General features: G+C 41.1%; 4 protein-coding genes across 6 annotated transcripts; all 4 read right to left on the bottom strand.

Annotated features, from left to right (window-relative positions):
- Positions 1–13252: 13252 nt before the first annotated feature.
- On the bottom strand, positions 13253–81547 carry LOC122564024 (uncharacterized). The gene is made up of 44 exons (XM_087992941.1): positions 81496–81547; positions 79251–79376; positions 78170–78292; positions 76101–76472; positions 74749–74868; positions 74549–74665; positions 71193–71309; positions 70987–71112; positions 69812–69983; positions 69314–69538; positions 67746–67864; positions 67527–67666; positions 65483–65624; positions 64294–64440; positions 63698–63820; positions 62672–62794; positions 60681–61049; positions 59351–59473; positions 59155–59271; positions 56133–56138; positions 55057–55173; positions 54846–54971; positions 49634–49805; positions 48801–49025; positions 44844–44962; positions 44522–44661; positions 43296–43437; positions 39234–39377; positions 38477–38599; positions 37281–37403; positions 34696–35076; positions 31503–31625; positions 31295–31417; positions 23007–23123; positions 22796–22921; positions 21188–21359; positions 19628–19849; positions 18744–18862; positions 18525–18664; positions 17928–18069; positions 16667–16816; positions 15089–15181; positions 14820–14900; positions 13253–13387 (listed from the first exon to the last, which is right to left on the bottom strand). The coding sequence occupies exons 1-44, from the start codon at positions 81545–81547 to the stop codon at positions 13281–13283; spliced, it is 6486 nt and encodes a 2161-aa protein (XP_087849067.1). The 3' UTR covers positions 13253–13280.
- Positions 81548–82333: 786 nt separating this feature from the next.
- On the bottom strand, positions 82334–104687 carry LOC148151815 (very low-density lipoprotein receptor-like). Its single transcript, XM_087992931.1, has 14 exons — positions 104633–104687; positions 103423–103545; positions 98144–98266; positions 97367–97735; positions 94933–95055; positions 94744–94875; positions 92223–92342; positions 90931–91059; positions 87980–88151; positions 87334–87558; positions 84690–84808; positions 84474–84613; positions 83078–83219; positions 82334–82485 (listed from the first exon to the last, which is right to left on the bottom strand). The coding sequence occupies exons 1-14, from the start codon at positions 104685–104687 to the stop codon at positions 82334–82336; spliced, it is 2124 nt and encodes a 707-aa protein (XP_087849057.1).
- A 99-nt stretch (positions 104688–104786) lies between these two features.
- Positions 104787–129237, bottom strand: LOC148151814 (very low-density lipoprotein receptor-like). The gene is made up of 14 exons (XM_087992922.1): positions 129159–129237; positions 118770–118883; positions 117476–117844; positions 115970–116086; positions 115768–115881; positions 114911–115030; positions 114704–114829; positions 113924–114095; positions 108985–109209; positions 108471–108589; positions 108253–108392; positions 107099–107240; positions 105709–105852; positions 104787–104809 (listed from the first exon to the last, which is right to left on the bottom strand). The coding sequence occupies exons 1-14, from the start codon at positions 129235–129237 to the stop codon at positions 104787–104789; spliced, it is 2004 nt and encodes a 667-aa protein (XP_087849048.1).
- Positions 129238–139249: 10012 nt separating this feature from the next.
- On the bottom strand, positions 139250–270555 carry LOC122564005 (SWI/SNF related BAF chromatin remodeling complex subunit ATPase 2). 3 transcript variants are annotated; one of them, XM_043718430.2, is made up of 35 exons: positions 270377–270555; positions 252711–252972; positions 242810–242939; positions 238547–238876; positions 230298–230390; positions 229091–229337; positions 226646–226772; positions 225604–225777; positions 223488–223661; positions 221604–221774; positions 220423–220476; positions 215559–215689; positions 212585–212642; positions 207999–208102; positions 205403–205550; positions 202269–202432; positions 199324–199390; positions 198594–198704; positions 197724–197966; positions 196178–196291; positions 195462–195569; positions 189755–189841; positions 188272–188318; positions 187257–187423; positions 186085–186248; positions 183927–184154; positions 181141–181179; positions 177224–177301; positions 173773–173991; positions 170989–171206; positions 169222–169327; positions 159688–159789; positions 152982–153108; positions 147470–147615; positions 139250–140608 (listed from the first exon to the last, which is right to left on the bottom strand). In XM_043718430.2, exons 2-35 carry the CDS (start codon positions 252936–252938, stop codon positions 140573–140575), a joined length of 4740 nt encoding a protein of 1579 aa, XP_043574365.1. In that variant the 5' UTR covers positions 252939–252972; positions 270377–270555; the 3' UTR covers positions 139250–140572. The 3 variants fall into 3 exon arrangements, with proteins under 3 accessions (XP_043574365.1, XP_043574375.1, XP_043574393.1); XM_043718440.2 differs by lacking the exon at positions 270377–270555 and adding an exon at positions 269756–269910; XM_043718458.2 differs by lacking the exon at positions 181141–181179.
- Between the last annotated feature and the right edge of the window lie 14531 nt (positions 270556–285086).

Raw genomic sequence — 285086 nt, 5'->3', positions numbered from 1 at the left:
TAAAAAAGGCATATAGGACATTTCCCTTTATCAATCGATGCATAGATTACACAAGTGTTTGTTGCAAACGTTTCGTCCCCTGGCTAGGCGACATCATCAGTGCTTGGGAGCCTCCTGCGAAGCGCTTCTTTGATGTTTCCTCCGGTGTTTATAGTGGTCTGTCCCTGCCGCTTCCGGTTGTCAGTTTCAGCTGTCCGCTGTAGTGGTTGGTATATTGGGTCCAGGTCGATGTGTTTGTTGATGGAGTTTGTGGATGAATGCCATGCCTCTAGGAATTCCCTGGCTGTTCTCTGTCTGGCTTGCCCTATGATAGTAGTGTTGTCCCAGTCGAATTCATGTTGCTTGTTGTCTGCGTGTGTGGCGACTAACGATTGCTGGTCGTGTCGTTTCGTGGCTAGTTGATGTTCATGTATGCGGATTGTTAGCTGTCTTCCTGTTTGTCCTATATAGTGTTTAGTGCAGTCCTTGCATGGTATTTTGTACACTACATTCGTCTTGCTCATGTTGGGTATCGGGTCCTTCGTTCTGGTGAGTTGTTGTCTGAGCGTGGCTGTTGGTTTGTGTGCCGTTATGAGTCCTAGGGGTCGCAGTAGTCTGGCAGTCAGTTCCGAGATGCTCCTGATGTATGGTAGTGTGGCTAGTCCTTTTGGTTGTGGTATGTCCTCGTTCCGTGGTCTTTCTCTTAGGCATCTGTTGATGAAGTTGCGCGGGTATCCGTTTTTGGCGAATACCTTGTATAGGTGTTCCTCTTCTTCTTTTTGCAGTCCTGGTGTACTGCAGTGTGTTGTGGCCCTTTTGAATAGTGTCCTGATGCAGCTTCGTTTGTGTGTGTTGGGGTGGTTACTTTCATAGTTTAGGACTTGGTCTGTGTGTGTGGCTTTCCTGTGTACCTTTGTGGTGAATTCTCCGTTCGGTGTTCTCTATACCATCACGTCTAGGAATGGGAGTTGGTTATCCTTTTCTTCTTGTCTCGTGAATCGGATTCCTGTGAGTGTGGCGTTGATGATCCGGTGTGTTTTTTCTATTTCCGTGTTTTTAATGATTACAAACGTGTCATTGACATATCTGACCCAGAGTTTGGGTTGAATTTGTGGTAGGACTGTTTGTTCTAGCCTTTGCATAACTGCCTCTGCTATGAGTCCCGAGATCGGTGATCCCATGAGTGTTCCGTTGATTTGTTCGTATATCTGGTTGTTGAATGTGAAGTGTGTTGTGAGGCACAGGTCCAGTAGTTTGAGTATGCCGTCTTTGTTGATAGGTTCAGCGTCCTGTTTTCTGTTCTGTATGTCCAGTAGGTTGGCTATTGTTTCTCTGGCTAGGGTTTTGTCAATCAAGTGAACAGTGCCGTCACGTCGAATGATATCATGGTTTCTTCTTTGTCTATGTGTATATTTCTGATGATGTCCAAGAATTCCTGTGTTGATTGTATAGAGTGTTTGGATCCGCTGACCAGGTGTTTCAGTTTCTGTTGTAGTTCTTTGGCCAGTTAATATGATGGTGTCCCTGGCAGTGATACTATGGGTCTGAGTGGGATGTCTGGTTTGTGTACTTTAGGTCATCCATAGAATCTGGGGGTGTTGTTGCTTTCCGGTTTCATTCTTTGTAAGTCAGCTCTGGTTATCTGTCCGTTTATCTATCAGTTGTTATCTATCAGACAACCGGAAGCGGCAGGGACAGACCACTATAAACACCGGAGGAAACATCAAAGAAGCGCTTCGCAGGAGGCTCCCAAGCACTGATGATGTCGCCTAGCCAGGGGATGAAATGTTTGCAACAAAAACTTCCAGCTCGGCGAACAGAACCACAACAACGAGCACCCGAGCTACAAATCTTCGCACAAACTTTAAATAGATTACACAAGCTCCATACATATGATGGAGTTGTATAGACCTTTGGTGAGGCCACAGCTGGAGTACTGTGTATAGTTCTGGTCACCTCATTACAGGAAGGATGTGATTGCACTGGAGAAGAGATTTACCAGGATGCTGCCTTTTTATGATAAAAGGTTGGATCAGCTTTGGCTGTTTTCATTGGAGCAGAGAAGACTGACGGATGATCTGATTGAGATGAACAAGATTAAGGGAGCGTGGACAGAAGGGATAAGGGGCAACAGTTCCCCTTAGTTGAAAGGTCAATAACGAGGGGAAATGGTTTCAAGGTGAGGGGCAGGAGATTTGGGGGTAATGTGACGAGAAACATTTTTACCCAGAGGGTGGCGATGTTCTGAAATGCACAGTCTGGGTGGTATGGGGTGGGTTGCCTCACATCCTTTAATAGGTATGTGGATGTGCACTTGGTAACATCATCCTGAAGAAGGGCTCATGCCCGAAACGTTGATTCTCCTGCTCCTTGGATGTTGCCTGACCTGCTGCGCTTTTCCAGCAACACATTTTCAACATCATAATATTCAAGACCATGGGCCAAAAGATGGTCACTGGGTTTAGGTTGAAGGTCAGCTGTTCCTCACATGTCAGTGCAGGCTCAGTGGACGTCTTCTGCATTGTATGATTCTGTGATTCTGTGAGAGCAGCAAAAGGCCCAGGCATGCTACCTGCTCCAGACCATGAGCTGGGAATGTGTCCCTGAGTGCAAAATATCCTTGCAACAACATTACTGTGAAAGTATCTGGTACAACCCAGGGTGCAGCATTGAAGTGCAGAGGCGACGTTTAGATGGATTCAAAATTGTGTTCTGAGGGTTCATAGAGGTTGGCACATGGTTGTGGGGTGCCCATGTGGTCAGTGCCCATGAAGTGTGCCATGAGATGATGGTGCGTTGTGGGGACTTTTCAATTACACTCCTGTCTTGTGCCTTGTAGGTGGTAAACAGGCTCTGGTGAGTCAGGAAGTGAATCGCTCGTTTCAGGTTAGATTCCTAGCTTCGAATCTGCCCTTTTAGTTACTGTACTGATATAGCAAGTCTAATACAATTTCTGGTCAATGGTGACTCCCCAGGATGGTGATTTTGAGGGGTTCAGTGATGGTAAAGCCATTGAAGGTCAAGGGCTGCTGGTTAGATCTCCAACAACAACAACCATCTTTCTCTGTATCAGGAATGACTCTAACAGTGGAGATTTTACCTCTGATACCCACTGATTCCAGTTTATCTCAGGCTCCTTGACAACACACTCAGTCAAATGCTGCCTTGATATTGTGTGCAATTTGAACCAAGGCTGTAATGAGTGGCCCTGGTGGAGTGTCACTGAGGGGCAGAATGGAGGGGAGACAGTTGTTGGACTGAGATCTGATGCAGACAATCAGCGGCTTGCGAGGCTGTTCAGACCATGTGTGGAAGTCTTCTGTGCTGACCTACTGCAATGTAATGCTTATCTGTAATCTGTTTCTCTGACTGTAATGTTTATCATTTTAATTCCTACTTTCTAACTTCTAAGGTAATGTAACTTTCTTTCTTTATTTCTCTATTTTGTATCAAAGGTTTGTACCTCGGTACTTTGCACCTAAGATGGAGTGTGAGGGGTAACATTATAAACTTTTCATTGTACTCCTGTACTTCTGTACTCGACTACATGTGGCAATAAATCTAATTCTAATTCTAATTCTGAACAGGTTATTACTGATCGGGTTTGATTGTACAGTTGGTGATACCTTACACTACTTTACTGATGATCAGGAGTAGACTAATGGACGGTAATTAGCTGAGTTGGATTTCTCCTGGTTTTTGTGTACCAGATATAGCGAGGCGATTTTCCACATTGTTGCGTAAACACCAGTGTTGAAACTGCACTGGAACAGCTTGGCTAGGGGAGTGGCAAGTCTATTATCCAGTTCGCATTATCCAGTGCCTCCAATGGTTTCTTGCTATCATATGGAGTGAATTGAATGGAATACTAGTAATTGAATTAATGCTGGGGACCACTGGAGGATGTCATGATGGATCAAACACTTGGCACTTCTGCCTGAAGGTTGCTGCAAATACTTTCTACACTGAGCAAAAATAAAATCACAGAGGGTTTAGGAAGATTAGAACGAGACAGCTGGGACAAGAAGAGTTGGTGATGGGACCACTGATCACTAGAGGCTGTCACCATTGGAATTGCTGGGAGATGTCATGGGATTTATGGATGTGTGGAGGATTGGTACTCAGGTTTGAAGGTCTGTCCTCAAGACAAGCCAGGGAACAGAACAGGAGGGAGGAAGGGAGAGATTGGAGGGCTTTGCAATGTGCGACCAGGTATACTCTCTCATCACATCTTATCAAAACTTGCTTATTCATTACTAAGCCTGTCCCTAAGGCATCTCTCATATCTTACTATGTGTCAATCCCAAAACAATTCACCACTCAGCAGATATCCCTGACTCCACTGGCATGCCTTATGCCTATTCCATCTCTAAAAACCTGAAGTGTCCCTGACAAACACTGGCAGACTGAGCTGGCCCGCACTGTAGTGTCCCTGACAAACACTGGCAGTCTGGAGCTGGCCCGCACTGTAGTGTCGCTGACAAACACTGGCAGACTGGAGCTGGCCCGCACTGTAGTGTCCCTGACAAACACTGGCAGTCTGGAGCTGGCCCGCACTGTAGTATCCCTGACAAACACTGGCAGACTGGAGCTGGCCCGCACTGTAGTGTCCCTGACAAACACTGGCAGTCTGGAGCTGGCCCGCACTGTAGTGTCCCTGACAAACACTGGCAGTCTGGAGCTGGCCCGCACTGTAGTGTCCCTGACAAACACTGGCAGTCTGGAGCTGGCCCGCACTGTAGTGTCCCTGACAAACACTGGCAGTCTGGAGCTGGCCCGCACTGTAGTGTCGCTGACTAACACTGGCAGTCTGGAGCTGGCCCGCACTGTAGTGTCCCTGACAAACACTGGCAGTCTGGAGCTGGCCCGCACTGTAGTGTCGCTGACTAACACTGGCAGTCTGGAGCTGGCCCGCACTGTAGTGTCGCTGACAAACACTGGCAGTCTGGAGCTGGCCCGCACTGTAGTGTCGCTGACAAACACTGGCAGTCTGGAGCTGGCCCGCACTGTAGTGTCGCTGACAAACACTGGCAGTCTGGAGCTGGCCCGCACTGTAGTGTCGCTGACAAACACTGGCAGTCTGGAGCTGGCCCGCACTGTAGTGTCGCTGACAAACACTGGCAGTCTGGAGCTGGCCCGCACTGTAGTGTCCCTGACAAACACTGGCAGACTGGAGCTGGCCCGCACTGTAGTGTCCCTGACAAACACTGGCAGACTGGAGCTGGCCCGCACTGTAGTATCCCTGACAAACACTGGCAGACTGGAGCTGGCCCGCACTGTAGTGTCCCTGACAAACACTGGCAGTCTGGAGCTGGCCCGCACTGTAGTGTCGCTGACAAACACTGGCAGTCTGGAGCTGGCCCGCACTGTAGTGTCCCTGACAAACACTGGCAGTCTGGAGCTGGCCCGCACTGTAGTGTCCCTGACAAACACTGGCAGTCTGGAGCTGGCCCGCACTGTAGTGTCCCTGACAAACACTGGCAGACTGGAGCTGGCCCGCACTGTAGTGTCCCTGACAAACACTGGCAGTCTGGAGCTGGCCCGCACTGTAGTGTCCCTGACAAACACTGGCAGTCTGGAGCTGGCCTGCACTGCGAGGAATTGGTGCCCCGCTTTGTGGGCAGGAACATGAATCTCCTGATAGACAAAGGGTGCACTATCTCTGCTGTCTCTGGCACCCACACTATCTCTGCACATGTACCTATCTGTCACCAAAGCTCATGCTCTGCCACTCTCGGTATTGCCTGCAGTATGTTCCCTTTCGCTGTCACCCACCCCAACCCTCAACAACACTCACCCTCCATGCCCTCTGTGCTGCATATTCACTAACTCGGGAACACCTCCCCACCTGCAGCACAGTAACACGTGCATCTCTCTTCATACGCCCTTCTTTTCATCTCAGGAGGAAAGCAGCACACAATAGGGCAGAAAGAGTCAAGACTTGTGATGTGCTGCCCAGCATCCTTTATGTGGAGACCATCCTGACTCTGCCCCACGTGACTGACGATCCATGTCCCAGCCTTTGGTCTTGTTTCTGGTGAAACAAGGTGCCTGTTGGAGGCAGATGGAGTTCCAGTTGCAGATGTTTGAGATTTTATCCTATCCCAAGCCTCTCACCTATCTTTTATGGGATGTCTCTTGGTTTTTGCATCAAATATGTTCACCAACACAAGCTCCAATAACTTTTGTGTACTATTGCCTCTCTGGATTCTTCTTTTCCTTCTTGTTCCTCTGACTCCTTTCCTTCCCCTAATTCACAACCTGTTGCATATTCCCAATACCCTCTGACTATTCCCTCTCTAACACACAACAATCTATGCTGGGAAAGTGACTCAAAGTTTTATCCCTTTCACTCTTACAATGAATTTCATGTTCAACACAGCATTGAGATTTTATCCAGTCACCTTTGCCTTCTTTGGATGGAATCCCCTCCTTGATCAATGGACCCTGTCACACATCTCTAGTGTTCTCCATTTCACTATGACTACTCTGCCCAATTACCCATTCTTGATCTTGAGAGAGTGAGTTAACACTTTATTTCCTCTTAGACCAGATGAGATTCAGATGTCTTTGTTTAAACCTTCATTCACATATGCATGGGAACTGCCAATAAAATGGGGAGCTGGAGACAGCACTGATGAAGGATCCTGCCAAAAACATTGACTCTCCTGCTCCTCTGATGCTGTTTGACCTGCTGTGTTTTTCCCAGCTCCATATTTTATCGACTCTGACTTTCCAGCATCTGCAGCCCTCACTATCTCCAAGTTGTATGGGAAATATACGAATCCAAAAATGGTGTACAGCTGATTGCAAACATAAAGTTTTCTTTTACAGGTTTTTACAGATATCAATCTTCCAATCAAAAGGTTATACATTTATACACACATCTCACCATATTTTCATATGTACAAGTGACAATAAATTGTTACTCTATTCATGAAACATCCGAGCGCCTACCCAGTTGACAGCTCTATGTGATCTCTTGCGATTGCGCTATGTTTGGTTTGCCAAATTTGAGGTTTCAAATGCCTGCAGATTCAGCTTTTTCTCATTCAATCATGGGACTGGACATCACTGGCTCTGCCAGAATGTGTTACCTATCTGTGATTGTCCCCGGAGGTGGTGTTGAGCTGAAGTCCATTGAACTGCTAGCATTGGGAGAAGGTGTTCCATGATTTTCATCCATTGTCACATAAAGAATGGTGATGTTTGGGGAAATGTTATCATGAGTGACTGGTTAGCAAGGTTAGATCTCATGGAATACAGGGAGAAATAGCCTGGGGTGGCATGGTGGCTCAGTGGTTAGCACTGCTGCCTCACAGTACCAGAGACCTGGGTTCAATTCCCACATTGGGTGACTGTCAGTGTGGAGTTTGCATATTCTCCCTGTGTCTGCGTGGGTTTCCTCCCACAGTCCAAAGATGTGCTGGCCAGGTGAATTGGCCATGCTAATTTGCCCATAGGGTTAGGTGCGTTTTTCAGGGTTAAATATAGGGTAAGGGGATGGATTACTCTTCGGATGGTAGGTGTGGTCTTGTTGGGCTGAAGGGCCTGTTTCCATACTGTAGGGAATTTAATCTAGCCACTTGGATGCAGAAATGGCTCAAAGGTGGAAGATGGAGGGTTATTTTCAGACCGGAGGGCTGTGACCAGTGGAGTGTCACAAGGATCGGTGCTGGATGTGAGCATAAGGGGCATAGTTAGTAAGTTTGCAGATGATAGCAAAATTGACGTGCAGTGGTCAGTGAAGAAGGTTACTTCCGATTACAATAGGATTTTGATCAGATGGGCCAATGGGCTGAGAAGTGGCAGATGAAGTTAATTTAGATAAATGTGAGGTGCTGCATTTTGGAAAAGCAAATCTTAACAGGACTTATACACTTAATGATAAGGTCCTAGGGAGTGTTGCTGAACAAAGAGACCATGGACTGCAGGTTCATAGCTCCTTGAAAGTAGAGTCACAGGTGGATAGGATGGTGAAGAAGGCGTTTGGTATGCTTTCCTTTATTGGTCAGAGTATTGAGTACAGGAGTTGGGAGGTCATGTTGTGGCTGTACAGGACATTGGTTAGGCCATTGTTGGAATATTGTGTGCAATTCTGGTCTCCATCCTATCAGAAGGATGTTGTGAAACTTGAAAGGGTTCAGAAAAGATTTATAAGGATGTTGCCAGGGTTGGAGGATTTGAGCTTTAGGGAGAGGTTGAATAGGCTGGGGCTGTTTTTCCTGGAGCGTCAGAGGCTGAGGGGTGACCTTATAGAGGTTTATAAAATCATGAGGGGCATGGGTAGGATAGGAAAGACAAAGTCTCTTCCCTGGTGTGGGAGAGTCCAGAACTAGAGGGCATAGGTTTAGGGTGAGAGGGGAAAGATATAAAAACCTAAGGGGTGACTTTTTTATGCAGAGGGTGATACGTGTATGGAATGAGCTGCCAGAGGAAGTGGTGGAATAGGGTACAATTACACTATTTAAAAGTCATTTGGATGGGTATATGAATAGGAAGGATTTGGAGGGATATGGGCCAGGTGCTGGCAGGTGGGACTAGATTGGGTTAGGATATCTGGTCAGCAATGGATGAGTTGGACTGTAGGATCTGTTTCCGTGCTGTACGTCTCTATGACTCTATCACTAGACTATTTATCTGGAGTGCCAGGTAATGTTCTGGGAACTCTGGTTTGGATCCCACCATGACAGATGGTGGAATTTGAATTTAAAAAAATAATCTGGAATTAGGAGTCTAATGTTGCCCATGAAACCATTGTCGATTGTCATGAAAATCCCATCTGGTTATCAATGCTTTTTAAGGAAGGAAATTTTCTGCCATCTTTACCTAGTCTGGCCTACATATGTCCTGTCCCACATCAATGAATTGCCAGAGGGAGGGGTGGAGGCTGGTACAATTACAATGTTGAAAATAGATCGTGGAAGGGTTTAGAGGGATATGGGCCAAATGCTGGCATATGGGTCTAGATTAATTTAGAATATCTGAATAGCATGGACGAGTTGGACTGAAGGGTCTCCTTCTGTTCCGTGCTTCTCTAAGTCGCTGTGATAGTTGTTTGTGGCTTTGGATGATATTATCCAAGCAATTTAGGTGAATGTCTGTAGTGTATCTTGTGGATGGTATTTATTGCTGCTAGTATGTTGGTAGTGGAGAGAGTGAATGTTTGTGGACATTCCAAAATTTATTACAGATCCTGATAGGATGCCCCAAACTGTTAAGCTCCTGGGTGATTAAGGAGTGAACTGTTTTTTTTAATCCACTCCTTCCATTACATTGTTTGCAAAAGGTTATTCTAAAACAAATCCCTTCCCCTTTTAGATACTTTTTGCTCAGAGCCAAAGGAAATGGCTTTAAATTAGCCAAATTTTAACATGGCTTTCTTAAAATTAACGAGACTTATTAACTACTACACGTGACAAAAAATACAAATAAAACACACACACGGATTAGAAATAAAAACAAAATTCCAAACTGATAAATGTTAACAAAAAAGGGTGGGTCAGTCTTTGAGTTGTTCAGGAAGAGTGTTCGTTAAACAAGGTTACTCACTGGGACAAAAACAGAAATTGCTGGAGAAAGTCAGCAAGTATCTGTGGAGAGAAAGCAGGGTTAATATTTTGTATCCAGAACTGTTCTGCACAAGAGTCATTGGACTCAAAACATTAACTCTGCTTTCTCCCCAGGTGCAGATCTACTGAGCTTCTCCAAAAATTGTGCTTTTATATCAGATCACCTCCATCCACAGTTTTAGTTTTGATCCATTTTGTGGTTACTGGTTGTCGATGGTTGAACAGTGACTTCTTCCAATAATTGTTTTGTAGACTGATTGAAGCCCTGTTGGTGTTTAATTCCTTTGTTAACTCCTTTATAGAACTCGGTGCGAGGGTCTCCCTCCCATAGTCCCACTGTACAGAGTGACTAGAGGATAGTTCTTCCAATTCATGCTTAAATTCAGGATGATACACAAAGAGCATTCATTCCTTGAAGTCTACTTCAGCAGAGAGGAAACTGGCTTTTTAACCTCAGTCTTGGTGCATATCTGGAATGTAAAATGAACATGTCTACAAGAGGTGGCTCTCTGCTGAAAGGAGGGAGATAAGCAGCACCCCCTTATTATCCCTTCTGGTTTGGTCTCTCTTTTTTGAAATTTCCCTGACAATTTGTTTTTGGAACTTTCTATTGGGTTCACATTGGATCTAACCTCAATGACTGACTGTTTTTCTGTAACAGTCATCCTTACCAGAACATTATCAAATTAATAAACAAGTCTTACTGATCCATCATAATAGATTCCCAATGAAAGAATCTCATTTCATTTTCTCTTTCAGTACAAAAGGTAAAATGGAACAAATAAAACAAAACAAATACATATTTATATCCTCATTGAATACATCCTCTACCCTCTGCTCATTAGTTTTTTGCTTTTAACCAGGTCTCTAAGTTCAGGATTTGCGAGCAGTGTTAGGTGATTTTTAAGTTTAAAGTTGAAGGAATAAACTCCAATGGAATAACCAGTTGAGACTTAAACATTTTCACCGAGTGTTGTAGTCTCTTGGTGGAACCCATTGCAGATAAACAGCTCAAAGTGTTCGACAGCCAGAAGCTTAGCTACTCGACTGTGGAGCAGTGTTTCTGATGTTTGTTCAATTTATTGGAAAAAGTACTCAATTGGTCTCTCTAATCAGGACCATCCTGCCCGAACAACCACCCTTATCCCAGTTTCTCTTGCTCTGATGGTTACTTATTTAAATGTTTGGAGCTGTGAGCATAGCCTCCGTTGTTAACATTGCCTTCTACTTTTCAAAAGCAGTTTGATATTGCCTAGCACCACATTCTCAAGAACCTCCTTATTTCCCATTTTGGCGTCGGAATAGGGACCTGTGCTGTTGATTCTCCCTTCAAAACTCTGGGCAGTATGTATCCTTGACCCACTGTGTCTGAAAGAGGCCACATGGACACAAGTGAACATGGTTTCAAAGTGTATTTGGCATGTGTTGCTATGTACAAGATGGTCATCTAGGTACTCAGTGCAATTAGATAAATTGTACAGATTGGACATTTCAGAGTTGAACTGGCATGAATCAATGCTGGCAGATCCTGCCCAGATCATCAAGGTGGGACATTTTCCCTTCTCAGGAAAAGCTGCTGCCTAAGAATGTTACTGTCGTGAGGAGTCTCATTTTTAAAAGCCTTAGCTATGCTCAAAGTGTCCCAGATATTGGCACAGTCTGGGATTTCCTCTTCAAAGTGTTCCCACAAAGTATAAATTGAATCAAACTTTGTTAGAACTAAAATCAGACAATTGACTAATTTTATAATCTTAAAGTCTATCTTGTTAAATGGTATATAGCTCCACTATAAAGTAAAATACACAATACCAAATTTAATCTAGTACAGCACACATAGCTATCAAAAAATCCTGGAATATCAAGAATAGAATATCCAACATTTAAAGTCTAACTTAATCTTAAAACTCCAGGTTAGCAAGTTACCTTCAGTGAGGGATGTAATGCATGAGAGTTGGGAAGGATCTTTGATATTTTGCAAAGCAGTTGTCAAAATAACATTTAGTGTCAATCCTCTGATTAGAACCCCTCGCTTTCAGATCATAACTATTACACATTAATTATTTGAAGATCCTTTATTAAAGGAGCTTTCACTTGGTCATTGAAGGATTTATGAAATACCACAACCTTAGAAATATTTAAATATTTCTAAGTTTCAATTTTTGTCTTTATCAGTGCTGCCTTACTCTGGTTTCTAATATTAGTTAGGAATCCTGGCTATGATCAGATGGTTCTAATATTACTTGAATTAGAATTTTACCTTCACATCCATCAAGATGAGTCTTTCCAGCTGTTTTAATATTTCAAACTTTAGTTTCAACTGAGCATTAATTTAATAGCATGAGTCTCCATATCCCCCAACTATAATCTTTTTCATCTGAGCTGCAATCAAGCTTTTCATAGTCAAAACCTTGAGGGTTTTGTATTTATATTTTTGTGCATTTATGTATTCTAATTAGTTACCCATTTCAATCAAGCCAGTTATTCTCTGAAATCATTAAATATATCCTGTAAATCTCCAGGGCCAGAATTTTCAGGCCTAGCTGATAAACAGACATGGGAAAAGCCTCTCCAAGAGAGCATACTGAACTAGGACAGTGAATTCTGGCTTCTCTCCATCAGCCTGTAAATATGGTAGGCAGCCCTGCACTGGGTGGGTACATGAGGAATCTAAGTTTTCTAGTACTGCTGCATTGGTTAATAGGTGCCAAATGTGGACTTCTCACATCTACCTCCAATTCTAAGTCACAACCCTTGTCCTCCAAATTGGAGGAGTGACAGCCAGTTACCCATTTGTCCATTCAGTGGCATTAGTCCTTTATCACTAACTCTAGAACCTTTGCTTTTCTCCCTAATCTGGAGTCAGTCAGTTAATTCAGTTGCAGCTTCTTGGCTACTCTATACAGGCCTTTAAAAGGTGACCTGGTGTTACCAGGAACACTCAACATTCTTCTGGCTGAAAGGTTCAGGCACTCATGTTGACTGCTTGTGTTCATATTTGGGACACGTCCTTGGCTACTTTGAGGCTGAAAAATTACTCAACTCTGGTATCTTCTGCTTTAACTACTGGAGGTTTGGTTCAAAGCCCTCTCAGATGGTACTTTAAAAACCTAACTCCAACGGGATTTACTCAACAGGCTCAGTTCAGGATTGTAACAAGGCCTAAAGTGTTACAACCAGGCCCCAGCTGCAAGTTTCAAATTTATATCTAGATAAAATGAATATTTTAGGACATCTTATTTGAGAGGAGAAAAACTGAGCAGAGATGACCCAGCTCCCTTTTATTCTCACCACTTTGTCACTTACAAGGTCAAACTTAAAAAGATACTCCCTTGTTTGACTTACTAGCTGTTACTGTGCCTAACATTTTCATTAGGGCCAGAGATGGCTAATGGACAGCCTTTGAAGAGTCAGGGGATGTTACTGGCCTTAGAACTCGGTCTCTGCTTTTGGAACATTGATATAGTATTGGTGTTCTGGGTAGTGGCAACTTCCAGGATATTAATGGTGGGGATTCAGTAACTGATACCACTGAATGAAGCAGTAGCTGGTTCTGTTCGCGACATTTATCTTAGTTGTGGCTTTGGTTGAAACTAAAGCATACTGACTGCATGAAACTCAAGACTAAAGACAGTCACCCTTTCATTGGAATGGGAAAGCTAGAAGTGACATTTGCAACTAACAGTTGAGACAAGTTTGTAAAATTGCATTTATTTGCCTTTTGGAAAAAAGTTAATCACACTCAAAGGCTGGGTTCTCAAAATACATGCTCTGCTGAGTCTTCCTCTTCAGGTCTTGCCACTTCAGGTAGCCAGCAACAAAAGCCATGGTGAAGAGTACTGAAATACAGAAGTGATAAATTAGGCTCCAGTTCAAAAGGAACAGAATAGATTCTCCATCATACAGCATGGAAACAGACCCTTCAATTCAACTCATCCATGTTAAGCAGATATCCTAAATTAATCCAGTCCCACCTCTAACCTTTCCTATTCATTTACCCATCCAGATGCCTTTTAAATCTTGAAGTTACAGTCTGTACCACTTTCTCTGGCCACTCATTCCATACACACCCCCACCCTGGGAAAAAAGCTACCCCTCAGGACTCAAATCTTTCCTCTCTCACATTAACCTATGCCCTCTAGTTTTGAACTCCCTTACACTGGGGAAGAGATATTTACCCTATGTCTCATGATTTTATAAACCTCAAGGTCACCCTTTGGCCTGATGCTCCAGGGAAACAGCCCCAACCTATTCAACCTCTCCCTATAGCTCAAATCCTCTACCCTGGCAACATGCTTGGAAATCTTTTCTAAACCCTTTCAAGTTTCACAACATCCTTCTGATAGAGGGAGACCAGAATTTCATACAGTATTCAAATAGTGGCCAAACCAATGTCCTCTAGAGCCACAATATAACTTCCCAACATCTCTACTTAATGCTGACCAATAAAGGAAAGCATACCAAAATGCCTTTACTATCAATCTACCTGCAACTCTACTTCCAAGCAATTATGAATCTTCACTCAAGGTCTCTCTTCAGCAAAACTCTCCAGGACCATACCATTAAGTCCTGCTCTGATTAGCCTTTCTAAAGTGCAGCACCTTGCATTTATCCAAATTAAACTCCATCTGCCACTTCTCTGCCCATTGGATCGAGATTCCATTGTACTGAGGTAACCTTCACTGTCTACTACTCCTTCAACTTTAGTGTCATCTGCAAACTTATAAACATACCTTGTTCACATCAAAATCATTGAATGACAAAAGCAGTGATCCTTGTGGCACATCATTGGTCACAACCCTCCAGCACCACCCTGTCTACCTTTGAGCCAATTGCATATCCAAATATGATGCAGAGATGCTGGTGTTGGACTGGGGTGGATAAAGTTAAAAATCACAACACTGGGCTATAGTCCAAGAGGTTTATTCAAGAGTATAGCTTTTGAGAGCTAGTACTTCCAAATATATCTGTTGGACTGTAGCTTTGATTTTTAGCTATCTGAATAGCTAGTTCTCCCTGTATTCCATAAGATCCAAATCTTGTTAACTAGACCAGCATGAGGAATCTTGAAGACCTTACTGAAGTCCATAAAAGATCACATCCACTGCTCTGTCCTCAATCCTGTGTTACTCCAAAAAAACCCATCTCTGGTTTGAGGGACAATTTCCCACAAAGCCATGTGGGACTATCCTTAAATCAGTCCTTGCCTCTCCAACTATATGACATTAAGATGAGAGGAGGCTTGTGTGTTTTCCATTTAGAAATACTTACAAATGGCAAGTGCAATCCAACCAGCCACAGAGCCACTCTCTGATTTGTTGACTTTATCAAGTGTAACGCTTGAATCTCTCCCTACAGAAACAGAAGTAGTGACAGCTAAATTCCAATTCTTAAATCTAGTCCCATTGGGGAAGAAAACAGCACAAGATATTGCTTACATAATGCTAATTGTGGAGTGAGCCAATTACACTAATTTAGTTACCAACTATTTGGCTTGATAATACAGGTTGCTTTTTTGCATCAGGAGTTAATCACATTACCTCTAGCAGTCACAGTATGCTGTTCAGTTGATGGGTATTTAATGGTACTGGAGGATAAAGTAGACAGTGTTGCTGTAGATGGATGTACATTTGCTGAGAAAAGAAAGAAAAATATTACCTATTGCATCTTAAAACATGGGATTCTAACTTTTTCAAATCCCTACAGTGCAAAGAGGGGGACATTTGACCCATTGAGTCTGCACCAACCCTCTAAAGATCATCCCACAGTCCTGAGAAAGTTACTCATGGAGCACATAGCACAAAGGCACTCGTTTGTCCAAATTAAACCACTCCATGGAATCACATGTAAAGACTCAGCTGAACAGTCTAATATTGCAGGGTAAAGCAAGCCAACGGGAGTAGAGAGTGGAGTGATCAGATCAGGATACTACACCCTACTTGACTCAATTGAAGCCAGAGCCAGGCCTGAAATTTGTTCGAAGCTAGATGTCACCACCCAAATGTAGACCAGATTTGTCCTCCAGGTGATTTGACTTCTATTCTTAAAGGCAATCAAAATGGTCATCTTACACATTTGATTTCAATATAATGCTGATATTTCATGTTAAGTGCTTTAGTTTGCCATAAATTGAAATAAAGCAAGAATCAAGTAGATCGGAGCTCAGAATGATTGTGGAAACAGCAAGCTTCTGTACTATTGATAATTATACTACACATACATTTGAAGACTCAGTTTCCAGATTTAAAGTTTAAATGGTTGAGGTTCAAAAAAGGACATCTTACTGAGGAGATTTAAAGGGTGATAGAATTGAGAATTAAAATAAGCCAGAATTCACCTTCAAAAATGGAGACTAAACAGCACAAACTTTATGTAAATTGCACAACTTCAGGAGGAATACAAAAAAGTGCAGCAAATTGTACCAATATTTGAATATAGCTGTCCAAGATATGCTGCTCTATTTACAAAACAGTTATCGGCCTCACCATTTCAATTCAGTGAACTAAAAGTTAGTTTGTATGGTAGATGGCACTGGCTTGGCATCTCACCCTTGTCATGTAGTTTGGGTTCAAGACCAACTGCTCACAAAGGCAAGGTTGAAGAACTGGTTTCAGGCACTTCTGTAGAGCTGTTTTCATATTATATACACAAAACCAGATATAACTAGTCACAACTCCATTAATGTTTAACTGTCTCTGCCCAGTGATATTTATGCCTTGTAGAGTGTCACTCCATGACACTAAGTGTTACCCAAGGATACTACCACCACTTTAGACTTTTAATTGTTGTATTGAATTCACTATCCCAATTTCCTGGTTTAGCCTTTAAACCATAGTCAGTCACTATTGCACCAACCATTTGAAGTGTTTGAGAACAAAGTTGATGATTTCAGATCCTAATTCCTCCACAACTTTAAATTGCCCAATGAAAGTTGTTACAAGGTAAAATTTAATAGTAGGTGCCACATCTCACTGGATGAAGCCTTTCCAGTCTGTTTAACCCAGTTATGAAAAATTCAAATACTTGATCCACTTTATTTTCAGTGATTCCATGTATATTCTAAAGGAGGAGGAATACAAAAAAGTTGGTGCTAGCTATTATAGATTGATTGAGTTTACCTATTCTACAGTGTTTTCCATTCAGCTCCAGTTCCTTTCCAGATGGACACACACAGGTATATTTTGGTGACTGACTGTTGAACCAAGGTGCAGGGAGACACATGAAGTCACAGCCGCCATTCTTTAAGCTTTTATTACACCAATTTTTACCTACGAAAAAAGTATAGATCAATTCATGAATGCAGAAATGGAGCCATATTATTTGGGTAAAGTGGTGTGAAACCAATGGAGATCAAAAATGAAAGTCTATTAATAAAATGTATGCTGCCCAGAACAATTCAAGTTGGGAAGGCAAGCTATTGCATGAAAGTCTAAAGTACAAACTGTCCACTAAGTGAGGAGATAAGTTTAAAACCACTTCCACTGCCCAGCAAGGTGAGTTCTAGGAAGAGAAAAAAATGATGAAAGGGGCAGAAACTGAAGTATTTCCCCTAAAGGAGCAATTTTGTCAATGCCCCAAATCTTTTTTCAACACTAGAGGTGGTGAGAATGAAGTACTCCTGAAATTCCTGGATTCCAAAAGTATGTATGTTAATAGAGTAATTGAACCAAACAAGTGGCTGGACGATAAAAAGAATTTGCAAAGACCAGAAACAAGGAGCTGATATAAGTGTGGGGCTAGGATTTCACTGCAGCATTAGAAATAGGGGGTGGTGTAGGCTGTTCAGCCCCTTCCCCACTAAAGAGCATGGCTGATCCAATATTACTCATCCACTTTCCCAAATCAGCCCATAGCCATCAATTCCATTACTAAAGAACTTACATCGTGAAATACACTAGTTCCCCATTGCTGTGACCAGGACTGTAAACACAACCTTCAAATTCCTGCATCTTAAATTGGCATTCCTTTATTCAGTGACTATGCCCTCTGGTCCCAGACTGTCCCATGCAGGGGGGGGACAAACACCTCTGCCTTCACCAAGAATGCAAAAACAGCTTGACTGTTTCAATGAGAAACTCTAATTCTAAATTCCAGCGCAGAGTCCCATGTTGTTTAGCCTTTGCTCATAAGACATTTCTTGTATACCAGGGTTCATCCTAAGTAAACCTTCTCTGAACTGCCTCCAATGAAATGCTAATTTTAAAAAAAGGGCACCAAACATGCTCAGTACTCCAGATGACAAAGCAGGATCAAGAGGCTGCAATGCCCAACTCTCCACCCTCCCCCTCCACAGAGAATTGATTAGATCCATTAAGAGTGAAAGAGGAGTGCAGATAATAATTTCCTTTTGTGGGTTGAAATCTTAAAAAAAAAACTTACCAGATGGCTGCAACAGTTCATTATAAACAGTGAGGTCACGTGGCTTTTGAAGGTTGGAAGCCAACACCTTCACATCATCTCCTGTGAACTTATTGGCTCCATAAATGGTTTTGCTTGCTGCATCAGTCCAGAAGACATTGTCCTGGAACAAGATCATTTTCAGCATGGAGACATAATCTAGACCTTTCCCGAGTGCATTTCATTTATTTTAATCCAGATCTGTTCTAAATGGTTTTCCAATTTTTTCCACAGAAGGAATAAAGGTGGTAGCCACAAGGGGCCAGTGTTGGACTGGGCTGGACAGAAAGTCAAAAGTCACTACACCAGATTTAGTCCAATGGTTTATTTGAAAGAAAAATCAAACTTGGAGCACTGCTCCTTTACCTGAAGCAACAGCACTGAAAGCTTGCAATTTCAAATAAACCTGTTTTACTACAACCTGGTGTTGTGACACTTTGGGTAAAAAGTCAATGAATTTATAGTATGTTGCTTAATCCCACAAGGATCATTCAGCAAGCCTCCATTTCACTAATTTGAAATGCCTTTATCAAATAATATTGTAAAATGTTAATAAAATGGATGGAAATAAAGCATTACCTCAAATACAGAGACAGCAAAAGGATGAATGAGGAATTCCAATGACCACAACACCGTTCTTCTATCCTGGCCACTTAGACCTACACTTGATATTGTGTGCAGCTTTGAGTCAATCCAATACAAGCAGCTTTTCACAAGATCTATGGACAAAGTTCAGGTTAAGCTAGTTGTCAATAAAAGCATGCATGCGCTTTTAATCCCCTGTAGAAATATCCTTACCAAGTGCAATGCCATTTGGCCACTGAATCTCTTTGGTCACAAGATGCTGCCGGTCAGCACCATTCATTCCTGCTTTTTCAATCACTGCTGGGTCACCACAGTCTGACCAGTACATAAACCTTCAAAACAAAAATCAGTCAATAGAAACAATTTGAGGAACTCAAACTTGGACTATTAAATGAAGTTCAAGCAATCGACAATTCTGCAAAGCAGTTGGAAAACTTCTTGCCATACAATTTACACAGTAAAGACAAAACAGGTTTAGCCAGTTTCCAGCAAGAACAGATTTTGGCTGAGAACTAGTAAGTAATTACTAAACTCAAATTTGGGTGATATTCCAACCAGGCCTTGATTTTTTTTCCCCCCACCATATATCTTAATCTGGCTTCTTTATAATCAGTCCTTCAGTTAGGACAAAAGATACAACATTTTCCAAAATTTCTTGTCCCTCACAGCTACAGGTTCAAAGTCATTCTTGGGTGACTGAAGTTTGCACAATGTCTGTGTGGGTTTCCTCACAGATATGCTGGCTGGTTGGATTTGCCATGCTAAAATACCCTTATTGCCCAGGGATCATAGACTAGGTGTATCAACCATGGGGAATGCAGGATTACAAAGATAGGGGTGAAGGGGTGGGTTTGGGTAGAATGCTGTTCAGATTAACTGAACTCAATGGGCCAAAGTGGCCTGTTCCCACATTATAAAGATTGTAGGATTTAAAATTTGGGATATGTTTGATGTAATTTTTCTTCCCACTCCATTGATTACAGTAGTCAAAAGGGCAAAAGACTGAATAAGCAGCTTTAGAATTTACAAGTCCACATGATTCAGGAGACACATGCACAAGCTACACATTTAAAAAAAAAGAGTGCAAAGACCAATACCCAGTAATTGGATCAACGGCAACAGAAGTTGGTTCCCTTAATTCAGTGTCAAAGAGTGTCTTCCTTTTAGTTCCATCAAATGTGGCCACAGATATGGTCTTCGAACCCGAATCAGTCCAATAGATATGCTTGTAGATCCAATCCACTGCAATTCCTGCTGGAACATCCACATCTTCAATTTTGGTGATCACAGACGATTGTTCCCCTTCACTCATGGACATACTGGAAGAGAGTTACTGGTTTAGACTCCAATTGTATTCGAGGGGAAAAGCAACTTTGAATTGTCTCATTAAACTCAAGGCATGGCACACTTTTGCTGGAGTGCATGGTGTCCTAAACACAATGACTAACTGACCTACTTTGGTGGCCTCTGAAAGCAAAGTTATTCAGGGCAGTGGATAAGCTCCTGCTCCTTCAATGCCACAATGTTGGTACCCAAACAGAAAAAGGCACTGTTTTAACTGATTCTGAACAGCAGCCCAGCGCAGCACTCCAGTAACAGCTAAGATGTATTCAAGTCCTGACAGTGGGATTTGATGTTTATTAGTGGAGTCAGGCTGGTAACTATATCAATGTCCCCAATTTGTACAAAATCAGTACATTAAGTTATTTGCAGTCATGTAAGAGTCACAGGGTGAAGGCAGCATTTTGTATACTGACATTCATGGGTCAAAACAGGTTTGAGTTAGGAGGTTATGTGGCTGTATTGTGTGCTGGTGAAGCAACTTTTAGAATATCAAATACAATTCTGGTATCCTTCTATAGGAAGGTTGTTAAACCGCAGGATGCACTCAAGACCCAAGGATGTTCCTGGGACGGATGCACGCACACAGTGGAGTGGTGGGTACAATTGCAAAATTTAAAAGACATCTGGAGGACTATATAAATAGGAAGAGTTGAGGGATGTGCCAAAACTTGACCCATGGGACTAAGTCAGATTTGGATGTTTGGTCAGCCAGCATCCAGCTCCTCAGATGCTGCCTGACCTGCTGTGCTTTTCTAATACCACACCTGATCAACATCTGCAGTCCTCACTTTCTCCTGTGATGTTTGGATGAGTTTGACAAAAGACAGAGTATGACTGAAACACCAGGCTATTTAATAAAGTAAGATATGCTGGTGTTACATTCCATGTCTAGTTTTGTTTCTGCAGATCTGAGAGAGTAATAAGTGGTTAAAAAAGCTTGCTAGACAAACTCTGCAAGTCTGGAAACATCTATGTAGAGAAAGCAGAGTCAATAGAGACTGCCCTGAAGGGTCACTGGACTCTTGTTTCTGTCCAGACCTGCTGAGATTCTCCAACTGTTTTCAGATTTCCAGCATCTACAGTTTAGTTTTTAACTAGCTTGTCATAGGAGAATGTATTATTTGAACTGCTGTTTGGCATACTGTATCTCAAACAAGTTTATTGACTAGTGCCGGAAGACAACCATGTGGGATTCAAATAAGTAAAAAATAAAAGCACACTTGCAACAAGCAACCAGTCTTTTACATATAGTTGCCCAAAAGTAACAGTAAAAATGTTTGCAATGCAGAATAAAGTTAAAGGTGGCAAGTTACCTAAGAATTGCGTGCTGGCTTGATTCAGTCCAGAAAATTCTGTCTTCAGCAATATCAACATCCAGTGCTACAGCATTTCTCAACTGCACAGCAACCTGGGTGTACTCATAACGATGTAGGCCTAGTTTCCGGATGTCATGCTGATTTGTGAAGATCAAATAAGGTTCCTCTCCTGTGCCAGGTTTGCAATAGCAAAAAGTGAATAATCCACAATTTTAAACACAAATCACAACAGGCCTTTTTTTTTTATTTACTGCCAGGGAATCTAGTTTTTTTTTCTTAAAAATCAGTAAATCTTAAAACGGTCTCTAAGCCTAAATTAGAGTGATGTTGAATATTACAGATCCTATGAAACCATATCCTTTACTCCATCACATCGAACAAATTTATAGCTAATAGGTTGTCCCCATCTGGCCTGCAGCAACTTAGCCATTTGGAGGGTTTCATTTTATTGCCAATGAATGTTCCCAACTTATTTATTCTTGCTGTTCAGAAGTAAAGCACATGATTTATGCAGCTCATGTTTTAAACATTCTACTGCAAGGATGATTATCTGTTGCATATTTGATTCTTAAACACCCTGTAGAGTAATGATTTAGTTTCATTGTCTCCAGTAAAACATTCATCTGCAAATAGCAAAACAGGACTGATCAAAATGGATACACCCCTGCTACCATTAAACTGTAGCATGAAATATTTGGGATTTTTCCCCCCTAAAGGATGTATTGATTTTTGTTGTAAGTATCCTGATTACAAGGCTTACTTGGTGTTAAACATGAACAGTGAGTGGAAGTCATCCAAAAAAAAAGTGGTGGTGGGAGAAACAACTTTTACAGTTGAGCAGGAGACAGTGAAGATATGGAAATCACTGCAGTGCATTGGTGTTCTGTAGACACTTAAATTTATATTTAGATTCTTTAAGGGCCGTGGGTATTAACTGCAAGGTCAGCATTTGTCGTCTAACTCCTTGAGTTGAGTGGCCATTTCAGAAAGTAATTAACAATCCATTTGTTGTGGGTCAGTAGACAAGACATAGCAAGGATGTAGATTTCCTTGTTATTTTGGTCTGCATATCAATTACCCTTTTCCACCTGATTTGGATAATGAAACAAATTGATTACATCTTAGAAGCTACAGTAGCAAGTTAGCTGGGAGTGGGATTAGTAAGTCTCAGTTAAGGATCAGAGGGATTATAGTCATGTTCATCTAAAATTCAGAGAACACTTGTCTCAAAAATCAGTACCTTCAACTGAAGACTAATTACAACTGAAGAGTGATCCAGAGCAGGCCAAGAAACAAGGGAAAGTCAGTGGATGATCAGAGACCGGCATTTTAAAACATTTCAGTGTCCAAAGATGGCTGGGGCAGGTGGGGGGTAGCAGTGAAATGCATCCAAAATTTAATCAAAAAGGCAGACTTAACTGGAGAGGGGGTTGTGAGATCTTGTGCATGAGACAGCATGAAGATACAGGGGGTAATTAGAGGTGGCAAACAGAACAGGGATCTTTTTACTAGTGAATAGAGTTTAAAATAGTTGTAACTGTTAAAGAAAATTTGCACAGTCTGAGACCAACAATTCTTTTAAGAGCAAATCATACCGAGTCTTACCTATTGCCTTGCAAATAGAATTAGTCAGGTCCATGTGATATCCAGGATAACATTCACACTTGTAACTTCCTTCCAAGTTCACACAAATCTGGCTGCACGTTCCAGAATTTTGACATTCATCAATGTCTAAAGTAAACCAACACATTTAAATTCATGAAGCTTTCATTCAAAGCAGTTGACAAAAACCACAAACACAAACAGTTCAACTTGCCTTCACAGGTTCGATCAACCAATCGAAAGCCAACAGGACAGTCACATTCATATCCAATGACAAGATCATGACAGAGATGAGAACAACCTCCATTGTTGAGCATGCATTCATTCACATCTAAAACAAAAACAAAGATTTAGTACTCCACTCCTCAGGATCACTCAGTCCAAAGCTGCTATCAACACAATTGGCTAATCATTCTTTCTCCTGCTAAAGTTAAAAAAAGGATACCTTTTTGTTGAGGACTGTGGCAGTGTTGTAACTGACTGTATTGGATTCTTTTGGTTCATGCATCCAATATGGACATTTAAACATTGAGAATTGTACATTTACAAAAAAACTGAGTATGGAAGATACTAGACATCTGCAATATCAGGGAATGCTTGAAACAGTTCAGCATCTGGAGATTAATTCTTAGATTTTTCTGGAATGAGACTTTCGTTAACAGACCATAGCGATGAATTGTGGACCCTTTGATTAACAAAAAAATTCTCTACTGAACTGTTATAGCATTTTTTTTTTTAAAAATGGTGATCTTATACAGAACAACTTTCTATAGCACAGGGCTGCAGAGGAATGCAATGTTACATTACAGCAGACCAACCTGCAGATGCTGCGTATTGTCACCATATTAAAAAATGTATACAATACAAATGCAAAGTGGATTCCCAGGTCAAAGTAACCAGAATAAAATGTTCATTTGATAGATGCTCAATTCAATTAAAAATCATTGAAGAGCATGTAGTGATTGAGAAGTGTCATATTATAACTTCATATCAATTTCAGGGCATAATAGGAACAGAGTATCTAATATCCTTTGAACATCTTTATTTCCTCTTATGGTCCATCACCTAGCCAAATATTAGTTCACGTCAGCTACTGCAACTTTCATGTCCATATAGTTGTTCCAAATAGAAGAATTTGACCTTTCAAACTGGATGTAATATTTTGGATACGCCATTTAGCTTGAAAGAGAAATTAATTCAATTACATTCCATAATATAGGTCTTATACAATCTGCTTTCTGGTCAGATGCAGAATAGGCTGCTCTAAAAAGAAATTCAAACATTCTTTCAATGAAAGGCCATCACCAATCTGATTGCCATTCCTTTAATCAAATTGTGAATACTTCAAAAGGACCTCATGTATTCTTCATCCAGGATTACGGTTTGGGGAGTTGCAAATTCCTGGTCAGTGAGATCTTTCCCAATCATCCCTCATCTCCACCAACAAATTCTACATCCTGATCTCTTGAACGAGAAAGTACCCAGACTGTTGCAATAATTATACTTACATCCTTCTACTTTAGTTTGGAAGGTAGAGTGCAGTTTTGGACCCTGTATCCAAGGAAGGCAAATGTTGGTGTTGAGGGGGGTCCAGGGATGATTCACAAGAATAATCCAGAGAATGGAGGGCTAGTCATACAAGGGGCAGCTGAGGACTCTGGATCTCCACTCCATCAGATTGAAAAACGTGGAATTATGGAGAGGCCCCTGGATCAAGTAGATGCGACAATGCTTCCATTAAGAGGGAATAGGATCCAAGGGTATAGCCTCTGAATGGACCCTTTTGAACCAAGAGGAATTTGTTCAGCCAGATGGTGATAAATTTGTAAAACTAATTGCAATTAAGGGCTGTGGAGGCCAAGTCCATGAGTTTCTCTCAGAGATAGGTTCTTGATAATTAAGGGGATTAAGGGTTACAGAGCAGGCAGGTGAAATGGGAGCTGAGAAACAATAGGAGGTAGAACCCAGAGCCAAACGGCCCAATTATGTTCCTCTTATGGTCTTACTATTCTCAGATGTCATACACCTATATTCAAAACACAATCCTCGTCAGAAAGAGAAATCTGCAGGATCAGTGTTTATTCACATGACCACAGCTCATTTACATTAGTGCCATTTGCATTTAGATGGAGACCTTACAAATATAGGGTTAGGCCATTCAATAATTGATCTGTGGCCTAACTCCATATGCTTACCTTTTAAGTTTCAGGGATGTGGACCAAAGGCATTTTATTTCAGATTTTAAACATTAAAACTGATTTAACATCCATTGTTTTGTGGGAGGGTGTTCCAAACCTCTTCCATTGAGAAAGCGTTTCCCAACATCTCCCCTGCATGGTCTGGCCCTCATTCTCCCTAGTTCTAGGATCCCAATGGAAATAGTATATCTACCCCATCTTTTCCTGTTAATATCTTATAGGCACTAACCCAATCATCCTGTAAGCTAAACAGAGAAAACAAGCCTAATCAATAGTCATTCCTCAATTTAAACCTTCAAATCCAGGTATACTACAATGACGACAAATATATCTTGACTGATATATTCAATTGTTCCCTTCTTACCATTCTCACCTTTGTTTTCCATACTAATGTCTTACTAAACGCCTTAATCCATTTCTTTAGCAATCCCTTACCCCTCCTGTAAGGAGCTGTACTTCCCTAGGTGTTTCAAAACACAAGTCCTAGCACAATGCAAGCTGTTGACCACCCCAATGTTACAGATCCCACTTTCCCCAGTCCTGAAGAGTCACGAGACTAAGTACTCTCCAGATTTTGCTAGACCTGTGGAAGTATTTCTGCAAAGTGTGTTCATATTCCCCAGTAAGAGTACCAATGCCTCAAATAACAGATCCAAACTTCTCCCAAACCAATCTTTGAACCACATTCATTATATTCACCCTTTACCAATTTGCACAAGATTTAGGTAGCAGCCCAGAGACTGCCACTTTTAAAAACTGCTTTAAATTTAGCATTTTGCTTCTCACAGAACTCACTCCTGTTTGAGGCCACAGACCCCTCCCTTGCCACTGCAAATTTTTCAACTAAAAAAACACCCCAAGGGGTCTGTAGGGACTCTGCTGCAGAGAATCAGCCACTTTTTCCCCACTACCCTCACTCCACTATTTCGTATTGCCCAATCTACTGGCACTCTCATTCATGGGATAAGCATTACTGGTTGGACCAGCATTTATTTCCCATCCCTCGTTACCCTCAAGTGATAGCAAGCTGCCTTCTTGAACTGTTGCAGTCCATTCAGTATAGGCCCATCTACTATGCCATTAGTGAGGGAGGGGGATGGTGTTAGGTTTGGAGGGCAATTTGCAAGTGTTGTTTTCAGTATTTGATACCTTTCCCCTTCTAGATGGTAGCAGTCATTTACCAAAACTCAAATTTATACAGCAGTTTCATGATACACAATCTATGGAGGAACCGAAAGCTTATGGATATGGGCAGGTTGCTTTGTGCTGAACGGTAAGGCTTTAAGTGTTATTGGAGCTGTGCTCAGACAAATGGGAAATATTCCCACTTCTGCCCTAAGCCTTGTGACATGATTTTGAAAAAGGATATGAGGGGCAACTTTTGGAAATGGAACTGGTCTGACTAAAGATTGGAATACAGACAGACACCAACGTCACATCTTCAAATGCATCTGAGCAGAGATGTCACTCTTTAAAATCAAACCTCAAGTTACCTTGGGAATGTGACTTGGTAGTTCTGGATTTACATCAAAAGCTGCAACGCCATTCTAAGAGATGAATGGCTTAACTGCAATCTAGGTTTGTTCAATATATCACAATTGTATGGCATGATAGAATTTAAAGCAAAAAAATTGTGTCCTATGATCCTACCCTATCTACCTGAAGCAGTGCTCTGAAAGCTTGTACTTAGATAGACCTGTTGGACTCTAACCTGGTGTCATGTGATTTATAATCAAGCATTGTAGATTGTATATATTTTGGGAGCCAGGAAGTGAGCTTCCTTCGGCCAGCATTTATATGGCTACACCAGTTCAGTCAACAGCAACTCCCTGGAATGGCAGCCAATTAAAATCAATGCTCCTCACTTCATCCAGACAAGAAAATCAGCTCTTTAAAATTGCACAATTGTTCAACTGCCAAATACATTGCTTAAACTAGTACCATGCAGCATTAAGGCAGACTTGTAAAGTTAGCCTAGTCTTACCAGACCATAGGGCTGCTCGGAGATGACTAGGGGTGGTTTAACCAGAGGGTCACCACACCTCAGATGAGGGGAGGAGTTAAGATCCTTCATAGTAACCTCAGCCAGTGCTGGAATTGAACCCATGCTGTTGGCATCATTTAGCACAGCAAACATGATCCAGCAAATGGAGCCAAGTATCTCTGTCCTTGGTGAACATGGAATTCATTGGTGCATTCCTTCAGTAATTGGGGATCATTTCTCCTATAGTACCTTTTATCTACTTGGCTCAGTCATTTTAAGATTAGAATGTTACTAATTGGAAATCAACCCCATTGCATATGGGACAGCAGTGGCAAATACCTTGATGTGAAAACTTGATTTTTGCAACAAGTATCTATTGAAACAATGTTTTTAAGAGTTAGAGCACAAACAGAGCCTTGGGTCTGACCAGTCCATACTGAAATGTGTGCAAACTAGGCTAGTCCCACCTGCCCTGCACTTGTGACACAAAGTTAGTCCCTTTTCCCCCCCCCCCCTTAAAAAGCTGTTGCTTGGCTAAGGAGACTGTCCGTGATTTTTTCCAAAAAGGGATAATAAACCAGGGCTGGGCTCCAATCAATCTAGTTTGGTACAGAGATGAAAGGGATATGGAGAAGCCTTTTGTTTATATGTAAAAGATGAGACTTCAGGCCAAAGTGGTCATGTTTTCAAAGTGACCTGTATAATGAAAAAGGGAAGTGGTCAGCTCTCTAGCTAGTGAGCAGTTTTAGTCCAGTCTTGAACTGGTTGAGTGTTCAACAGAGAGCTGTATGAAAACACTTTCTGCCCTTCAACCTCAACCTATAAGCGTGTTCTATTTATACTGGGACTGTGGAGTCTAATCAGAACAGCATAATTAAATCTGGCTGGATAGGTGGCGTTCGGTGTTCTGTTCTTTGTTTTGTGTAGTTTTGTGAACTAGCTGGTTTTAAAATCAAGTAGACAACCTAGCTAACTCAATCTGGGTAATTTTCACTGTACACTTACCAAAACAAATTGCAAAGTTGTGTTTGGAGCTGCCTGCTTAAGAATGTTTTGAGTGGTCTGGCCTAGTCTATAACACTTGGCCCATATCCCTCCAAACCTTTCATATTCACGGACTAATCCAACTAGCTTTTCAACATTGTAAATGCATCCACTACTTCCTCAGACAGTTTATTCCACGGGTCAACCACGAAGAGTTGTCTGTGTCCTTTTTAAAAATCTCAAATATATGTCCTAATTTTGCACTTCCATACCTTAAGACCGGACCTTGGTCATTCACCTTAGCTATGCCTCACACTATTTTATGTAAAAAAAGGTCACCCCCTCAACCTCCTATGCTCCAGAGAGAAAAGGTTCCAGCCTATTTTTATTGTTGAAACCATCAGTTCCTGACAACATCCTGGTAAAACCTTTTCCAAACCCTCACTAGTTAATATCCTCCCTATAAACAGGGTAACCAGAACTGCACAGTATTCCAGAAGAGGCCTCCTCAATCTCCTGAGGAATTGAGTGATTACTCAGACTGAAATTTTCATGTTAGTGCTACACAGTTCTACCTTTGTGGATTGCCCAATTGCTCTAGCTCAATTATAGGCAACTAATTTCAGATAAAGGTCAACAGCATATTTATTGTTCTTTTGCCTTAATAGATTACAACTCAAGAAGTTAATTGCTCTTGTGTACATCTTAAATCTATTGTTTATTCCATAATTGACAGCACAATTCTCCTGGATTATATATTAAAAATTTTATATTACAGGATGTTTGTAAACAAAAAAGGAGAAGAGGGCTGCAGATGCTGGAGATCAGAGCTTAAAAATGCATTGCTGGAAAAGCACAGGTCAGGCAGCACCAAAGGAACAAGAGAATCGAGGTTTCGGGCAGAAGCCCTTCTTCAGGAGTGAGGAGGGTGTGCTAAGCAGGCCAAGATAAAAGGTAGGAGGAGGGACATTGGGAATATGATAAGTGGAATTTTTGAAAAGGAGTAGCTGTGAAAACCCAATTAGGAAGCAAATTTAATTAAAATGAAAATTTCAAAAATGAGAACATTGCTTAAATAAACATGGGGACTTTTTTTAAAAAAGAAAAAAAACCTTAGTGTGCTGGCTACCCCCAAATGATTAAACGGAGTTAGACCACACCATTCAGCCCTTCAAGCCTGCTCCACCATTCAGTGGATCCACGGATACATTCGAGTTTTAGTATTACACCGATGCAACTATCCCCAATAAAACAGCCCGAAATCTCTCCATTTCCATTGAAAACGCACAACCATCCCAAACAAATCCTGAGGCAAAGTCCACCACTTGCCATTGTGAGATTTGAACATTATGGATCAGCAGATTACCAGTCTGTCAGCTTTGGTATGGTCAGCTAGCCCACTTGAAGGCACAAAAAAAATTTTGTAAGCAGAAATAAAACCAGAATTTGCCAGGAAAGCTCAGGTCTGGCAGCATGTGAAGAGAAACCAACATTAATGTTGAGTGTCAGTTTGGAGGAAAGATCACTAAACTCAAAACATTAAATGATTTCTCTCCACAGATGCTGCCAGACCTGCTGTGCTTTTCTGGCAAATTGTGGTTTTATTTCCAAGGGCAGTTAAGAGTCAATAATGTATGGGTCAGGAGTCACATGAATTCCAGAAACATTAGTGGGACTGACTCTGAAGAAATTTCCCACCTCTGTCCTAAGGCTCTCTCTTCATTCTGAGTGAGTGAGTCTGTAGAATTTGCTACCACAGAACAGTCAGGGTTAAATCATAGAATTTCAAGGAGGAGTTGGATATAGCACTTGGGGGGCTAACGGGATGAAAAAGATTGGGGGTGGGAAGAAACATGCTGAGTTGGATCATTAGCCACAATCATGAAACGAGGCTGAAAAGGCCGAAATAACCCAGTCCTGCTCCTTTTTCCAGGTGCCCGGGATCCCTGTGGAGACAGGTGTGTGTCATCTCAGGATGAGCTACATAATCAGGAGCCAAACAGTTAACTTTTTTAACTGTTGCTATCAAGTAATAAGCTACACTGACAAAGCAAGTGCCTTTTTAAAAGCAGCCATACCAGTGGTCTCCCACTGATTAGCCACACAGGATATCAACATCAGCAAAGGAAGAATGAACAAAACAGCAGCATTGGAGGAAGATCATTGGAAGGCACCAGCCCCACCTCAGGGCTGGAGGCCTGGGTTCAAATCCCAGCTGCTCCAAAAACAGATTTTTAAAAGAGGAATATTAGGGGCTTGAGATAGTGGTAGTGTCCCTGCCTCCAGGCAGAAGGCCCAGGCTCAAGTCCCACTACAATCCCAAACAGATTGATAATAAATTGGCAGAAGGGAAAATTATGGCAGCTAACAATCCCAAAGTTCCCAGCAGGCAGTTCCCAGAGTACACTAGAACATGGTTCAAATCTGACATGCCAAACTAGAGTGCAAGATGCTTAGCAAAGACTTGAGCCACAAGTCATACAAATATTGTAGGAGTGTGTGTTAAGAGGTGGGTGTACTTTGTTAAAGCAGCAACTGGATACAGCAGCAAGTGTGCTCAATAAGGCAACACTTAGTCAAAACTCAATTAGCTCATTGCCTGGAGACAAAAATTAGAGTTTGACCAGTTTAAAATTATACCCCAAAACAAATCAAACTCCAATTGAGTTTGAATAGAGTATATTGACAATCTTAAAAGCCAATGACAATCCAATGCATTGGAGGTATGAAACCAGTGAAAATTGAATCGTTAAGAGAACTGACAAGCCCAACAAGTAAACAGACTGCCTGAAAATAGCTCTTCAGTACCTTTTCAATCAATAACCTGTGACGCAAAAATCCCTAAGACACAGGAAGATCCAAATTGAAGAATGAAAGCTGCCTGATTGAGATTAGTCTTGTTTTATAAATCTTAATGGAGGGTTTTACCAGATTAAAGGGAAGATAACAGATAGGTTAGAGTAAGGAATGGTAAAGTGTTAAAAGTATAACAGAATAATTAACTAAGTAGTTAATTTTTACTTTAATAGTCCTTGGCCACTTGAAGTTTTATAGATTACTGCATAGGATAATTTTTGTTGCTGGTTTTAAATTAAGCTGGAAGGTTTAACCTGGTGTCGTCAAATGAGTTAAAAAATGGACTTAAAGGAATAAAATTTCAGAAACAAAAAAAGTTGCTGGAAAAGCTCTGCAGGTCTGGCAGCACTGGAGGCGAGAGTGATCAGAGTTAATGCTTCAGGTCCAGCAACCCTTCCTTAGGTTTGTTATTTTCATCAACTGCAGGTTTATTGAAAAAATGTTTGCAGTAAGTTAAACTTTTAGTCCCAAAACACTTACTACATTTTCCAATGAGTTCATCACTCCAATCCTTGCAATCCTGCTGTTGATTACAGACTTGCGATACATTAATACATTCACCACTTTGACACTTGAAATCCATGGGTCCTGTGCACTCAGCAACTGTCAAAAAAAATTAAAGCATGAAATTGATACTTGTACAAGTATCAGTGATATTCTAAAAAGACAGTTAGAAGAGTGTATTCACCTTTCTTACAGCTGTTTTCATCACTTCTATCTGGGCAATCACCAATTCCATTACACTGTCTGTGTCCTGGGATACAGCTACCGTCACTGCATCTGAAGTAATCAGGTCCACATGTTGGAGGTGCTAACAAGAGAGTTAATTAAGAAGTTGGGTTTGGGTGTGTTGTGAAAACAGGTGTGCATACAAATATCTTCCAGAACATTTCTAAAGTGCAATTCATGTTGTAAACATATTGTGCTGTTTTCAGTCTGAACAGTTAGAAATATACAAAATTGACTAGCAAATTGTAAAGATGCACATATACAGATTTTGTACTGTTGTGGTTCTGTTCGCCGAGCTGAAAGTTTTTGTTGCAAACGTTTCGTCCCCTGGCTAGGCGACATCATCAGTGCTTGGGAGCCTCCTGCGAAGAGCTTCTTTGATGTTTCCTCCGGTGTTTATAGTGGTCTGTCCCTGCTGCTTCCGGTTGTCAGTTTCAGCTGTCCGCTGTACATCAGGAGCATCTCTGAACTGACTGCCAGACTACTGCGACCCCTAGGACTCATAACGGCACACAAACCAACAGCCACACTCAGACAACAACTCACAAGAACGAAGGACCCGATACCCAACATGAGCAAGACGAATGTAGTGTACAAAATACCATGCAAGGACAGCACAAAACACTATATAGGACAAACAGGAAGACAGCTAACAATCCGCATACATGATCAACTAGCCACGAAACGACACGACCAGCTATCCTTAGTAGCCACACACGCAGACAACAAGCAACATGAATTCGATTGGGACAACACTACTATCATAGGGCAAGCCAGACAGAGAACAGCCAGGGAATTCCTAGAAGCATGGCATTCATCCACAAACTCCATCAACAAACACATCGACCTGGACCCAATATACCAACCACTACAGCGGAAACTGACAACTGGAAGCGGCAGGGACAGACCACTATAAACACCGGAGGAAACATCAAAGAAGCGCTTTGCAGGAGGCTCCAAAGCACTGATGTCGCCTAGCCAGGGGACGAAACGTTTGCAACAAAAACTTCCAGCTCGGCGAACAGAACCACAACGAGCACCCGAGCTACAAATCTTCACGCAAACTTTGAAGATTTTGTACCATTTAATACTAATTCTGTAGCAGTATCTAGTTTCTAAACCACTAGAATTTTAAAAACCACAAATTTCTGGCATTTGAGAAAATTGCAGAGGTTGGAGTTTTTTTAAAATTCATTGGATATGGGCATCACTGGCCAGGCCAGCATTTATTGTCCAGAGGGCAGGAGGGAGTCAGCCACATTACTGTGGGTCTGGAGTCACATGTAGGCCAGACCAGGCAAATAAAAAAAAAAAGAGGATATTAGTGAATCAGACGGGTTTCCCTTTCAAATTGACCAGACTAATTCCAGATACTATAATTCCGATTCCACAATCTGTGGTAGGATTTGAACCCAGGTTTCCAGGACACTTGCGAGGTTGCTGGATTCATGGCCTAGTGATTTCACCTCTGTATAACAAGAAAAAACCTTTTAATGGCATACATTGGCAGTCAATAGCATTATTCACTTGACTAATTCCTTCATCATTCAACTGGTTGAGACTACGTTCACTCAACATCTCAATGCTCAGCAAAATTTAATCTGGTCAAAAGAAAAAAAAAAATGGTCAGAGCATATCCAAAAACAACCAAGACAAAACAGCAAAAAAAAACTAATGGTCGGCCAGAGGACTGGCAATTTTATTGGAGCAAGAACCTTAAAATGTTAGTAAATTGGAAAGAAATTTAGAGAGCTTCAGAATAAATAAAAAGCAGCTAAAGGAGGAGTGCAGGATGAGGAAATGAGAGATTGAGAACACAAAAGTGGCAGATAATTTAACCCCATATTTTGCTTCCATCTTCATGAAAGACGACAGTAAACATCCCAAAGTTCAGAAAAGCAAGGTGCTAATAGAAAGTTTGCCAAATTGCGGTCACTTATCAGCAAGCTTAAAACTAGGGGACATGATACTGAATGAGCACCCCTTTACCATGCAAAGGATATACTCCTAGAGGGTAGTGTATGCCTGGAATTCTATATCCCCACAGCATAGTGGTAGACCATTGGAAATATTTCAAAGAGGTAGATCAATTAGAGAGAGTAGCTGCAGACTGAGAAAGGGAGCAGTGCTAAGAGGAATGAGAGTGTTGCCCGAGGATCTTGATCTAAGTTATCTTATTGCAGTCTGAGGGGGGAAAAAAAAAGTCATAACCCAATGATTTACCTCCTGTACACACTTCAGGTGTCTTTAAGAGTTGCATCTACATGGCATCCCTCAACTTTTCACAAATACTGATACCAAGCTATTTTAAAACAAAAACCCACTTGCAGTAATTCAACCAAAACTACCTCAGTCTAGTATTGGAAGAGACCAACATTGCTTTGGTCTGCAAAGCAAACCAATTTTCCCTGGTAACAGTCTGAAGGCTGACCTGGACAAACTGAGAAAGGCCACCTAATTATACCTTCTCACTAAACTCCATTATACTTCATTCATGAAGTATCTCTAGCTCCATTTGTCAGACCTCCAGCACAGGAAAGCCTGTTGGTTCAGTTTGTGCTGGTCAAAAGTCTAATTGTTCTAATTCCACTTTCCAACACTTGACCTATAGCCTTGGCATCACAAACACATCTAAATACTCAGTGTTGGAGGTTTCTGCCTCTACCACCATTAGAGGTGGCAAGTTCCAGATTCTCACTACCCTTTGGTGAAAAAGCTTTTCCCCTTCTTTAAACCTTCTGCCCTTTACCTCAAGTAGGTCCCTGGTCACAGATCCCTCCAGCAAGGGTTAATAAAGTTTTCTACCCAGCTACCTGATCTATGCCCTTCAACTTTTACACACCAACACAAAACACTTTTCATTTTCTGCAAAAATGGTAATTTAATACTAGGGATTTGAGCATATTCCAAATATGTAGATGGGTGCAAGTGTTGATAACCATTGCATCACTGCAAATCAGTGTACTGGTGCTGCAGTTTCTGTAGATAAATGAATCCCATCATACACATTGCATGTAGATCCCAATTGGGCAGCCAATCTGTCCCTTGATTCAGTCATACTGAGACAGCTGAGTCTATTACAGCATCACCTTCAATATTTGTGGTCTTAGAAGTTAAGGAAATGAACTGCTCTATGATTGAAAATCACTTACGACAATTTACTTCATCACTTCCATCTTTGCAGTCAACGTCTCCATCACAAAACCATTTCTGGTGAATACATTCACCCGAGCCACACCGGTGGTCATTAGGAGCACAAGTGACAAGTGGTGTGGTTGTTGTTATGCCCCCACATCTGTCTGGAGATTCATCAGACTGATCAGCACAATCAACATGGTGGTCACACAGCCAACTCAAGGATATACATTCTGAAGAATGACTGCATTGAAACTCATGTGGGCCACAGGAAGTTGGTAGACAGCCTCTTTCATCACTTCCATCCCCACAGTCATCATCACCATTACAGCTAAACTTCTTGGAAATGCATCTGCCATTGGAGCAAGTGAACTCTGTTGGACTGCAGGTAATCTGGCCTGGAGGGTTAAAAAAGACAAAAACCACAATAAAATCTTAAAAATCTTAAAAATCCTGAGCTATGAAATTAATGTTAAAATCTAATGACCAATGAGAAAATCTAGTTTAATACCAGCTTATTAGTAGAATGGCTCACTTATCTAGTTGTTAAGAGCCTGGATAATTTTACACCCAGGAAGTTTTGTACTTGAGTTCCAACATTGGTCTGACAGTAACCCGTTGTCCTGAAACAGGGGCTAGCTTGCATCAACATGATTTCTATTTCATTAGATATAGAGTGGGGGTGGGGGTCTTTGGGTAAAGGTTTTGCAAACTACCTCTACAGTGATCCAAGTAGTCGTTGATTGGGATCAGTGTATCATACTTCAAATATTAAGGATGGGATAGAGACCAAAATAGTCTTAAGGAATCAAAGGATAGGGGAAGCAGGTGGGAAGGTAGATTTAAAGATCAAAGTTAATATCTGATTGTATTGAAGCACAGTAGGCTCAAGCTGCTTACCTTTCTAATAGAAATGGGTTAAATAATATGCCTATCTTGGTGGCAGTACATGAGCACGGAGAGAGAGGGAGGGTTAGCTGACAGTTGAAACAAGGGAGGCATTGTCAGGATGGTGACTTGTAACCAAAAAGGAGCATCAAGGATCATTGCTGGTGCAATAAATTTACAGCATACGAATGGCTTCAAAGGAAGTGAATGCACCACTGCTCAGTTTGTGGATGATAAAAATAAAGTGGGAAGGCACTATTGGAGGATGGTGAGGGAGATACAGGAAAAAGTTGAGTGAGCAAAAGCTTGACAAATAGAATATGGAAAAATGAGGTTCTCCCTTTGACAATAATAAATGAATTTTAAGAGAAAAATTCCAGAAAGCTATGGAAGAGGGATTTGGGAACGGAGTCACAAGATAGCATGGGTTCAGTGAGAAAGTGGAATATTGACCATGTCAAAGGGAATGGATTAAAATGTAGCAGTTTTACTATGACTATATTTTAAAAAAAAAAAAAAAGAGTACGATTCAGTCTAATGAGATATTGAGAAGTTTTGGTCTCATTCTCCAATAATGGAGATTGGAGGCAGTCCAGAAGATTTGCTAGGCTCCTTCCTATTACGGAAGGGTCTGGATTCATTGGCGTTAAGAATGAGTGGTGACCTTAAATCGAAGCATACAAGTTTTAGGGGGCTGACAGGACAGAAATAATTGATGCAAGGCCAGATGGCATAATCTCAGCAAGGGATCACTAATGGAGACAGGTGAGGGGAGGTATTTCCTGAGGGTAGCAGGTCTCTGGAATTCTCCTCCACTGGCAACGATTGTAGAGGCAGGTACAATCAGTATAGTTTTGAAATTCACTTATGGGAATCACTGGCTCCATCAGAATTTATGCCTATCTCTAGTTGCCTTTATGAACTAGTGACCCACCACAATCCATGTGCATTCCAGGATTTTGACCCAATGTTACTACAGAAACAGATATTTCTGAATCAGGATGGAGTGTAGCTTAGTGGTGGCGGGTGGGTGGGGGAACTTGCAGGTGGAGAGTTTCCCTATGGGTCTTATCCTTCTAAGGGGCTTGGAATGTGTTCAGGATTTTGATTTTCTGCAGTGCATCTCAATATTGTATTCAAATCACTCCTGGGGAGGTAGATAGAAGACTCCCTGAAACCTGTCAGTTGGTGAATTATTGCAATATCCCTAGTCTATGATCACTCTTGTAGCCACTAATGCAACTAGCCCAGTTCAGTTTCTGGTTAATAGTAACCATTAGCATATTGATAGTGGGGGACAGGTGATAATTCAGTGTGAGATTGTTAGATTCTCATTTTAGATGGTTATTGCCTTGCATTTGTTTGGTATGAATCCCAATGGTCACTTATTAGCCCAAGTCTGGATATTGTCTAGTTCCTGATGCATTTGAACAGACTACTTCAAATGAGTTACAAAATGATATGAACATTAGTGAATATCTCCACTTTATCTTGGGGAGGGAAAGTCATTGAAGCAGATGATTGGGATAGTGTCCTAGACCCAGAGGAACTCCTACAAAGATGCCCTGGAGCAGAGTTGACTGACCAACAACCACAACCATGTGGGGCCAGGTATCACTCCCATCAGACTTTCCCTTCCCTGGGCAGTGGAGAATTAGATGATATTTTGCTTTTGGACAGAAGGCAGTGAATATTTTGCATGTTAAAGTCTTACCACAGTTTTCCTCATCAGCACCATCATCACAATCTTGTATGCCATTGCACTTCCAGGAAACTGGAATACATCGAAAAGACTCCAAACTACATTTAATTTCTCCAATGGGGCATGCTGTCAGATCTTCAGAAGAGAGACTTCATTAGTGCTCAGCTTTCACAAAACTGTGCAACAGTTTAGACTAGATGAAAACTTTTACTATATGCTCTGAATCTTGAAACATAACACTGCACACAATGAGCATAGACAAGGATACAGCGACTCCGGCATTATACAAATTGCCCCATGCACATTTTCCTACTCATGTAACTCAAGCGAGTGTCCTCACTGTGCTCCAATTGGTTCGTTCCTGCAGAGATCATCAAGGTTACCAAATCTTTGGATTAATAAGCCACCTGCCTAATGGTCACAAGGCTCAATGGATAAATTGCAGTGACTTGAGATGTCATTAAGATGGTAGATTCAAGTAGTTTTTTTGATTGTTTTAAGGGCTCCTATGATGCAGTGGTAATGTCCTTGCCTCTGAGCAAGAGGGGAAAGTCCAAGTACCACATGCTCCAGAGATGTCTAACTAGCTCGATTAGACACAGTCTGTTCTGGGCTTCTACCCTATCCCTAGTTTTTTTCCCCCCCCCCCACCACATTCTCAAAAATTGCAGAATTTAAGCATAAAGTTTCTCAACTACATTTGAAAGCAACAGGACAAAACAAATTCTCCTCCACCCCAACTCTATTCAAGTTCAGGGGAACAAGGATTAACAAGCTTTTACTCAAACCAACTTCATCTTGAAAACTGGGACGTGTGGACACCTGTGTGCTGTAAGCTACTATAGCAAGTGTTACGTAGCACATTTACATTAGGAAACACTTGAATATTCTCCCCACCTGCCACTGACCAAGTTAATGCCAAGCCATAATTTTACAATTGAGCCAGTGCTGATCAAGGAGTTGGTTCTAAAGTGGGAATTAAGCATAGTTCACTGAAGACACCACAATTGGGTTGCAGGTGAGGAAGATAGAGGATACACATGTATCAAGTAAAGGAGGCATTAAGTGAAGGACATTCAATAGTGAAGGAAACAAGTGTCTGTGCTCCACAGTAAATTCATGCAGGAGATCAGCTGATTCAGAAGTGAAACAAAAATTACACCTTAGGAAATAATTATTCCAACCTCCAGCCAGAGATAAATACTTACAGCAAACTCCTTCACTTTCATCTGATCCATCATCACAGTCAGCTACACCATCACATTGCCATCTCTCAGGTATACATTGTCCATCATTGCACTTGACCTCCATTACTCCACAGATGGTTTTGACTAGTCAATAAAAAAGATTTAAATTCAGTTAGTGTACTATCATCTAGCATTGTTACTAGAGTGGAAATGGTTCTTTAAATGAAATTTAAAAATGGTCTATTGCATTGGGAAGTGCCCTTTTAGTCATCAAGGCCATAGGACCATAGATGAGACAAATGGCCTAATTTCTGCTCCTATTAAATCTGCTCTTTCATTCAATCATGGCTGATAATTTTCTCAACCCCAACTTTGTTCCCACCCTCCCCCAGAACCTTTGATCCCCTTGGCAATCAAGAACTTCTGTTTGAAACATACTCAGTGACCTGGCCTCCACAGCCTTCTGTGGCAATGAATACCACCACTCTGGCTGAAGTTTCTACTCATCTTAGTTCTAAAAGGTCTTGTTTTACCCTGAAGCTCTGCCCTGGGTTCTCGGTCAATGGAAAGATCTTGCCAACATCCTCTGTCTAAGTTGAAACTTGAGAACATGCATCAGATCCCCCCTCATCCTTCTAAACTCCATCGAGTATAGTCAGAGTCCTCAAGTGTTCCTCAATGTAACTGGTTTCCTTGTAGGTGCTGCAGCCTGACTTGTTGCATTGTCTATGTTTAATTTCTAACATCTACAATACTTCATTTTACACTGTTCTCATACCTGCTCCACAATGATGTCCATCCTTTAACAACTCCATTCCAGGTGGACACACACAAGTATATTTGGGACTGTAACTGTTGATTTGAGGAGCTGGTAGACACATGTATTTACATCCCCCATTTGTATTCTTGCACCAGTCCTTGCCTAGGAAGTAACATTAGTTTCAAAAAAATAATTACTAGAAACCAGTGTCCCAGTAACTCAAAGTATTTAAAGAACCAATGACATATGTAATATTGTATACAATGTAATGTGGAAAAATTCCAATACACTTTCCTCAGTTCATTCTGTACATGACAAAAGTCAGTCAGATGGCGGCCATAAGCAATGGTTTTCATTAGGTTTATTACTAAAGGAAAGCACAGATTAAACCAAACTTCAATGTATCACTATCTACAAGTATGATTCAGCTTTAGTGGAGGCTCGAATAGTTTTCAGTTAGATATTACTCCAATGCAGACAAATTTCTACTTCAAAAGTGCTGGAAATTATAGTGTCCATATACAAATGGACTGAAGAGCTTTGAAGAACTTGGCTATGTATTAAATACTCAAAATGTAAAAGTCAACCATAAATGTAGCTGGTTATATTGCTTAAGGAAAAAATTTAAATGGCAACTTAATACAGTTCAATTTTTGAAGAGTTATTTTAATGAGCAGCATGGTAGATTATGATTAGCACTGCTGCATCATAGCACCAGGGACCTGTATTCAATTCCAGCCTTGGGTGACTGAAGTTTGCATGTTTTCCTTATGTCTGTGATGGTTTCCACCAGGTGCTCTGGTTTCTGTTGACAAGGATGTGCAGGTTAGGTTAGGTGGACTGGCCATGTTAAATCACCCATAGCATCCAGAGACGTGTAGGCTAGGTGGGTTAACCATAATAAAATGTAGGGATAAGATGGAGGCCTGGGTCTGGAGGTCTGTGCAGACTCAATGAGATGAATGGCCTCTTTCTGCTTTATGATTCTGTCAGTTCAAAGCCACAAAATATGGGAGCATTGCTAAAATGTGCCAATGTAATTAGTCAAAACATGAAGAATTAACTTCCATTTTATGCCCTCATGTGCAAAGTTTAGTGAGTAATTCACAGTGGGTTCATTACACTTCGTGGTGGATATAGCCACCACAGTTTGGAACAAAAGTGCACAAAATGTTGGATACAATTTATGCTCAAAAAACATTCACTGGTAAATTTGGGCAAATATTATATTGATGAAACTAGCACAAAGTAGAAACCTCCAGTTAAACATTTTTTTGGAAAGGATTATGAAATTGGCAAATAGTTACTATCTGTAAGATAAGTGGCAAGGGTAAATTTAGTGATTGGCATGGAGGGGTTTCTGTTTAAATATTCTATCTTGAAGGTAGAGATCAGATTTTTCAAAAGTAATTTGAGATTAGATCTCTTAATGGAAGATCTACAGCACACTAAAAAGATTGCAAATCTTTCTCATCTGTTAAAAGATGAACCTGATGTGAGATGAATCTTGTGTATAAGATAGCCAATGTAAACTATGTAGAACAGTTGATCTTCCATAATTACACCGGCACCACTCCCCACCTCTTCCTCCGCTACATTGATGACTGCGTTGGCGCAACCGTGCTCCCGCGAGGAGGTTGAGCAATTCATCAACTTCACTAACACATTCCACACCGACCTTAAATTTACCTGGACCATCTGACACCTCCCTCCCCTTCCTGGACCTCTCCATCTCCATTATTGATGACCGACTTGACACTGACTTTTTTTTTTTTTTTACAAACCTACCGACTCCCACGGCTACCTGGATTACACCTCTTCTCACTCTACCTCTTGCAAAAATGCCATCCCGTACTCCCAGTTCCTCCACCATATCTGCTCCAGGAGGACCAGTTCCACCACAGAACACACCAGATGGCCTCCTCCAGAGACCGCAATTTCCCTTCCCAAGTGGTTAAAGATGCCCTCCAACGCATCTCGTCCACATCCCGCACCTCCGCCCTCAGACCCCACCCCTCCAACTGTAACAAGGACAGAACGCCCCTGGTGCTCACCTTCCACCCTACCAACCTTCGCATAAACCAAATCTGCCGACATTTCTGTCACCAAAAAGACCCCATCAGGGATATATTTCCCTCCCCACCCCTTTCCGCCTTCTGCAAAGACTGTTCCCTCTGACTACCTGGTCAGTTCCACGCTCCCCTCTACAACCCACCCTCTCATCCTGGCACATTCCCCTGCCACTGCAGGAATTGTAAAACCTGCACCCACACCTCCTCCCTCACCTCCATCCAAGGCCTTAAAAGGAGCCTTCCACATCCAAAGTTTTACCTGCACATCCACTAATATTTACTGTATCCATTGCGGTCTCCTCCACATTGGGGAGACTGGACACCTCTTAGCAGAGCGCTTTAGGGAACATCTCTGGGACACCTGCACCAATCAACCACACCGCCCCATGACCCAACATTTCAACTCTCCCTCCCACTGCTGAGGACCTGGAGGCCCTGGGCCTCCTTCACCCCCGTTCCCTCACCACCAGACCCCTGGAGGAAGAACGCCTCATCTTCCGCCTCAGAACACTTCAACCCCAGGGCATCAATGTAGACTTGAACAGTTTCCTCATTTCCCCTTCCCCCATCTCACCCTAGTTCCAAACTTCCAGCTCAGCACTGTCCCCATGACTTGTCCTACCCGCCTATCATCTTTTCCACCTATCCACTCCACCCTCCTGCCCCCGACCTATCACCTTCATCCCCTCCCCCACTCACCTATTGTACTTTCTTCCCACCCTCCTCTAGCTTCTCTCCACCTTTCAGGCTCTCTGCCTTTATTCCTGATGAAGGGCTTTTGCCCGAAACATCGATTTTACTGCTCCTCGGATGCTGCCTGAACTGCTGTGCTCTTCCAGCACCACTAATCCAGAATCCTTTACAATGTACTTGGATTAGATTTAAAATCCATGTTTATTCACAAGGGATAGGGATGGGTGGATTCCTAGAGAATCTGTTTAAATTGCTGTTAAATTGACAGTTATTCAAGCAGACTAGGACAGCCTAATACACTATTTACTTCATCTAAACTGTTAAATGATATTTGGACAACATTTTAAATTTTATTTTCACATGTACCAAGAGAGAAAAGCATTGTTTTGTTTACTAGACAGGGAAATCATACCATAGCTACAAACAGCAGGATATTCAAACAGAATGCAGAATGTAGTATTATAACTAAAAAAAGGTACAGAGAAAGATCAACTCGAATGTGAGAAGTCTGTTTGCAAGTCTGATAACAGCAGGGAAACTGTTCGTAAGTTTATTCAAACTTTTGTATCTTCTGCCTGATGGGAGAGAGTATAACCGGAGTGGGAGAGATCTTTGATTACATCGGCTGCTTTTGAGACAGTGGAAAGTACAGACAGGTCAGTGGAAAGCAGGCTGGTTTGGTGATGGACTGGGCTGCACCGAATTAATTTCTCGTCTTGGGCAGACAAGTTGCCATTCCAAGCTGGGGTGCATCTGAATGCTTTCCATGGTGTATCTATAAAAATTGGTAAGAATCATTGCGGACACGTTTCCGAGCCTTCTGAGGAAGTAGAGGTAATGTGCGCTTTGACTGTGGATGGACCAGAATAGATCAGTATTTGTTTGGACCACCTCAGCCCCATGGATATCAACAGGGGGTGTCCTCCACTCTGCTTCCTGAAGTCAATGACCAGCTTTTGTTTTGCTAACATGGGAGGGAGACATAGTGGCATGATGTAAAGATGAGAAAGTCTTCTTCCTGTACTCTTATTTAAGGTGGATCCATTATGGTGGGGTCATCAGCAAACTCAAAATATAGAGAGTATGTTATGGCAAGTGACAGGTTATGCTGCAATTATGCCATTTATGGCACACTGCTCTTACCTGAAAAAGTGAATCATAGGATAACTCAAATAATATCCACTGTTGATTAACCATACTAAAAATTGAAACTGTCAGCTAGTTTCCTTCTTAGCCAGAGAATTTCCAACCAGGAAGGCCACAACCTTGAAAGTTTACTAGGGCTGTTCATTTAAAAGATTGCTAGATTCCCTACCTGATGGCTGTGTGAGCTCATGATAGATGATAACATCCCGAACATCCTGGAGATTGGAGATTAAAGTGATCAGATCCTTTCCTGTATATTTATTTGCTCGATAGATGGTGTTATGCTCCCAGCTAGTCCAGAAGATATGATCCTAAAAAGAACAACCATTTTCACAATTCATACTAGGTGCTAGCTAAGAAGGTTGAGTAGGTTAGGTTTATTTTCATTAGAAAAAAAAAAGGAGATTGAGGTTTATAAAATTATGAAGGGTAGAGAGGGTGGATAGAGACCAGCTTTTTCCCCCAGGGTGAAGAATTCACTAACAAGGAGGTCACACTTTCAAGGTGAGAGGTGGAAAGTGTAAGGGGGATACACTCAGCAAGTACTTCATACAGAGGGTGGTGGGTGTCTGGAACACGTTGCCAGAGGTGGTAGAGACAGGCACGGTAGATTCATTTAAAATGAGTCTGGTGGGGAGCAGAGGGATCCAGATGCTTAGGAATTGACCGACCGGTTTAAGACTGTGGATTTGAATCAGCTCAGGCTTGGAGGGCTGAAGGGCCTGTTCCTGAGCTGTAAATTTTGTGTTATACCAAAAGGCAGTCAAAAGCAATTTCACCCACTGGAGAATATAACGACCACTATTTGCACTGTAGCAGAGGTTATAGGGTAGAATTGCTCAATGGGAAACTGAGTTCAGCAATGGAATCTATTTAAATTTCTACCAGAAGTTTGATTCAGTCAGAAATGCATCTTGAATGGCAGAGAACTTAACTCCAACTGGGGAAGTCATGTACAGGCTTAACCTCCTACAAAACACTACACCCACCACATATTCCCACAGTTTCAGATTGTCAACATCTAACATTTGTAGCAAATTTTACCCCACCAATTAAAATACACTTATTGCTATTTTCCTTGGGCATTAAACAAAGTCTATGAACAGTCAAGAGCTTTAATGTTTAATTTTAAAAAAAGTGTTATGGTCACCTTTTTGTTGTGCACACTTTACTGACTGCCTTGTGTACACATTCACTTGGGTATCAAGCAGATACTACAAGTTTATTGAAAATGGATGCATGCAAAGGCTTAGTAGCATTTGTGAAATGGCAATTTTCCCCCAAAAGATTACCTCTTGAAAAGGTAACATTTTACAAAGAAAACAAACTGGGATATTTAAATATAGCAGCTTCTTATCGTATGCCGTTTCATAGCTTCACCACATCAGACCTTACCTCGAACACTGATACACCATAAGGATGAGCAAGAAATTCCGTTGAGGAAAGCACAGTTCTTCTATCCTCTCCAGTTAAACGTACACTTGACAGAACGTGCAGCTTAGAGTCAACCCAATATAGACGGCTTTGTGTGAGATCTAAGGCAAAATGAAACTGAATAAGTTATGCTGCAGGAATGGGGGCCGGTGGGGGGGGGGGGGGGGGGGGGGGGGGGTTGGGGTGGGGTGGTGGTGGTGGTGTGGTGAGGTGGGGTTGGAGGGGGTGGAAAGAGGGAGGGTAAAAACAAAATAACCCAATTGGTTTTCACAAGTCCACTTACCAAGCGTAATGGCACTAGGCCATTCAATGTCTCTGGTAACTAACAGCTTACGACCAACACCATTCATTCCTGCTTTTTCGATTACTGCCGGTTCACCCCAGTCTGACCAGTACATGTACCTTTGAAGAACAGGTGATTAAAAAAATTAAAACAAACTGCATTATTTTGCATTTACAACATGTTATTTGACAAGAAATACCACTGCTGTTCCATTTTGTTGTTTTTGATGTTTTTTTTTTTTTAAAAAGGCTTGTTGCTGCAATGCAGTAAAGATAGTAACACCAATTTTAGATTCTTACTATCTAGTACGATATTGGTTAGGTGAAGCTTATTTCAATATTGAAATTCAATTGTTTGACACTTCTCTATAGCAAACCCACAACTTTCAATTAAGTAGACACATTGAATTAAGCTAGATGCAGGGATTGCAATAATGCTTAAGTCAATGTTTAAGAGGCACAGTGCAAAAAAAATCCTTCTTCCTATAGGAGTTTTCCTCTCGAGAGCAGCTATGTTATCACGATGGAACTCAGCACACAGGTGAAATCCAAGTCAATACACAAAAAAAAAAATGAATGGATCCACAATTTGTTTGCCCATAATCATACATGCAAACCTAGAACATCCAGAACAGTTTCAATATAGGACCAAAGCAGCCATGTTGGTGTGATCACAAGAAAATAGCCAACTTCAGCATACATTCAGATGGTCCTTCAGAAACATTGGTTACTTTCACACTTAGTTCATTTTAGTAGCAAGTTTTCCAGATGTCAGTTGAAGACAGTGGAAAATCAAATCACATATTGGGTATATTGGAGTTTTTTTTTTGGCAAAGCTACAGGGTCTGGTTGCCTTCAAAGAGGGTTAGTGTTTAATTGTGGTTTCCTCCTGGTTGGAGAGTTCATTATATTTACCAAGTACCACAGGGCCTGAACCCTCTAAATTGTTCTACTCATTTCTAGGCTAAGAGCAGATTCCTTTTGTCACAAGGACAAATAGGTTTTAGGAAGGTTTTAAAAATCAAACTGTTTTGTATGTGCAAAGGTCATTGTTCCCCAATGTAACTACAAGATGTACTGCATGCTTAAAACCAGTTCAGTAAATTACTGTTATGGGGAGTAGACAGTCTGGTCATTTTGATGCTAGAATCTATCCTACTTCATTATTGTAACGGATTTGTAACCAGAAATCTGTAGCCAAAGAAACACATCTAACTGCTTCAGGGGAAAAAAAAAAGAATAAAAGTGTTTTGACCTCCAGTTTGCTGTGACAGAATCCCACTCTGGTGAAGAAATTTCATCTCATTCCTAAATGACCTTTCGTTGTATATTCCTGTCAAAACATCCTTCCTGCATCTACCATGTAGAAATTAAAAATTTACAAGCTTCCATAAGCAACATCCTCCAAACCACTCACTGTTCCAAGCTCTAGTATGTTTGACACCCCTGAATTGATCCAGTCCCTGCTCATAAAATCAGTCCCACCATCCCAGGAATCAGACTGGTAACCCTTTGAATTTGTTGTGGTCTGTTCGGAGCTGGGAATTTGTGTTGCAGACGTTTCATCCCCTGTCTAGGTGACATCCTCAGTGCTTGGGAGCCTCCTGTGAAGCGCTTGTGATCTTTCCTCCGGCATTTATAGTGGTTTGTCTCTGCCGCTTCCGGTTGTCAGTTCCAGCTGTCCGCTGCAGTGGTTGGTATATTGGGTCCAGGTCGATGTGCTTATTGTTGTCCCAGTCGAACTCATGTTGCTTGTCATCTGCGTGTGGCTACTAAGGATAGCTGGTCGTGTCATTTCGTGGCTAGTTGGTGTTCACGGATACAAATTGTTAGCTGTCTTCCTGTTTGTTCTATGTAGTGTTTTGTGCAGTCCTTGCATGGGATTTTGTACACGACATTGGTTTTGCTCATGCTGAGTATCAGGTCCTTTGCCCTGGTGAGTTGTCGGAGAGCGGCTGTTGGTTTGTGCGCGGTCATGAGTCCTATTGGTCGTAGTCTGGCTGTTGGTTCAGAAATGTTCTTGATGTATGGTAATGTGGCTAGTCCTTTGGGTTGTGGCATGTCCTCTTTCCGTTGTCTTTCCGAGGCATCTCTGTTGATGAAATTGCAGGACAATCCTTAGTAGCCCCACATGCTGATGACAAACAACAGGAGTTCGACTGGGACAACACTACTATGATAGGACAAGCCAAACAGAACAGCCAGGGAATTCCTAGAGGCATGACACTCATCCACAGATTCAAATCAATAAGCACATCGACCTGGACCCAATATACCAGCTACTGCAGCGGACAGCTGGAACTGACAACCGGAAGCAGCAGAGACAAACCACTATAAATGCCGGAGAAAACATCACAGAAGCGCTTCACAGGAGGCTCCCAAGCACTGAGGATGTCACCTATACAGTGGATGAAACATCTGCAACACAAATTCCCAGCTCGGCAAACAGAACCACAACGAGCACTTCTCAAACCTTGAACCCTTTGAAACCCTTCCATAGCCAGGGCATCCTTCCTCAGGCAACAGACTAAAAACCTATTCAATAGTCCAGGTGTGGGCTTAACAAGGCCTGGTACACTGGCAGCAAGACATCCTGGCTCCTGTACACTAGTCCTCTCACTATGAAGGCCCAACATAGCATTTGTCTTCACCACCTAGGCACCTGCCTGTTTACTCCCAGTAACTGGTACCCAAGATACCCCAGTCTCATTGCACCATTCCCTTCTAATTTACCAAAAATCTTTTAAAGTCATTGCTGTTATCAGATGACCTTTGGCATTCAATTCAGAAGCAACTTGCCAGAAGGCATGACTTCCTGTTTCGTCAAAGTGCATAACCTCACATTTATCCACATTATATTGCATGTCAATTATTTGCCCACAAGTCAGTTTCCCTGCTTGCCTCCTCCTGCTCAAGCTACCACCCCCCCCACCCCCCAGGCTTGAGGCATTGTACAGGCTATGGAAGCCTCTTCTGGAGTACTGTCCAGTTCTGGTCACCCTGTTATAGAAAGGGCATTAGCTGGAGGGGGGTGAGAAGGGATTTACCAGAACGTTGCAAGGAATGAAGGTTTGAGTTCTAAAGAAAGGCTGGGGCTTCCCAGTCTTCATCCCAGAATAATGGAGAGGTTGAGAGGTGACCTTTATACAAATGAACATTAACTGTCTATAATGGTTGTTGTCTTTTTCCTAATGTGGGAGTTTCAAGACTAGGAAGCATATTTTCAAGGTGAGAGATGTTTAAGACAGGAGGGACAGTTTCTCTTTTAGAAAACCAGAGGAGGATGGTTCATTTGTGGAATGAACTTCCTGAGAAAGTGGATGCAGGCACAGTTACAACATTTAAGAGACACTTAGACATGTCCATGACTGGTAAAGATTGGGAGGGATATGGGCCAGGAGCAACAGGTGGAACTGGTTTAGTCAGGATTATGCTTAGCATGGATTGGTTAGACTGAAGGGTCTGTCTGTATGACTCTACACCACTGATTTTAAAAAAATTCAAATTTTTCAGAGATAGCAAAAATTTGAAGGAATTGTTTTTGGCCAAATCAAGCACCATCCAATTGGGCAGGTTCTTTTGCTTCTAATTGCAGGAAGATAGTACAAAGCATGGAGATTTGGGATTTCTAATGATCGGAGGGTGGAGCAGATCATAAACCTTCAGGAAGAGATTTGGGCACGATTGACAACCCCAGCTATAATGGTTAGAGAGTCAGCCTAAAAAAATTACATTGAAATCAAATATATTTGAAGTAAATATCAGGAAAAAACCTCCAGACCAAAACACTACAAAGTAAAAGCAAAATAAGTTTGTTAATACTAATGCAAACTATGCATATTTGACATTTTGGTAAGCAATCTAAAACCCATTAAATCATGCTTTAATTTGGACTAAACCAAGGTGCATTTTGAGTAGGCGATTGGTGTTCTATTCAATTTTAATAGAAAGTTCATACCCCAGCAGAGGATCAACTGCTACAGAGGCTGGTTCTCTCAAGTTGCTGTCAAAGAGAGTTTTCCTTTGGATTCCATCAAAGCTTGTAACAGAAATGGTCCGAGCACCCATATCAGTCCAGTAAATGTTGTTGTAGATCCAGTCAACAGCAATGCCTACATGAGTTCTTACATTATTAACAATCCTGGAAATAGTAGCATTGCCAGTTTGTTCATCCATTGGCATACTGTGGAAATATTACGATGGTTAGAGTTAGTTCATTTTAGCCTTCAATAAAACTTAACTCTTGGACCAAGGGTATTGTTCACAAATACAGGAGAACGTGTCAGCATGTGATTCTGATTTACTGGGAGTGTCCAAATCATTATGCAGACTACAGCATTACCAATACTGAAATACAATACATGAAACAAAACTGCTTGAAGCACCTTTTATATTAAGCCATTGAAATATTGTTTATAGATTACATTTATGACCAGAGAAAGATTTTAAATTCACTTGCAAAAAAAAGTGTTCATTTAATACAATTTAAAAATTAGGATAACTATTCAGTGACAAAAATATTGCAAGATAGAGGTATTTTGAAAGCATTTTGTCCAATTTAATCTAAGCAGCTAGTTAGACAATATACTGGATCAATTTCAAAGATTGATACAAAGGAGGATTTAAATTTTAAAAAATTAGATGCTGGAAAAGTGAGGTAATTGCTAGAGAAAATCCAGATGTATCAGAGAAGCAGCAATTAAACATTGAGTCAAGTGACCCTTCACTTTTTCCCTGTTGCCAGCTGTGCTGGGTTTCTCCAGCAAGTACATTGCTGAAAATGTAAGTTACCTGAAAATTGCCCGCTCTCCCAGGTCAGCCCAGAAGATCATCTGCTGAGACACATCAATATCCAGTGCCACAGCATTTCTCAGCTGTGCAACTAGCTGCCTGTACTCTTTGTGGTGCAATCCCAGTTTTCTGATGTCATGACGATTCGTGAAGATTAAATATGGCTCCTTGCCTATTAGAAATAGTAGATCAATAGAACAGCATTTTTAAAGAAGGATTAAAACTCCTTTTGCCAAATTCACCAAATTGTCAGTTTCCCCAAGGCATTTATATGCCCATGGAAAAGTAATTTTGGTAAAAATTAGTGGTCCTGTTAAACCAACCCATTAACTCAGCATTTGGCATCTCCTGTATAGCACAAAACCTCATCTGTCTCATACATTTGCACCAAAGATCTGTATAGTACATTAAAAATAGAGTCACAAGTGGACAGGATGGTGAATGCTGCATTTGGTGCACTTTCCTTCATTTAACAGAGCACTGAGTATAGGGAATTGGATACAATGTTCTAACAGAGACATTAGTGAGGTCTCTTTCAAAATACTGTGTACAATTCTGGTCACCAGTTTGAAAAGTTGCATTATATTGCTATGTTAGTTAACAGTAGAGAGAGGGAGGTGCTGGAAGAGCACAGCAGGTCAAGCAGCATCAGAGCAGCAGGAGAATCAATGTTTCAGACATGGGTCCTTCATCAGGAATGAGGCTTGTGGGTTGGGGTGGAGATATAAATGGGAGGGGGGTGGGGAGGAAGGTAGCTGAGAAAGTGACTTTTGCTGTGGCAGGGAATGGGGTGTGGACCTGATGGAGTTGAGGAGAGAACAGTCTTTCCAGAATGCTGATAGGGCTGGGAAGGGAAAGATAGCTGTTGGTGGGATCTGTTTGGAAGTGACAGAAGATGATGCATTGCATGCAGGTGTTTGAGGAGGTGGAACATGAGAACGGGTGGGGAGGCTCTGTCCTTGTTGCATTGGTAGGGGTGGGGCTCAAGGGTGATGGTACATGAAATGGAGATGTGCTGGAGGGCATCAACCACCATGTGGGAACAGAAGTTGCGATCATGGAATAAGATGGCCATTGGGACTTGGATGTGGAATTGGTCATCCTGGGACAAGATGGAGGAATTGGGAATAATGGATTTTAAAAGAAAACACAAGGTAGGGTGGGTGGAGGTGTAGTCTACGTAGCTGTAGAGGCCAGTGGGCTCGTAGCATGTCTGTGGTTAGTCGGCCACCAGAGATTGAGGTCCAGGAAGGGGAAGGTTTCCAAGGTGGTCCAGGCGAATTTGAAGTTGGGGTGGAAGGTGTTAGTAAAGTTGACGAACTGCTCAATCTCATGGGAGCACAAGTAGTGCTGATACAGTCCTCGATGTAATGGAGGAACAGGTGGGGGGGAATAAAGGATGGATGGTGGTGGTGCTGCTGGTGTAACTGTAGAAGATAGACTATTTCACATATCTGACAAACGGGCAGGCATAGCTGGGGCCCATGGCTACCCCTTTGGTTGGGAGAAAGTGGGAGGATTGGAAGGAGAAGTTGTGTAGGGTGAGGACCATTTCAGCCAGGCGGATGAGGGTGCTGATGGAAGGGTACTGGTTGGGATGGCAGGAGGGGGAAGAATGGAGGTCTTGGAGACCTTTGTGGCAGATCAAAGTGTCCAGGGATTGGATGTCCACGGTGAAGAGGTGGTGCTGGGAGCCAGTAAATGAAAATCTTGAAGTGAAGGGCATGGTGGTGTCAGGAACATAGGTGGGGAGTTCCTGGACTGAGAGGGACAGGATAGTGTCAAGGTAGGAAGACATGAGTTTGGTTGGACAGGCACTGGGCAAGACAGAAGGAGTCAACTGGGAAAATCAGGTTTGTGAATCTTGGGAAGGAAGTATAATTGGTGCCTAGAGGTATGACTTATTCTGCTTTAAGACCCTGCAAACATTGGATAAATGTGGATTTAACAGCTTCATTTCCCTTCCCCCATTATCCAGTCCCAAGCCTCCAACTCAGCACCATCCTCCAGATCTGTTCATCACTCCCCTTTAACCCACCTTCTCCCTCACCCCAAACCCACCTTCCATTTCTCAGCCCTGACAAGCCTCATTTCTGAAGAGCTTATGCCCAAAACATCAATTCACCTGCTCCTTGAATGCTGCCTAACCTGCTGTGCTTTTTCAACACCACACTTGGATCTCCAGCATTCCTCACTGTTAGTTAACTGATCAGATCTTGAAGTTGAAGTAAAATGAGCCATTAGTTTATCCTAAAATCCTCTCTGCAAAATGAAACAAAGCAAGCTCCAGTTTAGTAGCTTGTGGCTATTCTCTGGAAGTTGTGGGAAAGTGCTCAAGGCGTATTGATTCATTAGATTCTCTTGGTACTACAAAGGATTGCCTAAAAACTGAATTCCATTAACCTGCACCTTCCAAGAGCCTGCAGAAACAAGTTCATCAGCAAAAGGAGCTTAGAAAAAGTACTAATTTCCATTGAGGAAATAAATGTCACTGAAATAATTTGATGCTTTTTGAGCAAAGGGTAATTTGAATTCAAGTCACTCCTATCTGGAGATCCCAGGTCTTGATCAAGTTCTGTTGAAAATCAACTGCAATTTAGGTAGTTTAAAATAGACAAGCATGAAGTTGGAATGAAAACAGCATTAACAATTCAAAAACAAGCCAAAAGACATGTCGCCAGGAGCTCAGTATGGTTTTAAATCAAGTTGAGATTTACAAGCAAATATGCTAGCACTCAAAAGCAAAATGCTGGTGATCGGTATGGATTGCCTGCAGTCAGTGCATGAACAGGGTTTAGGTGATTAGTTACTGCCCTCCAGTGGTAGTTTGATGGCTTCAAAAACTTTTCTCCCCTAAAATGACCAAAATAAAAAAAAGGAATTTCTTTCCTTTGATCCATTAGATTGCCAAAAGGGAACATTCAGAGATCAGCTAATCCCTTGCCCATGCGACATGACCATTTAAAATTTCGAGGGATCAGCTACTAGACTGGGGGTGGTAATGGCTTTTAAAGATTTAAACAAGTTAAATCCGGAGTTTCCATGTAGAGGAAATTGTAAACATTATATTGGCGTAAGACAGGTCAGATGACAGATCTAAAAATTCTTCAGATAATGGAAATCTGATTCAAAATGAATAAATGCCAGTCAAAATAGGATGACAGTTTGGTTCAAATTTGAAAGGTCAAGCTGAAAATGGTTTCCCAAAGCTAGTGGGAGTGTCTTAGCCATCCAAACTATGCACGTTTCATAACTGACAATTTCAGTGGTTGTGGTGTTACAAAGATGCCCTCTATCATTAACAGATTCTTGGCAGAGATTGTGGTTTGATATCTTGCTGTATTTTTACACTGGGGCAGGGGGAGGGAAAACCAGTCCACTTTCAGCATCAAGTCAGCCAGTGACCAAAAAACCATTTATCTTGACATAATGTCATATTTGATAGTTCTTTGCAGGCTTTTCAAATGAAAAATTGTAATGGACCCAAATGCAGATTAATAGGGTCATGACATGCTGCAGTGAGGAATAGAACATTGTCCTTTAAAGCTGGGTCAGAACCCTGCTGCTCTTTGTGCATGCTCACTTGTGACCTGAACAGTGGTCTTGGCTCCTTCAGAATGAGCATTGAGCAATTCAGCATAGAGGGCTAAAGGGCCTGTTATGTTGTGCCGACCTGTGAACTAATCCAAGCCCATCCACCTACACTATCCCGTCATTGATATGCTTATCGAAGGACAAGATGATCAGAGGATTAGATAGGAAAAAAGACTTTCACTGTCCACCCTAAGATGATGACAACATCAGCTTGTAAGAGGGGGCATAACTACAAATTGAAGGGTGATAGATTTAAAGACAGATGTCAGAGGCAGGTTCTTTACACAGTGGTGAGGGTGTGGAATGCCCTACCTGCCAATGTAGTTAACTCAAACAGATTCTTGTGGCACACCATTAGTAACTAGAACTCCAGGCTGAATATTTTCCATCACCACTTGCTGCCTTCTTACAGAAAGCCAGTTTCAAATCCAAACTGCTAACTTTCCCTCAATCCCATGCCTCTGCATTTTCTCCAATAGCCTACATGTGAAACCTTATCAAAAGGCTTTACTGAAGTTCACGTATACCACATCAACTATCCTACCCTCATCCACATGCTTGATCACCTTCTCAAAAACAGTTTGAGACATGACCTACTCTTGACCAAGCCATGTTGACTATCTCCAATCAAATTGTTGCTTGCAAGATTATAAATTTTTAATAATCCTTTCCAAAAACTCTTCCTACAGCAGACACAAGGCTCACTGGTCTATTACCTGGGTCATCTCTACTGCCCCTCTTAAAGAGGACGTATTTGTAATCCTCCAGTACTAAACCTGTAGACAGTGACAACTCAAAAGATCAAAGCCAAAAGGCTCCAACACTACCTTCCCAGAGAATCCTCAGATAAATCCCATCCAGCTCAGGGAACTTAACTACTTTCACACCTAGAATTAACATCTTCCTAACCTCAATCCTTTCTAGTCTAAGAACTTTTAGAGAAGACTGGAGATACAATAGACAATTGTCTTCTTTTCCTAAGGAAAAAAAAGGAATGAAATATTCATTTAGCTCCTCTCCAATCTCCACAGGTTCTACAACTTCTCACTTCTGTCTTTGACTGCCCTATTCCTACCAGAATCATCCTTTTATTCCTCATACTCAAAGCTTAGGGTTCTCCTTTATTCTACCTGCTAAAGACTGCTCATGGCCCTTCCTTGCTGTGGAAAAAAAGGATTGTCCAGCTTTCCCTAGACTAGAAAGTAGTCTCAGTTACTGGAGTAAGCATTATCAAACCACTTCACTCCAGTACAAACATGGGTGAAGTTTCCTTGTGATGGTTCAGCTGAAGTATATGGGTGATGGACCAGTTTGTCTTTATCATGCACAAGACATTGGACATGAGCATCAAGAGCTGACTGGCACCACATTGCCAAAGAAGTTTCATGGGGTTCAACTTGGACCCCAAGTTGGGAAGCGAGTGGACGTGCACGTGCAAGCTTTCCTGAAAAGAGCATTTCTCTGTTCAGTTCAATTACTAAATTCTGAATTGAGTGACTAGTGCAATAAACATTTTTAAAATCAAGTCCCTTAAAAACATTCAAATTGCATTAAATGGAGGCTAAATCAGCACATTACCAAGACAGACCCAATATTCTTGTTTGGACTAGATACTTGCCTACAGCCTTGCAAACTCCACTAGCTGGGTCCATGAGATATCCAATGTGACACTTGCACATATAGCTTCCTTCTAAATTGATGCAAGTTTGACTGCAGGTCCCAACATTCTTGCATTCATCAATATCTGCAAATAAAGCACCAATATCCCTTTAATGTTATAGAATAAGTCACCATGTCCTTCTAGAATAGAGTTTAACAAACAAGCTTACCTTCACAGTTTTTATCAGTTAATTTGAAGCCAGCAGGACAATCACATTCATAACCAATAATCAGATCCTTACAAAGATGAGAACAGCCACCATTGTCTTCCAAGCATTCATTCACATCTGGGGGAAAGAACTCAGACACTTTAGCCCTCATCTAAAATAGATAAGTTTGCTGTGGTTCTGTTCGCCGAGCTGGAAGTTTTTGTTGCAAACGTTTCGTCCCCTGTCTAGGTGACATCCTCAGTGCTTGGGAGCCTCCTGTGAAGCATTTCTGTGGTGTTTCCTCTGGCATTTATAGTGGCCTGGCCCTACTGCTTCTGGTTGTCAGTTTCAGCTGTCTGCTGTAGGTGGCCGGTATATTGGGTCCAGGTCGATGTGTTTGTTGGAGTTTGTGGATGAGTGCCATGCTTCTAGGAATTCCCTGGCTGTTCTTTGTTTCGCTTGCCCTATAATGGTAGTGTTGTCCCAGTCAAATTCATGTTGCTTGTCGTCTGCGTGTGTGGCTACTAGGGATAGCTGGTCATGTCGTTTCATGGCTAGTTGGTGTTCATGGATACAGATTGTTAGCTGTCTTCCTGTTTGTCGTATATAGAGTACATCCAAAAAGCACAACTACTTGCAGATACCAACACCTACCAAAAGAGGGAGTTTGACCCCACCCCACAGCTCACCAATAGGATAAACAACACACTGAGGAACCTACAAAAACAAAATGGACAGATCACCAGGTCTGACCTACAAAGAATGAAACCTGAAAGCAACAACACCCCCAGATTCTATGGACTACCTAAAGTGCACAAACCAGACATCCCACTCAGACCTATAGTATCACTACCAGGGACACCATCGCACAAACTGGCTAAAGAACTACAGCAGAAACTGAAACACCTGGTCAGCAGATCCAGACACTATACAATCAACACAGGAATTCCTGGACATCAGAAATATACACAGACAAGGAAGACACCATGGTCTCATTCGACATAACGGCACTGTTCACCTCTATTGACAAAGCCCTAGCCAGAGAAACAATAGCCAACCTGCTGAATAGACAACAGGACGTTGAACCCATCAAAGACGGCATACTTAAACTACTGGACTCGTGCCTCACAACACACTTCACATTCAACAACCAGATATAGGAACAAATCAATGGAACACCCATAGGCTCACCGATCTCAGGACTCAGCAGAAGCAGTAATGCAAAGGTTAGAACAAACAGTCTTACCACAAACTCTGGGTCAGATACGTTGATGACACCTTTGTAATCATTAAAAACACGGAAATAGAGAAAACACACTGGATCAACAACTCACACTCACAGGAATCCGATTCACTAGAGAGGAAGAACAGGACAGCCAACTCCCATTCCGAGATGTGAGGGTACAGAGAACACCAAACGGAGAATTCACCACAAAGGTACACAGGAAAGCCACACACACAGACCAAGTCCTGAACTATGAAAGCAACCACCCCAATACACACAAACGAAGTTGCATCAAGACACTATTCAAAAAAAAAGGGCCACAACACACTGCAGCACACCAGAACTGCAAAAAAAAAAAAAAAGAGGGGAAGAGGAACACCTATACAAGGTATTCGCCAAAAACGGATATCCTCGCAATTTCATCAACAGATGCCTAAGGGAAAGACAACGGAACGAGGACATGCCGCGACCCAAAGGACTAGCCACACTACCATAAAGAACATCTCTGAACTGACAGCCAGACTACTGCGACCACTAGGACTCATAACAGCACACAAACCAACAGTCACCCTCAGACAACAACTCACCAGAACGAAGGACCTGATACCCAGCATGAGCAAAACTAATGTAGTGTACAAAATCCCATGCAAGGACTGCACAAAACACTATATAGGACAAACAGGAAGACAGCTAACGATCCACATCCACGAACATCAACTAACCACGAAACGCCACGACCAACTATCCTTAGTAGCCACACACGCAGATGACAAGCAACATGAATTCGACTGGGACAACACTACTATTATAGGGCAAGTGAAACAAAGAACAGCCAGGGAATTCCTAGAAGCATAGCACTCATCCACAAACTCCATCAACAAACACAGACCTGGACCCAATATACCGGCCACCTACAGCAGACAGCTGAAACTGAACCGGAAGCAGCAGGGACAGGCCACTATAAATGCCAGAGGAAACACCACAGAAGCGCTTCACAGGAGGCTCCCACGCACTAAGGATATCACCTAGACAGGGGATGAAATAATTGCAATAAAAAGTTCCAGCTCGGTGAACAGAACCACAGCAATGAGCACCCGAGCTACAAATCTTAAACTTTGAATAGATAAGTTTGACAACTGAAGCTGGTAGGACCGGGGTGGGGGGGGGAAAAGGGAGGGAAGAGGGAGGGGGAAAAGGGAGGGAAGAGGGAGGGAGGATCAACATGAGATCATTAACTAGCGATTCCTATCCTAGTAGGACCTTTTAGCACACCGACATCTGTGTAGAGTGGAATGCTATTTACTCTGACAGGACAGAGTCCTTAAAGGAGGGACTGGAATTCTGCTGAAACCACAGTGGAGTAGACTGCTATCTCCTAGTCCTGTTGTACTTACTCTTCCAGGTCTCCTTTTACAAGTTATTTCTAAGTCAAGTCATGTTTGATTTTGCAAAGAAATAAAACCTGTGAAGCATCTGCACTGGGGTGTCTGGCAGATTGTGGTACTTCTAGCTTATGGTCATGGCCCAGAAGCCTACACACAATATCTTGTTGATACCCTTCAAATGGAGTGCAAATGAAACTTCAATATTGGAAACTTTTCAAAAATGCAATTCAGTACAAACTTCTGAAAGTCAGCAAGTACACAACCATATTGATGAAAGCTTCATGTTGGTCTGGCAGTCAAGCTGGGCCATAGAAAATGCAAGATTGATGTGAGCAATATTTTTAAACTACTGAAAGAGTATAGGTTGGTTGGAAAATTGACTGATTTCACCATGGCAATGTTTCAATCTCATTCAAAAAAACGCCATCTCCCACATTCCTCCACAGGTGTTCCCATTGATTACATGTTGCACAATCCACGTTAGCTTCAAGAAAGCCAGAGTGAACCACGTTGCTCATATCCAATGGACCAAGTACGTACAGCATGCAGCCTGGCTTCTAGACTATCTCGGCTGAACTCCGATGTCCCTTTGACTGTCTGTAACAGCCAGTGCTTGCAAGACCCAAATCACATGAAGTGTTGGTTATGGCTTCGCAGTTGGTCAGCATTAACTGAACAATTCAGTTCACCAAAATTTAGAAGTTACAATCTGCCAGGCCAGTATCACAGCTCACTTATACTTGTTCAAAGCTAGACAAGCATGTGCAGGAGGCGAAAAGGGAGGGAGGACTGCAGATGCTGGAAAAGCACAGATCAGGCAGCAGGAAAATAGAAGTTTCTGGCTTTTGCCCAAAATGTCAATTTTCCTGACCTGCTGTGCTTTTCCAGCACCACTCATCTTGATTCATGTGCACTGACCAGGTTCCTCAAGGAAGGTGGGGGGGGGGGGGGGGGGTGGAACATCCAGGTATTGCACTGAAAGGAAACAATACTTCCTTGCTACATTTACCCTGGCACCACAAGCCAGTTGATTTGCCTGCCAGCCCCCTTCTCATGCAGTGTTCAATTGAAATTAAGCATTGTATCAGTTCTGGTATACAAGATGAAAGCTTTATCTAAGATACTAGAGTTTTGTTTAACTACATGACAATCCAAGAGGTCTTAACCTAATTTCTGGCAAATATTCTGATCAGTATGTGGCTTTTCAAAATTACATCTTCATAGAAAATGATTTTAAAACAACAAACAAGCATTCTGTCAGTGTGCAAAACACTATTGGTTCAAGTTTAAAAACCAATATACCAGAACTTTAAAAGAGGTTAGGTGTTTGCAATTTAGTTCTAGTCCCACCATTTGCAGGGCATGAGTTTAAGGAAAACCCAAAATGTGGTATACCTGGACAACTGGAAATTTTTCTATTTAAAACATTACCACATCAAAATACATCTTGCACAGGCAAGCAATCTTAAACTAGATAAGCAGAGGGTGAGACAGATCAATACTTACTACATTTGGATGTTTCATCACTCCAATCTCTGCAGTCATGATGCTGATCACAAACCTTACTGACATTTATGCATTCACCACTGCCACATTTAAATTCAGTGACTCCTGTACACTCTGTAGCTGCAGATGGAAAAAACAAGAATGAAATTTTGTAATTTAGAACATTAGATAGGTAATTCCAGTTATACTGAGCATTTACCATTTTGGCAGCCAAATTCATCACTGGCATCAAGACAATCTTTAAGTCCATCGCATTTTCGGTCATTAAGGACACAAGCACCATCACTGCATCTGAAGTGATCTGGTCTACATGTGTGAAGAGCTGAAAAGTTAGAACAGTATATATAGTTTTACAAATAGAATGGAATACTAAAAGGACATAGTTAGCAGTAACTACAGCTCTGCTTCATTTTGAAAGTCTAGTTTCTGAAGTCCAGATCAGATTTACAATCTCACCTGGATTTAAAAAAGGTCCAAGCCTCCAGTACCTCTTGCTGCAAGAACTCCCATGTTAAGAATTTAATCATGAGCAATAAGTAGCAGCAGAAAGTTAGTAATGTGCAAAGCTCAGTGATGTGCTTTGGTGATCTAAAATCACCATTGAGGGAATACTACGCAGTTTCAGTGGTCTTAAAAAGTAGTTTGAGTTTGAAGTTCTGCTTTAAATTTTTGCTCATCAACAGAACTGGGGGATAATAAGATGGATAGGTATCATTGTAATAAGTTATACTCCCTGGGGATCTATACTTTGTTAAAAATGTAATTCCCTAAAATGAGTGGAAAGAAGAAGAAGTTGTTGTATACCATGTCTTAGGCAAAAATTTTCTGCTCCCATCAGCAAATTAAGTTAATGGATTCTAAATCCAGCAGATTGAAAACATAAATCAAGATATTTTAGTACATTCAGCTACAATGGAAAGTAGCTTTACAGTGCTCTGATCTTAAAGCAAGGACTGCAGATGTTGGAGATCAGAGTCAGAGCAGGGTGCTAGAAAAGCACAACCAGCCATCTGAGGAGCTGGAGAACTGACATTTCAGGCACAAGCCCTTCATCAGGAATCCTTTGCCTGAAACAGATTGGATGCTGCCTGACCTGCTGTGCTTTTCAGTGCCACTAATCTTTCAAATACCCCTTTCGAATGGAGTATGCCATTCATATAGACAGAGCCTGCCTAGTTTACAGTGGTCATGCACCAAAACAGCAGTGGTCTTTGTACACAACCACAAATAGCTCACCACTGTTTAAAATGGTGAATGAGGTGTACCTACAAAAACTGGCCTGAAAGCTATAGACTCTGGAGCAATGGAAAAGGAGGAACTATTTAGTAACAGTCTCAAGGCAGAGATCAAATGGTGATCAAAAAAGGTGTCAAGATACTTCTGTCAAGCAGTTAGTTGATAAAGTGTCTCAGGTCACCAAGTTAGTAAATCTTAGTAATTGTCACTGTCTTATTCCCACCACCTGCCCCAAAGCTACAGCACAATTGGACAAGAGAGTTGTCCAAGCAGTGAGAGGTTGGAGTACTCACAACAGTTGACTTCATCACTTCCATCTTTGCAGTCAGTATCACCATCACAGTACCACCGACTATGGATACATTCACCTGAGCCACACTGAATTGTATTGGGAGGACAGGTCATTGGAGGATGGATATGTCCACAGTGGTCTGGTGATTCATCAGATTGGTCAGCACAATCAGCATTTGTGTCACACACCCAACTCCAGGGAATGCATTCTGAACTATTGCAGTGAAATTCATGTGGGCCACAGGAAGTTGGTGCACAGCCTTTTTCATCACTTCCATCACCACAGTCATCTGCACCATTGCAGACAAATGCCTTTGAAACACATCTACCAGTGGAGCAGGTAAATTCAGTTAGATCACAAGTAGCAGAACCTGGAAAATACAAATGGTTCAGATTGCTTCAACAGGACTACAATTTTAACTAGATAAGTCTATTGGAAGGACTCTTGAATACTCATGGAAACATAACATTGCTGATTAAGGCTGCTTAAATAGTATATACACATGTACATTCACTACCTTGGAATTTTAGTTTCATTAGCAAAGTTAGATTTACAGTATTTGCCTCAATTTCAAAAACTACTTGAAATGATAGAGCCAGCAATAAACAGCTGAGCAGTCAAATCTCTGGTTTATTTTGTGCTCCCATTCCTTTTTCAAAGGGATCAGAATTGACCCTATGTTGATGGATGCCATTTGGAATGTTCACTTTCACTCCTAAAGCAGAACACTTCAGCCAGCCAGATTTAAAGTCCATTTGTCCTACAAGTTAGAAGTGAGAATTCACATTCCCTTTCCATCTCAAATTAAGTAGATAAAATTATTTGGATGAACATAGGAGGTATACCAAGTTTGCAAATGACACCAAAATTGGAGGTTACCTCAGTACAATGATATCTTTATCAAATAGACCAAGTATTAGTGGATAAAAGTCAGTTTTGACAAATTTGAGGTGCTGCATTTTGGAAAGACAAATCAGGGCAGGACTTATACACTTAATGATAAGCCCCTGGGGAAAGTGTTGCTGAAAAACAAAACCCTTGGAGTGCAGGTTCATTGTTCCTTGAAAATAGTGACAGGTAGATAGGATAGTGAATGTGTTTAGTATGCTTTCTTATAGTTGATGCTCTAGCCAATAAAGAGTTGAGAGGTCATGTTATGGCTGTCCAGGACATCAGTTCAGCCACTGTAGTGCGTGCAATTCTGGTCTCCGGCCTATTCAAAAAGGATGTTGCGAAACTTCAAAGGGTTCAGAAAAGATTTAAGGATGTGGCCAGGTTTGGAGGATTTGAACTAAAGGAGAAACTGAATAGGCTGGGGCTATTTTCCCTGGAGCAAAACCAGAAGTTTATAAAATTAGGGGCATGGAAAAAAGGCACCGGGGGATGGGGTTGGAGGAGAGGAGAAGTCCAGAACTAGAGGGCAAAGGTTTTAAGATCAGGGAAGATAAAAAAAGGACCCAAGGAGCAAGTTTTTCCATGTAGAGGTGGCGCATGTATGAAGTGAGCTGCCAGGAGGAAGTGGGGAGGCTGGTACAAACATTTAAAAAAAAAAAGGAAGATTTATAATGTGAATAAGAAGGGTTGAAGGATATAGGGCAAGTGGGATCAGATTAGGAAATATGGTGGACATCGAAGTGTTGGACCCAAGAGTGTTTCTGTGTTGTACATTTATAAATGACAACCAAGTACTTTCCAGCTTTTACAAAGCAATGAATGCAACCAGCTTGTATAAACCCTTTACTTTCACTGCAGTCTCCAGGCCCTGCTACATTTCGGTTTCCCAAAAATTTGACCACACCTGGAGCACCAAGATTTGGGCCCCACACAAGGATATTAGCCAGGGAGAAAAGAGTGTAGTTTCATCAGAATGATACCTAGACTTCAACTAAATTGCTAGATTACAATCTAGCGTTTGCTCCTAGCTCCTGCAGTTCAGGGTTACCTTTGTCTGCTTTAGGAAGATGGAGCAATTTTTAATTAAACTGGACTTACCACAATCCTCCTCATCACCACCATTTTCACAGTCCTGTTCACCATCACATCTCCAAGAGACAGGAATGCATTGGGATGATCCAGGGCCACAGCTTATTTCATGGAGTTGGCACATTTTCACATCTGAAAAAAAAAACACTAGGTCATAAGAATTTAGACAAATCAAAATACCAAAAAGACTAGGAAAAGCAAAATCACAGCAAAAACCAAGCTTCTGGTGGAGATTTTTATCAAAGTGCCATTATCTACAAAGGCAACATCTTGGTAGAGACCCATCAAGATTCAATAGATTACTGTTGGACTCATTTCTACAGATAGGATTCTGATCTGGACAGTAAACAAATCAAGTTGCAATCCAAAAAAAAAAAAAACAAATGAACAGTTGCAGTGGAGATCAAACTGCTGGAAAAACTAAGGGAAAGCAGAAGTTGCCCCGGAACCAAAACATTTACTGTGTTCCCTCCAGAGGCTGTCAGACCTGCAGAGTTTTTCTAGCAATTTGATTTGAAAAGTTTGATTCATGAATACTGGAAGTTATATCTGTTCAGCAAGTCTCAATCTGACAGCTGAGTGACCCAGATATTGAACTTAACTAGTTATTTGAAAGCTCTGCAGTATGTCACCTGCTGGAGTAATGTAATGTTACTTTAGTGTGCCAAATTCTGCACTCACTCAGCAGAAATTAAAAAGGTTGACGTCTTATGCTTTAAGGCAATTCATTAAGCAAAACAAAAAACCAAAAGAGCTATAGACTGTACAGGTAGTTCTTATATAAGATGGTTGTATTCTTCTGCAATCCCACATAGAAAAACCATGCTTTAGAAACACTTGTGTTAACAAATGTAAATCACATTTCAGTCAATATATTAGACACTCACTTTATAAAGAACATTCCCAGTTAGTCAATTGGGTTAGCAATTGTGTTAAATGAAACATTTTTACAGATTGTTCTGATAGACAAGTATTCCCATTACTGAGATGAGTTACTAAATGCAACCACTCCATTCAGAAACCATGGATACTTACAACATATTTCAGGGCTTTCATCAGACCCATATTTACAGTCAGCATTACCATCACATAACCATCGTCCAGGGATGCATTTCCCACTTGGGCACATAAACTCAGATGGCTTACAGGTCACATTACCTAACAATTATAAACCAGAGTCTTAAAAAACAGTTTAGAGCACATCCAGGCTACCTGAAGCAAATTTATGATAAACAGATCAAGCAAGTTGGCAGAAATCTCATTTTGCTGTAGCAGCTTCTAGCAAAGTTTTTGCCATCTTTGGTAAAAGCTGGATCAAGGATCTGGGCTACAGAAAGATTCTACATAAAGGTTATGCTAAATACTTCAACTGAGACAAAGTAAAGTCTCCCAAGCAGGTGCAAACTGAAGACATGTACAATGTTTGAAAATTTCTTACTGAGCTTCAACATTTTTTATTCCATCAATTCGTTAGAACTGTTCACAGATTGCGACCAGGGTTTTGATTAAGAAATAAGAGTAGATTTCAGAATGAGTTAACGTTTTCTGAACAAGCTATTTATACCATGTCACTTGTCCTCCAGGCCATTATGTCTTCCTTCAAAAGAAGGATTCTGCAGAGCTATACATACCTGTTTTACAGTACCACCCATCCTCTAGCATCATTCCAGGTGGACATATGCAGGTAGATCTCTTGGAAAAACTGCTAACTTGAGGAGCAGGTACACACATGTATTCACAACTTCTACTTTTAGTATCTATATCACACCAGTTTCTTCCTACAGATGAAAAAGTTCAAGTCAAGAGATGTAAAATTGAATGTTGATCAATGTAGACTACAAACTTAAATAACCACTTGTCACAAATTCAATGAATATCTCCAAAACAGGACACAAGTGAACCAGATGAGTTCTGCAGCAATGATAGCCATTATTACTGAATTAACTTTACGTTCCAGATTTAACAATTGAAATTTAAACAATTGCTGCAGGGAGATTTCAACCCATGCCATTAGTGAGTCTGGATCTGGATTGCTCATCAACACATTACTGCTACGCCACAAGTTTTGGTCCCTTATGGAAACTATTTCAATAGAGGTAGTTTAAAGAATGTTTAAGTGGATAGCCCCTAGTATTGAGACTCATGAGTTAAGAATGAGGGGTAATGATCTCATTGAAACATAATTGGATTCTTAGGGGCCTTGACTGGGTAAATGCTGAGGATGTTTCCCCTGATGGGACCCATCTGGGACCAGAGGGTGCAGTCTCAGGACAGAGGGGTGTCAATCTAAGACTGTGAAAGAACAATTCCCACAAGGAGCTGTCTTTGAAACCGGGATCCCACATCTGTGGCAGGTTCTTTGTTTATATTCAAGGCAGAAGAATTAAACTCAAATCAGGAGGGGAACAAAAGCTATGGAAAATGCAGGAAGTGGACACGGGAGTATGAGATTAGCATGATCCTGTCAATTAGTGGATTAGGCTGGAGGAGCTTAATGGCCTCCTGTTCCTTACCTTCATGAAAAAAGGTTTTATAACTTGTGTTGCATTGACACAACTTCCAAGTTACATGGGAGATGCTGGCAATATTGTTGCATTCTCTCCACAAAATTGTAAAATAGCACCAAAAGCCAATGAACAGTGCCCATTCTTCCTGCCCCATGGTGACTGATTCTTGGAGACACTGGTTAAGCTTTACAAAATTAGGTCAACAAAGCAAAAGCCAAAAAAGTCTAGTCTAGATATTAAAAAAAGGAAAAGCAACAGCTATTAAAACAGTTTTTATACAAAACTCATCTCTATAAAGACAGCCAAAGCTTACCTGATGGCTGCACCAACTCATGATAAATAATGAAATCTCTAGGTCCATTCAGATTAGAAACCAAAGTTACAAGATTTCCTCCAGTGAACTTGTTGGCTTCATGAATAGCTTCATTTTCATCATCAATCCAGAAGACACTATCCTGAAACGGAAATATTTCTGCTCATTAACCAAATTTATTCTAATGACATTTGCCCTCTGCTCCACCCAATACAAAGTTATGCACGGGGGGGGGGGGGGGCGGCGGAGGAGGGCAGAGGGCAGGAAACCCTTGTGCAGTTGGTTGATATTTTACATGAAAAACCATTGATCTTCAAAAGCAATTGAACCTACAAAGTATCTGCAGAATCCCAAATAAATCGGAGGTTCAGCATCAGTGGGTCAACAGCAGCAGCTTCTTTTTCTATACCTTTTTGCTAGGGGGATCGGAGACTGTAAGAAAGTTGGGTCACAATAAAGGTTACCTGAACTTAGTCTCCCATGGGGAATGAGAGCCTGATTAGCAAGGTTAGATTACATGGAACACAGGGAGAACTAGCCATTTGGATACAGAACTGGCTCAAAGGTAGAAGACAGAGGATGGTGGTGGAGGGTTGTTTTTCAGACTGGAGGCCTGTGACCAGTGGAGTGCCACATGGATCGGTGCTGGGCCCTCTACTTTTTGGTAGTTTACATAAATGATTTGGATGCGAGCACAAGAGGTACAGTTAGTAAGTTTGCAGATAACACCAAAATTGGAGGTGTAGTGGACAGCGAAGAGGGTTACCTCAGATTACAACAGGATCTGGACCAGATGGGCCAATGGACTGAGAAGTGGCAGATGGAGTTTAATTCAGATAAATGAGAGGTGCTGCATTTTTGGGAAAGCACATCTTAGCAGCACTTATACACTGAATGGTAAGGTCCTAGGGACTATTGCTGAACAAAGACCTTGGAGTGCAGGTTCATAGCTCCTTGAAAGTGGAGTTGCAGGTAGATAGGATAGTGAAATTAGCGTTTGGTATGACCAATAAAGGGAAGCAGAATATTGAGTACAGAGTTGGGAGGTCATGTTGCGGCTGTACAGGACATTGGTTAGGCCACTGTTGGAATATTGCGTGGAATTCTGGTCTCCCTCCTATCGGAAAGATGTTGTGAAACTTGAAAGGGTTTAGAAAAGATTTACAAGGATGTTGCCAGGGTTGGAGGATCTGAGCTACAGGGAGAGGCTGAACAGGCTGGGGCTGTTTTCCCTGGACAGGAGGAGGCTGAGGGGGTGACCTTAGAGATTTACAAAATTATGAGGGGCATGGATAGGATAAATAGGCAGAGTCTTTTCCCTGGGGTCAGGGAGTCCAGAACTAGAGGGCATAGGTTTAGGGTGAGGGGAAAGATAAAAAAAAAAAAAAGACCTAAGGGGCAACTTTTTCATGCAAAGGGTGGTATGTGTATGGAATGAGCTGGAGGCTGGTACAATTGCGACATTTAAAAGGCATTTGGATGGGTATATGAATAGGAAGGGTTTGGAGGGATATGGGCCAGGTGGTGGCAGGTGGGACTAGATTAGGTTGGGATATCTGGTCTGCATTAACAGGATGGACCAAGGGGTCTGTTTCCATGCTGTACATCTGACTCTACGACTCATATACGGAACAGATGGCAGAGAGACGTTGCATCCAACTGAATAGGGGTTTCAGTTCCACATAAAGAGGAACTGCAGATATCAGTTAGCCTGAAAGCAAGAGGGTCAAAACATTTTTGAACTAGGATATTACTTCTTCATAGGATTCCAAGTATCAAGCAACTGCAGCTTTGTTCATATCCCAGGTAAAAGTGAAACCTTCCACAATTACTGCACATTCTAGAATTACAACACAAACATCTTATTTTATGGATCTAAGTAAACCTGGTGTGCTTCATGTTATAGTATTACCTCCCTGGATAAGAGCGATCACAAGGTGGAAATTCAACAATAGACATACCAGTTCCTCACGTTCAATATTAACCAAACATTCTGCAGGCAAGCTATTTTTTAAACATGCATTTTTAAAACATTTCATCTCACCTGAAATACTGAAATGGCAAATGAATGAGCAAGGAATTCTTTTGACTGCAGGACTATCCTTCTATCCTGACCATTGAGATCAATACTGGACAACATGTGTAGCTTGGAGTCAATCCAATAGAGGCGGCTTTTCACGAGATCTGGAGGCAACAAAAACCACTCATTCAAGGTTGGTTATTGAAGGCACTGAACAAGGTTTCAAGAGGAGTTATCACAAACCAAGTGCAATTCCATTTGGCTGCTGAATCCCTCCAGTGACAAGGAGCTGTCGACCCACACCATTCATTCCGGATTTTTCTATCTTTGCTGGCTCACCACAGTCTGACCAGTAAACAAACCTTAAAAAAGACAAAAATAAAGACTGATGCAACCTGCGTTGGAGCTTTAATCATTGTACCTGGATACAATTGGCTCACTAAAAAGCAATTCCTCAAATTTGAATTAATACAAGTACACTAGAATTATTTGGGCTTGACATCCATTGCAGACTGAACACAAGTCAACTAGTGAAAGTTCATTTCTTCATGAGATGCAGGTATGAATGACTCCATTTATTTCCCATCCCTAATTTCCTTCAAAGTTGTGGTGAACCACAGTGACAGGAGCTCAGGAGTTTGACCAAGTGACTAAGCAACAGTAGCATAATTCCATTTGATTAACAAAAATTTTCTGCATAAGCTAATTTAGAGGGATGCAAGTATAACCTCAAAGCCCAACTTTATATTAGACAAAGATACATGGAGGAAGAGTGTTGGAGGAAGGAGGGAGGCTGCATAAGGTTTAGACAGGCTAGGACAGAATGGGCAAAGTGCCAGATCGAATAGTGAGAGTGTGTGAGGTTATGCACTTTGCTGGGAAGAATAGAGACTACCTTTTAATAGCATGCTGGTTCAGTTGGCAGGTAGAAAGGCAAATGTATTCTAGGCCATCAAAATGAATGCTAAACATTACAAGGGCAGAAAATGCATACTATTAAGGTTGTACAAGGCTCTAGTCAAACCACATTTGGAACACAAGTCAGGTTTGGGCACTGTACCTTAAGGATATGCTGACCTCGGAAAGGGTTCCAAAGAAAGTTTAAAAGAATGATCCCAGGGATGAAGGGCCTGTCACATGAGGAAAGGTGGAGTACTCTATTTGAAGCATAGGGGTTGTGGAATTCATTGAAACAGAATACTAAGGGGCCTGGATGTGGAGAGTTTTTCATTAGTGAAGAGACTAGGACCTGAATGCATTGTCTGTGAAGGGACAACCCTTTGGAAGGGAAATTAGGACTTTCATCTGCTAGAGGCTGGTTAACCTGTGGAACTTAATGCCATTTGGAGGTCAAATCATTGACTACATTTAGGACAGAGTTTCTTGATTAGTAAAGTGGAATCAAGGGTGAAGTTAGGAGAACGCAAGTTAAGGAACACAGCCATCATCCAGTGTTGGAGCAGAGTCAGTGGACCGAATGGCTTAATTCTGTTCCTATCTCATGGCAATTTATTTTTAATATATATGAGAACATACCCAACTCCTGGCTTATGGAAGCCAGTGGATTTTTCAATGTTCATTATGTCCAATTGTATCACTTCCCCATTTACATTCTTCAATTTCACATCAGTCAAAGCAGTATATCCAATAGTTTTTAACGTGCACATGCAGGAAGTTTGGAGAGTTATGTTTAAACATCTGAACTAGTTTGGTAGATTAGCATTTACTGTGATTACCATGAGAACACTTGGTATAAAAAGTGAAATTTTAAGTCCAGTACCAAATAAACTAAAACTGAAGTAATACTGTACCCAGATAATGGATCGACTTCTATAGATGCTGGCTCTTTTAGGTCAGTGTTAAAGAGAATGGTTCCTCTGGTTCCATCAAGTGTTGCAACAGATATAGCTTTAGTCCTACCATCAGTCCAGTAGATGTGTTTGTAAATCCAGTCAACAGCAATCCCCACAGGGGTGTCTAGATCTCTGACTACCACAGATGGGCCAGCTTGGTCTTTCCATTCATTAATGGACATACTAAACAGGATAATAGGATTAGTTACCTTGAGCTGTCACTTCATTTCTACACAACAAATGAAATTGAAGACTTTAATAGTAGCAAGCTTTTCTTTAAAACCTCAAGCAACTTATGACAAAGTGTCAGTATTTGCAAGGTTACCACAGAATCAGTCTTCAAAAGCAAATATTTAACTGTTACAGTAAATTAAGAAACCTTTGTTAAAATCCCAGAACAGTTTTAACTGTAGTCCAAGTTAGTTTTAGACTTATTAAATTCTTGCAGTGCTTCACCTGAAAATTGCCTGGTGTCCCACATCAGCCCAGTAAATTCTTTGTTCAGCAATGTCAGCATCCAATGCTACAACATTTCTCAACTGTACAGCCACCTGAGAATACTCATGGTGATGCAGTCCTAGTTTCCGGATGTCATGTCGATTAGTGAAGATCAAATAAGGTTCTTTCCCTAAGTTAGCAAGAAACAGGTTAGAAAGCAAAATGCCAGTGCAACATTCGTTTAGGAAGAGGTCAACAATGGGAGATACTAAAAAGACAAACTAGAAAAGTGGGTTTTCAAAAATAAACTAAATTAAGACTGCAGCCGACATAGCCTGGCAGCCATGTTAAATTGTGTTGGACAGAGGACAAACATTTCAATGATTCCGGGGGGAGAATAGTCAGTTGCTGATTGAAAGTAGGACAGTTTGACTTTAGAAAACTGTGCCAGAGTTGCAGGTGGGAGCTGCTACAAAAAAAAGAGCATCTAACTGGAGGGCAGAGATTTAAAGTGATTTGTGGGGGGGGGGGGGGGGGGGGGGGGGGGGGGGGGGGGGGGGAAGAGGAAGTTTATTAAAGAATGAGTCATTAGGGTTTGGAATGCACTGTGGGGAAGGGAGGGAGGTGGAGGCAGGTTTAAAAAAAAATATCAGGCATTAGTGTATTGGATTTTTTTTAAAAACAAAAAAGGCTGTGAATAAAGTGGGAACTTGCTTGGCTCTTCAAATGAGCAGCACTGCCTGCAGTATCAAGACAAGGGCCCAAAATGGCCACCTTCTACACCATCACTACCTTTACTGTGCAGGTGTGTTGGAGACAACAGGAGGGAGTGAGCAATTTTGATTTCATGACTTAAAGGAACACCTGAAAGGAGCGGAAATGACAGCAGTAATCTTAATGAGAGCAGAATTAAAGTTGACCAAAATCACCTATTCTTGCTCAATTCTAATGTCACCATATTTCAAATGCAAATTCTATCTGAGATTTATATTTGAGGGAAGTGAGGTCAATGTCTCCAGATCATAAATCTTTAAGATACCTCAATGACAAAATTTACACTGATGAGCCAACATGAAACTTAGCTGGCGACAGTGAAGTTTTCAGGCTCCAAGAATGAAGCTTCCAAATAGGTAGAAACTTGGGTGGGCCAAAGAGTTTGAAAGTTTCTAATATAAGCAGTGGGTTGTACTTGCCAACTGCCTTGCAAATCCCATTAGCTGGATCCATATGATATCCTTGGTGGCATTCACACTTGTAGCTACCTTCCGAATTGATGCAAATTTGACTGCAGGTTTCAGGAATTTGACATTCGTCGATATCTGGACAAAGTAGATTAATGAGTTTTGCTTCAATCTTTGAAGGTGATCTCATTTTACATTAGCTGGATTTTGGAACTTACCTATGCAAGTCTCCTTAGACAGTTTAAAGCCTGCAGGACATTCACATTTGTAACCAATTATGAGATCAGTGCAGTTGTGAGAGCAGCCCCCATTATTCAGTAAACATTCATTCACATCTGAAAAAGGAGAAATCCAGATGTCAATGCCTCCACTTGTTCAACCTTACTCCCAACAGTAAGGATGCTATAATGCAATTGATGAATTGGGAAAACTTTAAGGCATGAACCTTTTTTTTTTAAAAAAAAAGGGTGTTGACAGTAACAATTACACCAAAGCATAATTTTTTTCTGATAATGTGATGGTTGTATTCTTGTGCAGCCCCACATTATAGAAGAACTCTATTACATGGCTAATGTTTATAGATATTCAAATCTTTTAAGTTTTATATGCAAAAGTAAGTCTGAGTTCCATTGTTCAAGGAGGAACAACTTGCTTAATTAACCAAAGTTATGTTTTAGTTGGGATCTTAAAAGTTGAAAGCACACAAATGCTTAGAGGAGCATCTGAGTGCTATCTAAATAACCTAGGAACCAAATTATATACTGTCTTTTTCTTCGAGCTCAGGCTAGTTTAAAAAAGCACAGCATGCCCAAAAACCATTCGTCTAAAGAATCTTCAATCCAATCAAAGTCAGGGACAGCTTGAATTGCTCAAACCTAATTTCTCAGACAGAAGTTAGATAACCTGAAAATTTGAACTTCAGGGATCAACTCTCAACAAAAGAATGTAGGATAGTGTGCCAGAGCAGCACCAGACATACCAAAAAAGGGAGATGGCAACCTGATGGAGGTTACAAAAGACTGCTTATGCTGTTGATGTACAAATGCACTCAGTGGGCTAAGTGATGAACTGATCAAAATCTAAGCTCTTCAGTCTAGTCATTGAAAGTAGACAATTTAAAAAAAATACTAAGAACAGGAGGTGGCTCCACAAGTTATTCAAAGATGGGGAAGCCCAGCATATTAGTGCAAGAGGTCAGATAAAACATTTGCAACCAGTGCCAGTTTAATGAATGGATAATCATTTCAGCCTCCAGACCTTCCCAATATCACCATAGCAGTCTTCAGCCAAACTTCTGCTCACTCCAGTGATTGAGAACCAGTATCTTCACTCATTTATGCAAAGGCCATGGGCCCTGACAATATTCTGGCAATAGTACACTAATGTTCCTGGTACCTACTCTGGGCCTAGTTGTACTGTTCCACTACAGATACAACATGGTCAACTTTCCACATCAGCTGATGCCAAGGCATTTCCCAGAAACGAGAGACAAACCTAACCTGGCATTACTACCCCATAAAAACCGAGAACTGAAGATGATGTACATTAAAAACAGAAGTTGCGGGAAAAGCTCAAGTCTGCAGCATCTGCTGCAATAAGTCAGAGTTAATGTTTTGGCTGCAGTGACCCTTCCTCAGGACCTGAAGCATTAACTGATTTTTCTTCAGATGCTGCCTGACCTAGAGATTGCTGCCAGTAAAGTGATGAGATTCGTACATGACCAAAATGGATTCTGGAAGCATATGCCCAAATCAGACACTAAAGCCTAAAAAGTTAGTGAAACCTAGCCAATATTTAGGTTCAAGCTGACAGTCACGTTCATCTTCATTTCAAGATGATAAAAAAGTGGGGCTTCTTTCAGAAACGATTCCTATTGAAGATCTTTCACTGCTTGCTCATGCAGTCTCAGTACAAACTCAGGAACTGTCTTTAATAGGAGTGCATTTAATTTAGGTAAAAACAATGACTGCAGATGCTGGAAACCAGATTCTGGATTAGTGGTGCTGGAAGAGCACAGCAGTTCAGGCAGCATCCAAGGAGCTTTGAAATCAATGTTTTGGGCAAAAGCCCTTCATCAGGAATAAAGGCAGTGAGCCTGAAGCATGGAGAGATAAGCTAGAGGAGGGTGGGGGTGGGGAGAGAGTAGCATAGAGTACAATAGGTGAGTGGGGGAGGGGATGAAGGTGATAGGTCAGGGAGGAGAGGGTGGAGTGGATAGGTGGAAAGGAAGATAGGCAGGTAGGATTGAAGAGCTTCAGGGCGGAGGAAATGACCTGGGAGTTGCAGTGGGAGGGGGACTCAGATTCTTGTAGAGAGGAGGAAAACTTCAAGGCAGGCATCCTTGCAAGAGGATTTGCAGTAGGGTTAAAATCAATGAGTAGAGGTAAAAACAATGACTGTGCATTTAATTTAACCTGGAAGGTTTCACCTTCCACATCAGCACTTGAAGGCCTAGTTTGCATGTTAGTTACTTCAGACAATTACTTTACTTCAGTTGAAGTGTCTCAAGTTTCCAAACTACTGCATCACCTGCAGGTGTTTTTAAAACAGTGAATGAGCAAGTCTCTCTCCTTGATCATTCAAATTGAATAGGAGGACAGGTTACTAGACAGGACAGTGCAACAAATGTTTGCAACAAGTGTCAGGATAGGTGTATCTGCACCGACATTTCCTAGCAGAGACAAGACAGACAGGTACAGCAGCCAAATCTAAAATAAGTCAGCAATTCCAAAAACTCATCTTCTGCCTCGGAACACTTCAACCCCAGGGCATCAATGTGGACTTCAACAGCTTCCTCATTCCCACTTCCCCCACCTCATCCTAGTTTCAAACTTCCAGCTCCGCACTGTCCCCTTGACCTGTCCAGACTTGTCCGACCTGCCTAGCTCCTTTTCCACCTATCCACTCCACCCTCTCCTCCCTGACCTATCACCTTCATCTCCTCCCCCACTGACCTATTGTACTCTATGCTACTCTCTCCCACCCCCACCCTCCTCTAGCTTATCTCTCCATGCTTCACGCTCTCTGCCTTTATTCCTGATGAAGGGCTTTTGCCCGAAACGTTGATTTTGCTGCTCGTCGGATGCTGCTTGAATTACTGTGCTCTTACAGCACCACTGATCCAGAATCTGGTTTCCAGCATCTGCAGTCATTGTTTTTACCCAATTCCAAAAACTAGCAAACCTGCTGGGCACCAAAGGAACAAAGAGTGCAGTTTGGGGAAAGTAAAATTTTTGATTAATGCTAATACTAACTTCAAAAAGTTAACTTAGATAACAGATCAGTACACAAAAGTCCACAGTATCACTTCCACAAGGAATTCCTGAGTCCTGGCTAATTGACAGACAAGTCTATTAGAAACAGATTTGGATTTTTTGTGTAAACTGACTACCACATTTACAAAGTGCAAATGGCTAAAATGGTTCAATCAACTTAAGAAAAAACAGTTGAAGGCTGAGACACCAAAGGAGGCAGCCAGTGCAAGTTAGATCACAAATCAGATTAGGAATTAGCAATTATGTTCACCAAACCAGAATGCCAAGGATGAATTCATGATCACCAGTTAAACACTTACTGCATCCTTTAATGGGCTCATCACTCCAGTCCTGGCAGTCTTGATGTTGGTTACACACCAAAGATATGTTTATGCATTCACCACTTTGGCATTTGAAGTCATCGAGTCCTGTACATTCTAATGCAGAGAGGAGAGTGTGAAACAATGAGGTCTGAAGCCTGAAACATGGACTGTTACTGTAGCCAGACACTAAAACCTACCACGCTCACATCTGGCCTCATCACTTCCATCAGTACAGTCCCAAACTCCATTACACTTTATGTTTCCAGGAAGGCATGTACCATCACATTGGAAAGTATCTGGTTTACAGACTAGAGGAGCTAAAAGCAAAGACAATGTTCCTTGTTTTAGTACAGAAATATTTTCAATATGAATGCTGATTTGTCCAAGCATTAAATACATTTCTGGCAGTGAATTTACCAAATTTACTTGACAATGAGATTTGGATTTGAAGACACCAATAGCCTTAGTTATTTTCACATAAGCTATCCTGACAGAGAGATCAGTTGAAGTCCCTCCCCCTCCACTTGCACAAGGAACTCAAATGCAGAACGACAACGCATTTGACAAGCTGTATTTGCTGAATTCTCCAACACAGATAGGATACCCCCAAAATCCTGATGTAGCAATCTGCATAAGAAATTTTTAAAATAAGTTGTAAAGCAATTCCATATGTCCATTTAAAAAGAGAGTCACAAATGAGAATGAAATGCTGATCTACAGAACCTCCAGTTTAAGCCATGCTTGAACTAGATTTGAATGACAATTCGGATCAGCTGAGGATGTTGATCGAAAACTTAAAGCACTGTCCAGTTTGGCATGAAGTGAGCCAATTAAGAGCCAAATATTTGATGCAGAACTAAACTCAATTTAGGCTACTGCTGTATTATACAGTACAGTATCCAAGACTGATAACTGGAAGTGTGCACATTGTGCCAAACTCCAGTTGGAAAGGTGAATCAGTGTCATTGTTAGAGTATAATCTTGACGGCTCTAACTTCAATGCGCACCTTAAGCGAAACTTCAATGAGGTTGAGGCGGCAGAAACACCCAATCTAACTCTTTGCAATGATTTGGGATTTCAAAAACTGGTCAATGACATGAAAATTTAACTTGGAAAGTTTTGGACAAGAGGAACAAATGCATTATACACCTGAATAGATTTAGTCTAGGTAACTGCTCAGTTAGTTGGAGATTTAATGAATTGGAGAGAAAGGGGAAGTACTCCATTGCATTAGTGTAATTAACCAACTCCTTTCAGATTTAAAATAAATATCATTGGGAAAAAGATCAGAGCCAAAACACCAGCAAAAAACAACTGACTAGAGATGGTAGAAATCAATAAAGCCACCTAAAGATTTGTAAAGAAAAATCTGACTGCAGAAAAATAAAAAAAGTGTCTTGAGATCACAAAAAAATGGTGAACAAAAGAAGTCCATTCTCATAAGTTACAATCTCCCTTCAATCATTATCCTTTGATGAGATGGGTTACATCTCCCCCGCAAAGAGGGTCACAACTGGCAGAAGTGTAAGGGCAAAACTGATAACTTACGACAATTTATTTCATCACTGCCATCTTTACAATCTGTATCACCATCACAGTACCATTTACTGTGAATGCATTCACCAGAGCGACATTGAATGTCATCAGGAGAGCAAGTCACAGGAGGAAGTGTGTTGTGCTTGCAGTGGTCTGGAGATTCATCAGACTGGTCAGCACAGTCAGCATGGCCATCACACATCCAGTCCAGGGGAATACATTTAGAATCATTGCAATGAAACTCCCGTGGGTGACAGATAGATGGAGCACAGTTTCTTTCATCGCTTCCATCATTGCAGTCATAATCCCCATTGCAGACAAAGGCTCTGGAAACACATCTACCACTGGAACAAGTAAACTCTCCTGGACTGCAAGTAAGGTTACCTGAGGGAGGAAAAGAGTATTTACACTGACTTCATATCAATGCATAACCATTGGGTACAGTGTACTAAACTTGGAGATCGCAATACATGTTGGACCAAAGATTCCTTACAAGACCTATGAGCTAGTAGTTTTTACACAAGCTAAAGTTATGAATTCTAATTCTTAAATCAATAGTCACTTCCTCTTCCATGCAATCTACAAAAACAACCCTGGCCCACCTCAGTCTAGGTAATGACAACCAATTGTTTGAAGACCGACAAGTCCAGTGAGGAGGACAAAGATGCTCAAGTGGCAAATATCAAGCTCTTAGCCACCCTCAGTCTATTGGAGCAAGGGATGTGGGAAGAAGGAATCCATGCTCACATCCCAGAGAGAAATGTTTGGAACAAATGCCCTGGATCTAGTGTAAGGTGATTTCAGCTATTTCCTCAAGTGTTGGACTTAGTCAAATGGCTCTGAATTCTGAATAGAAGGGCAAGTGTTCTGCACACCCATGCAGACTAGTGCTTTGTCACTGGGGTGCACTAAGTTCCCTGCAGTTCAGGCAAACGGACCCAGATCCTGCATCAGGTAGTGAGTGATCAGCACTGGTGAGAAAAGGTGGTGTGAGCTACTGCTATGGGGCAGTGTCATCTCCCCATGGGCAGGGGGGTGGGAAATATGGAAGGGAGGAGAAAGTGAGGTCTGCAGATGCTGGAGATCAAAGTTGAAACTTTATTGCTGGAACAGCACAGCAGGTCAGGCAGCATCCAGGGAACAGGAGATTCGACGTTTCGGGCACAGGCCCTTCTTCAGGAAATTTCCTGAAGAAGGGCCTGTGCCCGAAACGTCGAATCTCCTGTTCCCTGGATGCTGCCTGACCTGCTGTGCTGTTCCAGCAATAAAGTTTCAATATGGAAGGGAGGGCCAGTATGACCTCTTTCACTAGTGAAAGATGGAGTCAGAGCCAAGGATCCCTGACTAAAAAAACAAAACAGGGATTTCAGGGGAGAGAAGCAGAAAGGAGGGTTGGAGGTCACAAAGTTACACAGTCTCGGAAATTAATTTATTCCAAGTGTTGATTTCAGCCTGTTCATTTCCAAAAAGTGAAAGTTAGTAGAAAGAGCCTAATTTCATTAAAACACCTTTTTAAAACCAGATCTACTTTGTACGATGCATTTGTTTTTCTAAGATTAAATTTCCTAGTGTGGAAACAGGCCCTTCAGCCCAACAAATCCACAAACCCTCTGAAGAGTAACCCACCCAGACTTTGCTCCCTCTGCCTAATGCACCTAACACTACAGCCAATCCATATGACTGGCAAGCCTTTGTATTGTGAGAGGAAACTAGAGTACCCAGGAAACCCACACAGACACTGAGAACATGCAAATCCCACACAGACAGAGTCAGAGGCTGGAATCTAACCTGGGCCCCTGTGCTGGAGGATAGTGTGAACCACTGAGCCATGTGCTGCCCATTAAAGTTGAATAGTTCTCTCTCCTCTTTTCTCCCCCACCCCCCCCAAATGTTACCGGCACATCTTCAATCTAATTCTGTACATCTGTTTGTGAGCAGTACAGGCAGATCATAGTAAGCAAAGCTTTTCACTGTACTTTGGTACACATGACAATGAATCCCATAAAATCAGTTCTGGGACAACGTTCGCTCATTTGCAGAGTGTGGACACAAAAAGTCTGATTGTCACATTGTTGACCTACCACAATTCTCTTCATCACTGCCAGTATTACAGTCCTTTTCTCCATCACATTTCCAAGTCGCAGGAATACACTGAAGGGAGCCAGGGCCACAGCTAATTTCATTCATATGACAGATACTGGTGTCTAAAAAAAACAATTTTAAGTTATACCATAAATTTTCAAACATGCAGATTAGGCACACCAATACAAAAGATTTATTAATGATGGGACAAAGACAAGTATTCAATATACAGAGGTCAGATTTGCATTCAAACACATTGACATGCCCATTTATCCAGCAAAAATACAACAGAATTCCAGTCATGTAATGTTGATACTACCGGTTTCAAAAGAACTTTCGGAAGTATAACTGGTGGTGTTTCATTGAAAAGACAGTAAAGTGGGTTTGAGAAGATTTGTAGCTCAGGTTGGGGGCTCTGTAAGCTTGCTCACTGAGCTGGACTGTTCGTTTTGAAGGAACCTTCCAGCTTAATGAGCAAATTTACATACAAAAGATAGTAAACAGACAAATCAGTTCCATACAGTACTGAGCATGTTCAGCTTTAGGTTCCATTGATTTCATAAGAGTAAAGAAATTGGCAAATGACAAAAATAAAATCCTTAATTTAAGACCCTAAGCTAGAGATGTCATTTGAGCAAAAAAAAAACTTTGCATCCATCTTTCCATCTATTTCAATATGGCAGTGAAAATTAATTCAGTTGCTACATTCATTAGCTAAGTGTAGCGCTACCAGGTTAAAAAGAGTTCAAAGAGATGGTGTTATACTGTAGAAACCACCCCTTATTCCCACTTCAATTGTGCACTGGTAAAGGAAGCCATTGACAACCCATAAGCCCTTAAGGAATCAGATAGCAGCAATGAGAACAAATCAAAAAGTGACATTTAAAAACTAAATTCATTAAATATTGTACAATTAAGATTAAAGCAGACTAGTGTCTAAAATTGAAGTCAGATGCAGTGAAATGTTATAAACAATAGTGTCGTGAGAATTTGATTAAATCATTAGTGTTTCACCTTCACAATTGAAGGTAACACCACCCAAGTGATACAAGAACAATACACTAAGTACAAGATACTTACGACATATGTCTGAGGCTTCATCAGATCCATCTTCACAATCAGCCACGCCATCACACTGCCATTTACTGGGCACACATTGTCCATCATGACAGATGAAGTCTGATGCTTGACAGGTAGTATTACCAGCTAGGGGGAAGAGAACATGTCAAGCTCTATTCAGATGGGCTATAAATTTGGGTGTACTGGCTGTACATCTTGAACCAGCAGTGTGACAACACTGCTCCTTTAAACAAAGTTTATTCTCCCTCAGGAGGAGAAGGACTGAAAAGTTCTGGGGTTGTGTTTTTAGGTCCAGCTTGATTATAGCTAACATACTGCCTCAGGCTATAGGCTAAGTGCAAAAGTATTTTTAAACAATGGAAGGGTGCAGCCAGTCCTCCCAGGTCATCTTTTCTTTGGCCTGGCTATACACAAAGCAGGAGAAAGTGAGGACTACAGACACTGGAGACTACTGATGGAGTGTGGTGTGGAAAAGCAGCGCCGGTCAGGCAACATCTAAAGAGCAGGATAATAGTCATTCTTGAAGGGCTTTTACTCAAAATGTCAACTCTCCTGACCAGCAGTGTTTTTTCCAGCACCCCACACTATTCACAAAGCAGCCAGGCAGTTGAAACAGCTGGTGGATCAAAGCAGGTAGCCTGACAGCTCTCCTGTAAGCCCTGGTGTTTGATGTTACCTTTTGTACCAAGGGATTTTTAAAATGGGGATTGTTTCAAGTATTTGGAATAACATTACATTGGGATGATCTGTTGGACTTTCAGATAAGTTATTTGGTATTCTATTCTCTCATTTTCCATTTTGTTTAAAAACACTTACAAGATTGCTGAATGAAAATGCTTTGACCAGCTGCATCTCTCCTGGCATAGCCATGTTACACCTGCTCTAAACTAGCAAAGTTGGTCTGGGCCATTCTCTTGGAAATGAGGCGGTCTGGCCATAAACACCAAGTCAAAAAAAAAACGTTATCTTAAACTGAACTTTCCAACCCTCCTAACACTGCCTTTGGCTTGCCTCACCTCTTACAAAGAGGAATTTTTTCTGCTTTACCAAAGATGAGACTTTCCAAATGTAGAGTTTGAAATTTGTTAGTTTTAGTATTGGGTAGATTGTCAAAGGGAAATGCTTGGCTTTAAATGACCAGCTGAATACACAAAAAGCAAGTAACCCATTTAGAGGAGTTACAAGTGGAAGGGATGAGTTTAAAACAGGTAGTTACTTAGCTGGAGATATTGGAGGGGAGATAATTAACTCAAACCAGAAGCCCAGACAGATGGTTGACAAACATTAGGCAGGTGAGTCATAATCCGAGTTTGATTGGGATGAAGAGAATCTTTACTGTTGCCCAGTTGGAAACTAATGTAGAATTTACAGCAGGCTTGCCTCATTACAAAAAGTTATCAAACAAATTTGTTTGTGTTAAAAATAACTAGCACAGGATTTATTGTTAGGTGGTTTCGGTGTTGCAGATGTGGGCAACATTTGTTACCCATCCTTAATTACCCTGAAACAGTAGCTTATTGCCTTGACTTTGCTGACCATATCAATCACTGGGTCTGGAGTCCCATGGAGACAGACCAGGCAAGGATAGCAGATTGAATCTTTCAAACAGATAGTCAAATGGATGGGTTTTGTAGGAAATGGTAGTTTCATGTTACTGAGGTTAACTTGATATCCCTAAAATTTATCAAATTAGGGATTCCAAATGCACATTGATGTTACTTTTACAAGTTGTATCTTCAGACAGCTCATTAAACCAGATGTCTTGTGTTATCATGTAATATTAGATTATTGAAGACTATTTTATGAATAATGCTGGATATTAGCCTCTATATGCAGATGTTCTTTTGCTTTCACACAGCTACTCATGCCTAGTAAGGAGTCATTCCATGACATCCTAGGCTTTCAGACCCTAAAAATCCCTTAAACATTTAATATCCAACATGCAGGGAAAAGTAAAAACAGATCCAGTTAGTGGAATAAGCTGAACTCTAGCATTAAGTGCAGCATACTTGTTCTAGGTTTGCTTAGAAAAATTTTGATTTTATCAAAATCTAGAATTTGTTAGATCAAGTTTGTAGGATGTCAGCCATTTGGCCCACAAACTGACCCAGAGTGCTGCTGATCTCAATCTTCAGCTTTTTCCCCCCCATAACCTTAAACCCTATGCTGGTTAAAAATCTCAGCCTTTAAAGTGAAGTTAACTCAGCCCCTACAGCCCTTGGGTGGTAAGGAATTCCAGACTCACCACCCTTCAGAAATGCATCCTCACTGGTGCCAAATGGTTGACCCTTTATCATCAATTCTCCTACATTTTCCCTGAGTCATCTCAAAAATCTTGTAAATTTCAAAAAAGGACGACAGTCTTTTAGAGATTAGTCATAAAGACAATACCTCTAACCAGGCTGGAACATTCTTTGGACTCAGTGCCAGTAAAAACTTTCATTAGATTAAAAAAAAAGGGACCAAAAAGCTTTTCACAAGTTCCCATTTTTAAATACTCCACTCAAAAGGTGGAAACATTCCACCTGCACTTAATACCCTAAACTTGGATGCTAGCTTTTGAACAACTCCTAAAACCCTCTGCTGTAGCTGTCTGCAATCTTCCATCATTTAAAATAGTCAGCTTCTCTTCCTCCTGCCAAAGTGCACATTGCCCCACATTATATTCCATCTGACAGTTTTTAAGATTAGATTACTTAGTGTGGAAACAGGCCCTTCAGCCCAAGTAGTCCACACCAACCCTCCGAAGAGGAACCCACCCAGACCCATTCCCCATATGCACTCCTGACTAATGCACCTAACACTATGGGCAATTTAGCATGGCCAATTCATCTAAACTGCACATCTTTGGACTGTGGGAGGAAACCCGCACAGACACGGAGAATGTACAAACACCACACAGACAGTTGCATGAGGCAGGAATTGAACCAGGGTGCCTGGTGCTGTGAGGCAGCAGTGCTAGCCCACAGTCTGTAGAGGAATAATGGTAGACCATCCTCTACTTCCCCATTGTTTGGTGCCACCCTTATATTTCCAATTCTAGTCTGGATTTATTTCTAACCAGAGAACAAACAAACAGACCACTATTTACCCAGTTCACACAATCCTCCATCCTTTAGTTTCATTCCGGTTGGACACAAGCAGGTGTACCTTGGCAATTGATCGATCTGTGGACCAGGAAGACAGAGGTACTTACAGGCTCCATTTTCCAATTCCTCATTGCACCAGTTTTTACCTGTTGAGATCAAGATTTTCAATTCAGTAATAAGGTCACAAATGTTTTGATAACAAAAGGGAAGGCTCAAAACTTTAGCCTATTGAATACAACATCTAAAAGGCTAGAAAGTAAGTGTCATTTTGCATTGCAAGTGGTTGCTAGTCAGATTCACATTGACAATTCAAATTGGTGCACACAGGTAGAAGGAAAGTTCACTAGAAGCAAAAACAATTGGACAAACCCAGCAGGGCTGGCAGCATCTGTGGAGAGAAAGCAAGATTAACCCTTCTTCACAGTTGGAGGAGTTTCTGGAGAATCACTGGACAGAGTTGAGTTGAGTTTTCTTCCCACTGATGTTGCGAGACCTGCTGAGTTTCTCCAAACGTGTTTTGTTTTAGACTTTCAAAAAATGCAACTGGTTTTAAAATATGCATTAGATTCAGTAGATACAAGTTCTGAGCAGCAGATACAAGGCTAGTTCATATCTACAGCATTAACCAAACTTGGTCTTCAGTTATTGATAGTTTAAAAATTATATCTTCAGTTCTACAACAAAGAGTCATAATACTAAACTCCAAAAATCAAGGAGCAACATGATTAGATTCCCTACCAGATGGTTGTATTAAATCATGATAAATAATGACATCATGAGGTTGAAGAAGATTGGAAACTAAAGTCATGACATCTGTGCCTGTATATTTGTTGGCTCCAAAAATGGCTTCATTTCTTTCATCAGACCAGAATACATGATCCTGAAATAAGCAAAAATAAACTTCATACCCTCATGACAAAAAACTTTGATCTGTTCTGCTAAGTGTTGTACACAATAGGCAATAACACCAATATGGTTTAGAGTAGCTCAGTTGTCCCAGGAGTGGCAGAAACAAAAGCAGGTGGGAGTACACACCATTGATATTCTGTTGGAGGTACATCTTGTCTTATCTGCCTGGAATTTTTATCCAAATTTTCCAAGCCACTGCCAGGAAAATGGCAATTCCCTACCTATCCAATCTGTTTTTCAACCCCAGTAGCATCAGGAACATTGTTTCAACTAAAGCTGCACATTAAAGGCTACTGCTCTAAAGCATTGATGGGTGGAGAACAAAAACATTCCTTTCGAAGAATGGTGGGGGGGGGGGGGGGGTTGGGGAAGAAGAGGGGAGAGAAAAATGAAGTGGTCAAAGGATTGCAGGAGGTAAAGCCTTCTGACCTTACTCTTAAGGCTAGTCTCTCTCTCTCTCTCTCAAAAAAAAACAGATTCCAGCTCCAAGTGACCCCTGATTTTCAGACATTATATATGTCGGGGTATGGCTGGGGACTACTCCAGGGACCTGTTTAGGTCAAACAGATTTAGAGTGCCAGCTCATTTCTTGCACTCACCAAGTTACTAAGTCATTGATCCCAGAAATCTGGTCTTGTCCACCCTTTCCATTTACGGAGATTTAGAGGCATGTCTAGCTTCTCATTCACACCACTATCATAACTGATACCTTTTTCCAAATGCAGTGCTCAAGAGTCAGGTGCCACTTAAAATCCTTTTTTAAAAAAACTGCTTAAAGACCAAACAGTAGATAAACTGAAGTGATGTTAAAGGTTCTGCATTTGTGAAAAATTGCAAGAGCTGGCTTTGTAGAACAGTTGAATGCTAAAAATTATAGGTTATGGCCAAATAGTATTTTGCATTATTCTTCATAAATGAGCTTCAAGAGGGGGACCAATAACTATACAACATTTAATATAGTGAAGTCAACATCAACATGCTTAAAAGGAAAAACTATTTTCACTTTGATGGCTAGAGCTGAGCCAATTATATGGATGAGATTTGTTGAGCAAAAGCTTTGCTCACGATACAATTGCATTATTTTCCAAGAGATTGATTGATCATTACAGAACCAACACCCACCAAGGTGCTTCAGAACAATCCCTGAATCACCGAAGTATGGTCAAAATCTAGAAACAGTACTCGCGGTTGAATCTTCGACCTTGGTCAAAAAAAGTGACATTACCTCAAATAATGTGACAGCAAAAGGATGAGCAAGGAACTCCGGTGAATAAAGCACTGTTCTTTGGTCTTGTCCATTAACATCCACACTGGACAATGTGTGAAGTTTTGAGTCAACCCAGTACAGACGGCTGTTCACAAGATCTGTGGATGAAGTTGAAGGATTAGCAGCTAACTCCTATTTGGAAAATATAGGTCATTTACCAGCCAGCCCACTTACCAAGTGCGATGCCATTTGGTGACTCAATCTTGCTGCCAACCAGAAGCTGCCTATTGACGCCATTCATTCCTGCTTTCTCTATAGAGGATGGCTCACCCACATCTGACCAATACATGAACCTTTGAATGACAGACACCATTTAGTCAATTAGCATTCAATCTAGTCATGAATAAAGTTTATAAAACTCCATTGTATTTTTTCAGCAGCATTATGGTTAAGCTTAAAGAGTTCAACCTGGATAAATGCAAAGTGATACATTTTGGAAGGTCAAACGCAAATGCTGATTATAGGATTTAAAGACCGGATTCTTGGTAGTGTGGAGGAACAGAGGGATCTGGGTGTGCAAGTACATAGATCCCTCAAAGTCCCTGGTGAGGCCACACTTGGAATATTGTCCAGTTCTGGTCACCCTACTATAGGCAAGGGCAACAATAGCCAGAAACTTTTCCCCAGGGCAGGATTGACTGGTACAAGGAGTCAGCTTGAAGATATTAGGAGGGTATAAAAGGAGATGTCAGATGTAGGTTCTTTAAGCAGAGAGTTGTGAATGCATGGAATGTGTTGCCAGCTGTGGTGGTGGTGGAAGCAGTCATTAGGGACATTTAAGCGACTGCTGGACATACACATGGATAGCAGTGAGCGACGTTTCAGGCAAAAGCCCTTCATCAGGAATAAAAGGCAGAGAGCCTGAAGTGTGGAGAGAAGCTAGAGGAGGGTGGGGGTGGGGAGAGAGTAGCATAGAGTACAATGGGTGAGTGGGGGAGGGGGTGAAGGTGAAGGGAGGAGTGCATAGGTTAATTTTACATTAGGATTAAATCTTGGCACAACAGTGGGCCAAAAAGGGCTTGTTCTGTGCTGTACTTTATGTTATGTTGATTTAGAGATGAACCCTTGGTTGAACAAAAAACCCACAATCTCAAATGGGAGAAACAAAAAAGGACAAGATTTCATAGTTGTTTCAAAACCAGGAAGTGTTTATTCATTTAAGCCTAAACATTAAAAATGCATTCAGGCAGCCTAATGCCAACTTTTAGGTCTGGGCTTATGAAACATTTCCACATTTATGGAACCATTGTTAGAACATTCCCAATTAGATTTGATCTAAATTTAACTCCGGTAAGTAACTGGAAATACTGAAGTAGTTCTGAAGACTTTATACAAGCCTCATGACCACATTCCTTTTCATCAAAATATCTGACAAGGATTTGTTCTTTAATTACTTTGTAGAAAAATTGGTCTTTAGATCAACTCCAAAACCTCTGGCATTTGATCACAAATCAAGAGAGTTTTTTCTAAAAGAGCTGAAGTCACCAAAGTGAAACTTAAAATCAAAAAAGTAGAATTAGAAAATTTCATAATTCAAACACTAGTTCTACAATGTGTAGAGTCACATACACATCACTAACAGAATTTTGGCAAGAGGCTGGTATTGTTAAAATGTTCTGTAGAAGTTAGTGTTCAGATTACATGGAGCCCCACAATCAGTTTGTTACAAAAAGACTGAATGAGTTTGCCCTCAAATATAAGTGATATAATGACTCACTGTTGTACAGGAGGTAAAAACAATGACTGCAGATGCTGGAAACCAGATTCTGGATTAGTGGTGCTGGAAGAGCACAGCAGTTCAGGCAGTATCCAAGGAGCAGCAAAAATTGACGTTTCAGGCAAAAGCCCTTCATCAGGAATAAAGGCAGAGAGCCTGAAGTGTGGAGAGAAGCTAGAGGAGGGTGGGGGTGGGGAGAGAGTAGCAGAGTACAATGGGTGAGTGGGGAAGGGGATGAAGGTGATAGGTCAGGGAGGAGGGTGGAGTGGATAGGTGGAAAAGGAGATAGGCAGGTAGGACAAGTCCGGACAAGTCATGGGGACAGTGCTGAGCTGGAAGTTTGGAACTAGAGTGAGGTGGGGGAAGGGGAAATAAGGAAACTGTTGAAGTCCACATTGATGCCCTGGGGTTGAAGTGTTCTGAGGTGTTCCTCCAGGCGTCTGGTGGTGAGGGAGCGGCGGTGAAGGAGGCCCAGGACCTCCATGTCCACGGCAGAGTGGGGGGGGGGGGGAAAAAGGGAGGTGTTGAAATGTTGGGTCACAGGGCGGTGTGGTTGATTGGTGCAGGTGTCCTGGAGATGTTCCCTAAAGCACTCTGCTAGGAGGTGCCCAATCTCCCCAATGTAGAGGAGACTGCATCGGGAGCAATGGATACAATAAGTGATATGGGTGGATGTGCAAGGAAAACTTTGATGTGGAAGGCTCCTTTAGGGCCTTGGATAGAGGTGAGGGAGGAGGTTTTACAGATCCTGCGGTGGCAGGGGAAGGTGCCAGGATGGGAGGGTGGGTTGTGTGGACCTGACTAGGTAGTCAGGCAACAAGTTAACAAACTGCCTATTACTATCATGCAAGACAACCTTGTTAGCCAGGTTTTAGGTAAACTCCAGGTTTTCCAACCTTTACCACCTGAAAATTAGACTCCAGGGAATTGTGATTAGTTGCAGTAAGCTTACGTGACAGAATACCAGGCTTGTCTTCAACAGTATATCTCCATTTCCCATGACTTCCAACATCACTCACCCAAAAACAAGACCCTCTATGGATTTGATCAAAACCTGTACATACAGTTCTAGTGGGGGGGAAAGAAAATAAAACAATTTACCCAGTTAATGGATCAACTGCCAACGAAGCTGGTTCTCTCAGGTCAGTATCAAACAGAGTCTTCCTTGAAGTTCCATCAAATGTAGCCACAGAGATCATTCTGGTACCACGATCAGTCCAGTAAACATGCTTGTAGATCCAGTCCACAGCAATCCCCATAGGAATACCTACATTCTCAATAACTCTAGTGATACCCGTTTTGCTTTTCTCTTCAGACATGAACAAACTAAGGAAGGAAAGGGAAGGAGGTTGTCAAACTTGGCAAGAATTTCTAAGGACCAACATTAAAATATGCCCTCTTAAATCTTTTGTTAAACCAAAAAGTGAACTGCAGTAATGAAAAGGTCTCAATTTTAAAAAGTTGAGTAAACAGATTAATAGCTGAAAATGTGTTGCTGGAAAAGCACAGCAGGTCAGGCAGCATCCAAGGAACAGGAGAATCGACGTTTCAGGCATAAACCAAATACTTATACTATAATTGCTGAAATGCTGTAGGGTAAAGATGAAAATGTGCTGTTAAATTAATCATGATGCTAAATTTAAAAAAAAAAGACAAACTGCCCTGGAATACCCAAAAGCAGCAATGACCATCTGAAAGGGTTTCTGAAAAAACCTGCTGTAGTGATTATTACCACCAGATTAGTTACCTGAAGATTGCTTGCTGACCCAAGTCAACCCAAAAGATTTGCTGTTCTGAAATGTCAACATCCAACGCCACTACATTTCTCAGCTGGTCAACTACTTGGGTATACTCTTGGTGATAGAGCCCCATTTTTCGAATATCGTGACGATTAGTAAAGATCAGATAAGGCTCTTTGTCTAGGAAAGAGAATAGACAAGGATGAAACTCAAAACATCTGAAAGAAAAAAATATTCAAAAACAGCCTTCAGCAATGTTCATATTGAATGACATTGTGCAATCTAAGCTGAACTTTAGCTTTAACTAGAAATAAAAATTCACAGCCATACAAAAATGTGCAGAGATCTACATTTGTAGTTTTCCCTTCAGCTTCTGCATGCCCCAGCTCTGTCCACAATGCAAAGATCAACACCTTTAGTTTTCAAGTAGGTCAACTACACAGGATTATAAATCTGTGCTAGTCAGTAAGTAGGTAATGGTTTGTATCCCAACTGGAGCTAAAATACTTCCAGCCAATTGAGTTTAAGCAAAACTGCCTCCACTTAATGGGCACCACCATGCCTCCTTCAGTCTCAGACAGAAGTGTAATGTGTTAATCCAATCTTGATTCCTTGTACAATAAGTGTACCATTTAGATCCTGACAGTTGCATTGTTCACATCTGAAGCGAACAGGTTTCCTCGACAGACTTCTCAGCTCAAGTAGCTCCTCAGAAGGAGGTTGTGGCTTGGACAGGGATTGATGCATCTTTAGCCATAGATGAGGTCAAAGAATAGCCTATGTTCCTTTCAAATGGGAAACAGGGTCAAAGTTATGGACAGTCAGTGCTGTAGGGAAGAGAGATTAAGGACATTTGGAATACAAATTTTACCCACATTTGGAAAAGAATGACTTTAGGAATAATCAGCATGATTTTATGTAGGAGTTGTCTCAAACCTGAGGTTAAGGCAGTGGATGGTGTCCACATGGACTTTAGTAAAGCATTTGACAAGGTCCTGGATGGTGGGCTGATCCAGAAGATGACATCACATGGGATCATGGAAAGTTACCAAGTTGGTACAAAATGGCTTGGTCATAGATTAGGATAACTGGGGGTGGAGTGATTTGCTGACTGGAGGTTTATGATCCATCGTGTTCTGGGACCTGTTTGTAAAAAACTGTTTGGATGAAAATGCAACTGATCACATAGTAAGTTGTAGATGAAGAATTGGTGGAGTGGTGGATAGTGAGGAAGGTCATAAGATTACATCGGTCTATTAGTTCAATTAGGAAGCTGGGCAGAAAATGGCAAATAAATTTTGGGATGTCAAATGAGAGGATAATATATAAATGGCTGGACCCCTATTCAGGAGGGATCATAGGGTACATGTCCCCAACTCCTTGAAAGTGGCAACAAGTGAATAAAAGTGATAAAGACAACATACAGCAAGCTTGCCATCATTGGTCAGGGTTGCAGAAAGTGTGGTGCTGGAAATACACAGCTGGTCAGGCAGCATCCAAGGAACAGGAGAATAGACATTGAGCATGAGCTAGTCATCAGGAATCTGCTGGAGACCTTGGGCTCAAGACAGACTCTGCTCCTTGGATGCTGCTTGACCAGCTATGCTTTTCCAGCACCACACGGATCTCGAGCATTTGTAGTCCTCATTTTCTCCTCCTTCATTGGTCAGGGCATGGAGTATAGAAGAAGTGAGAGACATGTTGCAGCTATACGACTCCAGATAGGCCACACTACAGAAGGAAAGAGGCAGATTTGGAGAGGGTCCAAAATAGTTTACCAGAACATTTCCTGGATTTAAGGGCATCAGCTGTAGAAGAAAAATTGGATTAAATGCAGATGTTTGTGTAAAAACCAACAAGAGGGACAACTTGATAGTTATACAAATTGGAGGGGCAAGGAAAGGTTAGGTAGACTTTCCTCAGGGTGGAAAGTGTCAAATACTAGGGGGTATAGGGTTAAAAAAAGTGATGGGGAATATTTAGGAGATTGAGGCAAAGCAGATTATTGGATATCAATGTTTAGGATGTATGTAGACAGAAACAAAGAGGGGATTCAGCCCTGGTGCAGGTAGATGGGATTAATTTAGAATGGTACAGCAGGCATTGGGCCTGTTCCTATGCTGTACTGTTCATCCAAGTGTTAGACTGCTAACTCTTTACCATGTAAAAATGTAACTTCAAATTAACCTTTTACTTTTCCACAAGGGGAGAGACTGGGCCAGTGATAATACAACAGCATGGACCATTATTAACCACTGCAAGTTAAAGGGCACTTGTGAATTCCCAATCTGCTATTCACGAGGGGAGTAATGGGGTAACGTTACATTCTTGACAATGTTGAGTTAGGCAGAAAGTTGGATTTTATTTATTTAAAATTCACTCAAGGATGGAGGAGGTCACTAATGAAGCAGTATTTATTGTCCATCCCCAATTCGAGAGCAGTTAGAAGTTAAACCACATTTCTATGGGTCTGGAGACAGATGTAGGACAGACCAGGTAAGGATGGCAGCTTCTTTCCCTGGAAGGAGGGACTTGGGTTAGCCAGGTGCTTTTTTTGGACAATTGAGTGAATTATTCACTATTAGACTCCCAATTCCAAATTTTTATTGCATTCTAAATTCTAGAGTCTGTCATAGAATCCAAACCCAGGTCCCCCAGAACATTACAATCCAAAAACACAGGTAATGATCAGTACCACCACTAGGTGGTTGCCTCCCCCAATTACAAAGCAGGTGTGTGTGTATTTGAACTTTTGATTGACCAAACAATTAGTCGTTAGGAACAAAAACCTTTTACATCAATACAACTCAGCTCAAGCCTGTTTGCTACAAGTGAGAGTTACTATACCTGTCAATCTTGACCCTTTTTGAAATCCCACTGGAGACTAGAACAGAGCAATCTGCATTCTTCCCAGAACCATGAACACTCGCAAGCAAGTCACTTGAAACATTTTACTTGCCTCCAACTGCCCTGCAGCTTTGATTAGTTGTATCCAAGCGATATCCTGCTAAGCATTCACATTTAAAGCTTCCGTTTGTATTAATGCAAGTTTGACTGCAGACTCCAATATCTTGACATTCATCAATATCTGAAAAAAAACCAAGAACACTTGTGAATGAGGCAAAGACTTTGATATGTCTTTTTCTAGCTGGCTACATCTAGAGAACTGGAATTCGAGAACGCAGTGGTTATGCTGCAGTTGTACAAAATAGTGAGATGCCACTTGGAGTGCGACAGCAGATCTGGACACCACATCTCAGGAAGGCTATATTGGCCTTGACAGAATAATAACTTTACAAAAATGATACTTTATTTCAGAGGTTAAGTTTGGAGGAGGGATTGTACAAATTAGGCCTTTTTTCCTCCTTCAGATTAAGCTGAAGGAATGATCCAATTAACATCTTGGAAGACTAGCCAAGACAGTAGATAAACTTTTCACCGATTAGGTATTCTCAAAACAGGGCCATATTGGACACTAAGGGCCAGATGATTCAGGAGAGAATTCTACACGCAAGGTACTGGATGTTCAGAACTCTTCCATAAGTAGTGAATATGGAATCAGTTCCATTTTTAAAAACTGAAGGCAAGTAATTTGTACTTTTTAAATTAATGGGGTGAGTGCATTGCTGGGTACACCAACATTTAATTGCCCAGAAAGGCAGGAAAGTCAGCCACCTTGCTGTGGGTCTGGAATCACGTAGATTGGAGTAGACAAGGATGGCTAATTCCTTCCCTAAAAAAAAAAAGGACAATGGTAAACCAGATGGGTTTCCATTTCTATTTGCTAAGGTACGGCGTACATTCTTCTCAGACAAAAGGTACTCCAACATTGTTAGCTAGGGAGATCCAAGACCTGACTTAGTGAAGGATAGATTTCTGGGAGGGGATTGTTAGGGGTACTACTGGGTTTGTTTCTTACGGAGGTAGTCAGTTTACTAAAGCAAAAACAAAACAGGCCAAGCTATCTATGCAAGTAGCTATTTTATGTTCTACAGCCACTACAAAGGCTCTTGACTGACTAATACACAGCATCTTACTAATCTATCTACAGAATTTGTGGTTGTTTCAGTAAACTTTTGGGTCAGTTATGATCCGATGTGGAAGATTAATGGCAATTCAAGGTACCCTTCAAGGCATTGATTTTGCTATTGCTTGCTACTTTAGGATATCTAATACACTGCAGTCTTGAACCAATAGCTAAATTACACTTTCATAAATCAATCTGTATTGAGCAAATCAGTACAAAATTACCTGCACATGTTTTTCTATCGACCAACTCAAAGCCAGTAGGGCAGATACACTCATAACCAATGGCCAGATCTCTGCAGATGTGAGAGCAGCCTCCATTGTTAACTTGGCACTCATTTAGGTCTGGAGAGAAAAAAAAAGACAAAAATAGCTTTATCTTCCAGACTCAAAAATTGGTTCCAAATTTAACTATGTATAAATGGGTTTAATGGTCCTGAATACTTTTTGAGGGGAACCACATTCAGTCCTGAACTGAGTGTAGAGTTACAGGTAGACAGGGTGAAGGTAGAGTTTGGTACCTTGCCTTCACTGAGTATAGGAGTTAGAGGTAGAGGTAATGTTTCACTGTATAGGGGATTGGCATGGCCACCTGAATACTGCATACAATTCTGGTCACCCTTCTTCGAAAAAGATAAGGCCTGATGTACAGAAAAGACTAAGTGGCTGTGATTGGAGGGTTTGAGTTATAAGGAGGCACCGAACAGGCTGGTGCTTTCCTTCCCCCACCTCCCCCCTCCCAGGGAGTATTGGAGGAGGGCTGACCTTATTGAAGTTTATAATGGCCAGAAAAGCACAGAGTGAATAGCAAAGTCTTTCCTTGGGTAGGGGAGTTCAAAACTAGAGGGCACAGGTTTGAGAGGAGAGATTTAAAACAAGGGACCTGAGGGGCAACTTTCAGAGGACAGTACATATACAAGATGAGCAGGAAGTGGAGGAGGTGGGTACAATTACAGCATTTAGTAATTGTATCTGGATAGCTAATGTTGATGAAGGGTGAGGGATATGGGCCAAATGTAACTAGATCAGTTTAGGATATGGTCAGCACAGCAGAGTTGGTCTGGAGGGTCTACAACCACACTGCTCACTACAAGTACAGAACTACAAAAATTGTTGTTTTCTCCTGGTGAGTTTGTGGTAGAGCACCTTTTACAGGTTTGAAAACTAGTACACTTCTATACAGGTTAGCTATGAGCAGGAGCAATCCTGTGCTTTTAACAATTGCAAGTAAGCTAGTTAACCAATTAATGCACTGAATCTTGTCAATTTAAAAAAGGAGTGCTCGCAAGTATACCAACTGAGCAGAGGTTAAATGAATTTTGCTATCCTTTGTTCTGCATTTTAAAGTAGTGTTTGTTACAACCATCCACTACTTTTCTCCATTTGACTTCTTGGATACATGTAGCCTAAAGCCAAGTAATCAATTAGTGGTTTCCAACTAACAAGCAGGTTGATTTGTTGACTGGTTTTAAGCCACTTGTTTACAGGCTCCTCTCACTCACCCCTGACCTAAGTGTTTCCTCCACTACCCTCCCCTGTCGCACAGAGACCTTCCTAGCAATTTGCTCAATGTCTTACACAATTTCACTGCTCCAACTAGGTGGTTTCTTTCGTGCATTAAGTGACCATGCAGCACCAAAACGATACAGGAAGAGGGGACGATGGCAACATCTTACTAAAAACTCTATTCTCGGCAACTGTTGATTCAAAAATCAACCTCTGAAGAGGCCTCAACATTGTTATGCGAGTAATAGTAACTCAGTCACATTAAAATCATTGCTATGAAAAAAGGATGATACTATCCAAAAGTAGATAGCGTGAACTCCATACAAATATCAGTCTCATCTGAAGTGGGTTATGGAAGTGCCAGATTAATTCATTACAAGTCACCCACGTAAAAACAGGAAGTTACTCCATGTAACTGAGGCAGTTGTGTGCAAGCCAAAGATGTACATGAAGGGAGCTTGAAGTTACCAAGCCCAAAAAAAAGGTTAAAGAAACTCAGGCACTTTACCAAAATCTTAAAGTCAGTGTGCAAGAAATAAGGGGAAAAGTTGCTTAAAACAAGTTAAAGCTGCAGTATATATAAAAAAAAGGACAAGAGTAGGGGTGAAGGTGGGGGGGGGGGGGGGGGGGGCGGCGGTATGGGGAAGGAAGAAGCTATCTAGCTGAAGCCACGCTGCCAACAGGGAGCAGAAGAGTCCAAGGCAAAAGGAAATGTGAACATTTTTGTCAAGCAAATTTGGAGGTGGGAGGGAGGCATCAAGTCCTCATGGCAAATCAATTTGAGCAAGTTGCTGGGGAGTGGGGAGCAGAAAGTCAAAAACTATGAGAACAGGAATGGGAGATTTAGTGCAGAAACAAAGCACTTGATGAATTGAAGGAAGGATGGGAAACTGACCAAACAGATGGATTGTGGCAGATGCAGGAAGGCAATTTAAACAGAAGAACACTGCCACAGGATCCCCAAGTCTAAGCCAGATAGCTCAATACAAATCCCAGCTGCTTCAGAGGTTTTATAACTGATCAAAAATAACCACATTTGCAGGGTTTCTTGTGGTACAAGGACAATGTCTGTACCTCTAGACCAGGAGGCTCAGGTTCAAGTCCTACCTGCTCCAGAGTATTTAAAATCTGAACAGGTAGATTAGAAAATATCCTACTACAGCGATGAAACATGGGAATATTTCAGAACTTAGTTTAAGTAATTCTGGCTACAGAACATTTAGAAAAAAAAAGTCCTTACGACAGTATTTGAGGGGCTCATCACTCCAGTCCTTGCAATCTTGATGTCGATCACACACTTGGGTTAGAGATATACATTCTCCATTTTGGCATTTGAAGTCATCAGGTCCTGTGCATTCTGAAGGTAAACAAACTAGGTCAGCACCTTAGAATGGAGATGGAGAATTAACAGTGGACTCACGACACTTACCATTCTTACAGTTCAACTCATCACTGCCATCAATGCAGTCTGGAAATCCATCACATTGGCGGCTTTCTGGAATGCAGCTTCCATTATCACAAGGAAGATAATCTGGTCGACATGTTATAGGAGCTTTAAACAAAACAAACATCCATTTGTCAGTTCATTGGCACTCAACCCATTAAAAGGAATGTAACAGCTTAAAATATTTATGAAAATAAAGTTAGTCAGCCTGCCATGAATCAATGCACAAGCCTAAATTAGAACCTCATTTCCAGGTAGTCAAACTCAGTATCTTGCTAATACCACGATTTAAATTCTATTTTAGGTTTAAAAAAATTCAAACAGCAGGCCCAGTTGACAAGTGCCAGCTCATTGCAAGTTAAATTTAGTGCATCTAACTATTTATATATGCATACCAAGCCAATGTTATTACAAATCTTGGAAAGTTGAAGGATACTGGCTACAAACAGCCAAAATGTTACACTTGCATAGAACACAAAGCTGCATGACAAGTCCAGTCTGTTGCATTGGGGAACCATGTGGTTTGGTAAGGGGGGGGGGGGGGGGGGAGGGGAATGTTGGTTTTAAAAACATAAGATATTGCAGTATGGCAAGTTCTTTGTTCCCTCATCTAACACCTCAATTCTATTCAGCTCACTGGAAGAACCAAACTTCCAAGCACCTACCACATGAAGTGAAGTTATTGCAGAAAGACAGACCCAGGGAGCAAGAGCGGTGTCAGGAGATTGGGAAACAATAGACAGTGGCTGTTCAAGTAGGTAAGGGCAGAGGTATGCCACAGTTCAATGCTGAAGCTTCAATTGTTTACAATTAATAACTTGGATGATAGGTACAGTTGCCAGTTATCCTGAAGATGGTGGGAAGTATAACTGTACAGAAGATACACAGGAGGTTACAAAAAGTATGGGCCAAGATGTAGCAGATTAAGTACACAGTTGGATAACATGAAATTGCTGAGAAAGAGCAGTTTAAAACTAATGAGGGATTACAGGGCTCACAATCCATTGGAATTTGGTTGTCCTTATGGAGGTGATCACAAGTGTTTTGTATTTGTGATTAAACAAAAAGTAGGATTTTTGTTCCATTATAAAGGACACTGGTGAGGCTACATCTGGCATGACATTAGAGGAAGGAGACTTAGTAGTGGTTTTAAGAAGTTGAAAGTAATACTCAAAATTAAAGAGGAATTGCTGTGTCGGAAAGTCATTTCTGTTGCTCTTAACTATATCTTCCATGTTCAATCCAAAAGGGGTCCTGACATTTACGAGGGGATTGATATTCCCTTCTGGAAGGATCACTTAATAAGTCAGGGGCTCAGTCATTTACAATTAGGTAAAATTTCTGGATAGTCTGAGTGGACTTCCTGCAGAGCTGATAATGCAGAGCACTGAAATACTTAAAAGCAGAGGAGATAGACAAACCCCCTGAACCTGCTGCAATGCTTGGTCAAACATCCAATACCACTTTTTTGGCATGCCCTGGAATGGCTCACCCTCCTGTGACCCACCATCCATCATATCCTGCTCCTTGGAATGTACTAATGTAAACAGAGTACCTCATTCCCCAGCTCCACAGATTCCACCCTTTGTCCTTGAGTGACCCTGCCCTTTCCCTAGCTATCCTCTTGCTTATGATGTGAAAGATAGGACTAAGGGAAATCCTAAACTGTGTGCCAGACATTTTTGCCAAAAGCTTAAAGGATTAGCTTGTGGCTCAGCCACATTAGCCTTCATTAAAAGTGGATTGTTTCAGAGAAGTTAAAAATATAAATGGACTTATTCAAAATCTCATTTGAAGGAGAGAATCTAGAAGTCTCTAAAATCAGACTAAACTGGAATGGAAATTGATCAGATGATTGGTCCAAAATAATCTGAAGTGCTGGATGCCATCTATATTAGATTATGTGGACAGAATGTCAGCAGTACAGACGAATTCAGCTTGGAGCAGAAGACATAAGCAAAGATTGAGAAATGTTCCTTAAATTACCCTTAAATGAAGGCTTGCCATACACTTCCACTGGGTAGTGGAGACAAGATAATGACTTCTTTAACTGCATAGTTCATTTCCAAGTGTAGAATGAATGCAGATTAACTTCCTACTTATACACTAACTTTCACATTCTGCTGGTCTTCCACTAAGATTCTATTCAGAAATAAAGTCATTGAGAAAACCGGTGGCATCCTAAACAGGTTTACACAAACTAATTGAAGTGTCAACAATCCACACCATTTTATTAGCACAGCTAACCAAAACCTGAAGCTTTCTACCCTAAAAAGATAAAACAAAAGTTGGAGAAACTCAGCAAGCCTTGCATCATCTGGCGAGAACAATTTCAGGACCAGTGACCTTTGATTCACATTTGCTGTATCAGATTTCCAGTATCTGCAGTTTGTTTTAAAACAGAAACTTGACCACTTACGACAGTTAACTTCATCACTTCCATCTTGACAATCAGCATCACCATCACAGTACCATCGACTATGGACACATTCACCAGAGCCACAATAGATCTCATCAGGAGGGCAAGTCACAGGAGGAAGGGGATGCCCACAGAGAACTGGAGATTCATCTGATCGATCACTACAATCAACGTTAGAGTCACAAACCCAGTGCGAAGAGATACATTCAGAATTGTTACACTGAAATTCATGTGGCCCACAGGAGATTGATGTACAGTTCTCCTCATCACTTCCATCACCACAATCATCTTCACCATTACAAACAAATGCCATGGAAATACATCTGGCACTGGCACAGGCAAATTCTTCTGTGCTGCAAGTAAGGTTGCCTAAATATGAACGAGACATTTAAGTATATCAAAAGGAGTCAGTCAACAATTCACAACATCTAAATGACATGCTATAAATCTAATCCAAATCTGTTACAATATTATATACATTTAGGCACAAATGCTAATAAAAACAGACTACATCCTAACTGGGGCTACTCAAGAGGAAAGAGGTTTCAAATTTGTAAACCTGAAATACTGCAGTGTTATTAGATCACGTTCAGATGGTTCAAAGTTTGAGATCACCAAAATGTTTAAAGAAAGCTAGGAAAAAAGCTCCAAAAATTGGTCAAATGTTAAGGCAAAGTCATTGTTCAACTGATGTATTATATATAAGCCATATAAAACTCAAGTGTCAAGATCAAAAGGAAAGACTTTTGGTGGGTTAAAAAAAAGAAATCTACTTACCACAACCATCTTCATCTTTGCCAGTATCACAATCCTCTACTCCATCACATTTCCAATAAACAGGAATACATTCAAGGGACCCAGGGCCACAGCTTACCTCATCAAAAGCACAGAGGCTCATATCTAGAAAGAGCACATTGAAGCAAGCATCTTTATATTTGTAGAAACTTTGCACTTGTGGACAGTAAATTAAATTGAAAGAGACAGATCAGCAAGGTCCACAGTGAGTAATGTGGAGGCCAATAGCCAGTAGCAAGCTTTGCAACGTCAGCATTTTATATTGCCTGCTAATGCTGAAACCCAGTATGAGATTAGGTACTCCACTCTTCAACATCGTAGGATCAGTGGGTGAAGCTAAACTTAAAGTCACCTCAACTGCTGGAGGTGTAGTAAGATCAATGAACACTTTGATGTGCAACAATTGCTGTAGTGTAGCAAGTATAGCAGCCAGTTTGCATACAGCAAGTTCCGATAAACAGTAATGAGTATAAACCCTGAGAGAGGAGGGACAAATATTGGCTTCAGACATCAGGATAGCTCACCAACTTATCCTGAAGATTAGTGTCAGATTTTCCACACCCATTTGAGGGAGAGGAAGACATCTGTCTGACATGCTATCCAAAAAAAAAAAAATTAAGAGCATAAACTCAGGACACTTACCTCTCTACTGAATGGGCAGGGGAAGTCTACCCTCTGGCTCAAGGGTTTCATTCTTTTAGATGTGATGCCAAACTATTTACCAGAGAAAAAGAGTGTTCAAAACAATTCTTGCTTGAGTCTTGGTTTAAACTCTACATTAATGGAGCAGCCCATTACTTGGTACACAACTCAAACATTGGAGAGATTGAGACTTTTGAATCTTTGATTGTGCTTATCAGGATAATCTTAAAGGGGGCATCTTCAAAAAGATGGGCTACTTTGGGAAAACCAGAATTATACAAAAACAAAATCAAAAAGGACATCATTCCAACAATACTGAAATCAATAGGGGTATAAAAAGAAACAAATACATAGCTAAAGATGGAAATTAATGGAGCTAAACCCCAATTCCCCAGACCAGCTGGGGTTCAGAGGATTTTTAAATTAGCTGCAGATGGAAGCCCCAGACGATTTGGTAACAGCCAACATGACACCCATATACACAAAGGGAGAGAACAGGCAGCTATCGGCCAGCTAGCTTAACATCTGTCTCCAAGAAAATGCTAGAGTTTATTATAGAAAAGAACATCAAGAGTGTACCAAAATCAAGTGGAGTCAATAGGGCTTCAGGGAAAATACATGGCAAGTTTTAGTTTTTTTTGAAGGGGGTAAAAATCAGGACAGAGGGGAAGGAGTAGGTGCAAAATTTGAATTACCACTGAATGCTGTAGAATTAAGAAGGGTTTTTCCCCTGGTTTTAGAGATAGAGACAGGTACTGAGCAGTCTATAAGAACTTGAAAAGCCTTGGGGTGTTTAAAAACAAATTGGAAGGCAGTAAATCTCTCCCAACTCTACTTTGAAATAGTTTGATGTTCTTCCACTGGGATTGGAGATTGCAATGAGAGAGACAAACAGAATCTGGTTTCCTTCCCTTCCTTTTAACTTTGTTACATCCACTATCACAATGTTCTTCCCTTCCCCCACTTCAGCAGGACTGTTCTCTCCTGTTTGGCACTTAAACACCATTGATGAAGGACTTTTGCCTAAAACACACACTCCTGCTCCTCGGATGCTGCCTGACCGGCTGTGCTTTCAGCACCACACTCTTGACACTGATCTCCAGCATCTGGAGTCCTCACTTTCTCCCACTTAAACACTGTTCAGCCATTCACATGCAGCTCAATCTGAACCAACATCCTTTCTTGGCTGCACTTCATCCTCCACTATTACGAATGCTACTCCCCCTTCCAAATCTGCTCTGATGAACAGACTCAACATTAGCTTACTCTCACCAGAGGATGCTGCCTGACTCACTGATTCCTTGCATTTATTTCCTAATTTGCCTTTTGCTAGGAGGTGTTTGTGGGATGTTAACACATTAGAACAGTTAATTATTGGAATATTTAGCAGAATACTACTAAACTACAACAAAAGAATTAGAGTTTAAAGTGTTTGAATGAAGTGCTTTACTTAATTGAATAGTTTGACCAATTGAATTGTATCTGGAATGTAGCACCTAACATTTACCTTTCAAAATAAAAATTTGGTCTAGCTACTTTGACATTTTGAGGGGGTGTGGTCTGGGCCATAATACCATGTTAGGTTTGATAAAATGGTATGACAATGCTACTTAGAATAAAACGCTAAGGTTGGGATGGGAGGGGGGCTAGGACTGGCCTGGGGAAAGTGTCATTTCAGCCAATCATCGCAGACACTGCATTAAAATGTTGTAGCTTGGATAAGTGGAATGAGCATACTTTGACAAATAGGTACAAAAAAAAAAGCGGCTAACAGATTTTGGCTGATTAAGCAAGGATTCTGGGTAATCCGAGATGGAGGATAGGAAAAATGGTGGCCTTAAGAACTGCCTTAGTATTTTAGGTGTTGAAGGTGGTGGTTTCTTTGAATTTCAGCAGTGGTTACTGTATTAACAGTTGCATTGTTTTGGAACTTTTTCTCAAAAGATCAAAACAACAGCATTTAAGAGAGAAATACAAGAGTGGAGACTACACGGTTAGCCAAAGAAATCTACACTGCTGACAGACAGCAGTGAATCTGCACAACTACTGCCTTTGTTTTTGAGTTCAAGTATCTCTGGATGTTAGAGTTTAAGAACAAAGTGAAATTCTGCCAGAGGTAGGAGGCTGGTACAAACAAGCAAACTCAATGGGTATATGAATAGGAAGTGTTTAAGAGGGATATGGCCAAAAGCAGGCACATCTACCATTTTTGCTTAAAGTCGATTTATGTTGGAAAATTACAGAGAGATTAAAGAGAGACTTCATTTCAGAATGAATGGAATAAGAGATAGGGATGTTTTGCTAAAGAAATACTTAGGCTACAGCTGGGTGTATTGAACTGTTCAGTCCCCTAATGCAAAGGCAATCTAGAGAGGAATACAAATTTATTCCCAGGTATGGAGGGGATTGTCTTAAAGAAACGGTCTGTACCTCAGTTAAGAAGAGCTGACTCAGAGCTTTAGAGGGTAAATGCAGAAGCTCATTTTCCCTTATGGTAGTTTTAAACAAACTTTAAATCTCAGTAACTAGTTGACCATTTAAGATGGGAAAAAAGTGAGGACTGCAGATGCTGGAGATCAGCTGAAAAAAGTGTTGCTGGAAGAATGCAGGTCAGGCAGCATCCAAGGAGCAGGAGAATCGATGTTTCAGACATAAGCCCTTCAGGAATGAGGAGGGTGTGCCAAGCAGGCCAAGATAAAAAAAAAGGTAGAAGGAGGGCCATTGGGAATGATAAGAGGTTAGGGTGAGGGAGATAGGCTGGAGAGGGGGTGGGGGCAGAGCGATCAGGAAGATGATTGCAGGTCAAGGCGGCGGTGCTGAGTCTGAGGGTTGGGACTGAGATTGGGGGGTGGGGGGCGCGCAAGTGAATTAGAAAGCTGGAGAAATCTGCATTCATTGCCAGATCATGGCGACATGACACCTGGAGGAAGAACACATCTTCTGCCTAGGAACCCTCCAACCACAAGGGATGAATGCAGATTTCTCCAGCTTCCACATTTCCCCTCCCCCCACCTTCTCAGTCCCCAACCCTCCGACTCCGCACCACCTTCTTGACCTGCAATCTTCTTCCTGGCCTATCGCCCTCACCTCAACCTCCTACCTATTGCATTCCCAACACCCCCTCCCCCAAGTCCCTCCTCCCTACCTTTTATCTTAGCCTGCTTGGCACACCCTCCTCATTCCTGAAGGGCTTATGCCCGAAACATTGATTCTCCTGCTCCTTTGATGCTGCCTGACTTGCTGCGCTTTTCCAGCAACACATTTTTCAGCTCATTTAAGATGGGAGCTTCAGGTACAGTGAAACTCAAATTTGTTTACTGCAGAGGATTGCAAAGGCTGCCATTAAAAAGGAATATTCAAGGCAGAAATAGATTTTTAAATATCTAATCAAATTAATCCAGGACACTAGCACTGATTATTCAGATCAGCCATCTCATTGGTGCAGATTCAAATGGGAAGTCTACATCTTATCCTGGAAAAGAAGGGCAAAGCTTCAAGTTTAAAAACAGTTAACTGTAGTATGATGCAGATTTCTTTAACAGCTACCCAGGTGGTATTTCAACCATCAGGATGCTGCAGAAAAAGGGGTGGTACCCACCACAATTCAGACATTTCAGTATTACTGCAGCACCAGTATGCAGGCTGTTCAGTGATTATGCAAGATGGCACATTCCTTCTGTAGTTTGTAATAGGTAAAGTGAGCCAGAGTCTGGAAAATGCAAAAAAGGTAGTTTTGCTCTTATGCAGCACTAATCCTCCTGGTAACAATCAGAAGTGGTTTTATAGTGTGATCAGTTGTGCTTGTAATGTGGCCATTCACACAATTAGGACTACTCGTTTTGTACAGAAAATGTGAAATCTTCAACATTACGATCTTCAACCAGACAGACATCTTGTGGAGCCCATAGTTCATGTTGCCTTCTCCGTGATCTCAATTAGCTAATCTGAACTAATATGGAGTTAGTTGGATGTGGTGTTTTGCAGAGTGAAAAAACCAGAATGTCAGCAACATATTTTCAAGAGTTGTTTCATATACTGTATACAAACATATCTTAGAGGAGAGTACCTGGTTTAGGTACCAGACAGAAACTGAAATGGCTGGTTGGTGAGGGTTGGTGAGGTGGATGGCTAGTGCTCTCAGTATTTAAGCAGTTTGGACACAAGGAGAAAAAGCAAACAGTGAGGTATTGCAGTTAGTGTCTAAGCGGCTCACTGGCCAATCAGACAAAACACTACCATTTTGTTAGAGATCCATGAAAGGAATAACATCTATTGAACTAACATCAAACTAGCTATCCAAAAGTTAAGTGATGCTAAACAAATTTGTCATCTTAAAATAAAGGGAGAATTTGTTAACCCCTAAAGAAAACTGTGGATGCTATAAGTCAAAAAAACAGATTGCTGGAAAACTCAGAACTGTAGAGAGAAAAATCAGTTACTATTTCAGGTCCAGTGACTCTTCCTTCAGGATGAATGATTCCTTTGTAATGATCATACAGACTAAAGTGTTACCTTAACCATTCAAAACAGCAAGATCAAAACTACCTTGAGTTTGAGTGGTTATCCAATGCAATGTGGCTATTCTTTTACAGTAAAAAAACGCAACAGCAAATACTTACAACATTCTTCTGGGATTTCATCAGATCCATCTTCACAGTCAGCATGGCCATCACATTTCAGTCTGAGGGGGAGGCATTGTCCATCAGGACACACAAAGGCTGTTGCTCCACACATTGTGTCACCTACCAAAGAATAGTCAATATTTTAATTAGGCCTTAAATTTTAAAGTTAAGAAAATCGCAGGATTTAAACAGTCATGAACATCTGCTCAGAGGTAACACTGTGGCTGAATACATGTACCTGCAAGTGTTGTATACATATAAAATCAGCATATTTAGATCTCTCACCTGGAACTAAGACTCCCTACCTCTGAACCAAGAGACTCATCACGAGAGCCCTACACATTGTGCCTGAACAAGCAGCATTAGGCAACCCATACACACTACATTAGTCAGAGCAAATCTAAAACAGAGGTTCAATACTTAGTTGCTGAACTAGTATTTACTAGAACATTAGCACCAACTGTGAAAAGAGTTTAACAATACTTCACCTTAAGCTATATTAAAAAAGGTGGCTATTCACAACCCAGAACATTAGTGTTCAACATGCAGGTGTTAAAATTTGAATCTGAAAGTAATTTTAAAAGACAGAAGTTGAAAAACAGAAGAAAATACAGGATTCACCAATTCAGATGCACAAATCTATAAAGTGACAAAAGATCTTTGTGCAAGTTTTTGAAATGATTGTGACATTAAAAAGTTTAGGAGCAGCCCAAATCTTTTGTGAAAGTAATAGATTTTTAAAAATACCTCCCCAGTCATTTTCCATTTTTTGATTTTGTCCATTGGATGTGTTGCTGGCTGGAATTACATGTGTGTAATTGTCCTGGAGACAATAGTAAGCTGCCATTGTAAGCCAATACAGTTCTTGGAGTACAGCAAACATTAGATTGTTATTAGGAAGGGGGTTACAATCCTGGTATTCAACAAGGAAAGAATAGCATAGATAGCCAAATTGGAGGGCACGTGGTCTGGAGGGGAACTTTAGGTGTTGTTTTCATTCATGCACTGCCAGAGATCTTTCAGAGGCAAAAGCTGTAGCTTTGGAAGGACCATAGAAAAGAAAAAGGATGAGGAGCCTGGGTCAGTCACTGCAATGACTCTTGTGGATGGTACACTGCTGCTGAAGGGAATGAATATTGATGAATGTATATCAGATGGATACTTTGTCAAAGCTACACCAAAGTGTATATCCACTCCAGACACCTACCTTGTGCATGTTGGGTAGGCATTAAAGTGTCAGGAGCCAGGATACTTGCCTCCATAATCCTAGTCTTTGACCTGCTCTTTTAAAGATTGTCCAGTTCTGTTTTAGTTCAATGGTAATCCCCAAAGAGGTCAGTGAGGGATGCAATGATAATATGTCACTGAATGTCAAAGGTGATTCCTTTTTGGAAAAAAAATGTCAACTGTCCAGCATTTGGTGTGACTATCATTTGCCAGTGGTCATCAGTCCAAGCCTGGGTGTTGTTTAAGTCATGCTGCATTATGGACAAGGGTTAATTTCTAGTATTCAAAACGAGTCTTAAATGCTACCATTATAACTAGGAGAAAAAAGGTGAGGACTGCAGATGCTGGAGATCAGAGCTGAAAATGTGTTGCTGGAAAAGCACAGGTCAGGCAGCATCCAAGGAGCAGGAGAATTGACGTTTTGGGCATGAGCCCTTCAGGAATTCCTGAAGGGCTCATGCCCAAAACGTCAATTCTCCTGCTCCTTGGAGGCTGCCTGACCTGCTGCACTTTTCCAGCACCACATTTTCAGCTACCATTATAGCTAGACATCCTCACATGAGCTCAAAATGGAGGGAAGGTGATCGATGAAGCAAGATGGAACCTGGGACACTCCCTTGAGGAACTCAGTAATGCCCAAGGGCTGAGATGGTTCATTTGGTAAGTTTGTGCCTGGCATAGTCCAGCCAGGCAAGAGTTCCCTGTCAATTTCCATTTGACCTCAAATCCATTTAGAGCTGCACTAGAACAGCCACTGACATGGAAAACAGTGGATCTAACATACACTGTACTAATACTTCACTGTAATTAACTATACCTTCAAATTCAACATTACAAACTGGCTTGGTGTTTCAATGGATAGAAAGTCTAAAATAAAGGATACAATAATCAGCATTAGAATCCCCTCCTCAGGGCCCATTGATTTTTATATCAAACCAAACATTTGATCTCCAGATTAGAGGATATTTTCAGTAGATTTACACCATCCGAATGCTCAAAATGAGGGCAACCTTTAGACTATACCACAGAATATTTAGCACAAACTTGGCTTTTTACCTGCACATGACCTTCCATCTGCATTCACATCTACATCGTTTGGACAGACACAAGTGTATGTTGATGAGTGAATGCTAATGCGAGGAGCAGGAAGACACATGTATTCACAACCTCCATTCAAACTCCCATTACATCGATTTTTACCTGTCAAAAAGTACATTGAAGAATACTGAGGAAGCCAGGCATATTATATAGAATGGAGATTACTTTGTACTGCATTAAGTTTGCCCAATAAACTGTCAATATCCAAGCTTTATTTCAGAAATTCAAACATTGCCATGTGTTCAATACAGCTGTTAACCAAATTAAGATTTTCTGCTCTCCTCATTGTTAAATTGCAGTAGGAATTGGTCATGCAAGTCAACCTTAAACATGTCACAAATGCCAGTCCTCAATTGGAAAGGCAACTTAAATTACATGGTAAGACTGATGTTTTATTGGGTCTAAGAGATCAGCTAAAAAAAGGCTGAAGAGCTAATGCAGACACAAGTTCAACCAGCTAGCATACCAGACTAGGAAAAACAGTATGCAAGCTGTCCCCACTAGTGAATTGTTGGGGAACTTCCAGCTATCCAACTACAGGGATTTAAAAAAAAAAAGAGCTGCCTATAGACCCCTCACTACAATTATGTATTCTTATTCCAAGGGCTGTCACATTGGAGACCAGACAGACAGTTCTGTCTGAGAATTCATAATTTGGAGAGAGTGGGAGTGAGCAGAGGCACACCTTTCAATAGAAAAGTACAGGTCACAAGCAGGTAAGGAATAGACATTGTTTCTTTGGATTAATTTTGGTTATGCAGAGACAAAGTAGATTAAGGGCCAGTTTCAACATTGAAGATTTCTTTACTCATTCATGGGGTGTCTGTCACTGGCTAGGCAGCATTTATTGCTTGTGCCAGATTTCCCAGAGGGTAGTTAGTCTCACCCACATTGGTGTCTGGTCTGGCCTCTGACTCCAGAGTCAGTTTCCTTTCCTAAAGGAAAGGATATAGTGAACGGATGTTTCTTTTAAACAAGTTGACTGGATTCACACCATTAGACTTTATCTCCCACGAAGGGATTTAAACTTGGATCCCCAGAACATTATCGGAAATAATCATCCAGTGAATGCAACTACAATATTGCCTTCCCTAATGTGCACGCTCATTTTACCATATTGATAGATGGGCTATGACAATAAAGACTTCAAATTATTTTGAATTTTCTTAGATCAAATTTTCAAAGAATTGCATGATACTGGAGATCTATTAAGTTTAGTCCAAAAAAAAAAAACCAAAATTATACAGCTCATTAGTGCTGCAGTGCATTTACACTGAATGTGGAGCATGAGATTTCATAATTGGCAACTTTTAATATTTTCTTTAAAATAGAAAAATTAAAAAGATACCTGATGGTTGTGTTAACTCATGGTAAACAATAATATCATGAGGCTCATCAAGATTGGAGGCTATAGTAGTTACATTAGCCCCTGTGAATTTATTGGCACGATAAATAGCTTCATTCTCACCATCGATCCAAAAGACATGATCCTATCAAAAAAATTAAAATTCAGGAATTTAACTATAGTGTTTGGATTCTAGTGCAAGTATACTAGTCCTCTACAAAAGGAATTCAACGACCTTAATTTTTCAAATACATACAACTATAAGCAAAAATATATAAACTTCTCAAAACAGCTTGGGAATAATCTTCAGCACAGGTGCACTGTCAAAGTAGTTATATGCTTAAGAGATCACCACAAATGTTCCATATGTGCTAAATAAGTTTTGCTACAATGACATGTGTTTTCTTATTGTAAAATGGTTAGTGCATTGTATTACAGCATGGAAATAGATCCATTGGTCCAACTAGTCTAATGTTGGCCATGTTTCCAAACCAAATTCCCACCTGCCTTCATTTGGCCCAAATTCTTCCAACTTTGGATGGGAGAGGTAGTGGGGACAGCAGATTGAGTGTCAGTTCAGAAGTGGAGTGCTGGAAAAGCACAGCACACCTTTTACCAGTGCCACACTTTGACCATATCCATCCAAATCTCATTCACAAGAATATCCAGTTGTCTTGCAAACAATGTAACTGTACATGCATCCACCACTTCTAGCAGCTCATTCCACAAAAAAGTTGCCTGTCTTTAAAAAATCTTCCACTCACCTTAAGACTAGTTTGAACACTTGCCCACTTCTCCCTACCACCCCTAGTGAGATTCCTTTCATTTATCTATAACTGATTTTAGAGACTTTTAAAAAGGTCACCCCTCAACTTCTTACATTGATGAAGTCCCAGCCCTTTTATCTCTAACTCGATTCCCACAACATTCTGGTAATTTTCTGAACCCTCTCCAGTTTGATATCCTCCCTATAACAGGTCAAGACTGCATACAGTACTAAAGGAGACCAACATGTTAAATTGTCCTCCATCATTTGCACCTACCTCAGTTTGTTTTTGGGATGTTAGCCATAAAGTTATGGCTTTGGATCAGAGTGGTGCTGGAAAAGCACAGCAGGTCAGGCAGCATCTGAGGAGCCGGAAAAAAAAAAATCTTACCTCAAAGAGTGCTACACCAAGAGGATGAGCAAGGAATTCTTCAGATCTCAATACAGTTTGCCTATCCTGACCATTTAGATCAATGCTTGACAGTGTGTGCAGCTTTGAATCAACCCAATATAAACGGCTTTTCACAAGATCTGTGAATAAATTTAAAAAGGTTAGTGTACAAGATCTGAAAGCATTTTTGGCAGAGCAGGCTCCAGTTGTCCACTTACCAAGTGTAATGTCATTTGGCCAGTAAATCTCTCTGGTAACAAACAGCTGGCGATCAGCACCATTCATTCCTGCCTTTTCTATCTTGGCTGGCTCACCCCAGTCTGACCAGTACATAAACCTTTTCAATTTAAAAAGAAACAAAGTTAATTGCTTGCAGTTGAAATGAAGATGTTAGATTGCTAGTCATGACCATTGAGGAATATGGTATTGGTTCCCATAGTCAAGTTGCTACATTAAGTGTAAATAGCTCCTCAGCCTAGAGTCTGGTGTGTGAACCTACACATCATTCAAACCCACTGCAGTATCAGCAAGCGATTAGTCAACAAATAGAATGCCAAAACCTTGCAATTTCTTAGAAGACCTTTGTGCCATCCTATACACATTGGAATAAAAATGTTAAATCCACCAAATATTAGCAATGTAATTAACTGAAACTCATTTTGTTGCTTGCTAATAAAGGCTTTTATTTAAATCAAAGCTATTGATTACAGCAGTTAAAAAATTTCTCAATACCCAGTTAATGGATCAGCTACTATAGATGCTGGTTCCTTTAGGTTGTTCTCAAAGAGGATCTTCCTTTTTGTTCCCTTGAAATTGCCCACTGAAAGTGTTTTAGTGCCGGAATCTGTCCAATAAATGTTGGCATGAATCCAGTCTACAGCAACTCCCACAGGGTGGTACAAATCACTGAAGATTCTTGAAATCTCAATTGTACCATCTTGTTTGTTAATCAATGCACTAAAAACAAAAAGAAAAAAAAAGTTAAGCAAACTGGATTACAGTTTATTCAAATTGTAAAAAAATTAGAAAATAAAATCTAGTTGATTGGAATAAATCTCAATCACAACCCACTGGCATTGATACCAGAAAGATCTCTGTTAGCAGGTACAAAGCAAGTTGCATTGGTCCAAAGTTCATACACAATCTGTAAATGCTACAGAATCGAATATTACAACCTCTAAGAGCGGTGTTATGATCCAGAAGAATTTCAAAAGGAATTAAACATCGTTGACCAGTAGGATAAACCATTAAGGCTACAAATTCAGATTTTAATAGTATCAAAGTGTTCCTGTTAAGAGTCCAGACGGTGCTTGCAGTGATTAATATTTAAGTTATTATACATTGGCAACCTGGATTTCATTATCCTGACTTAATGGGTACAATGTTGAGGGAAGTGGCTGGTGAACCACATGGACAGAGGTTCTGCATTTATGTTCAGTGTCTGTTCAAGGCCAGGGATCAAGAGCACCTCCTGCTTGCCCTCACCCCCTCCCCAAAATTGGCCTGCATCCAATTTCTCAATTAAAATTTCTAGCAAGTTATAACTGGAGCAACGCAGCCATGGTTCAGCAATGTATCAGATTAAGAGGCAAAGTTAAAGGATGTCTATTTACTGCAAAACAATCAAGTTATCCATTTCCACATCTGGAACAAAAAAGTATACAACATTCCATTGTGCTACACAAATAGGTGCAAGCTGGAAGTTTGCTACGCATGGAGCTTTTGATGTGCAGAGTTGCTTATTACTAAGAGTGTACAACTGATATCTACAGCAGATCAAGAATATACCAGCACTTGAGAAGATAGCCCTGGCACTGAACTAAAGTTTACATCCCAAAATGACTAAATTAAAAGTGGCACCATTTCAGCAACATGTCTCTAACCTCTGATCACTAAAGATCTTTCACTCCCCATACAGTTTACTTACAAACCTTCGCTTTTGGATTTCAGAATCTTGTTGTACACAGTACTAGAATTAAGTAGCAAGGACTTTACACCTCAGTAAGAATGCAAGATATGCAAAACAGAACCAAGCAGCAAGAATTAGAAATTTTACTAAGCACAAGTTTTTGATCGTACAGGAGGCAGTTAGGGGAAAGTGGGAATAGCAATATATGGTTAGACTGTTCACTGAGAATTACTAACTTCAGAATGGATTAAGTAAAGAGATTTTGCCCTTCAGAGAAAGCACATGACAATACTATAGACAGCAACAGCAGTTACTGAAATTTCTCATGTTAGTGAGTTAATAAAAAATGGACCAGAATCATAGTGTCTGATTGGTCAAAGTGTTCAAGTGTTTCATTCACAAGCTATACCTTGAGATTTTGCTCGATAGCAAACACACACCGCATTTAAAAGTGGTTTTAAAAATCCAAGGTCCCCCAGAAGTAGCATTGTTGGACACACTTACCTTCAGGAATTCATCTACAAATGGGAGATGGTGGCCTAGTGGCGTCATCAATAGACCATTAATCCAGAGACCCAGATTGTGATCAAGGACCTGGGGCCATGGCAGCATTTGAATTCAATATATTGAGAATTGGGTCTGAGGACCATGAATCCTTTGGATTGTCAGGAGAAACCCACTTTGTTCTTGAATATCCTTTAATGCAGGAAAATTACTATCCTTACCTGGTCTGGCCTACATGGGACTCCAGACCCACAGCAATGCAATTGCCCAGAGGGCAGTTAGGAGTCAGGTCAGGGATTGACAGAATGCTGTTCTGGATAGTGACACCCACAGTGATTAAACTGCCGTGTGTGTATACAGAAGGTTGAGATTGGGACAGTTGTCTGATGCAGGTTTGCAAGCTACACAAAAATTGAACATAAAATTCCTACAGTGCAGAGGCTATTCAGCCCATTGAGTCCACATCAACCCTGAGGAGTATCCCACCTGGACCCAGCTCCCTATCATACCCTGTAACTCCATGTTTACCATAACTAATCCATCTAGACTACACACTAGATGGTTTCAAGCATGGCTAATCCACCCAACTTGCACTTTGAACAGCAGAAACCCACTACAGACTTTGTAAGAACATGTAAATCCCACAGAAACCAGGCTAGAATCAAACCTGGGCCATTGGTGTTGTATACAAAACACTGCAGCCTCACATGTAATCTCAATGGATTTGAATTAAGAACTGCCAAGTCAGAGGTACAACATGGAAACAGACCCTTCAGTCCAACCTGTCCATGCCGACCAGATATCCCAACCCAATCTAGTCCCACCTGCCAGCACTCAGCCCATATCCCTCCAAACCCTTCCTATTCATGTACCCATCCAAATGTCTCTTAAATGTTGCAATTGTACCAGCATCCACCACATCCTCTGGCAGCACATTCCATGCATGTACCACCCTCTGCATGAAAAAGTTGCCCTGTACATCTCATATCTTTCCCCTCTCACCCTAAACCTATGCCCTCTAGTTCTGGACTCCCTGACCCCAAGGAAGAGACTTTGCTTATTTACCCTATCCATGCCCCTCATTTTGTAAACCCCTATAAAGTCACCCCTCAGCCTCAGACACAAGTGACCCTTCTCCCTGAGAAACATTGGTAACAACCCATCACCCCACAGCTTAAGAGCTAGTTAAGATTACCCCAAAGGGGAAAACCTCAATTTAACAGTGTTTAAGTTCCAGCTATCCTTTTAAAGCACTTTACCTTTAAATCAGCAGTTAGGTTTATTCTCCCACATCTAGTTGAAAGAAATGAATGTTTTGTTTACAATTTCAGAAGTCTTTGTAACCTTCAGCCACATATTTACACTTCAAAGTGAATAGCTGTCCTTCGAATTAGAAACTAGTATTTTGTTGCTTTTCTGCAAGTTTCAGCTGGGAAGTTTTACTTGGTGGTTGAATAGGATGCAATGCTGATGATAACGATGAACTTTGTATTAGTTGCCATAGCATGCAAAAAAAAAAAAAGGATTGGTCATGTTACTGAAGAGTTCAATGGCCTTTTAATACAGCTTTGGTGTGCATATTTAGAATACAAGTCACAGGCACAAACCCAGCTTAAACTAAAACAATTTGGATATTATATAGTGAGCATCCCTCAACATTTATGCTGAGAAATTGGTAAGAAAAGAGATTATGTCACATGCAATAAGATAACATGACAACTGGTCACATTTTAGTTTACTGCAAGACAGCATCAATAATTTGAAAATTGTAAAGAGGTCAAAGAAACTTAAAATTTGCTCACTAAGAGCTCCTATAATCTAGCTTCCTAGCAGGATTGGCCAAAGACTTGGCAGTTGAAACTTTATTGCTGGAACAGCACAGCAGGTCAGGCAGCATCCAGGGAACAGGAGATTCGACGTTTCGGGCACAGGCCCTTCTTCAGGAATGGCAGGACTTGGCAGGAAAAGCAACAGATCTGCAGCATAGATGCTGAAGTAGGACATTACTCCCCCTGATGGAGGATGTCAGGAAGGGTGGAAAGTTAACCTCATGAGCTACACAAGCTAAAGGTCACCATCCTAGCAACTGATGATCCAAAAAAGTGGATGGCCATGTTAAACGACCCAGCACCCAGGGATGTGCAAGACAAGTGGATTTTCCATGGGGGGGGGGAAAAAAAGAGGGAGTTACAGGTGGGGGAAATGAGGGTCAGGGTGGGATGGCCTGTCTGGATCCACACTGTAGGGATTCATGAATTGAGTGATTTGTCAGAGACCTGTCCAATGGAAAGAGTAGCTCTCCCTGGTCAGTTCAACAGATGGGGATAAGGCTTCTTGAAAAAAGTCAAGGTGTATATACAGTCCTAAGGAGGAATCACTGAGTCTAGGTAGAGCATTCCTGGCTCCTACTTAAAAACATCCCAATTAAAGAAAAACACAACCATAGACAGTGAAATGTTAGAAGAATTACTTCCACCACTTGAGCTTAACATTTGGCCAGCGATACAGACAAAGCCAGAGATCCACTTTGTCTAATTTAGACAAATATCAAGCTTGCTTTGAAAATGTTGGGCCACATTCTCTTGAATAAGGTGGACTTTAAAGACCAGACTCCCAAGAGTTAACCCATATCCATGGCTACCTCAGCTCCAAATTGTAGCGATTAACTCCAAGTCAAAGAACTGCGAGTTGGGGGGTTGACCAAGTAGATTTGTTAGCTAGACTAGAACCCATCACTGCAGAAGGGAAAAATCCAGAGCTCTAGATTTTTCCTTAAAGCAATAATGGAAATAGTGAAAACTGTACAAGATACATTCACTCAACAGGACAATTCAAAAGAAAAAAATCAAAAAAGTCAAAAACACTTATCTTAGACCACAAAAGAGAATGCTCTATCATATTGCAGTGTAAAACATTGCTTTTCCAACAACTTGATCTGAATGCAAGGCTAGAAACTTGAACAAGTGTCTTCAATCAATACCAGGGTTCTCTCATCAGTCTCAGTTGGCCAAGTGCCTGGCTTGCACAATGATGCAAAGTAGGCTTCAATTCCTGCACCAGCTCATGTTACTAGGAGGTGCCATCTTAAGATATCCCCTTGCTGAGAGATGAGGAACCTCTGATTAAACCAGTCATTTCTAATTAGAGCAGCCCTCTGGGATTATGGTGAATTTAAAACAGCTTAGAAGCAAACATTTACATGCCTGGAACTAGAAATAGATTAGACTCAGTTGGGCATTAGATTTTCTGAACATTTACCTGATGATTGCATGCTCTGCCAAGTCAGCCCAGAAGATGGTCTGTGCTGCAACATCAGCATCAAGAGCAATAGCATTTTTCAGCTGGTCAACAATCAAAGTATATTTCAAGTGATGCAATCCCATTTTACGGATGTCATGACGATTAGTAAAAATCAAAAAGGGCTCTTCTCCTGTTTGAAGATAACAAGCACATGAACAATGGATAGCACACATCCTTAATTGGATTCAGATCAGAGACCACTACTGCACCCATCTTACTGCATTATGACGACCACCTCCTTAACTAAAGGGGAATCCTTTCAATGTTTGAGGGATGACTGACAGCATATACTGCAAATTTACATAACTTAAATTGTTTAACAAGGTGCTAACAGCTGAGGCCCACCAAAAAAGTTAACATAATATCAAATAAAGTGGTGCATTTTTTATTGGACAATAAAACAGAAGATGGACCACAAGGTGAAAAATAGGCCATTCAGCCCTTTGAGGCTGCCTTACCATTTGATAGCCATCAGATATTCCTCATCCACCTTCTTACATCTTACCCATAACCCTCAACTCCCTGGTCATGATCTATGAGAAGTGGTCAGTGGAAAGAATATAGAATGAGACTTAAAATCTCAAAATACTCAGTGAAAGTTGTGAAGCAAACCAGTTATTACTAGTGGAGATGTGAAGTCTCCTAGCTTATCTTCAGTCCAAGGGAAATTTTTAACTAGCTGAAATTTAACTAGTCATTAAGTTTACTTTTTTTTTTAAAAACAGATATTGTACTTACCTATAACCTTACAAGCCCCATTGATCAGATCGAGGTGATATCCTTTCAGGCACTCACATTGATAGCTTCCAACTGAATTCAGACAAATTTGACTACAGGATCCTGGATTTTGGCATTCATCAATATCTACACAAAAAAAAAAAAAAAAAATCCCATCAAATTCCTGATCTGGGACAATGGAGGTGAGATTTCCTGAACAGAACTTGCCTGCACAGGAGTGTTGGTCAGCCAGTTCAAAGCCAGGTGGACATTGACATTCATAGCCAATGAGAAGATCTCTGCAGATGTGAGAGCAGCCACCATTGCTCAACAAGCATTCATCCACATCTGGAAAACAAAAACAGTTGATTCTTCCTCATTGAGGACTTCAAAAACCAAAGATAAGCTCTAACTATTTACTTGCCCCCCTGATGTATATTCCATATGCAGTCAGTATAAAAATTCAAAGTTTGAAATGTGCATTTGCATAAAAAGGTTTTATTCCTGGTCAACTTCAGCTTTCAAATCCACATTGGGATAACTTCAAATAGACAAAGTAACATCTGTGTTGACATGGTGTTCTGTTTAATTTAGTTATTGCAATCTAAAACTTGACATTTTCTGACACATGAAACTGATACAAGAACAGTGACTGGTCTGAAAAGACAGGTTTATTGCTTATAAAATGAGAGAAAGTGATGGCTGCAGATCAGAGCTGAAAATGTGGTGCTGGAAAAGCGCAGCAGGTCAGGCAGCATCCAAGGAACAGGAGAATTGACGTTTCGGGCATAAGCCCTTTCCTGAAGAAGGGCTTATGCCCGAAACGTCGATTCTCCTGTTCCTTGGATGCTGCCTGACCTGCTGTGCTTTTCCAGCAACACGTTTTCTGCTTATAAAATGAGTGGAGTTCAAACTATAAATTATATTGAAATGTTATGGAGATATTAGCCTAATGCAACTGGCTTTCCTCCCACATTTGCAAAGAATGAATTTGCAAAGCCAACATTTAAAGTTTGGATGTTCTGGTTGAAAGATTTAATCAAATTGAAAGACGACAAAAAGCTAGAAGCTTTAAAGCCACATACTACATTGGAGGGGCTCATCACTCCAGTCCTTGCAATCTTGTTGCTGGTTGCACACGTGGGTTATATTTATACATTCTCCAGTTTGGCACTGGAAATCTGAAGGCCCTGTGCACTCTGTAGCAGATAGAAAGGAAACCAAAAGTTAGTTGTGTTTTAAAAAGTTCAATAAAAGCACACTCACTGAATTTAAACATGTACTTACTTTCACAGTTCAGCTCATCACTTCCATCAATGCAGTCGATAAAGTGGTTACATTTCTTGCTTTCAGGAACACAGTTGTTATCACATCTGAAGTAGCCAGATTTGCATATTTGGAATGCTATTAAATTTAATAGCAAAAAGTCATTGGAGCACATTCAAAAAAAAAAAAAAAAAATCAGTATCAGAGACCAAATGTATTATGCTATTATACAAACAATGTTGCTAGAATTCTCTAGGATCAAATAAAATTCAAGATCAATTGTAGAACTGAGTTAGTTCAGTTGACATTTAAGTTATTTTATTAAAATGGATCAAGATGATTTTAATTCTATATTCAGTTTTGGAACACAGTACTATAGTAAATTGGGTAGTGTTTTGAAAGGGACCAGGTTTAATGGCTAATTTGATTAAAGATTAGTCTTGGTCAGATCAGACAGACATCAAGGATAACTCCTGTTATTCAAATGGTGCCATGGAATTTTGAGTCTACTTGTGAAGATAGATCCTTGTGTATTCATCTGAAATGGAGGGCTGCAGTTAATGGAGATCAGTCAAAAGAGGTGTGGTGCTGGAAGAGCACAAAGTTACACAGCATCTGAAGAGTAGATGTTGCGAGCATAAACCTTCAGATATTCCTGATGAAGGGCTTATGCCCGAAACATCGGCTCTCCTGCTCCCTAGATGCTACGTGACATTGTGCTTTTCCAGTGTCACATTTTAATCCATCTGAAAGACCACACATAGGGGTCAAAGGTCTGTTTTAGGTGCTGAATTCCATTTCAAATTTTAAGGGATCATGCCTCACCAGGGAAAAAAAAAAAAAAGGGCCCTGAGCCATAGCAGATCTTAAATACACCCCAGGTTCCACAACCATACTGAGCTCTAAGAAAATAGTTTAAGAGCCAGACAATAATAATATTAAGAGCAAGTTTATGGTTAGATTAAATTTCTGCTTCCATGCACCAGTTTAACAAAAACTTATTCATTTGGTAGTTCAAAGTAAGTCAGAACTAGTCAGAGCTGTACAACATGCAAATACTCTTCAGTCCAACTTGCCCTTGCTGACAAGATATCCTAAATTAACCTAGTCCCATTTACCAGTACTGGGTCCATATCCCTCTCAACCCTTCTATTCATCTACCCATCCAGATGCCTTTTCAATGCTGCAATTGTACCAGCCTCCACTTCCTCTGGCAGCTCATTCCATACACATCATCCTCTATGAAAGCGTTGCCCCTTAAGTCCCTTCCCCCTCTCACCTTAAACCTAAGCCCTCTTGTTTTGGATTCCCCTACACTGGGATAAAAGACCTGGCTATTCACCTGAGGCCTCATGAATCTATAAACATTTGTAGAAGGTCAACAGTCAGCTTTTGACACTGGGGATAAACAGCCCCCAACCCACAGAACAGGAGCAGTCCATTGTGTAGGCTTAGTAAGTACTATTGAGTGGTGCTAAAATTGAAGGGAAGGCAAACAAATATCAAAAATTCAAATAACAAACTTACGACACCGGGCTTCGTCACTTCCATCACTGCAGTCTTTATCTCCATCACAGTACCAGTGCTGATGAATGCATTGGCCAGAATCACACAAGAACTCAGCAGGAGGACAAGTCATGATTGAAAGTGTATATCCACACTGGTTTGGAGCTTCATCAGATTTATCTGCACAGTCAGCATTGGCATCACACAGCCAATTCAAGGGGATGCATTCAGAATTGTTGCACTGAAATTCATGTGGGCCACAGGTGGGCAATCCACAGCCTCTCTCATCACTCCCATCACCACAGTCATCTGCACCATTGCAATGAAACTTCTTGGATATGCATCGACCACTGGTACAAGTAAACTCTAATGGATTACATGCAAGGGTACCTGGAAAAAAAAAAATTGATTTCTTTCCTTTAAACCTAGAAATTACTGACTATATAAAAACAAGCTTTTATATTTCTTTATGGATGCAATCATTGCTGGAAGGATGTTATTTATTGCCTGCTCCCAATCACCATTAGGTTGATGTGACATGCTTTGTGTTGTTTTGTTATTAATAACCTAATAAACAATTCAACAGACAATTAAAGAGTCAGCCACATTGCTGTGGATCTAGTTAGATGCAGGTCAGACATGCAAGGACAGCATGTAGCAGATTCAAAACAGGCATTACTGAACCATACCAGTGTTTATCACCATCTGATAATAAATCGATCTGTAATACAGGTCATGTAACTGATGGATTTTTTATTCCACCAGCTGTTATCCTGAGATTTAAATCCCTGTCCCCAGAGTATCAGTCTCTAGATGATTAGTGTAACAGTCAGTCATAGGACCAAACAGCATTTAAGTGCAGACTGGTGGTAAAACTGACTTATTGCATACTGAAGTGCAAGTTTGGAAGGTGGACATTTTGAAATGTGTTAAACTCAAGTCCACTATTGTGTAGCATAATTCACATGCCCTGCATTATGTTCCATCACAGTACAGATACTCCAAAATAAGAGGCATACGGGTGGCACCACTACCTTTTTAATATTTACTCCGATTATTACTTTTCAGTGCCACAGGCAGAGATTGCAGTTGATGGTTTTAAGTTATGAAAAGTCTGATTTTTGTTTTGTAAAGGTCAATGATTAAAGACAGATTATCCAATTGTGTACTGAAAATTATGCCTTGTTTTGCACAACTCCAACATTATGTTGACTAAAGGAAAAGTCTACAGTAAGTTAGAAAGTAGCTCATTTATGCCACAAAAATAAATGCCTACTCATCCTTTGTTAGAGAGGGGCAAGTCTTAATCACTTACCACAGTTCTCTTCATCACTACCATCTTCACAGTCTTTTTCTCCATCACATTTCCAAGAGACAGGAATACACTGCACAGCTCCAGAACTACAGTGTACTTCACACGTGTCCGAGCCTGAAACATTACCAGGATCACTTTTAAAGCTGCAACATTCTTGCCTTAAAGTTTAGAAAGTGCATGCCAGTTAAAAGTTACCTTTTAGCTGCCTTAGTTCTTCAAGCATGGCACTCACCAGATTACCATTGAGATCAAAGGAGAGCAAAAAACACATTTTATCACACTGGCTTAGAAGGTGCTCATAATATTATGTCTAGGCCTGGTCAATTATCCAGGGGAGATAGAACAGAACAGTACAGGCCACTTCAGCCCCTCTATGTTGTGCTAGCCTTTTATCTTAAAAAAGGAAAGACATATCCTTCATTTCACTATTATTCATATGCCAACATAATAATCACTTAAAATGCCCCTAATGTATTGACTACCACCAATGCTGGCAGTGCATCCCGCAAGCCATGTTTAAAGAACCTACCTATGACATCTCCCCAAAACCTCCCTCGAATCAAAGTTATGCCCCCTCATAGCAGCCATTTCCAACCTGGGAAGTCCGACTATTCACTATGCTCATCTTGTACAGCTCGATCGAGAAACCTTCACTCAATGGAGGAAAGCCCTAGTTCCCTCAAGGACATGCCCTCCAATCCAGACAAGTCTCCTCTCCACCCTCTCTAATGCTTCCACATCCTTCCAATACTGAGGCAACCAGAACTGAACAATATTCCAAGTGTGGTCTAACCAGGGCTCTGTCAAGCTGCAGCATAACCTCACAGCTCTTAAATTCGATCTCCTGTTAATGAAAGCCAACACACCATATGCCTTATTTACAACCCTTAGTGGGTGGCAGTGGTTAGCACTGCTGCTTCACAGCGCCAGAGACCCAGGTTCAATTCCCACCTCAGGCGACTGACTGTGTGGAGTTTGCACGTTCTCCCAGTGTCTGCGTGGGTTTCCTCTGGGTGCTCCGGTTTCCTCCCACAGTCCAAAGATGCGCAGGTTAGGCGAATTGGCCATGCTAAATTGCCCATAGTGTTAGGTAAGGGGTAAATGTAGGGGTATGGGTGGGTTGCACTTCAGCGTGGACTTGTTGGGCTGAAGGGCCTGTTTCCACACTGTAATCTAATCCCCATCAACTATTGCCACTTTGAGGGATCTATGGACAGGGACCAAGATTCCTTTGCTCCTCCACATTGCCAAAAATCTTACCTTTAACCTTCTATTCAAATTCAACCTTCCAAAAATTAAGAATTTCAGACTTAGAGGTTGAACAGCATCTGTCACGCCAGTACAGCTCTGCATCCTGTCAACATCCCATTGCTATTTACAACAGCCCTCCACACCTCATTAACCTTTGTCATCAGCAAACTTACTAACTCACCCTTCCACTCCTTCATCCATGTCATTTATAAAAGTCACAAAGAGCAGAGGTCCTAGAACAGATCTCTACAGAGCACACTGGTTACCAAGCTCCAGGTTGAATACTTCCATCACAAACCACTCTATGGGCCAGCCAAATCTGTATCCCATGCCTCCTTACTTTCTGAATGAGCCTACCATGGTGAACCTTATAAAACACCTTGCTCTACATTCAGCAGTGTATTTGTAGAGTTATAGAGTAGGGGTTCAATACTTCAGCTATAGAGCCCTAATTAGACAGGACCTGAAGGCAGTAAACACCTTGGGCACTACATCTTAGGGGAAATATTTGCCTTGAAGTGACTGTCAGATAATCTGAAGCAACATCCAGAACTCAGATTAAAGTTAGAGAAAATGCAACTTTTGGATATGAAGGAAAACATAAAAAAGCACTTGATCCAAGCAGTCAAGATACAGTAGGACTAATGGGGCAAAGAATTAAACCTATACAGCTATTTGGGGCACTGATAGGAGGCAGCAGCTAACAGAGTGCAGTTAAGGAAAGGCTTTCCAGGAAAGTTAAGAGACTACTCCATACAAAAAGCATATAGTTGGGAACTCAGGACATTACTAAACAATTATGTAAATTTTAACTAATGGAAAGCATATACACTTTATCCAAGGATAGTATAATCCCAATCCAATTGGATAGTAGAACTGTCCCAAAGAAATTAACATACCTATTCATGTTGAAGAAAGATCCAAAACTTTTAGAAATACAAAGCAGAATCAGTGTCAAATTTACTGATCAACAGGTTTATACACTGCAGAACTCCCACCAACAGGCACATCCATATTTTACACAGTCCTTTGGCATCCACCAACACAATCCTGACTTTTGAAATAACATACAATAGAACATTGCATTTCATTAAATGCATGGTTTTGATAAAAATTAAAAATAAACTTGCTTGCTGTTGGTGGGATGCAATTCCAGTCAAACAGAATAACAAGTAAAAGAAATGCTCTACAAACGAGAAACATTGGGATCAAACTCTCACTCATCAGTCACGGTTATTTAGTCAGTCTCGAGGCACTGTCCACAGGTGATTTTCTCGAATAAAGTTCTAGCAATGTTTAGAATTAAGCCACATTACTACTCACCATTGACTGTGGTAGGAGAATAGGAACATAAGGCGAGTAAGAAGAAAGCGACTGGAAAAGGGTCCATGTCATTAAGCCGGAGGGACCCTAACTGTAAACACTGTCCCTACTCCTCACCGATTAAACTCCTGAATTTGTTTATCTTTCCAACTCACCTAAACAACACACCCAGGCATGCTATTTTATCATTGTTTTACTCTTCCGACAATTGATTGGTTATCGGGTGCCTTCTATTCTCATTAGCTTCTTAACCTATCGATATTAACCATTGGTATTGCTACTTAATAACGATTGATCAATCAGACCTAATTGCAACCTGTTCTTATAGCTAATTATAAACGGGACTGATTGCTGTCTACTAAGTTAGCACCTTCCACTTGATTCACTGAATTCAAATATTGATCTTGCGCGATGGTTAGATTCCCACGTGAGATATTGACCTGTAGCTAGTTATAATTTCAATGTGGTCTCTGTGGCTGGATATTGTTAGAGTTCTTATGGTGCTGTGGTAGTGTCCCCACCCCTAAACCAGGAGAGCTGGTGTGTAATCACATCTCAGAGCAGATTGATGGGCAGATAGAGGTTTCTCTTTTAGGTTCTGGTTCCACCTGCTCCAGAGCTATGGGTATAATATCAGAATGAGCGAGTTAAAAATATCTATATCAGATTTCAGTGTACTCTCTTGTCAAGTTGATGGTGGTTTAGATTTAAAATAGGAGGTAAAGTCACCTCTGTCATTACCATAAGGCTCCTCTGTCATTATAGCCGTGATGTGGAGGTGCTGGTGTCAGACTGGGGTGTACAAAGTTAAAAATCACCCAACACCAGGTTATAGCCCAACAGGTTTATTTGGAAGCACTAGCTTTCAGAGCGCTGACCTTTCATCAGGTAGCGTTACAGGTGGGGAGAGAAGTTGAAGGTGTTTTGTGGTAACCAAGCTGGTACAGGGATTTAATCCGTGCTGTTAGTGGCACTCTATATCACAAACCAGCTGGCCAGCCAACTGAACTAGCTGACCCCAACACCATTTAGAATTGGATGACTGAAAAGATTATTTTGAATGTGAAGCATATTTTAAACATATCTTTCAACTGAATGAATTCAAAACTACTAAATCATGAACATTTTAATGTGGACATTAGTATGTTAAATTCTCTTGCTATGTTTGTGTTGTACATTGGTGTTGAATGTCAACATTTAATGTAACAAAACACAGTGTTGGTGTTGTGATGGTAATGGCACTAATGTAGAAGCCAAGGTTAATGGGAGCATGGGTCCCACTGTGGCAGGTGGTGAAATTTGAACTCAGCCCAGGGCTCTTGTAGTCCAGTGGTAGTGCCTGAGCCTCAAGGCTGGGTTTACGTCCCACCCACTCAGTGTGTACCATCACGTGTCTAAATGAGTTGATTAAAAATAGGCACAATGTGGTGTAGGAGGAGGTGTATGGTTGAGATATTTTCTAATCAATCAGTTCAGAGATGTCATTGTACACCTGTGAAGTATGTGGGACTCGAACCCAGGGTCACTTGTTTCAGAGACAGGGACAATACCACTGTGGCCTAAGATTCCTTAGATCCATGGTATACAGATCATTTGATGGAGACTGATTACAGTAAAATCTAAAATCATATTTGATTACTCTATCATGCTTACGTACTTAGAAACTTTTTGGCTGAGGTTATAACACATCAACACCCTTTTGTGACAATCTCCCAGCAGCCTAAATGAACTCAGAATGTCACAGAATCATAGAGATGTACAGCATGGAAACAGACCCTTCAGTCCAACCCATTCATGCTGACCAGATATCCCAACCCAATCTCGTCCCACTTGCCGGCACTTGGCCCATATCCCTCTAAACCCTTCCTATTCATATACCCATCCAGAGGCCTTTTAAATGTTGTAATTGTACCAGCCTCTACCACATCCTCTGGCAGCTCATTCCATACAATGAAATGTCATTGAAAGACCATTTCACCCCCTATCTCTTGATGTCTTCAAAATGTAAAGAAATCTTTTTCTGGAATAATTTCAATGATTTAGATTCCGCAGGTCCACTACTCGCTGACTGAAGAAATCTTTCCTCAGCTCTGTCTTGAATGACCTATCCTGTATCATGAGACTGTGCCCCTTAGTTCTACACTTAGGGGAAACATCACCCTGTATCTAATCTGTCCAGCCCTGTTAGAAATTTATATGTTTCAAACCAATCCTCTCTCATCTTTCTAAGCTCTGGTGAACACAGACCTGCTCAATTCTGCTGATTCTTCGCTACATGACCTCAATGGCAATTATATCCTTTTAGTAATTGCTTGCTGTACCTGCCTGTTTACTTCCTTCAACTGATGTATATGGACCCCCTGCTTCCTTGTTTGTGTGTACTTTTCAATATAGTACCATTCAAAGAATACTCTTCCTTGCTGTTTTTCAAGTGTTTAATTTTACATTTAACCGTGTTGTACTTCTTCTATCTTGTGTTTGCCAATCACCCAACTTGTCTAATTCACCTTACATTCTCACCAAGGTGCCCAATTTTGTGTCATCAGCAAACTTGGAAATGTTGCATTTGGTTCCCCCAACCAGGTCATTTCTATTTATTGTGAATAGCTGTGGCCCAAGCATTGACCCCATTAGTCACTGTCTGCCACCTGGAAAAAGACTCATTTATTCCCCCTCTCTGTTTCCTGTCTGTCTGTCAACCTATTCTTAATCCATGCTAATACATTACCCATTACCCAATATGCTTTAACTTAGCCCACTAACATCTTATGAGAGACCTTATCAAAGCTTTCCGAAAATGCAAATATACCACATCCACTGGTTCTCCCTTATCTAGCTTTCCTCCATTTTTATGCCAGACAGGAATGAATAATTGTTACAATTTATGCACATAAATTATTTAAATATGAACCATTGTCTATACACCATCGGCTGTAAGGTTCTCCTATCCATCCTTGCCTGATGGATTCTTGCCTGATACCCTCATGGTTCCCTGTATTTACATTCAGAGCCATGTCAGAGAAACAAATCTAGTTACCAATAACTTAAAAATCTCATGTGGGTTTGCTATTTCTGAATAATATTCCAAGCCTGACACCGAAAACAATGACTTGGAGCAGCCACATTCAAACTGAAATGTAAGTGTCATATATACTGAGTAATAGTCAAATTTTTTTTACCACTTTTTAAGGTTGAATTTATGGGGTCGACTGTTATATGGATATTACTTTTGAGGGCACCATCAAAATTCATACCATATCATTAGCAGAAGCTTAATTGATCTCCAAACTAATAAAGAAAAATACACAATTAATTATGGTAATTCAGAAGACCTGGAATGGCTAGGGATGGCCGGCACACTGACTCATAAATGTTGATCTGTATCTGTGAAGAACTAGGGTCAATGTTTACATGAGATATATGGAGAATTCAAAATTTCCTTTACCCAAAAATAAGGGTCCACTTTTGCATGAGATTGACTATTACTCGATTATACACAATATGCAAAAATATGGTGATGTTTAAGGGTGGGGTACTTTTGGTGTTGGGGGAGAATCTATCACAATAGTTTAATGCCAGAATTTCACTCCCCCAGTGTAGCATGAACAGTTTAGTTCTGTGATGTACATTTGGGATGGTTATGTACCTCAGAGTTCCCTGTTGAGGCATGACACAGGCCTGTTGGTGAAATTCCCATTGCATACTGCACCAGCCAATAGCATAAGGCATCATTATGATTGATTTGGCAGTTCAGGCATCAGTGTTCCCTTACTGGCATTTCCCACAAGTCTGATAAGGACATCATTGTTGCTGGAGTCCTTGTGGCCTTGCTGCATAGATGAACACAGCATTGAAGGAGAGAGCAATTACATCAGCATTAGTAAACTCTGCAACACCAACTACTTCCAGTTGGAGAAGCAACAGGAAGCACAATGCAGATACAGATTATCATCACCAAGCTGTGCTATCTGCTGGAGTAGGTCTCAGAGAGACTGACTGGCAATCCCATCCCAGGAGCTTTCAAGGTTACAGCTGCCCTGAAGTTCCACCACAATAGCTCATTCAGAGTCAAAACGTGTGTCACTGGAAAACACAGCAGGTCAGACAGCATCTGGAAAGCAGGAGAGTCAACATTTCGGGCATAAGCCCATCATCAGGAATGGGCTTGGTCCAAGAACCTAATATCTCCCAAACCTTAACCCAAGTGATTTCCTGTGGAGCTGAGAGGGTTGAGGTAGAAGCTTATAGAGGTGGATACGATTACGAGAGGCAGGGATAGTGTGAATAGGAAGCAACTGTTCCCCTTAGTTGAAGGGTCAATAATAAGGGGGCATGACTTCAAGGTGAAAGGCAGGAGATTTAGAGTGGAAAAGTATTTTCACCCAGTGGGTGATGGGTCTGAAATGCACTGCCTGGGAATGTAGTTGAGGCAGGAAATCTCCTGTTTAACAAGTATTTGGATGAGCTTGAAGTGTCATAACATTCAAGGCTTTGGGAATAACGTAGGAAATTGAGACTGGTGTAGATTTAGTGTAGCTTTGGCAGTACAGACTTGATGTACTGTATGATTCTATGATTCTAACCCACAAATGAATCCATGATGTCACTGATGTCATTTTCTCCAGATTATGCTGTTTCCATCCTTCCCCTTTCACGTGAAGATCAAACAGACCGGTCAGCGGGATTCTCCTCCATTCATAGATTTCACCAGATGGATGGGTGCTTTTGGCTGAACCTCAACACCAACCTGCAGTGTTTGCCAATGGGGTTTAACTTCTCTGTGACCATTGATGCCATATTGTGGAAGTCTCTGCCACATTTCTTGGCAGCTGCAGGGAGGAATTGGTACTGGAGAACTCTCAGGTTCCTGACCCTTGGATGGCAGCTGGGAAACAAGATACCCTCCAAACACAGCTCATGACATCTTCACCAAAACCCCCTCAGACTGATGCAGCACTGCTCCTATTTCCAACTAGGCCAGAGTGAAACAGCCCTATGCCTCCCTAAGATGAAGGACTATGGATCTTGCAGTACAGACCAGAAAGGGTATTCTGTTACTTTCTGACAGACTGTGTGCCTTTCACAGTTGCAACCTGACAAACTGGGAGATGGCCTGGATGCAGAGAAAATGGGGAATCAATGGCTATCTTCTGAGGATGAAGATGAGGATCAGGACATTGACATCTGAGAGAAAATGCTGGAACAAACCATTGATGAGTTAGAATCTAACTGAAACCTGCATCCAGGATGAGTCAGCTGGATTAATGTCTACCTACTGTGTGACTTTATAAGGCAAGCAGCCCATGGTCAAATGTGGCCCTGGTCATATTTGCAATCCTTCAACTTTTCTAGAACTACATAAATTGCTCTTTCTCCATTTGAGTGTGTGCTTGATATCTTTGAGTGGTTTATTTTCAAGTATCCACACTTTATAGGTCCAACTCACTGTTAGGGGACAAAGAAACAATCAGTGAGACATAGCATTAACAAACCATAGGGATTTGTTCAGGTTTCAGTCAGTATCATGTATCATTTAGTGAAGTTTCTCACGTTAGGCAACTGATTGAGGCCGCTCCTTTTCAACCCTTCCAGCTTCAATGGCCCTCGGTTTTTCAGAGTTTGTGTAGATTGTTAATTGCCCAGAAATACTTGAGCAACCTACAAGTTAGCATTTAGCCTGAGAGAGGCAGTGATTTGTGCAGCTTTACTTGTAGACCACTGAGGGAGAGCACTAGACCACTGTCCAGCTCCCGGCCTTGAAAATCTGATAGACTGCATGAATCTTTTTTCCAGAAATGTGTGAAATTGTGAATGACTCCATACTCTCACTCACGAGGTTCATGGATATGTGGAGTGATGTGCGTTGGCCAGGCCCTCACACATTCCCTGCAAATGTTTCATCCTTGGTGTTACCCACAATAAAATGTAGTCATCAACCTCATGGTTCAAGGATCCATGCTGACTGGATTTACCTGCAGTCAGGGAGACCGTGGCTGCTTGGGAGAGATGTGGAAAAATTTGGCCATTACAACTTCTTTCATTCTGGGGAATGTCTGAAAATCTGCTTATCTCTCACATGGCTGTGATTTCTGTAGGATTAGTAGGCAAATTGATACTTCATAATTGACTTGGTTTAGTTATAATCACACAATCAATGTATATTCATTGATGTATCGAATGTTACATTATTCTGTTTAACTTCAACAAATGCACATCTTCTATATCACATGACTCTGCTTAGCTTTAATTGATAAAGAAATGCATCATGGGATTGTGAAGAGTGAAGAAAATGCATTGATGTTTCAGAGTTGTAGCTACAAGGCTGATGAGTCCTGTTTAATTTATTTCTTGATTAAAACTATAAAAAGACTTCTTATAGAATCCCTACAGTATGGAAGCAGGCCATTCGTCCCATCGAGCCCACACCAACCCTCTAAACAGTATCACACCCAGTCCTACCCCCATCCCTATAACTCTGCATGTCCCATGGCTAACCCACCTAGCCTGCACATCCCTGGACACTATGGGCATTTTCTCATGGCCAATCTACCCTAACCTGTACAGCTTTGCTCTGATTGGTCCACGTCCATTACTGTAAACCATGGATTTGTTAGGTCATTCTGCTCAAGAAAGAACACCATTACTTTCAAGAATAGCAAAATACTGCAGATGTTGAAAATCTAAAATAAAAAGCAGAAAATTCTGGAAAAATTCAGCAGGTTTGGTTACATTTGAGGTGACAGAAAAAACTTCAGTCCAATAATTTCTAAGTCAGAATGGTAACCTTCCTGATGAAGGGCTTATGTTTGAAATGTCGATTTTCCTACTCCTCAGATGCTGCCTGACCAGCTGTGCTTTTCCAGCACCACATTTAGGGTAATCATGTAGGGAGGGGGTCTCAGTGGGTTACTCTTCGGAGGGTCGGTGTGGACTTGGTGGGCTGAAGGGCCTGTTTCCACGTTGTAGGGATTCTATTCTATGACTTTTTGAGTCTGATCTTCGGCATCTGCAGTACTTACTTTCTCTCAAACGTTAAAGAGGGCAACGTTGGAAGACATGTGATTAAATGACAAGAACTGGTGACGCAGAACCAAAGTGGGCAATAGAACAGATTACAAAGGGGGAGGAAAGAGGCATTACGAGGAGGTGTAAAATAGCAGGAAGATGAACAGCTATCACCTGAATGCAAAAACAAGAGAGAAGAGTGAAAAATCTTCTTCAACTCGTTCTCTTCAAAAAAACTCCAGCAACTTAGTGAAACAAAATTTTCTCCCAAGAAATCCATACTGGCCTGTACTAATTAAGCCACAATTTTTCCATGTGACTTTTAACTCTATCCTAATTAACTGTTTCAAGAAGTTTCCCACGATTGATATTAAAAGTTGAACTATAGCTAAGCGCTACTGTGGCTGGGTCGGTAAGTATATTCAGGGTTAAGGCAGACAGATTTTAAATCAGGAAGGGAATCAAGGGTTATGGGGAAAACACAGGAAAGTGAGGTTGAGGATTAACAGATCAGCCATGATCTCATTGGATGACAGATTCAATGGGCTGAATGGTCTATGTCTGCTGGTATGGTTTATTTTCACTTTGGAATGCTGAAGGGATGATGCTGTTGGGGATTGGGGCTGGGGATTGGAGAAAGGAGATGGGCTTGGTAACAGGGTCACACTGGAGGTGGAGAACGATCCATCAAATACAAAGGCTGCTGAGGTGGAAGCTGAGCTTTCTACTCACCCTCTCCATGCCCCTCAGAATCATATACACTTCTATCCAGTCAATCTCTCTGCTGCCAAGGAAACAACCCAAGCTTACCTAGTCTCTCCTCAGAGCTAAAATCCTCCATCCCAGGCAACATCCTCCTCAGCACCTCCTCCAGTACAAACATATCCATAGTGCGGTGACCAGAACTGTACACAGTACCCTAGCTGCCGACTAATTAAAGTCCTGTGCAGCTTCCTGTTCTTATAAACTGTGCTTCAACTGATAAAGACAAGTGTCCATTATGCCTTCTTAACCAACCTATTAACCTGCCTGCCAATTAATCTGAACTACCAACTATCTTCTCCATCAGCACCCTACACCCACTGCTCCCACCCCCAACCTATAGGACAGATGCTTATCCTTCCACACTTAACTTCAGCTCTGACAAAGGGTCATCTAGACTCAAAACGTTAGTTTGTTCTCTCTCATGGACACTGTCTGACTCGCTGTGATCTCCAGCATGTGTTGTTTTCAGTACTGATTCCAGCCTCTGCAGTAATTTGCTCCTTTCACCTCCAAGGATTTGTGGACAAGCACTCTGAGATCCTTCTGTTCCTCGCATCCTTTCATTCACTGAGAACTCGAACAGATGTGGGAGGGCCCCGAGAAGGACTGAGAAAAGGAAGGAATGCTTTACATATCCTGTAAAAAAGTAGGTATCGGCAGAAGTCAAAGCAACACAGTTCAGAGGGAAAGTAGAATGTTGTGTCAGAGAGCTGATATCTGAACCACATAGGTGGAAGTAAGCACCTTTATGTCAGTAGGATTCATGACAGTGTTAACATTGCCCTGAGAGAATGGAGGGCATTTAAGTTTAGAGAGAGACAGTGAATGAGTGAGGTGAGCAGGGAAATTGGAGTACAATTCAACTGCTATTTACAATGAACAAGGTAAAAGCATTACCTTCAACCAAGTCACACACTCTCTTGGATGACAACACATTATCATTCTTCCTTTGCTAACTGGGTCAAAACCTAGAACAAAGGTGTAGGGGTCCCACCACATGGATTCTGAACCATTCAAGAAGTATCATCACTATCTTTGTATTGACAACCAGGGGCTTCTGGTGCTGCCCACACAAGGGAAAGAAACGTTGCACATTCAGATGGATCCAATTTCCAGGGAGAGGTAATCCAAATCCAGTAATAATTCTTGGTATCAAAAGTTTGACTTGACAGTATGCAAGGGTCATGTGTTCTGTTGTTGAGTAAGATGTTTCCTTAACTTCAGAAATGAAGCCAAGTCAGTGTCAAAATGGTTGGAGCCTAATTCAAGCTTGTGATCAAATTCTTTTTGTGGATTTGATTGAAGATTCAGCCTAAACTAGTTAACACAGTAACTAACAACCTCTGTTGAAAGATGCAAGCACTTGCAGAATATTTCACAATTTGACATCTTCCTCCTTTCTTTCATATCTGATGACCCAAAATGACCAAGATAGGATTTTTAAAAAATAAAATTACACTCGGTTTTGCTATAACTCGTGCAACCCTGTGTTATAAGAAAATCACGTAATAGCAGCACCACTTAAACTAATGGAGCCAGAATCGCTTTATAACCAATACACAATTTAAAAGTTTGCACTTTAGAAACAATGCCGCCAGTTCATCAATCACGTTAGTGCGAATTTGCATTAGTGCAACATGTGTTACAGCAGAATGACCTGTAATTGGTTTGGATGAGGAATTTGCTCCTCAGGGCAGCATTTATTTCCCATCCCTTGGTGCCTCTGAGAAAGTGGTGCCCAATCACTTTCTTGAACCTTTATTGTCCATGCTGTGTTTGGACTGCCTCAATGCTGTACGGGAGCAGTTCCAGAATTTTGACCCAATGATCACAATGGATTGGCAGTATGTCTCCCAACTTGGGCAGGAACTTGGAGGTGATAGAGATACCATTTGTCTGCAACCCTTTTCCTTCGAGGTGAGAGCTCTCAGGCTTGAGAGGTGCTTCTGAAGAAGCCACAACACAATTGTCCAGTGCATCTCATCAACATTAAACAACATCAAAAGCCTAAAGTGTTTGAAGTGACAATTGGTGTCAAGCTCCAGGCAGTGGAGACTTGCCCTTTATTCAGGGCTGGGTTAGATAGATTTTTGACAGGCAAAGGAGTCAATGGTTATGGGGTGCAGACAAGAACATGGAATGAGACTACAATCAGATCAGCCAGGATTTTATGGAATGGTGCTGCAGGTTCAGAAAGCCTTGAGCCCCTACTCTGCAGCTGCACCCACCCAGGCCAGTCGGGAGTATTCCATCATATTCTTGACTTCTGTCTTGTAGGCTGTGAAAAGGCTTCGGTGAATTATTGGTTTGCACAATTCCTTGTTGAAGGAAATAAAGGACTGGCAGCGTCACATTCCAGGGTGTAGAAGTTTCAGGTATTAATGGTGGGTTGAGAGAGGTGGGAACATTAGATTATTGATGAAGGAAATCATCACTGCAGGTAATACGGGGTGGGGGCAGGGGGGAGATGTCCGAGAAGGGTCTTTCAATGAAGCCACCTGGATAGAAATAAAACAGAAGCAATTAGAGTGACAGAATCATAGGGATGTATAGCATGGAAACAGACCCTTCGGTCCAACCTGTCCACGCCGACCAGATATCCCAACCCAATCTAGTCCCACCTGCCAGCACTGGCCCATATCCCTCCAAACCCTTCCTATTCATATATCCATCCAAATGCCTCTTAAATGTCGCAATTGTACCAGCCTCCACCACATCCTCTGGCAGCTCATTCCATACATGTACCACCCTCTGCATGAAAACATTGCCCCTTAGGTCTCTTTTATATCTTTCCCCTCTCACCCTAAACCTATGCCCTCTAGTTCTGGACTCCCTCACCCCAGGGAAAAGACTTTGTCTATTTATCCTATCCATGCCCCTCATAATTTTGTAAACCTCTATTAGGTCACCCCTCAACCTCCGACGCTCCAGGGAAAACAGTCCCAGCCTGTTCATCCTTTTCCTGTAGCTCAGATCTTCCAACCCTGGCAACATCCTTGTAAATCTTTTCTGAACCCTTTCAAGTTTCACAACATCTTTCCGATAGGAGGGAGACCAGAATTGCAAGCAATATTCCAACAGTGGCCTAACCAATGTCCTGTACAGCTGCAATATGACCTCCCAACTCCTGTACTCAATACTCTGACCAATAAAGGAAAGCATATCAAATGTCTTCTTCACTATCCTAGCTACCTGCGACTCTACTTTCAAGGAGCTATGAACCTGCACTCCAAGGTCTCTTTGTTCAGCAACACTCCCTAGGACCTTACCATTAAGTGTATAAGTCCTGCTAAGATTTGCTTTCCCAAAATGCAGCACCTCGAATCTATCTGAATTAAACTCCATCTGCCACTTCTCAGTCCATTTGCCCATCTGGTCCAGATCCTGTTGTAATCTGAGGTAACCCTCTTCGCTGTCCACTACACCTCCAATTTTGGTGTTATCTGCAAACATACTAACTGTACCTCTTACGCTTGCATCCAAATCATTTATGTAAATGACAAAAAGTAGAGGGCCCAGCACCGATCCTTGTGGCACTCCACTGGTCACAGGCCTCCAGTCTGAAAAACAACCCTCCACCACCATCTTCTACCTTTGAGCCAGTTTTGTATCCGAATGGCTAGTTCTCCCTGTATTCCATGAGATCTAACCTTGCTAATCAGTCTCCCATGGGGAACCTTGTCAAACGCCTTCCTGAAGTCCATATAGATCTACTGCTCTGCCCTCATCAATCTTCTTTGTTACTTCTTCAAAAAACTCAATCAAGTTTGTGAGACATGATTTCCCATGCACAAAGCAATGTTGACTAGCCAGAATCAGTCCTTGCCTTTCCAAATACATGTACATCCTGTCCCTCAGGATTCCCTCCAACAACTTGCCCACCACCGAGGTCAGGCTCACTGGTCTATAGTTTCCTGGCTTGTCTTTACTGCCGTTCTTAAACAGTGGCACCACGCTTGCCAACCTCCAGTCTACCGGCACCTCACCTGTGACTATTGATGATACAACTATCTCAGCAAGAGGCCCAACAATCACGTCTCTAGCTTCCCAAAGAATTGTCAGGTACACCTGATCAGGTCCTGGGGATTTATCCACCTTTAACCATTTCAAGACATCCAGCACTTCCTCCTCTGTAATCTGGACATTTTGCAAGATGTCACCATCTATTTCCCTACAGTCTATATCTTCCATATCCTTTTCCACAGTAAATACTGATGCAAATATTCATTTAGTATCTCCCCCATTTTCTGTGGCTCCACACAAAGGCTGCCTTGCTGATCTTTGAGGGGCCCTATTCTCTCCCTAGTTACCCTTTTGTCCTTAATATATTTGTAAAAACCCTTTGGATTCTCCTTAATTCTATTTGCCAAAGCTATCTCATATCCCCTTTTTGCCCTCCTAATTTCCCTCTTAAGTATACTCCTACTTTCTTTATACTCTTCTAAGGATTCACTCGATCTATCCAGTCTATACCTGACATATGCTTCCTTCTTTTTCTTAACCAAACTCTCAATTTCCTTAAGTCATCCAGCATTCCCTATACCTACCAGCCTTCCCTTTCACCCTGACAGGAATATACTTTCTCTGGATTCTTGTTATCTCTTTTCTGACGGCTTCCCATTTTCCAGCCGTCCCTTTACCTGCGAACATCTGCCTCCAATCAGCTTTCGAAAGTTCTTGCCTAATACTGTCAAAATTGGCCTTTCTCCAATTTAGAACTTCAACTTTTAGATTTGATTACATTACAGTGTGGAAACAGGCCCGTCAGCCCAACAAGTCCACACCGACCCGCCGAAGCGCAACCCACCCATACCCCTACATTTACTCCTTACCTAACACTACGGGCAATTTTGTATGGCCAATTCACCTGACCTGCACATCTTTGGACTGTGGGAGGAAACCGGAGCACCCGGAGGAAACCCACGCAGACACGGGAGAACGTGCAAACTCCACACAGTCAGTCGCCTGAGGCGGGAATTGAACCCGGGTCTCAGGCGCTGTGAGGCAGCAGTGCTAACCACTGTGCCACCGTGCCGCCCATGATCTGGTCTATCCTTTTCCATCACTATTTTAAAACAAATAGAATTATGGTCACTGACCCCAAAGTGCTCCCCCACTGACACCTCAGTCACCTGCCCTGCCTTATTTCCCAAGAGTAGGTCAAGTTTTGCACCTTCTCTAGTAGGTACATCCACATACTGAATCAGAAAATTGTCTTGTACACACTTAAGAAATTCCTCTCCATCTAAACCTTTAACACTATGGCAGTCCCAGTCTATGTTTGGAAGTTAAAATCCCCTACGATAACTACACTATTATTCTTACAGATAGCTGAGATCTCCTTACAAGTTTGTTTCTCAATTTCCCTCTGACTACTGGGGGGTCTATAATACAATCCCAATAAGGTGATCATCCCTTTCTTATTTCTCAGTTCCACCCAAATAACTTCCCTGGATGTATTTCCAGGAATATCCTCCCTCAGCACAGCTGTAATGCTATCCCTTATCAAAAATGCCACTCCCCCTCCTCTCTTGCCTCCCTTTCTATCCTTCCTGCAGCATTTGTATCCTGGAACATTAAGCTGCCAGTCCTGAGCCATGTTTCTGTAATTGCTATGATATCCCAGTCCCATGTTGCTAACCATGCCCTGAGTTCATCTACCTTCCCTGTTCGGCCCCTTGCGTTAAAATAAATGCAGTTTAATTTATTAGTCCTACCTTGTCCCTGCCTGCCCTGACTGTTTGACTCACTTCTGTTCTCAGCTGTACCTGTCTCAGATCGATCTCTTTCCTCACTATCTCCCTGGGTCCCACCCCCCCCCCCCCACCTACCTTACTAGTTTAAGTCCTCCCAAGCAGTTCTAGCAAATTTCCCTGCCAGTATATTAGTCCCCTTCCAATTTAGGTGCAATCAGTCCTTCTTGTACAGGTCACTTTGACCCCAAAAGAGATTCCATTGATCCAAAAATTTGAATCCTTCTCCCATACACCAGCTCCTCAGCCATGCATTCATTTGCTCTATCCTCCTATTCCTGCCCTCACTAGCTCGTACACTGGGAGTAATCCAGATGTTACCACCCTTGAGGATCTCCTTTTTAAATTTCTGCCTAACTCCCTTCAGAATCTCAATCTTTTCCCTTCCAATGTTGTTGGTTCCAATGTGGACAATGACCTCTTGGTGGCCCCTCTCCCCCGTGAGAACATTCTGCACCTTCTCTGAGACATCCTTGATCCTGGCATCAGGGAAACAACACACCATTATGCTTTTTCTCTGCTGCCCCAGAAACGTTTGTCTGTACCTCGGACTATAGAATCCCCTAACACAATTGATCTCTTGGAAGCCGACGTACCCCTCATTGCATTAGAGCCAGTCTCAATACCGGAAACTTGGCTGTTCGTGCTACGTTCCCCTGAGAATCCATCACCCCCTACATTTTCCAAAACAGCATACCTGTTTGAAATGGGTATATCCACAAAAGACTCCTGCACTAGCTGCCTACCTTTCTTACCCTTCCGGGAGTTAACCCATCTATGTGACTGTATCTGAGACATTCCCCCCTTCCTATAACTGCCATCTATCATGTACTGTTGCTGTTGCAGAAGCGACGAGGAATTTATCTGTCTCTCCAACCGATCCACTCGATCTGATAAGATTCGCATTCAACAGCATTTATGGCAGATATAATCCGCAGTAACCCTTAAACTCTCTTTAAACTCCCACATCTGACAAGAAGTGCATATCACTGCAAAGGCCATTTTTGCTCCTTCTTAATCTACAGACACAGAAAAAAACACCGTCTTATTCCTCTACAAACACTGCGCCAGGTTAAATTAATAGCTATGGCTTATATTTTATCAAGAGACTTGATCGGAGAATAGCTAATGTGGTTACTTTGTTAAATAAAGGGCAGGGTGAGGCCACGTAAATACAGATCAGATAGTCTGATATTAATGGTAGAGCAATTGTTGGAACAAGTTCCAAAGGATAGGATTAATCAATACTTAGAAAAATTGATCAAGGATAGTCAGCACAGATCGGTGAGATGGAGATCTTATCTAATATGAGAAATGTTGAAAAGGTGACTAAATATATTGATGAGCGTAGTGCAGCTGATGTGGTTTACGTGGACTCCAGGAAGACATTTGACAAAGGTCCCACATGGAAGGCTGGTGCAAAATGTAAGAGCCCATGGGATCCCAGGCAAGTTGGCAAACTGGACCCAAAATTGGCTTGTAGTCAGTAGGCAAAGGGTAATGATGCTGAGTCCCTTGCTGTTTGTTATGTACTTTAATGACTTGGATGTGAGTAGAGAAGGTTTAATTAGCAAGTCTGCAGATAGCACAAAAATTGGTGTTGTTGTTGATTGTGAGGAGAATGGACACAGGGTATAGTCTGATATTAATCAGCTAGTAAATTGGGCATAGCGACAGCAGATGGAACTTAATCCCAATAGGAATGAGAGGATGGACCCACTGATCAAAGAATCAACCTGAACCTTAAACAGCCACAAGGACTCTGCGGCAAGGAGTTCCAAAGATACTCAAACTTGAGAAAACAAATTCTTACTCCTCTAAGTCTCAGAATAAAGTGATGATAATTTAAAACTATGCTGTCTGGTCCGAGACTCTCCCATAAAAAGAAACATCCTCCAGCATTCACCTTGTTAATCCCCTTAAGAATTCTGTATGTTTCAATGAGATAGAGTCATAGAGATGTAGAGCATGGAAACAGACCCTTTGGTCCAACTTGTCCATGTTGACCAGATATCCTAAATTAATAATCTAGTCCCATTTGCCAGCACCTGGCCCATTTCCCTCTAAACCTTTCCAATTCCTATACCCATCCAGATGCCTTGTAAATGTTGTAATTATACCAACCTCCACCACCACCTCTGGCAGTTCATTCCATACACACACCACCCCCTGTGTGAAAACGGTGCCCCTTCGATTCCTTTAAAGGTTTCCCCTCTCACCCTAAACCTATGCCCACAAAATCCCATGCAAGGACTGCACAAAACACTATATAGGACAAACAGGAAGACAGCTAACGATCCGCATCCATGAACATCAACTTGCCACGAAACGCCACGACCAGCTATCCTTAGTAGCCACACACGCAGACGACAAGCAACATGAATTCGACTGGGACAACACTACCATTATAGGGCAAGCCAAACAAAGAACAGCCAGGGAATTCCTAGAAGCATGGCACTCATCCACAAACTCCATCAACAAACACATCGACCTGGACCCAATATACCGGCCACTACAGCGGACAGCTGAAACTGACAACCGGAAGCGGCAGGGACAGGCCACTATAAATGCCGGAGGAAACACCACAGAAGCGCTTCACAGGAGGCTCCCAAGCACTGAGGATGTCACCTAGACAGGGGACGAAACGTTTGCAACAAAAACTTCCAGCTCGGCGAACAGAACCACAACAACTATGCCCACAAGTTACCGACTCCCGCACCCCAGGGAAGAGACCTCATCTATTTACCCTATCCGTGCCCCTCATGATTTTATAAACCTCTATAAAGTCATCTCTCAGCCTCCAACGCTTCAAGGAAAACAGCCCCAGCCTATTCAGCTACTCCCAGAGGTTAAACTCTCCAACCCTGGCAACATTTTTGTGAATCTTTTCAGAACCCTTTCAAGTTTCACAACATCCTTCATTTAGCAGGGAGACCAGAATGGAGTGCAGTATTCCAATAGTGGGCTAACCAATGTCCTGTACAGCTGCAACATGACCTCCTATAATGACCAAAAGGGGCAAGCATACCAAACACCTTCTTCACTATCCTATCTGTAATTCCACTTTCAGGGAAATATGAAACTGCACTCCAAGGTCTCTCTGTTCAGCAACACTCCCCAGGACCTTATCATTAAGTGTATAGGTCCAGCCCTGATTTGCCTTTCCGAAACACAGCACCCCATATTTGTCTAAATTAAACTCCAACTGCTACTCCTCAGCTCATTGGCCCAGCTGATCAAGATCCTGTTATACTCTGAGGAATCCTTCTCACTGTCCACTACACTCATCTCTCATTTCCTCTAATCTCCAGTGAGTAGTCTCAATCTGGTTAATCTTTGCTCATAGACAATCTCTCCAAACCAGGGATCATCCTAGTGAACCTTCTCTGAATTGCCTCCAACAAAATGATATTTTTCCTTAAATAAATGGGAACCAGAGCTGCTTTCAGTACTCCAGATGTGGTCTCACTGGTAAGACTTCTCTACTCTCACACTCCAACCCCTTTGAAATAAGGGCGAACATTCCATTAAGCCTTCCTGATAACCTGTTGCACCTGTGCACTATCCAGGTTTTGTGACCCCAAGTCCCCTTCTTTTGCAGCTCTCTGCAGTCTTTCTCCATTTAGATAAATACTGTTCTTTTGTTCTCCCTTCTAAAATTAACTTCTAGATATTTTTGAATCAACCTGTTCAAAGATGTTATTGCAACTTCTAGAGCAGATGGGATTTTAGCCCAGGCATCCTGGCTCAGAGGTAGGGACACTACCACTGTGCCACAAGAATGTTAGGACATGCTTATACTCTTTTATTGGAGATACATTTATCCTGCTACTCATGTGTCACTTAGAAGACAATATACATATGGAGCCCAGATCTTGCTGCTTGCAGCCATGGGCTGTTTCGTTATCTGGTGAACTGTTAATGGAATCGAAATACATCAGCAAACCATCCTCACCTTATAATGATGGGAAAGTCATTGTTAAAATAGCTGAAGACAGTTAAGTAGGTGCTGCCTTGCGGGAGTCTTCCAGTGATGTCCCCAGGTTGAAATTATTGACCAATCAACCTTACAAGATGAGCCCAGCTAATGGAAAGACTTGCCCCGATATCCATTAATTTCAGCTCTACTTGATGCTGTACTTGGTCAAATGCTGCCTAACTTCAAAAGCAGATATTTACCACAACCATGAAAGTCAGTTCCCCATCATACTTAAAGCCAGACCCTGACGCCACCAATGAAGCTAAGATTTCATCCAGCTTCAAATTCTCAAAATAATGTACATGTAGAAAATAACTTGACACCGGAATGTTTAAAATTAATGCTATAACACTAACCAGTTCAAAATGAAAAAAACATTTTAAAGAAATGACATAAAATTCTGTGCATTTATCAATTTTTATTGGCAAGTTTAAAATACAGTTTTCTCTGACATATTGATAGATCAAACTTTCACAAGCAATTACAGTAATGATGAAATACAAGGAAATCAATTACCAATTGAAATTATAATCACAAATTGAAATGAAATTATTTTTTAAAATCCCAATAATGAACCATCACCCCTCATGCAATCAAGCTACATGTAATTTTAGCACCTCTGGGATTTCTTCCTAAGTAACGGTCAAAAGAAGCTTGTATTTTATGAAAGAGAGTCTTTGAGTTCAAGTGGAAAGTCGTCTGCTCGATTATTTTGCTCACAATAAGCTTGTTCAGCATCTGGAAGTGGCATCAACACATTTCAACATCTTAAGTACAAGCATCAATAAACAGCTTAAGACCAGAGTTGTTTCCTATAACTGAAAATATTCCATGAAAATCATGTTTAAGAAAACATGATATTTCATCATCGCCCATAAAGTGGACCACCACAAAGCTATTCAGATGACAGAATGTGGTTGAATTGCTATTAATTTCCAAACACTTCAAATCAACTTGCCACACAGTACTCTAATCTGTGCGTTTCTTACACAAGGTTTAAAAGTAATTCACAAATCACAAAACACAGTTTTACAATTCTTTCATGAAATGGCCTTTAAGTAGCCTGACCTCAATTGTGGCAATATAAATAACATTTCAGGATTCCCCAAGAAATATCCCAATCTTGCTAAATTCTTAATTAGTGCTTAAATAAACACAGACAAAAAACGTTTACTCTTTACAACTGAATTCGATTTTATTTGCCTTGGGCAATCAGATACACCAAAGACATTGTGCAAAGAAAGCAAGAATTAAGTACACTTAAGGAAAAGCTTATTACCAGCACTGGTTGCAAAACAATATTTTCAAAACAAAACAAACTAAAAAGGGATGTGCATAATGATACAAATTTTCCACTTGAAATGATATGTCAGGATTTAAAGCTGTGGTGACACTGACCTTCAGGAACACAAGAAAAAGCTATGGCATGTTTTAATGTATATAGAAACTGATACAATTCAAAAGCATTTAAATTCAATTAACAAGCATAAAGCAAATATATGATGACGCAAACAGATGTATACTTAGGAAATTATTTTATTGCGGTCATGCCTACATAAACTAAAGATTATACTGTTCTACTAACAGATTTACTTCTCAGATAAAGGGCAAGCTGGGCAAGGGTAAAGGGAAGGAGGAATTATGGATAGTTGTGCAACAAAACAGTTGATAAAGTTACTGAAACAAAGACTTGTCCATGAAGCAATTCACATTAAAAAAAAATTAAATCATTCATCTTCACTTCCACTGATGTCAGATTGGTCCTGGGAAGGGAAAAAAAAATTGAAATTGACAGAGTACTTTCATAAGAGATTTAAGGCAACCTTAAAGCTGAAGGCAAGACTTAATTTGCAGCTTATATCAGCTTTAGCAGCTTGAAATTGCCACATTTGACAAAACCTTACGTTTCTTTAAAAAATGCAGCTAAATTCTCATCAAATATCAAATCCAGAACTGCTATGTAGCTGCCATATTCTCTAAAACAGTTTAGATGGCATTAGTTTTCACATTTAAAACTAAATTATGCATAAAATATGTATAACTTTCAAGTTTCGTTGAATTGCAGCAGTGTGCAATATATGAAACCACAGGTAGACACACACCTGATACAACAAAGTGTGTGTCGGGGAACATTTGCATTCTACACAGTCCTTGGTGGTCTTTGATGTCAAGTTGTAGCAGAATGTAAAAAACTGAAAGAAATGGGATGTCGAAATTCATTTCATGCTATTGCATCTGAGAAACATCAAATTTATTGAAAGCGAATATCCTAGGGACTGGCACTCCTGAAGGAAAATAAGCTGTTTTGAAATGAACCATTTCACAGAAAGGTGGCAATATTGGAGCCTCTGATAAATCCAAACTTAAGTGGACAGTTCTAATGAAACTTATTTTCATTGCTCTTTGCGAATACATTTAATACAGATTCCTAATATCAAACAGCCTAACTTACAAATTAGCAGTTTTATACTGTAAATATTCAAGTGAACAACAAATCACAATTTAAAATATTTAGTTGTATGCAAAAGAAACTGGAACCTTAATAAATAGTTTGTAGATTTTATATTTTGATACCCTACACTGAATCAAACACATTGAGCTTCGAGGTAAAAGGCTGTTCAGCCCATTGAGACTGCAAGAACCACCTCATCCAACCCAGCCCCTAACCTATCCCTACATTTTCCACAGCTAATCCAGTTCGCCTGCACATCCCTGGACACTGTGGACAATTTAGCATTGCCAGTCCAACAAATCTGCACATCTGGGAGGAAACCACAGCACCCAGTGGAAACCCACACAGATACAGTCACCCAAGGTTGGAATCAAACCTGGCGTGGTGAGGCAGCAGCGCTAACCACTGAGCGCGAACCACCCAGCACACTGATTACAGAATCCAAAATATTGTTTCACCCACCGAAAATTATAGGGAAAAAGAGCAAGAACTACAAACATTTACAAAGAACATTACCACCAAAGTAAACAAATAAAATTACAAACTTTATGATAAGGTCTTAAAAAGACCCTGTCCCAGGCTTCCACTGAACATGTGCACCAACTACAAAGGTGTGCTACAAACTAATATAACTTTCTTGCCTTGACAGTTAGAGGTTGGATCTTGGGCGAATGAATGCACTGTTATAACAACTTCCATGTTGCCATTTTAAACAAAACAACATCTAACCAAACTTATAAGAACAACATCGAACACAACCTTTTTCAATATTCACATTTTAAAAAGCTTTTCTTCTGCCATCTGTTTTTACTTAATTCCATCTGGCCCTATAAGGACAGTTATACTGCATGGCTTCCTTCCATTCACTTCCAGTCATAACGAAGAGATGGTGAGGAAGCTGACATACATTGTTCTGCCAGTACCCAAGTTCAACAGCAGGTATTTTTCTAGTCAATCTGTTCAGAGACGTCATGACACACCTCTGGAGCAGGTGGGACTTGAATCCAATCCCTCTTGGGTCAGAGAGAGGGATACTAACACTGCATGGGGAGAAAGTGAGGTCTGCAGATGCTGGAGATCAGAGCTGGAAATGTGTTGCTGGAAAAGCGCAGCAGGTCAGGCAGCATCCAGGGAACAGGAGAATCGACGTTTCGGGCATAAGCCCTTCTTCAGGAATGGGGAAAGTTTGTCCAGCAGGCTAAGATAAAAGGTAGGGAGGAGGGACTTGGGGGAGGGGCGTCGGAAATGTGATAGGTGGAAAGAGGTCAAGGTGAGGGTAATAGGTCAGACTGGGGTGGGGGCGGAGAGGTCGGGAAGAAGATCTCAGGTTAGGAAGGCGGTGCTGAATTTGATGGATTTGACTGAGACAGGGTGGGGGGAGGGGAAATGAGGAAACTGGTGAAATCCGAGTTCATCCCTTGTGGTTGGAGGGTTCCTAGCCGGAAGGTGAGGCGTTCTTCCTCCAACCGTCGTTTTGTTGTGGTCTGACGATGGAGGAGTCCAAAGACCTGCATATCCTTGGTGGAGTGGGAGGGGGAATTGAAATGTTGAGCTACAGGGTGGTTGGGTTGGTTGGTCCGGGTGTCCCAGAGGTGTTCTCTGAAATGCTCCGCAAGTAGCCGGCCTGTCTCCCCAATATAGAGGAGGCCACATCGGGTGCAGAGGATGCAATAGATGATATGTGTGGAGGTGCAGGTGAATCTGTGGCGGATATGGAAGTTTCCTTTGGGGCCTTGGAGGGAGGTGAGGGGGGAGGTGTGGGCGCAAGTCTTGCACCTCCTGCGGTTGCAGGGGAAGGTGCCGGGAGTGGAGGTTGGGTTGGTGGGGAGTGTGGATCTGACGAGGGAGTCACGGAGGGAGTGGTCTTTACGGAATGCTGATAGGGGAGGGGAGGGAAATATATCCTTGGTGGTGGGGTCCGTTTGGAGGTAGCGGAAATGACGGCGGATGATGCGCTGTACATGGAGATTGGTGGGGTGGTAGGTGAGGACCAGTGGGGTTCTGTCCTGGTGGCGGTTGGAGGGGCGGGGTTCAAGGGCGGAGGAGCGGGAAGTGGAAGAGATGCGGTGGAGGGCATCGTCGACCACGTCGGGGGGGAAATTGCGGTCCTTGAAGAAGGAGGCCATCTGGGTTGTGCGTTTTTGGAACTGGTCCTCCTGGGAGCAGATGCGGCGGAGTCGAAGGAATTGGGAGAATGGGATGGCGTTTTTACAGGGGGCAGGATGGGAGGAGGTGTAGTCCAGGTAGCTGTGGGAGTCGGTCGGTTTGTAGTAGATGTCCATGTTGATTCGGTCGCCTGAGATAGAAATAGAAAGGTCGAGGAAGGGGAGGGAGGAATCTGAGACTGTCCAGGTGAATTTGAGGTCGGGGTGGAAGGTGTTGGTGAAGTGGATGAACTGTTCAACTTCCTCGTGGGAGCACGAGGCGGCGCCGATACAGTCATCGATGTAGCTGAGGAAAAGGTGAGGGGTGGGGCCAGTGTAGTTGCGGAAGATGGATTATTCCACATATCCTACGAAGAGGCAGGCATAGCTGGGGCCCATGCGGGTGCCCATGGCTACTCCTTTCGTTTGGAGGAAGTGGGAGGATTGGAAAGAGAAGTTGTTCAGGGTGAGGACCAGTTCAGTCAGTCGAAGGAGGGTGTCAGTGGAAGGGTACTGGTCGGTACGGCGGGAAAGAAAGAAGCGGAGGGCTTTGAGTCCTTCGTGATTGGGGATGGAGGTGTACAGGGACTGGATGTCCATGGTGAAAATAAGGCGTTGGGGACCGGGGAAGCGAAAATCATGGAGCAGGTGGAGGGCATGGGTGGTGTCCCGAACGTAGGTGGGGAGTTCTTGGACTAAGGGGGACAGGACGGTGTCAAGGTACGCAGAGATGAGTTCAGTGGGGCAGGAGCAGGCGGAGACAATGGGTTGGCCAGGGCAGTCAGGTTTGTGGATTTTGGGCAGGAGGTAGAAGCGGGAGGTGCGGGGTTGTGGGACTATGAGGTTGGAGGCGGTGGATGGGAGATCACCCGAGGTGATGAGGTTATGGACGGTCTGGGAGATGATGGTTTGGTGGTGGGGGGTGGGGTCATGGTCAAGGGGGCAGTAGGAGGAGGTATCTGCGAGCTGGCGTTTGGCCTCAACGGTGTAGAGGTCGGTGCGCCAAACTACTACCGCGCCTCCCTTGTCTGCTGGTTTGATAGTGAGGTTGGGGTTGCAACGGAGTGAGTGGAGGGCTGCGCGTTCCGAGGGTGAGAGGTTGGAGTGGGTGAGTGGGGTGGGGGAAGTTCAGGTGGCGGTTAATATCGCGGCGGCAGTTGGCTATGAAGAGGTCAAGGGCAGGTAGGAGGCCAGCACGGGGTGTCCAGGTGGATGGGGTGTGTTGGAGGCGGGAGAAGGGGTCGTCAGAGGGTGGGCGGGAGTCTTGGTTAAAGAAGTGGGCACGGAGGCGAAGGCGGCGGAAGAATTGTTCGATGTCACGCCGCGTGTTGAATTCATTAATCCGGGAGCGTAGGGGAATGAAGGTGAGGCCCCTGCTGAGGACTGATCTTTCATCCTCAGAGAGGGGGGTAGGACTGATCTTTCATCCTCAGAGAGGGGTAGGGGTACTAACACTGCATCACAAGAACTCCCAAGAGTTTATCAGCAGAAAACCTGGTATAAGAATAATCCAGAGGGAATTGCATAAGCAATAAGTGGTTAAACAACTCCTCTGCAGCCTGGAAAACCTGAACCAGCTGAATGATAATTTTTTGTGGGATTAATTTAGTAGCATTTTTAATGGCAACAGAAATACTGTTTTAGATTTATTTATAGTCCAAAACAAGCTTTGGCTTTCAGTACTTTTTTAAATTTGTAGGCTATTAATTGTTAGTAAACAATTGCTAGAGCCCTGACAAGTAATGGTTCTTGTATTAGAAGGGAAATAAATTAATGGGCCAAATGATGGATATAATGGCCGGCACGGTGGCACAGTGGTTAGCACTGCTGCCTCACAGCGCCAGAGCCCGGGTTCAATTCCTGCCTCAGGCAACTGTGTGGAGTTTGCACATTCTCGCGTGTCTGCGTGGGTTTCCTCCGGGTGCTCCGGTTTCCTCCCACAGTCCAACAATGTGCAGGTCAGGTGAATTGGCCATGCTAAATTGCCCGTAGTGTTAGGTGAAGGGGTAAATGTAGGGGAATGGGTCTGGGTGGGTTGCTCTTTGGAGGGTCGGTGTGGACTTGTTGGGTCGAAGGGCCTGTTTTCACATTAAGTAATCTAATCGCATAAATATTACAGATTACTGTGCATAGGCAATACATTCTGATTCCAAACACAAACGCATTTTTTTTTAAACTGGCAAGTGAATGTCAGTGGCAAAGTCAGCATTTACTGCTCATTCCTAATTGTCCTTGAGGAGATGGTACTGAATCATCGAGGAGAAAGTGAGGGCTGCAGATGCTGGAGATCAGAGCTGAACATGTGTTGCTGGAAAAGTGCAGCAGGTCAGGCAGCATCCAAGGAACAGGAGAATCGACGTTTCGGGCATAAGCCCTTCATCAGGAATGAGGCGGGGAGCCTCAGGGTGGAGAGATAAATGGGAGGGGGTGGGTGGGGCTGGGGAGAAGGTAGCTGAGAATGCAATAGGTGGATAGAGGTGAGATTGAAGGTGATAGGTCAGAGAGGAGGGTGGAGCGGATAAGTGGGAAGAAAGATTGACAGGTGGGACAGGTCATAAGGATGGTGCTGAGCTGGAAGGTTGGAACTGGGGTAAGGTGGGGTGAGGGAAATGAGGAAACTGGTGAAGTTCACATTGATGCCATGGGTCCTGAGGCAAAAGATAAGGCGTTCTTCCTCCAGGCGCAGGTGGTGAGGGAGTGGTGATGGAGGCGGCCAAGGACCTGCATGTCCTCGGTGGCGTGGGAGGGGAAATTGAAGTGTTCGGCCATGGGGTGGTGGGGTTGATTGGTGTCCCGGAGATGTTCTCTAAAGAACTGTGCGAGAAGGCATCCACTCTCCACAGTGCATCGGGAGCAATGGATACAATAAATGACACCTGTGGAAGTGCAGGTGAAATTTTGATGTATGTGGAAGGCTCCTTTGGGGCCTTGGATGGAGTTAAGGGTGGGAGAGGTGTGGGTGCAGGTTTTGCAATTCCTGCAGTGGCAGAGGAAGGTGCCAGGAGGGGAGGATGGGTTGTTAAGGGACATGGACCTGACCAGATAGTCGCGGAGGATCTCCAACATCTGCAGGCCTCACTGTCTCCCAGTTCACTTTCTGGTGAACAGTGAGCCCAAAAAGTTGATCATGGGGTAATCAGCAAAGGCACTGCCACTGAATGGCAATGGTATAAGGTTACATTTTCTTTTGATGGAGATGGAGATGGTCATTGTATGGTGCGAGTATTATTATTTGCCACACATCCAAATTATGTCGTATGCGGGCATGAATTGCAACAGTATCCTAAGAGTTACAAATGGTCCGGAACATTGTGCAAACACATTTTCAGCAAACATACCCACTTCCGACATTATGATGGATGGAAGGAAGGAAAGCAGCTGAAGTGGTTGGGCTGAGGTCAAAGTCAATTGCTGTCTTGATGTCAAAGATAGTTCCCCTCACCTTTGGAATTCAGTTCTTTGTTCCAGGTTTGGACGGAGGCTACAATGATTTCAGGAACTGAATAGCCTTGGCAGAACCCAAACTGAGTATCAGTGAGCAGGTTATTGCCAAGTGCCAATTGATAGCTCCCACTCAAAAAAGTCTTAACAGTATTCAAATAGATCAAAGTGGGTGCAGGATTTGAGATTCAACAATAGATGAATTTGCAGAATTGAAACTTTATTCATCCACAGATGGACATTATGATAGAGGGACAGGGAGCTAACAGACAAGTTGCATGATTACAGCATAGAGGTAGCTCTGAACAAAGTGCAGGAACAGCTATGAAATCAAATTTGTGAACTAAAACCACAGAAGTGCAGCATTGATATTCATATTTCTGTAATACCATGTAAACGACCTGAAAGGCCACAAAAAGAAACTGCTTCAATTTGATTTGAAAGGTTCATGCTACATAACAGCATTACAACTTTGGTCACATTCTAATGATTCAATGTACACAGCTAGGCTTCTTGTAAAATGTATCTTTGCAAACTGAAGATTTATGCAAATCTACAACAGCAAACCATCTTAATTAAAAACTTACATTGTCATCTTGGTCATCATCACTGTCATCATCACTAATGACAGGCTTGATTTTAGTACGACCTAGCCGTTTCTTGCTTTTTCCTTTCTCGCGACTTTTGTCGCTGTCCTTTCGACCAAGCTTTATTTTAACTTTGACCGATTTTGCTGAAAGTTATACAGAAAAAAAAAGTGTTTAAAAAAATTTCTATTTGCTGAAATTGGGTGGAAATGTTTACAAATATCTATGGGGAACAGCAGATAGATAGGCGTGTGCGCTGCAAGGCAGTAACACGTGCACAGCTTTATGGCTGTATTTAATTTCCAGCAAGTCAATTTTTATAAACCAGCTGTCCATCAGAACTGTTACTTTGCCATGTAGTTGTGTGCCAGGTCAGTTAACAAGGACAGAGTCTCGTACAATCTGGAACGCTATCCAATACAGACATTTGGCTTCTAGTGCAATTTACGCCAATCTCAGTTAAATCTTTTCTGCTGAGGTTGAATAAAGGAAAATCTAAAGTGCCAACTAGCAAAACTAACACACACGGATAGCACTTCCTTGGAAACAAGAGAAATCAGACCAGACCACAATAGAAAAAGAAATTGATTATCTGTTCAGACTAATACCAAACAAAAGGCCAGAATGGGGTGAGGACACAGAGATAACCAAGGTGAAAATCTCTGACGGGGCAGCACCTTAAGCAAGATTTCCTTATTTCTACCTATATCTGCAAAATTAAAATATTCTATTCTCAAAGTTAAATTACATTAATTCTCACTCATTTTCAAAGATGTAATGAAAATCCATAATCAGGCCTCACCAAAACAACTCGCCAGTTAGGCCATGCTCATTATTTATAAAACTTTATAAACGCTATATCATCTTATCTTTCCATTTTACCCTTCGCGCGTATGTCTTTGATTCCAAACCCTTCCTTCAACGCCATTCCCTCTCAAAACCAATCTCCGCAGCTAGATTAACTTGGTGGTCACCTTGCTAAACCAGATGCACATTGACAACCTCTTCTAGTTCTCTGTGCACCTCTATGCACCTTCAATTACCAAATCAACCCAACAACACATGTGCCCCTTAAACTGACCAACAAAACAGAAAAACAGATGGACAAAATCGAACTCAAATCTTACAAATAATCATTTCAGCCGTAGCAATGCAAAGTTTTGTCTGTCTGCCCCTTTTCAAGACTCTGCCATCGGTAGTAACTCAAACTAGGTCACTTGCCAGTGAGCTATCCAAGAATTGAAATGGCTTGGAGATTAAAGTCCTTTGGGATATAATTTGAGGGTTTCCCCCCCAATTTGGTATTTAACTCGATTAATTAACTTCAGAATAGACAGCAATGGACCAACTCTAATCAGCAATTTAAGTCATTTAATAAACTGTGACTCAGTGAATGTATAAATCAACATTTACAGAACTCGGGGGAGGGTTGTGGGACACCACAGTGCTGTCAACAAGGGAGTTGCCAGGGTTTTGACCCAGCGACATGAGGGAACAACAACAACGTAGTTCACCTCAGGATGGTGTCAGCCTCGTGTTGCAATGATGCCCCCATTATGATGTCACAGGGGCAGTAAGCCAAACCAAATCAGCCTCACTATCACTGAATTCATAACACAGTGAAATTAAGTTAAAACATTCAATTACCCTCAAAATTGCTCAATTGTTCCTAACCAGAATTTACAAATAACAAATCTTGGACACCAAGTTTAAAATTTAATAATAAAGTGCTCATTTTTAAGAATGTAGCACAGATAAATAAGGCACTCTTGTTAATATCCACCATCAAAGCCCAATCTTTGAACATAAACCTCACTCTCACTGACAGATGGACAGAGTTAAGGGATAAATTTTTAAAAATGTTTTAAATGTTGTAATCTTCCAGTTTGATAACAGTTTCAACAATGAATACCAGGCCTTCGTGAAACTCTTTGACAATAGGTTGTATTGCAGGCACGTAGGACTGTATATCTTGTTTGAATTCCTAAGTGAATGCAGACAGTATCCACAGACCTCTGGAGACTTATTTCTTACAGACTGGGATTCTTGTCTCAGTTTCAACAATTAGATAACTGGAGAATAATTTTAAAAAAAGGACATGAGGAGCAACATTTTCCACAGTGTGGAAAATATCAAGAGGAGATGGAAGGTTCTCTCTTGTTCAAGATGGTCATTGTCTGATACATGTGGGATGTAAATGATATATGGCGCTTACCAGTTTAAGTCCGAATGTTGTCCAGGTCTTGTTATATGGGGATAAGGACTGCTTCAGTTTCTGAGGTGTCATGAATAGTCCTGTACATTGTGCAATTATCAACAAACATCTCCACTTCTGAATTTATCATGAAAGGAAGATCATTGATGTAGCAAATGAAGATGGCTAGGCCTAGGACTGAGATGATTGAACTTCAACAGCCATCTTCCTTTGAATTGAGTACAACTGCGAGTAGTGTAGAGATTTCCCCTGATTCTCACTGACTCCGGTTATGTTAGTTTCCTTAATGCTCAAATGGTGCCTTGACATCAAGTGGAATCACTCTCACCTCAACTCTGGAATTTAACTTTTTTGTCCACAATTGGAAAAAGGCTGTAATGAGATCAGATACTGAATGGCTCTGGCAGAATCCAAATCCAGTGTCCGTGAACAACAAGTACCTATACACCATTGGCTTGCTTTCTGTGTTAAATGAAAGTCTCTCAACCTCCTGTAACATTACATAAATTTAGTTTTGCTCATCTTCAATCATGCAATAGGTTTTTCATAGTAGGAGATTTTAGTCTAAATAAATGTACAGGTCATAGAATCATAGAGCCCTACAGCACAGAAACAGGCCCTTTGGCCCAAACTGGTCCATGCCAACCAAAACATCCATCCACGTTAACCCCATTTCTCATATCCTTCTAAACCTTTCCTATCCATGTATTTGTCTAGATGCCTTTTAAATGTTGCTAATCTACCCACCTCAACCATTTCTGCTGGCATATCACTCTGCGTGTGTACCACCCTGTGTACAAAAGTTGTCCTTCAGGTTCCCTTTTATTCTTCCTCTCTAACTTTAAACTGATGCCCCTTAGTCCTCGATTCTCCAACCTTGGGAAAAAGAATGTCTTTTCACTCTATCCATGCCTCTCATAATCTTATACTGTTCTATAAGATTCCCCTCTCAGTCTAAGAAAATAGTCCTAGCTTGTGCAACCTCTTCCTATAGCTCAGACTGTTGAGTCCTGGCAACATCCTTGTAAATTTCTTCTGCACTCTTTCAAGTTTAATAACATCCTCACTATAGCAAGGTGACCAAAAGTGAACACAATACTCCAAAGTGCGGACTCACCAATGTCCTTTGCAACTGCCACATAATTTCCCAACTTCTATACTGAATGCCCTGACTGATGAAGGTATTCAAACATCAGCACTATAAACAGCTAGAAGGCTTTCGTCAGCACAAAATTTTCACAACTAATAGCTGGGATATTCCTTCATTATAAAGTCTTGTTAAAAAAAAATCAGTGCAATACAGCTCATCATCATAAGCTTCACATATTCATTATGTCTATATTTTACATATGTAAATGTGACAGGCTCATCGTTCCCTCCCCACATGTCTCATGGCAAACAGTGATTTCAGGTCAATAGTACAATGTTACTGCGGCAAGGCAAGTAGAGGTATGTAAATTGAAAATCCAATTGGAATTTATTGAGCCTATTAAAAGCCAACTGTAGACAGCTACTTGTTGTCTGCTGCATTTTGCATGTTGCAAGTACATTGTCAGTATAACGAGACATGAAGAGGAGCAGATGAGAAGGCCTGCCACTGGGACCAAAGCTACTTACAGTAGCACCTTCTGATGGTGAAGGTATGACTGACTTTCCTGTTCTTGTATTAGGCCCAGCGCTACATGACTGCATGGCCTACAGTGTAAATTTGGTGCAAAGACCATCCCCACATTGCTCCTCTTATTGGCCTTACTAATGAGCGATCAACACTTGATTGAACAAGCAGAGCACTCAGCTTCTGTTCTGCCTCCCTCATCCTGTCGGAAAATGAAAATTCAGCCCTATTCCTAGAGATTTACTGATTCCATAGCACATACCTACTCTCTCATCCCAACAAGGGCCACTATTTAGTGATCAGAAAATTCTAAATTATTTTTGCTTCTTTAAATTTGAGAACATGGAGGCCCACTGTATTACACCATTACCACCAGCCTTTCATTCGTTGGCAAATATGGTCATTGTAGATTGGGCCAGCATTTATTGCCCATCCTTAATTGCCCTCCAGAAGATTGTGATAAGCCACCTTCTTGAACTGCTGCAGTCTACGTGGGATGGGTATACCAACCATCAGGAAAGGAGTTTGTAAAATGTGACCCAATGACAGTGAAGAAATGCTAATATAGATTCAAGTCAGTATGGTGTGTGGCTTGGAGGAAGCTCCCAGTAGTGTTGATTCCTGCTGTCCTTGTCTTTCTAGATGGTAGAAGTTGTGAGTTTGAAAGATGCTGTTGAAGAAGCTTTACTGAATTCAGTTTACAAATAGCACATACTGCTGCCACTGTGTATCAGGGATGGAGGGAGTGAGTGAACGTTGGAGGTGGTTGATGGGGTACTAAACAAAGGGCTGCTTTGTCCTGGATGGTCTCAAGCTTTTTAAATGCTGTTGGAGCTCCACTCCATGCATCCAGACTAAGTGGAGACTATTTCATCACTCTCCTGAGACTTGCCTGGGGAAGTCACAGAGAGTTATTTACCACAGAAATCCCAGCCTCTGACCTTCTCTTATAAACAATCTTTGTATAGCTGTTCAAATTCAGCTTCTGGTCATGGGAGTCCCTACCTCACCCCTACAACATTGTTAGTGGGAGATTCAGTGAAGGCTATGCCACTGAATGATCTTTGTATATTTGTAGATACATTCTATTTTGCTCAAAAAACGCACAATCTGTAGGCAGTCAGTCTATGCAATATTTTATAATTTCCTACTTTGGAAATAGAACCAGTCTGACTCAAGACTGGGGTACAGACAGACTCTGAGCTCACACCTTTAATGCATGGTGTGAGCTGAGATGTCACTTTTTAAAAAAAATATAAAACCTTAAATTATCTCAAGAATGGGACTTAAAAGTTGTTCTGGGATTTACATATTAATGAACTGAAACTTGCAACCCATTCTAAAAGATGAAAGACTCAACAGCAATCTAGGCTTGCTCAATACATCATTTCAGTTACATGACATTGTAATCTCTTGCTATAAATTCTGTGCCTTATGATCCTGTTCCACAGCTACCTGATGAAGGAGCAGTGCTCCAAAAGCTAGAACTTCCAAATAAATCTGTTGGACTATAATCTGGTATTGTGAGATATTTAACTTTGTCCACCCCAGTCCAACACCAGCTCCTCCACATTACACTGAATGATCTTAGCAGACATCTACTTACACAACGCAGATATTGACACAATGTGGTCATCCATTTATTTAACATAAGAAACCAATTAAAACCCATAAGGACTTACTCTCAGATCCTGACTCCTCCTCCTCTTCATCATCATCATTACTTTCCTCCTCACTTTCTTCTTCTTTAGCAATCTTCTGCCTTGCACTTTTGAATACAGATTGAAGGACAATGGAGTCTTCATAAATCTGTAACAAACCAGTGTTTAAACAGAAGGAACAAAAATGATTTATACATCAAACTGAAAAAAGCTCTAATGTGTGCCCTTTGTATTTTGGTGAATCAGTGTGTGATCACAGTTAAATTTTTTTGCTGTCAAAAAGTTAAAATAAACCAATTAAGATACGTTAAGAGTCTTAAGAGAGTTTTCAATGCACAGAAAAAGGCCATTTGGTCCATTATGTCCACACTGGTCATGCAATATCTATCAATTCTATTTCCATTTTCCACTACTTGTTATTGAACCTTGGACACTATAATGTTTCAATACTCTTCTAAATACTACTTAAATGCCTTGAGGGTTCCTGCTTCTATTACCCTTTTAGGTAGTTTCAAACTTCCCTTTCTTCCCCTTATACTTTATCCTCTTGCTCGATAATCACGGGGCAAAGTTTCTTCCTTCTAGGTAAAAACAATGACTGCAGATGCTGGAAACCAGATTCTAGATTAGAGTGGTGCTGGAAAAGCACAGCAGCTCAGGCAGCAGCCGAGGAGCAGGAAAATAGACATTTCGGGCAAAAGCCCTTCATCAGGAATACAGGCAGAGAGCCTGAAGGGTGGAGAGATAAGTGTGAGGAGGGTGGGGGTGGGGAGAAAGTAGCATAGAGTACAATAGGTGAGTGGGGGAGGGGATGAAGGTGATAGGTCATGGGGGAGGGTGGAGTGAATAGGTGGAAAAGAAAATAGGCAGGTAGGACAAGTCATGTAGACAGTGCTGAGCTGGAAGTTTGGAACTGGGGTGAGGTGGGGGAAGGGGAAATGAGGAAACTGTTGAAGTCCACATTGATGCCCTGGGGTTGAAGTGTTCCGAGGCGGAAGATGAGGCGTTCTTCCTCCAGGCGTCTGGTGGTGAGGGAGCGACAGTGAAGGAGGCCCAGGATCTTCCATGTCCTTGGCAGAGTGGGAGGGGGAGTTGGCCCAAAGTTTCAACTCACACCGCCCTGTGGCCCAACATTTCAACTCCCACTCACCTATTGTACTCTATGGTACTTTCTCCCCACCCCAACCTTCCTCTCACTTATCTCTCTACCCTTCAGGCTCTCTGCCTGTATTCCTGATGAAGGGCTTTTGCTCAAAACGTCGATTTTACTGCTCCTCGGATGCTGCCTGAACTGTTGTGCTTTTCCAGCACCACTAATCTAGACTTCTTCCTATCTACCCTGTTTCTATCCCACAGAACTTCATATTATTCAATTAGGTGCACCCTCAGCCTTCTCTGCTCTAAGGAAAATGGCCCCAGCACACCTAGGCCCTTTAAGTTCTTCTAATTTCATATTATGTAACATAATAATACATAAATGTAACAGATGTAACATGGATCAGTATTTGGGACTGTGATTTTGTGGCCATAACGGAGACAGGGGTTTCACAGGGATAGAAATGGTTGCTAGATGTTCCAGGGTTTAGAACCTTTAAAAAGAACTGGGAATGTGGCAAAGGAGGAGGGGGTGTGGCATCGCTAATCAGAGAGTGCATCACAGCTACAGAAACGAAGGTTGTTGAGGAAGGTTTGTCTACTGAGTCAGTATGGGTGGAAGTTAGGAACAGCAAGGGAGCAGGGTTTTCTTCAGACCTTCTAATAGCAGTAGGGAGATTGAAGAACCCATAGGCTGGTAGATTTTGGAAAAGTACAAATGTAGCAGGGTTGTTGTTATAGGTGACTTCAACTTTTCCAAAATTGACTGGAACCTCTTTAGTGCAGATGGTTTAGATGGAGCCGGTTTTGTCAGGTGTGATCAGGAGGATTTCCTTTCTCAGTATGTAGACAGGCGGATGAGGGGAGAGGCCATTTTGGATTTGGTGCTCGGCAACGAGCCAGGACAGGTGTCAGATCTCATGGTGGGAGAACACTTTGGTGACAGTGATCACAACTGCCTTACATTTACCATAGCCTTGGAGAGGGAAAGGAGCAGTTACCGAGGGAAGATATTTAACTGGGAAAAGGAAATTATGACGCTATCAGACAGGAGTTGGAAAGTACAGACTGGGAGCAATTGTTCCACAGAAAGGGCACAGCAGACATGTGGAGACTGTTTAAGGAGCAGTTGTTGTGAGTGATGCATGAATTTGTCCCTCTGAGACAGGTAAGAAGTGGTAAGAGTAAGGAGCCTTGGATGATAAGAACAGAGGACTTCTCATCAAAAGGAAGAAGGCAGCTTACGTAAGGTATAGGATACAAGGGTCTAGCATAGCTTTAGAGGATTACTAGAAAGGAGCTCAGAAATGGACTAAGGACAGCTAGGCAGGGAAATGAGAAAGGCTTGGCAAGAAGGATTAGGGAGAACCCAAAAGCATTTTACTCATACGTGAGGAATGAGAGAATGATCAGGGCCGATCAGGGATAGCATAGGGAACTTGTGCGTGGAGTCTGAACAGATAGGGGAAGCCATAAATGAGTTTATTGCTTCGGTTTTCACTAAGGAAAGGGACCTTGTTAAGAATGAGAATTTTGACGAGCTGGCATACAGGCTTGGACAGACCAAGATTGATGAAGTTGATGTGCTGGAAATTTTGGCAAACATTAAAATTGACAAGTCCCCAGGGCCAGACCAGATTTACCCAGGCTGCTCCAGGAAGCGAGAAAGGAGGTTGCTAAGCCGCTGGCAAAGATCTTTACTTCCTCACTCCACGGGAGTCATACCAGAGGATTGGAAGGAGGTGAATGTTGTTCGTCTTTTCAAGAAGGGTAATAGGGAAATCCCTGGCAATTACAGACCAGTCAGTCTTATGTCTGTGGTCAGCAAAGTTTTGGAAACAATTCTGAGGGACAGGATTTATGATTATTTGGAAAAGTATAGCTTGATTAAAGGCAGTCACCATGACTTTGTGAGGGCAGGTCATGCCTCACAAATCTTATTGAGTTCTTTGAGGTGACAAGACAGGTCGACGAAGGTTGAGCAGTGGATGTAGTGTATTTGGACTTCAGCAAGGCATTTGATAAGGTTCCCCATAGTAGGCTCATTCATAAAGTCAAGAGGTATGGGATACAGGAAGATTTGGCTGTCTGGATTCAGAATTTGATGGCTGACAGAAGGCAGAAAGTTGTTGTAGATGAAAAGTATTCTGCCTGGAGGTCAGTGTTGAGTGGGGTCCCTTAGGGCTTTGTTCTTGGGCTCTGCTCTTTGTACTTTTTACAAATGACTTGGTTGAGGAGGTTGAGGGGTGGGTTAGTAAATTTGCAGATGACACAAAGGTTGGAAGTGCCATTGATAGTATCGAGGACTATTGCAGGCTGCAGCACGACATAGACAGGATGCAGAGCTGGGCTGAGAAATGGCAGATGGAATTCAACCTGGATAGATGCAAACTGATGCATTTTGGAAGGTCGAAGTCGAATGCTGAATATAGGATTAAAGACAGGATTCTTGGCAGTGTGGAGGAACAGAGGGATCTTGGTATTCAAATACATAGATCTCTCAAAGTTGCCACCCAAGTGGATAGGGTTGTTAAGAAAGCATATGGTGTTTTGGCTTTCATTAATAGGGGGATCGAGTTTAAGGGCCACGAGGTTTTGCTGCAGTTCTACAAGTCCCTGGTGAGACCACACTTGGAATATTGTGTTCAGTCCTGGTCATTCTACTATAGGAAAGATACGGAGGTTTTGGAGAGGGTGCAAAGAAGGTTTACAAGGATGCTGCCTGGACTGGAGGGCTTGTCTTAAGAAGAAAGGTTGACTAAGCTCGGACTTTTCTCTCTGGAGAGAAGGAGGAAGAGAGGTGACCTGATCGAGGTATACAAGGTAGCCAGAGACTTTTCCCCAGGGCAGGATTGAATGGTACGAGGGGTCATAGTTTTGTTATTAGGAGGAAGGTATAGAGGAGAGGTCAGAGGTAGGTTCTTTAAGCAGAGAGTTGTGAATGCATGGAATGTGTTGCCAGCTGTGGTGGTGGGGGAAGCAGTCATTAGGGACATTTAAGCGATGCTGGACATGCACATGGATAGCAGTGAATTGAGGGGTGCGTAGATTAGGTTATTTTATTTTACATTAGGATTAATCCTCAGCCCAACATAGTGGGTCAAAGGGCCTGGTCTGTGCTGTACTTTTCCATGTTCTATGTTCTAACAGTGAAAGGTTCACAATTACCCAACATCTGTAGAATTCAGTCTGTAATAAAATTTCCAACTAACAGGAAGCGCAACTAAGAAGGTCAGAGGAAGCATCGCTATAGAGACTGTGTTTGAAGCACTCACTTTCTAAACACTTCAAAATTAAAAGTGTTCTGACAAAAAGCAACTTAAAATGCTCTAGATATAAACCTATTAATTTTCAGTATTATTTCTGGAGACAAAAAAATGATTTTTGAGTGTACAGGGCTGCAGCAGATCTCAATAATTGCAACTTAAAAGGATATTGAACTGAGATATATTCCACATATATCAAGTGAGAAACAACCAACACCATTACTTTAGGGGAGATGTCAGAGTTCGGTTCTTTACACAGAGTGGTGGGTGCATGGAATGCACTGCCAGTGGTGGTAGTAGAGTCAGAGACATTAGGGACATTTAAATGACTCTTGAAGTACAATGAAGGTTAGTCTGATCTTAGACTTGATGTTGTAAAAGAGACCGGGTGAACCCTTCAAACCGTACCTTAGGTCTTTGACACCCATGAGAGGGGGCAGGGAGAGTAGGGCTGACAACCTCGTTGTTTTTAAATGGATGAAACAAGACAGCAAACTTCCAACAGTGCCACTGTCCTTCAGTGCTGCAGTTACAAGCCTGATGATTATAGCCTGAAGTTTCTGCTTTGGGGAAATTGCCACTTTTAGAATACTGCATTCAATTCTGGTCGCCTTGCCATAGTAAAGATGTTATTAAACTAGAAAGAATACAGAAAACATTTATAAAAGATGTTGTCGGGTTTGAGTTGTAAGGAGAGGCTGGGACTGTTTTTTTACCTTGAAGCGTCGAAGGCTGAGGGGTGACCATAGAGGTTTATGAAACCATGAGAGGCATGGAGACGGTGAATAGACAAGATCTTTTCCCCAGGGTAGGGGAATCCAAAACTAGAGGGCATAGGTTTAAGGTGAGAGAGGGGAAAAATTTGAAAGGGACCTGGGGGACAATTTTTTCACTCAGAGGGTGATGCATATGGTGGAATGAGTTGCCAGAGAAAGTGATAGAGACAAAAAAACTGGAGATGCAGGGATCTAAAGTACACAAGTAGGAGGCTGGAAGAACTCAGCAAGCTTGGTAGCAACAGCTCCAACTCCAGAAGAAGTGACAGAAGTGGATACAATTACAACATTTAAAAGGCATCCGGACAGGTACACAAACAGGAAAGGTTCAGCGGGATATCGGCCAAACACAGACAAATGGGACTCGTTCAGTTTAGGATACCTGGTTGGCATGGACTGATTGGATCGAAGGATCTATTTCTGTGCACTAGGATTCTATAAAATGTGTTGACTATGGGGAGGCTTTGCCAAACTGGAGTTACATCCAAATTTCCACTCAAACGTATTTGTTCACTCAGGCTTGTATAATCTCCTATGAATCAGCACAAGCAAGCAGATTATTAATCAGAGCTAAGTCAATAAGGCCCTAACTGAATTAAGGAGAAAAAGTGAGGACTGCAGATGTTGGAGATCAGAGTCGAAAAGTGTGGTGCTGGAAAAGCAAAGCAGGTCAGGCAGCATCCGAGGAGCAGGGAAATTGATGTTGTGGGCATAAGGCCTTCATCAGGAATGGGGGTGGGGGGTGCTGAGATAAACTGCTCTCTTGAACTGTCCTACCTGTCCATCTTCCTTCCCACGTATCCACTCCATCCTCCCCACCTACCTATCACCATCACCCCCCACCTGCATCTACCATTCACACTCCCACCTACCTTCCTCCCCAACTCAACCCCCACCCTCCTATTTATCTCAGCTCCCTTCCCCCTCTCCCCACATTCCTGATGAAGGGCTGATGCCCGAAACATCAATGCTCCTGCTCCTTGGATGCGGTCTGACTGGCCATGGTTTTCCAGTGCACACTTTGACTTTAACTGAACCAAGTCAACCTGAAAACATATTGTAACTGTGGCAGCTGAAGGGACCAGCCTAATTATTGGTTTCAATTGATAGCTGGTCACAGGGTCACCAAATACTTTAAAGACAAAGCTAGATAAATCCTCAGCAAACAAGGGAGCCAAAAGGTAGGACAGTTACAGTGTGATGTGATGAACAACATCCCCAGGTATATTACTTATGGTAACATCTTGGCCAATCAGTTAACTTGCCTGGTAAGCTGTTGAAGTTTGAGATATATATAAAATTATTTATATCAATCTCAAATGGTTTTTTCTACAAAAATACATTTCTACACATTACACTTTGAATTACTGACCATTTACAGGGGAAAAAGCATGTATAATTCAGTATATGCTGCACCGTTGTAATTCTTTATCGTTTAAAAATGAACTTCGAATACAATTTTATGAAACAGTCAGTATCAACAACTCTTTCCCTGCTGCGAATTCAGATTACAAAATCCACCTTTACATTACTATTTATTTGCACTATAGATTTTGAGAGTTCTAATATTAAATCGAGTGAAAGACTGACCTGTGATCCTTCCAGGTTGAACGTCTGAGCATTATGACATAACAACATGACATCTTTTTCTAGATCTCCCAGGCTTCGATACTTATGGTTGCGAATGCGGTCCTAGAGAAATTTTACAGAATTAATAATGTGAGAGTTATAGGATGATTAGAGTAAGGTGGCAGCCAGAGTCCACAGCAGTTCTCTGCATGGGCAATTCAGTTTGTGCCACTTCATCATTGTTTTCCAAAAGCCCTGCAAACATTTCCTTTCTAAAACCAAGTTGAATTGGCTTCTACAATCATTCTAGGTCATAACCATTTGCTGAAAAAAAAATTGTCTGATGTTGCCTTTGATTCCTCTTAAATTGATGTCCTCTGGTTGTAGATCCTTCTGGAAAGGGTTTGCCTTTATCTCGGTCTAAATGTCAATTTTAAACACCCCTAACAATTTCCTGCATATTACTGCAGATGCTGGAATCTGTACTGAAAACAAAAAATGCTGAAGATCACAGCGGGTCAGGCAGCATCCATGGAGAGAGAGCAAGCTAATGTTCAAGTCTAGATGACTCTTCACCAGAGCTGACGTGAAGTGTGGAGGGGGCAGCATTTATGCAATTGTGGGGCAGATGTTGTGTGTTGGAAGTGCTGGAAGAGAAAGATATCGATAGTTCAGATTAATTAATTGGAGCATGAGAACAGTAGAACCATGTAGGAACAAGTTACTACAGATGCTGGATGAAGATTCATTTCAACTCAAAACGTTAGCTTGCCCTGTATCCATGGATGCTGCTTCACCTGCTGTGATCTCCAGCATTTGTTGCTTGCAATGGCAGAACAAAGGTGCATCTAACTGCCAGACTGGAAAGAACAGACAGTCTCACTGGGGTGGGGTGGGAAGAGGAGAGAGGACATGCTGACAGAGAATGTAACAACTGAAGCTAAAAGAAAGGGAAGGAATTCAAAGTTTGTGAGAAGATTTGTAGCTCGGGTGCTCGTTGTTGTGGTTCTGTTCGCCAAGCTGGGAATTTGTGTTGCAGACGTTTCGTCCCCTGTCTAGGTGACATCCTCAGTGCTTGGGAGCCTCCTGTGAAGCGCTTCTGTGATCTTTCTTCCAGCATTTATAGTGGTTTGTCTCTGCCGCTTCCAGTTGTCAGTTCCAGCTGTCCGTTGCAGTGGTCGGTATATTGGGTCCAGATCGATGTGCTTATTGATTGAATCTGTGGATGAGTGCCATACCTCTAGGAATTCCCTGGCTGTTCTCTGTTTGGCTTGTCCTATAATTAGGTTAGATCTCACGGAATATTTGGATACAGAACTGGTTCAAAGGTAGAAGACAGAAGGTGGTGGTGGTGGAGGGTTGTTTTTCAGACTAGAGGCATGTGGCCATTAGAGTGCCACATGGATCGGTGCTGGGTCCATTACTTTTCGACATTTATATAAATGATTTGGATGTGAGCATAACAGGTATAGTTAGTAAGTTTGCTGATGACACCAAAATTAGAGGTGTAGTGGACAGCAAAGAGGGTTACCTCAGATTACAACGGGATCTTGATCAGATGGGCCAATGGGCTGAGAAGTGGCAAATGGAGTTTAATTCAGATAAATGTGAGATGCTGCATTTTGAGAAAGCAAATCTTAGCAGGACTTATACACTTAATGGCAAGGTCCTAGGGAGTGTTAATAAACAAAGATCTTGGAGTGCAGGTTCATAGCTCCTTGAAAGTGGAGTCGCAGTGGAGATAGGATAGTGAAGGCGGCATTTGGTGTGCTTTCCTTTACTGGTCAGAGTATTGAGTACAGGAGTTGGGAGGTCATGTTGCGTCTGTACAGGATATTGGTTAGGCCACTGTTGGAATATTGTGTGTAATTCTGGTCTCCTTCCTATCAGAAGGATGTTGTGAAACTTGAAAGGGTTCAGAAAGGATTTACAAGGATGTTGCCAGCGTTGGAGGATTTGACCTATAGGGAGAGGCTGAACAGGCTGGGGCTGTTTTCCCTGGAGCATCAGAGGCTGAGGGGTGACCTTATAGAGGTTTATTATATCATAAGAGGCATGGATAGGATAAATAGACAAAAATATGGGGTAGGGGAGTCCAGACCTGGAGGGCTTAGGTTTAGGGTGAGAGGGGAAAGATATAAGAGAGACCTAAGGGGCAACATTTTCATGCAGAGGGTGGTACATGTATGGAATGAGCTGCCAGAAGAAGTGGTGGAGGCTGGTACAATTGCAACATTTAAAAGGCACCTGGGATGGGTATGTGAATAGGAAGAGTTTGGAGGGGCTTGAGACAGCTATTCGTCAACATGCCTGCATTTGCTCTCTTACATACTGCCAATCTCCAGTCTTTTCCCAATGTCTCTGCATACCATTTCTACTGAAAATTATCACCCAATATTCTCAAGTGCCTCAACTGAACCTACCTCCACCACATTTCCAGCCAGCACATTCCATATCTCAACTAATCGCCAGGTGGTAAAAGTTTCTCTCATGTCACCCTTGCTTCTTTTGCACATTACCTGACATCTATGCCCACTCACTCATTACCCTGTTACAATTAGGAACAACTTCTCCCCAACTACTCTATCCAGGCCGCTCGCGATTGTGAAAATCTGTATCAAATCAATTCTCTGCTTTCTTCTCTTCAAATAGAAAACAGTCTCAACTTCTTCAATCTAATTATTTCATTGGTCCATGTTTGAGTCAAAGCTGCAAAGAGTACAGAGTGACTGCATCAAGGCATTTGACTGAGAATAGTACCAAAAAGCTTGGCAAAATTAAAGCCAATGAGAATCAAGGAGAAAACAGTTTACTTGTAGCAGTCTAGCAAAAAGACAGTGATGGCTGTTGAATGCTAATTAGCAGAACATCACTGCAGGAGTTCTTCACACTAGATGTGTGTTAATGAAGGGCAAATTGTGTTCAACTAACTTGGGAATTTTCTTTGATGAGGTAACAGTGTGGGCTAATGACAGCAATACCTATTACAAATGCATGTCAAAAGAATCTCAAAGTGTCACACAACAGATTTGTGAGCAAAGGTAGAGCTTGGAGAGTAAAAGGGACACTAGCGACATGGACACAAATTTGATAGCGTGATAGAGAACCTGAAAACAGAGGCTAAGAAGGTTTTCCAGGTGGTGTTAGGATCATTGCTGTTTCTTGCATCCATTAAACCCCAAGACTTTGGATTATTGGGTGAAATTAAGTACTGCAGGTGCTGGAGATTAGAGTCTAGATTAGAGTGGTGTTGGAAAATCACAGCAGGTCAGGCAGCATCCGAGGAGAGGAAAATCGATGTTTCGGGCAAAAGCCCTTCATCAGGAATGAGGCTGGGAGCCTCAAGGGTGGACGCCTGAGGCTCCCAGCCTTATTCCTGATGAAGGGCTTTTGCCTGAAATGTCAATTTTCCTGCTCCTCAGATGCTGCCTGACTTGCTGTGATTTTCTACCACCACACTTTTGGAATATTGGGGACAATTTCAATTTGTGGATGTTAAGCTGCTTGCAAATACTGCAACCCTGTGCGGTAGGCAGAAGTTATTTCAGATTGGTGGAAGGGGTGGATAAGTGGAAGATGAAAGTTAATGCAGAGAAATGATTAATTTTGGTAGGAATAATGTGGAGAAATACAAAATCAAAGGGCACTATTCTAAAGGGGTGTAGGAACACAGGGACCTGGGTGTAAATCCCCAAACATCAATACAGATGGTGAGACAGGCTCAGATCACAACTAAATGTATAGCATCCTGGCTTTATAAATAAAAGCAAGTACATGAAAAAGCAATGTAAAATTTATATAAACACTGCTTCAACTAGAATATCACAACCAGTTGTTGACACCCTACTTTAGAAATGATACGAAAACATCAGAGATGCAGTGGAGATTCACAAGAATGGTTCCAAGAAAAACTTCAGTTACATTGGACCAAATGTTTCCACTTATTCTCCTTGGAGCATAGAATGCTGAAAGAAGACTTGAGAGGCGCTATTCAGAATCACAAATGATCTGAACTGAGTAGATGAGAGAAACAGTCTCATTATGGGAAGGATCAAGAATGAGGGGACGTAAAATATAACAATGAGCAAAAAGGTAACAATAGGAAAAAGGATTTTTCACGCATCAAGTACTTTTGGTTCTGGAGTACAAAGCCTGGAAGTGTGATGGAGGCATCCAATGGGGAAATGAATTATCTTAAAAGGAAGTGCAAAGTTATGGGAACAAGACAGGGAAGTGACACTTGGTGAAGTGCTCTTTCAGGGAGACAGTACAAACATTACTTTTGTGCTATAGTCATTTATGATTCTTTATATTGCAGATGGGTTATTACCTTTAGCTTGTTATGCAGGAAGGAACAAGTAAAATGGAGAGGTGTAACCACACTGAATTGTTTAATTAAAGCTGACCCTGCAGCAGTGGTCAGTTTCAGGGATGAAGTAATGAGGAAATTATAGATGTGTCAAGTGTACATTGGTTCCAAAGTTTCAAGAATCTAATTAGTGCTGGCAAGTTTCAGGGAAAACAATCCAATAAATATGGCTATACATCTGAATGCCTTGACTTAAAATTGATTGGGCGAAAGCGAGGACTGCAGGTGCTGGAGATCAGAGTCGAGTATGGTGCTGGAAAAGCACAGCAGGTCAGGCAGCAGCTGAGGAGCAGGAGAATCTATGTTTTGGGCCAAAGCCCTTCATCAGGAATCAGAAGTATTGATTGGATCTGCATTAGTTAGAATTAAAGACAAACTTATAATTAAAGGTTCCCTGGGATAAAATATAAATGATACTATACAAGAAGCTACTTTTGATAAGGCAAAAATTAAGTTGCACTTAGCTCTTTAGCCAAAATGGGGAAATATTCAAGAAAATCAGCTAATTGATTAAACTAATTGACTAAGGAAAAGTTGAAGTAAATTTTCCTCACAAAAACAAAATACTACAGATGCTGTATTTTTCCCCTGGATCCCCTCACGTGAAGTTGCTGCTCAACTTTTGCATATTCATGTTGTGCAGAAATGGTTAAGGATTTAGAATAAAATACAAAAAAAAAACACAAATAGAAATTACTGGAAAAATTCAGCAGGTCTGACAGCAGCTGTGAAGAGAAAGCAGAGCTAACATTTCACATTCATTGACCCTTATTCAGAACTCAGTTTTTCCAGCAACTTCCGCTTGTATTTCAGATTTCCAGCATTCGCAGTTCCTTAGATTTTTAAATATATATATTAAAGTGGCTGTTGCACAAGCATTGGACTTGCAAAGACTGGTGTTCAGAACTATGAAAATTTTAGATTCTCAAGCATATCATACTTTGTAAATTCTCTTGTTCACCACATATTTAATAAATCCATGAAATATCACTTAAATGAGCAAGAAGCTTATTGATCAAAGTGTGAACAGTACATCTGAAATCATAAGCAAAAATCAAACAAACATATTTTAGGATGTACAAAGTTAAAAATCACACAACCCCAGGTTATAGTCCAACAGGTTTACTTGGAAGCACTGGCTTTCGGAGCACTGTTCCTTCATCAGGTGGTTGTGGAGAATATGTTAGGATAGAACAGTGTGATTCCATCTATAGAAAGTGGCAGGAGAGGGTAACAATAAATAAGGCAGATAAGGGATTGGATTGTAGCAAGTTTGGAAGTGCTCACATGCTTGGATGAAAGCAGGGGTTATACAGATAAGAAACAGACTGACTAGGGTAACCGAGGGTTCAGGATATTAGGGCCCAATAAGAAAGTGGAGTGGGAGAGGAGGATCTAGCTGTCACAGTGCATGCAGATACCAACATTGGCAGGGCTCGGAAAGAGTTTCTGTTTGATCAATAGGAAGATCTCGACACTAAATTGAAAAGCAAAATTTAGAGCTAAGAATCTCTGGATAACTACCAAAGCTGTGCGCCTACTGCCAGTGAACACAGATTAGTAAAACAAATATGGTTAAACAGGAGTGGTGTGGGAAAAGTGGATTCTGGTTCACTATGACCCAAACTTTTGAAAATGAGACTGCAGCATTGGCACAGTCTACACCTGATCTGTTCTGGGCAGTGTTCCGGCAAAGCATATTATGAGGAAACTGCAGATGGCTCTAAACAATGGGAGTGACAGATCAAGCTTGGGCAGATGTAACAAATCAAGGGCATGTCAGGAAGGGACAGAGTATTTCAATCCAAGAGTACACCAACATCTTAAAAAGGGAAGGAGTCATTAAACAGGGAACCATACACCAGTTAGCTTAACACATGCAAGAGTCTATAATAAAGAATACAATAGAGCATTTAGAAACGTATGATTAAGCAGTGTCAGAATGGCTTCATGAAGGAGAAATCATTCCTGAAAAATTGATTAGAATTCTTTGAGGTGGTAACAAGCAGGACAAAGGGGAAGCAGCAGATAAAATATATTCAGATTTTCATAAGATATTTGATAATGTACCTAATAAGATAAAAGCCTGTGATTGGAAGTAGCATATTAGCATGGATAGAGGATTGGCTAACTAATAGCAGACAGACAGGTGGGATAAAGCTGGCTTTTTCAAGATGGTGACCTGTAATTGCAAAGTGTCACACAGATCAATGCTGGTGCTACAATTATTTACAATATATACTCATGACTTGGATGAACAAAGTGAATGAAGGTATATAGAGGTGTACTGGACCTTGGAGTTGAAAAGCTAGCAAGGACTGACAAAGTACAGAGAGTCTGGTTCAAAGTAAGAATGTAACACTTGGTTGAAACAAACAGCTGTATCTGAGTTGCTGTGAAACAAAAATAAATTCAAATTCGGCCAGTTTAAATTATGCCCCAAGATAGCAAAATCTAATCAAATTTGAATTTAGTACTTTGATAATATGAAAACCAATAAAACGATCCCATGTTTTGGGGTAAAAAAAAAATATTTTGGACAGTTAGGGGGAGAACTGCCAAGGACATCCACAAATATAGACTGCTAATTGAAGAGCTCTCTGAAAGGTACCTGTCTATAAGAAGTTTACGCAGCAGAACATCGAAACTGACCGAGAGACAATCCACAGAGGAAAATCTACAAAGCAGAATCGACAAAGCTAACTGGTTTTTGAAACGTGATTTTTTTCGTAAACCTTAATTAGGATTTTTGAAAAATCGAACTAGTATTGTAGAGTGGGAAGTAAAAGATAGGTTTAAGAGTAAATAATTGTTGGCTTTAATATTGTCTGTTAGTGTTAAAGAATAAAATTGTTAATTTTTACTTTATATAGTGACCCCGGGATAGTTTTTTGCCTCTCGAATTTGAACAGATTACAGCGTGAGGTGAACTTTTTCTGTGTAGCTGGTCTAAGTTAGCAGAGCGGTTTACCCCGTGTCGTAATAGTACTACGCCAAGTTTGCAAATGACACTGAATATATGGAAAATCAAGTGCTGAGGAAGGAGACAGCATACAGATGGATATTGCAACACTAAATGAATGGGCAAAAACTTGGCAGATAGAATGTAATGCAACAGGATGTGAGGTCATGCATTTTGGCTGGAAAAATAGAAGAGCTGAATATTATTTAAAAAAAGAAAGACTGTAGAAAGCTATAGACTACAAGGGATTTGGGAGCCCTCATGCATAAATCACAAAAAAAACTAACATACATGTTCAGCAAGTAATAGGAAAGACAAATTGAATATTCACTTTTTTTTGCCCCAAAAGGAATGCAGTAGAAAAAGAGTGAGGTCTTAATAAAACTATATAAGGCAGACAGATGGAATACTGTGAAGAGTTTTGGTTCCCTTAGCTAACGAAAAGTATATTAGTGTTACAGGTAGTCCAGGGAAGGTTCACCGTAGCAGAGCACAATGTTGAGTCAAATCAGCATAAAAATAAAATCTGATGATTGGTCAGTTTAAAAGAAAAAAAAAGGAAAATTTAACTGTCTATAAATGTTTAGCAGGAGAAGTTGATACAGGAAGTATAAGGGTGTAGTAGAAGAATTATAGTAAAATAAATAAGCTGAAAATACCAATGAAGGGATAGCAGAACTGTAATGTGAATATTACACTTGAAACTCTTAACATTGGAAGCAGACCAACTACAGTAAACAGAACAGACATACAGATAAATACCCTAAAACATAAATGGACATTTTCATTAGAACATCTATATATGCTAGGAAGCAACGCAATCCAGTGAAGGGTTGTAGTAATAGATGGGGGGGGGGGAACTCCTCTGCAACATATAGGGAAGAGTAACCCTGTTAATACTGGAGAGTCAAAAGGATCATTTAACCTCAGGATGAATGGACTGTACTGGCTGGTGGGGTGGAATGGGATGCTGTCTCAAACACAAAGAATGCCATTGTTCAGCAATGCACACTGTCAAGACTCGAGGTCAAAAGAACATAGCATTAAGAAATGTGCACTGGGGTAGGAGTGTTTGGCTTTATAATTCACTAACCAGAGACACATCTGGGAGGATGGAAAACCTGTAATCATTGCAGTTATCCAGAATTAATGGTATAGTGGACGGTGAAGACAATTATCTAAGATTGCAGAGATCTTGTTAAATTGGGTCACTTGGCAGGGGAGTGGCAGATAAAGTTTAATTTGTATTAGTAAAAGGTATTGCACTTTGGCAATGCAAACAAGGCCAGGACTTATACAATTAATGGTACAGTCCTGGGTAGTGTTGTAGAACAGTGACACCTAGGGGCTCAGGTACATAATTCTTTTAAATTTGCGTCACAAGTAGATGGGGTGGTTAAGAAGGCATTTAGCACGCTTGCTTTCATTGCTCAAATCATTGAGTATAGGAGTTGGGACGTCATGTTGAGGTCGCTCAGGACAATGGTTAGGCCTTTTCTGAAGTACTGCGTGCTGTTCTACTTGTTATGGGAAGGATATTATTAAACTGGAGAGGGTTCATAAAACATTTACCAGGATGTTTCCAGGAACGGAGGGTTTGAGATATTAAAAGAAAAGACTGGAAAGGCTGGGACTTTTTTTTTTACTGGAGTGTAAGAAGTTAAGAGTTGACCTTATTGGAATTTATAAAATTATGTGGGGAATAGATAAAGTAAATGACAAAAGTCTTTTCCCTAGGATGGGGAGTTCAAAGCTAGGAGGCATATTTCTAAGGTGAGAGGTGAAAGATTTTAAAAAGGCATGAGGTACAATGTTTTTATTTACAGAGAGAGTGGTTTGTGTGTGAATGAACTGCCAGACAAAATGGTGAATGCAGTTTATTTATAACATTTAAACAACTTATGGGATAAATTCATAAATAGGAAAGGTTTGGAGCCAAAAGCAGATAGGTGGGACTAGTTTAGTTTGGGAATATGATTGGCATAGATTGGTTGGATTGAAGGGTCTATTTCCACGCTGTATGACTCTATCCTATAACCTTACAATGTTTGAGAAGTCTATGAAATGAATATGACTGCAAGATGTATAAATATGTGACTCTAATACAATTTGTGTGTACACAGGTCGAATAAATCTACTGCCTGGTTTGAAACAGCAACCTCTCCAGCTTACAGCGTCATCTCAGAACACATCAGGAAATAATCTTCTTTATGATACATCTCACCTTAATTTTTTTGAAATCTACAGGTTTTCGGATTAGCTCGTAGTATTCAGGCAACTCCTTCCGTGAAGGTAACTGGATAAAAACCTCACTTAGCTGTCGGCTCAAGCTAGTTTCAGGGCAAAAGGAAATGAAGCTAGATCAGTTCCACAAACTCACATCATCAATATATTTACAACAATTTACACGTAAGAAATTCAAATTCCAGCTGCGCCTATATCTGCCATTCACTTATTTCAACTAGGAATACATTACTGCATTCCATATCATTGTTAGAGCGGTCTCATTTTGCTTATCATTAACTGCAATGTTTATTTCTGCTCAATCCACAGCTCTGTGTCACAAGAAAATGGCACACATACTCAGCAGGTCAGGCAGGACCAGAAGTGGGGGTGGGGGGGAAGAAACAAAATTAACATTTTCAACTCAATGGCCTTTCGTCATATCAGATAGTGTCTAAGTTATGGAGTGTTGCTATAATTTTGTTTTAATTTCAGAATTATAGCATGCACAATATTTCATTTGTCTTGTTATTACTCTATTGCTGTAGGCATCGCAATGTTGCCTATAGGCTACAAACATGCATCATAACTCTTTTGCACAATTTGTTCATTTAATCAGATTGTAGCTGTGTGGTTGGAGTCAAAAATTCTTATCACTAACAACAGATGCATTATATGGAACTGCAGTTTGAAGCACGAACAGTCTGTCATTTACTTGTGGATCACTAATATTGCAAACACCCACAAAAATCTAACCTTGGTAGATAATTAATTTCATATTAAGAGATATGGTGAGATACAGGCTGAAATCCTACAAAGTTGTACATATACACCAGTGCGCTCTCAAGCTTTCAGAAACAGGCTGAAAGAAAATTGCAGACATTTGTTTCCAAATATCAGTATGTTGCATCAATTTCAGTGCAGACATTTGAAAGGCAAATTGGTTTTAAGTGATTTATTTACATTTTGATGCGGAAGCAGAGAAAGTTGATATAGTAATGCGATTGCTAAGGTGTACAAGGACTACTAAAAGATATTTGGTAAAAGTGCCGTCTACCAGGTAAAATCCATAGGATAAACTACCAGCACAGAGATGAAGAGTGACAGGAAAATGTAGAAGTAAGTGGTGCTTTTTGGACTTGAAGGTATTAAGTTCAGTTGCCCATGCATCAGTGCTGTTCCACTGACTTTTAGTGACATATTTTAATAATCAAGATGTGGATAACAAGGAAACAATTCCTGAATTTTCAGGTGATACAAAATCTAATATTGTGAACTGTGAACAGACTACTGGTGCTGATAGACTTCAAGAGGGTATAGACAGATCGGTGGAGCAAGAGACTTGCTTTCCTTGTTACCATTGTTAAAAAAAAATTCATATGACCATAGGGAAGAGTCAGGATAGTGGAATTTGCAGAGTTGTTCTTGTGGAGGGCCAGAACAGGATAACAGCCTAATTTATTGCTGCAACATTATAATCTCTGAGAACTGAAGGCTGCTGTCTTGAGAACTGGCCTCCAAGGAGAGCTGCAACTAAGATTAATTTTGATGAAACTGTTGTGTATTTATCACATACTTTGCTCATCACTCTAAAGGTTTCTGATGCTATTTAAATTTCATTTAATGTTTTCACCAATACAAGTCTGACAATGGAAACCCAATGGTTTAAATACCAATTTCAGCTAAAATTTGGATTTTACGGGCAATTGAAACATCTGTTGAAACCAAGCATCCCAGAATAGGTTTGTAAAGGTGGAACTTATTTTACCTGTCTCTGTAGTTAATAACTGTGTCAATGATAGCATTCATCTGTTTAGTGATCCTTGGTGGATTTGGAGACAGCTTTTCAGCTGGAGGTCTGCCTCTCTTTTTCTTCTTCTTTCCATCTTCTTTTGATGGATCTTTATCTACATTTCTTCTGCGCTTTCTAGCTTTCTTTTGACGTATTTCCTCTTCCATTTCTTCTAAATTACCATCTTCAATTGCCTAAAAATGTTACAAGTTTACTTTCCTGTTCAAAATTCTGGATTGAAGTCTTTATTGAAAAGGTTGAGAGTACAGTTGATAGTTGACCCTTTAATACTTGGGCCTTGAAACTATACTTTGTGGAGATCTCATTTCTAAAATTACTGTACCGTTCTGCCTCAGCAATACAGTCCATTCATTCCCTCTTACTGTTGCAACCATGAGTTTCAACAGAGGAGAAATAGCAAGAGGAAATGCCAAGGTTACAAGTCTCCAAATTATATTCTGCCCTCTATTCTGTTCTTCTTCACAAAAATGAACTATCAAAATGTTACCTCACAATGGATTTTGAATCCCTGGTTATCTCAGTTCACAAAGAGTTAACTTATTTCTATCAGCCCCGTAATTAATAATCAGCCGAAAGTCCTAAACCTTTACGATGCAAGATTGCATGTCAATGGTACAATCTTTCTATCATTCCAGAGTTCAGGCCTTCAGTTTTAAAGCAAGCTTATGGAAATCTTAAGAGTTCATTCAATGCTTGGGATTTCTAAAACAACACGGTTCACAATCCAAGCTCAAAGATACCATCCAATTCGTTTATTTCACAATAGGGAGCAATTTGTCATAAATTATCTAGACCCTATACTTGCCAAATTCTGAAACAGTAAATTTAAAATTCCTCTCAGGAAGATGGTCTCTTCACTGCCTAACATCCACATCAAACAATTTGTCCTATTATTCAAAAAAAAACTGTACCTGGTTTTCTTTTGACATTTGGAAAGGGTAGGCAGGTTCAACCTCACAGTTACAACTTGTCTTTAGTGTTGTAAAACAAATCAAAGCCACCACAAAGGACTGGTATCAAACAAAATTAAAAAGTAAGCCACACAAGGAGGTAGTGTTGGTCAGAATTGACCTTTAAGGAATATCTTCAAAAGGAGAGACAGGCAGACAGAATGAGGTGTTAGGGATCGAATTTCAGAGCTTAGGGTGTCAGCACCTAAATGCTGCCAAATGGTGCAGCAATTAACATCACAGAGGCACAAGAGACCAGGGATTGAAGGAATGTAGATAGGAGAGTTGTGACAGGTATCCGGAGACCTGACACTGCAAGAATTTAAAAACAACATGGAAATGGCTTTTAAATTAAGGCTTTTCTTTTTAAAAAAAGTATCTAAAGTAGGAACAGTGACCAGAGCGATAACAGGTGAATAATATTAGCACATTCAGATACATGTAGAACTTTGGATGAGCATAACTAAAATGTAGGTTGGAAGACTGATGACTAGGCACAAGTGGGTTGGCAGAGTTGAGCCCAGGGGTAACAAAGGCATAGATGAGGGTTTCAGCAATAGGTGAGTCTCAAGTAAGTGTGGAGTTGGGCAATTTTACATTATTGAAGTAGAAATAGGCACAGATATCCTGTTGTAGCTCATCTCAGGATCATCCCCATTGGCAAAGTTGTGAATTTGACAGCTGCCAGAAAAAGGGATGGCGTCAGTGGTGAGGGACCAGGGTTGATGATGGGGACAAAAGGTTTGCCAATACTTAGCTCGAGGAAATCTCTGTTCATCCAGTTTTCAGAGAGGTGACACATTAGAAACAATGAAGTTGTCAAGAGAGAAGTCAGAAATTGAGCAGATATCATTAAGTGTTTGGAAGCTGATGCAGTGTTTTAGCAGAATGCCACTGCTGGATGGCATATAGTTGTGAAATAAGAAAGTGCTAAGGATAGATCCTTAGGGAAACAAGTTGTAATTGTGAGAGGGCAGGAAGAGAAATCATTGCAGATGATTTGCTGGTTATAACAAGAACGAACTAGACAAATATAGACCCAAGCTGTTGGATTACAGAGCAGGGGTATTAGAGGATATTAGCATGACTAGCTGTGTCAAAGGCTGCAGGAATGATTCCTGAAGAGCGAGAAAGAATAGTTTATGGTTTTACTGGATGCTATTTTTAACTTTCATTAGGGTCATTACTTGTACTATGATGGGGTGAAAATCTGATTCAATGTGGAATTCTGGGAAGAAAGGCAAGGCTTTTGGATGCAAAAGCACGTTCAAGGAGTTGAGAGCAAAGGGCAGATCAGAAAGACAGTAAAGACAAACCTGAAGCCCTTAACTCCTTAGCTATTCGCCTCTATTCATGTATTACAGTCTGCCTTCAACGGTAACATCTTTTTAAATTTTAATCTTTCTCTTTTTCCATCGTTACATGAAGAAAATGTAACACAAAACCTTGACCTAATGACAAGTAATTAGGTGATTTCCCAGTGTATTTGAATAAGTTAGATTTTATTGCAAATATATCCAAATATGCCAGCTTCTTTTGAATTTAACCATGGAAATGTGAAAACATACCTATGAAGCAGTAAGAGATATTTTTAGGACGAAAACAATTTTGCAGAACGAGCTATCATTTCTCTTCAATTTATTCAAATGAGGAAAGGCAAATCAGTTTCCTTATCAATGCAGCTGTTTGTTATGAGTATGCTTTTTAACAAAAATTATTTGAACCATGTACAAGTGATCACAGGAAGATGAGCAGTAATTCTAGAAACATCGTTAAATGCAACACCTACCCTTAGCCACTGCTTTTCTGTAAGAGCATCACTGTAGTCCACATCCCTGCGCATGCGTGAACCACGGCCAAACATCTTCTCTTCCTCCTCTTCACAAGTCAAACGCTCAACCTCTGCATCATCTTTCACAATCCATGATGGGAGGTCATCTTCCTCCATCAGTCGTGGTTTACGTTTTGGATTCCGTGCATCTTCTCTTCGCCGCTCCAGGTCCATGCGCTAAAAGTGGGAGTAGGAAGGGGAATAGGATTTAATAAAATCAAGTGTACCCACTGTCTTTGCAATTTGACAACACTTCCACCACCCTCAAAGTGACCGGGGCAAACTATAATTACAATATTTTTGTGGCATAGTCATTGGTGAACCAACTACCTCGCTCCTCCTTCAAGAATGCTAAAAATGTCAAAAATTGAGAGAAAAGGCCAAAACATTTGCCATGAGCTTCATGCAAAAGTGCAAAATGCTCTATGTCCACCTCCTTCAGAAGTCACAGCATCACAGATGCCAGTTTTCAGACAATTCAGTTCATTTCATATGATAACAATGAAAATGACTGAAGTCAGTAGACACTGCAAAGCGATAACATTCCAACATTATAGACTTATGCTTCAGAATCTGTCACGCCCTGAGCCAAACTATTCCAGTACAGTTACGATGCTGGCATCTACTAGGCAATTTGAAAATTGCTCAAATATGTCCTGTACACAAAAAGGTAGGTCAAATGCAACCTGGCCAATTACCACCTTATCAGTCTACTCTCAATTGTCAATAAAATGATGAGAGGGGATGATCGACAGTGCTGCTCAGTGATGCCCAGTTTGGATTGTGCCAGGGCCACTCAGTTCCTGACGTGATTATAGCTTTGTTGTGGTTCTGTTCGCCGAGCTGGAAACTTTTGTTCCAAACGTTTCGTCCCCTGTCTAGGTGACTGAGGATGTCACCTCGACAGGGGATGAAACGTTTGCAACAAAAATTTCCAGCTCGGCGAGCAGAACCACAACAACGAGCACCTGAACTACAAATCTTCACCCAAATTATAGCTTTAGTTCAAACATAAACAAAAGAGCTGAAGTGCAAAGGTGAGGAGAGAGTAACAGCCCTTGACATAAAGACTGCATTTGACTGGGTGTAGCATCAAGGAGCCCAAGCAAAACTGAAGTTAACAGGAATTGAGGAGAAAAATTACCCACTGGTAGCAGTCACACCAGGTACATGGGAAAATGGTTGCAGTTATTGGGAGTCAGTCATCTCAGCTCCAGGACATCTCTGCAGGAGTTCCTCAGGGTAGTGCCCTAGGCCCAGCCATCTTCAGCTGCTTCATCAATGACATTCCCTTCATCATAAGGTCAGAAGTGAGGATGCACACTGATTATTGCACACCATTCAGCACTGTCCATGGTTCCTCAGATACTGAAGCAATCCATGTGACAATAAATCAAATCAAATAAAATCAAACCAAACGCAGCAAGACCAGGACAATGACAAATACCAAGTAACATCCACACCACACAAGTACCTGGCAATGACTATTTTCAACAAGAGAGAATCCATCCATTGTCCTTCGACATCCAATGCCACTATGATTACTGAATCTCCCACTATCATCATCCTGGAAGCTTACCATTGACCAGACTAAATTATCCATATAAACATTGTGGCATCTGGAGCAGGTCAGAGGCAAGGAATCCTGCAGAAAGTACCTCACCTCCCGACTCCCCTCACTATCTTCAAGACGCAAGTCAGCAATGTAAAGGAATACTCCCCACTTGCCTGGATGAGTACAGCTCCAACCACACAAGAAGCTAACACCACCTAAGACAAAGTAGTCACTTAACTGGCACCACATCCACAAATATTTACTTCCTCCACGAACAGCATGGTAGGAGCAAAGAATACATTGACAAGAAATTTACTAATGCTCTAGACAGAACGTTCCAAACTCATGTCCACTCATGAGGAAAGAGGAAGCAGGGACATGAGAAACCATTGCCTATAAATTCCCCTCCTCTTCTTCCACAGGTGTATGGTTTACACTGATCAGTTGTAATCTATGAGCAGTGAGACCACTTCTGCCAATCAGCAATATCAAAAAGCAGCTAAACCCCCAGAGGACCAAAAACACAAGTTGCTGGAAAAGCTCAGCAGATCTGGCAGAACCTGTGAAGAGAAATCAAAGTTACGTTTCGGGGCCCAGTGACGCCTCCTCAAAACTGATGGTAGCTAGGAAAATATCAGATTATATGCAGAAGACGGGATGGGAAAGAAAAAAAAAAGAGGATGAGGTGGCTGAGTGATAGTTGGGGATAGAGCCCAGTGAGAGAGAAGAACAGTTGGACAGAAAGGAATGGATAACTGGGACAGTGAATAGCCATTAATGGTGACTGATCCTTAACAGGATCACATCGCCTGGATTACTGGCTGACTTAATGCGGAAATATTTTGGTTTTTTTTGCTAAAATTGATCAATCAGGTCCCAGTAACCCAAGTGATCAAGTTTTTTTCCTTAGAAATACAGGAAACCAAGCACCACCTCACAACAAAAATGACGCATGGGCCAGCACACCAGTTAGTCTACCATTACTTAAACTTCACTGAGAATGGAAACTGACTGAAGGGTCTCACTATTGATATTTCACACCTGATGAATGTAGATCACAGACACAGTAAAGAACATCAGTAAGATATGCTGATACCCAACCTTTTAAACTCAAGGTGTTTAGTCCAATTATAGAAACACATTAGCAGTCATGCAAGTCATTTAATTCCAGACCCCTGCCACACCTTTCTGTTACTCATTCTCACACAACACTACGCAGCAACAGAGATAATGGAGGACTGGTGAATCATTGTACTATACCTTGTCCATAATGCCAGCAGAAATTTCCAGTATACAGTTAAACCACAAACTGTGAAATCACAGATGGTAGCAATGCCTATAGTTTAAGCAGCAGGCATTTTAAACCCAGATACCAATGGATTTGGAAATAAACAAACATTCATTCAGCCTGGCTCAAAATTGCATTCTCCCAATGAGAGCTTCTAAAATTGAATGTCTTCCAGGCCTCTATGCAAACTGCAGCTTTAAAAAGCTATTTTTTGCTCCCAAACACATGGTTGGCAACAATGCCATTTGTATTTGATTACAGAAGTTGTTAAAATCACAAGAGTTAATCCTTTATTTTCCATTCCATGTGGAAACACTACATCTGTGCTCTCGCTTTCAATAGCATTAGGAATATTAGCATCTTCTGACCTTGAAAATATAGAAGACTGCCAGAGACTCTTATATGGATCAATAAATAATCCATAATTACTTCAGTGAAATCTCAATACTCATGCAGCATTAAGTGACTAAGCAAATGAAAGATACCCTTTCCTCTCATACACTACGATAGCACAATTATAAACCAAAATCTGAACTTTTGACAATAACTCAATTTTGTGCAATTACCATAAACAGTTCAAACTCCTCTTCATGACGAGCAATCATTTGATTCAGGGTCTCATCATCTGGAACTTCATCTTCTTCCTGCAAGTCAAGGAGTTGAGATGGCAATGAAATATTTTCTTAGCAATTTTAAGGCAAAATAACTAGTTTCATTCTATTTAATGAAACAAAACTTCTGGTCGATGGAAACAGCACCTCTCTATAATTTTATTTGTAAACTGGTTTTCTAATTGTATTTTTTTTTAAAAAGTACAATTAGCTTAAGAGGCTAGGGCCACTCCACACTAATGAGTCCAGAAACAGGGACAGGGAACACAAAACTGGAATGCTGCTGTTATCTTAAATCTCAGAATCTCCAATAAGCATTATGTGTAGCACAGCGAATTAGATATCAAAATGCAAACACATTTGAACTCCATGATTTATGAAAGGTTAAGTGATGTCTTTCAAATATAATATGATATATGAATCAATAGCAGCAACAAGCTGAATATTTAGTTACTTCAGATAGATAACAATGCTTTAATTAAAAAAAAATTCAATTTCAGTACACCGACAGGATTTTCTTGAGATGTACAATACATGACAGTACATAACACTAAGTCTCTTTTGGATGACTAACTGCAGTTGTATTTGAGACTTTTTGGAATATTGTTATCTGTAGTTACGCTGCTAAGGCTTTCCAGGTTAGATGTCACATGCTTAATCAAACCAGCAACTGCCATGTCGATCTGTCGCTAGCAATAAGCCAAGTCAGGGAATTAGTTTCTGGAAAATTTCTCAATTCTGTTTTGGTGAATGCATTACTGGGTTTTCAGAAATTTCCCATAACCTTTCAACACACACAAACGAATTGGTGGGGATGGATGCATTGCCAGGCTACAGCAGGAAGCCCAGAAAATTTCTCACATGGATACAGAGCAAGCACTATAGGTAGGTCAAAATGACAGTGTGCTTGGGCAAATTTAAAAATAAAACAGTACATTTGACAAGAAAACTGAATTGCTGGACACATCCAGAAAATAGCAAGATCGTGCCTTCTCCTCCATAGCTTCTCCACTATTAAGCCAAAACTTCAGGATTTACCGTTTGCTCAGAAGGGAGTGGACATGCCTTTTAGTCTACTATAGGTTCATATTTTACTTTGGATATGTGTTACTCAAACCTCATAAGAGGCTATTTAACTAAGCACCATGAAATTGTGAACTTGTTTGACCTTATAGGAGGAGAGGAATACTTTTATTGCTGAGAAAAACTGTAATCAACTAAATGCATTTAAGTATACAACCACCTTGAGTCAAAATAATTTTAGCACTTTTCCCTTTTCTTTTGAAATTTGTCAAGTGTGAAAAGACCAAAATCATTTCAGAGATTCAGCTAAGAGGTTAAAGATTTCAAAATTAATTATGTAGAAATAGCAAAACATGGAAGTAGAACTAAAATTCAACAAAGAAGGGAAATTCCTGGAGCCAACACAATTTTTCCAAGAGTATTCAACAAATATTTGTATTCAGTTGGCTCAAAACTTTGAGAGTACTTGTACATGCAACTCATTGAAACTGTCCTGAATTTCACAAATATTTCCAAGCCAATGCATCAATGAAAGCAACACTTCTGGGTGTTGCAATCAATGAAATTCAGAGTTATCAAGTTATTCAAAAGGAAATATAAAACAAAAGAAGTATGCTTTCATATTCTCCAGAAGTAGATTGTATCCCTCGTCTTTAGGATTATCAGAATCAACTCAAGATTGAAGTAACAACTGTATCTCAATTCCCTACTGAACTCTAGCTTCATGCGTCCAGCGCGTGATTCAATAAACCTTCATCAGAAACCAGTGTTGATGTCAGATATGAACATATAGACAAACTTTTGCAGCACAATTAACAAAATTCATGTCTACAAGTCCACAACGGACTCATAGTCTCGGCGAAGACACTCAGACACAAAGTAGAGAACACAATAAATAATCCACATTATTAATAAAAGAAATTTTTTTTTGTACAGAAATCACTAGCATACAACTAGATTATCTTTTCAGCTAAATTTACATTTCTGACAATCAGACGTATTCATTTAAATCTAAACAATGAGAAGGACAACAGTCCAAACATCAGTTTCTGGCACTTCAATCAGTCGTTATTTTTAAAGAATGTATCCCAATGACAGATTTTCACACAAGACAATTCTGTCTCATTTATATCACTACCACCACATAATGCAGAAGTTTATCTTTGACGCTTCTTTAAAGAAAAAAAGTGATGTGATTACATTCAAATTTGTTATGCAGCCCTTGTCCATGATATATCTCAAAAATACTGATAGTGGCTCAAAACTATGTGGTGTCATATAGATCAGGAAGACAGTTTTAATCCTGGAGGTCGAAAATGATGCTGGGGGTAAGGGCTTCACCCTGGGCTGAGCCAAGCCAAGGTTCCCACTCTGGATTGCTATCCTGCTGGAAAGCATGATGGCTGATTGGAGGTGAAATGGAATGGCATGGAGGAGAAAAACACATAATTGTGCTCAGACAACTCTTGCCTCCACATTCAAATAGCCTGTTGACTGTGTCCAGATTCACATTGGAAAAGTGGCCACTTCAGGGCTTCTCGTGCAGATGGAACTATATGCAAGCAAGTCAGCATATTCAGAGAGAACAGGTGACAGCACTGGCGAATTTTACAACAAAAGCTTCTGATTATTATTTTAGATCAATGGCAGGAGAAAATAAAAAAAAATGGAGGAAATGAAGCACATATCAAATCACACAAACATGCAAACACATAGTAATTAGGGCATCCTGTGGAATATAACAATTGCTATGTGTCAGAGGCTTTTAGACTTATTTGTCCAGTTCATTAGTTACAGTGGCACCTCATTAGTGTGAGTGACCTACAGAAATATCTCAAGTATAGATATTCTGGACTGTTAAGATTCTTTTAAATTTGTGCAGATCCTATTAGATTGAGCCAATTTCTTTGATCATAATTTGTAATCATTGCTAAAGCAAATTTTGTAAACTATATCTGCCAAGTTTGGACTTAATTCTAGTTCTATATTGCAACAAAAAGGCAAATTGCATGATTCAAATGATAACATGCTTGCATGTTTTTTTTGTTTTAGTTTAAACAATCTTGAAATTACATCTAGGACAGCCTAAATATTCTGTGGAAATTTGGAAACCAGACACCACAAAATGTCAGTGTAATTAAATTACTTTTGTTTTATTTTAATTACACTGACCTTTTAATTTTCTCTCATTACAATTTAACTTTATCATCACTGCAGATTTTTCACGTTGCATCTCTGCTTGTGACCTTTCACTTTAGCTCCATTTCTCACTTTCCCAATTTCTACAATCCATTCTTCTTTCCTCACCATTGATCATTGGTTGGTAAAATATTATTTTGCGATTAGACATTATTCTGTCCCTCCCCCTAAAAAATTACTTTTTCCCTACAAACCCCTCAGCTTATAACTGCAGATATATGAACTTAATTGTTGACCAATCGCATTGCCAAATATCATTATATATGGTTCAAGCTTTTCAAAAAGCTTTGATATACAAATGTAACAAAAGACAAAACTAACAAGGATTGTATAGTAAACATATTATCTGGTTAACAGAACTATAGAATTAAGGTATTGTGTATTTTGTGCATAGCCATCCATTAAGAGTTCAGAGTTTTTCAGCATGTTTAGTTAGATCTTTGACTATTTATCAGTTTTGGTTATACGACTGGATTGACAAAATGTAATCTTACTGAAAAACTCCAACTCTGCTATTATGCTATTAAAACTAAATCAGCTGATTAAGTACAAAACACAGCGTATAAATAAAACACTGTTTATAGCATATACTCATTTCAAATTATTGAGCACAGCTATAGATCAAAAGCCGGCCAGTGATGTTATCCTACCCAGGTAGTACTGCAGGAAGGAGAAGCATTGGTGTCCCCCTGGTGGTGAAAGAATGCAATGTTACAAGATTGATTTCTCCAACAATACAGCAGAAGATGCTTCAGAACACTTGAGGACTGCACATGACAGTAAAATGAAATTTGTCAACTTATGGGGAAAACAGTTGGTTACGACTGGTCTGCTGAATTCAGACAACCTAATACTTTGGACAATGGGAATGGTCACTCCTAAAATATTATTTTATAGAAAATGAGCCATGTTAACTACCAGATTAATTTTGATTCTTTGCCCTTCAAGGAAAATTTTTAACCAAACTGCTACTCATTTCAATGAAAAATGTTCTGATATATGCAAAGAGAATTATAGTCTCAGAGTAATTTCTGTGCATATTTGCAGCTGTAAAATAAAGAGAACACCGGCTCCCTTGAAAAGATACTCTAAATATAATACTTTTAAAAAGGAAATCAACTAAAAACTTAAGTCAACATAAGATACTATCTGAAACAAAAAGAAATATTAATTTCACCTGCTACAAGGAGATTTATGCTTGTTGTAAATATCTATAGATAATGTAAATTCATTGCATTATAGATGACTTACTCACAAAAGAAATCCTAAAAGAAATTGTTTTTCTAGAATGCTAAGACCAAATGTTCAAAGTAATTTTTTATTACCAGAAAGAATCTTGAAACACTCTAATGCAGCACATTCCTAATGGTCTCCATCCTTTCACAATAACCTCAACAATACAACTGAAGGGGAAAATACATTTATTTTATGTGTCAGGGGATGCTACACAAAAACAAAAGCACATTTTAAAAATTTTATTTAAACCATATCTACTTGTTTTCGTTCTTCAGTATTGGCAGTACAATAAAGCTGACCATCTGTTGTTGGATTTGCAGCTGATGTGAGCGCAAATTCACTGAAGTGAAAACTTATTGTAGAAAACAAAATTGAAAATTATTACATAGAGAGGCAACACCAATGAAAGAGATGTAGAAATACAGAACTCAAACACTACCTGTTGTTGCTATGAAGAGTTACTGCAAGATTTGAAGAAACTGTTTCTCTGTCATTGTAAAGTACTTGAAATTAGCAACCAGAAACTAAAAGCTTCGACCACTATTTAAACACTGCACAGAAGTATTGATTACTAATCATAATATCAAACTTCACATTAACTAACTGGATGGAAATTAAATAATCCACATTTCTGCCAACAATTTAATATATATCTCAGATCCATGATAAAGGCACATTCTGCAAACTTGCAACATGTTTGGAAGTTTCTTAACAATATCTGTGGCTTTGACAGGCAAACAGATTGGCACTGAAAGACCATTATTCAATATTGATGGCAACAAAACAAATCAAAGCTTTTATGGCTCAATCACAGAACAAGTTGGTCTATTATATGCCATAATATAAAAAGTCTTGCAATCATATTGGTAGCCTGGGAATATTTACTTGACACATTCACTATTATTAAACAGGACAGAACTGCAAGAGTCAAATGGATATTAAAATGAGGTCTTTTGCATTTTTAACAATATATTACTTAGAAACACACAAGGTCTCATGCCTCACATTTGTTAGTGAATGTGAACACTCTTGGGCTTTATTCAACAAAACCTATCCTTCAGAGATTTTCAGATCTTTAACTTCCAGAGACCCTTCTCTCATATCATAGACTAGTGAGGATTCCTCTAGCTATCGGAGTGAGAATGGTTGAATGTACTGCAGAGATTAATATTGTTATATCTAGGTCAGTGGATGTGTGCACACAGATGAACAATGTCTGCTTTTTAAATTCTACTGCATATACTTTAAGTAAGGATACACTTTTAGAATGAAGATCAGCTAATTTATGTAAACAAACATTCAGGTATCAGCTTAGATACAATGTGCACCAATAACAGAACACATTGTCAAAAGACACATGCAAAAACACTAGCTTACATTTTTCAATATTTTAATTTTCCCCAAGATAATCAGATTCTTTTGATAGACAACTTTAATCAAAATCAAAAGAAAAAAAGCCTCTCCTCACCAAGAATGAGGCACTTGTGCAAGTACAATTAACACAAATTGTGTTAACAGCATCCTACAAAAAGCATCTAATCCAAAGGCATGGATAGATCTTTAGGTAAAGAATACTTAATTATATTATAAAAGTGGGTTACCCATTCTCCCGTATGATTATCAAGTGCTTAGTTTACTTGATTTGCTGGGTTAAACCAAAATTAAAGCCAGCTTTACAACAGCAACACAATAAAATGCTTGTCATCACAGGGATTGTGTGCATTCTGTTATCAATGTTCTATTGCTCAGAATTGTCAGAAATCAGAGTAACAGAATGAAGGCTTCATAGAGCTAGAGGAACATACCATACTAATAAGGGTAAATCATGCAACATTTCAATAAATAAAGCTAAATGTCAGAAGAGTGATTAGATAAGACTCTTCCAAACTTGGTTATAGTAGCAATTGGATATTTTAAATAATTATGATAGTATTTCCTAGTTTGAGATACTGTCGCAGCTTTTCATATTTAGATACCAATAACGGCTTTAATTTAATGCTAACAATTTAAACATTCTTTGCATACATTATGGTATTTAACATCTAATATTTCTCATTCTTTTTATAAATATTAATTCTTATGCCCTTGAGTGACTTTTTGTGAAAGCAGATTAAGCATTTCATGGTGCAAATCTCTGCAGATACAGAGGCCTTGCAACAAAAAATTCTCAGACTTAATCATTGTAAAGCATAATACATACCTCATTCTGTTCCTCATGCTCCAGCAAAGCCTGCAGGAAAGCTCGACGCTCATGACTTGAAGATTTTTGATCAAACATACCAGCCTGGATAACTTTCTGGTCCACATTAAGCTTGTATTTGGCAGCAGCAAGAATTTTCTCCTCCACACTGTTGACTGTGCAGAGGCGCAAGACACGGACTTCATTCTGCTGTCCAATACGGTGAGCCCTATCTTGGGCTTGCAAATCCTTGCAGGGAGAGGAGATGGAGAAACAAATGGAGAAATGAAAAGAAAGAAGTTTCAGCAAATTTTGAATCCAACAGTATTAAATCAGAATCCAAAATTATCCTGCAGCTTACTTATCATCGATAAGCTACTCTCAAGTTTTTAGCTGTCTCTTCCTTTGGGGATAACCCACCACAAAATGTAAGAAGGTGACGATTTATGATTTTGATGCGGCTCAAAGAGGTGGCCAAGAGACAGAAGAAGCTGTGCTATGGAATAGAGAGGATCAATGAAACAGACTGTCAAATCAGGCTTCCACAGGAATAACTAAGTAGCTTAGGATTCAACTGGTTCAAGAACACGCAACTGAAGAATGCAAATTACTGAAGAACTCAAACTTACAAAGTGTCATAGAAACAAAGAAAATAGGAGGAGTAGGCCAATTGGCCCTTCTACTCTGCTCTGCCATTCAATACGATCATTTCTGATCATCCAACTCAAGACTCTCATTCCCCGCTTTCTCCACAGATCCTTTGATCTCTCTTAACTCTAAAAGAGAAATCTAACTGCTTCTTGAAAACATTCAATGTGTTGGCTTAAACCACTTTCTGTGGCAGAGAACACCACAAGCTCACCACTCTCTGGAAGAAATTTCTCCTCACCTCAGTACTAAATGGTCTACCTCATATCCTTAGACCATGACCCCTGATTCTGGATTCCCTGAAAAATAGAGAGTATCCTTTCTGCCTCTAACCAGTTGGGTCCAGTCAATATTTCATAGGTTTCTATGAGATCTCCTGTCATTCTTCTAACCACAAGTGAATATAAACCAAATCACTCCAGATCCTCTTCACAGATCAGTTATGCCATCACTGGTAAACCTTTGTTGCACTCTCTCCATAGCCAGAACATCCTTCCTCAGATAAGGAGACCAAAACTGCACATAGTTTGTCATTAAATTACAGGATTCAATTTGAAGACGCTGCAATGTTCGTGTACACATTGCAGCAAAGAATGGGATCTCTCACCCAATGCTTTAATGCAGTAAAATAAAACATTAAACAATGTAAATCCCAAGTGGGCATCCTGTTTACCAATACCAATATCACCAGTGAGCCATAAAGGGAAGTCAAGATGGATAACTATTAGGTTGCTAAAGAGGTAGTTTCAAGGAGTATTTTAAAAAATAAGAGAGGTCAAAAGATTAGATTAGATTACTTACACAGTGTAGAAACAGGCCCTTCGGCCCAACAAGTCCACACCGACCCTCCATAGAGCAACCCATTCAGACCCATTCCCCTACATCTACCACTACGGGCAATTTACCACGGCCAATTCACCTAACCTGCACATTTTTGGACTGTGGGAGGAAATCGGAGCACCCGAAGGAAACTCCACACAGACAGTTGCCTGAGGCGGGAATTGAACCCAGGTCTCTGGCACTCTGAGGCAGCAGTGCTAACCACTGTGCCACCATGCTGCCCACTATGAGAGAGAAGCAACTGGTGGTGATTTAACCTGAGGGCCACCAGACCTCACACATGGGAAGAATCCTTCACAGTCGCCTCAAACCAGTGATGGGCATTGAACTCACATTGTTGGCATCACACTGCCCTGTAAACCAACAACCCAGCCAACTGAGCTAAACTGAGCTGGAGAGGTTTAGAGGAGCATGATAAGGGTATCAGCAGCAGATGAAGTTTAGCCTCAAGCAAATTTCCATGGTATTATGAATAATGCAATTAACTCTCCTACAATTCATGTTATAGTTGGAAAGCATAAACATCAAAGTAGAAACATTAATCCCCATAGCATTAGACAATTTTAAAAAAATTGGGCAAACACATTAACATGAAGCATTAATAAACATAATTAACTTCAATTAATCTCACTTTTGTAATACATGGGAAGTCAAAAGAACATGGTTCTCTTATTAAACTAAAGTGTCAAACCTGATGTGGATTCCAGTCACTGTCAAAGATGATAACAGTATCAGCAGCTTGAAGATTCAAGCCCAGGCCACCGGCTCGGGTGCTGAGCAAAAATATGAAGTACTTAGAGTTTTCTTCATTAAACATTTTCAACAAAGCACCACGATCCTCTGCCTTAGTTGTTCCTGTGTGTACAGGTTACAGATAGAGATTTAGCATGAAGACAAAACAACTCAGGAATTTACTGAACTAAAACAAAGACCTGAAGATGCTGTTGAGAGCCAGCGTGCACCCGAGAGAGAGCATTAGACAAAGTGATGGTTGATACGATCCCCCTTATCAGCTTTTCTTCTTTCTGAGCTTACTATCAAATATCTCTTTGTCTCCAAAGCTGTCTTTCCAACCCCATCGGGTGTTATTAGCATAACTCCTTTTCTTAGCTACTACCAGCTCTGAAGAAAGGTCACTAGACTTGAAACTTAACTTGGCTGTCTGCTCACAGATGCTGCAAAACCTGCTGTTTCTCTCTAGTCATTTCTGTTTTCGTTTCAGGAATTTATCACAAAAGAAAAGCCAATTCTTAGGAAATTCACAGCTGTAAAAACAATTTGCTTCGAGTTAATAAATGACAATAAACCCAAACTAAGATAATTACCACCATCACAATTTCATTTGTGGTTTTTGCATCATGTCTCTCTCACTTCAAAGTAAACCCTTTCTTTTGCTTAGTGAGTACAAATTGCTTCACTAGGAAAACAAACTCAATAGACGATAACGATCACATTCGCTGTCAAATTCATTTTTATACAAATTATACATCCACACCACTTCCTCAAAAAAATTACTTCCTTTATTTTTCAAATTCAGCGCATTTTGTGTAGAGCAATTCCTTGTGGATTAAAAACTCCAAATAATCTGTACCAAAGAAAGATTTGTTCCACCTTTTGAACTGAAATTAATCAAATATCACAGTGCCTTAAATGTCAATGATAAGGCAATTCTTACTTTACTAAATTATATTCTGGTTGTACAAAAATCTCTATTATAATGTTTTTGGCATGGGTCAAATTGTTAGCTTTGATGTCTGATCAGTCTAAGTCTATATAAATATTTCAATGACTTTAATCATAATATCAAGGATCTAAGGGTGAAATTACGATTGTAGCCATGATCCTACATGACTTTTAACCTACCATCAAGTCGCAAATACGGAAAACTTCGGAGTGCAAAATAGTCTTCCATAATGGTCATCAGTGATGTCATCTGGCAGAACAGTAGCACTCTGTGATTAGAAACTCGCAGTTTTGGCAAAATACGGTCCAATAATTCAAATTTTCCTGAAGCTCTATATAGGTCTGGACTAAATCAAAACAACAGAGACATCAGCATATTAAATTGCTGCATGCTTAGGCAAGTGGTATTACTTTGAATAGTCAGTCATCTGTCTGACATTTAACCTAAATAAACATCCTGTTAAGCAAACAGAGGAGTATCGAAGTTGATTAATGGCACAAAGTAAGGAAATGAAATAAGTTTGATTGCTCCAGCAAACCTAAAGCCATTTCTCTCTTCAAATATTCAACATTCTATGAACATGCTTCAAGAAAAGAATAGCAACTGTGTTATCTCAGATATTTTACTTACACTGTAAATGACACGGCATGACCTGCACAGTTACAAATATTTGGAACTTGAAACCAGTCTTCCCTAATTATTACATGATGCAGCAACAGACAAAAGCAGTAACCCTTGCTCCAAACACCACCCAAAAGACAGTTTCATTCCTGCATCTCAGAAAAGATCACAGGATTTGATCTCCATCCAGACAATAAAATAGTAGAGTTTAAAAAATTTGAAAAAAGCATATGTCTGTAAATCTTAACATGTTAAGATATTGTTTCCTTTTAAGCATTCTTTTATCTTTTCCCCACATCCCATAGGGAAAAAATAAATCAATGGGAACACAGAGAAAGTGTGGAGCCTTTTTGTCTTTCTCCATTAAACGACATGATAGGCCTAATGTTAACAATATGGAGAGTGGAGAAAAGACATCCCCCACACAGTTTTGTAGTAAACTAAAAAAGGTAGATTTGCACATATGGTATTAATGAAACAAAACAGCTTCATCTGTAATACACAAAAACATACGCTGGCTTGAATTAGCTCTCAAAATTTGGTGTTACATTATAGTTTTGTTTTACCACTTACCCAGTAATGAGTCCTCCATTATAACCCAAATGTTCAGCAAAGGATTCCTACAACAGCAAAGCAAAAATGGTCACTGCAGTATGTTAATTATTAGGGACTGAGTCACATTTATTTTAGAAACAAATAATAGTATTTGTTTTTGTAATATTAAAAAGAAGCACTTTGAAAGGAATGAAAAACATTTGTGTGCAGTTTCATCTGCTCTAATAATTGTGATACTATTAGTTAGAACGGGCAAAGTAAATGACTGTGTCACTGGTCTGTTTGATCAAAACCTAACTAAAGTAGTTTCAAAAGCACTTCATTACAATATAACAAAATATTTAACATCTAAAATTATACATTAACAAAAAGCTCCCTCACTGCACTTTTTAAAGGCAATTACAGCAAAGCCAAGTTAATGCTTTATTTACATAAATAAAGCAAGCACAGGTTTGATAAAATGCATTTTCTAACATATACAATTCCACAAGTGGATGGCCTCAGTTTGATTTATGTGCAAAATTAGACAGCAATTGTCTGGACACTGTGGGGGAGGGGAAAATGAATCTTCACTTTCCCTGCACCTCCCACATTCTCTCTCATAATCCAACATGTACCTCCCTTATTAATCAAAGGATTACAAGGGAGCATACCAAAGCCAAGGTAACACGGATATTATAAATTCAAATGCACTGATTACTTAATCCATGACAAGAAGAGACATGTACAAAGTCTGTGAAACAAATTAAAAACAGCTGGTCCAAATATAATGCATGATATTTTCAAGCCCTGCTCACTATACAATGTAGATTTGTTTAGGGCATTGGGAAAAGTCACTGATAGAGGATTTTGTTGGTCTTAATTTATTTGTATTTAAAATTATTATTTTGTATTAAGGTTATTTTCAGAACTGAGTATAGAACAACTGAAAATGTGTAGCATTAATCAAAACTAATAATTTATCACAGTAAAGGTTTACAAAGATACATTGTCATGAATAGTTCTGAGTAACTAAGGAGAAATTATTTCAATTGTAGAAAGATTACTGGCAAGAGGACAAATTGAAGGTGACTGACAGAAGACTCAGGCAACTTGAGAAAACTATATATTGTTGCGAGTTGTTGTAGTCTGCAATGGACACTCTGAGACGATGATGGAAGCAGGTTAAACAAGTACATTAAAAGAAGAGAATGAATAAATATTTGAAGGGAAAGAACACAAGATTATGTGAAAGAGCAGGAGCCTGGACTAACTGAAAATCTCTACAAAAAAAAAAGAAATGAGGCTGAATAACAAAGCAAAGAAGGATCCCATTGAATGATCTTATGTGACCTTTCAATCTATTAGTTATTGAAGCTTACATTATATTTGCCATATCTGTAATTTATTCTGGATTCAAGAAAAATGTTTAAATGCAAATTACTGCAAGTTTCAATTGTGCTTTATCAAAAATGAGTAACAGTGTGCAGATATTCTTGGTTAAATAGCATTGGGAACTTACCTCTATGTGCTGAAACATGAAGGGGTGATTGCATATTTTTCTCAGCTGCATTATGGTATTCATGAGAGTCTTAGCACCACCTTTACCCTGAAAGAAAACAATTTTTTGTAAAAGATAAACAGAACACAAGTAGAGAATCCTACAGTATGGGAGCAGGTCATTTTGCCCATTGAGTATTAACCACTAAGCCACCATACTGCCCAAACCAATAAATCTGGACTACTCCCAAGCAATTTTGAGTATACATGTGAGTATTTAGAGATCACAGTATTTAACTTAACAGGTGTAATTATCAACGTCAACCCTTTATTTGAAAAGAGGCTATTTAAATTTGGCATTGCAGAAGTTAGCTATTTTCCTCTGGAGCAACCTTTAAATACTGCACTAGAGGTACATTGAGAGCACCACATCAAACACAAATATGAACCAATAGAAAATTTATCAGAGATACAAATAAAAAGTGCTGAAATTACTAAGTAGGTCTAGCAACAATTATACGAGAGCACAGTTAACATTTCGCTCAAAACCTTTTGGAACCTTACAGGCGCTACAAGATATGCTGATTATTTCCACCATTTTCTGTTTTAATTAAGACTGTCAGCATTAACTGATGAAGGGCTTTTGCCCAAAACGCCGATTTTCCTACATCTTGGATGTTGCCTGATCTGCTGTGCTTTTCCAGCACCACACTCTCGACTCTAATCTCCAGCATCTGCAGTCTTCACTTTCGCTTAGCATTGACTCTATTTGTTTGAAAACAGTTATAGAGACGTACAGCATGGAAACAGGCGCTTTGGTCCAACCTATCCATGCTGACCAGATATCGCAACACAATCTAGTCCCACCTGCCAGCACCCAGCCCATATCCCTCCAAACCATCCAAATGCCTCTTAAATGTTGCAATTGTACCAGCCTCCACCACTTCCTCTGGCAGCTCATTCCATACACGTACCATACGCTGTGTGAAAAAGTTCGTAGGTCTCTTATATATCTTCCTCCTCTCATTCACATAATAGATAAGGGTGAGACTCAAATTTGGAATGTCAATTAACCAGAGTAATCGACTGTACATTTTAATTGTTTAGTCCTAATAGAGAAATGTCCTTAAATCTATGAGCTATGATCTAGAGTCCATTCATTCTCATGTCAACAGATGCAAAATTTGATTGTTCCTCAAAGGAGGAAAAGAATTTTCAACGCAGGGTTATCCTATGCATACTGCCTCCAGTGTAGACAACACACAGTATAGTCTCAACATTGGGCGAGAGGTCCAAGTCAAACTTTCACCTGTCTCAGACATTTGTTGTTATATACCTGAACAAGTTGATTAAAAAATCTATTAAGTTCTGTTTTAAGTTGTTCAGTTTTAAGTTATTTTGCTTTAACATTGGCTAGTTAATCAGAATGATATTTTCATTTAATGTTGCTGTGTTTAGTTCTAATGTTAAGTGCCAGGTTGGATGCAAAGTCATGTGATCCGATGGGCAACATTTTGGAATAATCTCTCTCAGTCCCTGAACCTTCTAGTTGATCTTGACCGTCCTTCATCCTGACCACCCCAGCCACTGCCAAGCCGCCCATTCTCAGAATAGGCTAAGATATAATGAGTGGTGTGCCACAGGGATCAGTGCTGGCAAGTCAACTATCGCCGAAATGACTTGGAAGGTATAGATTCATCACGACACAAAGATAAAAAGAAAATTGTGAAGAGGACATAAGGAGACTATGAAAAGATGGATAAGCTTTGTGTTACCAAGATGTGGAAAATGAATCTAATGTGGGAAAACAAGAAATTGTCCATTTTGGCTGGCAAAATAAAAAAGCACATTATCTAGATGGGAAGAGATTTTGGAGAGCTCTGAGTTGCATAGGGCTTCAGGTATTCTGACGCATGAATCACAAAAGGTAAGTTTGCAGCTACAGCCATCAATTAGGAAAGATAAGACAATACTATATTTATCACGAGAGAAACTGAATACAAGAGTAGAAAAGTTAATGTCGCAGTTATACAGGGCACTGGTGAGACCACATTTGGAGTACCGTGTGCAGTATTGGAACAACACAAGTGCATCGGAAGCACTTCAGAAAAGGTTTAATCAGATTAATACATGAGTACAAGTGGGTTGCCAGATGAGGAAAGATCGGTCAGGTTATACTTATGACTGCTGGAGATTAACAGAGTAAGAGGTGACGACTAAAACATGCAAAAATCCTGGGGAGTCTTGACAGGGACAGCATAGACAGGATGGTTCCTCTTATGAGACCATCTAGAACTCAGTGCCCCTGTTTAAAATTGGGGTCACCCATTTAAAACAAGCTCAGACTAAATGTTTTTGCTCAGAGGGCTCATGAGTCTTGGGAACACTTGCTGAAAAGGTGGTGGAAGTAGTCTTTGAATATTTTTAAGATAGAATTCACTGGGTTTGCATTAAGTGTGGGGTCAAAAGGTGATCAGGAGTAGATGGGTATGCAGATTTGAGCTCACAACCAGATGAGTAGTGGCCTACTCCTGCTTCTTGTTCGTATGTTTTTATGTCCTTAACAGAGATAGAAATATTTTATATTAAATTTTATGGTTCAATTTTTTTTTTATAAGAAAGGTCCAGAATCTAATTTCTGCTTTTACACTGGTTTTAAATGGGAAAATCTGATTTGTTTAAATGTGTTAAAATTTTTCAATAGTGTTAAGCAAGGAAGTAAAAGGTCCAAGCCATGGCAGTCAGCACTAGGGGTCAAGCCTCAAGAACCTGGATTCCACGTTCTAACAAGTTCCAGAATATCACCAAAAAAGGAGAGCTAGGTCAGTGAATGCACATTAAATGTTATATCCCACAAAGTGCACCATTGCTCTTACAATGCTTAAAACACACGTTCACTCAGCTGCCAACAATCTCTATTAAGCAATGCTCAGGCACAAATAATAGCTTCACCTCACAAAGCATTGCTGCAAGCTATATTCTGTTCTCAGCTGACATGCACTTGTGTTACTTAACCATGACAGCAACATCATTCGTACACATCGCCCCACCCTCACTCAAATAGCTCCCTTTTCTAGCAGACGGCAGTGCCACAGGTGCTAACCTGCATGGCACAGGCACATCAACATGTTTTCTTTTCTCAAGAGAGGAGACTGCGTCTGCCTCATTGGAGCACACTCTAGAGACCGCGGTCTCTGAAACCATAGGAAACAGTAATAGCTTGTACATATCCTTGGTCTCACACACCATTTTCCATCATTCAGCACGGTCTGCTGATTTCGATACCACAGTTACTGTGAACATGTTTCTCTTTACCTTCCTGCCCCCCCACCCCTCACTGCACTTGTAAACTAATCCCTTGAGCTACCACCAGGCTAGGCCATGGTGAAACAGCAAGAGGAGGAGCAAGATGACGAAAAACAAACATCACTTGACTTTGCACGAATAGACACCAGTTCAAACACTGATTGTGCATCTAAATGATGGGATAGTTTAAAGGCAGAATCGACACATAACCAATCACAGTGGCTTGGCATAGTGCACAAGAATTTGCTTGCCAGACTTCAAGGCCGTATTTAGGTCCTACCCTAGAGTACATAATTGAGCTAATTGATGGGATAGGCTACAAAAGAAATCTGATAGGTATGCGCAATGAAATGGGAGAAAGTGAGGACTGCAGATGCTGGAGATCAGAGTCGAAAAGTGTGGTGCAGGAAAAGCAGAGCAGGTCAGGCAGCATCCAAGGAGCAGGAGAATCAATGTTCCAAGCATAAGCTCTTCACCAGGAATGAGGGGATGGCCCAAGCGGACTGAGATATAAATGGGAGGGTGTGTGGGGAGGAGGTAGCTGAGGATGGGATAGGTAGGTGAAGATGAGGATGAAGATGATAGGTCAGAGAGGAGGGTGGAGCGGATAGGTGGGAAGGAAGATGGACAGGTAGGATAGGTCAAGAGGGTGGTGTCGAGTTGGAAGGTTGGATCTGGGATAAGGTGGGGGGAGGGGAAATGAGGAAACCATTGAAATCCACATTGATCATGTGTGATTGGAGGGTCCCAAGGTGGAAGATGAGGCGTTCTTCCTCCAGGTGTCAGGTTTTAAGGGTTTGGTGGTGGAGTGCACCAGCTTTTCATATGGCTTTGTGCAGTTTCTAGCCCACCCTCTCCAGCATGGCAGTGGTAGCTAAACATTTGTTTATTGATAACTGCAGAATGTTCAGCAGTATTTACAATTCCTCAGATACTGAAGAAGTCTGTGCTCACAGCAGCAAGATCTAGGTAACAGGCTTAGGCTTACAAGTGGTAAGAAAAGTTTGTGTCAGCAAGTGCCAGATAATGGTCAACTCCCACAACAGATCATCTAACTAACTCTCCTTGACATTCCAATGGCACTGCATTCCTATCACTGACATCCTATAGAAGGGTCACCATTGACTATAAACTTAACTCGATGAGCCACATAAATCATGCAGCTAAAGGGCAGAGGCAAATACTTTTCTAGGTCCCCAAAATCTATTTACCATCTAGAAGGCACAAGGCAGGAGTGCAATGGAATCTCAGTTTGCCTTGAAGGAGTTCGAACAAAACTCAAAACACGAAACACCAGCCAGGACAAAAACTGCTCCACTCACCTCTCCACAATGACGCACCATTACTGCAATGTGCATCACCTACAAGAGGTGCTACAGGAATTTGTTAAGATTTCTTTGACAGCACATTCCAAATCTCTGACTGAAACTACCTGCAAGATTATTGGCAGTAGATGCTGGCAATGCCACTGCTAAATTTCCCTTTAAGTCATACACTATCCTCATTTGGAAACCTGTAGTGTCATTCCAAACCAGCAGTGAAATGCTGAAATACCACTTAACACACTGTGCACATACCTTTGCTACACAGACTGCTGTGATTCATCCAGGCTTTTTGTAAAACTTGGAGACTCAGATATGCATTTCACTCAAGTCCCAATTTCTGCATAATTGAGGTCACACTCAAAACTCCATTGTCCATGTCCTAACTCATACCCAATCTTGTTCAACCATCAGCCCTGTAACTGATGCACTACATTAGTTCTTGGTTAAGACTGGATTTTAAATCTTTCAACCTTATTTTCAAAGCCTTTGTGTTCTTGCCCATCCCAAACTCTGCCTGGCAGCCCTGCAACCCCTTAAGACAGCTGTACCCAAAATGCCGCCTTTTCAATTGCTTCCCCAAGCATCCTAAGTTTTAAATACTCTGTCTTTTGTGGCCATTCTTTCTCTTGCCCAGATGCTAAGCTCGAGAATTCACTTGCTTATTCTCTTCAGTCCTTCTTAAAACTAACCTCTTCAGCAAGGTCAGCTGCAGTAATAGCTTCTTAAATGGCTTGATGTCAAATTTTGTTTGATAAATATTCCTATGAATTACTTTGAGATGTTTTACCAAAAAAAAAACCCACAAGTTGACGATTTATAGTGCACTACTGGAAACTTGCAGAGGGATGGCATCAGAATCAATACAGACTTTCAAAAGCAAATGGAATATATGTTTGGAATAAAACTTTTACAGAACATTGGGGAAAGAGCAAAACAGTGGCATTAATTGGATAGTTATTTCAAAGAGGCACAATCGATATGAATATCTCAAAGTTTTTTTGTATTACATATAGTCTTCAATAACTCTTTCTGCAAGCTTCATTTGTGATATTCAAAATGATCCACATGTTTTTCCCAAATCACTTTTTAAGACCTTACCTTTTTGTCTTTCTCAGAACCATCTGTAAGAAGAATTCCCTTAGCTTGCATGTGGCGGTATAGAATCTTCTGTAGAGAAGACATGTCACATTTGATGACGTACTCAACCTGAAAGTAAAATTCAATTTGTCGTTATAAAAAAAATACAAATCAAGAAGGATCTATAACAGATAGAAAACATTTGCGTTTGACGTGTTTGAGTATTACTGAAGAAAGCTTTGTCCAAGCTTTTCAGCTTGTACTGGTCAGGATCATTTTCAAGAAATACCGAATTAAAAAGGGAAAATACACATTTATTCCAAATGAGCAGCAAGTGGTCTCTGACTGATAAATACTGTCCTGTTCTGAATAGGATAACATTCCAACTTCCTTAAAGTACAAGTCCATTTCGTATAGTTTTGGCAGTGCAAAGTGTTTTTAGGTGCATGTGACAAGAAGTCTGTGCAGTGGCAGGAGACATTAGAAGGAATGGAGCTAGATGGTGATCTGTAGATTATAACGAGCAATGAAACTACAACCTTTGATTCTTTAACTCTAATCAACTTGTCTCTCCTTCAACCTCTGGGAGATGACTTAGCCAAGAAACAGATCAGCAAACTTCTAGAAATCTCATCATTAAAGCAACGTTTTTAGATTTAATTCAGACACACAACAAAAGTTTACTTCTACCTGACCAATTCTAGGTTTCTCAAAATCTTTACAGAAAATGTGATGACCTTTTCTGGTAACTGGGATTCCACTTCTTTTTTCAGCCTTCTCAGAAGGAAAGGTCGCAGCACTTTATGAAGACGACGAATTATCAATATTGTTTCCTCTTCATTCAAATCAACCTGCAAGACAAATAATCCAGAAGACATTTTGGTTTACTAATCTTCCTCAAAGACTGTATTTAATTTGGATTTCCTACAAAGTTTTACAAAGCACGCCCTAGCCTCTTCCACTTGAAGGAAAAATGCATTAACAAGGATTTACACATTACCTAGATCAATGGACATCTTGAAACTGTTATTCTGTTATATTAAAAGGATGGAGAGAGGACAGAAAGTACAGTCTAACTGTATAAAATGTATTCTTACTTCTGGGAGGTCAGATAGCTCAGCTGGCTGGACTGCAGGTTTGTAATCCAGAGTGACAAATTCCCACACTGACTGAGATTACCATGAAGATCCCACCCTCTCAATCTCACCCACATGCATGAGACTTGACGAGCTGCAGGTTAAGCCATCACCTGTAATCACTTCTATTGAGAGCGCAGACCTATGGTCTTTAGGGATTAAGACAACTTTTAGTTTAATCTTACGTCTGCAAACTAAAGTTTGAAGTTCATAATAAAGAACTCTTAAAACATTATGTGCACAAAAGTTATGAAGGATTTATCGAGTACTAAATCTTTTATTTGTTTGGATAAATGCACTATATTTCACATTAAGAACATAAACCAGAAGGTACCCAGTTTGATCCCTGGGTTTTGCTAATTTAAATATCCATTGAATTACAACAATTAGCTATCACACCCTGGCCTTAGGTGCAGGAAAGGCAAGTATGTAACTAAAACAAAACCTATTTCCAATGCCTATTCCCATAGTGGATATTGGATGAAAACAGGATCATGTTTAACTTTGATGCAACTCCTGGGAAAACAATGTCAACTTTGCGAGAGTTTATGGCTACTTGAGGGCAGCAGTAGCAGAAGCCTGACAAATCTGTAAAATTCTATTTAACACAAAGATTCAGCACTTGAGATGGCTTGGAAAGAAAAAAGGCTTATCAAATAGACTGATTAAATTTGGATTCTCTATCTGAAAGACCTCTCTAACTGAGATCATGAGATTCAGTGTTTCCCCATTACTTCCACTGCCTGAGATTTTATTAAAATTCTTCATTTTTGCACCTTAAACTATAGTAGCCACATCCTTTTACAACAAATTTATTAAACTGAAAACAGTGCAAGTATTATTTGAATAAGCTCATTGGGTCAATCTTTGCTATACCTCCAACCCCATTTCCCACTTTTAACTCCAGAAATTATACATTGCAATTGATTTCAAAGCAGCAAAGTATTTTCACTTCTGAAATCTTCAATATTCCAATGGAAGAAAAGAAACACTACATTCACCAGATATGCATTTTTCAGAATTGATATGGTTGGATTACATGCATGCTCTACATTGTGCTGAATCTTTTTGGTTATTTATATTTCTTAAAATATAAAGTTTAAAAGGTTTAAATACAACTGCAAAGCTCAAGTGGCATGATCTTTACCCTTTCTCCAGTCATTGCAAATGGAGCATTAAACCACTGTTCAAAGGTGCTGCAGCTTTTGAAGATAGTCGGCAAAAGGAAGTTCAGAAGGGCCCACAATTCAGGGAGTTTGTTCTGCAATGGAGTTCCTGTTAAAAGGACACGGCGAGGTGCGACATAGTGAGTGTTCAACACCTGCGTCAGTTTACAATGATGATTCTTCATACGATGACCCTCATCTACAATCATGTATTTCCATCGAAGCTGCAACACAGAAGAAATATCTGGTGAATCAGAACATGTGTCACAATTCTATGAAATGTTACTGAGAATGCCTAAAACGCAACATTTTCATAAATTGCAGAAGGAAAATGTTAATCTGGCTATTTTGCCTCTGACAGAAATGACCGAATGAATAAAATTATGAATTTTGTAAACAACCTTTATCCTTCATTCCTTTCCTCAAGACTCCTAGTTAATGAGACAGATAATTCTGAGACTGATTAAAACAGATGCTGAAGATCTGAAACAAAAACAAACTGGAGAAACTCAGCAGGTGTGGCAGCATCATTGGAGAGAAAGTAGAATTAAATTGAGCCCAGTTCTGAGCAAGCATCAGGCAACTCCAAATGTTAACTCTGCTTTCTCTCCATAGAAGCTGCCAGACCTGTTAACCTTATGAAAAAATTTCTGACTTGGTTTCTAGAGCTGATGCTTGGAATCTTATCATCTACCAAAGAAAATTAACTCTTTTTTTTTTACTGTTGAGGTTAAGGCTAATTTCCAAGTGTTATTGCCATTGTCATAGTGGCCCATAGATTGTTCAGGATATCCAGCCATTCATTACTGTTAGATAAAGTCTGTCAAATACGTAAAAAAAATTGATCTCACCTTAGCAAGCACATGTTTGTCCTTGATAATATATTCATAAGTGGTTAAAAGAACGTTGAATTTTCCACTGCGCAGTTGTGGAATAAATGACCGGCGGAGAGCTGGTGTACCCTTAGACAGGATGAGAATTACATTACACTAACTCTGTTGTTATTATTTACTAGTTTTTCTACTATAAGCTGTTGTTAAATTTAGAGAGAATCTGCACAATTCATACAAAATGAAATATATTTACAGCTGCAGTTATATGAAGTTATCTTGCACCAGTTTCTTTCTTTAGAAAATAACACTGATTGTTTCCAAAAGCTTTAGACAACTTTTCAGTTAAACAATTCCATTATGTTTATTCATGGCCGTTCAGTCCATATTTATCACCAGTGTCATATTCATGCTCCACCTGCTCACTGCAGAATGTAAAAGCACTGATATATAATTAGTTTTAAAATATGCCAGTGCCCAAATGAGTATATTGTTCAAAGAAATCAGAAATCCAGTTGGGGCCTTACATAAAATTAAATAAAGAAACAATATCCAGAAACAGGTTTTCCTACTCACTGGAAAATGTAAAGGAGCACATTTAACTACTTGGAAATAAATTAATATAACTGTATTAATAGAATACAGTTCTAATTAATTGAACAGTTCTGTATATTAATAGAATTAATATACAGAACTGAAAGCAGGAAAATCACAGTACACCTTCTATAACAAAGACAAGAAACAAACAAACCTTGTAGGAAATCTTCACAACAGATGGGGCCCATTTATCAAACTCATACACCCAGTTAGATAAAGTTCTAAAAGGGAAGGAGATGCTCAACTTATTACTTCACTCAAAAAAGTTATTCAATTTTTTAATATTACAAAATGTTCAACAGACACAAGCTTCAAATAACATCTCAGCAGCAAAATCATATTATCATTGTTGTAAAGTTCATGTACCACACCATCTGATTAGGCACATCAGCAAATTATCAACCAGATACAAAAACAAAAATTGCTGGAGAAAATCAGCAGGTCTGGCAGCATTTGTGGACAGAAACCAGATTCACAATAAGTCCAGTGACCCTTCTTCAGAACTTTTGTGTTTCAGATCTCCAGGCATTCAGAGTTCTTTGTGTTATTTTAGTGACTAATTACAGCAAATCAGATTTGATGTACAAGAGCAAACTTTGAAAGTTGGACTCAAAAAAAAAAGCATGGGAGATTTAAGTTTTATGCAAAACGTTTAGCTTGAAAAAACTAAATTTTTTTACAAAATATCTGAGTTTTCTAAAAAAAAATGTTAAGGGCAAACAAGGTTCACTTGTGGAAAAAAAATGTGTGCTTAACAACACATGACAGCTGCAGTCACAAAAGCAACCTGCTTTATATTTTTGTTAACAACAGTATTACAAAATCCAAAGTTTGTAAAGCTATACATCAATTTGTCATGTGTCATGTGTGGTATGTTAAGGTAATGCTTATCTTAACAACTGTACAACTTTATGTCGCGAAAGTGAGTTATGCCTTCCTAGAGTTAAGGTACAGAAATTCTTACTATAAAATGTATCTATGATAAAGTTTGTATAAAGTTCCTCTGCTTTGTTTGGGCAATGTTTTGTGCAAGAATCAGAAACAGCACCCTCAATTGTTCCAAATTATGAAGTTTCACCTAATTAAGGAAATCATTTTAATAATTCCTTAAGTTATACAGCCCCATGAATTAACAGAAAAAGTTATTCAGAGTTAATTTGAAAATAATTTGTAGTATTTGCGGGTATGGAGAAGATTTGTAGTTCAGGTTGAGGTTCTGGCTGTAAGTTTGCTTGCTGAGCTGGAAGGTTAGTTTTCAGACATTTCGTCACCGTACTACATATAAGTGAGCCTCCGGTGAAGTGCTGGTGCTATGGCTCGCTTTCTATTTGTGTGTTTTGTGTTTCCTTGGGTTGGTGATGTCATTTCCCATGTTGATGGTGTCATTTCCTGTTCTTTTTCTGAGGCTCTTTTTCTCAAACAAGCAGATAAAACACACCCAAAAACCCTAGCCTCTCTCCCCTTAGACAGATGAGGAAGGACACCACTTTGGCTGGGACAAGCCAAACAAACAGAGACATGCACAAGAATTCCTAGAAACGTGGTATTCCAACCAGAATGCTATCAACCAGCACATCAATTTGGATCCCATCTATCACCCTCTGAGAAAAAGAACAGGAAATGACATCACCAACCCAAGGAAACATAAATAGAAAACAGGCCATAACACCAGTGCTTCACTGGAGTCTCACTGATAATGTTACCTAGTATGGTGATGAATCGTCTGAAAATGAACCTTCCAGCTCAGCAAGCAAACTTACATCCAGCATTTGTTATATTTCTATGAAAATAGTTCTGCAAGGATTATACAAAGTCTTTAGCAACAGTCATTTTACATCAATACGAGAAGTTAATATTAAAGCATGAAATATTTTTATTTAACTTTACATGGTAATCATCTATTTTCTTTATAATGTCATGTACATAGTCAGAACCTCTTCTTCCACCAAGTGTAAGCTAAAGTGATACAATCAGCTTCTGGTTAAAATGTGACCGCAATGATATCCAATAGCTGTCTGGGTGATGGCTGCGTGTCACGTGGAGCTGGCTCTACTTTTTCATGTCTGAGATGGTCATTTGGCACTTCCGTGGCAAAAAGGTTAGCTGCCTTTTAGAAGTCCAAGTCTGAAAATTATAATTGGATGAACTATGGTGTATGTTCTTAATAATCAGCAGAATTATGAATATAGTTGAGGGCTGCAGCATCATGAGCAAACACTCTCCCCGATCAGAGAGAAGATCTAGCATCCATGTTGAGATCAAAGTTATGAAGAGAGATTCTGACAGGACCCAAAGTGAACATCAAAACAAAATGCTTACAGGTGGGTAAGTGCTGCATTGCAGCTGTACTGAAAACTTTATTAATGACTGGAAAGTGGCAGAAGGGGCAGTAATTTGACAGATTAGATTCATCCTAGATTTTGTGGTTAGGGAGAATGTTTTATATTTTTGGGTGGATGCCAATGTTTTGGTTGAGATGCAACAGGCTGACTACGGGAACAAATAATTCTGGAACTCCGATCTCCATAGTAGTTGGTTCAATCTGTCAATTCAGCCCAAAGTCAGAGACAAGTAATTACTTTCTAGTATTTAATTAGAAATGTAGGTAAACATAGTCATAACAGGACTGCAATTGCACAAACAGTAAAACAAAGATGTGACATGTAAAAACTGCAGATGCTGGAAATTTCTAGAGAAATTCTGCAGGTGTGACAGCATCTAAGTCCAGTGAAAATAACTATTGTGCATTTTTTCCTCTGCAACACTGGGGATTACACTCCATACACTCCATTTCACTGTACACAAAATTATATGAATTATAATAAAAAATTGTAAGTTTACGTTTTATAGCCAGCAACTTCAAACAAAGAGATGATAACCATTGCCCTTGACCAAATTAGGTCATAGTTAGAAAATAACGTACAGTTTTGTTGTTGTAGTGAAGTGACCAGTTCCACAAGGCAGAGGGCAAGTGGCTTAAAGTAGGTCATTCCCCACAGTAATCAAGTACAACTCGTGACCAACTAATCAAAAATATAAAATCAGTTCACACTTAGACCAAAATAAACACCCACAGCACAATACTTTTATCAGACTTACGAGAGGGGTACAATAATGAGATAAGGTCCATTTAGTCTCTTGTGTTCCATCAGATAGGTGATGAGTGCAATAGTCTGGATTGTCTTTCCAAGTCCCATCTCATCAGCCAGAATTCCATTCAGATTGTTATTGTAAAGAGAAACCAGCCACTCAAGCCCTTGAAGCTAAAATTTGTGATAAAAAAAAACGTACTTATGGTACAAAATTTTATAAGTTAACATTTCAACTTTGACCATATACATTATACTTACATGGTAGTTTAAAACTACCATCGTGAACTTTACAAGGGTTATACCCAAGCTCATACATACAGATTTAGAATTGCAAAGCTGTTTGTAAACCTTAACCAATGAAATTCACAGAATGCAGTTTGTTTCTTGGGCATTGAGAATTTGTTTTAAACTAATCTAAAAACGTAGATGAAGTAGGGCAAAATTTCCTTGGCCCATCTCATCGATGACAAAATAATGAATTCTTTCAAGTTTTCCTTTGTCAAGACTCCTGGAAGTAGCAGTATACAGCCTCTCTCCACCAAGATCTGGATGACATTTAAAGGCTGCAGACCTTTGTTAACATCATAAAGCCAATGCCATACAAGCTAGATTAATATATAACGATAATAATAACTGTAATTTCACCTCCGCTTAACTGAGATTCTATAGTTTAGATTGGGAAAACCTGGTTAAAATATGCTTTAACATAGATGGATTCTTGATCAGTAGAAGAAATCAAGGGGAAAGGACAGGAAAGTAGACATGAAGAGTGCTGTCGGATCAGCCATTATTCTGGTGAATGGCAGAGCTGACTCGAGGGGCTGAATGGCCTACTCCTGTCCCTATTTCTTATGGTCAAAATAGAGGGATTCAACATCCTTACACATCACACTATAAATGTTTGCAATATATTCTATAATTTAGATCTTAAAAACAACCTATCTATGGGGTCACTTCAAGTTAATTACCTCTAAGACATAAAACAATACTTTAGTGTTATATATATTTATTGGAAGTAATAAGATGGTATACACAGTTCTGAAATAAATAATATTATACTGCTGAGTACTGTTCCTCAATATTCACCCCCTTGTTAATACTGACATCTGTTGTATCATAATGTCATCACACACAGGGATGGCACGGTGACTCAGTGGTTAGCACTGCTTCCTCACAGCGCCAGGGACCCGGGTTCGATTCCATCCTCAGGCAACTTTGTGTGGAGTTTGCACATTCTCCCAGTGTCTGTGTGGGTTTCCTCCGGGTTCCTCCACAGTCCAAAGACGTGCAGGTTAGATGAATCGGCCATGCTCGGTTGCCCATAGTATTCAGGGATATGTAGGTTAGGTGCATTAGTTCGGGATAAATATAGACAAATAGGGTAGGGGAAAGGGTCTCGGTGGATTACTCTTCAGAGGGTCAGTGTGAACGTGTTGGGCTAAATGGCCTGTTTCCACAAACTAGGGATTCTATAAAAAAATGTAACCCCTGTACAATAGCCATTTCTATCCTTTTTGAATAGTCATTGTTGACACAATGGCCTAAACAGTAAAGACTGAGACTATTCCAGCTTGCAAGAGGCATTTATCCACTTGCTTAAACATTTAATTTTAAGTGAGGAACAGAATATTACTGCTGAGTTTCATCCTTCAAAGTAATGCATATTTAATTTATTCAGAGGGGGATAAAAAACACTAAATCAAAAACTATTACCATAATGACTTGCTGAAACTATTCAAACATAATGGCTCAGAAATTCCAATGGGGAAATAGCTGTTACAGCAGTGTGGACTGGAATTCAGCATCAGGATTACATGGAAATCCAGATGCAGTTGTTTCCATGGAATTACTTAGCAAATGGAAACTTCCTTCCGACAATCTAGGATGTGGAACCCTTCAAAAAAATGTACAACTCGGAGTTACATTCAGAGATTTCAGATTATTCTGATTTAAGCTTAATTGATAACTCAGGAAAGGTTAGAGGATTGAAAATCTGCTTTAACACCTGGGTAACTATTAAACTAGATCCCTACCTGACCCCTGTCCTCCATTAATCCCCTTCTCAACACACCAACCCTGACCATCAGACTTGTCATGTGACTCTGCACTGCACATGATACAAATTTACCACCACAGGCCAGCCCCTTGTCAGAGATCAGACAACCCACAATGTAACTCTTCAATCTACCCTAATCCCGCACTCCCTGTCTTACTGCCACTCCTAGCCAACACCCATAAGGCCTATTCCTGTTCCTATTTAGTATGCTCTTTCGGCCCCTCAAGGCTGCTCCTCCATTCAATAGGATCATGGTCGATCCCACACTCGTGTCCAGTTTCCTGTCCTTTTCTCTACCATTCTGGATTCCCCCAACTGATCAATAATCTATCTCAGCCTTAAAAGGTACACAAGGACTCTATTCCTATTATGAGTGGCACGGTGGCTCAGTGGTTAGCACTGCTGCCTCACAGCACCAGGATCCCAGGTTCAATTCCAGCCTCGGTCGACAGTCTGTGTGGAGTTTGTGCATTCTCCCAGTGCCTGTGTGGGTTTCCTCCGGATGGTCCGGTTTCCTCCCACAGTCCAAAAATGTGCAGGGCAGGTGAATTGGCCATACTAAAATTGTCCATAGTATTAGGTGCATTAGTCAGAGGGAAATAGGACTGGGTGGGTAACTCTTCGGAGGGTCGGTGTGGACATGTTGTGCCAAAGGGCCTGTTTCTACACTGTAGGGAATCTAATCAAATCTATCTCTATGGCAAGGAGTTCCAAAGACACTCAATTCTCAGACAGAAGAAATTTCTCCTCATTTCACTCTTAAAATGGTATCCCTCCACTGGCAAACTTCCTCACATATTTTCTGTAGTTTTCAAAGTGACAAAGAACCTTTGAAATAACAGAATAGGGTATCTGATGATAAAAAAAAGGCATGATTTTCACACTGATCCACTCCACAGCTGGCTGCAAACATTCCTGGAGAATTCTTTGCTGCCAAGGAATGAAAATCTTCTGGCCAGGAAATTTGAGGGCAGAACTGATCAAAATGCAAACGTCTATTCTTTTGTTCCATTAGGATTGGCAATAGGTTTACTGATCCAGACTGGAAAATCTGATCCTTTGAATATTCTCATCTCTGCACTTACCTGGTACTGTTTAAGTGATCCATTGATCAACAAAGCTGATTGCTTCTCTACCCTTTCCGTGACAGCATGTGCCACTGCATAATATGACTGTGAACCTTTCATTCCAGCTCGCATGCTGTACTCATCATCAACATCTTGTTTAGCACATCTAAAATCAAAAAGATAACAATCATACCTGCCCATTTATGCAAAATAGCCCTTGAAACAAGACAGTTATCTACTTATTGGAAAATCCAGAACTAGTGTTCTTCCTCAAGTGAAACAGAGCAAATGCTACTTCTACAGAATGTCGATGTAGCCGTTTGTAATCCTGTGTAATTTTCTCATTACTCTTCAAAAGATGGAGGTTCCAAGTAACACTACTATTTCACTGGCTCCAAGCAAGTTGCCTTCCCACTGATCTCTCAAAAACTGACACAGTGCCATACTGAAAAAGTATGGTCCTAGTGAAGCCACCAGGATAGTGGACTGTGGAATTCTAGAGCCAAAGTTTGCAAACAGAAATTTTAATTAGCCAGGAACAAACTTTTAATTTCTTAATTCTATCTATTAACTATTCCTTACAGATTGTAGTAAAAGGCAATAGTGGTAGAGCAGAGAGAAGGAAATAATTTTATTTTTATGTAACAATACAACAGGCTCTTCCAAACTCACCTCTCAACTAGCAACTCCGAAGAAATCCTTCAGAAGTATATCAAATTATGCTCAGATTAATATCAGAAGTACAGAACAAAATCTTGCCTTTAAAAAAGCATCGCAAAAGTCAGATGTAAAATATGAGAGGAATTTAAACAATAGATTGAAGATTTTCAAATAGAGCTCTCAGGGCACCAGGAACCAACATGAAATGACAGGAATCCCAGGTGAACAGGACCTGGGCAACGGAGTTTCAGATGAGTTGATTTTACACAGAAGGGTGAATGAGAGATTGAGCAGGAACAATAGGTTAGTTGTTAAAAATCAGGTACTGACAAATGCACAAATAATAGTTTTAGTGGTAAATGTTTTAGGACAAGGGCAGAAAGCAGCAGTATGTGTGTTAGAGATGTATGACGTGGAATTTCATGGTCAGATCAGAGGGCTGGTCCATCAGGGATAAAACAATTAACAACTCCTCCATGGCAATTTCTGAGAAATCAGATGGGATGTAATCCTGATCAGGGACTTACTTGATGACTTTTTGGGCTCCACAGATCTTGTGAAATGACTGTATCACCACTCACCCCTGAAATCCTGCAGTAGTATAAATGCACTGTACCCAAGATATGGTGGCGATCCATCAGAGGCAGGATCGTTCTCCAGTATCTTCTGTGCAACTGGGATTGGCGGCCACTGCAGAACAAAGGTTGTGGCCTACCAGTGGAACCTAAGAGATGCAAGTAGGGTGGTTTTGCCAGGCCCTTACAAGGAAGCACTTGAGTGAGCAAGGAGGGGAAATTAGGGACCAATTTGTAACACAAAGATAGTTCTCTGTGACCATTCAATTCCACTGGCTGGTATTGACATTATACAAGGAATGCCCAGTGAGGAGGGATAACCCCACTTGGTCAGGCACTAGATCTAACAGCCAGGGCTCCACTTGACCTGACTCTCGACTTATTATTGGTTAAAATATTAGATAATGTATAACCGCAAGCAAAAGCAACTGGGCAGGGAAGCCATCCTTAAGCCTTTCAGCACTGAACTACATTGCAGGGAGTCTGGAAGGCAATGAGGTTTCTGATTTGATCTTTACATCTGATCACACGGCTCTTGCTCCCACCTCCAGGCATGAGGCCATTAGCTTCCAAATCCCTGGACAGAATTTAAAATTGGGATTAAATAGGAAAGTGCTACTGCAACATTCTGGGTAAGCCCAACATTGTTGAGGAGGATAGAATCAAAGCCAAGATTTAAGTTTGTGCCAGACGGCAAAATTGATTTCTTGGATGCTTCCTGGAGCATTAAGCGTCTGTGGAGCTACCATGATCAGCAGGGTTGTGCTAACTTCTCCAGTGTCAGGATGAAAAGCCCCACATCCCAAAATATCCTGCTCTTGCAGTTAAGACTGAAATAATGTGGCAAAAGGGTCTCAGTCTGATAAAGTAAACCTTTTCAGACACTGAAGGATTTATAGATAAAGCTAATTTTCCTGCGGGGCATTTAATGCAGTACAGGAGGTCTTAGTGATGCTTGCAACTTCACACTTCCACCACTCGATGGCACTTACATTCGACAGACACACTCACACTGATAAGTTGTACCTATTATGAAGAACAATGCAAGCATTGCTTTGTTTTCCTTAGGTGTTTGACAATTTTTGGTCCTGTTAACTTCTTGCTATTTTAGACATTTTCTCTTACTTCAGGTGCAATTATTGGCTTCTTTTAAAATTATCACATTTGAGCTAAATGGTCGTCGTTATGATGGAAAAAGGATTTAGGATCTTATTTGAATTAAAATGGTCATGATAGATAGGAAGTACAAGTGGATATGTTCTAGTTAATAAAACATTTGACTTTGTTGTGTTTAGATGCAGACTCAAATTGCAAGTTTCCCTGTAGCAATTCCTTGAAAATTAAACTTGTAATCCAAGATCAAATATTTTAATACATACTCAATTATCTGCTTCGCAAAGAAGTCAGATACATCTTCAATATTAGGAACGATAATCTTCTTTTCTTCACTATCAGGTGCAACTGGGGCTTCTTCATCTTCCTCCTCAAAAACAAAAATCCAACAAGCCTTACACTTGAACAAACAATGCATGGAGACATTACATCAATGGGAATATTTTTTGCCTCAGTGCACTAGCACTGGGATGAAACAAACAAAGGACATACTGAAGAATTACATCATAAATACAGAATTCATAAAACAGTCAACCAGGAGTCTTTATGTTCATTTAACAATAAACTCGAACACAAAGTAATAGAACACATTTAACTTAATAGGTTGCAGAATTTTATTAAAATAAAACACAGTGGAGCTCCGATGCAATATGATGTGACATTACAGCTTTCAGATAAACAATGTCCTATCCAGAAATCCTTGCTCTCATGCCAGATATTCACAAAGAAAAATACCAATCAGCCAAGGTTGACTTCTCATGCGGCATGCAAGTGGCTTATGTATTGCCAGAAAAAGCCTATATGCCAGTTCATCATTCAATTAAGATATTGGCTGACCTGAATCTCAATCTCATCCATCGAACTTTCACAACAGGGGAAATCCCATGCCTGACAAAATTATTAAAACTCTTTGAGGTGGTAACAAGCAGGATAGAGAGACATCTCTGAGAAGATACTGAAAACAAGAAATGCTGGCGATCACAGCAGGTCAGGCAGCATCCATGGAGAGAAAGCAAGCTAACGTTTTGAGTCTAGCTGACTCTTCAGCAGGTACCCCACATTAGGCTACTGAATAAGTGCTCATGGTGTTGGAGACGGAATAAAACAAAGAACTGCGGATGCTGGAGATTTGAAACAAAAAAAACTATGGGAGAAACCACTGATGCCTAGTTCGGATGAAGAGTGACCTGACTCGAACCATGAACTCTGCTTTCTCCCTACAAATGCTGCCAGACTTGCTGAGTTAATCCAGCAATTTCTGTTTTTGTAATAGAAGACAGGAGTTGGTATAAGGGAGGCACTTTCAAGATAGCAACTTGTAACCTGGAGTGCCACAGTAATCCGTGCTGGGGCCACAGTTATTGACTATATATATTAATGACTTAGATGAGGAAAATGAATGTAAAACAGCCACCTTGAGAATGAAACAAGACTAAGTGGGTCAGCAAGTGTTGAGGATGACAGTGTCTGTAAAGGGATGTAGACAGGGATGCTAAAATGAATAGGCAAATAGACTTGGCAGATGGAATAAAATGTGGGAAATAGACTGACACGGAGAACAGAGAAGCTGAATATTATTTAAATGAAGAAACACTGCAATGAGATTTGGAAGACCTCATGTGTAAATCACAAGAAGCCAGCATATAAATTCAGTAGGTAATAAGGACATCAAAAGGAACATTGGCCTCCCTTACAAAGGGAATGGACTAGAATGGTAGGAAGAGTTGCTGAAACTACACAAGGCACTATTCAGACCACAGCTGGAATATAGTGAACAGTTTTAGCTCCCTTATCGAGACAAGATATATTGGCAGTGAATGCAGTCCAGAGAAGGTTTACTACGTTTTGATCTGAGTATGGAGGGATTGTCTAATGAGGAGAGGTTGAACAGCTTGGACCTGTATTCCCTGGAGTTCAGAAAGATGAGAAACAACCTTTCTGAAACATACAAGATTTTTAGGGACTTGACAGGTTCGATACGGAAAGATTGTTTCCCTTTGTGACAGTGTCTGGGACCAGAGGGCATAATCACAGAATAAGGGATTGCCTATTTAAAATAGAGATGGAGAAGAATTTCTTCTGAGGACAGTGAATCTGTGGAATTCTTTACCATGAGGACTGGCAAGCTGTGTTAAGTCTACTCAAAGCTGACTTTTAATCAGCAAGGGAAGCAAGGGTTACGGGAAAAAATATACAAGAATTTAGTGTTGAGGATGATCAGCTTAACCATGATCTAACTGAATGATGAAGTGGACTCAGTGGAGTTGAATGGCTTTATTCTGCTCTTATCTCGGTTGGTAACTTTGCTCCATATTCTTTGATTTTTAAGAATATCAAGGAAAAAATAACTCCCAAATATTTAAAATTTCCAATAAATCTCACAACTACAGCCATTTGTAGGTCAGCTCTTCAAAATTCAAATTTACAAATAACTATCTTTTGTTTTTGTGTTGATATGTTTTCAATATCATTTTAGACACAAGCACAAAGTAATATTCCTCATCAATATTTTTTACGTAATACCAAATATGTTTGTGATCCATAAATAGGGAAATAAGGATGGTGAAAAAGAAATCAACAAAATTTTGTTGATGAGCTTTTGAAAAGCCAGTGGGAAAACATACTTAAATTTGATTATAACTGGAAATTGAACAAGACAGATCAATCCAGGATAAGCACGTTCCACAGGTTTCCAAAAGCATACAAACTTTCAACAGGGGAAAAAAAAAGAGATCTGCCTGAATAGACATGAAGGACAATAATCAATCAACTTATCCCATTTAGTGATGTATCGGTTTTCAGAAGAATTTGGGAAAGAGTTTCCATTTTGGGCTAAAAACAGTGCTGGTTTGATTAAGTTTTATTTAGGCTACCCTCAAACTCACTGAACATCATTAAACATAAAAGCTGCAATCTAATAAGCGAATTGGACATACTTTAAAAGTTGTATTTTGTTTTCAATATTGCTTTCAAAATTCCACAATACATTTGAGTGGGTTAACATGCTGCAGTTTAATGCAACTGAAAATGGATTTGTCATAAGCCATATCACTCAATATTTGTATTAGTACATTAACGATAAAAATAAACATTTTTAAGAGCCTTCTGGATATTCAATATAATTAGTCAAAATGCCAAATGGTGATTACTTCTTCTTAGGCAAGTGACCAGTTTTAATGGCAGAGCAAGCATTTAACACCTTTATTTTGAAGAAGGAAATCAGTCTCAAAAGATTGCAGAAAATCTAATTATGCTGGATGCAATTAACACAAAAAAGCTTGCAACGTTTTCCATTGGTTACACTAATTTCAAGTGAATTACATCAAAGAAACCAGCAAAACCCCAGGCCAGTAAGTAGAAGTACTAGAAAGATAAGGTCACAGCAGTGCTTTGTCATCCAAGTAAATTAAGTCCTGTCTTCCAGTAAGTTTTGATGCACAAGTCAAGATAACTGCTCCTCAATTTAAACAGCACTGAGAATGGGAGCTTTGAGAATATTTGTAGCTCAGGTTGAGGTTCTGGATGTAAGTTTGATCGCTGAACTGGAAGGTTCATTTTCAGATGTTTTCTCACCATACTGGGTAACATCTTCAATGAGCCTCCGAATGAAGCACTGGTGATGTAGCCCACTTTCTATTTATATGTTTATATATAACTTAAGGAAACTCAAACATATAAATAGAAAGCGGGCTGTACCACCAGTGCTTTATTCGGAGGCTCACTGAAGATGTTACCGAGTATGGTGACGAAACGTCTGAAAACTAACCTCCCAGCTCAGCGAGCAAACCTACATCCAGCATTGAGAATCTTCTGGTCACTGGTTCAACATGCTTTATAAAACCACCATCTGAAACCATCTTCAGCCGATACTGTTACTTCTAATCGTACTTAACCTCAAAATTGGTGAGCAGCCGGAAAATAAATCCTGAGTAATAGAAGTCACAGTTGTTAACAGTTGTTAAAGAGGCCTTGGAGAAGTAAAAGTGGGCCTTCTGTAGCATATTGCTTTATCTAAAAAAGATTATTTTGGATTTTTTCAAATGAAAGGACTACATTAATTGTGCATAAAAGAGATCTTCTAATCTCACAATTGAACAGACTGCCCTAAGCAAGTCTTTGGGTTTTTTCCATTCATGTATATGATGTGTAAATCACTGGCGAGGCCAGCATTAATTACCCATCCCCAACTGTCCTCAAGATAGTGGTGTTGATCTTATTCTTGAGCCACTTGTGGTGTCAGTATTGTTTGGGAGGTCCCAATAACAGTGAATGCCAAAAAACATTCCGAAGGCATCAAAGAAAAACCAACACGCACTGGGATCTATCCTCACATATAAGTGTCAAAATAAGCTAAAAGCAAATTTTTCTCAAAAAAAAGATTAACTACCAGCCAAATGGAAAAGCTTGAAACCATAATATGAACACTTTCAGCAACGATACTAATAAATGTCACTAACAATAGGTTTACAATAAAAAAATTGAACTTTGACATCAACCAGCTTGGAATAGTCTAACAATGAAAACCTGGAAAGCACTACAATTACTCTCAGCATTCTAGATCTAGGAGGGAAACAGGTTCCTATTTGTGACGGTTATGTAGTAATCCCTGCTATTCATTCAGGTTTGTGGCTGCAAGTGGAGAACAGATCAGCTTTTATCATGACATCTTCCAAATTAAATAGTTTATTGATGCCAATACAAAGACTCTCAGAGGGATCGTGGTGATTTGAGAGAGGTATTTCTAAGCAAATGAATCTCAAGAAGTTCATACTAATCAGAAGAGAGGGGAAAGACTTCCAAAAGAGAAGACCAAAAAGCTAATATATGTCAAAAATTAAAATAAAGCACATACCTCCTCTTCATACTCTGATCCACTCTCCTCACTGTCTGATCTTGGAGCTACTTCATACCTAAGGAGGTTAAAAGTCATGAGGTTATCATTAGTATTAAAATATTCAACATAACTAATTGTATACCACTTCAAATGCAAATCCTGACAAAGCTTACAAAAATGAAGATGAGTTATGGATAACCTGAACAACAGCCTTTGGTTTTCTTTTCAAAGCATAAAAACAGCTTTTGATTTTTTTTTGCCCACACTTATAATCAAAAGGAGGGGAGCTACTTTGTTTACTAGTTTAAATACGTTCTGGAACTAAATGTATCACAATAAATTGGGCCATTTTTTGACACAAATCCTATTCATATTTGTTTACATTTCTCTGTGGTGAGAAATAATTGAGAGGCTGAATTTTCCCATTTTCGGTAAAATCACTTGTGTGAGATTCATGGTGACTGGTTGGTCACAACCCATGGTGACTTTTTTCATACAATCTCTGCTCTTCAGCTTAAATCACCTGGCTTCTTTAGCACCTATCCCATGGGATCATGTTGCAGGAGAAGCAGAGGTGCTCACTCCTGCTGCAACTTTCACACCGTTAGTGCATGTTTAAGCTCCAGCTGGATACCACTTCAGATACTGAAAGCCAGCAAGTTATCCCAAAGGAAAGATCCAGAAAAGCAGATGAGCTCCTTGATTTGTCAACAGGGTTGTAGAGGTAGTAACAGATTAGACAGTGGGGTGAACCAGTGCTGACCAGCAAAGGAAACCATAACACGAGGCTTAGCCAACGGAGACAAGGAGAGCAGAGTGAAATGCAAATTCACACTAACCCAGCCACTACACTCTCATCTCACCAAGGCTCACAGACTACAACTTTCAGTATTACATGAATCATGTCCACCGAACTCACCAACTCAAATTACTCACCATTCCTGCTCTCTGTGCCTCCGACTCACTAACTACACTACCTCTTCTCTTCACTACAAACTGTTCCTTGATCAGCTTCCACTATATTCAAATGGCCCACTCCCTCATGTTGCCATAGCTCCCCAACTGACACAGCCATTATCACTGGACTGGTTTTTATTTGCAGGCCTTATTCTTGATGAAGGGCTTTTGCCCGAAACGTTAATTTTCCTACTCCTCAGATGCTGCCTGACCTGCTGTGCTTTTCCAGAAACACACTCTTCGACTCTAGTCTCCAGCATCTGCAGTCCTTACTTTTGCCTGGTTTGTATTTGACCTGCAAGGTGCGATCTTGGCCCAATTCCTAGACTTCAAAAACATAGATCCCAGACTCTGATATGACCAAGGGCCCGAATGACTGTGGCCAACCACTCCTGGGCTGAAATCAGATGGGTCTCCTATCAGAATGTGTCAGTCCACCTGCCTGACTATAATCCCCCTTAAATCTCACTAAGCAAGGCTTCCCTTTGACTTTCAGACATGCTAACTTGCTTGAGTTACATGCAGTGTGCTTTAAGTGTAAAGAACAGTGCCACACAGCAGCACGCCCATACCCTTGACAGTTCAATGTCGTGTGTGACAATCTGCCTGCCTCTCGTTAAAATGTGAAACAAGCTTCAGAGGGTCTTGGCCTCCAAGTAACCTCCCTTATTTAAATTTAATGCCCTTGCTTCAGAATGAACTACCTCTCTTTCATACTTAATTTGAAATTCCACAAAAAGACATGACCGTCTCTCACTAGTATCCTCACATACGGATGAGGAAGGACACTACTTTGACTGGGACAATACATCCATCCTGTTCCAGACAAGCCAAACAAAGACATGCACGAGAATTCCTAGAAGCATGGCATTCCAATCAGAACTCTATCAACAAACAGAGTTAGACCCCATCTACCAGCCCCTGAGAAAAGGAACAGGAAGTGACTTCACCACAGGAAATGACATCACCAACCCAAACATATAAATAGAAAGCAAGAATCTTCAGCTTTTATCTACATATTTTACTGAGATAATCAGAAAAACCTTACATTTGTAATTAACGTTGTCATTCACAAATCAATACGAGCTGACTTTAAACTAATTCCCTGCTAAGTTAGCACTAATTTTATCTTATGTTTTTGTAGAAAAACTTATCCCATAACAACATCTGACAACAAATGCCAAAGCAGGCTCAAAGGGCTGAATAGCTGGACAGCTTCTTCCCTGCTCTTAACAGACATATGAACAGACCTCTCATATTAGCATTGTCTTTCTCTGCACCTTCTCTATAGCTATAACAGTATATTCTGTCTTCTGTTCTATTATCCTGACGTACTTATAGAAGGTAGGATATGCCTGTATAGCACGCAAAACAATGCTTTTCACTTTATCTCACTACATGTGACAATAATAAATCAAATCAAATTGTGCACCAATTCTCGGTATGTCTGTAGAAATCAAAGAGAGATATTAGGTGCGGCATCACAGCAATAGCAGTTGTAGATGGAATAGCATAAAAGGATACGTTGTTGGGTGAGAAAGGGCTAGGACAATTTATATTGGGGAAGCATGAGGGGTACACTGTTGGGTGAGAGGGGGCCAGAACAATTGATACTGTTGCCAAGGAACAAAAAAAGAAAAAAGAATGCGCTGATCAGGATTTCCAAGATGGAGAGAGCACAGATTGATGATGGGCACAAGTAAGGTTCCAAACTGATGCTCTCAGTGATTACCGGAGGAAAAAGAAACACTATTACTTAAAAATAAATACACCTATGTTTTCTTCCTTTATTCTCTGCCCAACCCTTTAGCCTATTGCTGGCGACCAGACTCAGCAAGTCTCACATGTCAGCAGCAGGAAAAAGGTGTTACATTGCATCAGAAGGGTGGCATCTCAAGCTCCAAGGCAAATACAACTGTAAATAACAATCTTTATGACCATATTTTGTGTCAGAAAGCATGACAAGAGTTTTTGCCCCTCTCAATTCACAGAACTGCCCCTAACAATTAAGAAAATGCAAATAAAATTTACTTACCCAGGGTTCATTTCCAACCATGTATCTAGTTGGACTGCTTTTGGAGCATCAGCTCCCTGAAGAACTTTTCCAGTTTCAACATGAATAACTTTGACTGGCAAATCACTCATCTGGCTGCTTTCATCCAAAAGCTTAAACAAATATAAAAGTTTTATTTTATAAATACAAATCAATAAAGGGACTGCACAAACCAGATAAAACATCATTAGGAAATTTCCAATACATTTTTTCATTTTTGGGATCATGCCTGGATGCTAAAACCCATGTATTAAAGTACACTGCACTGCTGACTGATCAAAGAAATGCATACTAATTCACATAATAAATTAATTCGATTGATACATGAATGCAAACAGTTTTATTCATAACATGCTACAATGCAATTTTTTTCCCCTTCACTCCTCGGTTCAAATCCAACTCAAATTTATGCAATGTAAATTTCCTCAGTGCTACCCATTTTACAATGCAATTTCACATGTACAGCAACAGCATAAATGTCAAAAAAATGGCAGCTTTATGAACAGGATGGTAACTGTTGAGAATATTGCAGTTAAAAAAAACTTTTGAGATTGGAAAATGATGCATTCACGATAATGTATAGGAAAATCTGAAAAATAAATGATCATTCTGCCCGATCTGTGTTCAAACATTTTTCTCCTCTTTAACTAGTAATGGTCTTGTCATGACCATACACAGAATATTTACAATAACTGATCTATATCTAGGTTTAGCAACTTTAAATATGCTGCACAGGCTGTAAGTTGAACAATTGTCTAGGAATCATTTCTTGCTCCAAAATTAAGGGAGAATGTTTGTTGCACCTACAGATGTTTGATATAATATTCCTTTCCCCCAACAGATTGGCCACTGTCAGAAATAGCAGCCAAATAGCTTCCATATCATCGAAGGGAAAAAAACACTGACCCAGCTTTGAAGAAATCAAGGAAAGACTACTTCGCTAAACAGAGTCTTGATTCAGAAACGGTTGTTGCATAGGCTGGGCATGTGGCAACAAAGCAAACATCAACCTGGTGGATTTTCCTCCCTCAAATGACATCGACTGAGGTCTTGTTGTTACTCTGATTCATATTAAAATGGGCCAATATTTCTCAGCAAGAACCCTTACAATTGTGCCATCTAAAGATGTGCTGGAGAGAGATAGGTCCTCAAAAAGCTTTTTCTGTTTTGACTTCACTCGTCAAGGCAAACAAAAACAAAGTCCAATTTCAAACCATCCAATAACTTGTAATTCAGGAGTAAAGGGGCTAATTCATTGGTGATACAACTCTGACTATCTGAGGCAACGCCACAAAGTAAACAAGTGAAAAACTATGGATTTCACAAAACCTGAGGAAGATCAAAGGCACAAAGCTTGAACGTATTCTTTTTGTTTGCAGGAAACAGGACCCAGCATATGAACATTATTTTTAGTAAGCATAAATGAGCTATATTACAAATTCATCAAATTATCTTAACTTGTCCTGATAGCTGAACTAAGTCACTCAAGATTATTCATTAAATACTGCCCCATCACAGAATCACATCCAACAGCAAATGATTTGTTTTGGATTTTGGAAGTGTAGCCCAGTTGTGTAATCTGTGCTGTACCCAAGCAAGGATCAATGGAGTATGCGGTGTTAAGTTGATCAGCCAAATCAATTGGACATATATGGCTGGCGTTGTACTGGCACTGAAATTTATACTTAACTACATGATAGCTGTTTTTTGGACTGGAGGTATAGCCTGTTCATTGAAATACCACGTGAAAAGCCATTGCACAGAACAGCTTGCTCAACCTGCTGTTCACATCTTTGAGAAACTTTACTTTTCTAGCTAATTTAAGGCAAGTGAGCATTTTCATGTCTCGCATCGTTTGACAGTCTGCAAGATACTGTGTAAACAATAATTTTATAGGATAGTCAGTAACCCCAGAATGGCTTTGATAAGCTTGTTACAGGAGTCAAGCATTCAATGTGAGTAAATAACCAGAGCACTAAGACTGTTGATAAAGCCAATCTTGATAATGCATAAGGCTATCCCAAAATATACATTAACTGGTGAATATGGCTTTTCGGTGGACAGCAGTGAAGAACACATTAGTGGGTTTCTTGACTATGACATCCAGGAAAGACAGTGTTCTACCTCAAAAATGAATCGGAATACACTGTGCATAAGGAAATCCTTACAAGTAGCTGCAGATTCAAAGACTGTGAATCTATCAACCACATAGCAGAACTAGGTCAGAACTCACACAACACAGGTTATAGTCCAACAGGTTTATTTGAAATCACAAGCTTTCGGAGCGCTGCCCCTCTGTCAGGTGAAGTGCTTCCAAATAACCTGGTGTTGTGTGACTCTTGACCTTGTCCACCCCAGTCCAACAATGGCACCTCCACATCATAACTGAACTCGGCACAGGGTAGGAGTTAAGGGTTCAGTTCATTAAAAACGTGATTCTGTGATTGGGTAGAACCTGTTGGACAAGTGTTACAAACAACGTGAACAACCAATATAAGATTAAAAAAGCAAAATATGTGAATGCTGCATATCTGAAATAAAATAGGAAGTGCTGAAGACCCTGAAGAGAGTCACAGTGGACTCACAATATTGACTGTTTCCTTCTTCACAGTTGCTGCTAGACCCATTAAGTTTCTCCAGCACTTTGTTTTTATTTCCGATTTCTAGCATTTGCAGTACTCTGCAAATAATCACGGATATCTTTAAGTCAACTTGTCCAGATATTTCTGGATAGGTAGGTTTTGAACCCAGGCCTCTGGCCCAGAGATAGGATCAGTACCACTGTGTCACAATATCCCACTCAGTGAACTAATAACATGTTTCATTTTCACTGCTGATATCTTGAAATGCATAGAAGTGGATAAATCCCCAGGACCTGATCAGGTGTACCCGAGAACTCTGTGGGAAGTGATTGCTGGGCCCCTTGCTGAGATATTTGGATCATCAATAGTCACAGGTGAGGTGCTGGAAGACTGGAGGCTGGCTAACGTGGTGCCACTGTTTAAGGTGGTAAGAACAAGCCAGGGAACTATAGACTGGTGAGCCTGACGTTGACTGTGGGCAATTGTTTGGAGAGAATCCTGAGGGACAGGATGTACATGTATTTGGAAAGGCAAGGACCGATTAGGGATAGTCAACATGGCTTTATGCGTAGGGAATCATGTCTCACAAACTTGATTGAGTCTTTTGAAGAAGTAACAAAGAGGGCTGTTGAGAGTAGAGCAGTAGATGTGATCTATATGGACTTCAGTAAGGCATTCGACAAGGTTCCCCATGGGAGACTGGTGAGCAAGATCAGATCTCACGAAATACAGAAAGAACTCGCCATTTGGATACAGAACTGGCTCAAAGGTAGAAGACAGAGGGTGGTGGGGGAATGTTCAGACTGAAGACCTGTGATCAGTGGAGCGGCATAAGGATCGGTGCTAGGTCCACTACTTTTCATAATTTATATAACTGATTTGGATGTGAGCATAAGAGGTATAGTTAGGAGGTTTGCAGATGACACCAAAATTGGAGGTATAGTGGACAGCGAAGGAGGTCACCTTAGATTACAACCGATCTTGATCATGGCCAATGGGCTGAGAAGTGGCAGATGGAGTTTAATCTAGATAAATGTGAGGTGTTGCATTTTGGGACAGCAAATCTTACCATTAAATGTATAAGACCTGCTAAGGTCCAAGGGAGTGTTGCTGAACAAAGAGGCCTTGGAATGCAGGTTCATAGTTCCTTGAAAGTGGAGTTGCAGGTAGATAGGATAGTGAAGGTGGCGTTTGGTATGCTTTCCTGCATTCAATATTCTGACCAATAAAGGAGTTGGGAGGTCATGTTGCAGTTGTACAGGACATTGGTTAGGCCACTGTTGGAACATTGTGTGCAATTCTGGTCTCCTTCCTATTGGAAAGATGTTGTGAAACTTGAAAGGGTTCAGAAATGATTTACAAGAATGTTGCCAGGGTTGGAGGATTTGAGCTATAGGGAAAGGTGGAATAGGCTGGGGCTGTTTTCCCTGGAGCGTCGGAGGCTGAGAGGTAACCTTATAGAGTTTATAAAATCATGAGGGGCGTGGATGGGATAAATAGACAAAATCTTTTCCCTGGGGTGGGGGGAGTCCAGAACTAGGGGGCATAGGTTTAGGATGAGAGGGGAAAGATATAAAAGAGTCCTAACAGGCAACTTTTTCACTCAGAAGGTAGTACGTGTATAGAATGAGCTGCCAGAGGAAGTGGTGGAGGCTGGTACAATTGCAATATTTAAAAGGCATCTGGATGGGTATATGAATAGGAAGGGTTTGGAGGGATAGGGGTTAGGTGCTGACAGGTGGGACTAGATTGGGTTGGGATATCTGGTCGGTATGGACGAGTTGGACCGAAGGGACTGTTTCCGTGATGTACATTTCTATGACTCTAAGTGATAACCATTCGTTTCAAGGTCCTGTTCATTGCAAACAAAAGGAATATGTTCAAGCCTTGCACTTTTTGTGAATTACCTGGGAGTTTGGTGAGTCTATACTTCCCTATTTCTTTGTCCACAGCAATGCTTCAGTCGAAGTCAATTTGTCAACCAATAAGTACACTTTTTTCTTGCAGTATAATTTTTGTGACCGTTTGAAATTTAGCATTCTTCTGTTTATCCTGATGGCTCCAAGATTAAAAGCAATATCTAAACAAACTCCTACGGAGTGTTAGTGAACTGACAAACCAATGGCTTGCATTTCCTCTCAAAATGTCAATTTGACAACTAAACCTAAAAACGTACTTGCCTAGCCATATTAAATGTTAATATTCTATGCATTACATAAAAGCTCATTGTAAAAAGTCAGTAAGCAGAGACACAGGCAACTCACCTCTCCATCAGGAGCAAGCGTAGTACTTGCTCCTTCTGCAGCTTCTTCAGTTTTCTGTTGGTTTTGGAAAAAAAGGGATTTTTAGATGGAGATATTATAAAGAAATGCAGCATTTGATAATTTGAACCATGGGACCATAACATTTGCCTCAACGGGAACAACAGTAGGGAAACAAGCCAAACATTATTCTTACAATATTTGCTGCTATCCATTAACAATTTCAAAATAAAAATAAAAACTATAACGGCAAATGGGTGCCCATAGAACTTTACAGCTAATCAAATACTTCCGAAGTGCAGCCATTGTTGTAACATAGGAAACATGGCAGCCAAGTTTCACACAACTTCTTACAATAAGCCAATCAGAAAACCCATTAAATTGATTGAGTAATAAATATGTCACACCAAAGAGAGGTTCCCTGATATTCTTTGAGCAGTGCCATGTGATCTTTGTATGCACGTGACAAAATAACATGGCTGCAGTTTAACATTTCACTTATAAGACAGGCATCTACATCAATACAGCACTAAGTACCAGGCTAGCATACTACTTAGTCAAGGCTAATACCATATGGAGAAGAGCATTGGAAGGTAAAGAATATATCTTTGTTCTTGAAATATTCCTAGTTTGGGTTTCCCTGCAGTACTCTATTATTGTTCAAGAAGGCAGCTCACCCACCACCTTCTCAAGGGCCAGTAGTGACAAACAGTAAATCCTGACCCAGCCAGTGATGCCCACATCCCACAAGTGAATTAAAAGAAAAATCTTCCCATACACCCATCAAAAAAGGTCACATGTATGTGTTATCTGAGCTTACATAAAGAATGTATCTTGGGTGGGGAGATACAAGATGGCCACCTACTAATTCATGTTCCATTACACATCGCTGACTTCAGACAAGAAAGAGAGTAAAAGGAGAAACAATCAAGAACCAAAAAGAACAAGAATGAATGAATGAAATTGGAAAATAAAAGGAACATGGATCACTACAGCAAAAAATAAAATCAAAACTGTAGCAGATACTTTCCAAATTCCTAGGAAATCATCATCTTGCTATTTCTGTCTGAAGTCAGAGATAAAAACAGGGACAAAAATCAACTTTATACTTCAAGTTAAATGACTGCAGAAAATGGCCCATGTACACTGCATACTCGCACTGGGTTTTAACTGAAAATACAAACCTTCTTTTTCTTCTTCTTTTTCTTCTTCTCTTTCGCAGCCTGGGCAGCCTTATGTTCATAAACCAGTTTAGTAAGGCTCGCAACATACTCATCTGTTTGCTGAAGCAAGTATGCTAGACGTTTATCTTTTTTCTGGTCAATTAGTTTACGATACCCTTCTTCATCTTCTGCCTGTTTTTTGGAAAATTAAAAAGTTAATTGACAAAGCTCATGCAGCATTCACATCACACACAAAAAAACATTCAGCACATTAGGACCATGCCAGTACATATGATCCATACAAACCTTCTGCATTGAAATTTATCAAAATATACTAATTTTCCTTTCACGTTGACATTGCAAATCAATTCAACAAATCCCTGTAATACAAAGTCCACATTCTAACTGTTCCCAAAGTAAAGGAGTTTCTCCTGAAGAGTCGACTAGTGGCTATTTTGTAATCATGGCCCTAGTTTCAGTCTCCAAATGCAGTCTTCACCACAAATCCATTAAACACATTCATAATAGGACTGTTGTCAGATTATTATCCAAGCTTACTTTTCCTGAGAAAAAGCCCAAGACTATCCTCGAGGTTTAAACCTTTTGGCTCTGATATCACTCTAGTAATGTTTTTAAACCTTCAGCAATGCCTCTGTCTCCTTATGAAAATTAATCAGAATGGCTCACAATACTCTTAAGTATCATTTAACTGATATTTTATCCTAACTTGTCCATCTTTCAGTTCTGTCCCACTACAAAGGAGCTTGGTGGTTGGTATACATTTTAAAACAGCATTAGCTTTCTTTGGTCTTTTCAGTGATTGGATATCTGTGCTCCAGGTTCCACTGCTTCTGTTTACTTACCAAAAGCACGCAGCCACCATATTCATCCTGCCATAATGTATCACCTCCTCTCATCTAAACTGCAGTTCATTTGCCAAAAAACTTACATATTCATTCTGCAATGTTAATGTCATCTTGTATTCTGCAACATTCTTCCTGTGTTAACTACTCTGCAATTTGGTGCCATTCACAGATTTTGCACCTTCAGATTGTTAGTATGAATAATGAACAGCAGTTTTAACACCAAGTTTCATGGAACACCACTTCCCATCTTTTGGCAGTACAAGGAAACACCTTTGATCATGGCTCCCTTGCTTTGTTTTCAGCTTATTAAATTGCTCTGCTGCTTGTCACCTTGAAGCTAACATGTTCAGACCTCATGACAGAAGACATCTTATTAGAAGTTTTTTTCAAAATAAACTTCTTTTTACCACTATTGTATTGGTCTTGTCAATGTTGTTATTTCTACAAAAGAAGTTCAACAAATTTGGTCAAGCTTGACCTCCCTTTTGAAATCTGTGTTGGTTATTCCATTATATAATTAGCTTCAAAATGGGTGAGGAGGTCACCACAAATTCTCTGTCTGACGAGAGCTCCAAAAAGAAATGTTTGAATAAAGCATTTCATGATCTTTCCTACAATCCACATTTGGATAATTGTTTTTTGTTTAAAATTTACATTAGAATTTGATGGGGTCAGCTATTGAATTTGCCATACTTGCACTAAAATGACAGAATATTAATACAGATTAATAAAAAGCATTCACAAGTAATTATGAAAGACAGCATCCAAAATATGTATAAAGTAGATACTACAATACAATATTTAAAAAACTGTAGCCACAGATGCTTTCTAAATTTGGTCCTCAGAACTCAGCATGAGATTAGCTCTTGTTACAGCAATTAAATTCAACCCCTTTTCTGTTATCAGAACTATAGACAAACAGTTTCTGCATTTAAATGCTTATTTTACGCAAGATTTCTGCTGCTCTGAACATGTATAATTAAAGAGATTCTACTGCAACAGAATAATACAATCACCAGAAGAACTCATTAAACATTACCATCAGCCGCCTCATTCTTTCTTTCTCAATCCTTTCTGTTTCTTTCTTCTGCTCACGTTCAGTGTTGGCATGCCAAGTACCAATTGCTCTGGAAAGTTTCTGAATTTTTCCAGTAACTGAACGATGATATTCCTTGAAGTCCTTAGCATGCTGCAGTATACTATTGAGATACTCCTAAAACAAATAAATTATTGAAGAAATGTATTTAAGTGTAGTGTCAGCAAATCCCTTGATAACAACAGTATCAAAAGTTAGACGTAACCAGCAAGACCATATCAAGAGCAAATTAGAGGAATTAGCTTTTGTTTTTTCTGGTCTGGAACAAAATTGATCAGTGAACACACAATAAATGCAGACTGGCACAATTATGATGCAGTTTAGGTTTGGATCATGTTACAATTATATCATATACAACATAACGTATAGCACGAGGTCCATAAAGAGTTTCCTTTAGTACAGACTGAAATATAAACATCAGCCTGGAAACCTCAATTAATTTAAGATATCTAGATGAATGGATAAAACACCAGATCATGAGACTCATAACTATTTGCATCTTTATCGTTCCTTGTGATCAAGTTCAGATATTCAATCAAGCCATGTGCATCCTCCCTGCTCAATTACATTTATTCTATTCTCCAGAAAAAGTGTGAACATGTCATAAAAAAAGAGCCAACAGTTTAGATAGGAGGTATGAAGGGAGAAGGAAACAAAGGAGATGAATGAGAAGAGAGGGGAAAGAATGGAATGTGTGAAAAGCAAAAGAATGGAAGCAGTGAGATGAGATGTGAATTGGGATATGTGAAGTAGAAATACAACATGACCGGTTAGAAGAGACACACATTGGGACCAGCAGAAAATGGAGCCAGTACAGGGCTTCAAAGGAGAACAATGGGATGAGTGCCAAGTGACAAGGTTCCCTCTGGAGTTGCACAGCCACATGGAAGTTTGGCAATGTATCACATCGAAATAAATTATCCACTTCCAACTTCATTACAGTTCTGGGATTTCTAAACTGTAAGCTGACAATGGACCAAAAAGTAGTGCTCAGAGAAGTTTGCAATCTGCACAGTGCATTAGTTTTGAGTAAGCAAAGAATGTCACTCAGAATTCCTTACACGTCTAACAGTACTACTGGAGGACATGGTATGGAAACAGGAAAGCAAAGTCTATTAAACACTGCACCCAGAAGCAGTAACATGCAGTTTCTTAGTATTGACGTAAACAATTGTATAAAAAAGAAACCTGTCACAATTAGTGAAGATCACCACACGAAACAAAGCCAATATAAAAGAAAAACCAGTTTGCAAATCCTACTTCATAAGTACTGTGACAACATTAGCAGCAAAACTAAGGATTTGTTCTAGAGGTACTATAGGAGGTCAGATCTACATTTATGCAATCCTTAAGAGGTGATTATTAAACATTTCTTGATCTATGGTGTATACACTGTAAAACTGCATTTAACTTGGCTCCAGTTTTCAGTCTTCGTGCAACTCCTAATATCCAAAGTATCATAACTTCCACAGGTGATTTTTTTTGACCAGTGCAGAATTGATGGACTGGAGGGTCTTTTTCTGTGCTGTAGATCTTGAGGACTCTATGACAAGGGTGCCCTCACTGAAACCTGTTTCAGCCACAACTTTTCAACATTTCATAATTCATCATTCATTGTTGCTTAGCAGTTGACAATGGAACCAAAGGATAGGCACATTAAAAGTCTATCTTCATTGTATTACCAGTTTGTGGGACAATGCTATAAGGACTCGAAATTCTCAGTTTAATTTTTACCTCATATACCACAAGCGCTAGGTTGAAAATTTATTTTATGCAAATAAAGGTGGTACAGATCACACATGCATTAGAAGTATGTATTTGCAAACGTAGACAGAGACTATCTCCCTTTAAAAACCAAAAGCACTGCAGATGCTGCAAACCAGCAACAAAAACAGAAATTGCTGGAAAAACTCAGCAGGTTGTGCAGCATCTATGAAGAGAAATCAGAGTTAATAATTTGGATCGAGTGATCCTTCCTCAGAACTGCTTTACTTTCCTTTACTTACTTAACCCATACAGTTGGATCAATTATAAATTTTAAAGAAAGTAGTGAGCATACCTGGTGTTTCTGCCTGCGCTTGCGCTCTTGCTCAATCTTCTGCTGCTTCTCCAGCTTCTCGGTGATTCGAGCCTCCCTTAATGATTGCCGTTTACTACGTTTGTAGGCCTTCACATTGAGTGCTGTCTCCAGAGTGGTGTCACGTCGCATACAGGCAACCACTTCTTGCCTCAGCTGTTATTCAGGGGGAAAAGAAAATCAATTATTATCCCAGTCTTTGTTTTAAATACAGGAAAATGGCATGGAGGTAAAAGATCAAGCATGATCGAATTGAATGGCAGGGTGTGTGTATACGTGTGTTTGTCTGTGCAGTGATTGTGTGTGTATATATGTGTGTTTGTCAGTGCACTGAGTATGTGTGTATGAGTGTGTGTGTCAGTGCAGTGCTCCATGAATTGAATGGTGGATTCCTGTTTTAATGTTCCTAGATTATTTGTGATCTAGTTAGTTTTACACCTTCCCAAGTTCTCACTGGTCTGTCAGTTAGAAATATAATATCATACTTTATACAGTTGCAATCTATAACAAACAAATATAGAACCATTCTAATGCCATGGAAGACTTAAAGGTCTTAATATAAATTTGAAGATTAACTGGTTCAATATTCGGAATGTATGAAAAATAGACGTTGTACGCAAGTCAGGCCTGTAGTACAGCTTGCATTTGAAGCTGACAAGATGCTTAAATCAGTACTGGCAACTAAAGTTAAGGTTGTCAGTGTATCTGAGCTGCATTACACCAGGTCAGTCACTTGCAAGCTTAGTAACAATATGATGCACGTTAGCATTGTAAACGCTCACAATGAGTAGACTGTACCACAGCGGTTCAGCACAAGTTAGCCAAATGCCTAAACTGCACTGCAACCCCTCCAGGTTAAAGACTCATCACTACACAGACATGAGCCTAACGGTAGTGATTTGCAATGATCTGGACACATTGCCTGAACAGTTGGTGAAATTATATTGAATAAACAGTTGAAAAGGAAAAAAAAGTCAGAACAGGCAGGATTAGGTGACTTTTCCTTTACTGTATGAACACAAACCTGCCGTTGGAAGTTCAGTAGTCGAAGGGCTTTTAACTCAACAGTAGCTTTATTGCGTAAATCCGGAGGTAAGGAACCAGGTAAGTTTTCAAGCTCTTGAATACGATGAGCAATCCGAGCTTGAAGCCTTAATGAAAAGAAAAATAAAATTAAACTTGAAGTGATTCGGATTCAAGGAACATGTAGCTTAAATGATAACTAATTTTTGGAATAGATTCTATTCTCCTGAAAAAGTGTGAACATGTCACAAGAAAAGAGCTAACAGTAAAAAGATCTTGAAACTAGTATGTTCTAAAATATTTGGTACATAATTTCTTTACTACCTTGTTCATCTAAAACATCTTAGACAGAACATTTAGCATAGAAGCAGTCATTCACCTGATTAGTCCATGCTGGTGTTAATCTCTACCAAAGTACACTACTACTCCATTAGCCTCACCTCAATTATTCAGTACATCTCTGTTAACATCCATGCCCTTATCTCTTTAGTTTCCTTTTGAAAGTATTGAATATTTGCTTCAATTCTTACATATGGTAGATCAATTCACATTCAAAAGACACAACAAAAAAGAAATTTCTCATTTTTCTACTGTATTTAGCTACCTTGTGTTTATAATTGCTGTTTTAGATTCTCCCACAAGTGAATAATATCTCTAAGTCTCATAGGAGGTGGCAATGGCATAGCGGCACCATCATTGATTAATCATTCAGAGACTGAGGCTAATGTTCTGGCGACAGAGGTCTGGACCCCCAACATGGCAGATGGTGAAATCTTAATTTAGTAACAAATCTGGAGTTTAAGAAAAAAGCTGGTCTAATCGTGACCATGTAACATAGTTGACTGTAAAAGCCCATCTGGTTCATTAATGTTCTTTAGTGAAGGAAATCTGCTGAATCAGGTCTGAACTATGTTTGACTCTTAATTGCCCTCTTAAATGCCCACATCTTGTGGAAGAATAAAAACAAATCTATTCTGTCTAATAAATTATCTCCAAGGTTTCTTATTTTCTAAAGAAAAGACCGGTTTAATCTTTTCTGATCATTCTTATGGCGATCACAGGACTGGCAAGGACACTTTAAAATGATAAACTGAGGAAGCATGATTGCTATCTACATTATTAAAGCGGAATAAATAATTGAACTAATTTAGAATTCTTGCCATTGCAACAGTGTGAATTACATTAATTCAGATTATTCAGGTCAGTGGATTTCTCAAACCTGTTTATCAAGGGATAGCAGTTGGTTTTTTTCCCCAAAAAAGTATAGATCATGAGCACTGAATCATTATAAAAGTTACCAAAAATCCCAAATCTTTTAATGGTACTAGAACTATTCAAAAATGTAAACGGAGAAATTACAGTATTTTTCATTGCCAGTAAGAACAAATCTAGGCAAGCTTCCAGACAAGCAAAAAATCAGTATGAAGAGTACAACATTGAAATTATGGACAGGAATAGGTCATTCCGTCCTTCAAGCCTGCTCCACCATTCAATGTGATCATAGCTGACCATCCGACTCAGTACCCTGTTCCAGCTTTCTCCCCTTTTCTGTTTTATCTCTTCAGCCTGAAGAACCATATCTAACTCATTGAAAATATTCAATGGTTTGGCCTCAAGTGATTTCTGGGGCAGAGAATTCCACAGGCTTACTATTCTTTAGTGAAGCAATTTCTCCTCATCTCAGCCCGAAATGACCTCCCTTGTATCTTCAGACATTTACCTCTGGCTCTGTTTTCTCTGATCAATAGATTCTTCCTTCTTGCATTTACCCTGTCTAGTCTTGTTATAATTTTGTAGGTTGCTAGGAGATTCGCCTCATTTCTCCTGAACTCCAGTGGAAGGAGCCCTAACTGATTCAGTTACACTCCCGAGCTCGGTCTTATCAACCCAAATCAACCATTCTGGTAAACCTTTGATGCAGTCTCTCTACAGTCAGAGCAACACTCCTCAGATTCGATGACCAAACCTGTACACAATTCTCTAGATGTGGTCTCACCAAAGCCCAGTACTATTGAGTAAGACATCTCAACTCCTATACTTGAATCCTCTCACTAAGAAGGTCAACACATCAGCTAACTTCTTGCCACCTGTCGCACCCTGCATGTTTCCTTTTACTGACTGGTATAGATGGATATCTAGACCTTGTTGCAACTCCCCTTTTCCCAATCTATTGCCATTCAGATAATAATCTGCCTTCCTGATTTTGCTACCAAGTGGATAACCACTTATCCAGATTTTACTTCATCTACTATGAATATGCCCACTCACTTAACATGTCCAAATCACAGTGAAGCAGTTGCATCCTCCTCATAGCTCACCCTCCCATCCAGCTTTGTGCCATACCTACACAAAAACAAAACTCTGCAAAACAGCTGATTAACATGCCTAAACCAGATAATCACTCAACAAGTAGCTAACTGACACCAGTATTAACAATACAACTTACCTGTACTCACGTTCTTGAAGAATTTCAACAGGATCTAATCCCTGCGGTTTCTGGATGGGTGTTATACGGTTTTGCTTCTGATGAAGTTGGATAGTAGGTGAAGGCTGGACAACAGGCTGTTGAGACAGTGAGGCCCCAGGACCAGATGGAGTTGCTTGTACAGCCGGTGCAGGTGAAGGTCTTCCACATGTAGCCTGAGCAGGCATTTTTTGAGGTGTATTGGGAATACCCATCTCATTAACTTGACCTAAAACAATTAAATTCCAATGAGAAAATGATTAAGATATTACACAATAGATAAAGTAACCAGTCAAATTCAAATTAACTTTTGGCTTTATCTTCAATTTAGTTTAAATGTATTTGTTTTGAATTATGTCTCAATTGGTTCATCTGTTATGACAGCAAAGACTAAAAGAGAGGTGTACAGATATAGCACGAAGAGAAAGTATTTCATCTACTATCTAATGCCTATAGTAATGGAAGAATGAATGATCAGTGGATTGACTTATCTAGTTATTCCAGCCTAGGAAAATATAGTTGTAAAGTGATACAAGTATCATTTACTTCCACTTTATAACTGCATTTCCCAATATACCAAGACTAACTTGCCTTCAGCAAATAGAGTAATTAAATTCAGCAAAAATATTTTAATGGCTAAAATAAACATGGCTAATGGTAGGATAAAAATGAGAAGAATGGGAGCAGACGCAAATAGACAGATGCTTCCTAGTTAGGCTTGTCAAAATATATTTTATTTGCATTGATTGACGGTGATGAATGCTAATCTATGGAAGTGAAACAAAACAAGCCAGAGTTTCTAAAAGTAGTTACAGAAATAGAACAATTATACAACACCAAAATATACTATATCACGTATAACAGACATTCACTAAGCAGGACCATTAATAAGCATAAAACTTAGATTTTTAAATTTAGACTTTATTGTCACGTGTACTCAAGTACAAAAGTACAGCGAAAAGTGAACAGTCTGTGCTCTAATGATACCTCAGTGAATAAGCAGCATTTTTCATAATCAATTTATTAAAACCAATGATTCCAGAAGTTCATGAAACTAATCAACAGTTAAGAAACTGACTCAACAATAGTTAATTTTACATTTTAAAATGCATCAACATAATTGTGTTCTTGAATAAGTACAGAAGTTATGCAGTATGAAAATATCAGTTAATCTGGAAGATTTACTTACCCTCTGTCCAGGGTTTCGGAACATTAGTAACATGCCCTTGCATTATTTGTGAGGGCCCTACAGCCTGACCAGCCATTGAATGCATGCCCATGTCTGAAAATTAAGCAATGTACATTGAAAATATCTTACTCTAGATCTTAAACTCCAGGAAAAAAGTGCTCACTTATAAAGGAGAGCAAAATATTAAGTAACACATTTTATATCATAACCACACACAGTTAATGGAGTCAGAGATGTACAGCACGGAAACAGACCCTTCGGTCCAATCCATCCATGCTGACCTGATACCCCAACCCAATCTAATCCCACCTGCCAGTACCCAACCCATATCCCTACAAACCCTTCCTATTCATAAACCCATTTGTACCAGCCTCCACCACTTCCTCTGCAGCTCATTCCATACACGTACCACCCTCTGTGTGAAAAAGTTGTCCCTTAGGTCTCTTTAATATCTTTCCCCTCTCACCCTAAACCTATGCCCTCTAGTTCTGGACTCCCCGACCCCACGGAAAAGACTTTGTCTATTTATCCTATCCATGCCCCTCATAATTTTGTAAACCTCTATAAGGTCACCCCTCAGCTTCCGATGCTCCAGTGAAAACAGCCCCAGCCTGTTCAGCCTCTCGCTATAACTCAAATCCTCCAACCCTGGCAATATCCTTGTAAATCTTTTCTGAACATAAAATAAAAGTTTGTCAATTTTGATAAATCATACCATAATGCAATCTGCTTTTGGATAAACTGTAAATTTTAAATTAACCTACATAGGTATGGCCATCCTTGATAAGCTAATTGGTGTTGGGTAAAGGAGGGGAGAAATTAGCATGTCAGCAACTAATAGTGGCATACTTTTAAGAAATTCCTTTTTATTGTAGTCATTTTGCTCAGGTGATATTTTATTAATTGCTCTGCTTCATTGTATAGAAGGTCCCTTGGTGCATTAAGTAGCAGTTAAAGGGGTTAGGACAAAAATAATTATGTATGTACAAGTCCTTCACAGCCTTAATGTTCCCAAAACTGTTTACAGCCAATGAAAGGAGGAGCACAACCATTTAACATTTAAAAGAAAAAGCTGCACCCAATTTATACACAGCTAGATTCCACAATTATCATCAAGATACACAGTCAAACTAAAGCAAAATATTGCTGATGCTAGAAACCTGAAATTAAAAACAAAACAAAATTCTGGAAAAATTCAGCAGGTCTACTAACATCTGTGCAGAAAGAATGGGAATTAACAGTTAGAGTGCGATATACTCTTCCTCAGTTTCAATACAACCAGCATTTTTTTTAAAAAGGCAATGTTGGTTGATAGATAACTGTTGGTCAGTACACCAAGAAAACCATCACACTCTTTGAAAAAGTAACACGGGGGAGCTGCAATTTTTATAGCCACCTGGGGAAAGAGGATGGGTATGAACTGGCCTGGAAAATCAGGCACTCTGGGTCCTGACACCTAAATAATGTGGTTAGATTTCCACTGGGAGGAAGGAACTGGCAACACAACCGCTTTAACTAATTGCTACTGAATTCATTAGTATGGGAGCAACTATCAGCAATTGCAAAATGGGAAACACAAAGGGACATGTTTGGGCATAACCATCAGGAACACAGCAGGAAGCTATTAGCATTTTTGATTAGGGTGTGGAGAAATTATGTATAAAACAGGTAGAGATTTAAACTGAAGCTGCTCAAACAGCAGCATAAAGTTACCATCTTGACAGGGACTCTTGTGATACCTCTTGGCCAGAAGGCTGAGGTTCGAGTCCCACCTACTCCAAAGGTACATCATAGTACGCCTGAATAAGTTGATTAAAACCATCTAAAGCTGCTATAACTAAAGCTGAATGGACTGATTTATTTTTTAATTCTTGGGACATGGGTATTGCTGGCTGGGTCACGTTTATTGCACATCACTAATTGCTCAAAGGGCAGTTCAGAGTCAACCCTGTTATTGTGGGTCTGCAGTCACATACAGACCAGACCAGGTAAGGCTGGCAGAGTTCCTTTCCAAAAAGGATAGCAGTGAATCAGACAGGTCTTTACATCAACCAACAATTGCTACGTGGTCACCATTAATCTAACTTCTTACTCTTAATATACTTTTTAAAAAAAAAGCGAGTTTAAATTTTACCATCTACCATGGTGGGATTCAAACCCATATTCTCAAGACATTAGCCTGGGGCTCTGGATTACTAGTCCAGTGACATTACCATTACTTTCCTTAAGGAGGAAGTATTCAGATTCTTGAGAGGAGTGGGAGACTGTTATCATTCACAATCACTCTATATACCAAGCTGGCTTGGACTGGTTTAATGGGAAGTCTTTTTCCAGATGGAGGGAATAGTACAGCTCCTGCGATCACTACTGTCTAAGTCCATTCATGGCAATGTTTACCTTTTAAATCATTCCTACATGTTTAGTTTTTTTTTGGCATCTTATGTCCCTAACTGGTACCAACTGATTCCAGACTAGTTACAGGCTAACACTTTGAAAATTGCACTGTGTCACCGATGTGGTGCAGAGAGGCACCTGAAATGTTCTGGGCATGGTATATTTATTCCAGAATAAATTTCAGCCCAGGACCCTTTTTGAAACATTCAAATAGGAGGACAGACAGAGCTTCAATTTAAAAACTTATGTGAAAGACAGCACCTCTGATGATTCAATATTCCCTCAGCACTGCATACCTGTCAGTCTGGATTGCACAGATATGCACAATTAATATAATGGACTACATAGCTCAAATTCTCTATTGGAGATCACACCAAGAAACTTTCACTTCAGAGACTGGAGACCAAGTGAGCTAAAGCTAACACTCCACTGCAAAAATAATAGGAATAGCTCTAAGGCTGTGTCGAAAGAGAATCAAGTTTAGTTTAATTGGTAGCTTTACTGGTAGATCGTTAACTTTTTCCAATGAATAGAAGGTCTGACTAGTATTTAGTGTTTGTCCTTAGTGATTGTCCTGTATAAATAAAACAGGTATAAAACAAATTAGCCTGATAGCGATTTATATCCAGGCTAACTTGGGATTTAAGATATCAATAAGTGCATCTGTACACAATTTTGCAAATGCCGTTAAGATAAACCCCATCAACTGTTGGCCAAGGACAGAGTTCCATCTTTGTCTTGTTCCTCTTCCAATAAAATCAGGGGCACATTCTACCACTCAACATCTGCTTCATGGTTGTGGGCTCTGTCCAATTATCTACTTCACAGACAGACAATCATAGACATTTCTCCTCATATTAAAGAGATAATTGATTATAAACAGATTATGGCACCACTCCACAATCATGGGTATGGCCAAGGGGCAGGCTTCCATGAACCATCACTGCTGGCACAGGAATCAAACCATCATCACACCATACTCCACCCCCCCCCCCCAGCCCGGTAAATCAGCTAAGCAATTCCTGCTTGGTTATCCAAAGCAAGGCAATCTTGCTTATAAAAGAAAGTTTGCCTGTAGAGCTAAAATGTCAAGTCAATAAGTTCAAGTATAGTAATTGAGTCACTAACATCAGAACATATTTGGCAAAAGCCCTATCCAAAAACATTATAAATCTTCCCTATTAACTTACTACCCACATGCCAAACAGGCTATCAACACTAGTATATATAGATTAATCACCACTATATGAAACAAAAACAGAAGTTGCTGGAAAAGCTCAGCAGTGTCTGGCAGCATCTGTGCAGAGAAATCAAAGTTAACGTTTCAGGTCCATTGACCCTTCTTCAGAACTGTTCCTGTTCTGAAGAAGGGTCACTGGACCTGAAACATTAACTTTGATTTCTCTGCACAGATGCTGCCAGACCCTGCTGAGCTTTTCCAGCAACTTCTGTTTTTATTTCTGACTTTGGGTTTTTACTACTATATGAAGCCTAGAACAACAACAATTTTAAGATGTTAAATTGCTTAATGTTTAGGTAAGTCAGACTCTTGAATTCAAACAGTTTGACATTTGATCAGAACAATTTGAAATCTCAGCTTCAACTTAACAATCAACTGAAAGACATAACTTTACGGGTTCCTTTTAATGAATTGTAGGCTACAGAAAATGTTCTGACAGTTGCACCAAAAGGCGATAAAAGCAGAAATATATGATCCTTAACCACAACAGTTAATGGTCTAAAGAGCATTAATAATAAATTGCTGGAAAGATTAAATGACCATCAGCTATAGTTATAGTCGTAAAAAAAGTGGAGAAAACTTTTCTCAACTAGTATTGTTGAGACTTTCTACTTAAATGCAGAATTAGTGTTAAAGCCCCTTCCATGCTACAAAAACTGTGTAGAATCAAAAGCTTGCCAAGTTACATGACAAATCCAAGACGTTTAGTGCAAAGATCACAAAAACTTATTCTTCAATCAATTCAGCATTAGACATGCATTACACTCATGAACATCTTCCACGTGTTTACTGTGAATACATCTTGCCTTCCCTGTCAGTAGTCGTAACTGAATGAACACCAAGTATACAAGCTACATGGGACTGGAGTTTCTACAAAGCTGTTTCTACAAAATTAGCCAAACTAGCACAAAAAAATTTCAAGTTCAAATGGTTTGGGGGTTTTTTTTGTACTGGTGCAAAAAATGAGAGCCTAATCCCATCCATAAATAGTGTCTGAGTGAAAGAGAAAACAACATTAATGTTTTAATTTTTAAAAATAACTATTGAGATGACTTTTTTTGTGTAGCTTCTTCTACTGATTCACATTTTTGAAAACTTAAGTTATATGTGCTAGACTGACCAAAATTAGGATAAACCCAATTTCAGCTTATTAATAAAACTGCACACACTTCAAAGAACTTTTTAATGTAACTGTTTAAAATTCTGAAACATCACCAACTCAAAGCTAAAAGGTACAATGACCAAATGTGAAGTGACTTAAGCCATAAACCTGGGAAACATTGATTTGAGGTTAAAAGCTGAAACTTCAAAGAATTAGAAAAAGGTGGAAAAACAGCAAAATATGCAAACCATATGTCGACAGAAGAGTAAATGTTTTCCATGTGTTTACAACCGTAAAGCATACCTAATTCCCAACTGATTCAAGAATGAATTTTGTGACCTTTGCACCCAGTGTTATCATTTCTTATTTCGCATATACTTAAACTTAGTTTTGTCAAAATTTTCATAAAAGCTGTCAAGCCACAGCCCATTTTTGTGCTTGAAAGTTAGTGTCTATTTTGCATCAGTCTTATTGAAAGACATAGGTTAAACTGACAATGGAAATACATTACATATTTTTAATGCAGACATGCAAAGGAGATAATTGTGTCTAAATAAATCTCATGTTCATAACACTAAAACACAAAACAATGCTACATGTCTGATCTTAAATGCAACGATAACACATGTATAACTAATCACCTCAATATTTAATACCATTGGTAAATGACAATCATTAAATTGTGGGGCTCAAATCAAAGGTACACATCCTTGCAAACTGGATGATATTTCAATGTACTTGTTATTTTTTTAAAAATGCATATATCCAAATTCAGAAAAGCATGTACACCTTTTGGTAAAAACAAATACAAAGTTAAGGTATCAAAATCAATTTTCAGATGTGTATAAATATATCTACACATGAAAATGCTGCTTACAGTTACACAGAGCCTTAAAGACAACATTTTAGATATCTGGTAATATACTGAAATCTAGATTTAGAATTTGGATCAAAATCCAATTTAAAAATGTAGTAATTTTTATTTCATCTAAAAATAATGGTTGTCAACACTTCTATATAGAAAAACAAATTCCACTTTACTTAATGGAGATACTGGCACAGAGCCAAAATCAAACACAAAGAGAGATAGCAGGTCACCACAGGGAAAAATACATTGAAGGTCCAAGTAAGATTCAATAAGCCTAGTTAATTTAAACAATTAGGATTTGACCCTCCTGAAATATGCCTTTAATTACATAGTAGCAGTCATCTTTACAAGAAAAAAGTCCAATTTACATGGAGGGCAGTTTTAGGATGTTGTACATGGTGCAGTGTATTGTCTTATGGAGCTGCCAAATCCCACCAGCCATCTCTTACAGTGCCAAAGTTGTACCTCCCCTTGCAAAAGAGCTTCTTTGCTTCCCTACAGAGTGAGATTGCATCTGTCAATCATTCTTCTCTTACTATCCAGCCTCACTCAAACAGACATCACCTCAGCAAGGTCAATGTCCAAACTGGATTTCTATCCCCTTTTCTCACCCCTGCTCAGTAAAAAAGGCTTCTCTCTTCTTCACAGCCCTTGTCAATGCTTCATTTTTCAAAAATATATGTGCAGCAGTTCCAGATTGTGAATGGGTTTTGTCCATTTGCAAGTAGGAATGCAATGTTAGACTATGTAAAACAGCTGTTCATAAGTACAGGAAATGTTCACATGCTGGAACTTCAGAATTACACCCCTGGATGAGATTGCATTCATAAGTACGAGCGCACGTAAGTTAGACATTCATAAATAGGGAACCCCTGTATCCTCTTCTCTGCTCCATCTCCTCTAATTTTCATTATTTTTTCCAGAGTTACAACACAACCAAAATTGAAATCAAAGTTGATCATTGCATTCAACTATTCTTACATACTACTTGACAAACGTTACTTGGTACAGAAGGAGGTAATGAAACAAAGCAAGTTTATGCAAAAGGACCCCCCCGACCCAGAAACACATTTTCTGCTGTATTTACATATTGCAGAAACACACATTAGGAGAGTAAGGTCTACAGAAGGTTGTTGCCGATAGCCGTGGGGATTATAGTCATGAAATCCCTCACATGCAGAAAGCAGATGATCAACATATGGCTTCTCCAGGGAGTCTGCTGTTACAACAGCACAACAACAAACTTTAAGATTTTCTTTAGGGATACAAGGTGAAGGAAAGGTGGGGGTGGGGGAACTCATGACTATAAAGTGGGTCCTAGAAATCCTTCTGCTTAATAAAAGAAAAGCCTTCAGGATATGTAAACAACTGTTATCCTGTCATTTGCCAGGAGATGCATTTAGATGTTCAGAGACCTGGCAGCTTGCATCATACTGCGAATGTAAAGCAGGGAAGGTGCTGGAGCCAAGTTTAGATTATGAATTATTGTGATTTTTTTTGCTAGTTTATACGAGTGTGAATGAGGAATGCCACGATGTCTGTGTTTTGTAGAACACGAGTGCGCAGCTTTTTCTTCTTGGAGGCATACAATTGTAGAGAAAATTAAAATTGGAGCAAACGGTTAAAAGTATAAAATGACAATGAACAGAAGTAGAAAATAAAGTCAGTCAATTAATCCGAGATCCTGGTTAAAGTAGTCATAAGGATTCAGAACAAATTTATTACAGGATTGATCTCTTAGTCACTTAGTTTGATTTTTCCTTCGAAATTAACGCAATTGTTCATTTGATTCAGAAAATGAATTTTTACAGGGTCTACAATGGTATGAACATTATTGGCAATGTCTTCACAGTGTTGGTTAAAAGTAGCCATGGGCTAGCTTAAGAACATAGCACCAGTGCCAAGATGAAATTTACCTATTTTGATTGTTATTTTCTTAATAGCACTTGGTAGCATAGAACTCGAGTATTGGTGAAAAAATACATTTTGTCAAAGCTTTGTGTCTTACACACATCAGAACAATTCACTGCAAAAAACAATATTTAGACTGCATGAGAGTACTAATTGATTGGCAAGTGGGCTCTGATTGGTGGAAGTATCACCATGGATAATGCACCAATTAAAGATGATTGACTGTTAACTTCCAGATTTTGTTTAAATTTTATACCGGCTGGTTGATTCTGATTGATCAGGACATTGCCCTGAGAAGTAAACCAGTAGATGATTGTTACCTACTGGATTTTAAAAAAGACACAGTCCATATGTATGTCCTTTATGTCTGGAAAATAATGTGTTGAAGAATAAAGTCAACATTACAGGTTCAATCCCCACATCAGCTATAGTAGCTCATAGAAGTCCTGCATCCTCAACTTACTCCATGTTTGTGAAGTGGTTACCCTCATGTTAAATGTAACCATTTGGATACAATGTTTCTAGCTATTCAACATACAATTTCTGAATGACTAGGTTACCGGAAGTCAGGATTTTAACTTTTAAGACAACTAGGTACACATGCTTTTCAGTTCTATCACAGAATTCAATGTGTACTTTACTGCCTGAAAATAGACTAACAAAGTTTAAGTTTTCAAAAAATTGACAATTTATCCTTAATATATTCTTTCCATACAAATGAAATGTATACTTACTAGGTGGTCTGTTGTAAGCAATGGGAGCTACTTGCTGTTGCATACTGGGTAGTGATCGCTTCCCCTGAACAGCTAGTTGCAGATTATCTGGTAATGGTTGTCCTCTAGCAAGCATTTTGTAGGCCAGAATCTGAGCCCTCAATTGATGAAGTTGAACTGGATTGAATGGTGAAGGACCTCTGTTCTGCTGGCTCATGACCTGAGGATCTCCTTGCAACATTGGTGCAACCTGGGTTGGTGGAATCTGAGGAGGAGTAGGACCACCTGCTGACATTGGACTAGGAACGTGCTCTGGTACACTCATAGGCGATGGATGAGGAGACAGATAACCTGCATAGAAAAATGGCTTTATGTCATCAGATTTTAAACGCAAAGATTGAACATTATATTTCTGCACCATTAGCTTTAGATTATACTAGAAGATTTGTGATATATGTTTCATGGAAGTGCATCCCACAATAACCAAACTTACTTACCAGCTTCCAGTCATGAAAGAGGCAGATCACTTAGAACTTAAGAATCAATTTAGGAAACGCCAAGATTTAACCTGTTCTATTTGTTAACCATTTTAAGATTTCTGGAGGAAATAGTCCATCATCTAGGTTTTCTCAACAGGCATTTTGGGCATCTAGTTTTGTTTTCTTTTCCCATATTGCTCTATTACAATTTAATCATGACTTTAATCTTCTTGCATCTGGGTTACTCTTTCCACTTGCTTCTACCAGTTGTCCTCTTCCATCTTTCTCTCTGCATTTAATTGCTGCGTGCCATTTGCTCCTAATAATTCTGTGATTTCAACAATCATTCCCGTTATCCCAGAGCTACAGGGATCAAAAGTGTATAGCTGAAAAGATTAAGTGGGCAGGCAACAGGGCACTAAGGGAATGAAGGAGTGGGAAAATGTGGAATGACTTGAAGCCATTTCCTTTGGTGGAGAGGGGGGATTTGGAGAAAATAAAATGACCGTCAGTATTTACGTTTTTGATCATTCAATAATCATTTTCACTTTGAGCCTTAACTTTCAGGTTCACAATTAGTTAGACCCCATAAACCAAGAGCAGAAATGGTGGTGTCTACTGATGGAGCTTAGGTTGGTGTTCTGGGATATAGCTTGGATAAGGGAGTAGACAGGAACAACTAATGAGCATGACTGCAGGGCTTTTTTTAACTGAATTGTGCAAGTGCAATGTTTTCCAGGACGCGTAACTGATTCACAGAATCCCTACAGTGTGGAAGCAAGCCCCACCGATCCTCAAGAACATCTCATTCAGACACAGCCCCAGCCACCTACCCCATCCCTAAAACCCTGCATTTCCAATGGCTAACCGACACATCCCTGGACACTATGAGGAATCTTTTCAGCAGCTATATATGAAATTTGTTATATTGAAGATGAACTGGCAACATCTTTCCAAAGTTAATCCTCAATAAGTGTTACTGTCTCATATGACTAGATGTTAAAGTTCATCATACAGAACACCAGCATTTTACTCTTAAAAGCTCACTCAGCCTCAATTAAAAGCTAACAAGTCAGCCATAATGGAAAATCACGACGGGTGCACATCACATGTCCACTGTGAATGTCAAGCATATCAAACTAAAATTGGGCACTGTGACAAACAAGTACATTATGAAATTAGATACTGAAGCTTTGCTCTATTCCTCCTTCAACCTTCTGGGGATCATTTCTTTTTTAATGTGACACATTCCCACAATGATTAGACACCTAATTTTGAAAAAAAAATGTATTCAAATTTCTTTCAACAACACTCTTTAAAATCACAGCTTGTATTTTGCTAATTAATTCAAGTCAATACAGTTTTACAATTTAAATTGCATTCATAAAGAGAAAGAGTTGCATTTATTTAGCACTTCATCACAGTTCCCAGAAATGTCTCCAAGCCTTAACTTCATGTCTGAACTTTAAAACAATTTAAACAAACATAATGAATGATATATAAAATAAAATATTACTTGTGAGATAAAGCATAATTTGAGTTGGAGAAAAGGAAAATGTAGAACTTCAATCCAGTTACAAGAGGTGGGAGCAGGAGTGGAAATTATCAGAGCAGATTGTGCAAAATCACAGGATATATCATTGAAGATCTCGCCATAACAAATTACTAGTCTTAATTATTATGCATGGCAGGTCACAGCCTCTCATCAATAAGATCCAAAATCAGTAAAGGGGGGAGGGGGAAGAGGTTAAAGGAACTTCTGACTCAACACAGCCTTTGAGCAAAACAACACGATAGTTAACAGAATGGTTAAGTGAAAGCCAGACATGCTGATGTTTGGTATTATATTTATGACCACCACTAAGGTCTCTAAGTATGTAAACAAATAACCTTTAATTAAATAATGACATACACATTGAACCCTCATCTTAAAACCTTCATCCTGCAAAAAAAATGTTGGGGAATTATCCTTGACTTAGGAGGATCACTGCAAATTCCAAAAGAAAAACAAATGGGAAACAGAAAGTTAACTATTAATGAAGTGCAGAGCTATTTTATTCAAAATTAAATGGGATGAACATGTCGTTATGTTGTAGACATGTTCAAAACCAAGGTGGCTGCTAACACTGACAATTCATCAGAATATGGTATTGTAGTCATGAGTTTTCAAAACAAATTATCCTAAAGTAAGGTTACAACAGAAGCAAATCTATGGAACTTCTCACAAAAAGGTATTGGATATGCTGTTTCACAATAAAAGAAGTATTTATCCCATTTACAGCGTCACATTCAGATCAAGTTATGGTGACTGAATTAATCAAATTATAGGTTTTCCACCTTAGTTTGAGATAGTTTTGCCACAGCTTTGAGAAATAAATACTGTAATTTTGTCTGTTATTCAGAAAGAACTCAATGAGTGACATATTTCCTTACTGCTGCATAATTAATCTTTAAAGCTGAGGAGCTACAGCAAGATGCTATAAAAGATGTACCAGCTGGAGGCAGCTACCTGATATTCAGCAGCACTTGGCTGATCCAGGAATTTGGCAGAACTGAGTTGGGATGATGGAATTCTGGCATCATCATAAAGGGGGAATGAAGCATTTGGCAGAATATTGGGGCACAGAATGTACATTTTGGGCTCATTCCAATCTCTCATCTTTCTTTCTAGTACACAACTGTCATTAATTATAATGCTTACATTTCCTAACTATCAACAGAATACAGCTGAGGACCGTTTGATGGAGACTGTATGCTTAAGATATCAATATCCAACTCATTTCTTAGAAGTGAATTCAAACTAGGGGGACGTGGGATGAGGTGGAAACTGACATCTAGCAACTCGAGTCTTTACTGAAGCAAAAAAAAAATTGAATTGGTTTTAAGTTTAATTGAAATCTTGCTCAAATTCATCACAATTTGTAAATTTCAAAACAAAACAAAAAACATGAGGGAAATTGTATTCATTTACGAGTAGCATTGCATTTTTTAAAGAAAATATAATCATGTAACATGATTAATTACAATTTTCTATTTTTTAATTATAATTATGTTACACATTAAATCTCAATTTAAAGTTTACTAGAACAAAGCTTTTGAAACATGGCATCCAGACCCAGGGTAAATTTAATACTTTTTATTTGAAACCTACTTTGTACTTGAGAAGAAAGATGGCAGGAAAAATATATTTAATATCTTGAATGCTTAGTTTGAATAATTGTTAGTTTCTTTTGAGTGCTTATTTAGCATTGGTTGGTTGAGTTAATCCTTTGCTGCTCCTCAGTTACAGGTATCTTAACATTTGCCTTGCTTCTGAATTACTTAGTTACTGTTTCTGCAGCTTTAATTTGCTGTCATCCTATTTTACTAAAGTGCAACAGCAAAAAAAAACTAGTCAGTGAAGTCAGAAAGTTAGTTCAAGACTTAATTTAGATCTGTGTAAGTTACCAAACATCAATTACTAATGGTTATGCGTTGCAGTGTTAAAATCAACTAGGAGAAAGTGAGGACGGCAGATGCTGGAGATCAGAGCTGAAAAATGTGTTGCTGGAAAAGCGCAGCAGGTCAGGCAGCATCCAAGGAGCAGGAGAATCGATGTTTCAGGCATTCCTGAAGAAGGGCTTATGCCCGAAACGTCAATTCTCCTGCTTCTTGGATGCTGCCTGACCTGCTGCGCTTTTCCAGCAACACATTTTTCAGATCTTGCAGTGTTAAAGCATGCAACAACTGTCAAGCAACTAAAAATGAAAGATTTTGACACTGGGAGAAAAAGTTGAAGATTAACCCAAATAAATATCAAACATACCTTGAGAATGCTGATCCATTGGACTCTGAGGTGGTCCCATTCCAGCATGAGCAGCCCTCATTCCCATGCCTTTCATCTGACCATAGTGCATTTCGTCAGCCATCCCCTTGTCATGCATTGCATCAATAGGCTAAGGAAGAAAATAAGCCAAATGAACACACATTTAACATTTTGCAGGATGAATTATTTGATCAACTATGAAGAGAAAAGAGATCTTTGCAATAATTCAACAAAAGTAAATGTGGTCTGGAAATAATTTAAATTTAAAGTTACAGCTAATCATCAAATGGTAGATTTCCAGAAAACCAAGGGTTGCTATTGAGCACTATTCACTCTTCATGAATATCCCAGAAGAAGCCATGACCAAATATACAGTTATAGTCTCCGCCCATTCCAGAATTGTCACTTCTGCTCCTTAAATTACAAAGAAGCCAAAATGAAATTAATAGAGAAAGAACTTGTTTAATAAAAACAAGATACAAACTGTTAAATTAATGGCAAAAAATGATGATGATGATGCTGCTGATTTTCTACCCATGTCTCATCTTTAGAACCAATGTCTCATCTTTACGTGGGCGGCACGGTGGCACAGTGGTTAGCACTGCTGCCTGACAGCGCCAGAGACCCGGGTTCAATTCCCGACTCAGGCGACTGACTGTGTGGAGTTTGCACATTCTCCCTGTGTCTGCGTGGGTTTCCTCCGGGTGCTCCGGTTTCCTCCCACAGTCCAAAGATGTGCAGGTCAGGTGAATTGGCCATGCTAAATTGCCTGTAGTGTTAGGTAAAGGGATAAATGTAGGGAAATGGGTGGGTTGTGCTTCGGCGGGTCGGTGTGGACTTGTTGGGCTGAAGGGCCTGTTTCCACACTGTACGTAATCTAATCTAAAACCCTCGAATAGACATATACCAACAGAAGGTGTAATGAAACAACTTCTAAGAATAGCCAGGAGTTAGGCAAGAACTTCTGGCTTCTCCCTCTTTGTAGAAATGCTGGTATGTGCCTTGCACCTTTCCTGAATTACAAGATTGAGAATAAACAATCATGTAGGTCACTGCAGGTATGAACCTGTATTTTACCAATGTCAGCCACTCCATTCAAATACGCTGCTCAATATAATTCATGTGAAAATGCGAAAGGGATTGCTTAAAGCTGTCATAGAATACACAGAATAAAAACTGGCTATTCGTCCCAATTTGACAGAATTGGTTTTACAGATCAAAAGCTCCATCCATTCTATTTGTTTACCTCACCTTTATATAATATAATTCCATCCATATTTTGTGCTCATCATATTTCCTTTCAAAATAACCTACTTAAATAGTTTATGTAGACATCACCAAATCCATTTAATTAAATGAGACCTTAATCCCAGTGAAGGCTCCCAACACGCTCCAAAAATTAGTCTGTGTAAAGATAAGGTACAGCTATGTAGATATTTTAACTCTCTGCCTAAGCGTTCAGGCCACACTGAAGTGTCAGAGCCAGCAAACTTCACTTTACCTGACTGCCAGCTTGCTCTGACTTCCATCTCCAAGTCAGAAATTCAAGTTATATTTCGAATACATTATCACATACAGTTCTGAAAGAGCTTTACCGAAGCACAACACCTTGCTAGGATAGGAATCAAGAGGAGATAAATCTCTCATTTTTAGAAATATAACAGTAGTGCGCTCTTAGTGGAAGGAGCAGGGTGAAAGCAATTATAGAATTTGCCCAATTTTTTTTCAGACTCTCATGCCTAAACTTCTATGTGCGTACTGACGGGAGAAAGAAAGCATTGAGTAATCAGTGTTCCCAGTTGGAATACATTGATTTCTATTCCATTAGACTTGTATGTTGATAGCACCACAAGAACCTAGATATTGCAATACTGTCACGCAGTTTAAACAATCCTGCCATGAACAGAATCAACAGGGAAAAAAAAATTGCTTGGCAAAAATATACTGAACTGTTAAATCCAAGCTTCATAAATGCAGGGAGGAATCATCTGCAGGCATTTTTCATTATACATATTTAAAAATGACGTTCAGGTCAGTACGTTAAGCTATGAAATATTTCTCAAAATATAGCAGGTTATTTCAGAAGTTGTAGTACAAAAACTTGGTTTTAACCTCAATATCGGTCGCTTTGTCAATTTTCCTAAATTGCTACACTAACTGATATGCTAGGTCACAAGGTTAATAATTACATTGAGATACATTGCTGTGGTGGATTACCCCACAGCATCTCTTGGAGGCCTAACTGTGAGCTACTGGATCTATCGTGAACGTGTCACAATTCTCTTGATGTTTGTGTAGTATAGCACACCACAGTGCAAAATATTCTCAAGTGAAGACTCCACTTTGTTAACAGGTACATCTTCAAGTATATTTGGAAGAATGATAATAGTAGGTTTTTCCCTCAGTCTGGTTGTCTAACAGCCAGTTACAGGCCCAGTCAAAAAATCTGTACCTTTCTGGGCTCAATCACTTTATGTTGCAACTGAACCACTCTTGGTACCCAACAATGAAGTCTCCAATCAAAGTATACTGTGTCCTTGCTACCTTCGGTGTTTCTTCAAGGGATGTTCAAATTGGAGGATTAATGATTCATCAGCTCAGGGAGGGCACTAGGTGATAATCAGTTGGAGGACTCAATGTTGAGAGATTTCATGGCCATTCCTACCCAACTGTATCAGAACTGCTAGTGCAACTGTTCTGCTGGTGAAAGAGTGCCGAAAAATCAGGAGCATCAGATGAAACTATACTGAGAAATACAGCTATGTTTGGCTGTTGCTGGTCTAATCTGTGTGACAACAGTCCCCAGATGTTAGTGATTAAGACTTTGCAGGGTTATTTTGGAATTGGTGTGCCTTTCTTGTGTCTGAAATCACAGTCCAAGCAAGGGTACACATCTGATATTATTCAACTTTTCATAGTGATTTGATAGACTCAAGTGGCTTGCTATGCAATATCAGAGAACAGCTAAGAGTCAACTACATTGCTATCTGTTTAGAGTCACATACAGACCAGACCAAGTAAGGAGCTATGACAATCCCCATCACGGCATCAGGTGAACCAGACAGATTCTCATTTAACCTGGTACTTTTAGTCACCATTATGTATATCAGTTTTTATATTTATGTTCCCCAGCTGCTGTGGTGTGATTTGAACTGTTTGTGAATCAGTACAGAAAAGGTTGTCAAGCTAATTTGTTAACTGTTTCATTTTCCACAGGTGATGCCAAGCTTGCTGAGTTTCTGTGGCATTTACTGTTTTTAATTTCTGAATCACTAAGCCAGGTTGCTGAATAATGAGTTCAATAACATAACTGCTACAATTGATTCATTCATCACAAATGGAAGTTAATAGGCACCTTTTAGACAATTACTTTTCGTTCGTCATGCAGAAAATACTCTAAATCTGGAGTAAATAACACTTTTAATCAGTTTAGGTTGGCTGAGTCTGAAGAAAATGGTTAATGGAAAACTTATGCTGTCAGTTCACTCAAATATATAACTGATGTTCTTTAGCCACAAGAAATATTCTACTCTTGCTCAATTTCTATAAAACTTGTGAAATTTTTTTTTAGCTACTATGCTTCATTTGATAAGGAGCACATAATGTGTGATTCTAAAATGCTGCTTTTAAAGAAGAATGGCTATTAGTCTCATTGTAAAAGTCCTTCAAAAAGTGACAACTGGTTGAATGAGGTGTAACTAGATTTTTAAACACTTCACTAAGTTCATAATTACTGCTCTGTAGCCTTGCTCACCCTGAAAACTGATTTTATATATGTGGAATGTCAAATTTCTCTATGATGCTTAAAAAAGTCAAACCTGAAATTATTTTACCAATGCACATTTAAGAAAATCACAAGCATAGGCCGGATAATTTCTTTTACTCTCCATAAAGTTTTGACTGAAATGTAAGATTTGACTTCCTGGTGTGCTGTCAGAATACCTCAACCCGATTGGCTGCTTACCTTGCTTGATTGCATTATTGTTGCTGGATGTCTGTAGATCCCTTTGAATTGAAACCAGATTCCAACAGGCATCAGAAAAAGAAACATTTATGTCGCAAAACTGATTAACCTTTGGGCATAGATTTCTTCAAGGACAAAAACAAGTACCACTGATGGTAATACTTGCATTTTTAAACAAACCATTGTGATTTATGATCCCTCCACCTATATTTCTTTTCAAAAGGTATGTGAACTCATCCTTTTATCAACCTCTAACACCACTTGTTTAATGTTACTAAAGCTAATTTGCTAACAACGCACCCATTCTGAAAGTTTGTATCTTCCTGTACCTGGTTGCATGTCCCAAAATTTCCTGATTTAGTGAGATCTACAAGTTCTGAAATGTTATATCTTATTCCAAGATCCAAAGCATTTATGCAAATGAAGAGCAAGAGGCTTTGCTCAGCACTGGAGTTAAGCAGTCAGGGAAGAATGTCAAAAACTGAAGCAGGGCCAGAGGAAGCAGCTGATTCGGGAGTGTTTATGCTATTTTTATCGCTTATAATTTTCTAAAATCTTTATTTTGGGTTTATTGTTTGTAAGGGATGGTGCAGAGGCCCAGAAATGTGTATTTTAATTGTAAGGGCAGGAAAGGGGTTTAATTTAAGAGGGTAAGTGAGAGGAGCTGAGCTTGAGGTGTTCTTCTACTGCTCTATGTGGAAAGTCAGCCACGGTTCTAGTGCCTGGGACCAGAATGTGGACAGGAAGAATCTCTAGCTACTGCTCCTGGAACAGTTGGAATTTTTAGTTGTTTGACAGGGTAAATGCGAGCGGCTGTTCCCCTTATTGCAGGGCCAGAGGGCATTGTGTCAGAATTGAAGGTACAAATATAAGACTGATATGAGGAAGATTTTTTTCTGAGGGTTGAGTGTCTTTAGAGCTGTGGGAGCAGAGTCCTAGCGTACAGTGAATTCTGACATAGATAGATAGTTTCTTGATCAGTAGGTGAATGAAAGTTAACAGGGAAAATGCAGGAAAGTAGCTGTGAAGAGTATTGGATTAGCTGTGATCCTATTGAATGGCAGAGCAGCTTCAAGGGGCCAAACTGAGCTTCAGAACTGGAGTGGTGCTGGGGAACGTGTGGAGAATCGGAAGCCTGCGTCTATCATGGATAGCACATAGAGTGGTGGTCACTCCGTGGGCTCAGATTCACAGGCAAGGAGGAATTGGATGACAGATGGGCAAAGCAAGTGGACTAGGCAGGTAGGGCAAGAGTATCCCAAGGCCGTTCCCCTGCAAAACTGATATTCTGCTTTACATATTTTTTGGGTGGTGGTGGTGGTGGGGGGGCGGCGGAGATACATCTCAGAGGTAATTAACAATAGCCAATCTCATTGCATACGGTTGGGCTCTGCTGCAAGGGGAGGAGGAATAAGTATGGGAAGACCACAATAACAAGGGATTCAATTGTAAGGGAAGTAGACAGACGTTTCTGTGGCTGCAAACAAGACTCCAGGCATGTAGCCTCACAGACACTAGGGTCAGAGATATCTCGGAGCAGTTAAAGAACATTCTGATGTGATAGGGCGAACAGCCAATGATCATAGTACATAAAAACACCAACGACAAAAAAAGATAAGAACCTAAAGCAGAGTATAGGGAGTTAAGAAACAAGCTAAAAGTAGAAAATGTCAAAAGGTAGTGATCTCAGGATTGTTATCAGTGCCACGTGCTAGTCATAGTAGAACCAGCAGGATATATCGGTTGAATAAGGGCTGGAGAAATGATGCAAGAGAGAGGGGTTCAGATTCCTGCGACATTGATATTAGTTCTGAGAAAATGGGACCAGTAGAAGTTGAATGAGTTACATCTGGGCAGGACCAGAATTGATAGATATGGGGATTTCTTTGCTCATGCAATTGGGGAGGGTTTAAACTGAAAAGGTGCAGAATTGGAAAGTTCAGGGAGAGAAGAGAGAGAAACAATACAAAAATAAAAAGAATTCTCTGCACATCACTTTTTCAAGGGCAAGAATCAAACAGTGTCACAGTGCAAAATAGTGCGAGAAGAAATAAAATTATTAGAAAGGCAATCCTTAACACCTTGTGCCTTAATGCGCAGAGAATGTGCAATGAAATAGATCAGTTAGTTTTGCAAATAGATGTAAAGGAATATGATAATAATTGGAATTAAACAGATGTGGTTGTAGGGTGGCCCAGAGGAACCTAATATACAAGAGTGTTCACCTTTTTGAAAAAAGTGAATAAAGACGATAAGGAGATTGGGTAACACTACTGTTTAAACAGTCCATTAGTATAATAGTGAGGAGGGATATTAGCTCTGCTGAAGTGGAATCTGTTTGGGTAGAGCTTAGAAACATCAAAGGACAGGAAACAATAGTGGGGGTTGTGTATAGGCCCCCCAAACTATAGTAGTATCTACAGGGTAAGGCATTAAACAGGAAATTAGAAACACAAACAATAAAGGTACAGCTGTAATTACGGGCGAATTTAATGTGAATATAGATTGGGAAAATCAAAAGATTAACAATACCGTGTGGGCGGCACGGTGGCACAGTGGTTAGCACTGCTGCCTCACAGCGCTAGAGACCCGGGTTCAATTCCCGCCTCAGGCGACTGACTGTGTGGAGTTTGCACATTCTCCCCGTGTCTGCGTGGGTTTCCTCCGGGTGCTCCGGTTTCCTCCCACAGTCCAAAGATGTGCAGGTCAGGTGAACTGGCCATGCTAAATTGCCCATAGTGTTAGGTAAGGGGTAAATGTAGGGGTATGGGTGGGTTGCGCTTCGGCGGGGCGGTGTGGACTTGTTGGGCCGAAGGGCCTGTTTCCACACTGTAAGTAATCTAATCTAATCTAATCATACCATAGAGAAGGAATTTCTGGAGTGTGTATGAGATAGTGCCTCAATGTATTGATCCAGAAAACTAACTCATTGACAGGTCACCCTAGAATGGGGTATTGCATAATGAGAAAGGAATAATTAGAAATCTAGCTGCGCAAAGCCTCTTGGGGTACAACAATTATAATTGACAGAATTCATCCTTAAGATGCAGAACGATGTAGTTGATTCTAAGACTAGGGTCTTGAATCTAAATAAAGGAAACTACGACAGTATGAGGTGGGAGCTGGCTATGATAGATCGATCAACATTACTTAAAAGGAATGGTGATGGCTACACAATGACAAACATTTACAGACTGCATAGAGGAGAGATACAATTGTTCAGACCTGTCTGGCACAAAAATAAAACAGGAAAGGTGGCCTGACCATGGCTAATGAAGGAAGTTAGAGATAATATTAGATTCAAGAAAAGGGTGGACAAATTTGCCAATGAGAGCAGAACTGAGAATTGGGAGCAGTTTAAATTTTGACAAAGGAAGATAAAGGGATAGATTAAGAGGGGGAATAAACAGAGTATAATAGTAAACTTGTGGGGAACACACCTATAGAAATCTTTGCAATCAGTTTGAACATGAAGAAAAATAATTAAGACAAAATGTAGGTCCCTTAGGTCAGACATCGAGGAACTTATCATAAGATTGAAAAGGTGACAGATCAATAAAACACATATTTTGGTTTCATCTTCACAAAGGGGGACACAAATAACATCAAAAAGATGTTGAAAAACACAAGGTCTAGCGATAGGGAGGAACTGAAGAATCTTAGTAAGTAGGGAAGTGCTGTTGAGGAAATTAATGGGATTAATGGCTGATAAATTCCCAGAATACTTAAGGAAGTGGCCTGAGAAATATTGAGTGCAATGGTTGTCATCTTTCAAGATTTCATAGACTCAGAAATAGTTTCTATAGATTTGAGGAAAGCAAATATAAACCCACTATTTAAAATAGAGGTAGAGAAAACAGGAAGACCTGACATCAATAGGAGGAAAAATGCTAGAGTTCATTACAAAAGATTTATCAGCAGAGTACTTCGAAAAGTGACAGGATCAGACAGTCAATGTGGATTATTGATAAAGGAAATCATACTAGAAAAATCTACTGGAATTTTTCAAGGATGCAAGGAGAGTTGATCAAAAAGAAGCCCGTGGATATTGTTTACTTGGACTTTCAGAGGGCTTTCAGTAACATCTGCTTAAGAGATTAGCACGTAAAATTAAACTACATCGGATTGGGGACAGTGTACTGGCAAGAATAGAGAACTGGCTGGCAGACAGGAAACCAAGAGCAGGAATAAACAGGCCATTTTCCAAGTGGTAGCCAGTGACCTGGAATACCACAGGGATCAATGCTTGAACCACCGCTATTCGCAATATATGTATTAATGATTTAGATGAAGAAACTAAATGTGACGTCTCCAAGTTTGCAGACAATATAGCTAGGCGGGAGGGTGAACTGCGAAGAGGGTGCAGAGATGTTTCACTAATTTGGACAATTTGAGTCAGTAGACAAATGCAAGGCAGATGAAGTATAACGTGGATAAACGTATGGTTATCCACTTTGATGGCAACATCACGAAGGCTGATTATCTGAATTGCAATAGATTTTGAAAAACAGGGATGCAATGAGATGTGATTGCCCTTGAACACCAGTTGCTGAAAGCAAGCATGCAGGTGCAGCATGCTGTGAAAAAGACAAATAGCTCTTTGGCCTTCATAGCGAGAGGATTTGAGAGCAGGACCGGGTATGTCATTCTGCAATTATAGACGCCCTTGGTGAAACATACTTAGAGCATTGCATGCAGTACAGTTTCCTTAGCTGAAAGTAGATGTTCTAACTACAGGAGGACAACCAAGATTATGACTCATTCTTGGGACGGCATGACTAACGTAAAATGAAAAAGTGGAGCAGTTAGGAGTATATTTTTGCAGTCAGGAGCGTGGGCTGGAAAAGCTCAGCAAGTCAGGCAGCATCTGAGGAGCAGGAGAATCAACGTTTCAGGCATAAGCGCTTCATCAGGAATGAGTTTTCTGCATAGTTATAAAATTCTAACAGGACTAAACAGGGTAAATGCAGGAACGATGTTCCTGATGACCAGGGAGCCCAGAACCAAGGGTCACAATTTAACAATACAGGGTATGACATTTAGGACAGAAACTTTTGGGGGGGGGGCGTCTTCACCCAGAAAGTGGTGAACCTGTAAAATGCTCTTCCACAGAAAGCAATTGAAGCCTAAACTCTCAATGTTTTCAAGAACAAGTTGGATGTATTTCTTATGTGTATGGGCAGAATGTGGAACATTCCAATTTGGATGATATGCCACGATCATATTGTATTGTAGAGCAGGCTTGATGGGTCAAATAGCCTGCTCTGTGCACATTTTCCATGTTTCTACATTTCCAATTTAAAGTGACTTAATATTAGAAGAAGAAAGTAGAAAATATGCAATGTCCATCATGTTAGTCTTTTTGGGCAAAGACCAATGTCAAATAGTTACTTAATACCTTTGCACTGTCCTTACCTGTGTTTATTATGTCTGACCCTTAAGGTGTCCTTCATTTGTTATTCAAGTGTCTGCATTATTTTAAAATAGAATCACATAAATGCTTTAAATCAATATTAAACATAACTTCCATTTGAAGTTCCTTGATTTTGATAGTTTAATTAATTTCAGATGAATTACACTGCAAAAGATCCCAACGTTGCAAAAGCTCCAGGGCCATATGTGAAAGAATTTTTTTTTAAACTTTTAAGTGCACTCTCTGTCCAAAATATCTGCAATAATCTATATTATGACATACCCATATAAATTAACAACTAAACCTAAAAAGTTACAAATGAACACAAATACAGAAATTTGCAAATAAGGACAGAGAATTCTGGAAATACCACAGGTTTGGCAAAAATCAAGAGTGAAAATTTTGGTTTAAACAAGGAATGCAATCCTTTATCGGAATTGATTTGCTTTAAATTATCACTCATACTATGTGTTTTAGTACATATTTCACAGCTAATAATTTTGAGTTTACTTCGACATTGTTACCTTGTGCATCTGATGCATGCTGTCCTGCTGGTACTCACTCGGACCCTGGGGTGGTATTGAATGGGTCACGTTTGACGGTCCTGGACTCGGGCCCATCATACTATGTACTGAACCTGGCGAGGGTCCTGGTCCTGGGCTTGGGCCAAGAATAGGCCCAGGAGATGGACCTGGGCCTGGTGAAGGTCCAGGGTGGGGCATCCCACCAGAGGGATCTGTAGGAGTCGACATCTATGCCAGTTTTGCTTGGTATCTTGGAGAAATTCTATTAGAAAGAACAAATATTTGAACATAAGTAAAATAATCTTTTTGAGAATAAATTTATCAATATCTTCCAACTATTAACTCAATGGTTTCAAAGGCACGCAGTAATATTTTCAAATAACTCCTTCCATTGCACGTTCCTAGTTAATAAAAGGAAAATGTTCACACATCTGCATGAAAAGAACTAGTTGTTAGCAAAACGATTCCTGATTCTATGTCCCGAGAACCGTTGCAAAGTAACAACCATCACATAAATCGCTGGCTTAGTCACAAGAAATCTTAATGTGAAAAATAGATGGCGACAAAAGCAATGTTACACCTGCCATTTTGCACCAACTCGATCAGATTACATTTGCCTAATGTGTCCATTTTCTTACATGGTGTAGTATTCAACTATGACTTTTTCCCCCCACTTGTGTTAAGATGTTATTTTTAGTCATTGGGATTTCCATAAATTCACACACAAACTACAGAGAATAGAAGACTGCACAGCAGTTTACATACATTATGCAATTATGCATACCCACATCTGTGCTTTCATGCTAGACTACCCACAATTTCAGATCTCTGAAAAGCAAAATACTATATGCATAAGATATCAGAGCTATCATTTTAGAAGCTGTTTTTCTATGGCATGCGCTAAAGCAAATCTAGAAAATGTCTTTAGCCATAGTATTCATGATTACTGCCAGAACTCAAAGGCCTTTACTTATTGATATTATCCCAAGCATTTTACCATGTGTAAATTTGAAACAGACCAAAAATAAAAGGACTGAGCACAATAACAACAAGGACTGATGCAGATTTTAACATTTTTTAAGAGTGCAACAGTACGTAATATTGCCTACAGTATGAATATGAAATCAAATTTACATCCTTATTACAAGAGATTGACAACTGCATTGTTCAGAGGAGGCTGCACCATTGTTGACAGGCTTCAGTCTACAAGGTTATTCAGGGAGACAGGAGAGGGAAACAAGGGTAAAAACAAAAGAAATGAGAAACACGATGCACATAGGATTCAAGGGCAAGAATCAGACAGTGCCACAGTGCAAAATAGTGCAATCGGAACTTGTGTCTTCACGTGCCAAGCATTTGCAAATAGTCTGCAAATAATAATTAATAAAACACCAATTATTTGGTAAAATCTCTATTAAAAAGATGCACAGAGAGAATGCATTCTGCAAGTACATGGTGATTTTTATTCAGTTATTTTATTTCAGGTGTGGAACTAGGAACAGTCAATCAAATGTTAATTTGTTTGGTCTTCAGATTGAATTCCTGAATGTATGGGAAGTGAGGTAGACTGGCAAAAAGAGAAAAAGTACAGTAGTTTAACTTCACATCCATCAAAGTATATGATAAGAATGAAATATTCCTTTCCCTTACGTAAAGAGTCATTAATAAAAATAGCCTAGAAATGAACTAACTTTAATAAACGTGAGGTGACAAATAAACAATCACACAGGCTGCAGGTGAAAGGCTTTACCATTGACAGTTGACTAGTTTGCAAGGTTCAGTTACATCATCTATAAACTGTCGAACATCAAACTAGAACCCAACACTATAAGTTTATTTGCTGATATCACCAAGTATAAAACATACAATTTAATTTCTACCTTTTTACTGGTCAGCCATTAATGCCACTCTTTAAAAAATCTCTTTCAAAGAAAATCAGACAAAATAAGAAATTAAATCTTGCTAGTATCAGTTGTGAAGAAACAGGTGAAAAAATGTATTTGGATTTCTGTGTTTACTCTGGAGGGAGCTACAATGACAGAATAGTAACTTCCTGCAGTGTAAGAAATTGAGGTGCCAGTTTAATTCTCTCCCTCAGGGTTCCCTAGCCCTTATCCCTGAACCACCAGCTGTTGCAGTGAAAAACTGTGCACTTTCAGTACTTGGCATGTTTGAGTGACAGTCACTGATGTGCCTCAAACCCAAAGCTACAACTGTTCAAACCAACTGTTTTAGCTTCCTTTGTTAGGATAATCCGGGCAAAATAGATTCAGAATATCAGAATTCATAAAGGATTAACCAAAGAAAATGTCTCCCATTATATTTTGCTAAATGAGGGTAGATATGGAGTTTGACTTTCTTAATTGACTCAAACTTCCATCTTATTTTCTACTTTTGAAAAATAATCAGAAGTTCTATTTCTACACTGTCTTCAAATCCTAAAACAATTCCAAGTATTTTACAGCCACTGAATTACACTGAGGCCTAATCACAGCTGTCTCATTGGATACAAGTTAGTGGTTTGTGCCAAAGTCTGACAACCTGAAAGGACAGAAATTAATTTGCTTTGGCCAGGACACTAGAGGGGCCACTTGCCATAAATATTACCACCTGCATTATTCTGAAAAAGGCAAGCAGGGAATCAGCTTAACCTCTCACCCGAAAAATCTGAACTCTCTATTTCCAAAGTACAAAGCCCTAAAACAACAAACTACATTACTTACAGATCCTAAATCCTTTAGCCTACGATCATCTGACTCAAAAACAAATTAACTCCTTGAATGTGAACCATTATCTGATTTCATTCTCTTCACAGCCTTGCCTTTCCCTCTGTCTGCAACTTTATTCACCCTTGACAGCCCAATGAGAACTCAAATTCTATTGACTCTAATCCCTCGTTGTGTCTCACTGTTATCAAGTACATATGTAGCCGTCTTGCCAACCTTTTGGAATTCCCTTGCTCAGCTCCATTGACCCAAATTCATCTCTATTATTTAGACCATCATCAAACTCCGCGATTCTGAGAAATAAGATTTACATGCAGCTGAACAGGCAAGGACTAATTAGCACCACACTCTCAACACATGGGATTCAGGGTGAGCTTGGCAACAGGAGACAGGGTGGCGGTGGAGGGTTGTTTTACTGACTGGAGACCTGGGACCAGCGATGTTCCATGTTTAGGAGCAGGTGAGGACTGCAGATGCTGGAGATTAGTGTCACGAGTGAGGTGCTGGAAAAGCACAGCAGGTCAGGCAGCATCAGAGGAGCAGGAAAATCAACGTTTCGGGCAAAAGCCTTCCACCAGGAAGGATGTTCCACTTTTGTCTGTCATTTATAAAAAACACTTTGGGTGAGAATATAGGAAGCACGGTAAATAAGATTGTGGATAACATCAGAATTTGGTGATATAGTGGATGGTGAAAAAGGTGATCTAAGATTAGAGAGATCTTGATCAATTGGGTCAATGGGCTGAGGAGTGGCAGATGGGAGTTTAATTTGGATAAACGTGAGGTAATGCATTTTCGTAAAACAAACAAGGACAAGACTTACACAGTTAATGGTAGGGCCCTGGATAGTGTTGGAGAGCAGACTCGCCTGGGGGTTCATGTACATAATTCTTTGAAATTTGCACCACAGGTAGACAGGGTGATGAATAAGGTATTTAATATGCTTGCCTTCACTACTGAGACATCTGAGTATAGGACGTCATGTTGAGATTGGACAGGACATCAGAGTATACAGGGGAACCTCGATTATCCAAATATCAATTATCTGAATTTCCGATTATCTGAATAAGATCTCAAGGTCCCATAAAAACATTACATCAAAGAGGTAAGTATATTTGGATTACCTGTACTGAAGAACATGTGAAAACACTGGCAAAAACAAAGACACACAAGAACTTCAAGCAACAGCATCTGGATTTTTTTAACATAAGGATCAGTTACATAGCCCTTTGCTTTATTCCTGTCAATTCATGGAAAAAAATGGCAGAGAAAATCAACACATGCATGATGCGGTGCTTCTATCTTTCTATCGCGACACTGAGTTCAGTAGAAACTGATAAATGCTCTTGTGATGGTAGAAGCTGTTCAGGACCTTGCTGCATGCTGGGATTTCATATATTTATGCAATGGTTTAGTCCTTCTCAGTTTAAGCTGCAATTTGCAAAATGCAAAAATTAGTTTTTTTAAATGGCAGCTTCCTCAAATTTATAGATTTAAACAAGCTCTCCGGTAAATTAGATCATATGGCTTCCCTTGTTTAAGGTCAAATCGATTATCCGAATAATCAATTATCCAAATGAAATAATTGAGGTTCCTCTGTATTTAAGACAGAGATAGATAGGTTCTTGAGTATCAAGAGGATCAAGGGTGACAGAGAGAAAGCAGGAGAATGGGGTTGAGAAACTTATCAGCCATGACTGGATGGCAGAGCATTCTCGATTGGCTGAATGGCCTAATTTCTGTTCCAGTGTCTTATGGATGTTAGTGAGGCCTCTTCTGGAGAACTGTGCGCTGTTCTGGTCACCCTGTTATAGGAAGGAGAGTTTTAAATTGGCGAGGGTTCAGAAAATATATACCAGGACGTTAACGGGAATGGAGGGTTTAAGTTATAAAAACAGGCTGGATAGGTTTGGACTTCTTTCACTGGGGCATAGATGGTTGAGGGGTGACCTTTTTGATCTTTGTAAGATCATGAGGGGCACAGATAAAGTGAATTGCAAGGGCCTTTTCCCTATAGTGGGTGAATTCAAAACTGGGGGCACGTCGTTAATATGAGAGGAGAAAGCTTTTAAAAACACGTGGGGTAACTCTTTTTTTTAAAAAAGCAGAGTTGGTATGTAGAATGAACTGCCAGAGGAAGTGCTGGATTATATTTGCATACGGACTTGATGAAAAGTTTCACAAAGACAGGAGTGCATAAGTAGGCATGAGTAGCAGAAGAAGCCAGAAACTTAGTTGTAAATGTACATTTTCAAGAGATCTTAGGTAAAATAAATTAAAGGCTGAAAGAGCAAATGTGACAGCAGGACCAACACAGCAAGCAATTTTTGTAACAATAGGCACAGTACAAAATAAGGGATGAAAGTAAACGAAGACAAGTACAAGTATTTAATAATCGAGGCACAGAAACTTGAACTAGTGTTGGTCAGTAAGGCTTAATAACAAGCAAGCAGGATAACTGCAGAGGTTTTGGTAATTTTAAGTTTACAACATTGAAAAGATATTTGGATAAGTACATGAAAGAAAGCTTTGGAGGCATATGAGCCAAACATAAGTAAGTGGGGCTAGTTTAGTTCGGGAACTTGGTTGGTGTGGACTAGTTGGACTGAAGGATTGGTTTCTGTGCTGCAAGGCTAACTCCACAAAGCCAAAATTAAACACTTAAAAGGAAAACAGTAAATAGAAACAAAGAAAACAAGTGCATTGGGCTGTTGTGCCCTTCAAGCCTGCTCCGCCATATGTGACCAAGGTTGTTCATCCAGTTCAGTACCCTGTTCCTAGTTTCACCCCCATATCCTTTCATTCGTTTAGCCCGAACAATATCCTCCAACTCCTTGAAATATCGAGCGTTTTGGGTTCAACCACTTTCTGTGGCAGAGAATTCCACTCTCTTGGTTTAATTGTACTAACTAACAGCTCTAATGAAGTAGCTTGAAGTATTAAGTTCTTGTCTCTTTACAAAGTTAATAACTGAAATAAGTAGACTGTCTTAATGAGGAAAGATTGCACTGGTTGGGCTAGCTGTCAGTAGAGTTTTATCAAGTGAGGGGAGATTTGATCTAAATTTTCCTGAATGGTCTTGACACGGTAGATGTGGAAAGGATAGTTAGTCTTGTGAATGAGTCCACAACCAAGGGATTCTCTTTTAAAATTAGTGTTGTCATTTAGGAGATGGAGATGTGAGGGGAATTTTTTTCTCTCAGATATTGTGCAACTCTGCCTCAGAAAGTGTTGCAAGTGGGGTCATTGAATATTTTTAAACAGCGAGGTAGATAGATTCTTGTTGTGCAAGGGTATTAAAGGCTTTTGGGAATGGATGGGAATGTGGAATTTAAAACATAAATGGCAGAGTAAGGGCTGAATTGTCTACGTCTGCTCATAATTCATAAACTTCTAAGCATTACAGTATTGTGCTCAGTATCACTGCAATGCAAATCAACAAGAATTTATATTTGCATACAGACTTGATGAAAAGTTTCACAAAGACAGGAGTGCATAAGTAGGCATGAGTAGCAGAGGAAGCCAGAAACTTAGTTGTAAATGTACATTTTCAAGAGATCTTAGGTAAAATAAATTAAAGGCTGAAAGAGCAAATGTGACAGCAGGACCAATACAGCAAGCAATTTTTGTAACAATAGGCACAGTACAAAATAAGGGATGAAAGTAAACGAAGACAAGTACAAGTATTTAATAATCGAGGCACAGAAACTTGAACTAGTGTTGGTCAGTAAGGCTTAATAACAAGCAAGCAGGATAACTGCAGAGGTTTTGGTAATTTTAAGTTTACGAAGCAAACCAGCAAGATCAGAGGAGTAGTAATCAACACTGAAGTTGACAAAAGGCATGTAATGTGACTTTAGCAGCAATGTAAGAGATCACAGTCGACACTATATATGATAGAACTGACATGGAGTTGAACAGAAAGCAGACGCACTCTGATTCACCATCAGACAATGGCCAAATAGTCAATGGGAAAAGGTGTGTTTATTCTTTTCCTCTATTAATGTAGAAGAAAATGTAGACTCTCCTTAAACTACATATTGTCACATGTTTGTTTGCTTCTCCAAAGGAGTTTGTAAAAGCTGGTGGGAGGTGAGTTGGGTATCATGTGGACACACATGGAAGATAAATACTTGGCAATTAATAATGTCAACATGACTCTCCCTATAAATAAAGAAAAATGGAGGATCAAAGATGGCTCCTAGGGATACTTTGTAGGTAAATATACACAGGTGGAAAGAGAAGCAATCAATCTTCTAACTAATATCAAACCAGCAACAGTAGAACCAAGTATTTTTAAATTCATTTGTAAGATGCATCACTATCTGACCAGCATTTATTGCCCGTCCCTAGTTGCCCATGAGAAGATGGCACTGAGCTGCCTTCTTGAACTGCTGAAGTCCACCTACTGTGGGTTGACCTACAATGCCCTTAGAGAGGGATTTCCAGGATTCTGACCCAGCGACAGTGAAGAAATGGCGATATATTTCCAAGTCAGAATGAGTGGCTTGAAGAGGAACTTGAAGGGGGTGGCATGTCCATGTATCTGCTGCCTTTGTCCTTCTAGATGGAAGTGGTTGTCAGTTTGGAAAGTGCTACCTGAGGATCTTTGGTAAATTTTTGCAGTGTATCTTGTAGATAGTACACACACTGCTACTACTGAGTAGTGGTGAAGGAGAGTGTGGATGCTTGTGGATGTGGTGCCAATCAACATGCTGCTTTCTCTTGGATAGTATCAAGTTTCTCGAGGGTGGACAGTTCAAAGAGCTAAGTGATGAAGGAAAGGCGTTGGCACACAGAGTCATTATCGTACCAAAGGCATTTATAATAAAAGAAAGCTAGATTTTACACCTGCTGTAATTCCCAGTATAAAATGATTAACATAGATTGTATAAATGTTTTGCCAAATATGTGTAATAGTTTTCCAGGTGTCCTCAGTGAAGAATGGCAAGAAAGAAAGGTGCAGGTCCTCGCACTGGTTAGGCCACCGTTGGAATATTATGTGCAATTCTAGTCTCCTTCCTATTGGAAAAAATGTTGTGAAACTTGAAACGGTTCAGAAAAGATTTACAAGGACGTTGCCAGGGTTGGACGATTTGAGGCATAGGGAGAGGTTGAATAGGCTAGGGCTGTTTTCCCTGGAGCGTTGGAGGCTGAGGGGTGACCTCATAGAGGTTTATAAAATCATGAGGGGCATGGATCAGGTAAATAGGCAAAGTCTTTTCCCTGGGGTTGGGGGAATACAGAACTAGAGGGCATAGGTTTAGGGTGAGAGGGGAAAGATATAAAAGAGACCTAGGGGGCAACTTTTTCACATAGAGGGTGGTACGTGTACAGGATGAGTTGCCAGAGGAAGTGGTGGAGGCTGGTACAATTGCAACATTTAAAAGGTAGCTGATGGGTACATGAATAGGAAGGGTTTGGAGGGATATGGGCTGGGTGCTGGCAGGTGGGACTAGATTGGGTTGGGATATCTGGTCAGCATGGACAGGTTGCAGGGTCTGTTTCCGTGCTGTACATCTCATAAATCTAATTGCTGGAGAAACTCAGCAGGTCTAGCAACATCTGTGAGAGAAAGCACAGTTAAACATTTCATGTCCAGTGACCCTTCTTTAGAACTGATTGTAACTACGACTCGCCTTGGCACAATGCTGCAAAATCAGAGTGAGAATACGCTACCGTTTTAAAGCCAAGGTGAAATATTACTGAAACAATTGTTCAAGTAACACAAAAAAAACGTTTTTAGGAAAAGGTTTCTAAACTGGGACGAACAGTCTCCCAACCCTACTTTCAGCTCTTCATCATAGTTGTAGAGTTGTTGACGTCCGAAGCACAGAAAAAGACCCTTTGACCTGTCCAGTTTCCATTGGTCAAAGACAAAAAAAACCTGATGATTCTAATCTCATTTTTCAGCATTTAGCCTTGAATATCTTAGCATTGCAGGGGCACAACTAAATATTTCTTAAAAGATGAGGATTTCTGCTTCTAATACCATTACAGGCAATGAGTTCAAAATTCCTGCCATACTCTGGGTGATTTTTCTTTCCTTGCAGCCCCTCCAGACCTCCTACCCCTCACCTTAAATCCATGCCCACTGGTCATTGATCGCTCCATCAAGCGAAAATGTTCCCTCCCATCCACCCTGTCTGTCCCTTTCATAATTTTATACATCTCAAACATGTTCTTTCTCTGCTCCCAGGAATACAACCCTAGTACATCCAATCTTCCTTCATAACCAAAACTCACCAGTCCAGGCAACATCCTGGTAAGTTTCTTCTGCATCCCTTCCATATTTCTTCCATAACATGGAAACCGGAACTGAAAACAATACTTTTAGCTGCACCATAACCAATGTTTTATACAGTTACCACAGAATCATAACAACTGTCAAGCTTCAAAACAGGATCATAGCGTGAAAAGGTTTGGAAGCCCTGCTTTACACACTTTCTTGAAGCACTAGAATGCAGCACAGATTTATCAGCCTCAGATGGCATATTACCTAAGAAATTCCCAAAGTTGTTTAACTATCTTTATCTTTAGTTCTTGGTGTACAGTATTTCATTTTTTGTCTCATCGTACTGCAGATGAAATGTTATAATTGTCCTGAACAGCAGGATACAGTAGCTAGAATAACATCTAAGTTTGAATAAATTTTTAACCACTAAATTGGTTTGAAACTGATTAAACTGCTGGAGGAAATCCTGGAACAGACTCCAGGTTGTCTCTGTGTTATTACTTTAAATCTAATTTATTTTTAAAAATAGCAAAGATAATATTGCAGTAAGTTATAGATAGAATTAAACTGGTCCAATAGACCAGTGGGCACACAATCATACTATAAACCTCTGGAGCACAGTAAGCTTCTTACAGTGGAAGCTTATATAAAATGACAAAAATCAAAATATTACAGTCAGAAAAATCTGAAAGGCACCATCGGAATTCTGTCTGTTAGCTGCAAAGATTTGTTAACTTGTTTCTACACTATAGCATTGTTTGCAATTCCTTTTTTGTAAGATTTTCTCTGCAACCTGATATTCAGACATAATAGCCATTTTATGAGGAGGGATGTGTCATCATTTTATACAAGTCCTACTCTCCATTTGTGACAGCTACTGAAAATGAAGGTTACAGCCCCATCCTGGCAAGATCTGCAATATTTAAAAATTAATGGCAGATCAAACCCAATTGTAATAATCAAAAACCTGCTGACTGAAATATGCAAAATTCAACCTTCTCTCTCTCTACTGAATTGCAGCCTCCGCATATAATAAAACTAACATTTTTAATAAAATAGTAGGGCGCTTCCAACCGCCAAGCTGAGCATTCTGGCCAATAAGGATGAAGCCACTTAAGTACTCACATTTCCTATATACTCTCCTGATTTCTCCCATTTTTACTTTGTGGCACCGGAAGGTTTTGAAAATGTCAATCTTAGCATTATTAGCTTGTTGGTGGATAAATCCTCAACAAGGAGGACGAGATCCATTTACATCAGCAATTTAAGATATGCAAATTAATTGGAACACAAAATTAAACTTTACATCTGATCTCCAAGGCTCCTGGTATGCACATAATTGGCCCACAGGACAAAAAGCAGGAATGCAGGATGAATAAATAATAAAAATCAAGAGAAAAACAATGCTAAGGCAGGTTACCAGCTGCAGCATTGCAGCATCCAATATTGTACTTCGTTAGAAAGAATTAATTCATTGACTGTCAAGCACCATAGTATATTTCACAGAATGAGATTACATTATCGTCCTTTTCACCACAGATTCATCAGTAGTATACACAATTGATGAACCAAATGCAACTGCTAAGTATGAGCCATAGAAAACAGACTCCCATGATTTATGACCATCACCACTGAAAACTGAAATGTAAACTCACTGCCAGATTTTTATCATACTTAGCATGGATATTGAACGTGGATATAAATGTTTTTGAAATTCACTTTCACAAATATGGATTATATGCAAATGTAAAACAAAACAGCAGTATCACTGCTGTTTTGCAGGTAAGTTACTCTTCCATCTGCTTCATCCATTCCTCCCCACCCCCACCATGTCATTTAGTCTGTGTTGCAGCAAAATATTTTATACGGCACACCACATGCTCAGCAGAACTTTACAATGACTTTTCCTTACGTTATATTCTTCAAACCCAAAACATCACTGTCAAAAATACTGCTCACCTGATTAACAGCATTTGATCTTTTGTACGTTTATAGATATTTTGCAATTAGACTCAAGTTTCCCTTTGAGCAGACCCCACAGAAAGAGCAGCACAAAACAGTCTCAAAAGGGAGGAGGGATCTGGAAGATGGGGAGAAATACTGCTTGACTGAGCCAGAAAGTCAGCAGCAGGTGCCAAGGATGGGAGCTCAGGCCCAGCTGCTGCTTTAAACTCCAATCTCAGGGAAGCAACTGTTCCCTGGACAGGCCCAAACATGACGGGGAGAGAGAGAGAGACACAGAGACAGGCAGACAGACACACACAGGAGTGGGGCGGCGCTCGAGGGCGAAACGGCAAAGCTGGGGCGTGAGGGTGAGGCGGGGTGGTGCGAGGGCGAGGCTGCAGGGAGTGAGGTGGTGAGACGGGGGGGGTGAGGGGAGTGTGTGGATGAGGGGAATGGGGGAAGACTGAAGGGAGTGGGGGGGTGAAAATGTGTTGCTGGAAAAGCGCAGCAGGTCAGGCAGCATCCAGGGTACAGGAGAATTGACGTTTCGGGCATATGCCCTTCCTCAGGAATGAGGAAAGTTTGTCCAGCAGGCTAAGATAAAAGGTAGGGAGGAGGGACTGGGAGGGGGAGACTGAGGGGAGGGGAGGGGAGGGGGGGGTGGGAGACTGAGGGGTGGGAGACTGAGGGGTGGGAGACTGAGGGGTGGGGGTGTGGGGGGGAGACTGAGGGGAGGGGGGGTGGGGGGGGGGGAGACTGAGGGGAGGGGGGTGGGGGGGGGGGGAGACTGAGGGGAGGGTGGGGGGGGGGGGGGGAGACTGAGGGGAGGGTGGGTGGGGGGGGGGAGACTGAGGGGAGGGGGGGTGGGGGGGGGGAGACTGAGGGGAGGGGGGGTGGGGGGGGGAGACTGAGGGGAGGGGGGGTGGGGGGGGGAGACTGAGGGGAGGGGGAGACTGAGGGGAGGGGGGGTGGGGGAGACTGAGGGGAGGGGGGGGTGGGGGGTGGGGAGACTGAGGGGAGGGGGGGGAAGACTGAGGGGAGGGGGGGGGAAGACTGAGGGGAGGGGGGGGGAAGACTGAGGGGAGGGGGGGGTGGGGGGGGAGACTGAGGGGAGGGGGGGTGGGGGGGGAGACTGAGGGGAGGGGGGGGTGGGGGGGGAGACTGAGGGGAGGGGGGAGGGGGGGGGAGACTGAGGGGAGGGGGGGTGGGGGGGGGGGGGAGACTGGGGGGGGGAGACTGAGGGGAGGGGGAGTGGGGGGGGAGACTGAGGGGAGGGGAGACTGTGGGGGGGGGGAACTGAGGGGAGGGGGGGTGGCGGGTGGGAGACTGAGGGGAGGGGGGGTGGGGGAGGGAGACTGAGGGGAGTGGGGGTGGGGGGGGGAGACTGAGGGGAGGGGGGGTGAGGGGGGAGACTGAGGGGAGGGGGGGGAGGCTGAGGGGAGGGGGGTGGGAGACTGAGGGGAGGGGGGGGGGAGACTGAGGGGGGGGGAGAGAAGACTGAGGGGAGGGGGGGGAAGACTGAGGGGAGTGGGGGGGGGGAGACTGAGGGGAGTGGGGGGGGGGAAGACTGAGGGGAGTGGGGGGGGGGAAGACTGAGGGGAGTGGGGGGGGGAAGACTGAGGGGAGTGGGGGGGGGGAAGACTGAGGGGAGTGGGGGGGGGAAGACTGAGGGGAGTGGGGGGGGGAAGACTGAGGGGAGTGGGGGGGGGAAGACTGAGGGGAGTGGGGGGGGGGGAAGACTGAGGGGAGTGGGGGGGGGGAAGACTGAGGGGAGTGGGGGTGGGGGGGGGAGACTGAGGGGAGTGGGGGGGGGAAGACTGAGGGGAGTGGGGGGGGAAGACTGAGGGGAGTGGGGGGGAGGAAGACTGAGGGGAGTGGGGGGGGGGGAAGACTGAGGGGAGGGGGGGGGAGACTGAGGGGAGTGGGGGGGGAGACTGAGGGGAGTGGGGGGGGGGGAGACTGAGGGGAGTGGGGGGGGGGGGAGACTGAGGGGAGTGGGGGGGGGGAAGACTGAGGGGAGTGGGGGGGGGAAGACTGAGGGGAGTGGGGGGGGGAAGACTGAGGGGAGTGGGGGGGGGAAGACTGAGGGGAGTGGGGGGGGGGGGAAGACTGAGGGGAGTGGGGGGGGGGAAGACTGAGGGGAGTGGGGGGGGGGAAGACTGAGGGGAGTGGGGGGGGGGAAGACTGAGGGGAGTGGGGGGGGGGAAGACTGAGGAGAGTGGGGGGGGGGAAGATTGAGGGGAGTGGGGGGGGGAAGACTGGGGAGGGGGGGGAAGACTGGGGAGGGGAAGACTGAGGGGGGGGAAGACTGGGGGGGGGAGGGAAGACTGAGGGGGGGGAAGACTGAGGGGGGGGGGGGAAGACTGAGGGGGGGGGGGAAGACTGAGGGGGGGGGGAAGACTGAGGGGGGGGGGAAGACTGAGGGGGGGGGAAGACTGAGGGGGGGGGGAAGACTGAGGGGGGGGGGAAGACTGAGGGGGGGGGGAAGACTGAGGGGGGGGGGAAGACTGAGGGGGGGGGGAAGACTGAGGGGGGGGGGAAGACTGAGGGGGGGGGGAAGACTGAGGGGGGGGGAAGACTGAGGGGGGGGGAAGACTGAGGGGGGGGGGAGAAGACTGGGGGGGGGGAGAAGACTGGGGGGGGGGGAGAAGACTGGGGGGGGGACTGAGGGGGAGAGACTGGGGGGAGAGACTGGGGGGAGAGACTGGGGGGAGAGACTGGGGGGAGAGACTGGGGGGAGAGACTGGGGGGAGAGACTGGGGGGAGAGACTGGGGGGAGTGGGGGGAGAGACTGGGGGGAGTGGGGGGAGAGAGTGGGGGGAGTGGGGGGAGAGAGTGGGGGGAGAGTGTGGGGGGAGTGGGGGGAGAGAGTGGGGGGAGTGGGGGGAGAGAGTGGGGGGAGTGGGGGGAGAGAGTGGGGGGAGAGAGTGGGGGGAGTGGGGGGAGAGACTGGGGGGAGTGGGGGGAGAGACTGGGGGGAGTGGGGGGAGAGACTGGGGGGAGTGGGGGGAGAGACTGGGGGGAGTGGGGGGAGAGACTGGGGGGAGTGGGGGGAGAGACTGGGAGGAGTGGGGGGAGAGACTGGGAGGAGTGGGGGGAGAGACTGGGAGGAGTGGGGGGAGAGACTGGGGGGAGTGGGGGGAGAGACTGGGGGGAGTGGGGGGAGAGACTGGGGGGAGTGGGGGGAGAGACTGGGGGGAGTGGGGGGAGAGACTGGGGGGAGTGGGGGGAGAGACTGGGGGGAGTGGGGGGAGAGACTGGGGGGAGTGGGGGGAGAGACTGGGGGGAGTGGGGGGAGAGACTGGGGGGAGTGGGGGGAGAGACTGGGGGGAGTGGGGGGAGAGACTGGGGGGAGTGGGGGGAGAGACTGGGGGGAGTGGGGGGAGAGACTGGGGGGAGAGACTGGGTGGAGTGGGGGGAGAGACTGGGTGGAGTGGGGGGAGAGACTGGGGGGAGTGGGGGGAGAGACTGGGGGGAGTGGGGGGAGAGACTGGGGGGAGTGGGGGGAGAGACTGGGGGGAGTGGGGGGAGAGACTGGGGGGAGAGACTGCGGGGTGGGGGCGAGACTGCGGGGTGGGGGCAAGATTGCGGGGTGGGGGCAAGACTGGGAGGGGAGAGCTTAGCCTGTGGGGGTCAGGTTAGTCTGTGGGAGCAAGGGGCAGGGGGTGAGGTCGTGGGGGGGTGGAGGTAGTGGGGCGAAGGTGGGGGGAGAGACTGGGGGGAGTGGGGGGAGAGACTGGGGGGAGTGGGGGGAGAGACTGGGGGGAGTGGGGGGAGAGACTGGGGGGAGGGGGGGGAGAGACTGGGGGGAGGGGGGGGGGAGAGACTGGGGGGAGAGACTGCGGGGTGGGGGCGAGACTGGGAGGGGGGAGCTTAGCCTGGGGGGGGCCGGTTAGTCTGTGGGAGCAAGGGGCAGGGGGTGAGGTCGTGGGGGGGTGGAGGTAGTGGGGCGAAGGTGGGGGGAGAGACTGGGGGGAGTGGGGGGAGAGACTGGGGGGAGTGGGGGGAGAGACTGGGGGGAGTGGGGGGAGAGACTGGGGGGAGTGGGGGGAGAGACTGGGGGGAGTGGGGGGAGAGACTGGGAGGAGTGGGGGGAGAGACTGGGAGGAGTGGGGGGAGAGACTGGGGGGAGAGACTGCGGGGTGGGGGCAAGACTGCGGGGTGCGGGCGAGACTGGGAGGGGGGAGCTTAGTCTGTGGGAGCAAGGGGCAGGGGGTGAGGTCGTGGGGGGGTGGAGGTAGTGGGGCGAAGGAGGGGTGGAGGTAGTGGGGCGAAGGGGGGGTGGAGGCTGTGCGGCGAAGGGGGGTTGGAGGTAGGGGGGGCAAAGGGGGGTTGGAGGTAGGGGGGGCAAAGGGGGGTTGGAGGTGGGGGGGCAAAGGGGGGTTGGAGGTGGGGGGGCAAAGAGGGGGTGGAGCTAGGGGGGCGAAGGGGGGGTGGAGGTAGTGGGGCGAAGGGGGGGTGGAGGTAGTGGGGCGAAGGGGGGGGTGGAGGTAGTGGGGCGAAGGGGGGGTGAAGGTAGTGGGGCGAAGGGGGGGTGGAGGTAGTGAGGCGAAAGGGGGGGTGGAGGTAGTGGGGCGAAGGGAGGGTGGAGGTTGTGGGGATGTGGGAGGGTGGAGGTTGTGGGGGGGGGTGAGGTTGTGGGGTGCGGGGGGGTGAGGTTGTGGGGTGGGGGGGGGGGGAAGAGGTTGTGTGGTGGGGGGATGTGGGGGGGGGAGGTTGTGGGGGGGGTGGGGGTGAGGTTGTAGGGGGTCGTGGGGGTTGTGTAGGGGGTGGGTGTGAGGGGGTGGGGTGAGGTTGTGGGGTTGCGGTGAGGTTGTGAGGGGTTTGGGAGATTGTGGGGGGGGGAGATTGTGGGGGGGGGGAGATTGTGGGGGGGGGGAGATTGTGGGGGGGGGAGATTGTGGGGGGGGGAGATTGTGGGGGGGGGGAGATTGTGGGGGGGGGGAGATTGTGGGGGGGGGGAGATTGTGGGGGGGGGAGATTGTGGGGGGGGGAGATTGTGGGGGGGGGAGATTGTGGGGGGGGGAGATTGTGGGGGGGGAGATTGTGGGGGGGGGGAGATTGTGGGGGGGGGAGATTGTGGGGGGGGGGAGATTGTGGGGGGGGGGAGATTGTGGGGGGGGGGGAGATTGTGGGGGGGGGGGAGATTGTGGGGGGGGGGAGATTGTGGGGGGGGGGAGATTGTGGGGGGGGGAGATTGTGGGGGGGGGGAGATTGTGGGGGGGGAGATTGTGGGGGGGGGGAGATTGTGGGGGGGGGAGATTGTGGGGGGGGAGATTGTGGGGGGGGGGGAGATTGTGGGGGGGGGAGATTGTGGGGGGGGGAGATTGTGGGGGGGGGAGATTGTGGGGGGTGGGAGATTGTGGGGGGTGGGAGATTGTGGGGGGGGAGATTGTGGGGGGGGAGATTGTGGGGGGGGGAGATTGGGGGGGGAGATTGGAGATTGGGGGGGGAGATTGGAGATTGGGGGGGGAGATTGGGGGGGGGAGAGATTGGGGGGGGAGAGATTGGGGGGGGGAGAGATTGGGGGGGGGAGAGATTGGGGGGGGGAGAGATGGGGGGGGGAGATTGGGGGGGGGAGATTGGGGGGGGGGGAGATTGGGGGGGGGGGAGATTGGGGGGGGGGAGATTGGGGGGGGGGAGATTGGGGGGGGGGAGATTGGGGGGGGGAGATTGGGGGGCGAGATTGGGGGGCGAGATTGGGGGGTGGGTAGATTGGGGGGAGATTTGGGGGGGTTGGTGAGATTGTGGGGGGGGAGATTGTGGGGGGGGGGTGAGGGTGAGGGGGGGTGAGGGTGAGGGGTGAGGGGAGTGAGGTTGTGTGGGGGGGTAGAGGTTGTGGGGGGGTGAGGGTGAGCGGGGGGTGTGGGGGTGGGGTGAGGTTGTGGGGGGGGAGCGGGGGGTGAGGGGTGTGGGGTGAGCGGGGGGTGAGGGGTGAGGTTGTGGGGGGGGTGTGGAGAGTGGTTGCGGTGAGAGTGCCGGGGCCTGTCACTCACTGAGGCGGGAGCAGGCCTCGGGCGGGAACCTTCCGTGAACACGGAGCCGTCCCCGCTCCCGGGACAGAGGGCGACCCGAGACCCGAGACCCGCCCGAACCACCGAGAGTCCCCGGGGCCGGGGCCGCCGACAGGATCCACTCACCTGCGGCAGCGGCAGAGAGGGCGGCCACGAGTCAGGCCCCGGCCCCGAGGCGGAAACAGACCCGGAGAAAAGCGCGGCTCCTGCCGCGGGGAGAGCGGGAGGCACTGCCCCAGCCCCGAGCTCCGAGCCGCCGTGGCCCCAGCCCCGAGCTCCGAGCCGCCGTGGCCCCAGCCCCGAGCCGCCGTGGCCCCAGCCCCGAGCCGCCGTGGCCCCAGCCCCGAGCTCCGAGCCGCCGTGGCCCCAGCCCCGAGCTCCGAGCCGCCGTGGCCCCAGCCCCGAGCTGCGAGCCGTCGTGGCCCCAGCCCCGAGCTGCGAGCCGCCGTGGCCCCAGCCCCGAGCTGCGAGCCGCCGTGGCCCCAGCCCCGAGCTGCGAGCCGCCGTGGCCCCAGCCCCGAGCTGCGAGCCGCCGTGGCCCCAGCCCCGAGCTCCGAGCCGCAGCACTCAGCCCCCATTCGCCAAGTTAGCGAGTGGCCAGCTTCAGAAAGCCAGCACCGACCCCGCCAAAAGAAAATCCATGTCGGTCTCAGAAAGTGCAAAAAAAGGTTAAAACTGCAACAGTTTTAGCGTGTTTCTAAAAAACAGAGAATTAAATTAAAACTGTAAAATACATGGAGATCTTACCCTTCAATATTGCATTAACTGACTCACTCCAGGGCATCGGAATTTGTGAAAACAGTTGGGGGCGCTTTTACTTATATATTTATTATTTTTTTATATATTGTAACCTTTTTTTGAGGACTTTTTTTCCTATAATTGAGTGGCAAAGAGTTGTTCTCATTGGTGAAGTGACAGCCATCAACTTGCCTTTTCCTTCAATCCTCTTCCTTCTATTTGATTAGTTTCTCTAACTCACCAACAACAGGAAATCCCACCTCCACACTCTAACTTCATTGGTTACTGTACTTACAACACTAATCATTTCATCAAATCCCACAAACCCTGCATTTGTTCAGAAAATACCAGAAGTTTTATATGGGTTAAAACAAGCACAAACGTGAAAAAAAAATCCATCCTCTCCTCTTTCCCTCCTTTGAGTCCTTATTTTTAACCCTCCTGACTTATGACTATCTAGGATCAGGATTAGGCCATTCACCCTATTCCAACAATCAATGAGACAATGCTGATCTGTTGTCTTAAACTCCATATATCTACCTTGGCCCACATCCCTTAATGCAAAGTAAAAAAATTGTGTTACAAAGTTAAAACCTATTACCTATCTATTATTTGCTTATCTCTGCTCCTTAACAATGTGACTGTACTGCTCGCAAGACAAAGCTTCTCACTGTGCCTCGGTACATGTGACAGTAAATTCCATTCCATTCAATTCAATTCAAAATCACACAACACCGGGTTATAGTCCAACAAATGTACTTAGAGAATAGCCTGGTGTTGTGTGATTTTTAACTTTGTACACCCCAGTCCAACACCGGCACCTCCAAATCACAACTGGTTCAGGAGCAGTTCCTTCCTCACTGTTATTAGAATGCAGAATGGATCTCTCTAATTTCAAATCCAATGTTGACCATGCTTTTTTGCATCTCCTGTGCATTTGTAACCTGGTATGCCTTGCTCTGTCAAAGCATGCTATGATCTAGTTTGTAATGATCTGCCTGTACTGCTTGTAAAATAAGACTTTTCACTGTACTTAGGTACATGTGACAACAATAAACTAAATCAAATCCAAATTGATCTCAGATTTAAAATTAACAACTGATCATGCATCCACTGCCATTTTTGGAAGAGAAATCCAAACATCTCCCATCCTTTGTGTGCAGAAGTGCTTCCTAGCATCTGTCCTGAACAGTCTGGTCCTCATTCTCAGACTCTGCCCCTAGTTCTCCAATTCCCAACCAGTGGAAATAGTTTTATACCCTGTATTTTTCTGTTATACTTCATAAATAACAATATAATAATCAAAATATAGTGACTCTGCATTGTTTTTTAAATGGGAGTGGCATTGGGGAGGAGGAATGTGCAAACTTCACACAGACAGTTGCCTGAGGTGGGAATTGAACCCAGGTCCCTGGTGCTATGAGGCAGCAGTGCTAACCACTATGCCACTATGCTGCCCAGATGCTTGCTTCAGAATTGGCATGGGAAGATAATATTCCAAAATAATGGATGTGTTAGCATATGTTGCTGAGGAGCAAGGGGTTGGCATTTTTAGCAGTGAAAGGTCATGTGATGAAAACTGCACAAATACATTCAACCCAACGAGCATTTCAATCTTAAAATGGATTAGTAGATTAAATTCTACTTGATACTGTTTTGAAGATTTTGACACAGAACTTTAAGAGTCTGAATGTAGGAAGTAAACCCATCAGTGCAGCTGAAATTAATTAAAAGTGTAATAAGTGATGGTCTCAATAACGCTGAACCTGAAACCATTATTGGTTGGCATAAAAGGCCACCTGTTCATGAATGTCTGTGGGAAAAGAAAATTTGCCAACCTTACCCAATCTTAGATCAATGGAAAGTGCAGGAGGGTATTCCAGGAGCAGCACCAAGCATATTTAAAAATGAGGCCTAAACCTAGTGAAGCTACAAAATAGAATGAATGCATGTCAAATAGCATAAGCAGCAAGTGAGAAACAGAGTTTAGCAATCCCATAATCTAAGCTGTGCAGTCCTGCCACTGCCAGTTGTGAATGGTAATGGACGACTAAACAACTCACTGGAGGTGGACATGCCACTAATATCCCGATCCTCAATGATGAAAGAGCTGTGCACATCAGTACAAAGATAAGGCTGAAGAATTCACAATGATCTTAAGTCAGAAGTGCCAAGTGTTTATCTTGTCCTCTTCCAGAGTATATCAACAAATAACAGGAAGTACTGGATACTGCAAGAGATATGGTCTGACAACATCTGGCAATAATACTGAAAACATCTCCTCCAGAACTTGCTGCACCTCTGGCCAAGATATTCCTGTACAACTGCAACATTGGCATCGACTCAACAATGAGGAAAATTGCCCATGTATGTTTGTACACAAAAAGCAGGACAAATCTAAACCAGTCAATTACTGTCCCATCAGTCTACTCTCTTATCATCAGTAAAGTGATGGAAGGTGTCACCAACAGTGCCATCAAGCAGCATCTGCTCAGTAATAACCAGAGATGTCCAGTTTAGGTTCTGCCATGGTCACTCAGCCCCTGACCTCATTCCAGCTTTGGTTCAAACATGGTCAAAAAAGCTGAATTCCAGAGGTGAAGTGAAGTGAGGTGGGAGTGACTACCCTTGACATCAAGATCATCCTGACTGAGTGTGGCATCAGGGAGCCTGAGCAAAACAAGTCAATACAAATTAGGGGGAAAATTCTTTACTGGGTGAAGTCATACCTAGCACAAAGGAAAATGGTTGTGTTGTTGGAGGTCAATCATCATAGCTCCAGGACATCTCTGCAGGAGTTCCTCAGTAAAGTGTCCTAGGCCAAACCATCTTCAACTGCTTCATCAATGACCTTCTTTCCATCATAAGGTCAGAAGTAGGGATGTTCACTGATGAATGCACAATGTTCAGCACCATTCATGAGTCCTCAGACACTGAAGCAGCCTGTGTCCAAAAACAGCAAGACCTGGACAATATCCAGGTTTGGGCTGAAAAGTGCTGAGTAACATTTATGCCACACAAATACCAGGCAATAAGCATTTCTAATAACAAGAAATCTAGCCATCATTCTTTGATGTGTAATAATGTTTAAACCTCTGCATCCTGCATTATCAATACCCTGGGGGTTACCCTTGACCATAAACTGAACTGGATTACCAATATCAATACATGGCTATTTGGATGGGCAACAAATAACAGCCTTGCATGTGAAGTCTCAGTGGTTAGCACTGCTGCCTCACAACACCAAGGACCTGGGTTCAATTCCACCCTTAGGCAACTGTCTGTGTGGGATTTGCACATTCTTCCTGTGTCTGTGTGGGTTTCCTCCCATAGTCCAAAGGTGCACAGGTTAGGTTGATTGGTCATACTAAATTGCTCATAGTACCCAGGGATGTGCAGACTAGGTGGATTAGCTGTGGGAAATGCAGGGATCTGGTGGGTCTGGATGGGGTGCTGTGTACCTGATGGGCTGAGTGACCTGCTCCCACCTGTAGGGATTCTATAACAAACAATAAATTATCTGCAATACATTCCCTGATAGCAGATTCAATGATAACATTCAAAAGGAAAAAAAAAATCTGTTTCCGTGAACAGGGTAAGTAATCAGTAACTTTTTCCAAGTTTGCAGACACAGTAAACTGAGTGGTATCCACTTCTGAACAGACTAGAATGTACCTGGTCTGTAAAACAACTGGCTTGAGAAAGTTAGGTTTGCCTATTTTTTTTGACACATTCAACAACAATTTGCCTTTAATGTTGCTGGAGGTATCACCTTTTTCTCATTCATGGGATGTGGGCATCACTGGCTAGGTCAGCATTTATTGCCCAGGCCCTGTTTCTGCCGCATCTGCTCCCAGGAGGATCAATTCCACCACAGAACACATCTCCTTCTTCAAAGACCACAATTTCCCCTCCCACATGGTCGATGATGCCCTCCGGTACATCTCATCCACTTCCTGCATTTCTGCCCTTGAACCCCACCCCTCCAATCACAACAAGGGCAAACCCCCGGTCCTCACCTTCTACCCCACCAACCTCCGAATACATTTCATCATCCTCCACCATTTCCACTACCTACAAATGGACCCCACCACCACAGATATATTTCCCTCCCCACACCTATCTGCGTTCCGCAAAGACCATTCCCTCCACGACTCCACCTCCCCCTCCCAGCACCTTCCCCTGCCGCCACAAGAATTGCAAAACCTGTGCCCACACCTCCCCCCTTATCTCCGTCCAAGGCCCCCAAGGAGCCTTCCATATCCATCAAAGTTTCACCTGCACTTCCACACATGTCATTTACTGCATCTGTTTCTCCCGATGCAGTCTCCTGTACATTAGGGAGTCAGGACACCTACTTGCAGAGCACTTCAGAGAACATCTCCGGGACACACACATGAAGTAACCCCACTGTCCCATGGCCAAACACTTTAACCCCCTCCCACTCCACCAATGACATGCAAGTGCTAGGCTTCCTCCATCGCCAAACCCTAACCACCCAATGCCTGGAGGAAGAATGCCTCATCTTCTCCCTTGGGACCTTCCAACTACACAGGATTAATGTGGACTTCACCAGTTTCCTCATTTCCCTTGCCCCAACCTTATCCCAGATCTAACCTTCTAACTCGGCACTGCCCTCATGATCTGTCCTACCTGTCTATCTTCCTTCCCACTTATCTGCTCCACCCTCCTTTCTGACCTATCACCATTACCTCCACCTCCATCTACCTATCGCACTCTCAGCTATCTTCCCCACAACCCCACCCCCCCATCTCCCCATTTATCTCTCCACCTCCTTGGTTCACAAGCCTCATTCCAGATGAAGGGTTTATGCCCAAAACGTCAATTCCGGCTCCTCAGATGCTGCTTGATCTGCTGTGCTTTCCAGCACCACACTCCTGACTCTGATCTCCAGTATCTGTAGTCCTCACTTTCTCCTGGTTTCACTTGATAAGTTGCTAGTGATTACCAGGGGTTTTGCCCTTGTTGTGATTGGAGGGGTGGGGTTCAAGGGCAGAAATGCGGGAAGTGGATGAGATGCACCGGAGGGCATCATCGACCATGTGGTAGGGGAAATTGTGGTCTTGATAAGTTGCTAGCGCTAGGGTTTCGTTCAGCGACAGTGAATAATTGGTAATTCAGCTTAAAGTCAGGATAGTGCATAGCTTTGAGAGGAATGCATCTTACTGGTGGACCCATGGAGATGTTACCTTTGATCTTTGAGTAGTAGGTATCATGGGTTTGGAAGCTGCTATCTCATAGATGAAACACAACACAGCTAGTATTCTCCAGTGGTGGAAAAAGGGAATGTTAGAGATAATGTTTCAAATGCCAGTAGAGAAGGTTAAGAAATTACAGAAGTTTGAATATGGGAAACCATTTGGGATGTTTGAGAAAATTCAAAACTGGAAGAAACAATAACATGGATGAAGTAGTCGGAACTCTATTGTTAATGTACATGTTTAAACTTTTTTTTTAATCTGTTCATGGGATGTGGGAATTGTTGGCTGGCCAGCATTTATTGGCCAATGTTAATTGTTCTGGAGAAGGTGTTGGAGAAGATCATAGGGTGTAGGTTCACTTATAGTGCTGTTATTGAGTGAGCTCTATTCCTGAAGAAGGGCTTATGCCCGAAACGTCGATTCTCCTACTCCTTGGATGCTGCCTGACCTGCTGCGCTTTTCCAGCAACACATTCTTCAGCTCTGATCTCCAGCATCTGCAGTCCTCACTTTCTCCTGAACTCCAGGAGTTTGACTCAGTGAAGGAACGGTGATATCTTTCCAAGTCAAAATGGCATGAATCTTTGAGAGGAAATTGGTGGTATACCAATGGATTGGTTCCCCTTATTCTTCTTGGTAGCAGAGGTTGTGGATTTGGAAGGTGCCATCTAAGGAGCTTGGGTGAATTGCAACCATGCATCTTGTAGCTGGTACACACTGCTGCCACTGTGCATTGGTGGTGGAGAAGGGAGTGACTGTTGAAAGTGCTGAATGGCCAATGGCAGACTGCTTTTTGCAGGATCTTGTCAGATTTCTTGAGTGTTGTTGGAGCTGCATTCATCTGGGGAACTGGGGAAAATTCTGGCACACCCAAACCCGTGCCTTCCAGACAGCCATGGGGGAAATGAGAAGTGACGTTCTCTTTGCAGAATTCCTAGCCTCTGAACTGCTCATGAGGCCAACCATTTTATAAGGCTGATTGTGTTTCCAACTGATATTGCTGAGGGCAATGTGCATTTCAAAACTAAAAGATAAAGGACAATATTGCTGGGTCGGCAAACCAAGATGAAGTGCACAACATTAAGTTCTGTATAAAGTACATTTCACAAATGCTTATAGAGAATTAAATAGCTTCCACCTCCCTGTGCAAAAAGCTTTTAATGAGTTTCTTTTTTACAAACAAAAGGGGAGCTTGAACAAATTAGCTCATTGTAGCTAGATAGTGGGAAAAAGGCACATAACCTTCAGAAAATTTAATACAGAGGAATGTTTATTTGAAAAAAAAAGCAACAAGTATAATACTGCAGTTCTGAAAATTGGGTCTAAATGTTATGAAGATACTGCATTGGGGAAGGTCAATTAAATGATTCATGCAGATGACCGAACTGAGAGAATATACTGACTAGAAAAGATGAAGCAGCTTGGAGCTGTTTTCTTAAGAAAGGAGTGAAGATTGGGAGCAACCTGATCTCAATATTTTTAGGGTAGAAGTGAAGTAAATGAATCCATTTGAGGGGAAGAGGAAAGCTGGGGATCATAAATATGAGATTGCCAGGAATAATCCAAAGGATGTTTTGGAGGGAGGCCTTTTTATTCAAAGAATGATGAGAATGAGGAACTAACTATCAAAAGAAGTAGTTGAGGTGAATAGAATAGATATATTTAAGAGAAAGGTGGTAAAGCAAACATAAAGAAAGGCATAATCTTCCTATGTAAAGTACTATGTGTATAAGTACCGGTATGCAAGTGCTGTGTCCAGTTCTGGTCTCTCTGTTACAGGAAGGATATTATTAAACTGGGGCGGGTTTAGAAGAGATTTACCAAGATGGAGAATGGAGGGTTTGAGTTATAAGAAGAGGCTGCATAGGCTGGGAGGTTTTTTTTCCATTGGAGCATAGGAGATTAGGGGTGATCTTATAGAGGTTTATAAAGTAATGAGAGATTTAGATAAAATGAATGGCAAGTGTATTTTCCCCAGGGTGGGAAACTAGGGGGCACTAAGGTGAGAGGAGAAAGATTTTAAAAAGTCATGAGGGTCAATTTCTTTACACAGAGAATGGTTCATGTGTGAAATGAACCTCCAGAAGAAGTGGTAAGTCTGGGTACAGTTACAACAGTTAAGTGACATTTGGATAGTTCCATGAATAGTAAATGTTTGGAGGGATATGGGCTAAGTACAGACAGGTGGGGCTAGTTTAGTTTGGGACTGGTTTGACCAAAGGATTTACATGTCTCTATGACTCCATGAATAGATAAATATGTTGACATTGTTTGACAGAGTCCAACAGAAGTGTGCTTGTGTGCAGTCTAAATACTGATGAACCAGTTAGGCCAAATGGCGCATTCCTTTCCAAAAACTTCATGTAATTCAACAACAAGGGGCTAGAAAATCCACTAGTTTATGCAACATCATCAGGGAAGCCTCTCATCACCAAACTGAAACATTAGGCCGAATCTTATATTTTTTGGCCTAGTCGAGTTGTGTTGGATTTTTTGGAAGGTTTCCGCTGTGAGGCCTGGCTAGTTTTCTCACCGTATCTAGTGAAACTAGTCTCATTAATTAGTGAGGCACCCCCTTCTAGCTCAATCTCAACATACACTCCCAGACAACTCGCCACTCAGCGCATATCTCAAAATTCACAGGCAGCCCTTGCACCTGCACCACCTTTCAAAGCCAAGTACTGTTAGCCTGGAGCTCTTCTGCATCGCTCTGATATTGACCATAGATATGACAGACTGGGCAAATGGGCACCCCACCCTGAGTGGCAGGGACCTGAAGGTGCAGAGGTAGGACTTCCTCTTCATCTAGGGCCAACAGTGGAGACCATGACACTAGACCATGACACTTTTCACTACACCTCCCTACCTGCAAAGGTAACAACTGTGCTTCCACTTTCATATCTCTTAAAACCTGTCTCTCTTTTATTCCAGGAGGAAAGTAGTCCATCATTGGACAGAAAGAGCTAAGATGGGATTTAGCTCCTCGCCCCGTATATGGAGACCACCCTGATTCAGAGTATCCCGAGTGGCTGACTGACCAAGCCCACACACTGGTATTAGAGGATGCCCTCGACTTACTGTGCCAAGACCCCGAGCAAAAGGTTGACTCCTCAGCAACAGAGTACTGCTGACAACAATGGCATGCTTTTACTGTGCTAAACAACAAGGCAAGACAGAAGTAATATGACTCTGGTGTCCATGGCTAATGGGCAAAGGGCAAAAAAGACAAGAAAAGGCAATGCAAGGATGGTGAGAGCATTCAGGTAAGCTCAGATTGAGTGAGCACCATGACAGTTAGCATGTAGCCTAGAGATGGAGCCCGGTCCAGTCCATGAATTGGGTGTATGTCCCTGAACACACAATGTCCTTGCTGCAGTGTTACAGTGAGAGTTACAGGGGCAGCCCAAGGTGCAGCATTAAAGTGCAGCAGCATCCTGTAAGTGGATCAGAGATGTGCCCTCAGAGTTCTTAGAGGCTGGCAAACATTGATGCCAATACCTGTGGGAGTGGGATGCCCATGGAGTGTGCCCTGAGGTTTTGGTCCTGGTTTCCAATGTGGAAGTCCTATAGAGTTGAATTCATCAGGTACTTACTTTGCTTTCCCTGGTGAATTTTGTGGCTTATTTAGCAAGTTTGGTAAGTTAGAAAACTGAATATTAATCAGGTGAATTCAGCTGTCTACATCTTGTTTAACAAGCGATAACCCCTTTCGCTGGGAAACCGCTGCTGTCTTGTGGGAAACCCTGCCACACTGTTTGATGCAAACTGCTCCCGCTGTTGGGATTATGGATTTCTCATGCCATTTTGCCACAAATCCCATCATAGCCCATGCCACTCTAACCCCGAGGAGATTCCACCACTTATGACTACATTTGTCCCTCCAGAAATGCTATCTGCCCTGCCGGCATTTCCAGCATTTTCTAATTTTATTTCATTTACAGTACAGTTTGTGAAAAATTGGGGCATTTAATACCAAGTTTTCTTGGCCTGAAGTTTATTTTTACATGTCTGACTCCCCTGCAAGTCATGACTGATTCAAATTGATTGAAACCTGTATCATTTCATACCATTTGTCATTCTATTAGACCTATAGGGAATAGTACTAGTGATATGTCAAACTCTGAACAACAGCTCTTAAAAGTGTCATTGGTAGTTTCCATTAAGATGTGGTTGTAATTTATATACTGCTTCAGTGGACAATCCTACAAAAGGATGCAAATTTACTCAAAATGTTTAAGTACTTTGTCAAGCTATTTGCAACTCACTTGCTAACATCATACATGGCAACTATTTCTGTTAGACAGCCACAATATTTAATCTACATTTCTACTTGTTCAGCAGGTATCTTCCTAATCGATCTGTTTCAGAGATGTTATGACATGCCTCCAGGTCAATTAAGACTTGAGGCCAGTTCTCCTGGCCCAGCAACGAGGGACACTGCCATGGTACCACACACAGCCTTTTCACATCTGCTTGTTAACATTTCACAAACAAAATACTTGGATGGAAGCTATGAAGATGAACCAATTCAATCAGTTCAACTTTTAATTTTATTTCTTTATTTTTCCACATATTAGGAATAATAGTCATGCTTTATTTTTAAATTTGTTTATCTAAGTTACTACTGGTCCCCAAGTTTGGTACCTCACTGTATTCGTACCCAAGATGGTGCCATGAATGGTGACATTGTACTCTTTACACTTTACTCCTGTACTTCTGTACTTAGGTTCACGTGACAATAAAGCTTAAAGTTGGAGGATGGGACTAGAGGCTGTGAAATTCAGATTGATTGGAGAGCTTAACTTGAGCCCATCAGTTGAGAGTAGGATTGATGACTGTTAGAACAAAGCAGATGAGTTGACGTGAAGATCTTGATGTTGTCGCAAACAGGTTTGTTGAAGACAATTAATCCCAGGTCACTGTCTCTGATTGTTATCAAAAGATAATTCATGGTGACTGCAAATCATAGTTATATATTTGCAAAGTTAGTGTAAGTCCCCAAGAAAGTAATTTCATAGAGCCATGCAATACAAAAAAGGCCCTTCGGCCCATCAGGTCTTATTGTCAAAAATATATTACTCCCTACTCTAGTCCCATGTTGCCTCACTTGCCCATAGCCTTGAATGTTATGACACCTCAACTGTTTGTCCATGTATTTTTTAAAGGTTGTGAGCTTCCCTGTATCAACGACCTCCCAAGCGGTACTTTCCACATCCCACTATTGAAAAACTTACTTCAAATGAACTTTCTGAGATGTTTGACTCTTGTCTTGTGCACAGATTTCTATTGTTAGTTAGTTATGATATGATTTTATGACATATCAAGCAGACGTTTGGTCTGTTTGTAGATGGGTTATAACAGGTAATTACATTCTGCAATGTGTAAAGATATTTTCAGTTAGGATTTGAATTTATAATTAAGTTTCCATTGTTATTGAGTAAGAACCAAAGAATACTCATGTCGCACGTGAGTGATCAGGCAACATCTGCCAGGCATGCAAACGAGAAGACCATTTCAAGTTGCAAAATCCATACCTTGTATTTGCTCTGCGTTTGTTGCTTTGTTTTTCTAATGTTTGCAGCAAAGCTTCCAAAAGGTGGACCGGCACAACAATGGCCAACCCGCTCCTGCTGCTCCCTTGGTCTTTTGCCCCCTAACCCCTCCACTCTCACAACTCTCCCGTTGCTATCAAGTTCCTGACAACAATTTTCAACATGAGCTGGCGTGGCAGTGAGAAGACGTTTGAGAAGTACTGGAAACAGTACACAATGATTGCTTATTTTCAGTTCATTTAGAGAGCATCAATAGATCACTAAAAGCTTGAAATCACAATTAGTATAATTTGTTCATGAACTCATTGCATTCCACTGTTCCATATTTTCACAACTCTGTTAGAGTGAACAGTAGAAAGTTATACAGAATGTTTAATATTTGTTCATAATTATCACGAACACTAATGTCGAACCTCACGTCAGGAAATGTTTGAAATTTAGTTAGTTAATGAACAACTTGTGTTCATATAGCATCTTTAATATAGTCAAATATTTCAAAGCACTCAGCACAGTATTATAATCAAACATAATTTGACGCATGAGCTACTTTATATTGAAACAAACAAAGAGGTTGCTGCTAAAGAAGATCTTAAAGGGGGGCAGATATACTGAGAGACTGAGCAAGTAATTCCTAAGCTGAGAGCCGAGGAAACAGGAAACAGCCAGTAAGTGAAGAGACAAGGGAATTTGAGTTTACAAAACACCAGAAGTAGAGGAAAGTAGGTACTACAGAGGATTGTAAGACGTGAGAGCTTACAGACAAATATAAGGAAAAGGTCATGGTGGAATTTGAACACAAGTCAGCATTGAAAATAAGTCAGTAATAGCCACAATGGGTGAATGGGACTTGGTGTTGATCGAGATACAGCCAGCAGAACTTGGGATGAGTGCAAATTTATGAAAGGAGATGAGACTCGGAGATCTGAGTACTGTAAAAGAAATGTTGAGAGTTTCAGGAGCCCATTGGGTTGATGCAAGGCTGAAGAGAGGCAATATAATGCAGGTGAAAATAAGTTGTTTTAATGATGGAATCAGGAGTTCAGGTTAGTTTCAAATAGGTCGATTTCTGATCTGACTTTCATCAGACTTGGTTGTGCAGAATCTGGTAACAAGTTCAAATCCTGCGTTGGAAGAAAGTTAAATTAATTATCTTGGGAAAGATAGAGTCAGAAGCATTTGTGGTAAACAGTAACAGAATTAATGATTCAGATTAAAGACCTTTCATCAGAACTCAATAATTGGAGCTAAAACTTTAATTCTGTTCCTGACTTCACAGGTGCTGCCTGACGGGCTGAAGGTTTCGAGCATTTTTTCTTTTGTTACTTGTGCTACAAACTACCTTTGTGCAATTTAATTTTTTTAACTGTACAATAAAAGTGATTGAATACTGGATAAAATTGCATCTTAAGATATCAATGAAAAGCAATTGCACTTTCAATCTCACTTCTCCAAGCTTATTTTGTTTTCCTTATTTATTGTCATTTTATTACAAAATTAGGTTGGAGAGGTTTGGGCTATTCTCCCTGGAGCAAAGGTGATTGAGGTGAGATTTGATAGTGGTGTTCAAGATATACAGGTTTGGTTAACGGAGATAACGAAAAGTCCTTCCCATTATACATGGACTGAGAATACTGATTTAATGCTATCTGCAAGGGGTGCTGGAAGATTGTGAAGAAGTACTATTTTATTACCAAGCAAATGCTGATGACTTGTTTCTCTCTGCCTGCAGGTCTGATACAAATGGAAATTATCAATTATTATCAATTATATCTTTGGATATGTCAGTTTTGTTCTGCTTCATAAAGGGTTTCCTTCTACGAGGCCAAGTGGGTTTTCTTGTGCTATAACCCCCAAACCCTCCTATTTGTCAATGTACCCTATAGTGCCCCCCACATCCATGCTAGCCTCGTTCTCCCACTTGCTGTACAACACAACTATCCTCAGCGACCACCCTCTTGAAGACGCTGCTCCTCATTCCCCAATGCCTATTTCGAGCCTGCATCGTATGGTTTAATGTGTGACTATCGCATACAGGAAAGCTTCCAATGCATTCACTTTTATTAAACGGCAAAAACAAACACAAAACAAACAGACAGAAGTTACAGTTGCCTCTTGGAACTGTCATGTCCACTTTCTTTTTGAGTAACAACGTTACAGTCAATAAATGATGACTGTACCCATCTCTTATCGACAGAACCAGGTGGCAATGATGTCCTGTCTGTCTAGCTGAGCCTGATGCTGCGATGCTACGTGATGCAAAGGCTGGTGTTCCTCCTGCTCAAAGTTCGCATCAGTCTCGCCCTCGGAATTTTGCTCCCACCGTCCCAGCTTTTCAGCATCCATTACATCCCCTCTTTGCCTGTTCCATGGCATGCTGTGATTATGCAACACACTCTGTCCGGATGGTACTGTAAGACTCCTCAAGACCAATTGTTGTGGACCGGAGCTCTCATGATTGCAGCTCTTGTCTCTTAGTAACAATTATTTTAAGGCATCTGGTCCTTTAACAGCAGGACGTAAACAAGACTCCTACAGCATATTGACATTATGGCTGCTCTGGGTCACTGCTGCAGACTTCCAAGATGTGGTACTAATGCTATGATGCAATGAAATTCTTTTCTGTTAATAAACTCAGTTGTGTTATGATGTGGTGTTTTCTGTGTGATATGTGGATTAGATTATTGAGCCCTGTGCCTTGGGGTGCCAGCAGTGTAGATCCAGGCTGTAACACTGGCCTGCTCATGGGGTATTGAGATGACATGGTGTGCTCTGGTAGAAATGACATTTTTTGCATTTGTGTGTCGAGGATTGAAGATTTCACCCAGGCCTCCAGAGGACCTTTGAAAGGAGCCAGTTGCTTAAATCCTCAACAGAGCTGTCACCTTGACAGTGACAGGGAAAGGATGACTAGCCTCTCCTTCAGATGAGTGAACATGCCCAGGCCATGAACTGATCACCAACAATCCTCTGACTGACTGGGACCCCCTGACAAACAGCAGGTTCCCTTGATTTGACAGAGGACCAAATGTGGCATGTGGCAGGCAAAGTGGTCCTCCCACTGAATTTAGACAGAGTGGGAGGTTTTTTTTCGCATGAGTCCTCTGGAATGAGACTAAGGGAAGAATTAATGCATTGAAATTAAGGTTGTGGCTGTGAAGGTGGAAACTGAGTGTGCCTGACCAAGGATGTGAGGAGGCAGCCCTACAAAGGCACATGGAGGACTGATGGAGGAAGTGGTACTACATAGGGAAGCATGATTGTGTGGAAACCATAGGGAATGTCAGTGGTGAAGTATGGAGAGTTGATTTTACCAAGGTCAGGTCAAAGATTTGAGGGAGATTCAAGGATGATGGATTGCAGGTTGAAGGTAATGGGAAGGGGGCAATTCTAAAATGCCAGGGAGGTAAGCAATATCAACAGAGGAGACTCTGGGATATAAAGACCACACCATGTTATTTTCTGTACTTTTGATTGGAGACTAAAATGGTAATGTTTTAAAACCAAGAACTGCATAAGGAATTGCTGTATTTTTAAAAACAAGTTACTAAAACCTTTTGTGTGCCATGATTATACTCTTACTTTGTTTAAACGATGGAAAATGTTTGTAGATCGCAGTGAGTCCAAAGCTGGAGGGCATAGGTTTAATGTGAGGGGGAAAGATTTAAAAGGGATCTGAGGTGCAACTTTCATAGAGGGTGGTGCTTCTTTGCTACAAACTGCCAGAGTACATGGTAGAAGCAGGTACATTTAAAAGATATTTGGACAAGTACAAGGATAGAAAAGGTTGAGAGGGATATGTGTTAAATGCAGGCAAATGGGACTATTTCAGTTTGGGAAATCTGGCCTCTGGTTGGCATGGAAAGGTTGGGCCGAAGGGCCTGTTTCCATGTTATGTGACTCTATGACTCTACTCCCCTTCAATATTCAGCCATAACCATTGGTTGAA

This window comes from Chiloscyllium plagiosum, unplaced genomic scaffold, assembly GCF_037043375.1.
Source record: "Chiloscyllium plagiosum isolate Xiang-an unplaced genomic scaffold, Cpla_swu_hap1 HiC_scaffold_2, whole genome shotgun sequence".
NCBI lineage: Eukaryota > Metazoa > Chordata > Chondrichthyes > Orectolobiformes > Hemiscylliidae > Chiloscyllium > Chiloscyllium plagiosum.
This window is presented reverse-complemented; position numbering and strand designations above follow the sequence as displayed.

Excerpts from the sequence above, each read along its gene's own strand:
- LOC122564024 (XM_087992941.1), bottom strand. The coding sequence starts at position 81,547 with ATGATAAAGGGTCAACCATTTGGCACCAGTGAGGATGCATTTCTGAAG. Across the intron at positions 54,972-55,056 it reads AACTGATAAAAACTGTGAAG|ATATTGATGAATGCAAGAAT; the intron begins GTAAGCTTGTTT and ends CTTTATTTGCAG. Across the intron at positions 49,806-54,845 it reads TGGAGTTTGCAAGGCTGTAG|GCAAGGAGCCATATTTAATC; the intron begins GCAAGTATCTAG and ends TATTTCTAATAG.
- LOC148151815 (XM_087992931.1), bottom strand. The coding sequence starts at position 104,687 with ATGGAGGCAAGTATCCTGGCTCCTGACACTTTAATGCCTACCCAACAT. Across the intron at positions 92,343-94,743 it reads TGAGCCCCTCAAATACTGTC|ACCTAAATGAGTGCCAAGTT; the intron begins GTAAGGACTTTT and ends TTTTCTCTCCAG. Across the intron at positions 82,486-83,077 it reads TGATTTAATACAACCATCTG|GTAAAAACTGGTGCAATGAG; the intron begins GTAGGGAATCTA and ends TGATCTCAACAG.
- LOC148151814 (XM_087992922.1), bottom strand. The coding sequence starts at position 129,237 with ATGGATATGTTTGTACTGGAGGAGGTGCTGAGGAGGATGTTGCCTGGG. Across the intron at positions 118,884-129,158 it reads TAGCTCTGAGGAGAGACTAG|GCTCGGACACGTGTGAAGTA; the intron begins GTAAGCTTGGGT and ends GTAATGTTTCAG. Across the intron at positions 108,393-108,470 it reads GCCAAATGACATTACACTTG|ATCTTGTGAAAAGCCGTTTA; the intron begins GTAAGTGGACAA and ends ATTTATTCACAG.
- LOC122564005 (XM_043718430.2), bottom strand. The coding sequence starts at position 252,938 with ATGTCGACTCCTACAGATCCCTCTGGTGGGATGCCCCACCCTGGACCT. Across the intron at positions 212,643-215,558 it reads TGGTTGGAAATGAACCCTGG|GTATGAAGTAGCTCCAAGAT; the intron begins GTAAGTAAATTT and ends TAACCTCCTTAG. Across the intron at positions 205,551-207,998 it reads TTTGCGAAGCAGATAATTGA|ATGTGCTAAACAAGATGTTG; the intron begins GTATGTATTAAA and ends TTTTGATTTTAG.